Below are 288358 nucleotides of genomic sequence, written 5' to 3'. Positions count from 1 at the left end.
CTTTTATGTAGGGTGAAGGCTAGGCGGGAACCAATCAGCTTAAAGGTCAGTAAGGCAGGGGGGTTCACGCAGGTGAGAGTCCTATAGGACTATAAGGTAAGCACAAGTTGATCACGTTCACAGAACTGTTGTTAACCAATCCCTGACGGTGGTCTGATTTATCGTCATTAACTATTGAAACCACCTTTGAGGCTTTGATCTTGCTCACTCACCAGGGAGTAAGGAGTCAGCCTGAGTTAGTTAACATGTCATTAATCCCAACATATCCCCCTTTTTTGTTTTATATTAAGGGCATGTCTGTCTTAGGTTGCCCCTGGGAGGGTCTTACCCATCATGGTACATCACCCTAGCAGTTTGGGGATCCACCTTACTTGAAGGTGTGCCTGTCTTAGGTTGTTCTCCTCTGAGGATCTTACCCGTCATTGACTACCACCTTAGCACTTCAGATGGGCCCCTCAGGAGGAGCAGGGCTTAAGGGAGAGACACTTAGACCCCAGTGTCCTGATACAAGTGATCCATGATCCTATAGGGCTCCCAATCATCATTATGAAGGGTGGTAGAATGCTGTTGGACAACCATGAGCTGCATAGATTTAGCCTAGCTTTTCAGAAAATGGATAAGCTTATTGATTATGAAAGCCCAAAGGTGAACACAAGGATAATGGTGACTAGTGGTCCCCTAGGCAGGAGGAGGTAGGGGAGCCACCCATATAACCCAGTCCAGAGGAAATTAGAGTGGATCTCGCTCCTACAACATTCCAGATCTTCTTGTAGGTGTTTGATTTTATCTTGTACAATGCCAGAGAGGTTGGCGTAGAAACAGCACCAAGGAACAAGCAAAGCCCTCCTTCCTTTGCTGTTGCAGGACAATAGCGGCCAAGGAATCAAGTTGAACCTGTAGATCTAAGATGGTAGAGCTGCAAAGTGCAATGTTAGGAGCTCTGTGTAGCTCTCAAGGAAGTCCACTGTCCAGAGTCATGAGGTCAGAGACCCTAATCTTAATCACTGTTGTCCCATTTTAGCTACTGTGCATTACACTCTTTCTTAAATGTCATTTTAAGCAGTTTACATATCCTGAGTCTATATGAACATTAGTTAACACAATTTAACATTATATCTAAAACATGAATTAAAGAAAGGCTGAGAGAGCTTTTAAGTTTCCTTTTGTGTGGCAAAGTGGCAAAATGCTTTCATGCTTAACCTTTAAACAAATCAGGCTCTCAATAACTTCTAGAAATACATTTAACAAATTTTACATATACCCTATTAATGACAGGGCCTATATAGAATATTAAATGATAGGTGTACCACTACAGACAAGTTTAATTTGGAGACTAGCAGCTTGATAAATTTTCTGCTTTAAAGGCTTGTATACCTGGAAAATATGAACTCATTTAATATACAAAGAGTGACCATTTCACAATTACTTTGACACTTTTATATTACCAAATTTAGTTTTTTAAAGAAAAATTTAGACTCTAACATAGTACAACACTCTAACAGTTGTTTAACCATAATTGTATAAACCCCAATTTTTAAGACTAATTGTTCTAAAGAATAAAACTTAATAGACACAAAGTTAAGAGTGAATTAGTGTTTCTAAGAAATCCTTGTCATTTTACCATATAGATTAAACTTTGGTTTATATCAGAACATTAGTATTTCACCTTAGAAAAAAACCTTAAATAGCTTTAACTGTGTCCCATACTTACAACCAATTTAGTTACATGCAAACTTGTTGAAACTTGCCCTTTACAGACTTTCTTAGTACTTACTTAGACCCTCATGTATTTCATCACATAAATTCTTCTTACCCAGAAACATTTTGTTCTTCACTAAATATATTTCCATATCTAGTACCTTTTATTTTTTCTTTACTATGTGTTGATCTTTTTGTTCACATTCCAAAACAACTCTTAAGAAATTTATAAATTACTCCATTTTAATAAGATTAAATATTTTGTTATTTTTAGTACTCTAATTGAAACAGTTGAAACTTTTGCTACCTTTCATATATAGAATTGTACCTGTTAGGACATAACTCTTAGTAACCTTGTTTTTAGTGACACAAAGCAATATAAACCCTTTTGTTTACCAAACTATGAAAATACCAATAATGTTTAAGTATGTTACACCATGGAATTTAAGGAGTTAAGAGTACTCGATGTTATTTAACAATTAGCATTTTAACTTAGTAAATTAATCAGATGTCTCTACAAACACATTTGAGTAATCCCATACATGTCAACTCTAATTCACTTATTTTCTTAAAAAAAGACCAAGATATTAGACAAGAGTCCTGAACAGTATTTGCCATCTTTTTCTTGCTGAAGGCAAGTCCTAGAAAAATTGATGTTAGACATTTTATTAACATCAACATTTTATTAGTTTGACCACCCAGAGACTTGTGAGTTAATTTTAAAAACATTTTACTTCTATTAGTTTACCCAATTTAAATTGAACCTTTTTAGATCACGTGAATTAAAAATATTTGGATCCATTCTTAAATTTTAATTTTAGGAGCACTCAATATTGATACAGACAAAACATGACATCAGACAGCATGACATACAAATAACACAAAATCAAAGGCCTTGTAACTTTATAGGTGAATCTCCATTGCAATGTAACAGATGTTCAAAAACTCTAGTTGAATAAAAAAATAGAACTGATCAAAAAGTCATGAGCTCAAAAAAAATGTAGAATTCAAAAAAAACAAGAGTCCTGGAAAAATGATATGGCCATTAATTACTTTAGTAAAGCACCATAAAATTTGCTTTTGCTGGAGTTTAGGTAAGACTCTTTTTGCTCTCCCCCCCCCCCCCAGCCTTGTGTTTGAGATTCCTACTGAGTCTTCTGGCTTCCTCCATTTACATTTCAATGTAAACCTTGAATGAGATCTGGATCTGAAAGGGGCTAAAATGTTCTAGCAGAAACTTGATGCCTAGGGCATTTTAACCCTTTTTCCTGGTTCAATTCAGATTTGGACACAGAAAATTGTGAAACAATTATCTCCCACTACTTGTGGGGAATGGGGCTACTATATCATACTCCTGATTAGAACATGCCACTGATGGTTGGGCTGGTTACTCCTTCCACACCAGCATATGTGGGACCTCGTGGCAGGAGGACTAGGTGGGCTGGGCCAGGGAATGGAAGCAGAAACAGCTGAGTCATAGAAGTGCAAGAAAGAAGATACTTGAAGATAAGGAATCCCTTTCCATCTGCCCACTCGCTTGCAGAGGCTGTGTGCCAAAATCTTTGGTAGCCACAATCCACCTTCCCGTGGAGCGATCTTTCATCCCTGCACAGGTCAATTTGTGATCAGTAGTCATTCCTTCCCAAACTAACATTTTAACATTTACCGGGAAGGCCATACAGGGAGACGGGAGGTTAGAGTCAGTGAATTCTTGCCCAGTATCATAAAATGGCCACCGGGAAGATTTCCCGCCATCCAGAGGCAGCGGCTCTTTGGGGGGAAACTTGGAGCCCCCTTTGGGAGGTCCTGGAGAGAAGCAGGCCTTAAGGGCGGATAATGTAGGGCAGACTCCCAATGGGGGACCCTCCCCTAAACTGATTTCCCTCTTCCTAACAAGTTGTTCTACATGATCCCATGTGGACCTGTCAAACATGTTTGCTTTAGGCAGCCAAGGGGCTGCCTTAGTGAGGACCTTCCAGGTCTGAAATGCCTGGCTATCTGAGAGTTCCAATCCTCTACTTCTAAGGAGAATTCTAAGGGAGTCAAGGGAGGGGTCAGACTTGGAATTGGACTGTCCCATATTTTATAGGAGTACACTCACCCCAAGTCCGATTGGCCTGTAGGCAACTTCGTCTTCCTCACACCGGGCACCAGTTGTTGCTCCCTGTTGGGCAACAAGGTCCAATGTACCTCCTCAGGGCCTGCCTGAGGAGAATACGGGGCCAAGCAGGATGATGAGTGTCGGTGGCAAAGGAAACACACCAGAGCGAGGAAGTCTGTCAGTGCAGGAGGCACAGCAGGAATCTCGTTTATTGAGGAAGTCACACAGCTTTTACGTAGGGTGAAGGCTAGGCAGGAACCAATCAGCTTAAAGGTCAGCAAAGCATGCGGGTTCACACAGGTGAGAGTCCCATAGCACTGTATGGCAAGCACGAGCTGATCACCTTCATGGAACTGTTGTTAACCAATCCCTGACGGTGGTCCGATTTATCATCATTAACTATTGAAACCGCCTTTGAGGCCTTGATCTTGCTCACTCACCAGGGAGTAAGGAGTCAGCCTGAGTTAGTTAACGTGTCATTAGTCCCAACAACTATTATAGTGTAATTTTTTTTCTCCTTTTTGAAAATTTTTAAGTTTTTATTTATTTATTTTTCTTGCTCTCTATTTTCCTTTTGTTTACCTGTTTCCTCAGTCTCTTTCTCCTTTTTCTCATACTAACAGCCAACTTCTTTTCATTATATTTTCACTATTCCTATGATCTAGAACTTCTATTTACTGTTTTCTTATCCCATTAGCAGTTATATCCTACACCCCTTCCCGTTCTCTTTGACCTCCATTAGAAACTGCAGAACTCATTGCAAATCTATTTGTTATAATAATTGAACTTCTCCTGTTTATTTTGACAATATTGTTAATGTCTTCATAGGGGCTATTTCGTTTAGGGCTGCATATTGTCTGTCCTGGATGCTGCTAATATTGATCTCCCCCTAAAAGAAGAAGTTTTGGAAACCTGCAGGGTCACTATAAGCCCACAGGGGGGAAACTGCAATTCCCCAGATCTGCGCTGCTAGAGAGGAAGATACGTGAACATGAAAGGAAAGTGTTCCAAACAAACCAAGATTCTATGTTAATAGAATCCAGTGATAACATGGTAGAAGAAATGTCAGAAAAGGAGTTCAGAATGTACATAATTAAAATGATTTGTGAAACAAAAGATAAGAGAGCAAATGCAGGCAATGAATGTTCACTCCAATAAGCAGTTGAAAGAGCAACTGCAGGAAGCAAAAGATCATTTCAACAGAGATAGAGATTCTGAAAAAAAAAAATCCTTGGAATGAAGGAAACAATAAACTAAATAAAAAACCTTAATAGAAAACATCACCAACAGACTAGATCACTTGGAAGACAGAACCTCAGACAGTGAAGACAAAATATTTATTCTTAAAAATAAAGGTGACCAAACTGAGAAAATGTCAAGAAATTGTGAACAGAAACTCCAATAGCTACGGGATATCATGAAAAACCAAATTTAAGAATTATCGGGATTGAGGAAGGCACAGAGATACAAACCAAAGGAATGAACCAACTATTCAATGAAATAATATTGGAAAATTTCCCAATATTGAAGAATGAAATGGAAAATCAAATACAAGAGGCTTACAGAACATCAAATGCGCAAAATTACAACATATCCACACCAAGGCACATTATAATGAAAATGCCTAACATACAAAATAAACATAGGATTTTAAAGGCTGCAAGAGATAAGCATCAGATTACACATAGGGGGAAACAAATACAGATACCAGCAGATATCTTAGTCCAGGCCCTAAAAGTTGGAAGGGCCTAGAACAACATATTTCAAGCTCTGAAAGAACATGGTTGCCAACCAAGAATCCTATACCCAGTAAAACTTACCTTCAGATTTGAGGATGAAATGAAATCCTTCCATGATAAACAAAAGTTAAAAGAATTTTAAAATAGAAAGCCTGCGCTACAGAACTTTCTCAGCAAAATATTTCATGAAGAGGAAATGAAAACCAACAATGTAGGTCAGCAAAGGGAGAAACTACCTTAAAGGAAAAACCAATCAAAGGAGAAACCAAGTCAAGTTAAAAACCAAAAATAAGTCAAAATGGCTGGGAATACAAATCATATCTCAATAATAACTCTGAACATTAATGGCCTAAACTCATCGATCAAAAGACATAGACAGGCAGAATAGATTAAAAAGAAAGACCCAACAGTATGCTGCCTGCAAGAGACTCATCTCATAGAAAAAGACATCCACAGACTAAAGGTGAAAGGATGGGAAAAAACCTACCACGCACATGGACTCAGTAAAAGAGTGGGGGTTTCCATCCTTATATCAGATAAAGTGAATTTCAAGTCAAATTTATTGTGAAGGGATAAAGAAGGATATTTCATAGTGCGTAAGGGAACCATAAATCAGGAAGACATAACAATCATAAATATTTATGCCCCAAACAACCAAGCATCCATGTATGTCAAACAAATCCTTCTCAATTCCAGGAATCAAATAGACCACAAAACAATAATACTGGGTGACTTGAACACACTGCTGTCACCACTGGATAGATCTCCCAAACAAAAACTAAACAAAGAAAACATAGAACTCAATAACACAATCAATAACTTAGACTTAACAAACATATACAGAATATTCCATCCATCAATGAGCAAATACACTTTCTTCTTTGCAGCACATGAATCCTTCTCTAAAATAGACCATATGTTATGCCACAAAGTAGCAAGGTAAAAAACAGAAGTTACTTCTGGAGACTAAATAATAACTATTGAATAAAGCATGGATAACAGAAAATTTCAGGGAGGAGATAACAAATATTCTTAGAGGTAAATGAGAATGGCAATACAACATATTAAAATCTCTGGGACACTATGAAAGCAGTATTAAGAGGAAAAGTCATTGTATGGAGTTCATTCAAGAAAAGAATAAAAAGTCAACAACTAAATGACCTAACATTACATCTCAAAGCCCTAGAAAAAGAAGAACAGAACAACACCAAAAGTAGCAGAAGACAGAATATAATTAAAATCAGAGCTGAAATCAATGAAATTGAAACAAAAGAAACAATTCAAAAAATTAACAAAACAAAAAGTTGGTTCTCTGAAAAAATAAACAAAATAGATAAACCCTTAGCCACACTAACAAAGACAAGGAGAGAGAAAACTCAAATTACTAAAATTTGTGAGGGAAACAGAAATATCATTACAGACACTATTGAAATACATAACATAATTAGAAGCTACTTTGAAAACCTATATTCCAACAAAATAGACAATCTTGAAGACATCCACAAATTTCTAGGGACATGATCCTCCCAAATTGAACCAGGAGGACATACACAATTTAAACAAATCAATTTCAAGCACCAAAATAGAAGAAGCCATCAACCAAGAAAAGCCCAGGACCAAATGGATTCTCAATCAAATTCTATTAGGCCTTCAAAGAAGAACAAATATCAATATTCCTCAAAGTATTCCAGGAAATAGAAAAGGAGGGAACCCTTCCAAACTCATTGTATAAAACTATTATCACTCTGACACCCAAACCAGACAAAGACACATCAAGGAAAGAAAATTTTGAATCAATATCCCCGATGAGCATAGATGTAAAAATCCTTAACAAAATTCTGGCAAATCACATACAAAAACATATTAAAAAGATAGTGCACCATGATCAAGTGGGGTTTATCCCAAGGATGCAAGGTTGGTTCAACATCCAGAAATCAATAAATATAATGAATCACATCAATAGACTTAAAGTTAAGAATCATATGATAATTTCAATAGATGCTGAGAAAGCATTTGATAAAATATACTTCGCGTTCGTGCTTAAAACACTAGAAAAAATAGGGACAGTAGGAACATACCTCAACATTGTAAAGGCAATCTATGCTAAGCCCATGGTCAACATCATTCCAAATGGAGAAAAACTGAAAACATTCCTTCTAAAAAGTGGAACAAAACAGGGATGCCCTCTTTCACCACTTCTATTCAGTATCATCCTCAAAACACTAACCAGAGCAATTAGGCAGACCAAAGAAATTAAAGGGATATGAATAGGAAAAGAAGAACTCAAGCTGTCACTATTTGCCAATGACATAATACTATATTTTGAAGATACAAAAAACTCCACTAGAAAACTTCTAGAACTAATATATGAATTCAGAAAAGTAGCAAGATGTAAAATCAATATGCATAAATCTAATGCATTTCTATTCATAAGTGATGAATCCTCTGAAAGAGAAATTAGGAAAACTACCCCATTCACAATAACCTCAAAAATAAAAAAAAAAAATAAAATACTTGGGACTCGATCTAACAAAAGAAGTGAAAGACCTCTACAATGAAAACTACAGAACACTAAAGAAAGAAATTGAAGAAAATCTTAGAAGATGGAAAGAGCTCCCATCTTTCTTCTTGGATAGGCAGAATTAATATTGTTAAATGACCATACTACCAAAGATGCTATACAGATTCAATGCCATTCCAATTAAAATATCAATGACATTCCTCATAGAAATATATAAAGCAATCATGAACTTCATGTGGAAGAATAAGAGATCTTGAATAGCCAAAACAATCCTAAGCAGAAAAGGTGGAACAGGAGGTATCACAACACCAGACTTTATACTATACTACAGAGCAATAGTAACAAAAATGGCATAGTATTGGCACCAAAATAGGTAGACCAATGGTACAGAATAGAAGACGCAGAGACAAACCCAGTTATCTCATACTAGACAAAGCTATCAAAAATATACAATGGAGGAGAAATGGCCTCTTCAACAAATGCTGCTGGCAAAACTGGAAATCCATATGCAGTAAAATGAAATTAAACCCCTATCTCTTACCCTGTACAAAACTCAACTCAAAATGGATCAAGGATCTAGGAATTAGACGTGAGACCCTTCACCAAATAGAAGAAAAAGTAGGCCTGAATCTTCATCATGTTGGCTTAGGACAAGATTTCCTTAACAAGACCCCCAGAGTACAAAAAATAAAAGCAAGAATCAATAAATGGGATGGATTAAAACTAAAAAGCTTTTTCTCAGCAAAGGAAATAATAATGTGAAAAGAGAGCGTGCAGAGTGAGAGAAAATCTTTTCCACACATACCTCAGACAGAGCAATAATCTCCAAAAGTTATAAAGAACTTAAAAAACTTTACACCAAAAATACAAAGAACACAATCAAATTTGGGCTAAGAAGTGGGCAGACACTTCACAGAAGAAGATATACAGGTGATCAATAAATATATGAAAAAGGCCCGCAGGTTGCTTCAGGGACCAGGACAGGGCAGTCAAGGACTTCCCCAAGCAGCCCGCATCCCGGCCCCCTCCAGCAGGAAGCGCCTTTCCAGGCTAGTTTCTCAGAGCAGACCACCCAGTGAGAGCCTTTCCAACAGAGCCAGCCACAAGTCCTCAAGCCAGAGGTGACCTCCGGCCCGGCAACCAGCCTCTGGGACCAGGGCAAGGCAGCCAGAGACCTCTCTAGGCGGTCCTGCCTCCCAGGCCCCCGGTCACAGGCTTTTTCCATGGGGTGATCCAAGAAGGTGGACTGGAGGATAACTGCATCTCCAATCACTCCAGAACCCAGGATTCAAGAAGGGGAGGCATTGAGAGACTCGGACTAAAATAGAGCCTTGGGGTGAGTCTCCCCCACCCGGTGAAGTGCTGCCCGGGCGGCAGGCCCAGATTCGGGTGGCTTATTAGAATAGGGCAGAGGAGCTAGGGTCCTCCCCAGGCAGATCTGTGCACTCCAGTGGTGGGCTCCTCCCACAGGGCCATATTCTCCAGCATCTCGGAGCAGGCCCCCCAGTGAGAGCCTTTCTGCACACAATCAAGCATCAATTCCCTGAACCAGGGCGGCGAGTTCCTGCCTGCAGGTTGCTTCAGGGACCAGAACAGGGCAGCCAGGAACATCCCCAAGCAGCCCGCAGCCAGGCCCCCTCCAGCAGGAAGCGCCGTTCCAGGCTAGCTTCTCAGAGCAGACCGCCCAGTGAGAGCCTTTCCACACAGAGCCAGCTCCAAGTCCTGGAACAAGTAGAGGACTAGGGGCAGCTTTCCTTGGAAGCACTGCATTATCAAGTTACTCCAAGACATCAGGCTACTGAAGGCAGGAAGGGGAGACACTGGAAATCTACAGGGACAATATAAGCCAGGAGAAGAATTCTGAAATATCACAAAGTCCCACTGACATCTGACCAATATGAGAAAACAAGGGAAGAAAATGTCCCAAACAAACCTAGATACTATATCAATAAAACCCAATGACAGCACAGCAGAAGAAATGTCAGAAAGGGAGTTCAGAATGTACATAATTAAAACAATCAGGGAAGCAAATGAGGAGATGAAAGAGCAAATGCAGGCATTAAATGATTGCACCAATCAACAGTTAAAGAAGCAAATACGGGAAGCAAGAGATCATTTCAATAAAGAATTAGAAATATTGAAAAACAAACAAACAGAAATCCTTCAAATGAAGGAAACAATAAACCAAGTTAAAAACTCCATAGAAAGCATAACCGATAGGATAGAACACCTGGAAGACAGAACCTCAGGCATTGAAGACAAAATATTTAATCTTGAAAACAAAGTTGAACAGAAAAGATGGTAAGAAATCATGAACAGAATCTACAAGAATTATGGGATATCATGAAAAGGTCAATTTAAGAATTATTGGAATTGAAGAAGGCTTAGAGAAACAAACCAAAGGAATGAACAATCTATTCAATGAAATAATATCAGAAAATTTCCCAAATCTGAAGAATGAAATGGAAAACCAAGTACAAGAGGCTTATAGAATTCCAAATATACAAAATTACAACAGACCCACACCAAGGCACATTATTATGAAAAAACCTAACATACAAAATAAAGACAGAATTTTAAAGGCCGTGAGAGAAAAGAATCAAATTACATTCAAGGGGAAACCAGTAAGAATATCAGCAGATTTTTCAATCAGACCCTGAAAGCTAGAAGGGCCTGGAATAACATACACCAAGCCCTGAAAGAAAATGGGCGCCAACCAAGAATCTTATACCCAGCAAAACTTACTTTCAGATTTGACGATGAAATAAGATCCTTCCATGATAAACAAAAGCTAAAGGAATTTACAAAAAGAAAGCTGGCATTGCAGAACATTCTCAGCAAAATATTCCATGAGGAAGAGATGAAAAACAATGATGCAAATCAGCAATGGGAGGAACTAGCCTAAAGGAATAGCCAAATAAAGAGGAAACCAAATCATGTCAAAAACCAAAAATGAGTCAAATGACTGGGAATACAAATCATATCACAATAATAATCCTGAATGTTAACGGCCTGAATTCATCAATCAAAAGACATAGACTGGCAGATTGGATTAAAAAGAAAGATCCAACAATATTTTGCCTGAAAGAGACTCACCTCATAGAAAAAGATACCCATAGACTAAAGGTGAAAGGATGGGGAAAAACATACCGTGCACACGGACACAGCACAAAAGCTGGAGTATCCATCCTCACTTCACATAATGTGGACTTCAAGCCAAAATTAGTCAGAAGGGATAAAGAAGGACATTACATACTGCTTAAGGGAAGAATAAATCACCAAGACGTAACCACCATAAATATCTATACCCCAAACACTGGCTCATCCATGTACGTCAAACAAATCCTTCTCAATTCCAGAACTCAAATAGACCACAACACAATAATACTAGGCGATTTTATCACACCTCTCTCACCACTGGATAGATCGTCCAAACAAAAATTGAATAAAGAAACCGTAGATCTCAATAACACAATCAACAATTTAGACTTAACCGACTTATATAGAATATACCATCCAACAAAGAACGAATACACCTTCGTCTCAGCAGCACATGGATCCTTCTCTGAAATAGACCATGTTTTATGCCAAAAAGGTACTGTTAGCAAATACAAGAAGATAGAGATACTACCTTATACTCCATCAGATCATAATGGATTGAAATTAGAAATAAATGACAGAATAAAAAACAGAAACTTTTCCAATACCTGGAGATTAAATAATACACTTTTATATGATGAAAGGATAACAGAAGATATCAGGAGGGAAATAAAAAAATTTTTAGAAGTGAACGAGTACAAAGACACATCATATCAAAATCTCTGGGACACTATGAAAGCAGTACTTAGAGGAAGATTTATTTCATGGGGTGCATTCAACAAAAGAATTAGAAATCAACAAATAAACGACTTAACACTACAGCTCAAAGCCCTAGAAAAAGAAGAGCAGACCAACACCAAAGTAGTAGAAGACAGGAAATAGTTAAAATCAGAGTCGAAATCAACGAAATTGAAACAAAAGAAACAATCGGAAAAATTAACAAAATAAATAGTTGGTTCTTTGAAAAAATAAACAAAATTGATAGACCCTTAGCCACACTAACAAAGAGAAAGAGGGAGAAAACTCAAATTACTAAAATTCGGAATGAACAAGGAAATATCACAACAGACACGAGTGAAATACAAAACATAATTAGAAGCTATTTTGAAAATCTATACTCCAACAAAACAGAAAACCTCGAGGACATCAACAATTTTCTAGAGACATATGAATTACCTAAAAGGAACGAGGAGGACATACACAACTTAAATAAATCAATTTCAAGCAATGAAATAGAAGAGGTCATCAAAAGCCTACCAACAAAGAAAAGTCCAGGACCACATGGGTTCTCAGCCGAGTTCTACAAAACCTTTAAAGAAGAGCTCATTCCAATACTTCTCAAAGTAATCCATAAAATAGAAGAGGAGGGAACCCTCCCAAACTCATTCTATGAAGCCAATATCACCCTGATACCTAAACAAGACAGAGACACATCGAGGAAAGAAAATTTCAAACATATCCTTAATGAAAAATTCTCAACAAAATTTTAGCAAATCGCATACAAAAATATATTAAAAAGATAGTGCACCACGATCAAGTGGGTTTTATCCCAGGGATGCAAGGTTGGTTCAACATCCGGAAATCAATGAATGTCATTCACCATATCAACAGACTAAAAGTTAAGAATCACATGATTATTTCAATAGATGCAAAAAAAGCATTTGATAAAATACAGCACCCCTTCATGCTCAAAACACTAGAGAAAATTGGGGTAGTGGGAACATTCCTTAACATTGTAAAGGCCATTTACACTAAGCCCATGGCCAATATCATTCTAAATGGTGAAAAACTGAAAGCATTCCCCCTAAAAACTGGAACAAGACAGGGAAGCCCTCTTTCACCACTTCTACTCAATATCATTCTTGAGACTCTAGCCAGAGCAATTAGACAAACCAAAGAAATTAAAGGGATACAAATTGGAAAAGAGCAACTCAAACTATCCCTGTTCACTGATGACATGATTATATATTTAGAGGAACCTGGAAATTCCACCAGAAAACTCTTAGAACTCATAAGTGAATTCAGTAAAGTAGCAGGTTACAAGATCAATGCTCATTAATCCAACGCATTTTTATACATAAGTGATGAATCTTCAGAAAGAGAAATTAGGAAAACTACCCCATTCACAATAGCATCAAAAAAAAATAAAATACTTGGGAATCAATCTCACAAAAGAGGTGAAAGACCTCTACAATAGGAACTACAGAACACTAAAGAAAGAAATTAAAGAAAACCTTAGAAGATGGAAAGATCTCCCATGTTCTTGGATAGGCAGAATTAATATTGTCAAAATGACCATACTACCAAAAGTGCTATACAGATTCAATGCATTTCCAATTAAAATCGCAATGACATACCTTACAGAAATAGAGCAAGCAATTATGAAATTCATCTGGAAGAATAAGAAACCCAGAATAGCTAAAGCAATCCTCAGTTCGCTCATTCAGAGCGAAGCAGGGGGTATCACAATACCAGATCTTCAACTCTATTACAAAGCAATAGTAACAAAAACGGCATGGTATTGGTACCAAAATAGACAGATAAATCAATGGTACAGAATAGAGGACATGGACACAAACCCAAATAAATACAATTTTCTCATACTAGACAAAGGGGCCAAAAATATGCAATGGAGAAAAGATAGCCCCTTCAATAAATGGTGCTGGGAAAACTGGAAATCCATATGCAACAGAATGAAACTAAATCCCTATCTCTCACCCTGCACAAAACTCAACTCAAAATGGATCAAGGACCTCGGAATCAGACCAGAGACCCTGCATCTTATAGAAGAAAAAGTAGGTCCAAACCTTCAACTTGTTGGCTTAGGATCAGACTTCCTTAACAGGACTCCCATAGCACAAGAAATAAAAGCTAGAATCAACCACTGGGATAGATTCAAACTAAAAAGCTTTCTCTCAGCAAAGGAAACTATCAGCAATGTGAAGAGAGAGCCTGCAGAGTGGGAGAATGTCTTTGCCACTCATACTTCAGATAGAGCGCTAATTTCCAGAATCTATAAAGAACTCAAAAAACTCTACACCAAGAATACAAATAATCCAATCAACAAATGGGTTAAGGAAATGAACAGACACTTCACAGAAGAAGATGTACAAGCAATCAACAGATATATGAAAAAATGTTCAACATCTCTAGTAATAAGAGAAATGCAAATCAAAACTACCCTAAGATTCCATCTCACCCCAATTAGAATGGCGATTATCAAGAACACAGGCAACAATAGGTGTTGGCGAGGATGTGGGGAAAAAAGGTACACTCATACATTGCTGGTGGGGTTGCAAACTAGTGCAGCCACTCTGGAAAGCAGTATGGAGATTCCTCAGAAAGCTTGGAATGGAACCACCATTTGACCCAGCTATCCCACTCCTTGGCCTATACCCAAAGGACTTAAAATCAGCATACTACAGAGATACAGCCACATCAATGTTCATAGCTGCTCAATTCACTATAGCCAGATTGTGGAACCAACCTAGATGCCCTTCTATTGATGAATGGATAAAGAAACTGTGGCATATATATATACAATGGAATATTACTCCGCCATGAAGAATGATAAAATTATGGCATTTGCAGGCAAATGGATGAAATTGGAAGATATCATGCTAAGTGAGATAAGCCAATCTCAAAAAACTAAAGGACGAATGATCTCGCTGACAAGCGGATGAGGACATATAAGAGGGGGTAGAAGGGGTTAGCGTTAGGGTTAGGGTTAGGTTTAGGTTTAGGGATAAGGAGGGTGGTAAGAATGGAGGAAGGAAGGACTGTATAGAGGGAAAAGAGGGGTGGGAGAGGTGGGGTGGGGAATGGGAAAAAATAACAGAATGAATCAAACAACATTGCCCTATGTAAATTTATGATTTTTAATTTAAAAAATTTAAAAAATACAGCTATAAAAAAATTAAAAATAAAATAAATAAATAAAAAATAATAAATATATGAAAAAGTGCTCATCATCCCTAGTAATTAGAGAAATGCAAATTAAAACCATCCTACGATTTCATCTAACTCCAATTAGAATGACTATTATCAAGAACACAAGCAATAATTAGTGTTGGCGTGGATGTGGGGAAAGAGGCACACTCATACATTGCTGGTGGAATTGCAAATTGGTGCAGCCACCCTGGAAAGCAGCATGTAGATTCCTCAGAAAACTTGGAATGGAACCACCATTTGATCCGGCTATCCCACTCCTTGGTTGATACTCAAAGGACTTAAAATCAGCATACTATAGTGATGCAGCCACGTCAATGTTCATAGTAGCTCAATTCGCAATAGCTAGATTGTGGAACCAACTGAGATGCCCTTTAATTGATGAATGGATAAAGAAACTGTGGTATATATACACAATGGAATATTACTCAGACATAAAGAAGAATAAAATTATGGCATTTGCTGGTTGGAGAATATCATGTTAAGTGAAATAGGCCAAGCCCAAAAAACCAAAGATGGAATGTTTTCTCTGATAAGTGGATGATGATACATAATGGGGGCAGGGGAAAGAGATGAATGGAGGAACTTTGGATGGTGTAGAGGAACACGGTGTGGGAGGGGGTAGGGGAAGGAATGGTAGTAGACTGAGACAGTATTATGCTATGTAGATGTATGATTACATGAATGATGTGAATCTACATTTTGTACAACCATAGAAATGAAAAGTTGTACCCCATTTGTGTACAATGAATCAAAATGCAGTCTGTAAAAATAAAAATAAAATAATAATTTTTAAAAATAGATTAATTGGGTAAACAGGATAGAAAATGTTAGATTATAAATTTATGAGCTGGAATAATAAATTGAGAAACTCTCTAGAAGTCAGTGGAAAAAGACAAGGAGTTTATTTTTATAACTTAAAGATATGAGATATTGATGATAGAAGTAGAAATATCAATATGTAGCTAAAATAAGTTTGACAAAGATGGGGAGCAGGGAGACAGAGTGGAAGTTTAAGAAGTACTGAAGATAAATATCCCAGAATTTAAAACAAGATAAAAGGCCTAGATTAATAGTGTTCAGAGAATACCAGAAATGAAGAAAAAGATGTCTCTAGACACAGAACAGTAAAATATAAAGACAATAAAAGATTATCTAAATATTTGCAGAAAGATCAGTAACCAATCAAAAAAAAACAGGCTAAATCAGATCTTCAACAGTGAAATGACAAGAGTAATGTTTTTATTTTTTTCTTTTGCAGTAGTGGGGATTGAACCCAGGGCCTCATGCTTGAGAGGCAAACACTCTACCAACTGAGCCATGTCCCCAGCCCAAGAGTGATGTTTTTATTTTTTTTTTTTTTTTTTTTTTTTTTTATTGTAAACAAATGGGATACATGTTGTTTCTCTGTTTGTACATGGCGTAAAGGCATACCATTTGTGTAATCATAAATTTACATAGAGCAATGTTGTTTGATTCATTCTGTTATTTTTTTCCCTTCCCCCCACCCCTCCCACCCCTCTTTACCCTCTATACAGTAGTTCCTTCCTCTATACTTGCCCCCCTCCCTAACCCTAACTCTAACCCTTCCCTCCCCCCCATTATGTGTCAACCTCCACTTATTAGCGATATCATTCGTCCTTTGGCTTTTTGAGATTGGCTTATCTCACTTAGCATGATAATCTCCAATTTCATCCATTTGCCTGCAAATGTCATAATTTTATCATTCTTTATGGCTGAGTAATATTCCATAGTATATATATACCACAGTTTCTTTATCCACTCATCAATTGAAGGGCATCTAGGTTGGTTCCACAGTCTGGCTATTGTGAATTGAGCAGCTATGAACATTGATGTGGCTGTATCTCTGTAGTATGCCGATTTTAAGTCCTTTGGGTATAGGCCAAGGAGTGGGATAGCTGGGTCAAATGGTGGTTCCATTCCAAGTTTTCTAAGGAATCTCCACACTGCTTTCCAGAGTGGCTGCACTAATTTGCAGCCCCACCAGCAGTGTATGAGTGTACCTTTCTCCCCACATCCTCGCCAACACCTGTTGTTGCTCGTATTCTTGATAATCGCCATTCTAATTGGGGTGAGATGGAACCTTAGGGTGGTTTTGATTTGCATTTCTCTTATTACTAGAGATGTTGAACATTTTTCCATATGTTTGTTGATTGCTTGTAGATCTTCTTCTGTGAAGTGTCTATTCATTTCCTTAGCCCATTTGTTGACTGGACTGTTTGAATTCTTGGAGTAGAGTTTTTTGAGTTCTTTATAGATTCTGGAGATTAGTGCTCTATCTGAAGTATGATTGGCAAATATATTCTCCCACTCTGTAGGCTCTTTCTTCGCATTGCTGATAGTTTCCTTTGCTGAGAGAAAGCTTTTTAGTTTGAATCTATCCCAGTGGTTGATTCTAGCTTTTATTTCTTGTGCTATGGGAGTCCTGTTAAGGAAGTCTGGTCCTAGACCAACAAGATGAAGATTTGGACCTACTTTTTCTTCTATAATCTGCAGGGTCTCTGGTCTGATTCCGAGGTCCTTAATCCATTTTGAGTTTAGTTTCGTGCATGGTGAGAGATATGGGTTTAGTTTCATTCTGTTGCATATGGATTTCCAATTCTCCCAGCACCATTTGTTGAAGAGGCTATCTTTTCTCCATTGCATATTTTTGGCCCCTTTGTCTAGTATGAGAAAATTGTATTTATTTGGGTTTGTGTCCGTGTCCTCTATTCTGTACCATTGATCTACCTTTCTATTTTGGTACCAATACCATGCCGTTTTTGTTACTATTGCTTTGTAGTAGAGTTGAAGATCTGGTATTGCAATACCCCCTGTTTCACTCTTCCTGCTAAGGATTGCTTTAGCTATTCTGGGTTTCTTATTCTTCCAGATGAATTTCATAATTGCCTGCTCTATTTCTGTAAGGTACGTCATTGGGATTTTAATTGGAATTGCATTGAATTTGTATAGCACTTTAGGTAGTATGGCCATTTTGACAATATTAATTCTTCCTATCCAAGAACATGGAAGATCTTTCCATCTTCTAAGGTGTTCTTTAATTTCTTTCTTTAGTGTTGTATAGTTCTCATTGTAGAGGTCTTTCACCTCTTTTGTGAGATTGATTCCCAAGTATTTTATTTTTTTCGAGGCTATTGTGAATGGGGTAGTTTTCCTAATTTCTCTTTCTGAAGATTCATCACTTATGTATAAAAATGCGTTGGATTTATGGGCATTGATCTTGTAACCTGCTACTTTACTGAAATCACTTATGAGTTCTAAGAGTTTTCTGGTGGAATTTCCAGGTTCCTCTAAATATATAATCATGTCATCAGCGAACAGGGATAGTTTGAGTTCTTCTTTTCCAATTCGTATCCCTTTAATTTCTTTGGTTTGTCTAATTGCTCTGGCCAGAGTCTCAAGAACGATGTTGAATAGAAGTGGTGAAAGAGGGCATCCCTGCCTTGTTCCAGTTTTTAGGGGGAATGCTTTCAGCTTTTCACCATTTAGAATGATATTAGCCATGGGCTTAGCATAAATGGCCTTTACAATATTAAGGAATGTTCCCACTATCCCTATTTGTTCTAGTGTTTTGAGCATGAAGGGGTGCTGTATTTTATCAAATGCTTTTTCTGCGTCTATTGAAATAATCATGTGATTCTTGACTTTAAGTCTATTAATATGGTGAATTACGTTTATTGATTTCCTGATGTTGAACCAACCTTGCATCCCTGGGATGAAACCCACTTGATCATGGTGCACTATCTTTTTAATATGTTTTTGTATGCGATTTGCTAAAATTTTGTTGAGAATTTTTGCGTCGATGTTCATTAAGGATATTGGTCTGAAATTTTCTTTCCTTGATGAGTCTCTGTCTGGTTTAGGTATCAGTGTGATATTGGCTTCATAGAATGAGTTTGGGAGGGTTCCCTCCTCTTCTATTTTATGGAATACTTTGAGAAGTATTGGAATGAGCTCTTTCTTAAAGGTTTTGTAGAACTCGGCTGAGAACCCATCTGGTCCCGGACTTTTCTTTGTTGGTAGGCTTTTGATGACTTCTTCTATTTCAGTACTTGAAATTGGTCTATTTAAATTGTTTATGTCCTCCTCATTCAGTTTAGGCAATTCATATGTCTCTAGAAACCTGTTGATGTCTTCGAAATTTTCTATTTTGTTGGAGTATAGATTTTCAAAATAGCTTCTAATTATGTTTTGTATTTCCATCCTGTCTGTAGTGATATTTCCTTGTTCATTCCGAATTTTAGTGATTTGGGTTTTCTCTCGTCTTCTCTTTGTTAGTGTGGCTAAAGGTTTATCAATTTTGTTTATTTTTTCAAAGAACCAACTATTTATTTTGTCAATTTTTTGTATTGTTTCTTTTGTTTCAATTTCATTGATTTCAGCTCTGAGTTTAACAATTTCCTGTCTTCTACTACTTTTGGTGCTGTTCTGTTCTTCTTTTTCTAAGGCTTTGAGCTGTAGTGTTAGGTTGTTTATTTGTTGAGTTTTACTTCTTTTATTAAATGCGCTCCATGAAATAAATTTCCCTCTAAGTACTGCTTTCATAGTGTCCCAGAGGTTTTGATATGATGTTTCTTTGTTCTCATTTACCTCTAAGAATTTTTTAATTTCCTTCTTAATATCTTCTGTTATCCATTCATCATATAATAGCATATTGTTTAACCTCCAGATGTTGGAATAGTTTCTGTGTTTTACTCTTTCATTTATTTCTAACTTCAATCCATTATGATCTGATAGAATACATGCTAGTGTCTCTATCTTCTTGTATTTGCTAACATTAGCTTTGTGGCATAATATATGGTCTATTTTAGAGAAGGATCCATGTGCTGCTGAGAAGAAAGTGTATTCACTCTTGGTTGGATGGAATATTCTATAAATGTCCGTTAAGTCTAAATTATTGATTGTGTTGTTGAGATCTATGGTTTCTTTGCTCAATTTTTGTCTGGAAGATCTGTCCAGTGGTGAGAGCGTCGTGTTAAAATCACCTAGTATTATTGTGTTGTGGTCTATTTGGTTTCTGAAATTGAGAAGGATTTGTTTGACATACATAGATGAGCCACTGTTTGGGGCATAGATGTTTATGATTGTTATATCTTGCTGATTTATGCTTCCCTTAAGCAGTATGAAATAACCTTCTTTATCCCTTCTGACTAACTTTGGCTTGAAGTCCACATTATCGGAAATGAGGATGGATACTCCAGCTTTTTTGCTGAGTCCATGTGCATGGTATGTTTTTCCCCATCCTTTCACCTTTAATCTATGGGTATCTTTTTCTATGAGGTGAGTCTCTTGCAGGCAACATATTGTTGGATCTTTCTTTTTAATCCAGTCTGCCAGTCTATGTCTTTTGATTGATGAATTCAGGCCATTAACGTTCAGGGTTATTATAGAGAAATGATTTGGTTTCCCGGTCATTTGGTTCATTTTTAAAATTTTGTTTATTTATTTGTTTGACACAACTTGTTTCCTCCTTTATTTGACAATTCCTTTAGGATAATTCCTCCCTTTGCTGATTTGCTTCTTTGTTTTTCATCTCTTCCTCATGGAATATTTTGTTGAGAATGTTCTGTAATGCTGGCTTTCTTTTTGTAAATTCTTTTAGCTTTTGTTTATCATGGAAGGATTTTATTTCATCGTCAAATTTGAAGGTAAGTTTTGCTGGGTATAAGATTCTTGGTTGGCATCCATTTTCTTTCAGGGCTTGAAAAATGTTGTTCCAGGACCTTCTAGCTTTTAGGGTCTGGATTGAAAAATCTGCTGATATGCGTATTGGTTTCCCCCTGAATGTAATTTGGTTCTTTTCTCTCACAGCCTTTAAAATTCTGTCTTTATTTTGTATGTTAGGTATTTTCATTATAATGTGCCTTGGTGTGGGTCTGTTGTAATTTTGTGTATTTGGAGTCCTGTAAGCCTCTTGAACTTGATTTTCCATTTCATTCTTCAGATTTGGGAAGTTTTCTGATATTATTTCATTGAATAGGTTGTTCATTCCTTTGGCTTGTTTCTCTAGGCCTTCCTCAATCCCAATAATTCTTAAATTTGGCCTTTTCATGATATCCCATAGCTCTTGTAGATTCTGTTCATGATTTCTTACCATCTTCTCTGTTTGTTCAGCTTTGTTTTCAAGGTTAAATATTTTATCTTCAATGTCTGAGGTTCTGTCTTCCAGGTGTTCTATCCTATTGGATATGCTTTCTATGGAGTTCTTAATTTGGTTTATTGTTTCCTTCATGTCAAGGATTTCTGTTTGGTTTTTTTTCAATATCTCTAACTCTTTATTGAAATGATCTTTTGCTTCCTGTATTTGCTCTTTTAACTGTCGATTGGTGCGATCAATCAATGCTTGCATTTGCTCTTTCATCTCATCATTCAATGCTTGCATTTGCTCTTTCATCTCCTCGTTTGCTTCTCTGATCATTTTAATTATGTACATTCTGAACTCCTTTTCTGTCATTTCTTCTGCCATGCTGTCATTGGGTTTATTGATGTAACATCTAGATTTGTTTGCAGCATTTTCTTTCCTTGTTTTCTCATGTTGTTCAGATATCAGTGGACCGCTGAGATATTGCAGATTTCCTCTGTTGATTTACAATGACCCTGAAGATTTCTATATATATCCCCTCTTAGCCTTCAGTAGGCTGAAGTCTTGGAGGAGGTTGATAATGCGGTGCTCCACAAGGAAGCTGCCTCTCTAGGAGTGGTGGCCTTCAGGTGGGGTATATTCCCTGCTAGTGGGCAGAGGTGCCTCCACTTGTTGACCAATGGTCATCCAAAGGGGACCTAGGCTGTGGGCTGAGGCAAGGCCTGTTTGGGCCTGAGCCTCTGGTTTTACTGTCCTTGTGGGAAACCTCACCCAGCAGGGAAGACTCACCCGGTGGGGAGGTCTCGCTGGTCAGTTTCCTCCTAGAGGTTCCCCTCAATTTACATCTACTGCCTGGGCTGGGCTGCCTTCCTCTGCAAAGTTTCCAGGGGCCCGGCCCTACCTCCTGGGCCTGGGAGCCTCACCCTTCGCAGATGAATCTCCTTAGGCTGCCCCTCCTCAGAGAATTTGCCCATAGGCCTGGAACCTTCGCTCCGCCCTAAGCCTGTCTCTGTGCGGCTCTTCCACCCAGAAGCCTCCTAGATCCTGGGACCCTGTTCTGCACCTAATCGCCTGGCTGCGTGGCCCCTCCTCTGAGCAGCCACCTGTGGCCCCGAACAATCGCTCTGAGTCCCAGAGACCCGCCACAGGCCTCTTCCTCCAGACAGCTGCCCAGTATGCCGGTGCGGTCACTAGGAGTCCAAGAACCTCACTTCGTGCCTCCTCCTCCCACCAACCACCCGTAGCCCGGGGCAATCAATCACTCCGAGTCGAAGTGACCCTGCCCGTTCCTCCTCCTTCTCCAGATAACCCCCCGGGTGTTCAGGAGCAGTCCCTCTGAGTGGCTCTGAATCCACGTGACCCGCTGCACGGGTCCTCTGGGCCACCGCCCGGAGCTCTGGTGTGGTCCTTCAAGACCAAGCGTCCCACCACGCTTCTCCTCCAGGCAGCCCCCCTGTGTTCAGGAGCTGTCACTTTAAGACCAAATAACTCACCACTCGCCTTCTCCTCTGAGCAGCCGCCTGGAGCGCTAATGCAGTCACTGCGAGTCCAAAGGACCCGCCGCGCTCCTTCTCCTCCTTCTCCTACTCCTCCGGGCAGGCCCCGGGGTTCAGAAGTGGTCAGGGTCCAAACAGCTCGCCACGCAGCCCCTTCTCTGGCAACCGCCTGTAGTTCCCGTATAGTCGCCCGAATCCAAGCGGCTGCTCCTCTTCCTCCTTGTCCTCAGGGCAGGCCCCGGGGTTCAGAAGCGTCGTTCTGATTCCAAACAGCTCGCCGCGCGGCTTCTCCTCTGGCAACCGCCTGCAGCTCTGGCGCAGTCTCTCCGAATCCAAGTGGCCACGCTCCTCTCCTCCTCCTCAGGGCAGGCCCCGGTGTCCTGAGTCCACACAGTTCTCCCCGCCTCTCCTCCCCCGGGCAGCCGCCGGAGCCCCAGTGGCTGCTCCGAGTCCCAGCGCTGTGCCGACCGGCCTCCTCTATGGCGCTCCAGCGGGGGGAGGGGCGTCTCGCCGGCAGTTCTACTTCACAAAGTTTCCTGCGTTCCGGGACCCCCCGTCCCATCCGGGATGCCCCCCCAGGGGGTGAGAGTCACCCGGCTACTTTGAGTTGGTCCCAAGCGTCTCAATATCTCCTCTCTTGAATCCTGAGTTCTGGAGCAACACGTAATGCAGCCACCCTCTAGGCCGCCATCTTGAAAAACCCCCAAGAGTGATGTTTTTAAAACACACTTTATGAAGACCTTTGAACTTACCATATTACACCTAAATTTTTCATTCAACTAAGCCTAACAATATTCTTGGTCCCAAAGTCCATAGAAGTTTCCAATTCAAAGACCCACATTGAAATACTCTTGGAATAAAACACAAGCAGAAAAAAATATTCAAGAGATTCTTCAAAAGATAAGGGAAGAATGGGTAATCGAATACCTCGGTAATAAGACTTGTTACCTTTTCATTTTTAAAGGAGGTAGAGCTAACAAAAATAAAACTAGAATTCACATTAATAACAATCCAGAACTGAAATACTAGACAATATCAACCTTGGAGATATAGAGAATATATGAAACAAAAAAGGCATTAGAATATATAAAACTATGTTCTTTTCAAAGGAAAAATAAACTTTTTTATAAATTTTCAATAATCAATTGGGGTGACCAGGCACTGTGGCACACCCCTATAATCCCAACAGCTTAGGAGGCTGCGGCAGGAGGATTTCAGATTCAAAGTCAGCCTCAGCAATTTAGAGAGGCCCTAAACAACTTAGCAAGACCCTGTCTCTAAATTATATATATATATATATATATATATATATACATATATATATATTTTTTTTTTTTAATGGGTGGGGAGATACTGGTGATATGGCTCAGTGGTTAAGTTCCCTGATTCAATCCCCAGTGCTTAAAAAATCAATTGTGGTAAATAAATATGAGAATGAGTCTTAAGTCAGGGTAAATATCAAAATAACATTAAAATAAAATGTGAATCATTACAACCAGAAAAAGAACATCTGTCTTTCCAAAGAAAGCAAGGACAGAAAGGATAAAAGAAAAAGAATAAAAAGTGAGCAAATGGAAAATAAAAGACAATAACAGTAAATTCTTCAAAAATTAACATTTAAATTAATAAATCCCGGGGGTTGGGGTGCGACTCAGTGGTAGAGCGCTTACCTAGCACATGTGAGGCACTGGGTTCAATCCTCAGCACCACATAAAAATAAATAAATAAAATAAAGGTGCAGACACCGTTGCTGTAACCCAGAGATCTTCTTTTGGGACACAGCTGCCCCTCATGTGGCTGCCGTGGATGCTGTGGATCTTTTCTCCAGGCTCCACTGCTGCCTACACTGCTGCTGCTGCAGACTCTGCTGCTCAGAGGTCACCTGGAGGTCTTCCCACTGGGTACCATTGCTGCTGCTGCCACTGACCCTCCCCCACCACCTCCTGCCAATGCCACTGACCCACTGCAGCTGCCTCTGACCCACTGCCTGCTGCCATAGACCCCCACCACTACCTCTTCTACCACCGCCCAGAGGTTCACTAGCAGGGAGTCTCCAGGTTTGGTTGCACAAGGCCACATCCATCTTACTGGCCAGGGCCTGGGGGCTTGGGGTGCCAGCAGGTTTGCTGCCACTGCCATCTTGGGACACAGTCACCTCTGTCTGGGGACACTGGCCAGGACCTGGAGGTTCAGTGACAGGGTGCCTATGGGTTTGGTTGCGCCTGTGGTCTTCCTCCTCAGAGTGCTGAAAGCTGCCATCTAGTTGCTCAACCTTGATGGTCTCTTTCCAAATTCCAGTGGCATTGAAATCTTGGGACTGCAATCTGGCCAAAGCTGGGATATCTGAAGCCCAGATTGGTGGGATAGTGACTGGGTCCACTAGGGCCAGTCTGGGGCAGGCAATCTGTGAGAAGTCAGAGACAGGACTGAAAAACTTTCAAACACTGACAGAGACAGTTGTTCAATTTTCCATCGCGATTTATTTTATTTTTATTTTCTTATTCTCTAATATCTCTCTCCACCATATTTGGAGCAAGGTATTTTTCATGCATCAGTTTGGTGAGGACAGTGATATACGCTTGGTGTTTTGCTTTGCAGTTCTGTTATATATTCTTATACTCTTAATTTTTTTTTCTCTTTATATGTATTCTTCCTCTCACTTATCTGTTTTCCTGGATTCCCATTCTACCTATTCTCCACCTAACAGTCAATCTCCTTGTTTCCTCTTCTATTCTTCCTGTCAATTTTTACTTCTAGCTTCTCTCTTCCTCCCTCATGAACATCACATCCTGAACTATTTCTGGTCTCTCTTTGTCCACCATTTGAATTGTAAACCCCTCTTAGTAAATTTTCTGTTTATATTGTAGATAGTGACTAAGCTCATCACTTCTGTTTATAGCAAAAAAGCAGTGGACACTTTAGTGGGAGCTATCAGATTTAAGACTATATATTGTTTACACAAGGTGCTGTTGGTATTGGTCTCCCTCTTAAAGATGAAGTACTGGAAACCTTCAGGGACAATATAAGTCTACAGGGTAAAATCTGTACTGCCTCAGATCCATACAACTAGAGGAGAAATCCCAAAAGCAACATGAAAAATCAAGAGAACAAAGTGCTCCAAAATGAACAAAGATGCCCAATAAGAGAATCCACTGACAACACAGTAGAAGAAATGTTTCAGAAGGAGTTTAGAATGTACCTAGTTAAAATGATCTGTGAAGTAAAGGATGGTATAAAGAGTGAAATCAAAGAGAAAATACAGGAAGTGAAAGATCACTTCAATAACGAGAGATTCTGAAAAAAATCAACAAGCAGAAATCCTCAAAATGAAGAAATTAAGTCAAATTATAAATTCAATGGAAAACATCACCAAAAGAATAGACCATTTGGAAGACAGAACCTCGGGCAATGAAGACAAAATATATAATCTTGAAAATAAAGTAAACCATGCAGAGAAGATGATAAGAATCCATGAATAGAACTTCCAAGAATTATGGGCTAACATAAAAAGACAAAAATTTAAGAGTAATCAGGTAGATGAAGGAGCAGAGATACAAACCAAAGGAATGCACAATCTTTTCAATGACATAATATTAGAATATTTCCCAAACCTAAAGAATGAAATTGAATAAAATAAAATATAGGAGACTTACAGAACCCCAAATGTACAAAATTACAGCAGACCCACACCGAGATACATTATAATGAGAATGACTAGAATACAGAATAAGGATAAAAATCTTAAAGGCTGTGAGAGAAAAAAAATTACGTATAGAGGGAAACCAACGATCTCAACCCAGACCCTCAAAGCTAGAAGGTCCTGGAATAACATATTTCAAGATCTGAAGGAAAACGGATGCTAACCGAGAATTTTATATTCAGCAAAATTAAGTTTTAGATTTGAAGATGAAATAACAACCTTCCATGACAAACAAAAGTTAAAAGAATTCACAACTAAAAAAACCTGTACTATAGAACATTTTCAATGAACTATTCCTTGAGGATGAAGTGGAAAAAAAAAAAAGTGAAAACCAGCAAATGGAGGAACAATACTAAAGGAATAGTCAATCAAAGGAGAAACTAAGTCAAATTTAAAACCAGAAATAAACCTAAATGACCAGGAATACAAATCATATCTCAATAATAACCTTGAATGTTAACAGTGTAAACTCATCAATCATAAGACATAGACTGGCAGATTGGATTAAAAAATAAGACCCAACAATATGCTGTCTCCAAGAGACTCACCTCATAAGCAAAGACATTCACGGACTGAAGGTGAAAGGATGAGAAAAACCTATCATTCATATGGATTGTGGAAACAAGCAGGGTTTCTATCCTCATATCAGATAAAGTGGACTTCAAGCCAAGTTTAATTAAAAGGGACAAAGAAGGACATTTCATACTACTAAAGGGAATTATACATCAGTGAGACATAACGATTGTAAATATTTATGCACCCAAAATGGAGCATCTATGTACATCAAACAAACCCTTCTCAATTTCAGGAATCAAACAGACCACAACACAGTAATACTGGGTGACTTTAAAACACTTTTCTTACTACTGGACAGATCTTTCAGACAAAAACTAAATAAAGAAACTATAGAACTAAATAATATAAACAATAATTTAGACTTAACAGACATACATAGACTAGTTCATCCATCAATGAGTGAATACACTTTTTTCTGGGCAGCACATGGATCCTTCTCTAAAATAGACCATATCTTATGCCACAAAGCAACTCTTAGTAAATACAAAAAAAAAAAAAAAAAAAAAAAAAATGGAAACAATACTCTGCATTCTATCAGATTACAATGGACTGAAATTAGAAATCAATGAAAAAAAAAATAGAAGCTACTCTAACACATGGAGACTAAATAACACACTATTGAATGACAAATGAATAGTGGAAGAAATCAAGGGTGAAATAAAAAAAATTCTTAGTGGTAAATGAGAATACCAATACAACATACCAAAACCTCTGGGGCATTATGAAGGCAGTACTAAGAGGAAAATTTATGCATTGAATTCATTATGAAAAGAATAAAAAGTCAACAAATATATAACCTGACATTACATCTCAAATTCCTAGAGAAAGAAGAACAAATAAACACCAAAAACAATAGAAGATAGGAAATAATTAAAATCAGAACTGAAATCAATGAAATTGAAACAAAAGAAACAATTGAAAAAAATGAACGAAACAAAAAGTTAGTTCTTTGAAAAATAAATAAAATTAATAAATTCCTAGCCACAGTAAAGAAGAGAAAAAGAGAGAAAACCCAAATTACTAAAATCATGATGAAAAAGGAAATATCACAATGAACACAACTGATAAACAGAAGATAATTAGAAACTATTTTGAATTGTATATTGAATTATAAACTTATACTCCAATAAAATAGAAAATATTGAAGACATCAACAAATTTCTTGAAACATATGACCTACTTAAGCGGATCCAGGAGGTCATACACGATTTAAATAGAACAAATAAAGAAATAGAAAACACCATGAAAAGCCTACCAATTAAGAAAAGTCCAGGACCAGATGGATTCTCAGTCTAGTTCTACAAGATCTTCAAAGGATTAACAACAATACTCAAATTATTTCATGAAATAAAAATTGAGGAAACCCTTCCAAACTCATTCTATGAGACTAATATCACCCTGATTCTTAAACCAAAGCCATATCAAGGAAAGAAAACTTGAGACCAATATCCCTCATGAACATTCATGCAAAAATTCTCAATAAAATTCTGGCAAATCACACACAAAAACATATTAAAAAGATACTGCATCATGGGTCATCCCAGAAGTGCAGGGTTGGTTCAACATACAGAAATCAATAAATGTAATTCATCATATTAATAGACTTAAAAACAAGAATCATATGATCATCTCAATAGATGTGAAAAAAGCATTTGACAAAATATAGCACCCTTTCATTTCAAACACTAGAAAACTAGGGATAGTAGAAACATACCTCAATATCATAAAAGCCATATATGGTAAATCCAAGGCCAACATAATTCTAAATGGAGAAAAATTTAAAACATTCCCTCTAAAAACTGGAACAAGACAAGGATGCCCTCTTTTACCACTTTTATTCAACATTGTCCTTGAAATTCTTAGTGAGAGCTATTAGAAGAAAGAAATTAAAGGTATACAAATAGGTAAAGAAGAACTCATATTATCACTATTTCCCAATGACATGATTCTACATTTTGAAGATCCAAAAATTTCACCAAACTACTTCTAGAACTAACACATGAATTCAACAAAGTAGCAGGATATAAAATCAATGCCCCAAAATCAAACACGTTCCTACACATCAGTAATGAATCCACTGAAAAAGAAATTAAGAAAACTACCTCATTCACAATAGTCTCAAAAAAGAAAAAAAAAAAAAAAAATACTTGGGAATCAATCTAACAAAAGAGGTGAAAGACCTCTACAATGAAAACTACAGAACACTAAAGAAAGAAATTAAAGAAGAACTTAGAAGATGGAAATACCTCCCATGCTCCTGGATAGACAGAATTAATATTGTCAAAATGGTCATACTATTAATAACATTATACAAATTTAATGCAATTCTAGTAAGATTCCAATCACATTCTTCATAGAAGTAGAAAACACAATCATGAAATTCATTTGGAAATATAAGAGACCCAGAATAGCCAAAGCAATCCTTAGCAAGAAAAGTAAGGCAGGAGGCATCACAATACCAGACCTCAAACTATACTACAGAGCTATAGTAATAAAACCAGCATGGTATTGACACCAAAACAGACACTTAGACAGTGGTACAGAATAGAAGACACAGAGACAAACCCACTTAAATACAGTTATCTCATTCTAACAAAGTTGCCAAAAACATTCACTGGAGAAAAGATAGCCTATTCAACAAATGGTTCTGGGAAAAATGGAAAGCCATATGTAACAAAATAAAATTAAACCTTTATCTCTCATCTTGCACAAAACTCAACTCAAAATGGATCAAAGACTTAGGCACATAACAGAGACCCTGTGCCTATTAGAAGAAAAAGTAGGCCCAAATTTTCACCATATGGACCTAGGATCTGACTTCTTTAACAAGACACTTAAAGCACAAGAAGTAAAAGCAAGAATCACTAAATAGGATGGATTCAAACTAAAAATCTTCTCCTTGGCAAAAGAAACAATAATGTGAACAGAGAACCCACAGATTGGGAGAAAATCTTTACCACATGCACCTCAGAGAAAGCATCAATCTATAGGATATATAAAGAATCCAAAAACTTAACACCAAAGAAAGCAAATAACCCAAACAATAAATGGATTAAGGAACTGAACAGACATTTCACAGAAGAAGAAATACAATCAATTGACAAATATATGAAAAAATGTTCAACATCTCTAGCAATTAGAGAAATGCATTGTTACATGATCCAGTCTTTAATTTCTCTCCTTTTTGGTCTCTGGATTTGGGATATTACTTCAGAAAATCTTTTCTACCTCAATGTTATAAAATTATTTTACACTCTCTTCTAATATTTTATAGGTTTTTATTTTAATTCACAATCCCACAATCAGCAGGAGCTTATATTGGCTTATATTGGCATATGGAGTGAAGTAGGCATCTAATCTCTGCCTGGATAACTAAATAGATGCTCAATATACTTCCCTCACTCATTTGAAATGTTTCTCAAATTATAAATATACACTTGGCTTTGTTTCAGAAATCTCAATTCTGTTCCATTGCTACATTTGTAAATGCTTCTTTAAATTCTACCCAATTTAAACTTCTATAACTTTATGTAATTTTTTATATCATTTGGAGGGTGTTCCCTACTTGTTTTCAGTGTGTGGGTTTTGAAATTATTTTGTATAACAATTAAATCATACTTACTAATTTTGTTATTTAACCTTAATTATTTTTCATCTATTTGTCAACTATGTCTAAGAGGTGTAAGTTGACACCTTCCATTTAAATTGTGGTTCTGTTGGGGGGAAAAAACTAAAATTTTATCTCACTCTAGTCAGAATGGCAATTATTAAGAATACAAGCAACAATAGGTGTTGGTGAGGATGCGGGGGAAAAAGGTATACTCATACATTGCTGGTGGGGTTGCAAATTAGTGCAGCCACTCTGGAAAGCAGTGTGGAGACTCCTTAGAAAACTTGGAATGGAACCACCATTTGAACCAGCTATCCCACTCCTCAGTTTATACCCAAAGGACTTAAAATCTGCATACTACAGTGATGCAGCCACAACACTGTTTATAGCAACTCAACTCACAATAGCTAAACTATGGAGCCAACCTAGGTGTCCTTCAACAGATGAATGGATAAAGAAAATGTGTATATATACACGATGGAACATTACTCCACTTTAAAGAAGAATGAAATTATGGCATTTTCTGGTAAATGGATAGAGTTGGAGAATATCATGCTAAGCGAAATAAGTCAAATCCAAAAAACCAAAGGTCAAACATTTTCTCTGGTATGCGGATGCCAATTCACATTGGGGTGGGGGACGCTAGGGAAGAAAAGAGTGACTTTAGATTAGGTAGAGGGGAGTGAAGGGAGAAGAAGGGGTATGGGGGTAGGAAGGATATAGTAGAGTGAAATAGACATTATTACCTCATGTACATATATGACTGCATGACTGATGTGATCCTACAACATATACAATCAGGAAAATGAGAAATTATACTCCATTTATGTATGAGTTATCAAACACATAAATACATTCTACTGTCATGTATAACTAATTAGAACAAATAATAATTTTAAAATAAATAAGTAAATAAACAAATAAATAAAATAAAGGTATTGTGTCCATCAAAAATACACACACACACACACACACACACACACACACACACACACACACAAGCAGGATACATTTACCAACCAAAAGGCAGAACTCACATATGGAGTTGAAAAATAATCCAACTGTCTGCCATCCACAAGTCAGTCAACATAAAAATTGAAAAAGCATAAGGAAATATGAACCTAAAATAAAACTGGATTCACCATCCTAGTATCTTACAAAATGTTTACCTAATATTACAAAGAAAGTGTAACCCAAAACCAGGGCTCAGGTAGGATGTAATGGAGCACCAAGTCTATTTTCTGAATCTCTGTCAGTGCTACAGGCTCCTTTGCAAAATGACTTCCAAAAGTAGACAAAGGTGAGAGAAGAGTATAGCTCTCCCATGTGCTCTGCATTAATTCTCAACATTCTGGCAAAATCCCAAGGTACAGTCAGATGTTAGGACATTTCTGTAGAAGCAGGCTGTCAACATAAACTCCTAATCATTTTTAATTATGTTGCCAAAACATCCATTTTGACAATTTCTCAGAAACTGCCACGGAGCAATGGACTCTTAGCTGTCTGTCTGCTGAAATTAAGGTGAAAGGGGAAAAAGAGTTTTTCTTCCCTTTGTAGCTCAAGTACACACAGATATACCCTTCCATGGGGAATACTGTACACTACAATATGTGTGAAATTGGACGGTGAGCTTTCAAGGACAGGGACAATGACTGGCTCATAAAAAGTCGTCAGTACTGTGAGTTAAGTTCAACCATGGTACACACAGAGAGGGTTTTATGTCACAAAATACTGTTGGGTCTAAACTATACTTTTCAATAGAAAAAAAAAATGATCCTGCAATATGTGTAATCAGAAAAATGAGAGAGTACACTCTATGTTTAATCTATCAAAATGTATAAATGCATTATACTGTCATGTACAACTAACTAGAACAAATAAAATTTAAAAATTTGAAATTAAAAAATATTTAAAAAATCTTGGGCTACATTTCTTCGAATGTAAATTAACTCAAATACTAAAAAGAACTGTGTTGCAGTACTTTGAGAGAGATGTACATATACTATGAACACTAAGAACAGAGTATACAACTTGATGAAAGGTATAATTGTAAACTACTATACGATAGTTGTAATTCATCTGAAGCATTTTTTAAATTGAACTAAAATTCAAATTATGAAAGAAATTTTTTAAATTGTTGAAACTTCAACTTTTAAATATACTATCATTTTCATACCTCATAATCTTAAAAAAAAATTTTTGTTCATTTTTGGACATTGGTCAAATAGTAAGTAATGGAAAACCTACTTTAAAAAAAGAAAAAAATCAAAATATAATACAGGTACTCACAGAAATGCAATGAAAAAAACTATACTGAATATGCACGAAGATGTCAAATACAGTGTTATACTAGTGTAATGTAATAAACAATCTAAAAAAATTTTTAAACACTTAAAATTTCCAATATTCATACAGGCTTCAATGGCTAAATACCAATTTTCAGAAACATCAAAAGGTTGACTCAGTCCTTTCAAATATACCTGTGTTTTGGGTACGGTTGGTAGAGACGTTTGTATGACCAGTTGGGGGATATTTTTCCTGCATCAGCTGTAATGTTCTGTTCTTTCCTCTGCTTTCATCAAAGCTAATTATGTCTGGAAAAAGCTTCCGCATAGAACCCATTTGCCCTTCTGCTCCATCCTGCAGTGAAGTCGTCATAATCTTGTTTTTACGATACCACAGTCTGTTGCCATGAAAATGATTGCAATGTCATAAATTTGGAATTTCAACTTTACAGCAGGATCAAGAAGGAAAAGATGGCAAAGCCATTCACAGTAGTATAAGCGCTTCTGGTCAATAGCCAGAGGAACATGGAAACAGTAAAATGCACAAGGAGAAAGAAAATGGATCTATGGGGCCAAGTCCTTTCAGTGAAGCCGCAAAATTGCCTCCCACCCTGCTCATAAAGGTTTGAACACATGGGCCCTTTCACCATTAATGACTGTGTGTACATGGCATGGCCAGTGGACTTCCCGCCCTTCATCACCGAAGCATCTGTTATTTAAATTCAACACCAAGTCCTGACCAGAGACTGAACTTAAGAGCTACATATGCACTCCACTTTAAGAGAAGCACCTACCATGTTATAGAGATTTTTCTTACCTAATTCAAAGTATTCTAAACCTCACTTTTCAAGGATTGTACATCATTGAGGAGTTGAATGGAAGGGAGTTCATGATTCAGTTTAAAAGTTTTGAAGATCAGAGGGAAAGCATGACACCCAGATCCTTGAGTCCTCTAAAACAATCGCTCTGTGTTTGACTCTTTCTGGTGCATGGCACCAGGACCTCCTTATTTGATGTTATCACTGTGATTTTTTTTTTTTTTTTTTTTAGGTACTGGCAGCAATTACCCATGGAGCCACATCCCCAGCCCTTTTGATTTTTTTTATTTTGAGACAGGGTCTCACTCAGTTGCTTAGGGCCTAGCTAAGTTGCTGAGGCTGGCTTTGAACTCACGATCCCCTTGCCTCAGCCTCCGGAGCCACTGGGATTACCAGCATGCACCACCACACCCAGCTAGATCACTTTGATTCTTACCTCTTTGTGGTTGTAGATAGCCCTAGCATAAACCTGTCTTTGAACTCAAGACCCATCTACAGATACCTCATATGCTCTGCCCATTGAGTGATTGAAATGTACCTCATACTCGGCTTTTCAATACTGAACTTAACATCTTTCCAGACACTTGGGGTCCCTATGTCAGCAAATGGCACTGTTGTGCAAGTCAGAAACCCTGCCCCTCTTCGCACTGCATATATTTCCTTACCTTTGGCATATCCCATACCTGCCAATTTTATCTCCCAAACAGCTTTCAAATCCATATGTTTGGCCTCATTACCTTGCACACCACCTCAGACCATGCAGGCACCACTACCACAGCCTAACTATTGATCTTCCATATCCATCCTAGTGCCCCCACTCCCCTGACTCTGCTCTCAATGCTGCAGCCAGAGTCAACTGCAAAACCCGAATATGGTTATATGATCTCCCTGCTTAAACACCTAGGTTCCTTCTAGGTTCTCTTAAAGGCCTAATCATAAACAGAGCCTGCAGGATACACAACATCTGTTTGTTCTCCCTTCTCCTATTACAGCCACTGGGACTTTTTCAGTCCTCGAATGCACCTCAGGGCCTTAGCACAGGACATTCCCTCTTTCTTGAATGCTCTTTCCACCATGTTTTCCCAGCCAATCCTGCATTAGATTATCCCATTCATCCTCCATTACTACCTTGCCCAGGAAGCCTCCCTAATTCTGGGCTGGGGAGAAAAGTAACTATATTGCAGTCTTTCACAGAACCACATTCCTTTCTCACAGGGCAAATATGTCATTGGGCAATTATATGATCAATGGGATAGTTATTTAACTAATATCTGACTCCAATTCCACATTATCAGGTACATGAAAACAGGCAAGATACCTATTTTTGTTTCCAACATACCCCCTTCTTAACACACTACCTGCTACATTCGATAGGCTTAAGATGTGTTTGAACTTTTGACTGGTAATTTATTGAGATGTTATCACAAGAAACATTTCAAAAATTCAAAAAAAAAAAAATGTCTAGCATAATTACCCATTCATTCTACCTCCAAGTATTTTTCATGGCAGTTTTATTCACAATAGGAAAAGAAAAGAGAAAAACCTAAAAATAACCCATTATCCAGCAACAGATGATCAGGCAAAATGTGAAGCATCCATACAATAAATTAATGTACAGCAACAATATATGCTCAAAAATATCTTTTCAGCATAAAAGATATTTAAACTATTAGTCATGCAACAGCACAGCAAGCCTCAAAATGATGAGTGAAAGAAGCCAGACACAAAAAAGTATATGTTGCATGGTTTCATCACTTTGTATAAAGTTCTAGAAAATATGAACTAGATTGTAATGATGGCAAAATGGCAGTGATTGCCTGGGAGCAGGAGAGAAGAGGGGCATAAGGAAACCATTGGGAGCTGATGGAAATGTTGATCATCTTGAGTGTAGTGACCATTTCATGTGTGTACACAAATGTCAAAAACCTTCAACTATAACCTTGCAATGTATGCGATTTATTATTTGTCTATTAAATCTTTAAAAAGTTGTGAAAATCATATAAATTTAATAGAAATCATTAATATATGAAAGCAACTGATTTGGATTTAATGTAATTTGCACAAAAATTCCAAAGAAAAGTATGAAAAAGGGGATAAAAGTTTCAAACCTTACCGTTACTTCATTCAAAAAATGTCTTATTTGTAATAGAAACCAAAAAATACAATTAAGAAATCCTAGAGCCGGTCGCAGAGGCACACGCCTGTAATCCCAGCAGCTGGGGAGGCTGAGGCAGGAGGATCTCGAGTTCAAAACTAGCTTCAGCAAAAGCGAGGTGCTAAGCAACTCAGTGAGACCCTGACTTTAAATAAAATACAAAACAGGGCTGGGGATATGGCTCTGTGGTCAAGTGGCCCTGAGTGCGATCCCCAGTATTCCTCCCACTCAAAAAAAAAAAAAAAAAAGAAGAAGAAGAAGAAGAAGAAAGAAAGAAAACCTAGAACTTGGAACTAAAAAAAAAAAAAAAAAAAATTGTAAAAATGGCATTCCCTTTAAAAAAAATTGTAAGCAAATTAAAGATAACAAATAAAATTTTTATTCAGATATTTACTTGCTATGAACTATAGAAAACACCATCACTTTAGGATCAGAATCTTTGAGGATTGTTCTATACAATGGCCTTGGAAGACAGCATGGACAGAATTTAAAATAAATGAAAAGGAGCATGATATTTTTTAAAGTCAATATTTCTAACAATAATGAGAGCAAACAATTCTTCCACTCTTTGCCTTCCTGTTTATTTTTCACTTGAATCTGGCAATCTGTGTTTAAGTAAAAGCTCTGAGCATCTTTGCTACAGGCAAGTTTTTATATTCTCTTAGCTCTGTGATACGGAGAAGTCAGCTATTTCAAATTTTTGCAGACTAAATAGAATATTAATGGCCCTAATGATTTTTAAATACTATTTGCAAGGTTGTTTAAAACGTCTTAGCAACAATCAATAAGATAATGAATGTGAAAATACTTTGTACGTGGCAAAGGGCTGCCATAGCATAAGTGCAAAGATTAAAATATTTTTAAAATTATTTTTCAAATGAAAAGTCATTTGAAAGAATAGAATGGATGGCAAGCAATCATATTTATTTGAAGAGAGTAAGTATTAGAAACAAATTCCAGACTGGCAGAGATCACTTGAGAAAATGGAAGCCCACAGTCTACTATGGGTGATTTTCCAAATAAAAAATAATAATAATAAACCAAACGAAAGGTGTGCTACCTTTTTAAATATTAAGAGAGAAATGTACTTTCATTACCTTCAGTTCTGAGAATCTTAAAACCAGAACAGTGTTTGCCAAAATGTTTTCATAAAACTGTTCTACATGAACAAAGAATTTCAGAGTCCAATAAGTCTACGGCATACTAAGCTAAAAAGTGATTAGAGTGATCTTCATAAACTCAAATCTGATGATAATAGTAACATGAAAGATAATATGAAGAGAAAAAGATGTATTATGCAGTCTCTTATAACCTTCCTTAACTACAGAATTATTTTGACTCAGAGCCTCTCCTGAGTCTAACAGGGTCAATTCTCTTTTAGAAACACCATAAGTTAATGAGTTTTGGTGATTTAGGAATTCAAGAACCAAATGAAGACCAAAATAAATGAAGCTAACAGGAAAAAAAAGGCTTAATTTTAAATTTTAATACATTGTGATTTGAATCAATGAGAAGATCATTATCAAAGTTGCATAAAATCAGAAGAAATTTGGTTAGAGAGAAATCTGGGAAAAGTCTACATCTAAATGGGGGAGCAAATTGAGAGAATAAAAGGAGTTAATTACATTAGCCAAAAATAACTTATATTTCACGAAGTCTGACTTCGTGAAAAATCAGAGCTCCAATTAAAGCAAATTCCAAATCTCAGGAAATGATGAGAATTCAAGAACATGGGAATAGCTACAGGTAAATGTTTCTCAAACTGGAATGCATGGAGCTCTGGCCATCTGTGTGAGTTCTCCAAGAAATCTATACTGCCTGGTCCCTGGATGGCTTGTACAAGAGAGGCTGGTTCCACAGCCCATTCCCTAAGCATTCTTCATCCCCACTTGCTGGACAGGGAAACTCAACCACTTTCAAACAACACACTGGAAGATAGATGCTCTGGGAAATTGTTCTCAGGTTCAGGGCTCCTGTGTGTAGTTGAGCCACACGAGCATTGTACAAAGACCTCTGGCCAAGGGAGCAAATGGGGCCCAAAATCCAATCAGCATCACATTCATTAACCTGTAAGCCCTGGCATTGGGCTGCTTCAGTCTGAAGGAAGAGTCTGACTTTTGCAAACTGGAAATGGTCAGCTGCCCAAGCCTGCACCTGCTAGCCTCCCTTCATGCCTTTTTCCGATTTTTCCACCCAGAGACAATCTTTTCCTAATTGTCATGATGGCATCCTACTGGTTGATAGCACCCTGCTTGAGTCCATCTGCCTCCAACCCTTGCTAGGTTATTTCTACTTTGTAGTCTGAGAAGTGTCCACTGGCTCCTGTGATGTAAATTAAGGACTTCACAGACAGGCTAGAGAGGTACCTTTCCTGTTGTCCCTTTCCCCAGAGCAAAAACAGCGGGAGGACTTCAGAAAAATAAAGAGGACAGCTGGAGAGTGGAAATATGCCAGGGTATGTTCCAAAAGTAAAACCCTTGTTGCAGATTCTATTGGCCTAAACCAGCCTCTGGATGGAGCATGCCTGGGTCCAGCATCCATCTCCTTGCTCTGTTCCACGTACCCAGAGGAAGTGGAAGGACTGGCTGCTGGTAGTGAGGACAGTATATATCTTTGCAGAGAAAGAGAATAAGGCCTGGCCAGGGACACCCTAAGACACACACTACTGTTTTTCTCTAGTCTTGAGGATAATCATAATTTTTATATAAGTTAAAGAGCCCTGTTTCTTTACCATTCCACATTGTATTTTATATTTCAACTTCTTGAACTATAACTTTCATTTGCACTTTCTTCAGGTTTAAGGTCTCCTTTTAGGTGTTTTATAAGCACTTTGTTAAAGGTCTGTATCCTGAGATATACAAGGGAGAATGACTCCGTGATTCATCACAGGTCTGTGCCTGTTTTCAGTGCCTTATAGCAGGTACACCTTTTAGAACATTGTCACATTGATGTTCTCTTGGTCTTCCCAAGGAATTGAGGAAGGGGAAAATCAGACAGCCCTTCCACAGCAAGGAGGGCTTTGTAAAGCAATGATCCCATCTCCTCCCCAAATTCCTTCATCCATTCTGCTCCTCCCTAAACACAAAAATCATCTGGACACAATTGTGACCCTCAGAATAATATTTAGGAAGGGAAAAACAAACAAGCAAGCAAAAATCCAATTAGATACTGACAAAGTCATCAGCTTTACCCTTTCCCAGGAAAATTAAAGCACTGGGGTTCTAGAAGCCCCACTCTGACAGAGCACCAGACACTTGAATGAAGTGTATAGAGCTTTTACTCGAGGAAGGTAGGAGATATGCAAGGCTAGAAAGTAAAAAGAAAAAAAAAAAAAAAGAACCTCTGTTGTCCCCAAGATCCCCATGCACTAAAGCCAACACAGAATTCCCCTGGCCTAAAAATGTGGTTTGGTAACAGATACTGTAGTAAAGAGAGACATCAAAAGGAATGACCATGGGGTTTCTGACAACATCAGCAAAATCAGAAAGACAGCTCAGGCAGGCTCCTTTGGAATTCCAGTCCCCCACCTTCAGGGAGAATGAGCAATGCTTATTTCTTTCATGTTAGAATTAGTTTAACACTCATTTCTAATGCTCTCTTTCTCTCTCTCTGTGCCAGGACACTGCTAATTCATCTCCAGGACATTCTGCTACTGGGGGATCTATTCCTCTGTAGGAAAACAAAGCACATACCATGGCCCTCCTAGAAAAGCCAACTGCTTTCTCCTGGAATTCTCAGTAGATTTCTCCCCATCAGCGTGTGCAAACCATTTGCAGCTGGTTATTTTCCTGCTTGTGAAACAACACTGTCTTCCCAGCAGAGCGGGACCTATTTGATGAATGGTGGCAGAGGGCTAAGGTGGAAGCGGGTTTTGATTGCCTTGATTGCAAGAATCCAGGCTTTTAAAAATGACCTCGATAGCTTAACCCCTTCTTTTCTCATCTGTGCTACAGTAAAAGATAGAACCAAAAAATCTTTTATATGCTCAAGACACAGAGCAGAAGATGAAACTGGCGTATTTTTCCAACATGTTGGAAGCACAGTGATCAATTTATATTCTCTCTCTTCAAAAACTATCTCATTGCATAAATAATACAATATTTCAACAAAAAGATTCAAACGATAGAATTATAAGATGAAATGTGTTTTGCCCCACATACACTCCCATTTTTCTCCCCAGAGTAACCCCAAATCTACAGTTATGAGTTTCCATGAGTTCCTTCTGCCCATTGCTGTTTACACTTAGAACATCCCTGAGGTCCTCCCATGTCAGTACCTGTGGGGCTGCCTCACTTTTTAATGGTGGCAGAGCTGTTGTGGGTTAGTGCAGTAAAAATTGTAAGTATGCTTTCATGGCTAAAAAAGAACTTTGAAAAGAAAACATACAATGTGCCTGGTTTTGCAGTAACTTTCTGAAAATTTAAGTGGTAACCTGCAAATACGTACTTAAATTGTTAAGTCACTAAAAAGCTGCTTAGGGTTGGGGATGTCACTCGAGGTAGAGCACTTGCCTAGCATATGCAAGACCCTGGGTTCAAGCCCCTGCACTGCCAAAAGGAAAATTGCTTAGCAATTTGAAGCGCATTGCTCACTGCTCCCAGAAGCAGCCTGGCAAGGACTTTGCCTCATAATCTAGGAGGTGTTGGTTGAAGTTCTTCGGTTCTTTGCAATAACCCCTTGAAACTGGTCAAGTTCAAATAATTTCCAAACCTGACAGTGCTTTACATATAACCTGTATTACCCAGTGACCCTGAAAGTCTTTATTACAAGAGAAGGCCATTAGACGAAAAAAGGAGAGAAATAAAAGAACAGCGCTGAAGTGTTCGGTTGATTTTCTCATTCAATTAGGGGTTCTTGATTGGGTTCCTCAGCTAGTTATAACATGGTCTCTATTTTCCCCTGTAAATGATGACTGTCTTGCTCCTGGCAAGTTAAAGTTTCCTTAACCGAGTTTCAGTCACTACACACATAGGTATGTATCATGAGGAGGTTTCTAGAACCTCTTTTTTCTATTGAAAAAAAATAAGATGAGCCTGAAATTTGGGGGCCAAAAAAAATAATTTAATAGCATACTCTTATCCTCAGAAGGCTACACTTTTCAGTAAAAGTGTGTTTTAGCTTCTCCCCAGGAGCTAAGAACATAATCATTTCATGTCAGCTTGTAATGAATTACCACAACTCTTTGATCAATGGCATCAAAGGCTATTGATAGTACCAATAATATAGATGTTAGAAAATTATGCATTGATTTAATCCTGACATCAACCAACTTTTCACTATTCTCTTTCCCTTCCGTTGCTCCCACAGAGTCACGTATAACTTTCAGATCCTCAATCTCCAGAGCCTCCCAAGAAGCAGGGCGTGAGACCTACTGGAGAGTCTGTCCACCCATCAACAGCTACTGGATTTGAACCCATCAAAAGATGGGTCATTTCACCATCCAAAGCACGTTCCTCCCCCACAGAATGTCAAAACTCAAGTGGTCACTGCACTTTGAGACGGCCTTATTTATGGGACTCTCGGGTTTCACCTCTTAATAATTCACCGTGGTTACTCTGGATTCGTGATGGCAGCAGGGCCTCGCAGCCAAGACAAAGTCTGAATGCAGCTCAGGCTTTCCTCCACATTCCATTTGTTCAAGTAACTTTTCCAGGGCTATGCAGTCAGGCCAATTATCTTAGAAACAAGCAATTATAACCACATTCACAGCTCCCTAAAAGGGTGAGTGCATTCTAGTAACAATTTCTCATGAAAGAAAAACAGTAATTGAAGGATTGGCGAGGCTATTGCAACAGACCAAGACCTCTGGAAAGACATTTAATAGCATGCGCGTGCACACGTGCACACACACAGTCCTCTTGCTTTCCTGCCAGGGGAGTTTTTCCTTTCCATCCAAATCTACCCAATATTTCTAGAGGGGGAAAAAATATAAAGAGATGGTAGGAAGTGGAAATTATGAAGTTACAGCTGGAATCCTGAGCTCTAATGCAATATTCTTTAAAATATATATGATCATCTCTTGATCATATATATTTTGAGTGTAAGTCAGAATGTAAAATGTTTGCAAAGTACTGTCCCTGAGATAATACATGGGGGAAGTGGTTTAGAAAAGAGAAATTACTCTACGGATTTAAGACAAATCTACTCCTATTGAGAACTTAATTTACATCTTTAGCAATAAAGCACAGTATCAGCTCAAATCAAGGGGCAACCAAACCATTCTACATGTATTGCTAGATGTATTGCTCTGAAAGCTGGTAACAGCCCCTCAGATTTCAATCTTAAATGAATTGTACACACACGAAAGCACATCTGCAGCCTGCACCATATATGGAAATGCATCTACATATTGCTCTAGCACTTATTGTCCAAGGCTATTTTTCTGGAACTAGGTGGTAAATTCCTTAAAAGTAACAACTCATTTTTGTGTTCCCCACATTGCAGAGTATAAGGCTTCCCCCATCAACTCAGTAACCACTGTGTTGAATTAACTATCATTCCTGATATTTTTACAGACATTGGACCTCTGAAATAACAAGTAAACATATGACTCTACTAGACTGGTAAGAACCTTGTCAACACACGAGAAAGAAATACTTAATAATGATGTTGAGTTATATGTTCCTTTGGGCAAAAGTAAATGTGAAACATATATGCACATGTAGTATACATGTATACACAAACACACACCTATACATTTGGACCTTGAGACCACTCCTTCCACTTGGTTCTGGAAACAAAAAAGGCAAACCATTGAGGGAGGGAAAGCAGACGACTAACCTCACTGCTTTGTTTTTCATGCATCTTACCAGAGTATTAGGACAGAGGGAAGACAAAAGGTAATTGAGCTGGGATTCTGGGGAAGCATTTTGTAAGTGAATAAAAGGCCTTAGTGATGAGTTCAGTGGCGGAGGGAGTTCCCAAACACATCTCCTGAGACTCGAGAGTGAACCTAAATGGAAAGACTTTCTTTTCTCAAAAATGCATACAATACTAGGTTTAATATTTTGCCTCTTCCCGGCACGGGCGACACGGATTTTGTGTTTGGACCACAGAGTCCAGCCGTTGGTGTTGCGGTTGTCTAGATGGCTGAGCGGGGACGGAGCGCCACCTACTGGCTGCAGAAGCAAGGAGAGTCGGGTCCGTCTCCAGGAGCTGAGCGAGCCTCCAATCAAATCCTGCATCATTTAAGTCAAGAAGGCTTTTGGAGCTGCTCCACAGAGAAATGACAAAGTACATACGATTTTTAACCCTTCCCTAGATCTCGGTCCCCAATTACCCTTGGGAAGAAAATGCAGAGGAAAAGAAATGGAAACGCTCCCCTTAGAAACGCAGGGAGTGGCGGGGATTTTGTCTGGAGGAAAGGAGAGAATGGGGCTCCCTTCTGTCTCTAGGTTTTAGAAAAGGCTTGAACCCTTGCTGGGGCCGTCTTCTCCACACCCTCAGCTTAGCTAGCTAATGAGGTTGCTGGATAACCGGGACCTGCGGGAATGAACTGGATCAAAGGGGCAGTGGGACAAGGCTGCTGTCAGATCAGGCCTGGGCTGAACTGTGAGGTCCTGTCCAACCCTGACCTAAAGGAGATGCTTTGAACCCAAGAGGAACAAAGCCCCACCTTCCTCTCTGTGCTGGATGGAAGGATAGCCTCCTCTGGACCACCTGTATCTCCAGGACTAGAGGAGACCACCAGCCCCCATAAGAGTATCTCTTTATGGAGGAGCCTATTTTCTACCAGTGGTCCCCCAACCTCCTTCAGACCTCAGAGTAGTTGATCCTCCCCACCCTCATTGATTTCTACAAGAATGCAGGGTCCCACCACAGGCAGATGCCCCTTGGGGCCATAGACCACTGAATGGTCACTATGAAGTCTCCACTTCCAAGAAATTCAGAGAACCACAGGATTCTTTCTGAAAAGTTTGGCATAACAAAGCCAAATTCACTCCAAGACCCAAATTAGGAGCAGTTTCTCAGCTATCATGTTGGAAGAATAGAACAACACATCACTTACTTCTGTGTGGTTTCTGATATGCGACTCCCAAAACAAGAAGCACAATGACATCAAGCTAGTGGGGTGTGGTGAGCACAGTAGCTTATGAGGTGTCCTCAGTCTGCTCTTCCCTAAGGCTTCTCCCCTCAGGTCTGAAATCAGCCCCATCACCTGTCCTGCTTCTTAACAAAATCCCTACAAGTAAATCCCAGAAGCTGGCACTTCTTTTACTCCACATTTGGAAAGAATTGTTCTTAAGAGAAAAAAAAAAATACGTGTTTTCAAAGGATTTAATGACTATTTTCTGAAATTGAAGCAAAGGACATTGATTTGATTAATCCCAGGTTATCTCCATTTTGCCAAATAACCCTTAAAATCAAAATAATAAAGGGGAAAAAACCAGTACATCTTGAGTGTATTTTGCAAGCTTAAAAAATTCATCAGAAGGGACCATATGATCTAATTGCTTAGGTTTAGATTTTAAGTGACTAATATTCAAAGAACACTCTCTACATGACAGAATCAAGTAGGGATGTGTTATATTGTGTACTAGAATGGTGGTTACAACAGAAGATTCTAGTATCAGGAACCTGAAAAACTGTTATTCTTTATATGACATCATGTCCATTCTTTCTTCCAAAAGCTCTATTATATTTAAGACCCTCTTTTTTTAGGAAACTAAATCTCAACCTCTAGTAAATTTATTTAATGAAGCAACACCTGAATGGATGTGTGTGAAGCCATGCTGATAAAAATGTGAGGTGGGGTTCAGAGGGGAGCAGGGATATATGTTCCGATGACTAGGTCCCTGGGCATTCTTCCTGTGTTGACCACACCCCTATTGTTAAAGCATCAGCTCCTCCCGGAAAGACTGTTTTCCTTTCTACTCCCAAGTTTCAGGTTTCTAACACAGGGCTCTAGACAAAGCAAGAATTCAGCGGCTCCCGACAGCACAGCCTGCCTCAATATTGAAGCTAATCCATACTTAAGTGGCAGCATAAAAAGGACACAGCTGGCCCCACAAGTCAACTCAGATGCAGAATCCAGAACTGGGGAGCAAGTCCAGAACAACTGTATTGTCTTAGTTTCCACTTGGGACTTGCATCCTCAGGGAGAACAGGATCCTTTCCTGTGGCCACCACCATGGTGGTCTTGCATTAGATGGACTCCTGCTACAGATCTCGTCTAGAATCTGGCTGGTAGTGCCAGCCAATAGCCCCATTCCTTCTGAGCACAGAGATTCATCTTAAACTCCCTGTGTATCCCTGAACTCTGTTCTCAAATGATGACAAATACCTGCTTGCCTGGACTGTTAAACATTAAATACCCCTATCTCTGACTTGGACTCCTGGTTATTTTATCTCATCTTGAATTCTATTAGTATCAGCGATTGATTGTGACCAATATTGTTGATTTTTTTCTTTTTGCACACCTTTGTATGCCCAAGAGGTTCCCATATAGAAGAGTTAAGTCTACAACAAATGTTGAAAAACTAATGAACAAATTAACAAATTGAGATTACTAGTATCACCCAATCGACATCATTTCTTGAGCAAAGTCCATAGCTCTGAAGAACAAACTCGTCCCTAAAAGGTACACTGTGTGCCTGGACTCATTGTCTTCTGTCCACTGCTTTTCCTTTCACATATAAATCTAGAGATAAGTTAATGTCCCAGTCTTCCTCCCCAGAATCTGGCCATTCCAGCATGTAGATGTTTAGCCAAATCCAAGTCTTTCAGAAGTACCATTCAGTCGTGAGACTTCTGGTGAGTTTGCAACTTATGATATAATATAATACATATACAATACATAATACAATACATATACATATACAATACATATACAATACATAATACAATACATATATTAGGGACATATTCAGACCTACCACCTGCCAGGACCCCCATTTTACCATCCCTGACAAAAGGACTGACTTTGTTCAAGGCACTCATTTAATCCTTATAATACCTCATGGTATATCATCTTCTTTGACCCATGAGAAAATTGAGACCTAGCAATGTTTAGTTGCTTGTCCAAAATCACACAGTGGCAGGGCTAGGCATTGAACTCCAGCAGCCAGGCTCCAGAGCCTGTGTTCATATCCTCTGGACCACACTGACTCTCTGTGATATGACCACACTTGTGGTTAGTCTAGTCATTATGTCAAGAAAGAGGGCAAGTGGCTCAGTGATGGTGCTCTTGTGGCCTCTCCATAGCAGCCATGGTCCTCCTGGCCTTCATTGTCACTGCCTGTGTGCTTTGTTACCTGTTCATCAGCTCAAAACCCCACACAAAGCTGGACCCAGGTTTAAGCCTACAAACAACAGATGAGAAAATCAAGGCTGAGAAAGGTTTGGTGACTTACTTGAGGTGTCATAGTTGACAAATGGTATTCTGAACCCCAGCCCATGACTTTCCATCTCAAGTCTTCTGCCCACCACACAGGGTCCCAAGGAGGTACCTCCTGATGGCCAAAGTACTAACACAGGAATCAGAATGGAGGTGCCAGAAGGGAGTCTTCCTGGGCAGTGTTGCCCCTTCTTGAACCCACGATTGGAAAGCAAGGCGAGGCAGGCTTCAGACTCGAAACACCTCCTCCAGCACTGCTTCATGGCCACAGTGACTGCCAGTGACATTCCAGGCAGCCCTAAAGAGGCAACTGTCCCCAACCCACGTGGATCAGTCCCATAAATGCCCATAAAAAGAAAGAAAGGAAAGAAAGAAAGAAAGAAAGAAAGAAAGAAAGAAAGAAAGAAAGAAAGAAAGAAAGAAAGAAAGAAAGAAAGAGGGCAAGGACAATTTGGCAATGACTCAAACTTTTGCCAAGTATGAAACCAATGCACCTGGCGTGTTCATCTATTCTGTTCCCCAGCAAAATGGTAATTAATTTAGAGCTGGGATGAGGCCATGGCAACTCTTCAGTTGAGAGGGTAAGGTGATGACTTACTTCCCTATGTGCTAAAAAAATACACAGATGATCAAGATAGCTTTAAAAGGATATGTGGCACAAATGATAACACCTCTACAAAATTGTAAAACAATATGAAAATATTTTAGACCTACAGAAATTTCTACTTACCTAAAACTTGATTATATTCTTCTCACAGGAACACTCAACTCTATCATGGGATGCACAATATTATACACTTTGATGATTTCACATTTCCAGCTTACACATGGGCATGATTATCCGTCCAATGGCTGAGGCCATACTTCTGGCCAGGGGAGTCCAGGAGGCAGAGGCCCATCTGCACTCCAGATTCCTGTTCTTCTTCCCAGGAGGCTTCCAGGAGACCGGGCTGTGGTGAGGAATGCCTGCCAGACAGGCCCCAGGTGTGGAAAGCACACACAGACGTGGTCTATACCTCACCCCAGGAGAGGTAGGGCCAGCTGGGCCCTGCTCAGAGGAATTCAGAACTGAGACCAAAAATTTGACTTAAAGCAGAACGTTTCTGTGGTAAAGAAATCACAAGATATAATGTTAGAAATATGCATGGGATGCTTCCTGCAACCTCCATTGGCTATAGAAATACAGAAACATAAGACTGTGACTAGGGAGGGACGGTTCAGATAATCTCTTTCTAGAAGAGACATTTCAGCACAATAAATTTGGGACCAGCTTACCTAAATGGGAGCATATATTCACATGTAGCCAGTTTTGCAGTGGCTCACTCCGTTTCCTACCATCATCTTTCCTCTTACTTCCTTCATTCCAGTCTCACAGAAAACCTGTGTGAAATCCACATCTTTGCTTCCTGTTACGAGGTACCTCTGGCCATTGAATGTGTTGTCCCCAGGAACTTCTGTGGTGTTCAGTGTGATTTGAGTGCAGTCAATCAATAGTTCTCCCTAATGAGTAATTGCCAACAAAGCAAGAATACAGGACTCCAGTCTTTTAGCAAACTTTTTCACTGCTGCAACTGAAAGACCCAACCAGAACAATGGCTGAAGAAAAGTTTATCTGGGGCTCACAGTTTCAGAGGTCTCAATCTATAGACAGCCAGCTCCTTGGCCCTGAGGAGGGCTTGAGGTGAGGTTGAACATCATGGCAGAAGGGTGCTTTCCTCCAAAAGCAGCTCACATGATGGTCAGGAAGCAGAGAGAGAGAGAGAGACTCCACTTGTCAGATACAAATATATACTCCAAAACCATGCCCCAGTTCCCACCTCCTCCCACCACACCCCATCTGCCTTCAGTTACCACTCAATTAATCCCAGCAGATGATTAAATTGCAGATTGGGTTAAGGCTCGTACAACTCAATCATTTCTCCTCCAAACCTTCTTGTATCATCTCATACATGAGCTTGTGTAGGACACCTCACATGCAACCATAAAACTCCAGATAGATTTGGATTTTAGTGGATGAATGTTCCATGGAATATATGGACATTCATACACTACAACATTTTATTTTGTAAATCTAAAATTCAAATTTAACCAGGCATTCCTATGTGGGGCCCAAAAGTATTTGTGTTTCAATGGCTTTGGGGATTAAAAAAAAGTCTCCTACAAAAAAATGCAAGTTCCCATAGCAGAGGCAAAAAATAAGCTGCTGCTAAATACAAATTTATAAAGGACTCAGAATTCATCTTCGATTAAACCATGCCAGAATCTTCTTCTCTTCCTGTTTTCCTAATCATAGCAGTCAATTCACCCAACTTGCAATTCTGGGAACCATCCTAGAGTTCACACTTGCCTTCAATCCCTACAGTCACTGAGCCACAAATCTATCCCATAACTCTCTTAAAGACTGAATTCACAGGGTTGAAACCATAGTCATCAATGTGACTGGTACTTGGAGATTATGTCTTTAAAGAGATAATTAAGGAGGTAATCCAAGATGGCCGACTAGAGGGTGACTGCATCTCCAGTGGCTCCAGAACCCAGGATTCAAGAAGGGGCGGCATTGAGAGACTCGGACTAAAATAGAGCCTCAGGGTGGGTCTCCCCCACCCAGTGAAGCGGTGAAGCCCTGCCCAGGCGGCAGGCCCAGATTCGGGTGGTTTATTAGAGTAAGGCAAAGCAGCTAGAGTCCTCCCCAGGCAGCCCTGCGCACTCTGGCGGTGGGCTCCTCCCACAGGGCCAGATTTTCCAGCATCTTGGAGCAGGCCCCCCAGTGAGAGCCTTTCTGCACAGAACCAAGCATCAAGTCCCTGAACCAGGGCGGCGAGTACCTGCCCACGGGTTGCCTCAGGGACCAGGACAGGGCAGCCAGGGACTTCCCCAAGCAGCCCCCAGCCTGGCCCCCTCCAGCGGGAAGCGCCTTTCCAGGCTAGCTTCTCAGAGCAGACCGCCCAGTGAGAGCCTCTCTACATAGAGCCAGCCACAAGTCCCCAAGCCAGCGGTGACCTCTGGCCCGCAAGCAGCCTCTGGGACCACGGCAAGGAAGCCAGAGACCTCTCCAGGTGGACCTGACCCCCGACCCCCACCCCCCCACCCCCGCCGCAGGCTTTTTCCACGGGGCGATCCAAGATGGCGGACTAGAGGGTGACTGCATCTCCAGTCGCTCCAGAACCCAGGATTCAAGAAGGGGAGGCATTGAGAGACTCGGACTAAAATAGAGCCTCAGGGTGGGTCTCCCCCACCCAGTGAAGCGGTGAAGCCCTGCCCAGGCGGCAGGCCCAAATTCGGGTGGTTTATTAGAGTAAGGCAAAGCAGCTAGAGTCCTCCCCAGGCAGCCCTGTGCACTCCGGCGGTCGGCTCCTCCCACAGGGCCAGATTCTCCAGCATCTCGGAGCAGGCCCCCCAGTGAGAGCCTTTCTGCACAGAACCAAGCTTCATGTCCCTGAACCAGGGTGGTGAGTTCCTGCCCACAGGTTGCTTCAGGGACCAGGACAGGGCAGCCAGGGACTTCCCCAAGCAGCCCGCAGCCAGGCCCCCTCCGGCAGGAAGCTCCTTTCCAGGCTAGCTTCTTGGAGCAGGCCCCCCAGTGAGAGCCTTTCCACACAGAGCCAGCTCCAAGTCCTGGAACCAGTAGCAGGCTAGGGGCAGCTTTCCTTGGAAGCACTGCATTATCAAGTTACTCCAAGACATCAGGCTACTGAAGGCAGGAAGGGGAGACACTGGAAATCTACAGGGACAATATAAGCCAATAGAAGAATTCTGAAATATCACAAAGTCCCACTGACATCTGACCAATATGAGAAAACAAGGGAAGAAAATGTCCCAAACAAACCTAGATACTATATCAATAAAACCCAATGACAGCACAGCAGAAGATGTGTCAGAAAGGGAGTTCAGAATGTACATAATTAAAACAATCAGGGAAGCAAACGAGGAGATGAAAGAGCAAATGCAGGCATTAAATGATAGCACCAATCAACAGTAAAAAGAGCAAATATGGGAAGCAAATGATCATTTCAATATAGAGTTAGAGATACTGAAAAAAAAAAACAGAAATCCTTGAAATGAAAGAAACAATAAACCAAGTTAAAAACTCCATAGAAAGCATAACCAATAGGACAGAACCTCAGATATGAAGACAAAATATTTAATCTTGAAAACAAAGTTGACCAAACAGAAAAGATGGTAAGAAATCATGAACAGAATCTACAAGAATTATGGGATAACATGAAAAGGCCAAATATAAGAATTATTGGGATTGAGGAAGGCTTAGAGAAATAAACCAAAGGAATGAACAATCTATTCAATGAAATAATATCAGAAAATTTCCCAAATCTGAAGAATGAAATGGAAAACCAAGTACAAGAGGCTTATAGAATTCCAAATATACAAAATTACAACAGACCCACACCAACGCACATTATTATGAAAATACCTAACATACAAAATAAAGACAGAATTTTAAAGGCCGCGAGAGAAAAGAATCAAATTACATTCAAGGGGAAACCAGTAAGAATATCAGCAGATTTTTCAATCCAGACCCTAAAAGCTAGAAGGGCCTGGAACAACATTTACCAAGCCCTGAAAGAAAATGGATGCCAACCAAGAATCTTATGGCCAGCAAAACTTACTTTCAGATTTGATGATGAAATAAAATCCTTCCATGATAAACAAAAACTAAAGGAATTTACAAACAGAAAGCTGGCATTGCAGAACATTCTCAGCAAAATATTCCATGAGGAAGAGATGGAAAACAATGATGCAAATCAGCAACGGGAGGAACAAGCCTAAAGGAATAGCCAAATAAAGAGGAAAACAAATCATGTCAAAAACCAAAAATGAGTCAAATGACTGGGAATACAAATCATATCACAATAATAATCCTGAATGTTAATGGCCTGAACTCATCAATCAAAAGATATAGACTGGCAGATTGGATTAAAAAGAAAAATCCAACAATTTGCTGCCTGCAAGAGACTCATCTCATAGAAAGAGATACCCATAAACTAAAGGTGAAAGGATGGGAAAAAACATACCATGCACACGGACACAGCAAAAAAGCTGGAGTATCCATCCTCATTTCAGATAATGTGGACTTCAAGCCAAAACTAGTCAGAAGGGATAAAGAAGGACATTTCATACTGCTTAAGGGAAGCATAAATCAGCAAGACATAACAATCATAAACATCTATGCCCCGAACATTGGCTCATCCATGTACGTCAAACAAATCCTTCTCAATTCCAGAACTCAAATAGACCACAACACAATAATACTAGGCGATTTTAACACACCTCTCTCACCTCTGGATAGATCGTCCAAACAAAAATTGAATAAAGAAACCATAGATCTCAATAACACAATCAACAATTTAGACTTAACTGACATATAGAATATACCATCCAACAAAGAACGAATACACCTTCTTCTCCGCAGCACATGGATCCTTCTCTAAAATAGACCATGTCTTAATGCCACAAAGCTACTGTTAGCAAATACAAGAAGATAGAGATACTACCTTGTACTCTATCAGATCATAATGGATTGAAATTAGAAATAAATGACAGAAAAAAAAAAAACAGAAACTTCTCCAATACTTGGAGATTAAATAATACACTATTATATGATGAATGGATAACAAAAGACATCAGGAGGGAAATAAAAAAAATTCTTAGAAGTAAATGAGAAAAAAGACACATTATATCAAAATCTCTGGGACACTATGAAAGCAGTACTTAGAGGAAGATTTATTACATGGGGTGCATTCAACAAAAGAAGTAGAAATCAACAAATAAACGACTTAACACTACAGCTCAAAGCCCTAGAAAAAGAAGAGCAGATCAACACCAAAAGTAGTAGAAGACAGGAAATAGTTAAAATCAGAGCTGAAATCAACGAAATTGAAACAAGAGAAACAATTGGAAAAATTAACAAAATAAATAGTTGTTCTTTGAAAAAATAAACAAAATTGATAAACCCTTAGCCACACTAGCAAAGAGAAAGAGAGAGAAAACTCAAATTATTAAAATTCAGAATGAACAAGGAAATATCACAACAGACACGAGTGAAATACAAAACATAATTAGAAGCTATTTTGAAAATCTATACTCCAACAAAACAGAAAACCTCGAGGACATCAACAATTTTCTAGAGACATATGAATTACCTAAAAGGAACGAGGAGGACATACACAACTTAAATAAATCAATTTCAAGCAATGAAATAGAAGAGGTCATCAAAAGCCTACCAACAAAGAAAAGTCCGGGACCACATGGGTTCTCAGCCGAGTTCTACAAAACCTTTAAAGAAGAGCTCATTCCAATACTTCTCAAAGTATTCCATAAAATAGAAGAGGAGGGAACCCTCCCAAACTCATTCTGTGAAGCCAATATCACACTGATACCTAAACCAGACAGAGACACATCAAGAAAAGAAAATTTCAGACCAATATCCTTAATGAACATCAACACAAAAATTCTCAACAAAATTTTAGCAAACCGCATACAAAAATATATTAAAAAGATAGTGCACCACGATCAAGTGGGTTTTATCCCAGGGATGCAAGGTTGGTTCAACATCTGGAAATCAATAAATGTCATTCACCATATCAATAGACTTAAAGTCAAGAATCACATGATTATTTCAATAGATGCAGAAAAAGCATTTGATAAAATACAGCATCCCTTCATGCTCAAAACACTAGAGAAAATTGGGGTAGTGGGAACATTCCTTAACATTGTAAAGGCCATACGCTAAGCCCATGGCCAATATCATTCTAAATGGTGAAAAACTGAAAGCATTCCCCCTAAAAACTGGAACAAGACAGGGATGCCCTCTTTCACCACTTCTATTCAATATCGTTCTTGAGACTCTAGCCAGAGCAATTAGACAAACCAAAGAAATCAAAGGGATACGAATTGGAAAAAAGGAACTCAAACTATCCCTGTTTGCTGATGACATGATTATATATTTAGAGGAATCTGGAAATTCCACCAGAAAACTCTTAGAACTCATAAGTGAATTCAGTAAAGTAGCAGGTTACAAGATCAATGCTCATAAATCCAATGCATTTTTATACATAAGTGATGAATCTTCAGAAAGAGAAATTAGGAAAACTACCCCATTCACAATCGCCTGGAAAAGAATAAAATACTTGGGAATCAATATCACAAAGGAGGTGAAAGACCTCTACAATGAGAACTACAGAACACTAAAGAAAGAAATTAAAGAAAACCTTAGAAGATGGAAAGATCTCCCATGTTCTTGGATAGGAAGAATTAATATTGTCAAAATGGCCATACTACCAAAAGTGCTATACAGATTCAATGCAATTCCAATTAAAATCCCAATGGTGTACCTCACAGAAATAGAGCAAGCAATTATGAAATTCATCTGGAAGAATAAGAAACCCAGAATAGCTAAAGCAATTCTCAGTAGAAAGAGCAAAGCAGGGGGTATCACAATACCAGATCTTCAACTCTATTACAAAGCAATAGTAACAAAAACGGCATGGTATTGGTACCAAAATAGACAGGTAGATCAATGGTACAGAATAGAGGACATGGACACAAACCCAAATAAATACAATTTTCTCATACTAGACAAAGGGGCCAAAAATATGCAATGGAGAAAAGATAGCCTCTTCAACAAATGGTGCTGGGAAAACTGGAAATCCATATGCAACAGAATGAAACTACACCCCTATCTCTCACCCTGCACAAAACTCAACTCAAAATGGATCAAGGACCTCGGAATCAGACCAGAGACCCTGCATCTTATAGAAGAAAAAGTAGGTCCAAACCTTCAACTTGTTGGCTTAGGATCAGACTTCCTTAACAGGACTCCCATAGCACAAGAAATAAAAGCTAGAATCAACCACTGGGATAGATTCAAACTAAAAAGCTTTCTCTCAGCAAAGGAAACTATCAGCAATGTGAAGAGAGAGCCTACAGAGTGGGAGAATATCTTTGCCAATCATACTTCAGATAGAGCGCTAATTTCCAGAATCTATAAAGAACTCAAAAAACTCTACACCAAGAATATAAATAATCTAATCAACAAATGGGCTAAGGAAATGAAGACACTTCACAGAAGAAGATCTACAAGCAATCAACAGATATATGAAAAAATGTTCAACATCTCTAGTAATAAGAGAAATGCAAATCAAAACTACCCTAAGATTTCATCTCACCCCAATTAGAATGGCGATTATCAAGAACACAAGCAACAATAGGTGTTGGCAAGGATGTGGGGAAATAGGTACACTCATACTTTGCTGGTGGGGTTGCAAATTAGTGCAGCCACTCTGGAAAGCAGTATGGAGATTCCTCAGAAAGCTTGGAATGGAACCACCATTTGACCCAGCTATCCCACTCCTTGGCCTATACCCAAAGGACTTAAAATCAGCATACTACAGAGATACAGCCACATCAATGTTCATAGCTGCTCAATTCACTATAACCAGATTGTGGAACCAACCTAGATGCCCTTCTGTTGATGAATGGATAAAGAAACTGTGGCATATATATACAATGGAATATTACTCCGCCATGAAGAATGAGAAAATTATGGCATTTGCAGGCAAATGGATGAAATTGGAGGATATCATGCTATGTGAGATTAGCCAATCTCAAAAAACTAAAGGACGAATGATCTCGCTGACAAGCAGATGAGGACATATAAGGGGGTGTAGGAGGGGTTAGTGTTAGGGTTAGAGTTAGGTTTAGGTTTAGGGATAAGGAGGGTGGTAAGAATGGAGGAAGGAAGGACTGTATAGAGGGAAAAGAGGAGTGGGAGGGGTGGGGGGAGGGGAAAAAATAACAGAATGAATCAAACAACATTGCCCTATGTAAATTTATGATTTTTAATTAAAATAAATTTCAAAAAGAGATAATTAAGGTTAAACAACGTTATAAGAGTGGGACCCAATCCAACATGACAGCTGTACCTGTAAGAGGTGGAAGACACACGTTGAGCAGAAAAAATGCCACCCAAAAATACATCAAGAAGGTGACCATCTGCAAGCAAAGGAGACAGGCCTCAGAAGAAGTCAAACTTGCTGACACCTTGACCTTGGACTTCCAGGCTCCAGAACTGTGAGAAAATACACTTCTGTTGTTTAAGTCACCCAATTTGTGGTACTCTGTTATGGTAGCCCTAGCAAACAAATAGATTAATTTTCATATCTTTCCCTCTCCGGCCACACTGTTTAATCTCTTAGCCAAAATAATTGCCGTGGTCTTCTAAGGGGATCTCCAACTCCACTGGACTTTGTTAAAGTTGTCCCGTAGATATAAATCCATGTAAAATTCAAATTTAATGGAGTTTTTCTGCTTAAAGCCTTTTTAACAAATCCTTGTGGGGACTTCTAGGCTGCCGGTGCTATCCCGGAGCTAGCTCACACAGGCTCAGCAAAGTCTCTTGTGCAGACTCTCATCAGCACTGTGTTGAATGGCACCACTTTGGTAGCTTGGAACAAGCCAAGGTGGGAGTATTTACTCCATGAGAATCAGCAAACATGAAAAATTAATGAGCTTTTTTCCTTTTTAATTGGAGATCTGTTGATTCATATTACCAGCCCACAATTACCTCTTCAGATGGGATACATTAAGCTACAAGAAACAAAAAGTGCTACCAAATGATAAATAAAGACAGTGATTCTCAAAACGTAGTCCCAGACCAGCAGCAACAGCTTGGAACTTGTTAAAAATACAAATACTTAGGGTCTCCCTAGAAGTACTACGTCAGAGGTCGGCCCCACCAATCTGTGTTTAAGCAAGCAAAATAGCTGATTCTGTGCTCAGTAAAGTTTGAGAACTATTGACCTAATTTTGTGTTCTCAAACTTAGGTATTTTTTATGAACTGGGGACTCACTAAAATGCAGATTCTGATTCTTTAGATTTGGAGTGAGGCTTAAGATTCTGCATTTTTAACAAGCTCCCTGGTGATACCAACACTGCTGATTCAATAACCACATAATTGAGTAGCAAAGACTTAATCCTCAAAGACCTTGGTAATTCACTTAACCAAGAAGACTAGGAGGAGGCAAGACTCGTTCAATGGCTCAGTGATATCACTATGCACCCTGTCTTTGTGTACTGTCCAGTGGTTTGCTAGTAAATTTTAACAACGGGTATGAGAAAGGGGGACTGATGATCTGTAACATTTGCCAATTTCCATGGTATAAGTACTCCCCACCATAATTAATTTTAAGCTACCACTGTGAGGCCAACTGGCTTGCAAAAATCTGGAAATTTTCACAATCAAATCTTACAAGCCAATATGAGCTGGCTCCAGGACACCACTGAATATAAGGCTATGATCCCAGAGTAAAAGAACATTAATGTTGGAGGGATGACCATGCTCTGAGCAGGAGTCCTCAACTGTACAGATGCATCGCAAGTCAGCAAAATTCCATTCTAGGTCGATGGATGAGCTGTAAACCTATTCCTGGTTGTCATTAGCCTACACAGGTGAGGACTATCCTGTGTTTGGAAATTCCGTATTTCTATGTGAAGGAAGAGGAGTCAAAAAAAAAAATCCCTGTGGAAGGTGAACATGGTCCAGAAATCAATCCACTGAACAAATTCACACTGAGTACCTCCAGCGTTCCAGGCATGATGCTGTGGTGAACCTGATATACAGAACTTTCTTTAAAGTGCTTACTACCCAAAAGTAGAGCTGATGCCCCAGCTGAAAAAAATGAAGTATTCAATGTGAAAGTACAAATATAACATAGAGAAAGACAAAGCACAAGAATGCGCACTCCATAAGGGAAAGGATTTTGCCCATAGCTTTATCCCCAGCACCTCCCACTGCCTGGCATACAATGCTCAGTAGTTATCTGCTGAAATGAATACAGGGAAGCTGCTGTTCTGGGCAGCATGGCAGTTTGGCGTTCAGACCAGAAGAGGAACCAGGGACTCACGAAAATCACCCTGGAATGAACAGGTGAAGACTCATTAAAGTCATGTTCCTTTAGAAAGCCACAGTGTCAAGATGTGCTATCTGCTGCCCTCTGAGGTTCTTCACTTTTCAGATAGAAATCCCACCAAATTTATAGTAAGGCCAAAGAGGACAGATGTTAAGAGGTGAGAAATACCCAGAGCCTGGCAGAGGACTCTGAGTCCCATGTTTCTTGGCACTTACCTGAATTTGCAAGAAATTAGCCAGCAGCAAAGGAAAGCCATTTGCCCCGTGTGCAGTTCTCCTGGGTTTGTGACTCCTTCTCTGAGTGGATTCCTTTCCCTAGTACTCTCTGGAGCTGACCCCAAATTTATGTTTTAACACCCCCTTGTGCAATTCAAACTAAATACAAAGAGGGGGAAACATTTCTGTTTCAAATCCTGAGGATGAGTGCTGAGCTCTGCAAAAGCCAGGTAAGGTGAACTTAAATGTGACAAAGAGATGGTCCAGGAGGAAACTTATTTGCTAATAGGAATCTCTGTTGGCAAGAAATCTATTTCAGTTATGGAGAAAAGATTCCAGGGAAAAGAAGACCTTCTTTAAACTGATAGCACTTTAACGAGTCATATTTCTAGGACTTCCTTTTATGTTTAAGAAACTAATTAAAGCTAGGTTTCAAATTGCCACAGACTAAATCCAATTCATATGCTGAGGCCCCAGCCCAATGTGATAGTATTTAGACATGAGGCTTTAGGAGATAATTAGGATTAGAGGAGGTCATGACGGTGGGGTCCTTATGATAGGAGAAGTGACCTTATAAAGAGAGAGAGAGAGATCTCAAGATTCCCTCCCTCTGCCCCCAGGTACATGCTCCAAGGAGAGGTCAGGTGAGAACACAGAAAGACATAACTGTGTGCAATCTAGGAAGGGTGCCCTCACCAGAAGGTAAGGGCCTCTGAAATTCCCTTCCTGTCACAAACAATAATACTGACCATATGGGTCAAAATAACTTTTGAGAACTCTGAAAATGAACCAAAGGCCTACAACAACTCAAAGAGCATTTATTCCTTGGGGAGGGGGGCACTCCTAATTCTCATTAAGAACAGCAAGCTTGGTGGCATTTTAACCTACTCTGTTTCCATCACACTCTCCCACATCTGTAGCAGCACTGAAAACTAGCAACTTCCCAACTATGGTAGCCACAAAGCAGCAACCTAGCGCTACCAGAGGGAGCAAATGGGCTTAGAGCTCCCCAGAAGCCTCATTCCCAAAGAACTGTGAATATCTGATCTTTCTGGAAGGTTCTGCGAAAGTTGCTTTCATAGACCTTGTTTTTATTTGACCTGACTCTGAGCTTACTAAGCAAGAGATACCCTACCCGTGAGTGCTGTTTAAAATTAGAGCTTCATGGGGCATTAATACCAGTTGGTACAAATGAGAAACTGGCCAAACAATCTAAAAGAAAAACCTGTGGAGTGAAATGTCTACAATGGACTTTACAATATACTCCTGGACACACATCCATGGAATCTGTGCACACCCCACAAGGACCTGAAAAGGCCCTAAGCTGTCATTTCTGGCTGGCCTTGAGGCTCTGCACAGGAAGTGAAGGCTAAGGCAGAGTTGCAAACTGTGCATTCGAGTTGCCTGTGGTTAGATCCCACAGCTGCTACAACAAAGCACCATAAACTCAGTGTTTTAAAACAAGATGAATTTACAATCTTATATTTCTTGAGGTCAGAATCTGAAATGGGTGGGTTTCAATGGACTAAAAGAAAAGTAGTGACAGGGCCTTGTTCTTTCTGAAGGAACTGGGGAGAATTTGTTTCCTGTCTTTTTATTTTTTTATTTCCTTCTTTTTTTGTCTTTGAGAGTCTGCCCCTATCCCTTGACTTGTGACCCCACATAACTCCAACTTCTGTTCCTGTTGTCATATCTCTGGCTTCTACCTCTTACCTCCTTATTCTCCCTATAATGACTTAGAATCCTATCAAAAACTGAATGCAAACGAATTAGATAACCTAGATAAATGTATACATTTCTAGAAAAGCATAAACTACCAAAACTGACTGGAAAAGTAATTTAAAATATGAATAAAACTATGAAAAGTTCAAAGATTGAATTGGTAATTTAAAACTTCCCACAAAGAAAACCCAGGAGCAGCTGGCTTCACTGGTGAAGTCTACCAAATATTTAAAGAAGAATGCCAAAAACATAAAAAATAAAGAAAAAAGAAAGGAAGAAGAAGAGAAGGAGAAAGAGGAGGAGGAGGAAGAAACAGGTCAATCTTTCACAAACCCTTCCAAAAAAAAATAAGAAAAGATGTAAAATTTCCCTACTTTTTCTGTGAGTCCAGTGTTACACTAACAGCAAGACTCAAAAAAGATATAACAAAAAAAAGAAAATAACAAACCATTATCCAATATAGACACAAAAAGCTTCAATTAAATACTTGAAACATATGAGAAGTGTTAAACACCATGACCAGCACCTGATAGCTTCTCCAGGAATGCAAAGTTGGTTTGATATCTGATAGTCAATGAATGTACACCAAACAAATAGAATAAAAGGCAAAAGACAGAGGATCACTTTAATAGATGCAGAAAAAGCATTTCACAAAGTCCAACCATCCTCCTTTTTAACAACATTCAACAAACTAGAAATAGAATTTAGTTAACTGGATAAAGGATACTATGAAAATCCCACCCATGAGCCCATACTTCCTGGTGAAAGGCTAAATACATTTCCCCTAAGATCTGAAACAAGACAAACATGCCTACTCTCATACTTCTGTTTAGCATTGCCCTGATCAGCAAAATTAGGCAAGAGGGGCAGGGGCATGAAAATCATAAAAGAAGAAGGAAAATAAATTAACTATCGCAGTCAAGGCCTGTGTTCTAACTTCACGGCATCCCAGTGCCTCCCTCTGCTCACTCCCCCTTCATTTGATCCTCAAAACTCATTTCCTACCAAAACTGTCTGCCTATAAATCTCAGAGTCTACCTCCAGGAATTCTTCAAGAAAGGCAATTGTGTTGATAAATCTTACTTTGCAAACTGTAAATTGCTACTCACATGTTTTACATGGTCCTACCAGTTTATGGGTTCACTTAGAGGGTAAATCATCAGTAACAAAACAACTACCATATACTCCAAATAGCTCAGTGGACCAAACTCCCCCTCTCTTCGCCAGTCCTCACACCACCACTTCCTCTAACCACTAAACAGGGCGTACAGACTTCCCAGATGCATGCATCAGTTATGAACAGCAGCAGCCCTGGAGATTGTAGTAGAGGAAAGGGTGCCTGAAGCAGCACTGAGAGCTCAGGGAGCAGCCCTTCCCCCATTACAGCCTCCAGGGCTGCTGCTTTATGATCCCTGCTCGGCCTCTGCAGCATTATTGCACCATCTCTGCAGGCTCATGATACACCCTCTGTACAGGTAACCTACCCTCTTCCCATGGCCCACACAGTCCTTTGAATCTCCTTTTTCCTGGATCCTGGGGAAAGGATTCTTCCAAGATTGAAGCTGCCTGGATCTTGGAAATTAAAGGTCCTAATAGCCAGGGAACAAAAAGTGTTGGAGAATAGACTTATTCCCTCTTCAAACACTAAGTGAGTTTCATCTTAAAGAAGACAAATGAGAAAATAGGAAAATCAAAACAGATAAAAAATAGTAATCAGCAGGGCATGCAGTGGGATAGAAAAAGCCAAGATAGTGACTGAAATGATGTCAGTGGGGAAAAGAGGGGGAAGACTAATGCAAAGATTCTAAATGTAGATGGGAATTTTAAATATATTTTATGTGCTTATATTCTTAATACTTATTATTTTCTCATGTAAAAAATAATACCCTCTGCCTCAAGAAAGAGGAGGAGAAAAAGAGAGCTTTAAAAATTGCATGCTTCAGGCTTGTGAAAACCTATTGTCTGCCAGATTCAGACATGTGTTTACTTGAGGCCATATGCAGCCATGTAGAGTATTTCAGAACTGCCACCTAGTAATTTAAAATGACAAGAAAAATAATTTAATGGATGCATGCCTGATTTCTCCTTCTCCTATCCTCACAAAAAGGGTGAGGGTCTGAAGGCTTTTGATGATTCTCTTAACAGAGGTAGCAAAAGACTTTCAAAGGAGCAAATTCTGGTTTGATTTCTACTTGGATATTTTCCTCCTGAAACCCATGGATTCATTCCCCAGAAAGAGAAGGAGCACACTGAGGGCATTGCCTGGGCAAGAGGAAGGACTGGCAGTGCCTTGGTCTGAATGTTTGGGTGTTCCCAAAATTTACATGTTGGAACCAATGTGATGGTGTTAGGAAGTGGGGCCTCTGGAAGCTAATTGGGTCATGAGCACAGAATCCTCATGAAGGAGATCAGTGCCCTCGTGAAAGAGGCATAAAGGATCTTGTCTGTTCCTTCCACCTTGTTAGAACACAGAGAGAAGGTGCCATCTATGAACCAGGAAATGGGCCCTCACCAGGCACCAAATCTGCTGGCACCCTGATCTTGGACTTCGCAGCCTTCAGTACTGTGAAAAATCGTTTCTGTTGTTTATAAGCCACCCTGTCTGGTTTTTTTGTTATAACAGCTAGAGGAGACCAAGATAGGTGCTGCTTCTATTTTCCCCTATGTGGAGAACTTTCCCTGTCAGAAATGCATGCATAGGACCTTGCAGAGCCCGGGAATCAAATCTTACCTCGTCACTGACTTAAAACTTTTGGAAATTTCACATGACACGATCCTAAATTTACATTTTCCCTGAGCATATCTCCCATATGTTCTTCCCTGGACTCTACTCCCTTAAGCACACAGACGCCCTCACATCTTCCTTATAGGAAGAAATTGTGAGGCTCGTGCCCATTCTCGTCTCCCTACCAATATACCTTCTGATCTCCTACCCGGGATTCTCACTTCTGCCCAGTTCTGACTGTTCCTAAGAAGGCATTCACTTCCTGGGAAAAACCTTACCACTGCACCACAACCATGAAACATGTCCAGGGAGAGGGGAAGGATGATGAGAAAAATGAGGTTGATAATGTCTACTCAAATTCCAAGGTTCATTCCTAATTTTTAAGAATTTTATATATATACATAAATCTAGACAGTGATAATAGCTACTAACATCACAAAAACAGAGACAACCAGTCATTTGAGACTCAATTAATGGACGTAAAAAACACCACCTATGAAGTTTTTGTTGTTGTACCTGGAATTGAACCCAGGGACACTCAACCACTAAGATACCTGGCCTTTTTTTCTTTTTTCTTTTTTCTTTTTTTTTTTTTTGATAATTTTAAGGCAGGGTCTCACTGAGTTGCTTAGGGACTCTCTGAGTTGCTGAGGCTAGCCTCAAACTGGCAATCCTCCTGTCTCAGTCTCCCAAGTCGCTGGGATTACAGGTGTGTGCCACCATATTCAGTCCCACCTATGAAGTGTTCCTCCCCCCTCCCAAAATCAAACCTGAGTCCAATCAGGTCTCTCAATCTAAAGCCTGTTTATAGAGAACACAGAAGAGAATATCATGAAGGTGCTACAAATCCACATTACAGGAAACTATGAGATGAAGTAATCACATTTTGCCAACAATGTAATTACTAGAAAAATATAAAGAGGCATTGGGAACTTTAGAATTAAAAGAGACTTGACATCTCAGCCAATTGCAATGTACAGACCTTATTTGGATCCTACTTCAAAGGAACTATTTAAAAAATACAGGAAACGTTAGGAATCTTGCTTGCTAATATTAAGGAATCATTATTCACCTCCAGGTGTGGAAATTGATGTTATGGTCATGTTTGAAAAAAGAGTTTTGGGGGCCTCATTTGACTCCCCTACATTCACCCTAGCTCTAACAGTGAGACCCCCATAACAGCATACAACTCAAGAAGAAATTAATATATTCTTCACTTTCAAGATTAAAAGGCACTTTCCCAGTGAAAGACAGCAAATACTTGAAAAGAGACATGAACAGTTTGCTAAGGGATAGTTTTCAAAATATTAAAAATATGACTGTCAATCCAATATAAAATTATCACATCAGTTTTTTTCAACCCACCCATTAATGAGGAAAACATATATAAATGTATGTGCATGTGTATATATATCCTGATGTGTGTGTATATAAATAAAAACGAGAATGCTAAAATAAATTTTCTAATAGATGCAAAACTGCTTGTCATCTTATATGGCAATCGAATATAATATTAAGATCATGTTTTATTCAGGAAGAAGTCAAGACTATGGCCAGTAGTCAAAATTTATTTGCATTGTTATGGACCAGAGTCATTTGCATTACTACCAATTTTCAACAAGTTAGCTTCTTTTCCTACTGTGATACAGTCTAGCTGATAGAAAGGCAGTCAAAGGCAATCGCTCCCATGAAGTGGTAGACATTAGCAATAGCTAGTGGCTTATCTAGGTCCCGGAAAGTTGGAGACAGTCCCTGGAGTTTGATAATTCCTAGAAGTTCAAGAGACAAAGCCAGAGACGGAGATTGAAACAGAAACAATAGGAGACCTCCTCAGAAGAATTTTGTGTGGGCAGTCTTCTATGGAGACCAAATGGGACAAGTGGCATCTCAGAAGACTGCAGGCTCCAGGGAGCTGAGGGGAGTCCAGGCAGGCCTCTGGCATTGGAGGAAGTATCACACACTGCCCAGCTGGGGGCCAAGGGCACAGGTCCTTGGCTGGTACAGGAGTCACACAGGACAACTCTTATCCCTCCCCCACCACAAGTTCACAGGAAAGGTGAGCAAAAGCCCGGTGATGGAGCTAAGCCTGAAGTAGCTGAGGCATCCTCAAATGTGGCAGAAATTCCCAGGAAGTTGATGGACAGTTTTATGCCACACTCAAAATGGGAGTTCTGGACTTTGAAATAAAATTTTATAGACAATAAATTTATATTTTTGCATACTCAAATTTGTGACAAGAAAGCTAGGCTCTGCACTTACTAGAAACCTGAGCTCTTCCTACGGAGAGACATGGAGCTGGCTCTGAAGAACATAAGTCTGAACAAAGAGAAGGAACAATCACAGTGAAAACAGGGCCCCACTGTGCACTGTGCCACCCCTAACAAACCCCCAGGGCACTGGCTAATGCCCAGGGCATGGTTTCGAGCTGCCATCGAATACCTGCAGCATGAAATCTATACTAATAGCTGGTTGTTTTCAAAGCACCATTTCTTTTTTCATACATTTTAGCCACTACAGATGAGTTATAATCAGATGATACAGATATCCAGAAAACAGACACCTGATTTCAAAGTACTGTTTTAATTTCAAGATAAATGCCTTGCTCTGTTGATGCTCATGTTCTCAGGATGATAGAGATAACCCCCCCCCCAAAAAAAATTCAGTTAAATATATAATGTGATAAGTACTATAGGGAAAAACAGAGTTAGGTAAAGGGACATACAGAATAACATAGGTTAGGCTAGATGTTGAGGCAAGTCAAGGGAAGCTTCTCTGATAAAGTGACTTTTGAACAAAGTCATAAATAAAAAGAAGGAACAGGCTATTGGCTACCAGAGAAAGAGTATTCCAGACAGAAGGAAGAATAGTTCAAAACCCCAGTGCACGTGTTTGAAGAGCAGTAAAGAAGCCAGTGGGGAAGGAGCCAGTGAGCCAAGTAAAGGAGGTTCGGAGGCAAGGACATAAAAGGAACTGGAGCAATGTATGTAGGATTTGCAGGGTCAGGGAAAGGCCTCTGGGGCCCACTTCTGATGAGATAGGAACCCCCCCTCCCCCCCCCCCACAAGGAATGTTGAAGAGATGCATGGGTGATGTGACTTGCTGCAGTGTTTAAAATAGACTATCAAAGTTACAAATGGAAACAGAATATCTATTTAGAGGTTTTACAGGGGCCCACCCTAGAGGTCAAGTTGGACAGTGTAGAAACAATGGAGTTGCTGAAAAGTGGGCATATTTAGGATTCATGCAGAAGGTAGAGTCAGCAGGTTTTGCTGAAAGATTACATAGTAAAGTAAAGAGTCAAGTTATAGTGAAGTAAAGAGTCAAAAACAAGTCCCGAATTTTTGGCCTATAGTTTTCATTTATTGCAAACTTAAGTTAAAAAAAAAAAAAAAAGACTGCTTGGCAAGAGAATCAAGAATTTGGAAATGTTAAGTAGACATTGGATATTTGAGTTTAGAATCCAGAAAAAAAGTTAGGGCTGAGAAGTCATCAACATGTGGATAGTATTTACAGTCATGTCCTTCATGAGTTCCTCAAGAATAGTTTTGTCTTGAAGGAGTTCCAAATTTATGAAGAAATGTTGTCAATTTATAACCTGAAAAAAACTAGCTTGTAGAAGAGGTATTTTTTTAATCTTTTACATCTGTCAAAAATATTTCAACAAGATAAGACAGAAACTATTTCTATCATGACAGGTAGTGTTCCAGGGAGGTAAGGTCAAAAATCCAGATTTACTGAATTTCAAAACAAGAGACTGACATTTTACTTCTTATTGCTTTCTTCCATTGTATGATACATATTAAACATGTTTGTGCTCAGTTTTCTGAAGCAGACTCTATAACAAATGTCACAGATACATTGTTGAAATAATTCAGTAAATATGTGCAAATTATTAATCATTGCCAGTTAATAGAATTGTTAAAACAAATAGGCAACAGATTAAAAGATCTTGTGTTCTTTGCTTGTGGTGTCTGAGTCATGGAAGCATTTCATAAAACCTTATTTCTGCTATTAACTCCCATTAAAATAATTATTTGAGAGGCCATTAGACTGACAAACTCGTGTACCCTGGGTTCCAACATAACCAGACAGCTACCCAACTCAGCATAATCAGTCATAGCCTAAGAAAATGGAACTTCAGTTTAACCAATCAAAACCTGGAGACTTTGCCTGGGGATATAGCTCAATTGGTAGAGTGCTTGCCTAGCATGTGAAAGCCACTGGGTTCAATCCCTAGCACTACATAAACATAAATAAATAAAATAAAGGTATTGTGTCCATGTACAACTAAAAAAAAAAATTTTTTAAACCAACTGTCAATTATCCTCTAACTAGGAACCTTCCACTCCAACAATCCACACACAGGACTATGCTCTACTTTAACCCACTAGGTAATTTCACTGCTCTGCTTCTGCATTCACCCTGATAGTTCTTACTTAGCCAGCCACTGCCAAGCCCCTTAACCACTTCCTGTTTGGAGCTGCCCGATTCATGCATTGCTGTTGCTCAAGTAAACTCTTTAATGTTTAAATAGCAACACTTTTAAGCTGGGGTAAAAATAGCTGAACTTGGTTATTGTTTTGTTTTTATTCAGTAAGGCATTCATTTTCTATTGATACCTTTTTTTTTTTTTAACCTAAAAAGATTTAAATTCATCTGCTAGCATTAAACTTGGTCAATTTGACAAATGGTAAAGTACATCTCTCTAGACTCAGGTATCAGGTTAGAGACAGAAAGCATATTCTAGTATTTTATAGTGAGCCAGGCACTCAGCCTTTTATACAGCATTAATATTAAAACTCATGACAAACTATTCATAGTTGGTGCATATTTGTGTAGTTATTATTTATAAAGTAAAAGCAATAGAGAAATCATTCAATAATATAAGTTCATAGATTATGACTTAAATATTTAATGTTTTCAAGAAAATATAATTTAAACAGCTACCTAGGGGAATTTATGGAAAAATACAGGAACTGAATGGTCTCACCCTATTAAGAAGAGATACTGGTACAACAAATGACAAAAGAAAAAAAAAAAAAAGAACAGTCTCTCTTAATGCCTGTTCACTTGATGCCTGTTCCTGTCTAGATATGCCACGACTTGCCTTATACCTTCCCAAATTGGGAAAGAACCAAATGCAATTACATCACCATTTGGACTATATATGCCCATTCTGAAGAATAATGTTGGAGAGAGATCATTTGGATGATATATTGATATATTTAATACCCTAAAAGATTTCAAAGAGAAATGGCCAAAGAATTAGCTGGCCCTGAATCTATTCTTGCTGGGAATTACTTTATCTTTCTACAACTTCTTTTCTCCTTCTCTTTATATGCAAATATGAAATTTAGAGATCTCAGTCAGAGAATGCCATCAAAATTCCCTAAGAAGGTTCTGCAAATGTACATTCCCACCTCCGAGGGCTTCTTACCTGCCATGTCTGGGAGAGGAGTGGTCTGTTGTGTGGGTTTTGGAACAGCTTCCAAGCTGAGTTCCACACACTGTTCTCCTTGGCCACCCCATCCTCCACCTCCATTTCCAGCCAATTTGTAACCACTGAACTAGATAAATCACCACAGTCACTCCCAACTAAAACAATCCTGATTCTGTGACTCATTGAATCATGAAATAATCTAATGGATATGGCATAATACAAGGGATCTCTTGCCCACAGAATTTGGTGACGTTTGACAGCAGATAGCCTTTAGAAGATAACGAAGTTTCTGTGACTAAGCACCTCTATCTCCCCCACAAACCCCTTGACAACCTCCCTTTAGCTTATTCAAATCAGTTTCACGTACAAACCAGAACCAAATTAGAAAATTAAACCTAGCAGACAGAAATGCACTACACATTTGCAGAATAAGCACATGGAAAGTACAAAAATCAGTTTTTATTATGAAATTTGTAAAAGCAACTCGCTTCCAATTTGGAATCTTCTTCCTAATGAAATCATTTTTCTCATCCTCCCAGCTGTGCAGGAGGGTGAGTTATCACAGGCCTCGCTGTCATAGCTCCAGTTCCATGGAAATCAGAGGAGTAAATGAGCTGCTCTCTCACCATATTGAACTGATGTTAGGGATTTCAGATTTTAGTCAACCAAGAGCACATTCCACATATGTTGTCTTTCGCAAATGTTTGGACATCATTTAGCATGTAAAGCAGGGTAACTGAAGGGTAATTCAACCAATAAATGTCTTAAAGTGTTCTCTGTTCCACTTCGGACTGAAGTGTTTCTCTAGGAGTATTTTGTTTTAATGATATGTTTGGAGATTAAAGCAACACTTAAAATTGCACTTTTAAAATAATAATAATATAGATGAAAAAGATTGCATGAAATTTTTCACCAGACTTCCTGAAAACACACTATGATGTTTTATATATGATTTTTTTTTTTTTTTTTTTTTTTTTTTTTTTTGGTTTTTGTCCACAGTTGCAGAGGCTCATAATTCCCTCCACAAAGAAGGTCACAGAACCTAGAATTCTTTGCCCTAGTTCAGGTCACGGAAAATAATCTTTCTCTGCCATGGAGTTAACCAAACCAGAAATTCTCTAACCTAACTTGTCTGGTAGTGGATATTAAGACCCTCATTCCAGAGGGTATCCTGCCTCATGCCCAAGAGGAAGAAATGCTGTGCAGACAGGCCAAGAATCGGAACAGGCTTTGTTGGGTTTCCCCACACCATCTATTAGAATTAAATATGAAATAATATGTCCATAAAAATCCAGAAGAAAAGTGTTCTGAGAGCTTGGGGAGAGCTGACCACACATGCATTCCCAACAGGTGGTGCCCAAGGAGAGCATGGAAGTTCTGCATCCTTCCAACACACTGTGCCCCATCCACCGCCTCGTCTGCATCCTTCGGATTATCCCCTCCAATGAACCAGGCAACCGGTCTCCTGGAGACCTGTGAGCAGCTCAAGAAAATGAACTGAATCTAAAGAGGGGATGAGGGGACCCCAATGTATAGAGAAGCACAGGTGAGACAACCGGAAACTAGCAACAGGCATCTCCATGCGAGGCTGTGGGTCCAGGAAGTATCAGATTGGAATTGAAGGACACCTGGCTGATGCCTACAGCAGAATTGCTTGCTTACTGTGCCTTTGGGGATCACAAAAGTGATGTATTGTGAGTGTACAGTGGAAAGTTGAGTTAGAGTTTTGTTCTTCCACTATATGTGCAGAGATAGATGTCACCTTAGAAAATTTTAGATTGACAGTAAAAATGGTGTGTAAATACAAGTGGAAGCATTGCTTTTGTTCATTCTGCAGTAAAAGTTTTGAAATTACTTCTTTCTGTCTCTCTTTATGTATATATGTACTATATATTACAAAAATAATAGTGAATTCTGAAATATACCAGGAAATATAGTTTAAATTTATATGTATTCAAAGTATCATAACAAAAACAAAAAGCAGAGCAAATGTCTTTAGTTGTGTGCATGGGTTGTCACACTGACACCTGCAAATAGTGCAGAAATTTTTATAAATTCACCTATGATTGGGCTCGAAGTAACAAAAGATAAAACCTATAGGTAATGTTATGCTTTATTTTCAAAGAAAACTTCCAACTCTGTATTTATGGTTGGAATCTTTTACTCTACAGTTATTCGATTAATTTGCTTCTTATTTCTTTGTTTTACCAATATTTAATATTTTATTGTTCAAATAGCATGTATTTATTTAGAAAAATAAATATTTTGCAATCTTATTATCCAGATATGACTACTACTAACATTGTGGACTTAGAGAGAGAGAGAGTTGAGAAGAAATTTTTTTAAAAGTATTCCAATAACTCTTGAATCTATAAGTGCACATAATGATATATCTTGGAGCAGACTTTTTCAGGGAAGAGTCACTTGACCAACACATTTTGGTTACAAAAAAAATTAGCCTAGCAGCAGCCTGTTATTGTGGGGGAATACTATAACAGAATCTTTGGAAACTGACAGTCTCCTCTCCCTACATCCCTTTGCAGATGGAGCCAGCATTTATACAAGCTCACACCAAGGTCTCTAGGAAACTGTCAGCACGATAGGAAGATAAACCAGAGCTTTTCTCTTTTTGAAGTTCGACATTATTAGAATGCTTAGGACGTTCCTGTCAATGGCAGGACAATAAGGACAATAAGGGCCCCAAGGGAGTTCACCAGGAGGGTAGAAGTCTGGGGTGAGCCTTTCTTTCAAAGGAAGAACCTGAAATCTGGGGAAAGGGTTTGTCCCAGCCCAGCATGTGGCTGAGTCTAGAAGGTCCTCAAGACCTAACCTGTTATGTAAATCTAAGTAAACCAACATAAAAGAGGTAAGCTTGGCATTCTGAGCATGAAGCCCCTTGAGGCCTATGTGGAGATCCCAGGCAGCCACAGATCACTGCCTCATTGCAGGGGGGACAGAGAACACCAGGTAGTCCTCCTAGAACTGCATGTGGTCCACAGAAGGCATGCAATAAAGATTTGAGGGAAGAAAGAGGCAAGAAGAAAGCCTGGCCCAATTAATGAGAGCAGCAACTGCTGAAAACAGGACCCACCATTGAACTGATCAGATTGTGTTCTGGACCTTTTATACTGAACACACCCCTGACTGAGGAAAAATGTTGGCTTTGTCCTCCAGAAAGGTAAAAAAAACAAACAAACAACAACAACAAAAAAACTTTCTCCTAAAATACAACTCTGGAATTCCCAAGAGATTTGAGGAAAGTTATTTGTATTCCCATGCTGATAAAGTAACATGTATGATTATACATTATATATTTAAAAAAAGAACATTTATGAAATGGAAATTTTTTTAATTACTGATTTTCATTTGGGTATTTACACATTGATTCAAATATTTATTCACTTAGTAAACATTTTTCAAACCCCTACTATGTACCAGCATACCAGGCACTGATAAATAGAGTAATGTGCTGCCTACCTCAAGGGTTTTGGAGTGTAATAGAAGAAAACAATCAATTCCAACACAATTTGGTAAGTGTTATCATTGAGAATAAGCAAAGCATTATGGAAGCCCAGATCACTATTACAAAGAAAAGGGTTTACTTCCTATTTTTCTGACCACAGTTCACCCTCCATTTCCCCTTCTTTCTCATTGTCCACAGGCAAGGAAGCCACCAAAGGAGAGAAGGGCAAGTGGGACGTTCGCCAGCATCAAGTGACCAAGTCAGGGGAACACTAATGATGCCACTGGATTTAGTATGTAGCAGATGATTAGTGAATCTCTCAAAAGAAAAGATTTTTTAATTGCAGTCTTTGTACTTTGGCAATTTAGGACTTGACACAAAGGCTCTTTTTAGTAGAGTTTAGTAAAGAAAGTTTGCTAACTTTCTTTTAGAAAAGTTTGCTTTCTTTTAGAATATTCTACAAACAGTAGTTATTATTATTCCCACTCTGGGTCTCTGTCACCTTTACTCTAGATCCAGAGTGAATAACGTACCATTTACTTCCGGAAATTCCCTTTCTCCCCAGGACCAGCGGAGGGCAGGCCTTACTCCACAGGAAGCTCCAGCTCCCTGCCTTTGAGTAGACTGGACAAGGTATGCAGCATAGGCCTCTCCCCATATTTTGCATAGAGGGAAAAGTCTGTCTATGGAAGTGCGAGGAAAGATTTTATCTTTCCTTGAAAAAAGATAAAGGGAGGGCTGGGGCTGTATTTCAGTGGTAGAGCGCTTGCATAGCACGTATGAGGCACTGGGTTCGATCCTCAGCACCACATAAAAATAAATAAATTAATAAATAAAATAAAGGTATTGTGTCTATCTACAACTAAAAAAAAATTTTTTTTAAAAGATACAGGGGATTCTATGCACTCTTCTAGGTGTGAGGCAATCCCACTAAACTATGCCTCCCTGGCTTCCTGTAATCAACATGGTGCTTTACTACAGAGTGAGAAGATGATTTCCAATTTCCCAATTCCATCTTCACAAAGAGATGTTCCTTCAACTCCTCCCCATTATTTTCTACCCTTTCTCCAAGGAGGCATTATGGAAACTTAAAATAGGAAAGTGAGGCCTCAGGACTTGGAGTTTTATAAGCAGCTAGTACTATAAAAATAAAGTCACTTGATAGGATCCATTCAGTCATCCAACTTTACCTGGTTGTAATAGCAACTGCCCACACAATTTCCCTTTAAAAATCCACAAATGGGAATGGGGGCCGGGTGCGGGGGAATGACTGTAGGTCCACTGGCAGCTGATCTGTTTTTACAAAGTGCAGGAGTCACCATCTAAAACCTATAAACTGTCACAGTCTGTCATCATTGCAAAGATGTGGCCATTATTTAAATTAGACTGTGAATGACTTTTTTTCTTCTGTGATGGCTTTCAGATGACGATATGTCATACAAGCCACAATAAACTGGCACTAAGCATTCTCAATGCATTAGTCCTGCCTGCAATTTGGTGCTTTCAGGAAAGCAGACTGATGGTATGAAAAAGATTTTGTCTCTGTTTATGCCTGCCAAAAAAAAAAAAATCAAGAGAATATATTTGACATAATCACCTGAATATAAGCTGGGTATTGTGACTTCTGCATGTAGGGAAAAATAAACAGACCTCACTTATTGCCAGCTTGGACAGATCCTTAATGAGAAGTCTCTTTTGATTTATGTATCTATCTATCTATGTATCTGTGTATCTATGTATCTATCTTTTTCCCTGCAGTGCTAGGGATTGAACCCAGGGTCTTGCACATGCTAGGCAAGTAGTCTACCACTGGGCTACATCCCCAGCCCTCCCGTAGAATACATATTCGGATCACTTTTTGCATTTTATATATGAGGAAGTTGTCGCTCCAACATTTTTGGTGACTCACTTGAGGTTACAAATGAACAACCTAAACCCAATCTCCTCCCTTCAGGACTCCTTAGTAAAGCTTCATGTTGAGTCTCTTCTGGCTTTAACCTCTTTTGCAGACTGAATTCCTTTTCAAGTGTTTCAAAGAGATGAAAAGTCCGTTCAAGAGACAAAAATCTTAGTACAGTGGTTCTCACTCTTCTCAAGCTGCATATTAGAATCACACTGGAGAGAGTTTAAAAGTTTTCTAATTCCCAAGCCACCACGCAGCCCAAACAAATCAGATTATCTGGGGATGAGACCAGACTGCAGCAATTATTTTAACTTCCAATTACAAAATGCTCAACTGCAGCAATTATTTTAACTTCCATAAAACTACAAAATGCTCAACTCTCAAAATTGCTGTGTATTACCCTGAGGAGCCCGCCCTCCCCTATACAAGGTTTGATTTATAAGATACAGATAGAACTCAGGTGCCTGAATGTTTAGAAAATTCCCCCATTGGTTCTGATGCACAAGAAGTTTGAGCATCATTGCTTTGGGGATTCAGATCAACCTTTATGTTAGATGAGCTTGGATTTGGCAGTTCTGCCACTTACCAGCTGTGTGACTCTAAACAAGTTATTTAAACTCTCCAAGCTTCAGTTTCCTTATCTATAAAGAGGAGACGATTGTAGTACTTATCTTTTACAGTTGTCTTGACATTTAAATGACACAGTATGGAGTTCTCAAAGTGTAGTCCCTGGACCAACAGCATCAATATCCCTAGGATCTGGTCAGAAACACACAAATCATCAGGCCTATTGAATCAGAAACTCTGAGAGTGGAACCTAGCAGTATTTAAAGGAGCTCTTTAAGTTGGTCTTTATGCATACTAAAATTTTTATCAATGATATACTGATTAGTTCAGTGCCTGGTACATAGTACATATTCAACAAATGTTAGATATTACTTTGTGATAACATCATCATCATTGTCATCGTCCCCATTTTTGGCCAAGAATTCTAAAGCATGGTAAAAACAGCCTCAAAAAAATCTCAACTGGAGATGAAAATACAAGGAAGAGCAGGCATAATGTCAGGATTCCTACTACAGGGGCTACAGTTGTAGCTCAGTTGTAGAGCACCTACCTAGCATGTGTGAGGCACTGGTTCAATCCTGAGTACCACATAAAATAAATAAAATCAAGATACTGTGTCCATCTACAACTTAGAAAAAAAAAAATTTTTAAATAGATTACCACTGCAGTTGTCAATACAAATGGTTTTTGTCCTCAAGACCCATTCACCATTCCTAGTAGATTACAACCATCTGACTGCATCATTCCCCTCTTTAAGCTCTAGCAACAGTATTCACTGCCCATAGTACAAAGGCTGAAGTCTGGTCTTAATCTTCATCACCAGACAGGTGTGTACAGCTATCTGGACTCCCCAAATAGCTCCCGACACAGGTCTGTTTCATTTTTCAGACTTTCCAACGAGTCACATTCCTGTCTACCTCCTGATTCCTGACAGTTGCCCTAGTAAGAATCATTATCCTTCCAATAAAAAGTGCAAAAGATGTCAAATAGTTAGTTGAAATAGAATTGTTAAGTTCCTACTGTATGTGGGGGCTTTATAGATAAATAAAAGAGACCTTATTCCTAACTCAGTAGAGAGTAATGGAGGGAAAACAGACGTTAAACAAATGCTCACAAATAATTAAATCTCTACATGTGTGCAAAATTCTACAACAGACAAATACTAGGTACGAGGGAGACAGACCATCACAGGGTACATGACGATGTCCATGGCAGCAAAGTGGTGGCCTCAGGGGGTGACTCCTGAGAACATGATGTTTATTCTCAGACTGAACATGTGCCGAGACTAGACAAGAAGAATGAGCACAGGGTGAGAAGTTATGAGCTTCCGGTTAGCAGGCATAACAAGTATACCATCCCAGAGGTGAGAAAAAACATGATGGTTTGTCCCAGACAAGTAGAGCTGACATGCACATGGCCACTCAACCTCTTTATCAACATCAGAAGGAAATGTACAGATGAAGCCAATATTTGTTTCATTCTCTGTATTTGAGAACCAAAGAAAGTGTTAGTAGGTCACATGGCTGAAACTTTACAAAGCCAACAAACGAATTGGCCATGAGCAAAACCTAGATTATTGGAATATTTTGGAATCCATAATCCCAGATCTGATTTTAAAAATCATTAAAAGTTAGGTAGAGTGGTTGGTAAGAAATGTGCTAAGAGTTATAAGAAATTACATTGTTTTTGCCTTAAGAAAAGAAAGATGAAAATCAATTTTATGTTGACCTTCTGTTTTTGAAAGGTTGCTATATATAAGAAGATTATCTGTTTTTCTTCATCTCCACGGAGACAGGGGGAAAAGGAAAGTTTTTAAACAGCAGAACTGAAAATATAGATGTGATATGAAATAATTTCTTGACAATAAAGAATTAAGTTTTAGGTATGTTACAAAGATAGACTGAAGTAGTTCCCTGAAGGCATTCCTAAAACACCTAGATGTTCTTACCTTAGAGTTATTTTACCTGGAAGCAAAATGGTGAACTACATTTCTTCAAGTAGCTTGCCATCCTGTGAAGCCCATTCCAAGCCAAGATCAAGGAGAAAAAAATTGAAACAACATTGCCATCTAGTGGAAGTCTTAGGAATAACATCCAAAGTGCCAATTGATGAAAGACATCCTTATATACTTTAGATGCAAACCTGTTCCAAAATGTTTTCCCATTCACATTCCTACCATATCCATGGAAGGGAAAAACAAACTCCAAATCATCAGGATGATTGACAACCAAACCTTTAAGATGAGAGTGGCAGATTATAAGTATGTCAACAGTCACAGTTTAAAGGCTATACCCAACAGAATTGGGTTAAATCCTAACAGCTACACTTCTTCATGTTTTGGGTATTCCATATCTGAATTCAAGTATAAATCCTTGTTTCCATGATAAAGGGTGTTTATTGATATTTGTTCTCAGAAACCCAAAATGATCCACGAGCCCTTTGGCTGCTCTCCTTCTAGTCTCTTCTAGGTGACCCTCAGGAACAGTCTCATGAGAAGTACCTCATATGGTGGTATTCCTTACTGCAGATCCAAAACCCAGTGTTGTCTGAACATTCAGAAATGCTTAGATTTGAAGCAGTGTCTCATGCCAATAACACTTGGGATAGACGGGGTTCTTCTGAATGAGATAGCAAGCATGACTTACTTGTGGAAACCATATGCGCTGTTACCAACAGATTGCCTTTGAGATCCCCTCCCATCTATTACCCTTTGCTCTGCCATTGTGATCATTATCATTTGCTATGCCATTATCTGCAGATCCTGCAGTTATCACTTGCAGTTTGCATAATAATAAATTTGAACCTTGTCAGTAGACAATGCTGGAAGGACCCCACAGGAGGAAGGTACCCCTCTGGGAGGCTCATCCACCTGGTGCAGCTTCCTGCTGAACCTGGCTCCCATGGCACTAGATGGCTAGCAGAAATGGGGCCATCTCTGCCTGGCATTCCTCCCCATTCCCACTGACAGTTTCTCAGAGAAGTGCCCCTGTCCTGGCACCTGCCCATATGTGGTTTGCCTGGAACCCTTTTGGGGGACCTCATAGTCCCACTAATTTTCCCCACCACCCAGAGAGCCACAAACCCCCTCCCATAAAGTCTGGATCTCAGGCTTGGGGTGAGGGTTGGCAGAGGGGCAGGTCTGTTGCTTCTTTAGCTTCTCACAAGCCCGTAGGGGTTGCCTCCTGTATCTGCTATTCTGTATTCTTCAAAGTTTTTTTCACTCCTCTCCAGCAAATCCCCATTTTTCCTGTTCTTCATTACATTATGTTAAATACTCCCTGTTCAAATTACTCTGTGGTTTACATCTGCTGTTTAGACCAATGATACACCATAGAATAAATGGTGGCCAGGGACAGACCTGAATTTCATGGAATCTACATTTCTGTATAATTTGATGCCACCCCTTCTAAAGGAATGATATGAAATTACTAATGTGGAATTAGATATAAAATCTTGGAAAGACCCATGCAACTAAGGGACCTTGAAACACTGCCTTCACAATAATCCACCCCAATGGTAATTGTTTTTATTAGAAGAAGAGTATGTGGAATCAGTGGGTCTCATATCTGATTACCATCTTCCTCGGTATCATAGTATTTGGGAAGCAGAATTAGTCACCAGATGTAAAGTTTTGGGAAGGACTCCTCAAGGAATATCAAAGCCTGGCTGACTGTCTCTGTTCCTGCCCACCGCATCTCTCCCCCAACCTCCCCGCCACACACACACACACACACACACACACACACACACACACACACACACACACCTTGGATCTTCTTCCAACTCTTCAGGGCTCAGTTAAAAGGTATTTTTGCTTTCTCATCCCACTGCCTTCCTGCCTGCATCCTGGACACAATTAATCATTTTCTTACTTATGTACAAATAAACCTTCAAACATATCTTATTATGCGATTCACCAAACTGAAATGCAAATACGTATCTCTGTTTCTCTCACCCAGTACGGCACACACATCAGACATTCAGTAAATGCCATACAAAAAGAATTGAATAATGCAAATTTCAGGCATGCCTGAGATTAGCCAGTGCCCTTTAAATCACACTTCGTGATTGATTATTCCTCCTATTCAAAGCTCTGATGATGAAGTTATTAATACAAAATAAGGCACTATCTCTCAAGTTGAGTTCCATCAACGCTAGTCCTAGATTGCACAATGTAATCTAACAAAGTAAGCACCCCAAAATCAAAACAGGTGATGTAACTGCTGCACAGAAAGTAGGTATCAGAGAAGCAAACACAAACACATCTATAAAATGTTTTGAAATGGCTTTCATTTAAATTATATTAACAGAGAATTTATGTCCACAGTGAGTCATCTTCCATCTTTTGTTCTCCCAATAAAAAGGAAGCCTGTTTCCTAGATGGTCTAGATTATTCTGTCAGAGCAAAAGACCCAAATTTTTCTAATAATACTCCTTACTTACTGTTAAGGTTTAGATCTGAACTGTCCCCCAAATGCTAATGTGTTGAAGCCTTGGTCCCCAATTACAGCAGTGTTCAGAGGTGGGGTCTTTGGAAAGCAATTGGATTACAGGGCTCTGACCTCATCAGCAGGTTAATGGATTCATAGTGTAAGGGACTTTGGAGGATGGTGCAGACTACAAGGAGGAGCCAACCAGACTACAAGGAGGATCACTGGGCATGTGCTCTTCTCTCTCTCTCTCTCTCTCTCTCTCTCTTTCTCTCCCTCTCTCCCTCTCCCTCTCATCCCACCCTCTGGCTGCCATGTGGTGGTCAGCTTTCTTCATCCTGTCCTCCCTGTCATGATGCTCTGTCTTACCATAGGCCCTGAAACAAGGGAGTCAAGTGACCATGGATTGAAACCTGTGAAACTGTAAGACAAAATAAACCTTTTCACCTTTAAGTTGATTGCTTTCAGATATATTGTCACAGTGATAGAAAGCTAACACAGTTACTTTGTCAAATATTAGTGCTCCAAAATGTTAAGATTTCATCCTTCCATTCACCAAGTCATTCAGCCTACCAATCTATACAGAACAATACTAAGCATAGTTCTAACCTCAGCAATCCCTCATTCTAATCTGTTGGCTTCTTTTTTATTTCCCCCTTCACAATGCTCTTCAAAGAAAAGCAAAACTTATTTTCTATCATACATCTTGCATCTCCCTAGAATCTCCCCCCTAAACAGATTTAAATTCAGTGAAGTTACATGGACTTCTTTTAGTCGTACCCAAACATCTGAAATCATGATGAATAAACTTGACTTGTGGTCCATCTTGAATGGGTGTACTCAGAATGCTTTCATGATTCTATTTCTTCTCCATCAGCCTATACACCAAAGCATTGAAGCTCTGTTTCCTTTTCCACAATGACCATCTTGTCAGAGCCAGCGTGCAAGGTTGGGAAGAGATGAGGAGTCAGGCTGGAGAACACCAAGACATTTTCTCTCTTTTACTTCCCCCAATGCTCCCAAATTGGACCACTATGTGGAATTTGGGGTGAGGATGACTCTTGGGAGATTCAGATGGGAGATCCACCTAGGGCATCCTTACCCTTTAATAGACTTCCACTAGAAAAGGAATTGACATTTACCTGATTCATTGTGCCTAGATTCCAAGGAAAAAATTAATTGCTATCTGCTATACTTTCATTTAGATATGGAAATCCAGTAAGAAATCGATAAGGGTTTGCAGTCTCTCTGGTTTCATTTAAGCTCTGTTCATCACAACTTTTGGACAGTGCAGGTTGTCAGAGATGAGAAGAACTCTTGCTAGTGTTTTCTTCTCTTCTCATTCATCCTCCAAACTTCCCTCCTATCTTTATGCATTCTTCCCTTCCTGAATCTTCCTTAAATCGTTTATCCCTGTAGAACCCAGATGAAAAGCACCCTTAACTTGAACAAATGCAAAAGAAACAACACAAGACTTTCTGAGACTTGGAGATGATGTAACGCAGATAAACCTCACGACCCCAAGCTCAGCCCAGTCATTGAAAGAGCCAATCCTGCCAGCAGATCACACAGAAATTGGGTCCCACCTTCCCTACTTTACTAGCAGTGTCATTTTGCTTTTCTCATTTGTAGAATAAGGATAGAAATTGTGCTTTATTCTATAAAATTATTGCAAAAAAAAGAGACAATGCACATACAATGCATTAACCTAGTAAGCAATTGTTACTATTGTTGGTCAATGTTTTTATTAATATGACTTTGGAAGACTTTCCTGCACTCTCTCAACTTTCAAATCAATTAGAACTGATGCATTTATAACATTTTCAGGAAGCCAGATTAGCAAAACTAAAAGCTCTGTAAGGAGATGTTCGTGGTTCATCTCATCTATGGTCACTTTATTTTCATATCTTACTTCTTCAATTATGGTGTAATTGTTCATTGATCAGATCATCTCTCTGTGTCTTTTCATAGTTGCACAGTGACCTACTGCTACAAGTAGTCACAATAGTAGTAGAGACAGCTCTAGAGATAAGACAAACTGGAAACATCATATATTTTAAAACTGCAATTAATAAAGCTGCATTTATGACTCATGGAGCTCTTTGCTGTGTTTGTAGATTAGGAAAAGAGTACATTTTTCAGATTGTGTGTGTATGTGTGATGGTTGATGTTGTTTGAGACAGAACAGTGTATGATGAGTGGTTGGGGGGGTGGGATAAAAAGGGGTCAAGAATGGAAAACACAGCTTCAAAATTTGTCTTGATGTGACCACTCAGGCACAAACAATAAGCACCTTCACTGTCTCACTTGCATTATCACTTACTTTTATGTCCTCTTAACTGTGCCTCTTAAACTTACAGACTTGGTTCTGACCTAAAACTACAAAACTTTTAAAAATAATTTTTCTTCCTATGTCATGAACAACTTAACCAGGTACTGTCAAGTATTCTAATAAATGTCCCAACTGAATCCTCATTCAGTTAAGAGCCATATCAGATCTCTCCCTGAGAATGTCCATCATACTGGCTTGGTCCTTCGAATTATGTTTTGTTATTCTTTAATTCTGAATGAAGCAAACTCTCTCCAATTTTCTATATTTATATAACATGCACAACCAAAAGTTAATACTAGGTAACAGAATGAATCAAACAGAATCAATTGATCTGAGATAATCTTGGTTTTCCCTCCCCTGAGACTTCTGGAGGCAAAGAGTCTTGTTTACTGGATGTCTTCATCCATTGGGGCTGCTAACAAAATACCTTCAATTGGGTAATTGATAAACAACTGAAATTTGCTGCTCACAGCTCTCAAGGCAAGAAGTCCACAGGAGGGCACTAGGAGAACCAGGGTCTAGTGAAGGCCCATTCCACATAGAAGACATCTTCTGCAAAAATGGGGCAGAAGCCTTTTATAAAAGGGACTTATAAAAGGCACTAATCCCATTCACCAGAGCTATGTACCTTCATGACCTAATAAACTCCCAAATATGGGGTACCTTTTAGTACCTGAGGCTTCGTACCTTGAGGCTTAGTCAACGTATGGATCGAAAGGACACAAATATTCAGACCATGGATGATCATGGACAAAAATAAAAGAGAGGCCAAGGTGATGTGTAAGGTAGAGAATTGGTTGCCTCCTGAGAATGAGTGCTGGGGAATGGTCTAGTAGGTGGTTGAGAATGAAAGCCTCGATGATGGCAGAATTAATAAGACTTGAGGAGATTTAAGAAGAGGAATTGCTTTTTATAAACTGGATCTTCTTTTTTCTTGAAATTTATTATAATTCATGAAAATGATAACAAAGGAAATACATCAACATATTAAAGATTATTTGTAGGTAGTCAGAATGATATAAATTTTCTGTAGATTTTCAGGACTTTGTAAGTAATTCCCTATACTGAGTTTTAGTTTGAGAAAAACATATTAATATTAGTTTTTTGAAATAAGAAACATTGGCATGAAGTGCTATAGACTAGAACATATCCATCAGTTTAAGCTAAAATCCTTTCAAGGTCACATAGATGAGATAAATGTCTACTTAAATTTCATTGATTGAATAGTCTTTCTAATCTCACGAGGTTGGCTGAGGTGGCCCTCCAATTCACTTTTACTAATACTGCCTAGCTGATCTAACATGATCCATATCCCATGACCTGTATTGCCTCTTCTTATCTACCTGACTTTATCTGGACTGTATTCTGAGCATTTAGCACACAAGCTGGCACACAGTGAGTGTTCACATAATGTTTGTTGAATGAACAAAAAATGTAGCCTGCAATTTTCTTCACTATTGGCTGTGTTTTCTATTTATATTTTCTATATAAATGAAAATACACATGGCCCACTGACGTGGGAAGACAGCTGCAGTCAGCACAATGGCAACAGAAGAATTTCATTAGACAAGGCCTTTCTCTATTTGCCAGCTGGAATTCATTCATGGAATGGCAATCTGTATTACCTATAGGACAGAAATTGTGTACAGATTTATGAAGGAAACATTTGAAAGAGAAGCATTTATAGAAATGTATTTGGTGATACAAAGCCTTTCTTAATCTTTCAAGTTGTAGGATTTTTTTTAAACAATCAAAAAAAAAGAATTTTAAAATAAAAATTTTTTGTACTTAAATTAGAAGAAAGAATGTGTCACTTTTCTACCCTCTCTACTCCAATGAAGAAAGCAAGACTATGTGTTTTTAATGTAGTTATTAGGTGCCAACACCAGGAATGAAGGGAGAAATGATTTACACATTTATTAAAAACAAAAACCAAAGAATAAGGCTAACTATATACTTAGAGAAAAAAATGGCTGGCATAAAATATTTACTTGGATCATTAGTCATATGGTATTTTGTAAAAAAACAAACAAACAAAAAAAAAGGAATACTATAAGGTGAAGAGGTGAAGACAGATTAGCATAGACTGAAAGCAAAACCAGAATTCTCTTACCATGTGCCTGTGTGATTTATCTGGAGTTTTGGAAAAATCAGTTTCCACAGAAATTGTAGCTGAAGGATCTTAGTGACTTAAGTCTGTCGGGTCACAGGTAAGAATACTCAGCTTCTAAAAAGTTCAAGGACTTGCTCAGGTCAACAGGGAGTAAGTGGAGGATCCAGAGCTCACCTGGATATACATGTTGACAAGCCTTCTACCCAGCCTCCCTACCCATCCCATGTTCTTCCCGAGAATTGCAGTGGTTAAAGGGTCTGGGAAGCCCAGAAGTGAAGAGTTTTGCTTAATGTCTTTTAAGCCATTCTGTGTCCCAAATGTATTTGACCATAGAACTTGAGCACCCACAAGCATTGTCCAGGAATAAATCTGGGGGGAAGTCTGAGGTAATACAAGTATCCCTTTTCGAGAGCCATGGGAACTAGATCTCATGCTACCAATAAAGTGTACAATTACCAATGCAAAACAACGCAGTGAGTGAAACCAGTTCTTCCATGTAACCGGCCATGCACGCCAATAAGCCTCGCTGCAGACAGGGCCTGCAGAAGCTGGAGGGCTCGCTCAACTGACCACTGTTATGACAAAAGAGACCCTGCACGGTAGCCATCATCCTCCATGGTGCTTCAGAGGATGAGCCCCGCCTCACCGGAAGTGGGGTTTCCATTGTGACAGTGCCTTCAAGGCAGAGGACTCTGCTCTTAATAACTCTTTCAACCACTTCCTCAAGCTTGCGAAGAGCAGAGGAACAGAAAATATAATTGCAAGCAAGTATATTTTTCTACTTTGCCTTCGTATTATGTCTTGTAATCTTTCCACAGAAACAGCATGTGAACTGTATTCTTTTGATTCTTTTGATATATGGGACAGTTGGGCATACCTAGCTGATCATAAGTTTAACTCTGGGAGGAATGGGAAGAAAATCAAGTACATTAACTCACTTGGTATCTCCCTGCCTGCCTTGCCTTGTGATTTTAAATATAAGTACTATTAAATTACTAGTGACTGCTCTAATTACATAAGTTTTAATAGACTTATACAGTGAAGGTCGATTTCTTCCTCTAAGTACCCTAATTTGCTAAATTAAGGAGCAAAGGATGTCTGAAACAAAGAAATTATTTGCTAGACAAAGTAGAACATAGATGTATAAAGGAAATTGAATATGCACAAGTTGGTGAAAGGCCACATAGGAAATTCTCTTGTTTCATTTTGAAACGTCTTATTTCTGAGACATTCCCAGAGTGTAATATTTTAACTGCAATGATTATTTATGAAGAATATCATGTTCTACTGAGACTGACCACTGTGAATTTGCAAATTAACTTAATTTGAAAAGGCAAACATGAGACCATTTAAGAATTTTACTTTGCAGGAGAAAACTTGAACATTAGCAACATTTAAATAGCTCTTAGAAAAAATACTGTTGTCCAGTATTTTCGAAGCACCATTACTACTGAGAAAACCAATTTGCCCACCATCAGACTAGAGTTCTTTTCATGTAATAGTAATAACAACGACTCACCCAAACTGTCATTTACCTTGCTGCAACTGTTCCTGAAGGCTGAGCAATTTGATTTCACTGGGACACAAATCACAGATTCATTCCTCATGGCTAGACTCACAACATTTCAGCTCCTACAACTGACATATTGATATACCCATGTGCATAGCAGCATTATCCACAACAGTCAAAGATGGAAGAAATGTAGGTGTCCATCTACAGAGGAACAAAAACACCAAAATGTGGTATATAGTCATACAATGGAATATTATTCAGATTTTTAAAAAGGAAGGAAATTCTGACATATGCTACAACATGGATGAACCTTGAAAACATCATACTAGGTAAAAGTAACCAGTGACAAAAGGACAAATACTGCATGATTCCACTTATGTGAGGTGGCCAGTCATCAGATTCAGAAACAGAAAATAGAATGGTAGTTACAAGGAGCTGGGGTCACACAGGGTCACACAACAAAATGAATGTAATTAATGCCATTGAACTATATGTGAAAAAAAAAAAGGTCTAAGATGCTATATTTTATGTTGTATACATTTTGTCACAATTTACAATTCTGGAATCTAATTTATTTAGAAAAATAGAACTGTTGCAGGGACTTGAATATTTGTAGTTGTGTAACTAATGTAATATTTCTCTGTGACAGACGAAGCTAAATTATAAATAGAAGGATGCCTTGAGGCCATAGACTTTAAACAAGGGGAGCAAATGAGTTGGATGCTTAGGGAACCAGCTAAAAAACAAGGCACCAATCTCACAATGGAGACAGGCTTGTCTGAAAAGCCAGCCCAGCATTCTGAGCCCAGGCCTCCCTGTACTAACTTTAACAATAAGAACAGACTTGCCCAGGGGCTTGGCAAAGATTCCTTCCAGCTGGATCTGCCAAAACCTGCCTGGTTTTCTTCTTGTATCTAAGACTAACATATCTCTTTTGGATTAACCTCACCTAATCTTTATTTAGTTATACAAATATATCTAATTGGATCACAGTCAGTCTTTCATATCCAGAAGGTATTCTGCTTAAAGTGACCTTCCAGATAAGAACAAAGATTATTGATTTCACTTCAAACAATCTCATTTTTTTTCTTATTTAAGAGGTTTCTTCTGTGAAGAAGATGTACAAGCAATCAACAAACATATGAAAAAATGTTCAACATCTCTAGTAATAAGAGAAATGCAAATCAAAACCACCCTAAGATTCCATCTCACCCCAATTAGAATGGCGATTATCAAAAATATAAGTAACAGGTGTTGGCGAGGATGTGGGGAGAAAGGTACACTCATACATTGCTGGTGGGGCTGCAAATTAGTGCAGCCACTCTGGAAAGCAGTGTGGAGATTCCTTAGAAAACTTGGAATGGAACCACCATTTGACCCACCTATCCCACTCCTTGGTCTATACCCAAAGGACTTAAAATCAGCATGCTACAGAGATACAGCCACATCAATGTTCATAGCTGCTCAATTCACAATAGCCAGATTGTGGAACCAACCTAGATGTCCTTCAATTGATGAGTGGATAAAGAAACTGTGGTATATATATATACAATGGAATATTACTCTGCCATAAAGAACGATAAAATTATGGTATTTGCAGGCAAATGGATGAAATTGGAGACCATCATGCTAAGTGAGATAAGCCAATCTCAAAAAACTAAAGGACGAATGATCTTGCTGATAAGTGGATGATGACACATAAGGGGGAGGGTGGGGGGAGTTAGTGTTAGGGTTAGGGTTAGGGTTAGGGTTAGGGTTAGAGTTAGGGAGGGGGACAAGAATGGAGGAAGAAAGGACTGTTTAGAGGGAAAAGAAGGGTGGGAGGGGTGGGGGGGAAGGGAAAAAATAATAGAATGAATCAAACAACATTACCATATGTAAATTTATGATTATACAAATGGTATGTCTTTAACCCATGTACAGACAAACAACATGTATCCCATTTGTTTATAATAAAAATAAATAAAATAAAATAAAATAGAAGATTAACAGCAAAATAAATAAATAAATAAGTTGTTATGACCACTAAAAAAAAAAAAGCGGTTTCAGGGATATTTCATTGTAGTGCCCCAGTATTAACATCTATAGTCCTTACTTACATGACAGTAAATAAAATATTTAGTTCAAATCAGAATTTTTTTTTTCTGTATTCTATGGTTGGTATATAGGAAGGTCAACACTGACTCTATACTTAGGAACCACCAATTATAATATAAATATAAAATCATAAGAATCACTGGGAGATCTGACTCTTTTTTTTTTTTTTTTTTTTTTTTGGTGGTGGTGCTGGGGATTGAACCCAAAGCCTTGTACATACAAGGCAAGCACTTTATCAACTGAGCTACATCCCCAGCCCTGGGAGATCTGAAACAGACAGCATACAGAAAAAGGGACCAGAGAACGAAAACAGGAATTAAGTATAAGATAAACAAAGGAAAATTGAAAAAGACAAAATAAGAGCATGTATGCTCAAAAAAACAAAGTAAGCATTTCTAAGGGAGAAGTTCAAAGAGTCTTGGGATATAAATTGTCTACTGAAAAGTTCCTGGGTCTTTTGAGAAGCTCCTGTAAAGAACAATAACGTCATATTCCTGGAAAAGAGTCTCTTGGATACAAAACTATTCCAAAGAATACTGCTATTCCAGTGGAACAGTAAAATCATGTAAATATGGGACAGTATGGGACAAGTGGGTCTCTATTCTTAGTACAGTCTGTACACTATATAAAATGTTAAACATCTTATCAACTGCTTTATTAAATAGTTCCAGGGAGTACCATCCACATTCTAGTCTAAGTAAATAATGCTCCTGGATTATTCAGTGTGAGAGACCTATTATAGTTCCATTACCTACTGTAATATATTTGGTCTGGGGTGTAAGAAACAGTACAATATGCCATATACGATATAAATTGTACCGTATACACAGCATATAGCATTTATGATAAAGGACGAAGCAGTAGAATGCTTTCACAATTTACAAAATGTTACTCCACACATTCTGGTTGGGTTTTTTTTGTTTTGTTTTGTTTTTTTATAAAAACGTGAATTTGTCAGATAAGAACTGACTCAATCAAGAATGAGATCTTTTTGTGGTCCCAACCTCTAACAAAGTGCTTGACCCACTAGGCCATCAAGAAACATAAGATGCTAAATATAATTACACCTACCTCTCAATTTATCCGATATTCATTAACATGTTTTTGTAGCAGGGTAACTATGAAGTTGGCTTTTAGTTTTTTAGTATGCTTACCCGCTCCTGGGGGTGTTGAGATGTCTTTGAAGTCCAGCAATCCTGCTCCCCTTGCTAATGCTATGACACCCCTCCCTGGGGTTCAACCTGCCACAGAGGCCCAAGGGCATCCCGAAGGAGGGAGCCCAGCAAGATGCAAGAAGAAGGGCGCACTCCAGCCCCTCTGCAGAGGTACAGCAAGCCAGACAGCTGGCTCACAGAACAGAGGATAAGACCCAGCCAGAAGCAGGAGACCAGACTGACAGATTATTGGGAAGACCCTCCTGTCAAAGGTTGAACTTGATTCTGGGAGTAAGGGTAAGTCTTTGAAGTTTTAGGCTACGGATAAACTTGATGAGATGAACGTTTTGAGAAAGTCCCTTTTCTTGAGGTGAAGGACTCTAATGACAAGGAACGATCCGGGTAAGAGACACTAACCCATATTTGGCAGGTTTCCCTCAGATGTCCTCTGGTGCTATACATACCTTGGTAGAGAACTAGCATCAAAGGAATTCTGGCTCCACAATGTGGAGCACCAATTATTGACATTGTACTGAACATTCAGGGAGAAGAGGTTACTGAAGCAAATAGTATTCTGCTCCAAAATTCCCACTGGGGCACAGTTCTATTGCTTTTTTCCTATGCTTCCAGCTAATTCCATCGCAATCCTAGGTCCTTCCCCCATCTCTTCTGAACCGTCCAGCCCCACCCTCTACTTGCATTTGTTACTATGCAAAACAAGAGGCAAGTACCTCCACATCTGTGGCTTATGAGCTTGTTCCCAGAAGTCAAGAATGGTGTTTAACCCACTACAACAAGGGCGTGCACTAAGGTAGCTGCTGTGTGGACAGGGAAAATGGGTAGGTAAATACTGTGCAGAAAAAAACAGCAGGGTTCAGTTACTGACTGACTACTATTGGAAAGGAAGAAGTCAAGTTTGACTCTCCAAGTTCAGTGCCCTTAATCAGGTTCTTACTAATTTTCTGATTTGGATTTTTATTACATTCGCCTAATTGCAATTCTTCTCCCTAGTTTCTGCCCAAATGTATCAAATGGATCGCAGCAAACCTGTCTCTCCACTTTACTGGCTATTTGAGAGCTCAGCCTCCTTCACATGCTCCACGAGGACCTTTTTGTGAGAGTCCTTGTCTGTCAGAAGACTCCTCTCTCACTATACCCCCATGGGACTACACTCACTAGAGTAAGTATGATTTAGGCTTAAGGAATGAGTTCTGATTTAAGTATCATCTTCTTTCCTTCGTATACTGCTTTACACAACCTACACAACTTCTGCTTTCAAATTCTGATCACACCACCCTGTCTCGGAACGATTTTCATACCCACTTCAGGTGTTATCCAGCCCCTGCCCTTTGTCAAGTGCTATGATTCCTGTCTGGATTACTTTGCACACCCCAAACTCTCTTGTTTTCTAATTAGTCCCTTCTTCATACCTAGACCACAAGCTCTTTGAGGACAAGGACTGTAATTGCTCCACCTCTGGATACTTGACATGCAGCTTGGAACCTGGTCACAAAATCCGATTGTTGAATGAGTAAACACCAGTAGTGAAACCAAGATTGAGATCTAATACTTCCCACCCTGAATCCAGTGCTTTTTCTCATTATGTCAGAGTTAATGAGAGTCTCACATCATGGTAGAGGACAAAATACTTCATGCTATCAGATGATAGATTTCTTATTCCTCATCAGCACTGTGAGAAACAAATTGGTAATTAAATGGGTAAGTCAACATGGTTATTAAGAGACTATACTATTAAGCCTATACTGCTTCCTTTTCAAATGTTAAATTCCTACCTACATTGCAAGATGAAAAGTTTTAGTCCTAAAGTTAGCAACATGACATCGTATCCTTGAATCTGATTGCAAACTTACTTGAGAATATTCTAGTAAGATTGATTTTTAAGAAAATATATTCATATTATATCCATTGGTAAATGCCCTTAAGTATACAGAAGCAATTATGCAATTAAAAATATGTATTTTTTCCTACACTTTCTTGCTCTGAGAAGACCTAGAACATAAAAGGAGTAGAACGAAAACCTGTCAGTGTGGTTGCCTTTTGCTTTCCATAATCATCAGCAAAAGGCTTCATTGAGAAAAAGTGAAAACCGGTAGTAATATACTCTCATGAATATTTATGACATTATCTTTGTTGTCTGGGATTCTGTAAGGAAGACTATCAGTATACCAATTTTAAGTAGTAACAATCCAAGCAGCCCATGCAGGTTTTATTTAAAGGTCTCTCTCCAAGGGCAGCTTCTCTCCCCAAAGAGTAACAAATGTAGAATCAACAGGTCAAGGAAACTTAAATGTATTTATTGGAAATGAACCAGACATTACATTAACCTGATGAAGATGTAAAATGTACGGAGCATAACTGGTGCAACATTTTTAAAAATCACAAATGAGAAAGAAAATTCATTTTCAAAAGAAAACATTGTATCCAAGTCACCTTAATCTCTGAACACCATAATACAACTCATAATGCTGGCATTAAACATCCAGAATAAAGTCTACTTTACACTGAATAACAGAAAGAAAAGGTTTCCTCCCCCCACTTGAAGACTTCTTGGCTATCACTTGTATATCACACCCATAAGTCAATTTGTCTCACCATATAGTGTGATAATATTTGACATATTATTCCTGATAGGGAAAATTATCCTTTCCTATAAACGGAGAAATTTTCAGGAAATCTAATAACAAAACAATTGACAGTCCCCAAGTGAATCGGGTACCTAGAATCAGCAATTTCTAGAACCCAGAAGTGATATGAACTTGCTTTACTTAAAAAAAAAAAAAAAAAGTTATTGTCTTTCTAAGAAACCATGGAGATTAAAGGGCATGCTGATCTGCAACAAGAATATGTACTTTCACTGTTACCCAGTCATAATGGGGGTTTCAGATGTTTGTCATCTGTTCATGGAGATTTTCTGAACCCTTTAGAGCTTTACTCTTGCACTCTATAATACATTTCAGCTTGTGTATAACAAACTCTCTTTGAAGAAAATTACCCCAAATAATCCATCTGTGAAAATAAAAGTGCTGCAAAAAGCAGTGCCGATAAATAGTTTAGAAAGGCAAAAAAGCTGCACTGATTTTCAGAGGCACTATCGTAAAATCATCGCTGAAAGGGAGAATTGCACGTGTAGTTTGAAAAATGACTTCCCTTCCGTAGACCCAGCATGCATGAATATCTTCTAACGAGCTATTTGCAGGCAGCGGAAGCTGGGAGTCCAAATCAGAATTGTAGGTTTGGGTTGGGCTTGGTGCCACTTTCCCCTTCCCTTCCAGTAGATTTCAACAGTTTTTCCCAAACATTTCACAGTTCTCCTAATTTTCACATGAAAGGGGAAGATGATTAATAGCTTATTAGATTCTGTCAATTGGAAAAAAATAAAAAATAAAAGTATCTGAACACAGTATGTCCTCTTTAGAAAAATTAATCATAATTGCATTTCCTTATCCTAAATTGAAAGTCAAAAGAACTAAATTGTGGGCTTTTACAAATTTGGTGGGGAAATGGAAAATCTGTGTCACTTAGTTACTGTGGCACCAAGGAACTGTTCACAACTGCAGAAGTCATTTAAATAAAAAGGTAGGAAGCTAACCGAGACAATTTAGGTCCTTAAATTATATTTTCAAGGCCTGATATTTTCAGTTTGAGTAATAATGCTGGTCTAGTTTGCTAAAAAATTAGCAACATTCTTTTTACCTTGAGCTGGGCAGACTCAGCCACAATGTCCTGCTTTCTCCTTATTTGTGTCTAAAGAGAAGCCTCACCAGACTCAAAATACGTGAAGATGTAACATGCTCATTGGCACAAAGCAGGCAGAGCAAAAAGACCCCACCTTCCCAAAAAACTTACTAGAGTATGACTAGCTTTCCTCATTCAGACAGTGTCAGTAGAATTTAGGACAGGTACACATAAAGGTACATAAATGTTTCCACCTTTCCACCATCGTGTGAAACATGCTGTTCTTTGGAGAAAAAAATACATTCATTTTTTTCAAGTATATTTCAATATACAAAGATGCTCTAGCTTTGTTTTGCTAAAAAGACAAAAAGATTTCACATGTACCCAAGGGAAATTTCACTTGAACTTCCCTTTGGTATGGATTTCATGAAGTTCTGCCTAAAAAATGCTCTAAATATATGTCTACTCACTTTATTTGAAAGTATGAACTCTTTATGTCCATTTCATATGTATGTACAGAGTTAGCAACAAGAGCGTCTGTGTACATATACAACGGCTTGGGATTGGCGAGCTCTGATGAGAGCGAGGTCCACTTGCTGGCGGGCTCAGCACCAGCACCGGTGGCTCGCCCAGCTTCAATGTCCAGCTTGGGCCAGCAGCACTCGGGCTCTTCCTCTCCAATATTCTAAAGGAGCGCTTTCCGCTGAGACAGTACATCTTGAACTATGGCTTATTTCCTGCCTTGGCTTTGTTGTTAGGGTTGCAGTTTAGGTCTTTCAGCAGCGTTTCGCAGTTGGCTAGTGCATCTGCCGGCAGCAGCTTCCGGATTTGCTCCACTGTCTTTTGATAAGCCGTTTTTTCTTGTTCCAGGGTCCGGATTAAAGTCTTCATTTTGGTCTCTCTGGTTAAAAGATTTTCCAGGTTCGATTCCAAGGCCTGAATTTTAGCATGAGCCACCTGTTAGGAAAAAAATAAAATAAAATCATCCCAGAGAAAAATGTAAAGTCTAGTTCTTAATTACAGCAGCAGACAGGCTGCTATATTAACCAATGATAAAAAAATGTCTATATTAGCCAATGGTAAAAAAAAATCACTTTGTAAAATATTATATGAAGTATGTAAAAAGGCTATTTTTAGGTTGCTATTATACTAAGAAGATTAATCTCTTCTGACTATATGAATAATGCAATACTAAATCATCACCCCACAATGCTGGAGTCCTCACTCCATGCCCACCATCATTCCCTAGGGTCAGGCCTGGCTAAAGGCAAAAGAGGGGATTCCTGACACCACCCTGTGCAGCTCAAAGCTACTTTCTGCCCTCTGACTGGACATGCAGGGTGGGTTCTGGAAAAACATACTTGGGATTCCAGCAGTTTTTATGGGTATGAGAGCGCTCAAGAAAACTTAAAGATGACTACACGGAAGTGTCATGAACAAGTCTATAACAATTAAGAGCAAGCTTTAACATAAAACAGGTGCCAACTAGCCTTCCCCAGTTAGAAAATGCTCAATTTGTCATGGTTGAAATATCTGAATAATAAGGGTCAATACCCCAGTTGTTGGTTTGTTTTAAAATAAGCCATGTTGGCTCATTTTTGAATAGGAAAAATGATCAAAGTTTCTGTGAGCCAGAGCTGATGTGAGATACAGTGAGGGAAATTAAGTGCTCCTATTCTTGGGGAGAAACTACTGTAGAAATCCCTCATTTCTAACCTATTTCTCTCCCAACTGATTTGGACAGAGGACTCACCAAATGGAAGCAGTTTGAGTGTCTTCTAGTTTAGAGGCAGGGGAATGGCAGGGCAGAAAAGGGGTGTGGGTGAATAGAAGTCAAGGGGCCATTAGGAAATAAAGCCCTAACTTAGCGCTCATCTCCTTGAAGAAGTGTCACCTGCTGCTATGGTTTAGATATGGAGTGTGTCCCCCAAGAACTCCTTTGTTGGAAGGCTGGTCCTCAGTGTGGCAATATTATGAGGTGAGGTGGTGGGGCCTTTAAGAGGTGGGACTAAGAGGAAGGTCCTTAGGTCATGGGGGTGGGGACTTCCCTAGAGGGATTAAGGTAGATTTCATAGGACCCTGGTTAGTTTTTGAGTTCTGTAATCAAAGAGCAAGACTGGACCTCCCCAGTCCCTCTGGATTCCTTTCTCACCACTTGAGCACTCCCCCTCCCACAAGTTCCCACCAAGAGGACCTCTGACATGTGATGCGGCAGGGGGTCACAGGGCATGGCTTGCAAGGGCCAGCACCACATAGTTTAGACTGCGTTTAAACTTTGAGTTTGAAAATCTTCTCTTCATAAGTTACTCAGTCTCAGGTATTTCATTACAGATAGAAAACAGACTAACATACCTGCTAACCTCCACCCCCGAAGCATGTTTAAGGCCCTTCCACCTCCAGTCATGAACACAAAGCACACATCAGACTAAGTGCAGATGCAGAATACTACTTTATCATCAATCATTGCATTTTTAAAATATATTTATAAATAAATATTTCATATTTTATATTCTCAATTGTAAACTCCTAGATGGCAGGAACTATGTTACATGTTTTTATTCAATTCACCCAGAGTCTCCTCCTCCCCTTTCTGTTTTACTCTAGATAATTCTTATCTTCCTCAATCAGATTTTTGCAAATGTCTTCTAGTTGGCCTCTCTACCTTCTCTCCCCATCCTAATTGTCCCCATCAAGATTTTCAGATTCTTAGGGAAAAAAAAAAAAAAAATTCAGATTCTTTTTCCTAATGCATGACTCAAAAACAATGAAAAATTTCCCTCTTAACAGGATTTAAAGTCATGTTCTTAGGTTTAACACTGAAAGTCACCTACCCCTCAGTCTCTGTCATATTTGCCTCACCTCTCCCAACGCAACTCATAAACTAATACCAGGCTAACTCTGGTGCTCTGCCACATCCTCCCTATTGGTGCTACCCCTCTGGTGACCAATGTGAATGCCCTCTTCACTTCCTGCTTCTACCAACCTTTCAGAGTCCAGCTCAAACTTTCCTAATTTCTCATATTCAATTGTTTCTCCCTTGAACTTAGCCAAATATGTCTAATATGCAGTAAGAATTTAACCATATTCTGTTCCACCATTTGGGAGTGTGCATTTTTCTCTCCCAAGTGATATTTAAATCCATAAGTACATTCATAGCCCCCAGGGTACTTGAACGCAATCTGACACTACTGCCCTTAGCAGTAGTTCCATCCACATATTACAACCCTGTCATTCCCAGTACAGTTTCTGTGCCTGTAGGAACGTTCATGTACTTCTTTGGTCAAATCTTTCTTTACCTGCAATTTTTCTAGTAGGTCCATGTTCTGTCTTTTCAGTTGGCTATTGGCCCTTTCCAGCTTCTCCATAGGTTCGTTATCTTCATAGGCATATGAGGATTCCTGAAGCTCATCCTGCAGCACATGATATTCCACCTCATAGGCATGTAACTGTTTAGAAATATCCATCTCAAACACCTGCCATAGAAACACCAGAGGTTAGCGTGGCCTTCAGTACATACACCAAGATAGAATTTCTGTGTATTGGCATACTTCATGTTATTTCTGAATACTTATTAACGAAGAACATTAAAACATACAGAAAGGGAAAAAATAGGTATGACTATCAATACAGGAATAAATCAGATAGAGATTAGACAATTAATATAAGAACAGAATATTTTTACGCAATGGAAACATTCTTATGAGATCAAGTCATGAGAATAAATTAATGTCCAAGGGTATTTTGCAACTAAGATATTCATAATCTAGAAACTGTCTTCTGAAATGTAGTATATCAGATAAACAAGATCAGTTATTGAGTAATTATGCTAGAGCTAACTGCTGCTAATTAGTAAGCAAAATTGAATAGTATATTTTGATACTACAGAGAACAAAAGCATTTCTAATGTATTTGTCAATGGGGCAGAAAGGTCTTTAATAAATGGTTTCATCCATTTGCTATTCCATGTGAGCCTCTGGGAAATCATTTATATATTCTACCACAAAGAGAATCTTCAAAAATATACAGCTCCAGAGCTGCTGATACGCTCCCAGATTATCACCATACAGGAAGATCACCTGCTTTAGAAGTTAGAGGACAGGTAACCCTTGTTGATGTAGACTAGCTGGGGGTAGCTGGGGTGAGTAAGGCAACAACTGCCATTCAGGCAAATATGACTTATCCTACTACTTACTACTAATGATACTTCAATATTACAATTTTAATAAGGGGTTTCTAGACTAACTGATCTTCCTCACACACATGCACCCTCTTCCTTGCCCAGCAGATGATGATATAATGGACTATTACATGATCACTAAAAGTGATCATGTGGATATGTATTGATTGACGTGGAAAAACATCTAATACTTTTTTTCATAAATAAAGCTCATCAAAGTCTCCTCCAATACCAACAGTTCATTCTACTTATCGATTCTAATTATTAGGAAGTTTTCTTTAACATCAAATCCAAAATCAATTGCCTATAAATTCTACCCATTAATCTCGGTAGTAATATATAAAACCAAGCAATTTCCCCTTTGGCTTATTTTTTTGTTTTGTTTTAATTGGTGGTCTTGGGGATGAACCCAGAGTCTTGCACATGCTAGGCAAGTACTCTACCACTGAGCTACATCCCTATACCTCCTTGTTAACTGAGGTAATACCTGTTTTCAAATCCCCAAAAGCACAATCTCTGACTATTTTCCAGTCAAAAGATATTTTCAAAGAATAAGCAAATATGTAAATAAAAGCTACCCTTCTTCACTTAGAATATTTTAACAAATAAAAACTATTATTACATATTTACAGAATGTTCTGCTTGTGGTTTATGTTCCATGCAATAGAAAGACAATCTTACATGTGATAATGAGTTCCCATTATAGTATATAAAATACTTTAACTTACAATATGAAAACACAATAGGATCAATTATTGTTATTTCCTTTTCTTATGGAAGTTGAGACTTGGAGAGGCTATCATTCCTCAAAGTGGCTATTAGGCAGCAAGTCACCAGAACAAATTTCAAACTCACTTTCTCTTCTCTAAACTCTTGTCTTCTTTTGGCTCTCCCAAGCACCTCCAGAAAAGTAATGGACTTTATCAATGCTCACAAAGCATTGTGGTATGTTCTACAAATCTGCTCTTCAGTTAGTTCATTCACCTGAACAGCATTACTATAGAACTACCACTCACCAGGGTCCCTGTGAAGAGCCAGGGACTAGATACATGATGTGCAGATTACTTTCCATATGCTTCCCAGATCCCTTCTCTGTTCTCATCCCCTCTGCTGTGCACAAGGAGGCAGACCCCTGTGAACTACATGCCTCACAATTCCTTTCTGGCTGGCTTCTGGTTGGGTTTGGACAATGGGAGGTGCTAACAGATTAGAAGGATCTAAGAGAAAGAGGTGGAGGTCCTTCTTTTCTAATCCTGTCCTCCTTAGTTTACTAAGAGCACAGTAACTATCAGGGACCCCCTCCATTTCTGGCTCCCACTGATCCAGGTAGCATCTTCTATCCTTCACATGCCCCCTCAGCATCAGGGAGGAACAGCTTCCCTCTGCTTGTAGTTCCTGGGCACCTGGACATGGATGCTGGATTCTCTTAAGCCACTCACACCTTCCTTCATCTGAATCATCAGAGGAAGATCCTTATTAAGTTTCCCAAAACTTCTTAGGTTAGCACTGCTTCATTTGGAAGCTGAGAAAACTAGGGTTTAGAAGATTAGGGTGATGTGTGCAAGCCACACAACTAATAGAAGATCTACTAACAGATAATGTCAACAAAAAATATTTCTTGGAGAAAAAAAAAAGCAGCTAGAAGATGGTGCAAACCCAATACTTTCTAATTTCAAAGTCTGTACTCTCACATTATGACCTCCCTCTATAAATTTACAACAAAATTAAAAATGCAAAAGGGGATCTCATTTTATTTCAGATCTTCCTGTGAGTTCTATCTTTGGTTTCAATGAGAAGGATTCCTGAAAAACTCATTATGTAACGCTAAACCACATTTCCCGTGCACAGCCAGATAAACAATGTCACAATGTAAAACTTTCACAATAGCCTCATTTCTAAATAAAATATATCTGATTAAAGTTTAAAAACATACCTGTCAAGCAAAACTATATTTGTATGCTAAAGCATTTATTTTACAAACAGCAGAGAAACTGCTATATAATCTTATTATTATCATTCAAATCATACCTGGGTAATAATTTTTTCCATCTCAGAGGTGTTCATATCAGGTAGCGTGCTCTTGAGGAATTCAACAATACTTTCAAAGTTTTCACACTCCATTATAAGAGTCTCTTGGCTACTCAGAAGGCTGAGTGCAACCTTGAATATCACTTCAGTTCCCTGAAGAAAAATAATATCTAAAAGAAGAGATAATTTTCATATCAAAATTATTCATTCACTATTGTCAAAAGCATACTCTTTGTGTTAAAGGTGTTTGTTTTATTTTTGCAGCAGAACCAGAGAATATTTTGCAAAAGAAAACTGGTCAAAATCACCTAGCTTTGAAATACGATGGGGACAAATAGGTGTGTGACTATTACCCTAATTTATAAGGAATCTCAGATAAAGGTGGAGGAACAGAGGATAAATTATATATCTGTCTGTGTTTCTTATAATTTTTAACAGCAAGTTAATGGAGACTAGACACTTTCAACTGATATTTAGATTTTTCTTCGCAACAGAACATTAAAAACAAATCAACATAGCCAATTACTAGTATTCAAAATCTCATAATAAAAAAAGTAAATGGGCCTGTTAATATGAAATTAAGTCTATATAAGATCAGAAAATTAAAGAAAAAACCCTAAAAGAAAAATCAAAACTAATAACAAAAATATAATCTAAATCAGAAAAGTTATCCTTACTCTAAATTCTGCTTCCTTGCAAATACAACTATGCAATAGTTTTGAAAAGCAGCAAATGTATTTGGATGAATATATTTCTCAATATATGCCATTATTATATCAATCATATACAACAGAAAGTCTTTTTAAAAAGAAGAAACTGTGAGAGAAACAAAAGTAGCCACTCTTCTTGCTCATATATCTTGCCATTTCCTGACAGTCTCTATTTTCTACTAAATTCAAAGAAAAGAATTGAGCAATAATTGTGCAGCTGACAACTCCAGTCAGGATCTCATAACAAGAAACAAGCCTACTGGGGACATTTGCTACTTGAACACTAAAGACAAGCTTCCAAGGGCAAAGCTAAGAGATGCCCTGAAATACTATTTTGACTTGATATAGAAATACATATATAAAAGGATTTTTAAAGATTCATTAATAGGAACCAAGCTGCAGAGTAAACTTCAATAGACAAGAGCAATCATGTATATTCAATAAACAGGAGAAATCTGGTGACCATCTGACTTGATAAATTTGATTTTACCCTCTCACTGAACTCTGCCTATAGGTTGCATTTCCACTAACACAGTGCTTAACTTTTAAAACCATAGCCCCCCAAAACAAAGACACAAGGAATTATAATCTGGTATATGTATACACATTACACGTATGTCCTCAAAACCAGTTTCTCCAAATAGCATTTTCCCATGTTATTTGTAATATCCTCTGATATTTTCAATGAGTTCTATTCTTCTCTTTCTTTAAATGCTGGTAATGACCTACAATTATATCAATACTAACAATTTGACAAAAAGCTCCAATCTAGCAAGCACAGCTGTGACGGAGCACTGACTACTTGATCATGGCTTATAGACAGATGAGCAGAACATAAAAATTGTGTGAGCCTTTTCTGAGGCTACTGAGATCCTAAACACCATCATCAGAATTAACCTCTAGTGAACAGTAGTTGTTTTTATTTTTTGGGTTTTAAAATGGTAGATAAACCTAACTGAAGACTTGTGACTGGATTTAAGGGCCCCCAAAAGGAACATAAATCGTGTTACTCTGTCTCCCTCCCCTGCCTAGTGCTGAACTCCATGACTAGAGCAAGACAAAGTTTCTTCAAACAACAGTGTAGCAATTTGCTATTCTGTGTAACACATGATAAAACATTTAGGGCACCATATGGCTAGAAGGATTTTCCCTAGAATAAATAACACTGTCCCCTTAGGTTGCATGTATCTCTTACCAAAAACTCTGGCTACAAATCCTAATGGAAATTGAGAGGCAAAGAGTGTGAGGAACCAGGGAGCAGCATAAAGACTGGGGCTGATTTCATTTTCTTCGAGATGATTGTAGAGATCTCTGTGATAGTCGTGAAGGAGCCTGGACAGCTGGTACATCTGAATCTAAAGTTAATTTGGAGAAGAAAAATAAAATATTATGCACTTCTCTGTGCACTGGAATTTTATTACTTTAATATTTAATAACAGTTCGTATATATTCAATAAATAATAAAAATGAGTATGACTTTATTTTTCTCATTTTATAGTTGATATTCAAGTCCAAGTTCACACTACTGAGGTTCATAAAACAAGTCACTCAAGTCCACATAAATGTCTTCAGCAAGGTCTTCTATCCTGTGTGTTTGGGGATCATTTATATACATGAAATTACTTATGGAATTTAATCAGAACTGTCCTGGCTTTGAATTTCCATAGAAAGTAACTTCTAATTTCAGACTAATTCCAAAAAAGCCCCATTCTAAGGCACCTACGATGTTCAGTGCAGAAGCAAAGCTTGCCTCTATTTGCTGGGCCCAGCATCTAACTTACTACAAGTCTGACTGAGGCCCACCAGACAACCTGTGCTGCTGTGATAGAGTAAAATCTTAAAATGTCCTTGGGCCAGAAACTTTAGGTGTTTCTTCTAATACCCAAACTATTTAAGCAACATATTTGAGCAACATATTTTTCATGACAAAAGAGATTAAAATAGTGCATGTGCATCTAAATGCTTCCAGAATTAAATTATTTCATTTGGCCACCAAGTTGATTACTGGCATTTCAAGAAACATTATGAAGACATCATATAAGAACTTAAAAAAAAACCAAAAAACAAAAAACTCTTATGTCTGTATTACCAAAGTTAGAGCAAAAACAAAGTTTGTACTTTAATTTAAATTTTGATCCACAGTTAACAAATGATGAGGTTCTTTTGTGAAATGTATCAAATATTTCATTAAATCTAGTAGAGTTTCTTTGACTAGAAGAAATTCTTCAAACATCACCCTTACACAGGTAGCTCTATGAAAATACAAATGACCAATTACATCATGAATTCAACAATAGTTTCCTGAGTACAAAACTAAAAATAAGGAGACTTATTTCGAGGAAAAAAAAGTCATAAAATACTACAGCCAGTTATGGTTGATCCTTATCTTTTCCCTGGTGCATACCTATGTCACATGAACAATATAATTAATAAGAATTTAGCTATTTAAGTTACATAATTAGTATGTTAACCATCTATGAATTACCCAGTCTGATATAAGATTATAAAGGGAGAAAGTATTTGTTGTTACTTATATTAACATTATTGCTTCTATAAACATGTAGATTGTCCAGTGAGGAAATAGGAAGTTTTAATCAGGTGATTGACATTAACATGGATATCTTTGGAAACTAAGTTTCCACACAAGCTGTGAAGGAAGGGATCAAAGAGCCACAGGAAGTCATAACTATAAAATAAGCAGCTTAGCTGGAGTCAACCATAAAAGATTTTTAAAAATAAGATTATTATAAATAAATAAATCCAAGTCACTGTGAGACATAAAAAAAATGAGATTTTTTTCTCTCAACAAGTCATGTTCAAGCATCTACATTTGTCCTTCTACTTTCTAAACTTGGGGTTGAGGACATTTCTTCCATCAAGGTATATCTGGGCAGATAAGATGAAAATTCAAGCTTCCTTCAAAGGAAGGCTTGATAATAAAACGCTATTTGCTAAAAACAAATAACTGCAACTCTACTTTATTGATAGCATGGCAAATCTTCAGTTGAAAGAGTTAGAACTGGAAGAAGAAAGGCAGAGAGAGACGGACAGAGGAGAGAAGATGGAAAAAGAGATCCCAGACTTCAGAGAAAAAATATAATGCTTTATATTTAACACAAAAATAAGTAGAAACACAATGTGATAAAATGTAGATATTTAAAGTTGAAAGAGACCTCAACCCCCTCATTTTACAGATAACTGAAACAGAAAGCTAGGCGTGTCCAAGCTCACCAACAGTGAAGCAAGAAACCAGAAATCCTGTCAAGGGAGTATAGCCCACTGCAGCAGGCATTTACTTGTAGAAGTCTTGATTGGATCGGAACCACCCACTTCCTGCCTAGAAAGTGAAAACTAAGTGCTCTATCCCACTTTATAAAGCAAAAAGATCTACTCTTCTAAGGTCTCTGATATTGTAGTTTAGGATGCTGCCCTCAAACATATTTTTTTTGAGGGGGGAGACAAGGGGAGATACCAGGAATTGAACCCAGGGGCACTTAACCACCGAGCCATATCCCCAGCCTTTTTGAAAGTTTTTATTTTGAGACGGGGTCTCACTAAGTTGCTGAGGGCCTCACTAAGTTGCTAAAGCTGGCTTTGAACTTGGGATCCTTCTGCCTCATTAAGTTAATGCATAAATCCTATGTATATGAATGTTTGTCATGCCAAAATGATGAGCAATTGGGTGTGTGTGTGTGTGTGTGTGTGTGTGTGTGTGTGTGTGTGTGTATGTGTTTTCTGGGAAGTGAACCCAGGGTTCTGTGCATGGTAGGCAAGCACTCTACCACTGAAATACATCTCCAACTCAATGAGGAATTTTTAAATGGATAAATCATTATATTTTAAAACCATATGTTTCTATCTCTGGACCAAAATTAAGCACCACTCACAGGTACCTTCCATTCTTTGGAATTCTAACGACAGCTACCAAACTGCTGTTTCTGAAAATCAGAGCTACTTAATTCCTCACAATGATGCCAATGTATTGTTTCCAATATGACATATTTATTTTCAAAATAAAGTAAAAAATAAAATATTCCATTGTCATTATTAAACAGACCTATGAATCAACCAGGAATCAAATCACTGTAATTATATATCCTGGTGAACACTCCCCATAGGCATTGCTAACTGAATGGGTACGCAGCAAGATCCCAAATCCCACACTCAACAGTTAACTAAAACACACCCATACATTTACCACGTGCTAAGACAATGGGACCAAACTTCTTTAAATCTGAACTATAATTTAGAAGACAGCTGGTGCCAAGATTTCTGGCGATAGCCTCTTACATTCCTCGTGAAGAACTACAGCCTCACCTGCAGCGACATCATGTCAGGTCTGTACTGCTTGCGAAAGCCTAGGTCATACATGAGGAACTTCAGCATCTCAAAGGCTTGTTCTTCGCTCATATGCAGAAGCAGCACGCCAGCCACAAAGCTAATCCCCTGACAGTAGCCCACTTCACTGTCCAGCAAAGAGTAGGCCTTCAGGAGGTTAAAGAGTGACAGCTGCCCTGCCCCAAGCTGTACTGAAAAGTAGGGATGAGTAGGAAATGTCCTTCCTGCAGAGAAAAAGAAGACAATACCTCTTAGATGTTCTGATGCTTTGGAGACCAGAATGAAAATGCAAATTGGTGAACTTCAGGAATAAATGAGCACCCTCCCAAACTGGTGAGAGCTGCTTGGAGTTTTCATCTCAGAATTTCTCTCTCTCTCAAGTCCCAGGTTGCACCTGCCTGGTTCCCATCCTATCACATGTATAACGTACAGGGACAAACATTGTATATTAACCAGTACTTCCTTCCAGCCAAACAATAAAATACAGTGAAAATCCCCAAACAAACAACATACCCAGGAGAGATTCCAGAAGAATAAGACCTAAAACTTATTCTGACTATAAGTCAGGACAAATTCTAAATTCATATAAAAACCACCCTCTAACTGAAATCAGAACTTATGTAAGAAGGATCATATTACTTAAAAGGAAATTTTACAACTGGGAGGAAAGCCCAGTGACAGAGTACTTGCTCAGCGTGTGCAAGAGGACTTGGGTTCAATCCCCAGCGCCAGGGCAGAAAAAAAGAAATTTTAAAATTTTAGTAGTCACAAAGATTCATTCCTGTTTTTCTTAGAATACTGGAGGTACTTTGTGGTTTTGTTTTACTTTATATTCAGTTTATCATTTGGGAAATATTTCTTTTTAAAATATACTTTGTTCTGTTTCGTAAAGTGCTTCCATGAATCATGTAGATCTCTTTTCTTTTTTCAATATCTTCAAAAAGGAGATACATATATGAGTGTGTGTTTGTGCGTGCGTGTGTGTGTACACACATATACGGCTATATCCATATCTACAGCTATATCTATATATATCCAAGGAGGACAAGGGGAGTAAAGGATTGAGTTGATTTCTAATAAATTCCCTCTATATTTACTTCTGGTTAAAAATGAGCACAGAGACACCAGTTAGCAAACAAACAAAGTACTGCATCACTAAAGAGCGGGTACCAGGTACTAAATCAGACACGTCTTCTCTACCAAAACTATATACACTGCTTTGGGACTTGTCTTGTACCACAAAAACAAAGAGGATATTACTAGCTTCCTTGTGAAATGATTACTCCGGTCAGTTAGAATTTGCAAGAATGTCAGATTTTTTACATGTTTTCTACTACATAGGCTTAAAAGTGATTTTTTTTTTCCAGGAACTGATAAGATTAATTCTGCAGAGTAAGGGGAAGAAAGGAGAAAATAACAAAAATGTGCTGTAGAAACAGATGGCCACAAGTAGAGTGAAATAAGCAATTTTTCAAATTATCATTTTACTTTCCCACTTTAACATTTTCGCTAATGAAAACTAAAAATACACTATCCCAAGAAGTTGAGTCCAGCTCCATGTTTGTCTGACCAACCTTTCCCTGTCACCTGATCTCATCATTTCCCTCTTTTTTAGCATACCTTGACTAACCCTGATTACAACACCTCAATCTTCATTCTCACCACCAACCTGCAGTCCTGGAATCACAGTTCTGCAAGGGACCACAGGGACCACCTATTCATGCCCCCATTTAACAGAGTGAATTGCAACTCAGAAGCAAAGCAATGCAAGACCACAGTAAGTGGTAGAATCAGAACAAGAACTGAAGTTTTTAGTCTCTCTATAAAATTCCATTTTAATTCTACTGGCTCAAAATGTATTTAATTGAGCTGGGCCCTTTCCCAAGAAAAGCTGTTTATTATCCAAAAGGAACAGAAGTAAAAACTAGGAATTAGCCAGTGATTTTTTTTTATATGCCCTAATATAAAATGACCCCAAATATAAGGTAATCCCCTTTTTACCTCATAGACTTAAATAACATTTCTGGTCAATAGCAATAATCACATTTTAGGAGTATAGATGAAATAGTCAAACATTGATAGATATAGGGATTTCAGGCCAGTCAATGTACAGGGGAGTGAAAGTCCTTCAAGTTGAGCAAACTCCTCAGGACAATAACAGGTCCCCTGTTTGGATGACTTAGAGATGCCCTGCAGCTCCTCTGTCCTTGAGGTCTGGAGACATTATCCTATTATAATAACATTTGGTACTAGTGGACTCTGAGAAGCAAGCAAGTTATATGATCTGTACATGCACAAAGCTAACTGCACTATGTAAGCTAGGTAACTTGATATGATCCTGGAATAGATAATTAACTGGATTGGCTTTCCCACAGAAGCCACTTCTTGCTCTTCACCATCCTCTGTGCTTCCCTCTTTATTAGCTCTCCCCTTAATCATTATAGCTGGACCCCAATTAAACTTTACAGATGGACAATATTTTGATATTTTAAAATAATAAAATATATAACAATATGGTAATTTAGGGCAAAGAGAGACAATATGATACTTTTAATCATTGGATTTTATTTTCCATAAATTATATGAAATTCAGCTTAAAAAGATTGCTTTATGATGCTGTCATTGGACATCCTCCCCCAGGTCATAAGTACTCATTCTTTCATTAGTAACTTTATTTTTCATCCATCTGACAGGTAGGTATTCATGATGCGTACAGCATAACCATTTATTGTATTGATCTTTTGTCCCTGGGACCTGGAACATGGCCCCTCCATCCTCCTTATAAAGAACAGGCTAGGCCTACTTGTCTATGCTCTGAGCTATCCACTTGCAGTCTTACCAAATGCCATCCAATCACTCCTGAGGTTATAGACAGGCAACCATTGTATTGGCTTTTTGTTTTTGGAGGTGCTGGGCTTGAATCCAGAGCCTCACGAGAGCATACTAGGCAAGTGCTATACCCTAAGCCACATGCTCAGTCTTCTATATTACTTTTTTAAAGTGATATAGACAGGCTTGCTTTCAGTCATAGGTCTAGGGATATGGAGTACACCTTTGTTAATTTTTTTGGTCCTCTTTTAACCTATTTTAAAACCAGCAATGATTAAGATATACTTGCCCTCAACAAAAGTTGGTTATTCAATCCACAGAGAGTACCCCATAATATGATCTTTATAATGATTCAGTTATAACATAATACCATTTTCAGAAGGCACGTTTGGGGGCGAAAATTTCATTTCACACTCAGGCATTTATGGTATATTTGATCAGATTTAAGGCTAACTTACCCCCCAAAAGAAGATCTGTAATTCTGCTGATTATCAACAGATCTTCTTTATTGACACCAACAAACAAACAAAGCCAAAAACCTGCTCTCTTTTGTTAATTACAATCAACATGATCACATACCCAAATCCACAAGGATAGCATGCTGCTGGGCGGTGAGCCGCTTCAGAAGTTCTTTATAGGATGTGTCTGGGGGTTGGTGCTTGTTAGGCAATCTGTGTCTTAGGCGATACTGTAAAGCCAGGAACTGCCAAATTTCTCCTCGTCGGCTTTTGGGAACTCCTGCAATCAAAGAGATTAAAAATAATAAGGCAAGGCCTTCAACTCTGAAATGAAGTTCCTAACTCACAGTCGATGAACTGTGTGATTCTTGAAAACAGGCAGCTGTATGGACCACGTGCCAACCTCAGGTCACGTGGTATAATGCACTGTGTGAACCACTGTTTGACAAGTGTTGTCTGATAGCTCCTGATGTCTCATGAACGAAAGTCTTCAAAATAACAACTGTGGCCACACTGACAATAACACTGAGCAACACTGACTAAGCACCTCATAAAAGATTTATTAAGGGTGCGAGCCAACAAGCCTCGTACTTGCACTCAGAGAACAACCCTAACAGGTAAATTATTCCCACTTTTCACCTGGAAGAGATGAGGCAAGAGATTATGTAATTTGCCTGAGTTCCCACAGTTAATACGTGGCAGTACAGAATTAGCACTCTGAAAGTCTGGTCAAATTCTGAAATCCAAAAGTGTATTATTGCCTATTTCTACTTTTTATGTGGTTCAAAGACAGCCACAGATGCTAATCCTTATATTACAATTTCTCTAAATATTTTTCATCCACAAGTAACTTTGCAAAAGAGAATCAAATAACATTTTTATGTGATCATAAAATAATAAAAGCAGTAATCACAAGACAAAGGGCATCACCAAAGCACCCTAGAATGTCACCCAACCTTCAGTAAGAAAATACTTAGTATATGTAATAAAACATTCATTTAATCCTGCCTGAAAACCAAAGAGTATCACAAGCAGTTCAAAGTATGCCACAACCATGCTTTTATGTCTGACATTAAGTAAACACAGGAAGGACAGGATTCAGGTCTGTACAGGGAAGCCGACTTTATTTCATTCGTGGAGAGTTTTCCTTTCAGACAGACTGCTTCTAAATGGGCTCCTTAGCTCCAGCTGGTTAAGGGAAGGTCTGGTGACAGCCACCTCCTCTGACTGTAATGCCAGTGTTTGCAAAAGTTGAAAGCGTTGTTGGCAGCCCAGAGGGTGCTGCCGACCTGCTTTATGAGGCCCTCCAAGGGCTCCAAGCTCTCCTTTTTAGCCCCATTCCCTGACATACGCTAGAAGTTTGTGGTTATTTTCACTTTCCCAATTTCCAGTTACAGCTGTTGCCTTTATAGAATTCCAAGCTTTCTCTCAATGGCCTCAAGTATTTCTGTTCATCTTTACAGATGATCCTGAATGTCACCTTTTCCATTGACGCTCTCCCTCAGATCTCTCAGCTCAGTCGCTTCCTTTTCACATACCATTCATACTGCAACATGACCATACTGAATTACAGCTAGCTCTATGCTATACGTTTGCATACTTTCTCAACATCAATGGTGAACTCCTTGGGAATGGAAGTATATTTCCATCTTATAGTTCTGAACCTTGTTACTTAAATATTTGTGGAATGAAGGACAGCATATAACATGTCATCTGTAGGGGTGACTTTCATTAGCCCACGAAACAAATCACTGATGGTGAACAGGCTGTTTTAACTACTCATTCAACCACAAGTTTACAAAAAAACTGACACTTTGGTTAAACATTTATTGGGCATCCAGTATGCAGTGGAGTATAGAGAATGGCCCTGAGGATATCTTATCACTGAGAGATGTATAAATCCATTCTCAGGAAAATTAGTCTCATTCACCCATCTACCCATTCGTTCAGTAAATAACTTGTGGAAAATACTGCCCTGGTGTGCAGTGATGGGGCAAGAAACACACACACACACACACACACACACACACACACACAAATATAACACATTACAAATTATGGTATATACACTGATCATGAGAAAGAATAATAAAGCAAAACTAATTTATTTTGGATGTAAGACAGGGATGGTGCTCTAAGGAAATGATACTTGAGGCCCGAGGGAGACAGGATACTGCAGACTAGGAGTGTGGGCAGCAATCACTTCAGGAAGAAGTGTAAAGGCCCTGAGAGGGGCAGAGGAAAGGAGAGAGAGGGAGAGGGATGGAAAACACGGAGATGGGAAAAGGGAAGAAGGAAGAGAGGTAAGGAACATCAAGTCCACGGTGGACTGGAACATTCCACCAGGACTAGCTTGGGACACACTGTCACCCAAAGTAGTTCCACCTCTCTGAAGGATTTAGGTATACAAGGGAGAGGTAGAGAATTGGAGAAATGGAGGCAAGAGTTTACGATGGCTTTGGGTACAGTGCTAAGAAGTTCCAACTACATCTGTAAGGAACTGAAAGATGAGGACTCCTAAACATGCTTATTTTATTTATTTTTGCCGTACTGGGGATCGAACCCAGTGTCTTATATAAACTAGGAAAATGCTTTACTTACACCCAGCCCATTCTAAAGCACCTTTAAAAGTCATACAAAGAATGGTGAGATCTATTGCTCACACACATTCATTAATCACTATTTTTGTCTCCCAAATAATGCATTCAATGAAAAATTTTGGACTCTACAGATCTTTAAGGAAAAAGAAGAACATATTAGGTTTGTAAATATGGCATCTTACAAAGTAAATATTAACTTAATCTAAGCTATGTTTTACACATTATAATAGGCTTTTAAAACAAGGGACTAGAGAGGTAGCTCAGTGGTACAGTGCACAGGGTCCTGGGTTCAATTCCCAATACTAAACAAAATTTTAAAAGAAAAAAGAAAACAAGAGTGATTTGTCAGAGTCTTATTTTATACTTAAATTGTGTGGGTCATAGAAATTCTCATTTTATTATATTTAATCTGAATCATAGAATTTATATATAAAACATTCATATATTAGTTTTCATTTTAAGTTTAAAATGTTTTCTTTAATCCCAGCAATGCAGGAGGCTAAGACAAGAGGATCACAAATTTGAGGCCAGCCTCAGCAACTTGATAAGGCCCTCAGCAACTAAGCAAGACCAGGTCTCAAAATTAAAAAAAATAAATTAAAAAAATAAAGGAATGAAATGTGGTTCAGTGATAAAGCACCCCTGGGTTTAATCCCCAGAAATTAATTAATTTAAAATGCTTATCAGGCAACAATAAATACAATGGTTTTAAAAAAGTGATTTCTCTAAAATAAATGAAGGAATGAATGGAGAGAGGGAAACTTGTTAATTCATCAGAATTTAAATCTTAAATATGAATTCATATATTGTGGGTGTAATCTACACCTTCATATAAATATACACATATATGTAAATAAATACTTCTAACTAAATGGTGTAAATGAGTCCACTTTGTAAGTGTGAACTATTTTTATGGCAGTAATTGAAGATTTGTTATCAAGTCATATACTTCTTCTTTGGCAAACAATAAAGCTACAAATAACTAGTTGGCACAGGAGAGCCAGCAAAAGAGAATCCTGTTGCCTACTTGGGACAGGACTTCCATTAGCACCATTTTCTTGACAATCATGTCAACAGCTATAGGCAGAAACACATTACTTTCCTTTTTATTTTGTTTAATTAATTTATTTATTTATTTATTTTATGGGGGGGGGTACCAGGGATTGAACTCAGGGGCACTTGACCACTGAGCCACATCTCCAACCCTATTTTGTATTTTATGTAGAGATAGGGTCTCCCTGAGTTGCTTAGCGCCTTGCTTTTGCTGAGGCTGGCTTTGAACTTGGGATCCTCCTGCTTCAGTCTCCCAAGCTGCTGGGATTATGGGTGTGTACCACTGCTATTTCCCTTTTCTATAAGCTAAACACAAAGATGAAATTATTACTGAGCTGCACAAAATAAAAAAAAAAAATCTGAGGTCTTCCTTAAGAAGGAAAGGATTCCTGAGATTATCCAGAGTACCTTCTCTTAGAGAAATATGAATATCTTCCATGTCACATCTGATCTTAGCTCTGCAGTTTAACAGCTTCTTATCCCAGGTTATTAAGACCTCCTTCTGACATGTGCCAACTTCTTCATAGTCTAACTTGACTTTTCTGGACTGGAGTTCATCTCTTCTTGCTAAAAAGAAAAAGGATTTATTAAGACCAGTGTGTGTAAGAATAACCATTTTTAAACACTGTATTAGTAAAACCCTATCAGTGACTTTTACGAATCAGTGACCAATATTTACTCAAAGAAAAAAAACAAGGATAATATTGAAAATTCTCCAACTTTCAGTTATTTCACATGAAAAAATACAAGTAAAAACTTTTTAAGATGTTACTCTGTGTCTTACTCATCCTTAGTAACCCCACTAAGCACAAAAAATCAAGCATTAAGCACAAAAATCAAGCATATTGGCTCTCCTCTAAATTTCAGCTTCTTGACAAATGGAGTCACTTCATCAGTGACAGCTCACACTGTCTTAAACACCATTAGAGTGTTAAGACTTCATATGACTTATGAGAAGACAAGGCCTCATGCTAAATTGGAAAATATTTGACCATCCTAACCTCATACATTTCTATAACTATTTCCAGACTTATTCACACAACCTTTAAAATAGTAGGATCCTGTGTTCATTTTCAATAATCTTTTTCTGGTTTTGGTGCTAGGGATTAAACTCAGGGCCTTGTGCATGCTAAGCACACACTGTACCCATGAGCTACATTCCCTAGCCTCCATTTTTAATTATCTTAAAAAGGAAAATTCACTTCACAGAAGTTAACACTAATTCCACTTTTTAGCTAATACAGAATTCTCTCTCATTTGATGGTGTAAAAGATAGGCTCAGAGCTCATTAAAAAAAAAATGTCCACAAAATCGATCACTATCTTGACTCATCTGGATCTTGAATAATTGACTGCAAAGGAGAGAAGGAAGCAGACACAGGTGAGGGTCTTTCCCCTTTCATTAGGTCCCCTGACTTTGTCTATCAGAGTGCTCCCCCACCACCTTACCTTCTGCAACACAAATCTTTGTCATGCATACAAAGTCCTCGACAGCACAAAAACAACAGAACGAATGTTACTCTTTACTTAGTGTGTTTGAACCATTTTCAAAGAATCAAAATGTCTTAAAACAGAGTGTTCTTCAAGCAGGGCAAAAAATCCCTGATTAAAAGTATAGACGGTAAAAAAGACAAAAAGAAAAAAAAAGTCCCCCTGGCTACCACTAGATGGCGGTCTAACACAGTTTAGTTTTGCTTCTCACTGTTTCCCATTTCCCTAGATAACCAAATTATATTTTAAAAGGACCAAGCTTATTAAAGCTAATACCATCATACATACGGTTTCTCTAATGATTTGCTTCACAGTGAACAAAGCATAACATTCCCTCAGATTTTTTTCTCCAACCCTTTCTAGTGTGTTTAAAATAATCACCTATTTTACACTTGAGGCTAAAAAGGCAAGACCAGTTAACATCTGTCTCCCCATAACTGGTTCACTAGGCAGGAATAAAGAACCACTAAGAAATGATTATCAACTGGTTATAATTTTAATAAACTATATTTCTGCCCTTGTTACTTAAATACAGAAGTATACTCAGAACTGATAAATGTTTCTGATAAGATATTCTAAAATCTCCTTTCTTACCCTAAAAATTATGTAGCGTAACTGACCTCAAAATAGACTTGTGGTCATTTATATTAAAACATTTCATTTCTTTATATGAGCACACATAGCAGAGAAATACTGTAGGATATTCAAAAAAGCTCAGGAGCCATGATGAAACAACATGAGTTCCAGAACTTGCTCTACTGGTTTATGTGATTATGAGACTTTGGGTTAATTTTTTAGCCTCCCCAAGCTTGTCACTAACTCAACTACAGAAGGAAGAAGTTAGCAAAACAATCCCTAAGGCCAAACTCCCTCAAATAGTTTGATTCTAAAATCATCCTTTGACATTTATTGTACAATTTTATTTGTACACAACTCCCCACTGAAGTATAATTTCATGTTTTAAATTTTTTAAGGGAATGATAACACTCTTTTTGTCAACATCTTTTTCTGTTTATGATTTAGTTTAAGATGTAACCAACTGCTTAAAAATGTGAATTCAATTCCTGCAGAAAGCTTTGAAAGGTACCATCTATCAAACAGAACTTTTAAAATCATGTCAATAACAATTAATTGAATTATTAATTTAAAAAGAAAATTTATTTCCTAAGGATATTTAATATTTATGTACTTTTCAATTGGCTAAGAAAATAGCAATGAAAAGGAAACTATGCCTCTGTAAACAAAATATTGTTAAAATAAAAAACTGAACAACAGGTGTGCTAATAAAAATCTTAACACAAATAATGAATTCACAAATGTGAAAATCTTAAAAAAAAAATCTTTTTGGAAGACAACACAATAAAAGCAAGTGAGAGAAAATCTGGATTGTATATTTGACAATAATCTTAAAAGTCAAAGTGTCCCTTTAGCCTAAAATGTTCATCATACAGATATAAAAAACAAGGGCCTTCTTGGAAGCAATTGCCCAAGAAAATGGCATTTATACACTTTTTGCATTTTCGTACTGTCTGGGCATCTTTTGTGTGCAGTTATATCAGAGGCAAACTGAATCAGTTTTGAAAGAAGCTGAAAAACACATTACAAACATTTAGTGTTCAAAAACCCAGCAACCAAGTACCACAAATAGCATGAAAGTTATAAATTATTTGGTTGTAAATTTTTATAATTTCTTTAAAAAAATTGATAAAGCATTAACAAAAAACAGGAACTCTGATTTGATAAGAGATAATTATAATAGTTGAAATAGATATAACAAAAAGAAATTATTTGAAATAAGAATATTTAGCTCATTATATCATTTAGCCTACAAGTTGAAAATTACATTCAAAAAAGAAAGTATACTTTTTCATATTTAAAGGTTTTTTGAGTAATGCACAATGATATTAAGTTTTCAGTCACATAAAAGACATTGAATCCATGTTACCTACAATTTTTATTAGTCAAATATTCCCACAGACTTCTGATATTTCAACTCTATCAAACAAAAATGCAAATATCTTTAACTGATCTTTTCTAGGCCATAATCATCTCACGAAACACAAATAAATAATTATGATCAAAAGATATTTAAAGTTCAAGAAAGAATGTGAATATGTGTGTAACATTTCACCCTGTTTGAATAGCTAACCTTCAAGTTTCTGGTTTTCTTTTTCCATTCGAAGCAACAAGATCTGTTGATGTATAGCTTTTTTCCATAAACTCTTTAGTTCTTTTGATTTCTTTTTTTCTTCAACCTTCTCTGGGTCATCATCACCAGACAAGAATATAACCAGCGGTTCCTCTTCCATGGTGGGAGTGAGAGGTGACAGTGGCAGCAGCTCATTCCTATCCTGTCCATCTGCAGAGAAGAAAAGAGTGAGCGGCATTCCTTAGTAGTAGCTCAGACTACAGAAGTTTCCTTAGAGTAACACTCCCTCATCTTAATGTTCCACATTTCAAGGTGTTCACAGAGCCACTTTCCCAGGAACTACTGTTTAAGTAAATTTACCAGAACTAGCAATTTAAGTAAATTTACCAGACTGAATTCCCCTTCCAGATTTCCCTCTCCCAGTGAAACAAAAGCATATGTCATTTCACCACTTCTTCTTTTTACACAAATAAGACTTATAAGGGAGTCACTCCAAAATGAACTGGCCTTTCCCCAAAGTCCAACACTTCTGCAATTTACCTAAGCATACTCTCTGGTGCAAAACGGGACTAAGTGGGTAAGTACTGGAGATCTCCTAAGGTCCATGCCTACTGTCAAGAGTACTCCAGGAGAGCAGCAGCTGAGCAATGCTCAGGCCTTCTTGGCTGAGCTTCTCATAGGGCCGCTGCTCCCTCCTGCGGCAAAGTCTCCTTAACTGATCCCTGCAGCTCATTCTCTCCTTCCATTTTGGCCCGTTCCCCACATACTGCCAATTATTTTCCTATTAACAAACACAATCATATCTCTTAAAACATCTCAATGACTGCATCAGGGAGAACCAAGGCAGACTACTGGGAATAATATAAATCCCTTCAGACTCTGGCCTCAAGTCACCTTTCCAGGCTCATGTCTCAAGCTCCCATCCTCTGCCCGATCATGCTAGGTTTCTCCCAATTCTCTAACCTGCAAAGTTCTCTCATACAATTCTGGAACTTTGTTAAGACAAATTTCTCCCAGTGATGAGTTTAAATATTCAGTTTTTCTGTGGAGCTGTCTCTGACCATCGTAGGCAGAATTAGTTTTATCTTTAGCAATGCCAGCTGCTTTCTTGTTTTTCTCTTTGAGATTCACTGATCTCTGCCCCTACCCTTATTACGTCCTTCCTCATGTTTTTGTTGTTTGTAGATTCTAACTCCTTTTTCTAGTTTCTTGAGTTAAATACTCAGTACCTGTGACTTCTGGCTTTCTTGATTTTAGATGAACACATTCATGGTGGGTTGTCCTTTTTTTCCCTGCAGTCCTGGGTATTGAACCCAGGACCTCGTACATGGGAGGCAGTGCTTTACCACTGAGCTACATCCATAGCCCTAGCTGTCTTTCTTTCATTCATTCATTCATGTTGGTTTTCTTCCTTCTTTTCTTTTTTATTTCAGCACTATGGTCAGAGAATATAATATACATAATCATGATTGCCTGGAATTTATTAAAATATCTTTTGGCCAAGTGCATAATTAATTTTTATGAATGTGTTATGTGTAATAAAAACCAATGGATTTTCTCTATGGCGGTAAAGTTCTATACAAATATTAGATCAAGCTTGTTCAATTATACCACTCCAATACGATCCATATTTAATTTTCCAAAGAGAAATACATTAAAATCTCCCATAAGAGCTGTTGATTATTTTATTCTCAAAATTCTTTTAAGTATTACTTTCTAGCTCCCAAGGCTATATAATAATTCATGTTCTCAGTATTGTTTCCTTTTTCATTTACTGCTACATTTACTTTGCCCCTCTGAATGTTTTTGCTTTAATTTCTAATGGGTCTAATATTGGAAGAAAGCTGCTACACTCTCTTGATTGATTCTTGCCTAGTGCAATATTTCCAATCTTTTATTGTTCGACATTTCTCTGTCATTCTCTTTTATGCATGACTCTTATAAAAGACTGTATTCTGTATTGCCATTCTAATTATTTAAAAAATAAATAAAAATCTACGACTTCTTCTGCAGCACTATCTTAGTTCCCTGCGCATTGTGGAGTAAGTTCCAAAGCAGGTTTTGCCAACCAACTCACCCACTCAATCATTCAAAAAACTAGTGCCGAAAGTCTAATGGGTTGTGATGATCCCTGTCTATCAGATACAGAAATTATGTCTCCACTTGAAACTTAAATCTCTTTATACACAAAGTACTTCCACTGTCTTCCGGAATTCACAGCACTCACAAGGAGAAACTCCTCAGCAATTACACACAGACCTTGTTGCTGCATTGCAGAGGGAGATTTGTTCATGGGCGATGCAACGCGAAGGAAAATGCGCTGACGCCAGGAGATCCTGCGAGGTGTGACCGGGGTTCCTCCGGCGTTTAGGGACTCATTGCTGCAGGTGGATGAGGTCCTTTTCCTCCCTTCTCCATCACTGTGTAAAGTCAGTAAATATCAAATTTGTAAGGAAAGCTGCATAACTCGGTACTTCGCAATGAAATGGCAGGTAGCACAAGCCATTCATGATTTCTGCCGCGTGCAAGCAGGAGCGCAGGCACCATGGAGCAACGTCACATGAGCACACTGGTCACCCAGGCCAGCGCGTCCTGGGAAAACTGCAATCCAGGCACAGCCGGGTCATGAGAAGCTCACCTGTTTCTACTCATTCCTTACTAGCCAACCAGTCCTGCCTGTCATTTGAGGAACAGAAGTACTTATACAGAGCCGTAAAGGATGCTTAAGTAATGAACTCATGTTTTGCCAAAGAAATTAAATCAATAGTTTATTCTAAACAATCTAGATATTTCATAAGATGCTCTGAAAAAGGTTTTGCTATAGCTCATACAGAATTAAGATCTACCTACGAATTGTTAGCTACTAATGGCTGGATCGTGGCAGAAAATAACCTGAATACAGGCAGAATGGGAAACCTTGGGATCACTGTTAGGTGGTAGAGTTTAAAAAAAAAAAAAAAAAAATTAGAGTCAAATAATATGAAATAGGCTACAATTTTTAAAATATTAACCAGATTTCTTTACAGCAGGACTCCTGTAAGACTGGCATACATTTTGACTGTCCATCAGGAAAACAGTATAGAGAAATTCTACTGTCAGAGTCCTCCAGGAGGACTGGAGTTCAAGTAATTGACTCCTGATTTCCAACTTCTTCTTCTGGATGTGGGGGTCTCACATTGATCTATTTCAGTGCTTTGTGAAACTCCCATGAGAAAATACTAGGCTGCTTTAAGTCTTTCATTTCCTAAGAAAGTCCACTTTGGGTTACATGAGGTCTATCTGCAATAAAAGGACAAAATGACTCAAAGTTACTTTTGAGACCAATTCTGTAACTAGAAGACCACACAATCATTGGAGCTGTTTATGGTAGGAACATATTACTTTTCTATAATTTCATAGTCTTTAAGTTCTCCTAAGAGAATGATGAAGATAACAACATTTTTAAATGGTGATACCCACAAATGAAAGGTATGGAACTTTGGGTGGAATCAAGAAGTTCAGAACTTAGGACAGAAATGAAACCCAGCTAGAAAAGCCACAAGTCTCTCAGACACTGAGAGGAACTCAACAGTGCTGAGGCAATTAATAAAAGAGAACAATTCTGTACCTGCCTGTTACATTTTTATTCACTCTGTGTATTCATACTTACAGTTATCAGGCAGTTCAGTTATTTCCAATCTGGGATCTATCTTCCTAGAAATATTACTTTAGCTAAACTAAGGGTAAGAAAAGGACATACCTATGAGCTGATATGCGGATAGAAAGTGCCATGTTGTATTATGCTATTTTAGGAAGTAGCTGAGGCATACATTTCAATATAGTCAGATTATGTATCCTACATAAAATTATAACCTTATTAGGTGTCCAAGGTTCAAAACTCCCTACTATGCTAAATAAATAGATTTACCTTTACTTCTCCTTTGGAAAGCTGTAATTCAAATATTTCTTATTCTGGATTCAAATGTTCTCTATATAATGGGTACATCTTGATAAATCTCTTAGAGTACTCTATATCTTAACATTTGTACCAGTATCAGACCTGAGTTATTTGCTAAATACCCAGTTCAGGGGTAAATTGCTAGCTCCTACTGTAATAAACAGTAAGCACTCAAGAAATGACCCTTGAATAAATTAATGTTTTATACAATCATATGAAATATTAACTCAGAAGCTTAAGTAAAATGGAGGAAAAAATACTGGCAGAGATTTACCTTCTTAATTTATTAGCAGTCATGACTTTAAATCTTTATGGCAGAAAGTTCTAGTAACTGTTTCCCAAAAGTACAGACTGAGCTGTTGATGGCATTGTTAGGATAGAAAATGACAAGACTGTTAATCAACAACAAAAAGTACCTTTTTTTCCTAGCAAGTATAGTTCCTTCCCTATAGGAGGGCTTCAAATTTATAATTTATGCTTTGCAATATAAATGAAATACTTTTGTTAAAGTACCTATTTCAATGCCTCACAGGGTAAATGTTCTACAAGTATTCATTTCTCCTGATTTTCTAGTAGCTCTAATAAACAAAACCAGAGTAAATCAAATGAAAGGATTCTGAAATGTTCATATTTTTATGCTGAAATGAAAACATCCTTTTTTTAAAAAAATTCACTGTTATGATACATTAAGTGTCTAGAAAGTACTCAAAAGTGAGCAGTACCCATCTCAGTTTCATTACTGCCTGCAAAATTCAAGCTTTGGGAGGAATATGTTATAAACTAGTTGCAAAAATTACCCTGACATTAGCCCACTCCTATATATTTAAAAATTGCATGACTTCTAAATTTTTAAACCTGTAATCTGAATAAACTACTAAATGAAAAACTTTCTACCCATGTCTGGAACTTAATAACCAGTAATAGCCAAAAATTAGTAGTCAAAATAAAAGACAATAATACACCAAGAAGGGGAACTTACATAACATATCATTGATCCTATCCTGTACTAAAAAACTACATCCTCAAAAAGTAGTTTGGTTGCACAAATCGGTAAAAGCTAATCCGCTCCATTTCATAAGAGGAGACATGTATTAGAAATTCAGGTTCCAGATAAGGTTTCAGTTAGTCATGCTCATGTGCAACTGACAGCTGCTCATGGATGTAGCTGACAATATGCACTCTTAAGGTGGCAATTTCAAGAATCAAAACCATATGAAACACTGTACGTTGAAATTCCTGAGTCTCAACTTGGAAACTACACTGGGAGGTGATATTTCTTTTGTTTTCATTTCTCTATTTTGCTACAACATTCATTTTCACTTTAACTTCTTTAATTAAACTTAGCATGGAGGTCAAGTATAATGTCTACTTTCTGAGCGAACATATGAAGACAACAACATGGTGTCTACTGTAATAGTAATAATGGCAGGCTTGTAATCATCTTACAAGTATGAATTAATTTCGTCCTCACAGCAACCATCCAGGGTAGGTGTTATTACTCTTCCCATTTTTGGTAAGAAACCTGAGGTAGAAAGAATCTAGGTAACTTGCCCACAGTCACACAAATGATAAGCAATGGAGCCAGGACTCAAAACCAGGCAATCCAGAATCCAAAATTGAGGCACTGTGCTTTATAACACCAGTGTAAATACTCTGCATTAGTTCCTGCAAAACTCTACAGAACATAAAAATAAAACTGCCAGGACCCCCAGGTTTCTGTGTATTTGGGGTGGAAAAAAAATTAGTCTCAATCAACAATAAGTCTCTTGGTTGGATAAATTTTTTCACTTTTTAATGGAATGATCTATTTCAGCAGAGAACTAAATTCAAAGCACTATTAGGTGCTTTATTTGTATAAACATCTCACTTCTGTTTCTTTGCTTTGAAATAAATGCAATTCATAAGGTATATTCTTGATTTTAAGCAAAACAGCTTAATATAAAATATACATATATTGCTTTTTTAATCATCTTCACATTTTTGAATAATGAAACAAATCATAGACATTCCCTTATTTTTCCATATAATCTTTTGCCTCCTTCATCTGTGCTTTAAAGTATAAACATGTATATTATTAAATTGCTTCCCCCCAAAAAAAGCATATTCAGGAAAAGTCTTCTGTGCCAATATTTCCTCTAGCAGAAATTAATGATATAAAAAATGAATAACTAGGAAGAAAGTACAACTTGGAGAATTCTCACCCAGTTCTGTGTTGGTGTATTCTATATGTACTTCCTACTACTGTTTGTCAATTAACTGAGAACCACAATCCATGAACACAAATATGGGCTTTACAAAGGGAGAAAATAACCCACGTTATACATTATCATCGTGTAGGCTGAGAGGGACATTTTGCATCTATTGAAAGTTATGGATAAAATAAGAATTCCCTAAAGTTACAAGATGACTTCTGAATATGTCCTTGAACAGTTGTAATTTTCATTGCATCAACTGTTAACATACTTCTTAAGTTAACAGAACTTTTAATGCACATGTGCCTGCTTTGATAGGAATCAACTCACTGAACATCGTACCTGATGAAGGTATTTTAAGTCACTTTCCTACTAGGCCAACACAGATACATTCTGTGTAAAGATCAATTCTTCTACCAGTTTTACAGATGTATTCTGCTGCGCAGCAGACAGCCTCCTACCCCACTACCCAACTCCCTAGCACCAAACTTAAACTACCAGCATCACAAAGCCCAAATAAATGACTACACACTAGCTAAATCTACCTGGATTACAGCCCATTACAACTCAAGACAGAACAAAATGTGATTAATCTGATAGCAACTATTTAATAGAAAGCTGAAGAAGCTTTCTTTGTCCATGCCTTCAAGCCTGCATAGAATAACATACTGGTAAAAAATTTTTTTAGTTTTATTCCACAGGATCACAGTACAATTTAACTCATAATTGCCTCAGGTGCAGTTAAGAGTTTATATATAAGTTCTGCTTTTCTACTAGGTACACATCTGTCAGCCTATGGAAAATCTTTACTAATTAAGTAACACTGAGATTGAACCAGTCTAGTGGAAATCAATAAGTGGTACCTGAGCTGTGAGTCGAAAGAGATAGATTAGTCAGTGGAACAATGTGTAGGAAAAAAGAGGGAGGAGAACAAAGAGTTTTATTTCCTGAACTCTACACACTGAATGCAGATACTTAAAAAATGTTTTGTACATCGGAATTTAAAACATCTCTGTGTGGTACATATGTTTATTTACATCCTCATAACTTAAGATAAAGAAAATGATACCCACCAAATAGGAAACCTCTGTGGGGCTCAATCTAACCATGTGTAAAATAAGGAAACTATAGGCCACACAATCTCTAAAAGTAGTAAACGAATCTAGTGTTATGCCCATGGTAAAACCTAAAAGGGTACAAAACAAAACAAACATCTGTACTAGACTTTTGAAAACAGATAAAAAGTACTTTAAATGGTCACATATCCAATCACCAAAAAAGCAAAAGGGGAAAAAATGTGTAGGTCAATTACAAGTCTCAAAAAAAAAAAAAAAAAATCAATTTTTGTCTTAGCAAGATGACCAAAATAGTTCTCTGAGGATTTTTCTCTCCTTGATGGCTTTCCAGAACAATCTATAATACTGTTTTTACTGCAGCTACCAAGAAATCTAAATGTTAGTGGCCCCAAATAATAAGATGGACACATGTTTCTCATGAGGCTTGTGATATAGGCAAAGTGTAGAAACAGGAACAAAGCACATAAATGTTTGCAGCTAAGTTGTTGAACAGTGATTCTGGACATTTTGCACAGAGTGCAGGGGAAACCAAGGAAAAGCTGTCACTAAGGTATGGTGAGGTATTCATAATAAGGAATGAGAAGTTTTCCTGTGTCTGGATCAATGGGACATCCACAAGGCTTTAGCAGTGTCTCACAGTGACAGAAATTAAAAGGAATACAAAAAATTAATACTCCTCTTCACATGAAAACCAGATTCTTTAGGATGCTCATTTCTGCATCTTCTTGGGACTTGAAAGAAACTCCTTATATAAACAATATGTGTCTCCCAACTAAACTTTTATTACTTTAAAATTAAGATTAGGCTTTGATTGAAGGCCACAGTCCAGTTCTAAGGAAATTTCAACATGGAATAAAGTAGAAACAGGATTTCTGCTTGCAAACCACACTTTATATAGTGATTTGTGACCTTTAATTATACCAAGATCACACGTTCCCTTCTATGTAGACTTAGCACCCAGGATGACAGCATGCATTCAGGAGAAAACCAACACTGCTCCTTGGACTAATTATGACATTCAGTAGGAGAATCTGTGAATTTTATAAATGAAAATATGTAATCTCTAATCACCTTGATTCTGAAGCAGTGTCCTGTCTAGTACAACAGGAAAACAAGGAAAGTATTAGCAGAGAGATATATGCCCAAGATCAGGACTTAGAATAAAAATGCATTTCCTTAAGTCATCAACAAGATTACTTCAACAATGAACCATAACAGACAGTTGGACTACTTTTATCAATGAATACAAGAAAACTATAAAACCAAAGCCATACCACAAGTACTTCATCAGCAAAAAATCTTATTTTCTCATGAAAGTTTTATAAGTAAATAAAAGTAATTACTGTAGCTTTTTTAAAAACTATCATTTACTTTTGACCAATGAACTTCAATACAAATGATTTTTTAAATATCAGTTTAAAACCTCAGAAGCAGTTATAAGGAGTAATAAAAATGCGTGTTGACAGAAAGGATATACGTATCACAAAAATATACCATCATACACAATTATAATTTAACCACTGAATGGTGAAGTGTTAAATTTTCAAAAATGAATTCAAAGTCTGATAAAACAAAAAATGTACTTATTCCCTTTCATCATTTTAATTTTGTGCAAATTAATCTACTAGCCAACAAAACCATGATATTAAAAAGATCTTTGTTCCTTTTTCTCAGCAGTAATTCAGGACAGTGGTCCTGAAGAAGTATGCCTAACCTGAAGTTAAATTTACAAATAAATATTCTTTTTAAAAAGTAATAGTATTGTTAGCCCACATCCCATCCTATACTATTCCTTTCTTGGTTATGCATATTTGAGATCCATTTTATGCAACCAAAAAGATATTAGGTACCAAGTGACAAGAAAATTACAATTGGTAATTACAAGTATGAACCTCCTTCCCTCATTCTGAATAGTTCCAGAAATCATGGTAATCTGTATACATGATGGTCTCTCTGAAACAAGTGGCAATGTGAGATGCACAGTTCAGAAACCACTGGATTAAACCAAGCTCTTGAATATCTTTGTTCTTGGGAAATACACTCTCAAGTATTAAGAGTAAAGGACATGATACATGCAACCTATTCACAAATAGTGCAGAATGAAGAAATATGTATATGCACATAATACAGAAATAGATATGTACATAGACAAAGAGAATGATACACAAATGTAGCAAAATATCAAAACAGATTAATCTAGATAAAGGATTAAAAGGAGTCCTCTATTTTTGCAACTTCTCTATAAATTTGAAATTATTTCAAAGTACAAACACAAAACAACTCTCTCCAAGATTGCAACTAGTGAATTTATGTCTACGTCACTTACTAGTTAAAATAATGTGCATTTTGTCCAATAACTTTACTACTGGGTAGGTACTCACCAATAATGCATATATACAACTAATTATATGTAGATAATAGTCAAGGCAGAACTCTTTTCCAGAGCAAAAGCCTAGAAACAACCAAATGTCCATTCAAAAGAGCATAAATAAATTGTGATCTAGTAAATGAAATACTCTATAGTATTAAAAATGAATAAAGTACACATAAAAACAGGAATGAATCTCACAACCTAAAGTCAGTGAAAGAAGCCAAATATAAAAGGAGCAGATGCTGTATCATCCCACTTATATAACACTCAAAATCAGTCAAAACTAACCTATGATATGAGGCCAGCATGGGGGTGATAGGATGGGAAGAAGAGAGTAGCACGGGGCACTGGCAACTTTCCACTTATTGCCCAGGCAGAGGTGATACAGTGCTGTGTACTCTGTGATGATCCACTGAGCTGTATACTTACAATCAGTGCACTTTTCAAGGAAAAGTTTTTATTTTTTAAGTATACTTTTGGCCTATTGATCCTATTCTGTCAAACTAAAAGAATATAGAAAAGCGTTAAAAAGAAAAAACAAAACTACTCTCTGGTTTTTAGAATTTCTCATAACCAAGAAAAACATTTAATAGTGCCGAAAACAGTGATTTTTAGATCCCGCAAATTGAGAAGTTCTCTGTATTTTAAATACAACCCTTCAAACAATGTAGCTACCAAAAGGTGAACCTAAAACTAAATCCTTCGGTTTGGAGGAGGTATCAAGGACTCTGACACTAGTAGTTATAATACTACACAGACCTAAGCAGAAATTCCTGAAAACAAACACATAACCTTATTAAACAATATATGCAATCTTTTTTAAAAATAAGCCACTTCTTTTGACTCCACATCCTATTTATAGTCAACCTTTGACCTTTTCAATGGCTATCTCTAATTGTTTAGGAAAGAAACTGGGATTCTTCCTATGCTCACTCTAACTAGTATAACAATAAAAAACTGAAACAAGCTTTGATTCAAAGTGCTGCATTCTTATTAGAAGGCAGTATTATAGAGATAAGATAAACTGATACTTTTATGCATGTACAGTCTTGGTTCTCTAAGTCCACTGTATATTCCATATATATTAGGGCTACTTTTTGTGACTACCTTCCTTTGCAACTTCTCCCACAAGGCTGTCCCTGAAAACTTTTTAAAATAAAATAAACTATTTCATCTACTTTCTTCACTGAAAATCAGATTCAGCATTTGAATATCTCTCTGTATTAATTCAGAGCAAAATTCAGAATCATAATTATATAATCCAATATTAATTATATTTCTTAGAGTGAAAAAATTGGCACTTATGTTAAAAGATACTTGGAAATAACTCAAGTGTTAGCCTAACTTAACTAGCTAATGAGGGTTACCTAGTTACAGTGCTAATTTTTAGAATATCCTAAATCTAAAATAAAATAGGCCAAAAGAATATTCAAGAAGATTTTAGTGGCACAAAGTCTGCCTGAAACATGCATTCCTCTCCTTGACCACAAAAATTGTCAATTATCAAACAACTAGAAGCAAACCCAAATGTCATCATCAAGAGGATAGATAACTGTAGTGCATCAAATAGAATACTATACATCAATAAAAATATGGGAGTCAAACTAGATCAAAAAGGAATGCATGTCACAGACTTCTTAGGCCAACAATAACTTCTTTAAAGGGTACCTGCTTAGCCCATCACATTCCAGAGCTATGCAACACTTCACTAAGAATTCGAATGACTGGTATAATTTCATGTATAATTTCCATTTTAAAAAGAGGCATTTCTCCAAGAATAACCACATCTAATTTTGCATAGCTAAAAAGGCAAGCAAAACTTTTCACAGGCTACACGTTTTCCCTACTGGGGACAAAAATGAAACAAAATAGAATAGCCACAAGATTCAAGAGATCCTTTATGCTAACTCATTAGAGTTGATATCAATATGATCCTGTACCCATTTATTTGATGTACATTAAGACTCAGAAAATTAAGTTTGTCATTGAAAAATCAAAAAAGTACCTTGGAAATATTTTTACATACTTAAGAAATTAAGACATACTTTATTTAAACTGTTAGTACAGTTGTTGTAATCAGTGGTTTTGGGGTTCCATAAAACATCCAGAGAAGCTTAAAAAAAAAAAAAAAGGCATGATTGGGCAGGTTTACTTAGTATGTGTTAGTGCCAGGTCTTACTCCAAACGATACTAAGTTTAGACTCTGGGCTCCATGGCAAAGAAATAAATAATACAAAAAAAATTAATTCAAAAAGACAATCACGTCATAAAAAGATTTGAAACAATTCATTTTAAAAGCTTTCTTAATAAAATTAACTGGAATTAAAGTTGACAATATTAGAAACAGATTAGAACAAGCACACAGAAGGATGCATAAATGTCACTCCAAAATTAATCAGCCACTTTTTAGTAACTTATCAGTATATCACTGCAGAAAATTTTGCTTTGCAAACAGAGGACACTGATCTCACCTGATTTCATTTTCATATTGTGGGGACAGTCTACCTGAATTCTGGTAAAAGTTTTTCAGGAAAGAGGGGGCAGTGAAGGAAGGGGCAGAGAAGGAAGTGTGAAGACTTGGAAGACTGGAGGAAGAATTATTCTCCTTGTGCATGCGTCGAACTGGTGGAAGAATGCTGAGTACAGAAAATACAGCAAATTTGTCTTAATTTATATTTTAGCAAAATCTTCATTCACTATGAAAAAGCATATAAACAGGTTCTTGCTAGTAATTTAACCTTTCCTTTAAAGGCTCAGGGCTGAATCTTATACTCAAAAAAAAAAAAAAAAAAGAAAGAAAGAAAGAAAGAAAAAAGAAAAAGCATGCAGTTCTCTGTTGAGGTGACCAAGTCTGAACTGTCATTCTTTCACAAGTAGAATTCCTCGTCTATGCAGTATCGTTATCCATCTGTGTTTATCTCTTTAAAAATTCTTAACAATTTTAGGATAAAAAGTGCTTGTGTTTACATGCAAAAGATACTTCAAAGGGAAAAACTAAGAAAGCACAAATAATTACAGGAAAACAAGGTCCAGAAGGAAAAACTGACTATGAGCAGTTCAAGACTATTTTAAAGAACATAAACCCTTCTAACTAACTTTGACAGCAACATGTTTGCTTGTTGGAAGTCACCATAATACCTCTGGCTTAACAAACATTATCGGCGGCGTGAAGCCTGTGAATTGGTGCCACCATGGTTTAATCCAGAGCCTTAAGTCTCCCACGCAGCTCTTTTTCCTTTTACAGATGATAATTTGTGTGGCAAGTTTTTATAAGGACATAAATGACATTTTATATTGATAGAAATTATTTGAACTTATACATTACAAAATGTACAAAAACATGGGGGAAGAACCGAAATACCATTTACAGTCTAAAATAACTGATGGTTTTAATTCTTAAAAGTGATTGTTCCTGGGACTGGGGTGGTGGCTCAGTGGTAGAGCACTTGCCTAGCATGTGTGAGGCACTGGGTTTGATCCTCAGCACCACATAAAAATAAATAAATAAAGGTATAAAAAAATACAATAACATTTTTAAAAGTAATTATTCCTGGGAAAAAGAGAGATTTATCATGTTGGGTAAATATAAAATCATAAATAATCCTTTTTTTATAATCATGGTTACCAACAAATACTTAATCTCCTTCACACACAAAACAATTTGAAGAAAAATGTTTTTTCATACCATAAATACCTAATTGTAGATTTTAAAATCATTCAGAAAATGGGAGTAAAACTGTAATCTTAAAAGACTGTTAGTAAATTTGATAACATTTGATATCAAGTATTAGCCTTTTACTGGAACTTTTACTTCAAGTTTTGTTTTTATTTTTTCTCCAACTGATAACCAACCTTATTTTCTGTGTCACACTCACAGGTGAAGAAGAGAAACTAAATTATTTCTAAGGTATAATTTAGATCTAGGCCCTACAAGAAACAGAATCATTTCTAGGTTTATTCCTTTTACTGTATCTTACCAAACAACAAATAATTTTATTAAATTATTTTTTAAATACCACATAAGATAATTTCTAATGGACACCAACTATAATCAGGGTATATTTAGTCCTCTTTATAGATAAAATTTCTAGTAATTTTTATATTTAGCATTATCACATAGTAAAATACAGCCAAATATCATCTCACATATGAAGGTAACTTAGGTAACTTTTTTTAAAACCTGGAATTTTACTGTAGGCCAACAGGAAATTCTACTGCTTTGTTATTTTCAAATTTGCTGATTTTGCTTCTTTACAGCCATCATTAAGAAGACATTGAGTAGTAAGTGTTGCCAGTAAGTTTTCAGACAAAACAACTGCGTGATATCTTGTTTTCTCTACTTGTGTGGGGAAAAAAAGTTTTCATCCAAAATGCATTAACTCTTCTCTATGGATGCACTTTGACCTTGACCCACTTCCCTTAATCACTGAGTTTATTTTTATGTTCTTCCTAAAAACTAAAATGTTGGCTACAGCATGGAGTCACAGTCCACCCTGACTCCACAGTGACCAATACAGGGTGACGTGGGAATTTGATTTCGCACTGGAGGGAGAGGCCTGGCTTACCTGCACTGCTCGCTGGAGCTCTGCCTCAGCAGAGGGGAGCGCATCCCATGAGCCCTTCCATTCTGCAAATTCAGCTTTCTCTTTGTGCTTGAAGGAGGGTGGCTGAACGTGTGTGCCCGTCTTCGGAACTGTGGGGAGTCAGAATCCTCCTCGGGGAACGCTTGCCAAGCAGAGGACAGAGGGGAGGCTGGTGGTGTCCCTGGAGGAGAGTCGCCTGGCGAGTAGTCCTGAAACACAAGCACAAGAGGGTCTCTCTTTCCTACAAGGTTCGAAGTGGACCTGCCGAAGCCCAGGGCTCAATGGTGACAGGGTGCCTCTTCTTCCTCCTGAGTCATGACAAAACTATTTTTTTTTTCCTTTTACTCAATCCCTGGTGAAGGCTAATCAGTCTCGCCACAGCACAGCCCACTTCTGATAAGCAGCTGTAAGACAGCATCCGTAAGATAGGCCAGAAAGTGAAAGAGATAAGAAAAGGTATTCTTTCCCCTGACACTGTGGTAAAATGCTATAGCTACTGTGCTTTTTTTTTTTTTTTCTCACTGCTGTTGGGGAGATGGAAAGAGACCATGACCAAATGAGGGTGGAGTCTGTGTTAACCCATCTCCAAATTTCCGTGGCATATCACTGCATGCTTCCTGGACTGTCAAAATGATTTCACAATGCCTTAGTGTCCAAGTCTCATGGCAAAGCCTCCGGGAAAATAAAATAAAGCCTGGTATCTTCCTTCACTCTAGATGTTTCTATCCCACTACATGTTCCCTGAGGTAAATTTCTTTTAAAAGACATGAAAAACAGGAAATGAAAGAAAAGTGAGCTATGTTGGAATGCATCTCCTATTGCATGAATAGATACCATAAATCTTTCAATTCAGTCAGGTATGCAGACTTCCCAGAACAGCCACCACTGTAAAAAGGTTTCACTTGAGAAACACGGGTTAAGGATAATAGAGTCACATGTAGTCAGACTAAGTCCCTAACTCCATCAACAAAAAGTTTAATAAAAATATTTAAACATTTCTCCATTAAAGAAAGGTTGCCTATGCCTCAGGTTACGTGTTACACAATACAGGAAACAGGAAACCAAACCTGCTGGGAGTTATCTATGAGGTAGAGCAGAGGCTAAATTTGCAGCTAAAATGATAAAATATGAGGAAAAAGGTAATATGGGAAGAGAACAACATAACCAAAAAAAATCACTAGAGAAGTATAGCAATTAAATGGCTGGTTTTCTATGGCTCTGACCAATAGTTGCTCGAACACTGTCCTCCAAAGCATACTACCTACAGACAGCGACAAGCCTGTGAGGACATAACCTGCAAGAGATGCATGTGTCCCTTCACTGAATGAAGACCAGCATGTTAACAGCAAGGACCTACTTATTTAAAACAACAAAACCTCATATTCATTTTTCAAAGCCATAAAGAACTCATAATAAAATAATTAGGCATGCATATTGTGATATCCGTGTTGGTTTTTGCTAAAATGCAATTTGTAGTGAACAAAGGAGATCAGATTAGATACCTTCTCCGAAGCAAGACTGTTAGACCGCTCAAAGCTGTCCATACTTCCAAGCCGACCTCTCATCCTGTTAGCTCCCTGAGTGAAGAGAATAAAAGTAACTCCTTATACAGTTTATATTTTTATTTCAAAACTACAGAAGGCAATTTGAGGTTGCCTCTCCATGTGAGCATTAAGTTGATCCATCTGTGGTTGTCTCAAACTTTTCAGCTGTTTTAACATCCATGATGGCAGAATAAACAGAAACAGTCCCCATTTCCATTATTTCTGAATCAACTGTTAGATAACAGGATACTCAGATCAAGCTGTTTGAAGTTTTTGGGTTATAAGGTTAAACATCATTCATCGATGTGACAAGTGAGAACTCCTGTAATTCTGCTTCTCATACAGATAAACACATATGTAGAGGATACAGCACATCAAACTAGAAAAGTTACAAAGATCAAGTTCAATACATACAATGTCCACACCACGTGTTACAGACATCAAACACCACATTATAGGATTATAACAGGTTTAAAAAAATAAAAACAGAAAAAGTGTCTTCTAAAATTTATTAATTTTGCTTTACTCATTTTCCCATAATGCAAAACTACTTTGATAAGTCATTTTATTCCAGAAGGTTAGATATCAGTCAGCTTCAATACTGGCGAACTGATTCTTGATCTTTCTGTATGGTCCTTTGGTGTGGATTTCAAAGATGATCTAAAATGAGACCTAACAGATCATTTTGTCTCATCCCCTCACTTTGCATAGGAAGAAACTGCAGCCAACTAATGAAGGAAAGAGAATACAAAGGCAAGGTTAAGAGCCTCATCATTCAGGAGGTCTTAAAAGACACAGCACAAACTGAGGAGTTCTACAAAATCCTAGGACACGTGGAAAAGTTCTTACAGGAATGACTGGGAAGTACAAGCCAGATTGATGTGACAGCGACTACAAAATAAAAGCATGCACAACATCTGCATGGTGCTTCACAATTTTAAAGGGTCTCCACACATCAGTTTAATTTGGGGGATGGAGAAGACTAAATTTTGTTTTAATTTTTAATCAAAGTAATATCTGCCCAAAGTTTCAAAAGTCAAATTGTATAGCTTGTATTAAAAAATGGAGGTCACCTACCACTTCTCCAGACTTTGAATCCTACTCCCCAAAGCTTCCTATGGATGCTTCTGACATTCAGTTCATAATACTATTCCTGAGTCTTCACACTTGATGAGACTTGATGAGTCTCTCCACTGACACTCACACACACACACACAAATTTTTTCTTTCTTGCCCTATTCCCTTAATAGAGTTACAACACAAATATCAGTTAAATCCGTAATTTGTGCTCATTATGACTTTTTAAATACTGTTTGCAGCTAAGCTACATATTTATACACTTTCTTTCTCATGGAGCTAATGACTGCTCAGAAATCATGAATTTATTGTAAAACTCTCCAACAGATCAGGATATGATCAACCACCACACAATTCATTAATTATACGATCTTTTTTCTTTATCTTTGAGCTAGTTATTAAAGAGATCCATCTTCTTGCCACAATTTGGCCCTGCGGTACAGATCTTCTGAGCATTTTCTTCACTATCAATGTAGAAATCTACTCTTACCCTCGATGTTGGAATTTCTGTCTCCTTGAGCTCATATCTTTCTCTTTTTCAGTTTACTTCCTCATTTAGGTGAAGGACATTCTCCAGGTGTTTCATGAGAAAAGGAAAACTGGGAGATAATTTTAATTTACATGTCTGTGAATGTCATTATTCTATGCTTATATTTCATTACCCATTTGGTTGAATACATAATTCTGGTTGGAAACTTTCCTTTATAACATGTTAGTATTGCTCAAGTGTCCTTCAGTTCAGAGATCTAATAGCTTTGTCAATCTAGAGCCTGTGTGTATGCCCTGCTATTTCTTTTTGGAACAGAATCTAAGTTTACCCTTGAGTATTCTAAATTTCACAATGATGTGCCTTGGCATGACTTTTGTTCAGCTGTTCTAATGTGCACTCTCTGAGCCTATTAAATCTGGAAACTCATGTTCATTAGCTCTAAAAATTTTTAAATTCTATCTTTGAAAATTTCCCGTAGGCATGTCCTCTTTCTAGAGTGCCGACCTTCCAGTTTTTGGGTTTCCAGACTGATTCATTAACTATTTAACCTTGTTCCATTTTTCACTATTTTGTCATTTCTTTCTATTTTCTAAAAGATAATTTTCAACTCTAGTTTCCCAGACTTGTATTGAATTTTGCTTTTTATGTCTCCTACCAGAAAAAAATTTAAGTGTTCTTTCTTGTTTTCAAGTGACAGCTTTATATGGATAGTATCCTGTTTTCACAGAAGCAATATTTATTCATCTATACTATGCTAATTATAGTGTCTTTTTTTTTCTTTTTTTTGATACTGAGGATTGAATTGAGGAGAACTTTACCACTGAGTCACATCTGTACCCCTTTTTAAATTTTGAGACCAGGTCTTGCCTAAGGTGCTGAGGCTGGCCTTGAACTTAGGATCCTCCTGCCTCAGCCACTCAAGTTGCTGGGATTACAGGCATGAGCCAAGGCATCTGGCCTAATTATAGTTTTCTATTTCCATAGGTCCTCTGTGTAACAACCATAGCAATAATAAAATTCATAGCTTCATCGACTATTACTGAATGCTTATCATGGGCCATAGACTATGTAAACATTTCACACTGTATTATCTTACTTAATCTTCACAAGTCTGTGAGGTAGGTACAGTTATTAGTTCAACTTCACAGCCAAGGAGACTGAAGTTCTAATAGATTCTACAGTCCAAGTTTACACAGTCAGTTAAGAAAAGAGCAGTGATATGAACAGAGGAAGCACAATTAATAAGTGAAGCTCTTAAACTTCTTCTCAGTACTGCGTCCCTAAGATAAAGCTTTATGAATGTAGAATCACAAATAAAACTAACTTGCCTAATTGGTTAAGTGGAATTTTGCAAATATCCAGGAACCTTATCAAGTTTTCGCTAACTGTAACTAACATTCTTAATAATGAATTGCATTTGTGGCTAATAAATTATTGGGTTAGTTGTGTAACCAAGAGGAAAGTATAGTAAACATCAAGTTGCTTTCTGCTATTTTTAGTGGCTACTTATATGCCAACGTGTCTGATATCTCAAACATGTTATTTGGTCACAATAGAGAAAGTAGTCATGGGTACCAAGTCATTTCCATTACTAAAAGAGCAATTTAAATGACATATTTTACTCATTAAGGTATTTTATCCATGTATGTATGTGTTGTTTTTGCACAAAAAGAAACAGCATATTTAAGATTATTCTGTAAGAGTGTTATTAATTCACTCATTTCCACAAGTTGGCCATGGATACTACTCTGAAGAAAGCATGAAATGAGGATGATTTTCAAAATGACTCACACAATATATTAAGTATTTCCATTCTGGAAAATTTCCACTTATGAAACAGCAACAAACAACCATAACCCAAAACTCTATCTCTTACCTTTGAACAGACAGGACTTGCATTTTACTCTATTATGATTTGGTAATTCATTTGTTGCGCCCTTTCCCTCAGACCCACTTTTTAGTACTAATGAACTAAGCTTCTAAGCATTTTTAAAAATGGATCCTATTGCATAAACACCTATAGTTAGCTAAGTAAAATATTTTGCCATATAAAATGGCAGGACATGAGGAGCTAAACTCTATGACTGTAGTGTGACTCTTCTGCTATAAAACTCAGGGTGGGGGAAATGACAAGTTATAGGACACAAAACCCCTTTTGCTACATGCCCTTTAATACAACAAGGGAAGCTGCCAGCCTTCCAAACAAGTCCTTTCTGCTGCATATGGTGCAAGCAAGACCTTGTTAGGTCACAAAATTTATGGCATTTGGCATCACTTTGGGACACAAAAGCTACAGTATCCACCTTGACCAAAATAGAATGGCTGTGCCCTTGCTAAGAGAGTCATCGCAGCAATTCAAGGCATGCGGAAGAGACACTTCAAAGGCGGCGCTGCAAGTACTGTGCAGGATGCCAAGGTACTAAATGGAGATAAAGAGAACAATGCTCTGAATACCCTTTTGCTATTTTGTAAATGACAGAGGTTTGGGGCTCACCGCTGAATATACCCCATCAGATGAACAGTGTCATTTTTTCCCAACATACTAACATTTAATTCTCACAATAAGATAAAGTATTAGTATGTACATTTTACAAAGGGTGAAACCATGGCTTAGAAAAGAGAAATAAGGAGCCCAAATTCATAAATATAAACTTGCCAGGGCCAGGTCATGCCTTCAGGTTCCCTGATCACCTACTTAAATTATCTTTCCAATAAAATTCTTACTAAATACTGGGTTAAATTCTGATAGGTGATGCTAATGGATGCTGGTTCCCTAGTTAGGATGTTAATACCTTAAGAATTAGACTTGTCTAGAGTAGCGGCTTTCAAACTTTGCCAGGCATCAGGATCACTTGAAGGGCCAAACCCACATGACTGTACCCAACTCTAGAATTTCTGATTAAGGAAGCCAGGACTTTGGATGCCTAAGAAGTTCCCAGATAATACTAACGCTGCTTATGTGTGAGAATACTTAAAATCTAATGGCAAAAAAATTAAAAATTAAAATCAAGTCAAGGTATCCTCTAAAAAAAAAAAATAATAAACTCCAAAGTCTAACTCTTAGATCCTCCAGGCCTGTCCTCCGAATCTTCTTTAAGGATTGAGGTGCTTCAAATGTGGCCAGGGTTTCACAAAGGGCATATGCAGAAGAATTATTAACCCGCTAATGTGGATTCCAGTCAAACTCTATGTTGCCATCTACTCTTTTCTCAGCCCTATATTGTTAGCAATTTTTCCCAGCAGCATAACTCAATAAAACTGAATTACAATGGAAAGCTTATAATGGTATAACCTATATGTTGGCGAATTCCAACTAATGCTACTTAGTATATCATAGAATCAACATAACGTAAGAATTCAAAGAGTCACTTCTCCAACATAGTCACATAGCAGCTTAGAGTTAACTGCTCATATGTACACAAAATTGTCTTAATAACCATAGCTACCATTTTGGTGAATTCTCTGCCAGGCAGTAGACAGTATTCCAAGCACTTTCTGTAAATCTCCTCATTGCTTCCTCACCATGTCCTTATGCAAAATAAGTACATCCTTGCCTTCATCTCACAGGTGAGGAAACTGAAGTACACAGGGGAAGGAACTTCGGTTATCCTGTGTCTTAGTCCAAAACAATGCCACAATACAATAAAACAATTGGATAAGTTATAAAGTTATACAGTTACAAAGTTAATTTAATGCAATACCACAACTGGGTAAATTATAAAGAAAAGAGGCTTATTTTGGGTTCGCAGTTCTGGTTCAAGGTCAAGAGGTCACATCTAGGTATGACCTCCTTGCTATCAGAGTCATAAGGTGGTGTGAGGCAAGAGATAGGAAATCATGGCAAGAGACAGGAAACTGTAAGAGACCTGACCAAACTGACTTTTATAGCAGACCCTCTCTAGAAATAACTCATTAATAGCATGAATGGATTAATTTATTCATGAGAGCACCTCTTAAGGGTCCTACCTAGTTCTACCTCTTAATCTCTCACATGAGGATTAAATTTCAACATCAGTTTTGGAGAGAACAAACCACATAACCCTGTAATAAGAGATAAAGCTGGATTCCAACCAGGCATTCTGGCTGCAGAACCACTTCACTACGTTGCCTTTAAATGAAGTCTTACTCCTGACCTGAAGCCTCTTTAACTCAGTGACAGCATTTGCTGACTCTATCTTAAAACCCTAAACATCTCCTTTTCACCTCTTCTATGGGGATAGAAGATAAATTTTAAAATTTGGTTCCAATCACACAAATACAGCAGAGTTCCTAGATGACTAAGAATGGATATTGTTTAATTTCTGTGTTTTAGAAAGAAAATAAATAATAAATGGGGGTAAAAAGGAAAAAAAGAGAAAGACAGAAGGAGGAATACTAATTTATAAATGTTGAAGGAAAATGGCATGAAAAATTTAGGGACAGGTGCATTAACATATTTCTGACAAATCTCCTAGAGGTTCTTTCCTAAGAGTCTGTTTTCCACTGATAAGGTAATGACATTCACAGCTGACCATACTTGCTGCAGGGCTTTTGTTAAAATAAGAAGACTCTCAATCATTAAGAGAAATACCTGTAAAAGTGTTTTGAGCTCCAGCAAAGAAAGAAAACTAGGAATACCAAGTCTTTCATGCTGTATTGAATAAATAAGGAATAATTCAAAATGTATCCAGCTATTTAAGTATGGACTCATAATGTTATTAATGTTAAACAGTTATTAGAAGCAACATGGCCTAGTGTGGCAAGTCCCTGGGTTCATCCCCAACATCCCAAAACAAACAAAAAGAACACACAGAGTTAAATGACTCCTTCAGAACCCTTCTCAATGTCTAAGAATTTATAACCCCATCTGCCTCTTCAAAGGCACGTAGAGGTTACTGAAGAACATAATTATAGACTACAGGTGAAATTTTCTTCCTGTATTAGCAGAAAAGTCAAGAAACTTAAAAGCAAGTCATCAATAATACTTAGTGAAACTGTTCAAAGGAATTAAAATACCTACCACCCCATCCAATATTTCATGAAACATACAGTATACAGACATGGGTACTATTGATAGTACACAGTAGTATTTATGACCCATTAATTGTCTGAGATATTTATTCATATGAACAACAACCAAAACAAACAAACAAACAAACAAAAATCCTGAGTGGGCTTTGTAAAGTATGTGACAAACAAGTTTACTATAATTATTCTTCCATTTTCATTTTGAAACAATCTCTAATGTAAAGTTAATAGCTCAGTACAAAACATTTTTTCCCAAAACTATTAAGTGAATAATTTGGATGAGGGATATAAGTTTCCTTCATCCTGCAATATTTCAGTGTACATTTCCTATGAACAAGGAATTCAAGAATTCTACACAATTAAAATGCAACTTTCAAGACCAAGAAACTAACATTGATACGTTAATACCATTTTGTCCTTAGACTTCATTCCAACTCCATTGGTCCCAGCAACAGCCTTCACAGCCAAAGAGTCAGATTCAGAATCTCCTGTTCCACAAGTTTTCACATTTCTTTAGGCTCCTTCAGTCTAAACAATTCCTCAGTCTTTTCCTGACTTTCAGGATCTTGACACTTTCAATGATAACAGGCTTGTTATTTTGTAGACTGTCCCTCAGTCTGGGTTTGCTGGTGTTTTCTCTTGATTAGATTCAAGAGCTGCCTCTGTGGCCATCAGACCACTGAAGCTGTGCTCTGTCCATTCCGTCAGGTGGCACAGGATTTCAGTGTGTTGCTTTGTAGATGAGATTCAAGTCATCACTTGATCAAGGTGGTGTCTGGCAGCCCTCTCTGCTCTGAAGTCACTCATTTCCCTATTGTATTCTACTCTTGCTCAGACGTTCAGTGTGCTGAAGTTCATCTCAGAATAGATTTATGATTCCCACTTTATGCAACAGGTCATATAATCATTACATTGCTATCATTTATTATGATAGCCATACCGTTGTCAGATGTCACCAGTTACAGCCTTTCAAGGTTTTGTTTATGACCATCACCATAGCTCTTTGGTGCTCCTTTACTATCTAGAAGGCCAAAATGTTGTATTTTCCCTGAAGCTCTGGAACTACCTGTTTCTCCTAGGATCCTAGTTCCTTCTAGTGCAAAAGGACAGATACAAAATACAGATGCCAGATTCCACCAAACTAGGCTTATTATCTGATGTGTTCAGAAGAGTGACTGCTAAGATCTCTCAGTGGATAGAGCCAGGGGCTACAGGTACATGCTCACACTCACATACACACACACACACACTATACACACACAAATACACACAAGCATCTCTGTGTGCATACTGAATCTGATAACACAGGATTCATTCAGATTTCCCTTCTTTTCATACATGTAGTTCTCTTTTCCCTGCAATCCATATCCTAAACATATTTACCTATTTGATCCATCCCCTATGTGTGACTGTGATCCACAACTGCCACCACATGAATACTCTCCTCGCCCTCCCTCAGGCTACGACACCCCAAGGGCTACGACACCCCATATCGGGGCTGCCACCCCGACAGGTGCATTTCCTCACGCTGCTTGGACTCTGCCTCCCAGTATGGGCACCCTTCTCCCTTTCACTCTGCTCTGCTGCCTGTGCTGGGCCTTTCTCTCTGCAGCCATGACCTCCTTGGCCACTTAGGCTCCCATGCCCCAAAACAGGCTGCCCTCCTCTGCCAATAGCCTCTTCACCACTCTGGCTCCCAAGCTCCAAACTCCTCCATGGGGTTCTGTCTCCCTGCTCTGAGCCACCCCTACTCTCTGCCCCAAGATGCTGACTTACAGCTTTAGGACAGAATTGTTCAGGAAGAGGAAAATGAAGTAGAAAAGATTTTCCCCCATATTTAAATGAACCATGTAAATTTTACTAAATGAGAAACAAAAATTTCTATTAATTTATGCTATTTTCAGCATTTTATATCAGCCCCTAAGCATGGGCAAATGAAGGGCAGGTTTCTTTTTAAGTTTCTGATAAATGATAAAAAGTTCTTATAGTTTTGGGCATCAATATTCTATGACCCCTTTCTATACATGTCTCTACTAGTAAATCTCTATGGCTCAATTTCAGATTTGAGAGGCCCCAGAAAAAAATCTAGATCTGAAAAGAAAATTTATTTTAATAGATGATCTTAAGTGTTAACTAAATTAAAGTTAACCTAATAGGTTTTTTGTTTTTTTTTTTTTTTTTTTTACTTTTTTAAGTAAATCTTGAGGGAGCTAGCTAAGAATAAAGCAAAACAGAAAACAGAGACAAGTTTAACTAACAGATCCTCAGTTTACTCTTACCCTTGAGAAGATATTTTCCAGGGAGCTAGTCAAGGATCTCTTTGCTTTATTTTTCAGAATGTCAAGTTTGAACCTTCCACCACTTGCTGCGTTTTCTGGGATTGTACTATTTGAAATAGTCTATAGAGAAAGAAAAACATAGAAATTTTAGTTTGGACATACTTGAGGTTAAATGAGGCTTTAAATATAGACTTAAAACTAAGTCATTAAAAAACACAAAAATTCTACAGTAGCTCCATTAAGAAGTAATAATTTAGGTTCCACAGTGTGAACACAAAGATTATGTTTAATGCTTAATATTATAAGTAATAAAAAAGACAGAAATAAGATCTTTCCTTCATGACTTTCCTTTTCACTAACATATTTCTGCTTCGTTTAATGGAAATTAAACTTGAAATGTCAATTTTTCTGCTGTTATTTGAGTTAAAGTACCGCCATCTCTTTCAAAGGTGCATGTTTTACATCCAAATTAGCAAGCAAAACAGAGAAAATAAGTTCCAAAGAACAAAGCAGCATGCAAGCAAAACTTGGTTCTAGTAATGCCTCTATTATATCATTCCATTTTCATTTGTGAGCAGGTTATTTATCTTTTATATCTGTAAGTATTCATTGAGAGTACCAAACCATATGAGAGTATATAATGTGTTCAGCATATTAGAGTCTCCATATATTTCATCCTACTGAAGTAAGTGGCTACGGTACATACTATATGGTCGTTAGGTACGCAAAATTTTCAAGAAAGCTTATCATTCTCTGAGGCAAGAAATAACAACACAAAACACATGTAAGTATCAAGGAAGAAAGCATGAAGATTGGTGTTATGTCCCAGCAGTCAGAGAGAAAGGGATACACAGGATTCAGACAGGCTTGAGAACAGGGGAAATGACTTCCCCAGAGCTATAGGTGGTTGTTGGCAAAAGTATAACAGCTAAATTGCTGAAGGGACAGAGTCAGTAGCTAAAATAGAAGGGAACAATAGAAGGTAAAATGAGAAAGCGAGGCTGGAGGAAAAAAATGTGAATAGTCTTAAGTGCCAGGCAAATAGGAAGAGCACTGATCCAAATTTAAAAGAAGAGAAGCATCCCTGTGAAGGTCATGTTTTAGGGAAATTTACCTCCAAAACACCTAAGGTCATGGAAATCAGACTGAAAGGCTCCCACCTAGTCTACACAGGAGGGAATAAAGGCCCACATCAGCACCAGCTCCACCAGATCATTCCAGAAGTAACAGATGCAAGAAAGGTGGTGAACTAACGACAGTGGGAATTCATTCTGTAAGAGGTAAACACGTGATGATCCCCTCTGATGCTGCTGTGTGGTCTTACTTTATCTCTGTGCAGCTGGGAATAAATTCTAAACCATAAGCACACAAAAGCCATCCTTCCATCTGCAGCTATGGTGGCCACTCATGAGGGACAAGTTCAGTTTTCATCCTTGTTTTTACCACCTGGGCTATCCAAGCTTTTAAGAAAATACAATGTGCCTATGAATTTTTAAAAACTAATAGATTTTCACACAACTAAAAAATGTATGCTTACTCTACACCATGAAATACATGGTGTTTCTTTTTAAACCAAAAATCATAAGTTCTTTTCTGTTTTAAAACTATCATTATTTTATCTCAATCTGCCAGTACTTGCCAAAATTTCCTATTAAACTCCTAAAAGGCTGGTGGCAGTCGGGGGTGGGGGTGAGAGAGGGGAATCTGATAGAACTTTAGCCGTACAGAAGATTGAGAGCACAAAGGAAAGAGTCTTCTTTCATTTTTTTTTTTTTTTTTTTCTGTTATTTTAACTAAATACACAAATAAACAAAAATAGGTCAAGGAAAAAAATATCCCCTCACCGCCGGGCCTTCCCCAATGTGCCCATGTGTCTTCTGCTTGGCTTCACACAGCTGCCTGAGGTGTAAAATCACAAGCTCATTCTCTTCCTGGTCACTGATTGGCTTCATTTTCTGTTGAACAGACAAACCAAGAACACACTAGCAACACAGCTTCTCTCCTTTTTCTTCTCACTCAATTCTGAGTCTAGCAGATAAACGGAAATGTAACAGTGGCTTTCCGGGTCTACCAAGTAGTCCAATAGGACATGTACTTTAACTTCAGATACAGGGAGGAAAACAACAGGATCCACCTCTTTTTCCTTGTATTTTATTTGTAAGAACTACATATAATGTTACCTGAACACGTTCAAAGATGTCGGCTTGCTCATTATCTGTCAGTGATGAGAGATGCCTCTGTATCACCAGCTTGGCTCTTGGCGGGTAGAGGCCTGAGGGAAAGAAGGAGGGAAAGCATGAACCCAGGCAGCCCTGGGGATGGCAGTCTGTCAGGCTGCACTTCACCCTTCCCCAGCAGGCTCTCCACTTCAGTCTCCTGCAGGAGAAGCCTTCCAGCCTCCAGCAAACCCTGGAGCAGGACGTCAATCTGATCACAAACCTCTCTGCCAAAATCAACAGTCCCCCACAATGAACCTGGAGTTGGAATGACTAACAAAGAACTTCTAAGTGAGGCCAAGCACAAGGAGATACCACTTAACATACTAACAGAAAGGCACTTCACAGGCAAACTAACATTATCCCAGGACATGACACAGGATTAGAAGCTAAACGCTAATCATAGCCCAAATATCTAAACTTACAACTTGACATTTGAAAAAAAAAAAAATTATAATATTAAAAGGCCATACTACAGCTGAGACAAACTCTCTCACCATCATGGGGGGCTCCATCTGAAGGAATAAGGCTTCAAGGACAGCTGTAGTATTTAGTGCATTTTTAGTGCTATTATTTTACTAAGAAGGTTATTTACCTCCTTACAGTGTGATATTAACAATATCTTTGCCATTCCCATATATAATTTATATCAAGTTCTTGGGGGGAAATTTTCTCTGGAAATATTTCTGCAATTTTTTCCTTAAAGGGAAATTTAATTCACATCTACAATGATTCTAATGTCCATCCCCCCTTTTTTTTTTTTTTTTGCGGTACTGGGGATCGAACTCAGGGCCATGTGCTTGCAAGGCAAGCACTCTACCAGCTGAGCTATCTCCCCAGCCCCTGTCCATCCACTTTTAAGGGAGAGTTCTATTGCATAGTTAGGTATCACTCATAGAACTGCCACTATTTTACTATAAACAGAATATGTAGCTATATGTAATATTAAATAAACCTTATGCATGGACAGGCTTTTAAAAAATATTTGTGATCATAAGGCTATCTTGCTCAGGTTTCAGTGAAATACATTATTATATGATATTAAAGCATAATTTGAATATTTTTCATGTATTCATTATTTTTACTTACAAAGAGTTAAGACAAAGTAATTGAAAACAGTTTACTTTGCTGAGTTGAATCATAGAGTTTAGAAATAAATATCATAATCTACGAGTATATGTGCAATTTTCTAATTGTAATTATTTCTAAGAAAATATGAGGTGGCAGCTTAACAAAATTTGTTCACATTTCGCCAGTTTTTTGAAGTAAAGAACTATCTAGATCTCTACAGATAGGATACATGGAGTACATGGGAGAGAATCATTTTTAAATTGTTTTTAAAACAACTGATTAAACATTTAAATATTAAAATATTGTTATTAAAAAAAGGTAAAATTCTCTTCATGACTGTCAGAATGTGTACAGAGCTGATCCACTGTCGATTTGCTACAAGTACACTTGTTTTAAGCCACTGTGTGGCTGAAATGGGAAGAATAGTATCTACAAACTGCTCAGCTCCATCTCTCTCTATTACACAACAAAATTCTGTGCAAGTCCTCATGATCACAATATAAAAAAGTAAAATCTATTAAGATGGAAGGAATGACTCATGACCTTAGCTTATTAATTGCTGGAAAGTCTCAAGAGGCTCTCAGACAACGTATTATGGCATATATAGTAAGGAAGACTGATGAAAAGTACATGCAGGCAATGGGAGACCAGGGCAAAGTAACAACCCACACAATGTGGGACCCTGCCTAGATCCCAAAGCCAAAAAAGAATGAATAAGTCAGAAAACTGGTAAAGGTCAAATGAAGCATTCCATTTGGGTAACAGCATCGTGCCAATGTTAATTTCCTGTTCGGATCATTGTGCTGGACTATGTAATAAGATGTTTACAATGGGGGAGGAATATTTGGAAACTCTTCGCAGCTCTTCCATAAATCTAAAAAAAAAAATCCAAGTTTTTTTAAAAGTAGTATATTATTCATATATGTATTTTTTCCAAATATAACATATATATGCTATATATATTATTCTTTGACAAGTTATTTTTTATTCAACAATATAATTTCAGGATATATCCATGTTGATATTCAGTTCAAATTCATTCTCATTAATTGCTTCATTATATAAACATGCTTCAATGAAGATATTGATAAACTTAAAGGTTTTTTCCAATTTTCCAGTGTTTACAACCATGAAAGTGTTACTTTTTGCACCCTTACAAGTTTCTCTTATCAAAACATGGAAATTCTGATTGACAGGGTATGTACAATTCCAGGTTAATGAGTTATCCCCCCATATGGCTATACTGTAGTTATCCCCCTATATGGCTATACCAATTTATACTCCATCAATATTATGTAAATATACCAATATCCATAACATTTTTCTTAACAGTTACTCTGATGAGTATCTTATTGTTGTTTTTATTTTCATTTCTCTGACATCCAGTGAAGTTCAGCAACTTGTCACTTTCATTATTCAACCTTTTAATTCCCTTTTATGACAAGTGTTTTCTAAGGTGACTTGCACAATTTCCTACTGAGTAGTTTTATCATTTTCTTATAAGGTTTTTACAAATTCTGGATGCCACTCCACTACTGCCTTGTTTGTTTTTTATCATTCTACTTCCAAATAAGCATTTGTAAGGAAACACTTCAATTTTTCAAGTCAAATCTGTGAGTGTCCTCTTTTGATAATTTCTGCATTTGTGCCTGAATAAAGTCCTCCCTCCTTTTTTAAGTAATAAGAACATTCTTCTTTTGTTAATGATTTTAATATTTGGATTGCTTACACTGAGGACTTGGATGTCTTATAATTGAATAAGTGATAGCTAATTGATCTAACACCATCTCCTTGGTAATCAGCCCCTGACCCCTGCCACAGATTAATAACACTCCCTCAACCATTCAAAACAGAATGTTCCATTTTCATAAATATAAGTTTGAAAACAATGTGCATTTTAGAATTATAAATTTTAAAATCTGAATTGAAATAGTTTTGGATCACACCATTGTCTGGATATTCAATAAATAACTGCTGTTGATCACTGTTGCTGCCAATTGCCTCAGATTCTGTTTCCTACAGAATAGAAATCACAACTTGCATTTGCAATGACGATAGCCAATTCCTTGCTGTTCTGGAGTTTGCACTCTTTCCATTTATTGTAACACTATCATACTGAATTGTGCTTCTTTGCTCACGTGACTTTTGCTCACTCTGGACCAAAAGCTTTCTGGAGGCACAGTCCAGGTCTCAAACATGTCTGCATCCCCAGTACCCAGCACATTGCCTGGCCAACAGTGGACACTTAACAAGTGTTTATTAAATTGTTTCCTCTCTTGTGCAGTAATTTTCAACCTTTTTTGTTAGGAAAAGATAATGAGAAGAAAGATAAGTTGAGTCAGGGGCCACCTCTCTCTCAGGCCCTCCCTCCTCCTCGGAACACATTTTTTTTTAACCTGCTGCATGAGATCACCTCCACTATCTCTGCCATTCCCAAATACCTCTTGAAAGTCAAGCAAGTTTTACCGTAGTTCTAAAACTTTTAGAGAAAAGAGACATATTACTAAGTGAGAGGGAGCAAAAGTAAGAATTAAACAGCTGTGATGGTTTTGCCCTCTTCATGTAGTCAACAAATATTTGGTCAGTTCCAACTGTGTACATACCAGAGTCTTAAGAACTGTGGGAAATACAAGTCCCTTCCTTGAGTATGCCTTCAGAAGGAAAAAGAAAGTCAAGCATCTAAGAGACTGACAGCACATTTGGAACTGACTGGACATGAGAAGTGATTCTTTGAGTTCTTGTTTCATATAGAAACAAAGAACTATTCAATGACAGTAGGGACTTTCTCATTTCTCAAATGCCAAAGCAAACTCCTCTTTTGCCAAGGCCAAGTTATACTGTACCTTCAATCCTCTCACAGAGCTTATGCAAAGAGTGCATGGGGCAGGTCTCGCACAGCTTGATCTGAGTTTTGGCACTCTGCAGCGCAGCAGCCGTACTGAAAGCCTGCTTCAGAGTCAGCATTACCTCATCCACCTACGAGAAGGAACAAAGCTCAGGTCAATAAAAGTTGGCTTGCTTGGAAACACTAAAAACCCAATGGCAATGTGAGCCTTTACTGATGCTGACTAAATAATAAGTAATAGAATTTTGATGACTACAGAGCTGGCAGAAGTAAAATATTAAACTTGAAAAGTAGGACCTTTCATCCATATAATTGAAAGGTGGATGAAATAAGATCATTTCAGAATGTGTAATATAATACTGTAATGTAATGCTTCTTTTTTGAATGTTACTTTCAAAACCCATGGAGGGTTACACTATCACAGAGTAATTAGTAGATCAGGACTTGGATCAGTTAAGTGATATAGCAGATAAAGACTTCTTTGGAAGTTTCACCTGCCATACATAAGGAGCAACAAGAGTTTCAACATTCACTTGCATTGTTTACTTTATTCTTCTGGATCACTTTTAATGTAAAAATAAATGAAGCATGTGTTTAAATGAAGTTCTGGGGGAAAATATCAATGTGAATAATAGTGGGAAATGTCTATGATCATTGCTGGTCTTATCTCCATGGCTTCCCATGTATTACCACTGCACTTCTGAATTACAACAGTTCTGACATCTGGGTATCCAGTAGCTGGGTCTCAATGCTAAGCCAGCAGCTTGCAAACATCCAACTAGTTTCTTTCTTGCTCTTCCACTGATCCAGTTCAGAAGATTGAATCTAGCCTTTTAGTTTCCTGGTTGCTTCTTTTAAACCAACTAACAGCTCATCCATAGCCACTGTTAAACCCCTCAGGCTGCATCTCCTTTTCTGTGACATAATCACCAATATGAGATGTGATTTCCCCACACAATCTAGAACTTAGATCAAATTCTAAAATGTCCATGGCAAAGCTAATAAATTCTAAGTATCTCATCCCAACTAACTTTGATATTCAAAACCATGGTCAGGCTTGGCAATCCATTTTTTCTTTTTTAACTTCATTCTTCCCCTTCCCCTTTGGCCTGGTTTAAGTACAAGTCATTATCTAAAGGATTTAATCTACTTCTGCATTTCAGTATATGAGGAACGTGGAATATAAAGTAACTTTACTCTCCGAATATTACTGAAATAAAAGATCAAACACTAAGCAATCAGCCATTACTGCTATGTTTTATTATATTACCAGTCTTAAAAAGTTTCCTGAATAAGTTCACATTCCATCAATAAAAATGAATTGTTCGTGTTATAATTAAGCATAAATATTTCTAATCTTGGAACTAAACATGTGATTCATGTCTAATGTTCTCGCATTCTAATTTCATTTGCTTTGTTTTGTATTCAAAAGTAATTTAATTATTCATGCAGATATCCATTTATTTCTATCTTCTTGTTTCTCACTTATTTGAGACACTGAAGGGGTTGGAAATTGGCTTAAAAATATAAATAGCTTTCATTTTGGTAATCTATTATTTAATTACACTGCCTTGTAAAGCCTCCTATGGGAATACTGAATGTCTGTATTCTCTTCTCTATTTTGAGATGAAACAAGAGGCCATTTCAAGTGTCTGAAATGGGTCCACCAACTTCTAAACACCTTGACTAATAAAACATTAAATGTTTTGTTTGCTGAAGTCCACAATTTTTTCCAGATGGCCTATAAATTCTACCACGAGGTCAGAGCAACAAAAGGTTCTAAGAATAGAAAAAAAAAAAAAAAGTCATGTATAAAGGTTAAAAGCTAAGGAATGAGCAAAGACAAATCAATCATATGCAATCCAAAGGGAAGTATTCTTAGCATTACCATCTGAAAAAATCACATTCCCAGTGAAAAGCATGAGATTGGACAAACAAAGCTAATTTATGATATTAAGGGGAAAATGTATAATAAATACTCATAAACATTATAACCAAACTTAGGTATTACATAGCATTTTAGAGTAAGTCTCTAAGAAAAATAGAAGTGTGTTAACACTTCAAATGATCATCTAGTCTAATTCTCTGGAAAAATTTAAATTTTCAAGGTATTCGATAAAGAATGGCACTGATCCAATTTTAACAACTGTTAACAAGGTAATGTTCTACTTCAGTGCTAACTAGTCACTCACATACTGAAGTGCTCTCTACGTCTGTTAGATTTTAAGCTCTTCCGTCACATTCTGTATTGTGTGTTATACCTCACATCACAGCTCCTATGCCTAAAGTTTCCTCTCATGTTCTTGTTGCTAGGCAAAACAATGCCAGTTAGTTGCATTTTTACTCAAATGAAAAACTTTCCATAGAGAATTGCTCATTCCTGAAACATCAACAACTTTCATTACCATTTAAAACACAGATCCCAAACTTAAACCTGTCTTTTACCAGCTATCTTCTCAACTTTGTTCCTTAATTGTTAGAGATTTATTTTTTAGTATAATCAACACCAGATATAAGAGAAGATAACTTCCTAGACTATATACCTCACTGTCCTATTGATATGCTAATATTTCCTTCATAATGAAGTTCTTAGTTCATTAATTATTAACCTCATATAAATTCTGGGTCTTGGGTAACATGGACTTTTTCTCCTCTTTCATCTTCCTTTTAGCTATACTTTCCTTAAATAGTTTTCTCTGCATCTATGGAATTTAGATTTGTCTACAAGTAGCAATAACTTGTACTCTTTTCACACTCTTTAAATAAATTTTGGAGAAAGCACTTTTAATGAATTGATTATTTTATATAAATTTGAAGAGTTGGTTACACAAGAGAAGCTCACAGTGTTCTCTCAAAGGAAGAAAGGAGAGAGAAATAGGGGAGAAAAGATGGGAGCACAACGCATCTTGAACCTCACTATAACCCTCTGGAGCCATTCAGAACACTATACTGTTTACAAATTCATAACAACTGTTACAAAGAAGCAAAAGAAAATGCTAATTGTGTGCTCCTGCTACTTAGAAAAGATGTCAGCATGCACCATTTTGCAATCTTTTTGTCTTCTTCAACTGCCAAGCCACATCAATCAATCTAACACTGCTTAGACTGACATTATTTGGCTATTTTGTTTTGCTCTATTTGTTGGCTGCTTGAGCCATCCTCTATTATGCAGGAAATGTACATTTAATGTTTCTTTTGGCTTGCAGCTCTGATGTCTCACTATTCAGTTAAGAGGCTTAGTGATAAAATTAAACAGGGTCTGAAAGATCCTAGCAGGAGCTGTTCTTAAGAATAATGAGGCTAAAACTTGGACTCTGAGTGTGGTTTAAGTAACAGAAGGGCATTTGCAGCCAGTGCAGTCTGTTGCCTTAGTCACAGAGCATGGTAGGTGGAAAGACAGCAGCATGTCCAAGACCTTCTGCATTTCCCTGTTTCTAAACCCATTCTACAAGCATGATGGCAAAACAACGACAACAAAAAAACCAACCACTAAAAATAAAAGCTGTGAAAGAAAATGGAAATGAAAGCGCGTTGGGTTTACATAGCTTTGCTTTTCGTGCAAAGGATGCAGTGAGCAGAAATTGGTCGGCACCTGGAAAAAGCCCGAAGTTAAGAGCAATGCACTCATTCATCATTCCGACTATGAAAATATAGGCTGGGAACAAAGCTCAGTGGTATAGCACTTGCCCAGCACACATGTGACCCTGAGTTTGATTCCCAGAAAAAAAGAAACAAACAAACTATCAAGAACAGTACAAAGATACAACTTGAATGAGAACCAGGCCAAATTGTGAACTTCACAGTCAGGGAGTGGTGCTTGGCAGGAACTATAAGACTTTTTCAGAGTGTAGTCAAAGTCCTAATGACAGAGTAGTGAAAGGACTTAATTCCTCAGAAAAGGGACACAAGTTTTCAGGAGGGTGTGCTATTTTGGCTGGTTCCTGAGAGACAAGAAGAAGAGAAGAGAACGGGCATTCAGGTTATGGTAGGACAAGGCCACACCTGCTTGACTGTGAAGAGGCAACTCCAGTCCTGCACGGTCTCCTTGTGGAGCAGAAGGTGGCCCCTTGAGACCCACATGCCCCCCTTGCCCAGCCTGACAGAATGGCAAGCAGTAAACCCTGGCTGTGGCCTCTTTGGTCACAGTTGACTCCTCACTCTACAGAATGGACCGTGACCTCTGAACCATAGCTGCACTCCGGCAAGTCTCCAGGGGACTTCGGTCACTAAATGAAATCCTAGATCTCAGGCTGGGGCTGGGAGTGTAGCTCAGTAGTAGAGTTCTGGACTAGCATGTGCAAGGCCCTGGATTTAGTCCCACAGTACTGGGGGGAAATCCTGACTGTCATGTATGCCTCATGCACTGCATCACCTGCTGGTTTCTATAAGCACAATCACATCAATCATCAAACCAGTCTCTGTGGTTTGGCTCAGAAAACAGCTGGTGATGGAACAACTTGTGTGAAGGAACAGTCATGAAGGGCACAGCACTGCAGCGTGCATGGGGAACCACAGCACAAGAGGCTGGGGAAGAAGGAAGCTGGGCCCACCACATGCTGTACCATCTAAATGTCATCTCTTAATAAGAAAGCGTATCCTAGGTTCCTATGGGATTTGGTGAGAGATAAAACCCTAGCCAAATGTGGAAAATGTATAGTGACAGATTAATCCAGTGGCAGTAGGGACAAGTAGGTCACTAATAGAGGAGTCTATATGAAGAAGATGAATGCCCAGAAAGAGCACAGGAGGAAAAGGAGGATGGAAGAAAGAGACATGTCTCTCTCCAAGTCAATAGGCATTGGCAAACTACGGGATACAGAAGGTGACAGAATGCATAAAGGTTCTTAAAATTGCAGAGTTGGGTAAATGGTGCTGCCTAAATAAAAACTATGGGATCCATAACAGGTTTTGGAAGGCAGGGATGGGATCCAGAACATGGTAGAAGGATCAGCCCTAGACAGGAGGTGGGACAAAGTGGGAAGGAGGGAGGTATGATGGTAAGGATGAGTAAGGAGTGAGGCACAGGTGGCAGGGTACCCTATGTTATCCTTTGCTACCAAACCTACATGGCTATATTTTTCTAGTGTTGTATCATTGATTCTCTTTGGCTTTCTCTTTCCTTCTACCACTGGGTGTTCACCCACCCCCATGCCTTCCACTATCATTATCTACTGACCACACTTAAATTTCTATCTCCCATCCTAAAGTGAACCTAGTTACATGAGTTACTGGTATAAATGTGGATTATTTTCTAGGTATGGTTAATTAATTTGAGGGAAAGTGAAAATCAAATGGAACTTTCTAGAAAAAAAAATATTAGCGAAAGAAATTTTATATTTCCCTGGAAAAAAAAATGTGAAGACCCAGAAGCACTACTCAAAAAGTTTCTTCATACCAATCCACTCTTACTTCTTCATTACTCCTAACTTAAGTATTTTCACTGGGAACATAAAGGCAGGGGGACTATAAGATGCACCAAGGAAAAGAGGACAATACTGCCTTGATTATTTACTTACTGTTTAGTGGTATTTGTTTCCCTGGGATACTGGGCTGGATTATATGTTGTTATGGTTTAGATAGAGGTGTCCCCCAAAAGCTCGTTGTGAGACAATGCAAGAGCATTTAGAAGTGAAACAATTCCTTTTTTCATCTTGTTATTTGAGCAATGGGAAAAGTAACAGCTTTTCCTATTACCAGTCTTTTCTAATCTTTTAAAAATACTGATGGTACCATGAATGGGTTTGTTAAATCCAAGAAAGTATCCAGAATTAGAAACTGCCATGACAATGAGTTTTTGTTTCTCTAGTCCTGTGCTGCCTTGAAGGGTAAAAATATATTCCTAGATGCCCTCTTTTTTTCCCTCTGAGGCTTGGGTTCATGAGACAACCTTCTGTAAGAGAAGATGTGTTGGCAGAAGCACATGGACAGCATTAACACCACTTACCAGAGATTCATTGGCACACTGGAATACATAACAAATGTATTGGCTCAGCCCAGGCTCTGGAGACTCCCGACAGATAAAGCCAAAGTGATCGACGTGCTTTATACCCTAGATGAGGAAAAAGAAGTGCAATATATGGGAATGTGTCCTTTTAACAACATGGAAATTAACATTGTACTTCCCCAGTTTCAGGAATTTCTTCTTCACAGCAAAGTGATGAGGACATAATGTCATAGCAAACGTACACAAGGCCTGTTGATTCATATGATAAAGGGTAAGACCAGCTCAGATTGTTTTGTTTCTGATAAACACTCTGATTCAGGGCCTAAGGAGGAAAAATAATGATGGCATGATCCACTGTACCTTGTGACAAAACCACTACTCCAATGTTTCCAAGTAATATTTTTCAATTTATTGTCTTCTTAGATCAGCAGTCAGATGATTCATCATAAACCCAGTTCTTACCTATATGTAGCTAAGAATGTGAAGAAAACTACAACTGACAATACTCAAATGCCATGCAATTCCCTGAAGTATGAATGAATACTAGAATATCTATTTATAGATACTCAAAGAGCCACACTGGTAAAAGACTAATGTGTTTTTTAAAAATTATTACAGGTGCCAATTATTCACATTCATAAATCACTGTACTTCCTGGATCCAGAATATATAGCCTCAGCTATATTTAATAAAAAATTCAGAATATTTGTCATTTTCATTCAATATAGGCATACCAGTAAGTAGATGACTCCTTATTTTAATAGCAAGTACAATACTTTAAAAAGCCAGGTAGGCAAAAAATTTAAAGTCATCCTAAAATCACCTAAATATAAGTGAAAATAAAGACTCTGGAGTCAGAATTGTGCTCAATTCTTGGCTCAGCTAATCTGCTAGATGTAAGACTATGCTGGGTTGCTAATGATTATCTCTGAGATTCCATTTTTCATTACAAAATAGCAGTAACAGCACCTATTGTCAGAAATGTTCGACATTTAGAGATTTAGTTCTTGGGAACACAGAAATATAAAATGTGGAATTTCTGATGAATGGTAAACCCCTATTCTTGTCATAATAAGTGAATCTATCTAATGGACACACACAAAAAACAAAAACTCTGGTAAAGAGAAGTTTATAAGGAAGAATAAGGCTGTAATGTGGTACAACTCATTAGTAATTTAGGACTAACTTTGGGGCTGCGGTATAACTCAGTAGTAGAGAACTTGCCTAGCATGTGTGAGGCCCTGGGTTCCATCCCTGGCATTAGGGGAGTGTGGTGGGGGTAGTCTTTTACTAGCTTAGTACTAAATAGGAAAAATTCACAGAACCTCATTAGCTCAGCAGGTCTTCAGGCACTGGCAATATTCCCAGCAAAGAAAGTCACTCCCTTACCTCCATGCTTGCCAGAAAAACAGTCATACAGATTTTGAAGAAAGAAACATTTGTAGGTGTGCAATACTCAAAAGCAGGTCTGTTCCTGAATACAGTGGCTTTGTGTCAGTTGGATTCAATGGAAGGAGGTATTGTAATGAGAGAGCTTTCTACCAATTTCCCTCATGCTTTTGTTTAATTCTTCTCCTAAACCACAATATCAGAGCTTGCTTTTAATAAAAAAAAAAAAAAGCAAAATCCTATTTGAACTTCCAGTTTTATATATTTAGTTTGGCTGGATCTTCTTTTTCTTCCTTTTTTTAAAAATTGGTTTCTTTTGGATATTCCATGAGCATTAGTTCTCTTAGTGGGTGACTTGGAGAATGTGGGAGCAAAGAACTGTGTGTGCTTTTAAGGATGCCTTTTGGTAATGTGGTAGCAGGAACTACATTTGGCTTATGTATTGCTTTCTCTCCAGAACTTGGCACAAGGCCCAAAATGTAGAAAGGACCATTCACTCAACATTTATCCAACACCCAAAGATGTTCAGTAAGGATAGACCATCACAGTTCATCCTATTTCAACATCCCACAGAATATGACATCAAAGCATAAGATACCTGCCCTCATGGAGCTTTTTGATCTTAAAAGAATTCCCAGTAAATAGATCATTATAAGAATACTTAAAAAGTTCTTTCTCAGGTAAAATAAGAATTTTACCAAAATTCTTTGGTACCAAGAAGAATTTGTACCAAATTTCTTTGTCCTTTAAATAGGAATTTAGAAATGTGCACTATATTCCTCCTCAGACAGCTACTTGATCACAGGCTGAGGTAACTTCTCAGCTTAATCTGATGACTCAGAGACAAAGCCCTACCCATCAATCTACCAGTACGTGAATGAGTTGCTCCATTTTTTCTCTTTCTCTTTCCCTGCCCTGCAGCAACCTCCCCCAGAAACAATCTCACTGACCCTCAGTTTTGCCAGTTTATACTTTATCAGACTATAGGAAAAGACGATCTTATTCTCCTGGGAAGAATAATGGGTCCTTAGGTTTCTAACTCTGCCAGTTTCCCTAGGAAAAACCCCTGTGGTTTTCATTTTAATTATACAGAATGTTTATATATACAACGTAATTTTGTATGTCCATATCATAGGAAAAAAAACTATCAACATGATCCTTAGTATGCTAGGTTATGCTTAACATTATAATCTTGTACACACTTGGCTTTATCACTTCTTTTAACAACATTTAAGTACCTAGTTTGTGAATTAAAAATAAAAGAACAAAAATACCAAAACATTGTTTTCAAAATTTAAGATTTACATGAATAGAAGCAAAAAACACCAGTTCTCCTTTTACTACCTGCTATGTTACAAAGAGCAAACATGACTCAGTTACACCCACAAGTCCCACTGCCCAAGGTTAAGAAACACTAACTGTGAAGTACTTTGAAAAGAACTCACCACCAAAAAATTCCATCAGTGGAAAGTATTCAATGAAGTGTCATAACAAAGAGAAAGGGTTGATTAGTATGAAGACAGTTGTTAGGACAGATGCTAAGGAACTTAGGATTTGTTACTTCATAGATACAAAGAATGAACAAATTTTAATTTTTAAAAACAAATTTCCTTTTTAAAAAATTTAAAATTTAAAGAACATTCAAATATGAGGTAGTTTATGCCCAGTTATTTTGTGGATAGTTGTGAAAAAAGACTTAATGAGTTTCTTCAAAAACTATGATATCACTCAATACATACCTGAGAACAAGAGGAAATATCTTTGAAATTCTTTTCCAGCACAACTGATTTAGTGTCTGGACTGATAAGGTTAATCTCAAATCGCCCAACCTTGAAAATAAAAACACCCCAGTTTATTTCACCTCACAAGGAGCTAACATCTTACTTTACCTTTAAATATTCAACTAGTAATATAGACTCAAATGCTATATTCCAGATATATCTACTTCACATTTGCTCCAACATCCAATCCAACCAGGATTTGGACTGCAAATATCAGTTGTCTCAAAATATTTCTTTACTTTGTCAAAAAATAATGAAATTAAAAAAAAATAATGAAATTAAATTGTTCTTAAATTACAAGATGACAAAATATACACTTTTCAGAAATTATTGTCTTTCAAAAAGTAAGCAATCCTTCCTCATTTCATGATTTCTCAAAGTATCAATTATTTATTTATACAATAATCCTTCTTTCTCCCAAATGGTCAATGAAATGATATAAACATAACTGAACCAAGTTAAAAATTTTTTAAATAAAGTCATTCAGAAAAATGAACAGTAAGGACTATGACTAAAGAAAAAGAACAAATCTGATAGCCCGAAGAAGAGGGAAAACTTATTTAAACATATCACCAAAGAAAAGGCCAGAGGTGCATTAATCATCATTCACAAACCTAGAGTTAACACCCCACCAAATGAACTTTTTTTTGGGGGGAGGAGGCAGGATGTACTTTTTTTTTTTTTTTTTTAATGAACTTCTTATGAAGAAAATATTATGCACTGGAACCCTTTACTGAAGTTTACTGTGGAATTTCGGGGTTGGGGTTCTTTAAACCAGAATAAAAAGGGAAGTCATTCTGTTTTTTCAAGAAAACTCAAATGTTAACAAGTTGAAGATGAAAGACCATCTACAGTATTGTAAATTACGTTCTTTAAGTAGAATTTGACATTTTCTGTACCCTGCAAGACATTCAAAAACATTTTTAGAATTAAGAAATTTTTTTTTTACACCCATAATATGGCAGGCATCAAACCATTTAATAACCAATTCAGTGGTTTATCAGGCCTATGGTGTTTCTTTATCCTTCCCTTTTGCATACACAGTTAAGTTGGTGTGTTCTTATCTGAAATACACTTAGGAGTCTCTGGAGTTTTTTTCTTTCTCTGTAGAAAAATTATCTTTTCTCTCCGTGCCAAAAAATACTCCTAGATTCACCTCTTCGAATCCTGAAAAGATTGTCTCTCTGCAATTATTTTTAAAAGAAAAGAAAAAAAATGTTAAGAATCAACTCAAGACAATGGTGATAGACAGGAAGAGCATCCATCACATGCCACAGATATTGAGTGATCTATCACTGCTTCCACCAGATCACCATGATGCTACTCTAATTACCCCTTTCTTCTCTTCCTTTCCTGGCTACAGTCCATATCCCATGTCTGCCTCTTGCCTTCTCGGTTTTCCTATATGCTCTTTCTCTACCTGTATTAACCACCTTTGAGGGGGGAAACACATGAAAATTGGATTCTTTCTCAAGACTATTGCAGGAGGACCTGGGAGGAAACCACCTGTCCAGCCACGCGTGCTGGAGCGGGCAGACAGCACCTGGCGCTGGTACCTGAAACAGCATCGTTCTATTCTTCTCCGAATCCGATGGCTGCACGTGACTGGGCGCACTCGCATGTCTCCTTCGAGGCTGTGATTTCTGGTTATTCTCGTGAACTTTCCTTTGCAGGGCTCCGGTGACACTACTGCACCGAGACCGAAACTCCTGCTGTTCATCAAAGCCACAATCTTCCAAAATCCGCTCAGGGAAGCAAACTCGGGAACTGGACAGGACAGGCTGGCTGGTCACTGCGGGCAGGGCAGGGCAGCTGTTGGCGATGTCCTCAGTTTCCTCAGGCACGCTATCTCCTGGGGACCCAGGCGACTCATCCTCGAAGACCATCAGCTCTTCGCCAGGATCTGCACGCTGCTCGCCCTGCAGCCGCAGGCGCTGCTGTTCATGCAGGCTGAACTTCTCAATGCAGTCATCAATGAGGCTGGATGGGGCCTTCTTGTGAGTCACTATCACCTTTCCACAGTACAGGACTTCGAACTTCTGAGAGTTGTAAAAGGCATCCTCGTTGTCTTTGCTGGGTTTGGCATCCTCTTTCATGGCTGCTTTAGATAACTGCCTTATGCTGCTGATTACATCAGGAACCTGGGGGAAAATTTAAACATTAGTTCAGTGGAATATTCTCAGATGATTTATGTTAACCTAGACCTGTTATTAGTGCATGAAATGGATTTTCATCCTCAATGGCAGAATATAGGAAGCAACCTATATTAAACCCTACAAAAGATAAAGCAGAAACTTAAATTATACTATATGACATAAATGACTTCAAGGTAAAGTTGAAATTTAATATAAGTTCATTAAAATTGAAACTTGGTAGGCTGAGAGAGGAGGATTCCAAGTTCAAAGTCAGCCTCAGCAATTTAGTGAGGCCCTAACCAATTTATAGAGACTCTAACTCAAAATAAAATATATAAAGGGCTGTGGATGTGGCTCACTGGTTAGGTGCCCCTATTTCAATCCCTGGTACCAAAATAAATAAATAAATAATAAAATAAATTTGAAACAATACCAATATTATACTCTCTCACTTTAAATGAATTTCCAAAAACAAAACCATGAGACTATATAGGCTACTGCAAACTTAATAAATCATACTGTATCTTTTGATAACTTCTAAAAGTTTTAATGAGTTTTAGTGGTAAGAAACCAAAGTTCCAACAATGAGGATAAAATAAACTTTCTGGATAAAGAGATTAAATTCAACATACTCATCAGTGTTAACCATCAGGGAGGACGCAAACTAAAACCACAACCAGATACCACTACAGTTATTAGAAAGCTTAACATCAAGAGAATAAGTGCCAGCAAAGATGTGAAGCAAGTGAACCTCTCAGATATTGTACACAGAATGTATCTAAAATGACACACCTCTTTAAAATGCTGTTTGACAGTTTCTTTGGTATTAAGCATAGCCCTACATCACAACCAGCCATTCCACCCCTAGAGACTTTTCTAAGACTAGAGGATATGCCCACACAAGAGCTTGCATGCAAAAATTCATACCAATTTTCATCACAATACCAAAACAATGAAAACCATCCAAATATCCATCAACAAATGAACAAAGAGAGCAAATGTGATACATGCATATAGGGTAATACCACTCCTCACCTCTCGCCTGGTCTACTGCAATACACTTTAACTAGACTTCCGTGCCCTCCTACAACTTACTCTCAAAAGTCAAAATGATCCTTCTTAAACTTCTTGTATGTTTCTTTAGAAAACCAAAACATGCCACCCCAAAATATGTCATGTTGGCATGTTTTTTTGGTTTTTTGGGGTTTTTTTATTGTAAACAAATGGGATACATGTTGTTTCTCTGTTTGTACATGGAGTAAAGGCATACCATTTGTGTAATCATAAATGTACATAGGGTAATGTTGTTTGATTCATTCTGTTATTTTTTTCCCTTCCCCCACCCCTCTTTTCCCTCTATACAGTCCTTACACACACACACACACACACACACACACACACACACACACACACAAAGCACCTCTGGATTTTCTCCTGCTCTATTGCTCCCCACGGTGCATAACATCTTTAACATTCTATATGACTTCTAAAATGGTGATGATTTTTCTTCCTTTCTTCTTCCATTTTCTCCCCCTATTGTTTCTCCAAAGCCAAGAATAATTCCTGGTACGAAGTAGGTTCTCAGTATGTAATTGGCACTCAAAAAAAAAATCTTTTATAGTAATTGTTACCTTTGGAAAAAGGTGAAGATCATCTTATATTCAGGGTTGTTTTATATTTGGACATCTACAGGATGTCTTTAAATCTTCTAGTACTAATTTTAAAACTAGAAATTTCTTTTCTTTCACATAATAACTTGAGATACAATGCTAGAGCATTCAGAGTTGAAAAATTGTAAGAATTTCAGCTGGTCAGTCTATTTCCTATGAAGGGTTAAAGTCCTCAGACAGCAGTTTTGATGACTCACCCTGAACAATTCGACATGCCAAGGTGTCTGGGCTAATGTGTGCCTAGCAATCTTAGCCCTGAGCCATTTTCTTCTTATGACATACTGTAACTACCTGATGGAAACTAAAGAGAGGGAGAGTAATTGAGGAGACATTCAACCCTGCAAAAAGACAAATGATTCCAGGGGACTGAGTAAAGCCCTAGAGAATGATGTACTCTCCTTCATCATTTAGCTTCATTAACACTGTTCATCTGACTATTAATGCATGTGCTCCTAGACCTCCTAAACAATCAGAATTATTATCTGTAGGTCTTTTTTTATAACCTATAGATTTTTTTTTTATCTTGTTACAACTATCTGTATTATTTTGGTGCAGCCTGAAGGGTTACAGTCTACAAGTGAAAATGCACACAAGGGTCAGTTAGTCCTTAGTTGTGTCAAATCCTCTGAATTATTTGTGCTTTTTTCTCTACTGTTACATTGATATCTCTCAAGTGAAATCCTCATTAGTGATGGAAGTTCTATAGTCACTCAGGACGCCTCCCTGTGGCCACAAGTGAAAATTCAACACCTAAATGTAATTCAGAAAATGACCCAATTTATATAAGAAAAACTTATCATCTTGAATTCTGAATTAAGCAGGTAATTTAATCTTCCAATAATTTGAGAAGTTTATGCCATAAAACAGATTCCAGTTATCTTTAATTCCTTCTCCCAGGTTTTGACTAAGTTCAACTTTCAATGACTGGCTGTGCAGACTCTAACTGGGAAAACAATCTAACAACATTCAGCTCTGTTCCCGCTGATATTTATGTGAAAGATACAGTATAAAATTTAGCATTCTACAGCCCCTGTTTACACACTCATTCCACACCATAGGGAAAACACTGACAATGTAAGGACAGTAAAATTTCCATATTAGGGGGAAAATTATCAGAGAACAAAAAAAAAAAAAATTGAGGCATTTGTTTAAGGAATCCATCAGAAATAATGCAAGAGAAATAAAATCTCTATCAATACCTGCATATACATAGTGTTTTGAAATAATAGAACTCTCTTCTAGCACAGTGTTTACCACCATATTTATCTGTACAATTATAAATATTATTAAATGAACTTGATTCCTCTGTATCTTTCTAGCACCTCTTTTTCCTGTATCATTACACTGTAAGTTTTTAAGTGAGAAAGACTGAGCCAAGAGTATTTTGATTCTTCCTAAAGCTCTTCCATGCAACCACTAGAAAATCAGTCTGTGCTCAGAAGAACTTGAATAAACGTGATCAGCAAACAGAGGCATATGCATAGTAGTAGACAATTACCCAGAATGCTGACAGAAAGCTCTCCAGGATTGAAACTGGACTCATAAATTGTCTTGAATCATCTGTTGATGAATCGAATATTGATGATTCAAGAGATCTGGCACCCTCAAAAATGGAAAGCCATGTCTCCTCACTCTGCTCATTGTTCACCCAAAGTAGGAAGTGATTGTGTTTCCAGAATGTCTCCAAATGCTACAGAGCCCCTCACCTACTTACTCCAGCTATGTGTTCTAGTTATTCATATTCTAATTACAAAGATCTCCATTGCTCAGACTCTGCCTACATCCCAAGAGCTGGATGGAGATGTGCAGCCAATTCAAGCAAGGTTTTCACTCTGTGGCACCACTTAAACAACAAAAAAGACCCCACAAAATTGGCACTAAGAGGTTTATATTCCATCCCCAGCTGTGCCAATCCTTTGCTCAGTATTTTTGGGAAGAGGTATTTTACCTCGGCAGACCAGAGTTTATTTTCAAGAGCAACATGAAGGGGAAATCATATAGATAGTCAAAATGATTTCATCTAGATTCAAATTCTGTATTTACTTTTGGAGTAAGATAACATACATTCAAGAGAAGGAAAATCAATGTAATTATTAAATCAGAAATGCTGTTATTGTTAGATTTACTCATTTTCATTAACATACACTAACTAATTAAGAAACAATAAAATGAGCCAAGTTTTTTTGCCAGCATCTCATGGCATTTAGAAAAAACCACAGTGCCACCTTCAGCAAGTATTTTGTCCTTATACCTTCAGTGACTTCAAATAAAACAACTGAGATTTAAGTACCAAGACTCAGACACCAAAGCAATTCCTCAGCCTAGACCAAGAATTTGCTGCCAGGTTCCCTGATGCCAGGCTTAGTTATCATAATTACTTACCACACTCCGAGACATCCACTGGTATTTTTAAAACTACATTTCATCCAACTTCAAAAGAAAACAAATTCTACAACTGCCACACATGGATGCTTTAAAGGCTTATGGAAACATGGGAGAAAAATCTGGATAGTAAAAAGCACTTTAAAAATATATTTATATATATACCTCTGATCAGGAAACCAGTTGAACATTGGCGTCTTTCATAAACACGCTGCATAAGTCAAACTGATGTTGTCCTCATTTTTAGCCTTTTGACACATTTAAGAAATTCTCTTTTTAAATAAGCCAGCAGTAGTTTCATTGTATTAAAGTCCACATTATCACTACCCAGCCCAGAGAGAAACCGTTATTGCTTCAAAAGTTAAGTATTTCCTGAGTCTACAATCAGGAAATACACAGATTGTTCAGTACCAAAGAGCAAAAGTTTTAGCTTTCTTTAACAAGAAACACTGTAATTTTGATGACCACTGCCTTTCTGGTACTGTTTACATAATCACAACTGTCCAATACTTACTAACGGTGGAGATATGAGATTAATCTATGGTATAACGTTCTGGGTTTTTTTTTTTCCTCCCCACAGAGTTCAAATTAACTTTAAGATTTTTAAATGAATACTAATATGAAAGTGAGAACACACTTCCTAAAAAATATTTAAACAAGAAATAGCAATTGGTCCATCATCTACAATTGATATGAGCTTCTTAACTGCTTGGTTCATTATTAATCTTTTTATAATAATTTTAAGAATTAGTTAAGGGGGAAAAATAAGAGGACATAAACAAATTGGAATAAATTCCTACTAGGGATACCAATTTAAATTATTCTTACTCAGAGTTAGTATGAAAAAGAAGTATTTTTGTTTTGGAAGTAAGTCATGTCTTTAGGGGAAACATAGACCTCCTTTATGATTCTACTTTGCTTAAGAAATGATTAAGATTAGTTTGTAGAGTCTCCAGGGAACAAAGGAAGAAACCAAAAGCACAAAGACATGAAGTAAAATTTAGTATTTTAAGAAATGACTAATTTGGTCATTTGATGTTATCATGTCTATTAGGCTTTTCAAAATCTCATGTTCCTATAATGGAGAATGATGGGAGGCTTACCCATGCCATGAAACAGTTCATTTGTATTAAGGAAACACTAATCATCCTTAAGCATTTTTCCAGCTTCAGGTGCCTCGGAAGCATATTTCATGCCATCATTTTTCAAGTGAGGCTGTCTGACCATCTCGTTTTAGCTTTCATCCTAAAGTACTTCAGAGATCCTTTGTATTTAGCTAAAAATCTAAATTATCATTTTAAAGTTTCCACAGTAAAATGACATTTCATTTTGACTGAGTCGAATCAAAACAGATTAGCATGACCAGTGACTTTAAAATCTCAGAATTATACAACCAAAGGTGCCCTTAAAAAAAAAAATCACTGGTCCCCTCCTATCTTGTTTTACAGATGTGGAAACAAACTGTACAAAACAAAATGACATCAAAAGCTAAACCAATAAAGAGGAAAATAATGAGATTAGAAAAGACTAAGCAATTGGGGGCCAAAGAAAGCAGAGTACAGTATCTCTGTGATTTAAACCAGAGTCCTACAAGTAGCTTTGTCTTTGATCCCTGGGCTAGGAGCCAAGACAGTTTCCTTGCAGTCCAGGCTTTAGTTCTGAGATATCCTCAGCCACTTTTGCTCCCAACATACTTATAGTTCAGCTCTTCTCTAACTGCTGCTGCCGTGATGCCCCTCAGCAAAAACAGAGGCCAACATAACGTGGAGCTGCAGGTCTCTGTTTAAGGCCTCACTCCAACACCTATTATTGTCTCTAGAAAAGACACCACTCCCCTCTCAGTCTCAGGTTTATCGTTTGCAACATGGAAATCACAATGTTTATCTCAGAGGTAAGCTGGGAAAATAGAACTAAGTGTACAAATATGCCTGAAAACACTGGAACAACGAAAGCATTCGATAATATTTAATTAAGTCTAAAACATAATTCTGATTTTTGTTGTGAAAGGGCGTGAAGGAAATAAGCTATTGCTAAGTAAACATCTCTGCCTCATGAAGTCTAAATGGGGGGAAGGGAGAAAAAACAATAAATGATAAGTAAAATATCAAATATTTTAGATAGTGAAAATTTCCAAGGAGGAAAAAAATAACATACGGAAGGGAAAAATTGGGAAGGACAGAATATTGGCAGGGAAATCACTGCAATTTTAGAGAAAGGATTCTCTATAAACCTATACCTGAGAGAAAAAAAATGTAGGATAGGAGCCCTACAAATATCTGGGGGAGGAACACTCCAGGCAGGCAGAACAGCAAGGCCAAAGGACCCGAAACATGTTCAGGAAACTGCACAAAGCAGTGGGTCTGGGTGGGAGGGGTGAGCAGACCATGAATGAGGCAATTGCAGGGGACATGAGAGATGGAAATCACAAAGTGTCTTGAAAAGACTTTGGCTTTTACTCTGAGTGAGACAGAAAGCCACTGGGAGGGTGATGAGTGGAGAAATGACATGATTTAAGCTGTTTTCAAAGGATCCCTGTGAGGAAAATGGACAAGTTCCCTGGATGAGGGTGACCCATTGGTGGCTCACACAGGAGCGACTGCCAGGAAGCTGACAAGCACAGGCAGCTTCTGGATAATTTTAAAGGTACAGACAACATGATTTATTGGTGGATCTGATGTGGGGTGTAGGAAAGGAGAGGAGGCCAGGATGACTTCACTGTTTTTGGCCAGGGGCATTAGAAAAATGGAACTTCAGTGAAACAGGTCCGGGGAGAGGTGTGGCATAAGCACCCAGGAGCTGAGTTTTTGACACATTAATTTTAAAAAGCTTAAAGATGTCCAAAGAGAGATGTCAGGAGGCGGTTGAATATGTGTCTGGAGCTCAGGGGAGAGATCCAGGCTGAGATAGAAAACTCTGAAGTTATTAGTATAGAGGGGGCATTTTAGGCTCTGAGATTAGAGAATTTTATCAAGATTAAGTATAGATGTATAGATGACAAAGAAGGGATAGGGACAGAGATAAGAGAGGGCTGGGCAGAGAGAAAAGGTTCTCCAGAGACCAAGCCCTGAGGCATACGATGCTTTATAGTTTAGAAGATGAAGTGATGTGAACAAAGGCAAAAAAAAAAAAAAAAAAAAAAAAGCAAAGCCAGGGATAAAACCAGCTGAGTATGGTATCCTGAAGTCAGGTGAGAAAGGTATCCAAGAGGAAAGGAGTCACCAATGTGAGAAAACAGGTGACTTTGCAAGAAAAAGTCCTGGGGGGAGGCTGCTGAGGGCGAAAGCCTTATTGGAAGTCGATCCAAAAGATGATTTCAAGAATGAAATCCAAAACAATAAGAACAGAGGAGTCATTATGGAAGGAGCTGGAGGAGGAATATGTGAGTCAAGAAGGGTTCTCTCAGAGATGGAAGAAATGACAGTTTCCAATAAAGAATGCCCCATACTGAAAGTGATGATCTAGAGAAAGAGGGTAGGATGGCCGGTGCAATGTCCTTCAGTGGGCAAGGGAAGAGGCTGAACTGAGTGAAGGGTGGGGACAATTTATCAGAAAGTAAAAAGGCAGAAGATCAAGAGACAGACATGGACCAATATCAGACTTTCTCCTCCAACTTCTAATTTTCTCTGTAAAACAGAAAGCATGCTCATGAGCTGAAATGAAGATGGGGAGAAAGATCTGACAGAATATTGGACATGGGACATTAAATTTAATTCAAGGCTGACTGTAGGCTAAATTGTGAGGTGAAGCTGTCTTTAGAACCCACAAACTACCCCTTCTGAGTGGACATGGGGCCATTTGCATTTTAACCTAAGGTTTATCTACAGATCTCAAGCATCTTTGATAAGCTCAGGAATCAGGCAGTAGGAAGAGATAATCTATACCATGAAATGAAAGCATGCAGATAAACTGCTTTCCCTACCCAGGAAGAGACTGGGAGCTATGCTATATAAATTGTATTTTTATAAGGAATACATTTTGGAAAAAGTATGCCTGTAATTAGGCAACAAACACTATTCTGTGCCTGACCAATACAAACACCACAGTTAATTGTGAAGCTATTTTATTACTTATGAAATATAATTCTGTATTTCTTTTCCTGGATATGGATGTGCTTTTTAAAGGTGAAATGAGAAGCAAAGTCATCAAAGCAAAAAGATAAAACTGCTTATAAACATGTGATCAAGGAAGTTAACCTTTCAATTTCCAATTGTAATAACACACAATAGGAGCATCTAAGGAAACAGCCCTGAAATGCTATTTACTTATTAGTACTGGAACTATGAGATCCATGTTTTTGAAAAGTAGCATATTCCTCTACACAACCACAAAGCATTTGCATTGTGAGATCAACCTACTACCTATTTATTTAACAGGATGCTTCTTAATCATCAAATCAGTCCTATTATGTGCTTTGTTTTATTTTGTGTGTGATGCTAGGAATCAAACCCAGGCAAAAACATAGGCAAGCACTCTACCACTGAGTTACATCCCAGCCCATCTCTCTTTCTTTTTTCTTAAATATTTTTAGCTGTAGATGAACACAATACCTTTATTTTGTTTATTTAGTTTTTGTATGTGGTGCTGGGAATCAAACCCAGTGCCTCATACGTGCTAGGCAAGCGCTCTACCACTGAGTCACAACCCCAGTCCCCATTGCACTTTTTTGAAAGTATACAGTTCAATTCTTAAGATACTAATAACAGCCATACAGTTTTACTTTGGGACTATGCGGTGGGCTAAATATCTGTGCTAAAATGATAACTATCTTCAGACTGCCAGTCCTCTGCCAGGATCTGCCTGTCTTAAGAAATGAGTAGCAAAGAGTGGGTATAGTAACTGTACAAGTTTCTAGGGCTACCATAGCAGAGTACCACAGACTGGGTGGTTTAAGCAACAGAAATTTACCCTCTGATGTTTGGAGGCTGAACGTCTGAGATCAAGGTGTCAGCAGGTTTGGTTTCTTCTAACACCTCTCTCCTGGTCTTGAAGATAGTTGTTTACTCCTGTGCCCTAATCTCCTCTTCTTATAAGGACACCAGTCATACTGCACTAGGGACCACCCCAATGACTTCACTGAACCTTGATTATCTGTCTAAAGATAGTATCTCTAAATACAATCACATTCTGAGGTACTGGGGATGAGGACTTCAACATCTGAATTTTGAAGACAGACACAATTCTACCCCTAACAACAGTGACTGATTAACTTGAGAAGATTCAATGTGCCACCACTTGAAACAGTGAGCCCCACTGTCACCTCTGTGTGTGTGTGGGGGGGGGGGGGGGATAGTTCAATACCATTGTATTTACTCCAATGAACACTAGAGGGCACTTTCCCACATGGACTAGTACAAGGGAAAACAAAATTCTTAAGAGTATCTTATAATACCGAAAAAAATGACACTTTATAAAATATTGTTATCATTGTTCCCATTTGGGGTTCATAAAATTAGCCACTGGGAATTAAATTAAGTGAAATTTTAGCTAATTAAATAAGTTTGGAGATAAAATTAATAAGTTAATAAAGTTAGGCTGAAAAAATTATAACAAAATCAGGATTTGACATTTGATCTGTTAAGTGTTTTCAAATAGGACATAATAAATAAAAGAAAACTATGTCTTGGTCCTTTATCAGGGTATATGAGAATATAAAGTCATCTAAACAAAATGCGAAACTGGACAGTTAGTAAGTAGTTTCAACTCATGAAATGTCTGAACTCACAAGGAAAGAAGCCTTTGAGTGAGGTTTGGTTGTGCAATGGAATGAGCCTTGGGAAAGAGGCAAGGGAGTGAAGGCTAAGCCCTGAGGGATCTGAACACCACAAGCTTTCGCTGAGATCAGTAGATAAACTTGTAATATTATCAGGAAACACAAATGCCACACATTTCTCAGAAACCTATTTTTGTCCTGGCCTTCCATATTACTTCAGATATTTATACCACCACAACAGATTTTTCACGTTGCAAATGAAAAGTAATACGACATTTCTTGACCATGTACTCTGAGACTTCAGTTACTTGTAAACATTACCCTGATTCGCGGAAGGTACGAATGTGACCCTTATTCAAAGAAGAAAAATTCTAATGCCTCTAATGGCATCCTACCCAAGAATAAAAAAGAAAACACCATTTATTGCCTCTCTACACAAATATGCTATAAGGAAAAACAACAGAAACAACCAGACAATCTCTGACCAGGACTGGCACTTTTCATGGGTGCAGGAAGAGTACTGTGCTCCACTCTTCAGATTGGAGCTCTATAATGCACTGTCACCAACCCTCACAGTAGAATTAAACTCCTGGAAACAAGAGCCAGAACAGAGTACCCTGATACAGCCACTCCAGGCAATGAAAAATTAATACTATGATATCTTGCAGCAAGATTGTCTTTTTGGCCCTCATTTCTCCCGCCTGTTTAGGGATATAGTGAACATCACCAAGGAAAGTGTCTGACCAGAAAAGACATCTTGGAGCTGATATAGGATATTAAAAAGTATCAAAGCCCCCCTCCTAACTCCCCTTCTCTTGTGAGATCTGGCAAAATGACACCAAGGCAAAGTTTATTCCAATTTACCCTAAACAACATAATTTTCCTGTTATCTTTAACTGTAGAAAATAAAAAACTTGGATTTTTCAGGGTCTTGGAAAAAGCACATACTCCAAAGGACCGCATGAACATCTGACTTAAAACCAGATTAATAAATATAATATGCACTGACACAAGCAATAAAGCTGGCTTTGAGGTCTCTGAAATGTCTCCCCATTACTTGAAAGCCACCTGAAAGAGCGCACTGTATCAAATCTATCTCCCCTCAGCAGAGCTCAACTCCATGACACCATTACCTTTCAAATAATTGCTCACCATGATTTGTTAAGATTTTAAGTAAACCTTGGTAACTCGGTATGTCAAAAGACATTTTTTACTTTTCAAATTTCATATGTGTCAAGCATGTATGTCAATTTTTAATTCCTTAAATCAGCTCTTTCTTTGGAGTTTTAGGTTGAATTTGTGACATTAAAATATTTTTCCAGAATATAATAGCCTAATCCTCTAATATCCCAAATACTACTATAATAACATCTATATTAAAAGGATTCATGATTATAGCAATTCTTCAATATTACCATTATAATCAACAGGATCAAAAATAAAAGACATTATGGGCACTCTTCAGGGGTTACTAATGTTAACCGGTATGGTATGATAAAATGGCCAGAATTCATTTTTAACTTTCCCAAACAAGAGATCTATCTATCTTAGCTTCAATTTTTCCAAGTGTCACAACTTCAAGTCAGAAGCCAAATTCAAAGAAAACTAATAGCCCTAACTTTTAATACATGAACTTCTTCCAAGAAAGAACAAGATGATTCTAACTGAAAATCATTTATGAATGATTCAGCTGTAATAGACACTGATTTATCTAAACAGTGTCTACCATAACTTGGAACAAACAGTTTCAGTGAACCCTGCCAATTCATGTACCTCCGCCACACAGTCCAACCTTTCCAACCCTCACAAAGAGGCCACAATAAAGGGCACGACATACAAGCTGCTCCTGTGACAGGTACAGGGATGGGAGTGTGACCCAAGCCAGGTCAGTCTGAGTTTTCCCTAATATCTTTCCAACAGAAGCTGGGGGGCAGCTGTTTTCCATCTGAGTTAGTCTAGTACCACAGATGACCACATACTTTCACCAGAGAAAGCCAGTCTGCAGTAAGTGAAACCAAGAGGCAAAGAGAATTAAAACCGACACAGGGAAAGCAGTCCTGGTGGGGTCAAGTCCCAGGCTGCAGGCTGACAGATGAACTTTTAACCTCCTACAATTCTAGACACTGCTCCAGGATCTTTTCATAGAGTGGTGAATTTCACCCTTGCATCTAAAAGTTCTAACAAGTATACAAGTCTATGAGAATATATGCTAACATAGTAGTAGTTAAAACTACCATCTTCATAAACAGTAGTTAAGGAATCGGTCAATATTACATATAATGTATGGATCGCAATCATTGGGAATGGGTTCATCTACCATGACTGAAATCCAGAACAGCAACTGATTCCACAAAACAAGTTATTTCACTCCAATTTAAAAGTACAGTTAGGGCTGAGGAGCTGTTTGGGCACTCCATCATATCCTTGGGTATCAAAGACTCAGGTTCCTTCTATCTTGTTTTTCTACCTTAAAGGTCTAGACCCCATGGTACAAAATAGCAGCATCTGTATTCTAAGCATGGGAATATGATTAAGGAATGAATAAAGAGAAAAAGGGGTATCCCTTGTCCCCCACAGACACACACAATGGACAATCTCTTCAGAAAGGTTTCTTAAGAAAGTTGTCATAAAATTAATCCACTTACATTCCGCTGACCATTAATAGAGAAACCTTTAGCAAATAAGAGTAGCTTAAAAATGTAGTCTTGGCTCTAGATGGCCATGTGCCTAGTTTAAAATTCTATGTCTAAAGAAGGGACATCAAGAACAATTTGTATTCTTGTTATAATTATCAGAGATGCATTAGAGATAAGGTATCAGTCAGAGCTTTTCAACAAAGGAAAGGTGGTTTGAAAAAGTTGTTTAATGGTGACTAATAATCAGCCTGTAAAAAGTGATAATGTAGCTTACATCTGAAAGTCAAGTATTTAAATCATGTCATGATTCTAAAGAAAGGACTCAAGTCCAAGGTGCAAAAACATGCATTAGTAAAGAGAAGATTAGACTGGGTGTTTCAAAACTATCCCAAATTGAAGAAAGAGAAACTCTATGACCAACACCCAGTGACAGTCATGGGATTTTTCCTTGTCATCCAAAATAGCAAAGCACTTCTGGTAGTAATATCAGTAAGCTACATCTACAGTCATCACGGAAATTTATAAACATTTTTTTCCAAATTAAACCATGTTAGTCTGGTGGTGATTAACTTTTACATTTCTACAGCAACAGCAACACAGCAAAGACCCACATGAGAAAAGGCTGAGAACTTGTTCAGGGACATGGCCCTCAGAAATACGTCGCGCTCCCTTCTACAACAGCTGAGAAAGCTACTGGCCTGTCTGCTCTGGATTGCTCAATCTCATCTACAGTGCCTCCTTAATTTTGGGCAGACACAGTACAGAAAAACCAGGGTTTCTCCTTTTAAAGAGGGAAAAGACACAAAAGAAAAAAATTATTTCAGGTGAAGTGTCGGTACAAGTGACTAATCTGACTAGCCCAAAGCCTAGCCAGTCCTCAGTACATGGTCTCTCACCTTTTGAGGATCACAAGACAAAGAGGAGACTTTGAGTGACACATGGGTGAGGGTGACTAATTCAACTGGCTCAAGAGTCTAAGGGTGGTTGCCAATGATCCACAGGGGATTAAGGGATGCCTTGATCTGATTCAGACAACTGAGGGACACCATCTTCCTCCTTCTCTTTCAAATGGGTAACACTACATTTGGCACAGGAACTCCTATACTGGGAATTCTTTGACCCTCAGATCCTGAGAAAGAAATGTACTCAAGTCTGGCCCAAATACAGGTTGGAAGGTAGGGAGAGACGCCCCCTGAGAGAAGCACAAACTATAACTGATCTTGTTTCAATCTCTCTCAGAAGCACCCTAAGTCTCTGGCCGCTCCCCAGTGTGAACTCAGGTCTCTAGAGATGGCCAAAACCAATTGATCACACATGGAAGCTCCTTCTTGGCTTTAATCTTTTCATAGCCTTTCACCTGGTGGTAGAGGGAGGGCCTCACTCAGACAGCTACTTGATCACAGGCTGAGGTAACTTCTCAGCTTAATCTGATGACTCAGAGACAAAGCCCTACCCATCAATCTACCAGTACGTGAATGAGTTGCTCCATTTTTTCTCTTTCTCTTTCCCTGCCCTGCAGCAACCTCCCCCAGAAACAATCTCACTGACCCTCAGTTTTGCCAGTTTATACTTTATCAGACTATAGGAAAAGACGATCTTATTCTCCTGGGAAGAATAATGGGTCCTTAGGTTTCTAACTCTGCCAGTTTCCCTAGGAAAAACCCCTGTGGTTTTCATTTTAATTGCTCTGACATTTTGTCCACTGTCCCCCTATGAGGTTAAATAAGGATAGCAGAGTCAATTATCTGTTCCTTCACTCCTCCAGGTCTCAAATTTTGGGTCTGTTACAATGGCGACATCATCCCTGGCTCTATAAATTAGATTCCTTTTTACAACAACTAGGACAGAACTTTAATGGCCCTAATTATGAATAAGAGGGCAAATTCAGACATAAGGAAAGGCTTAAAACCTGTCCAGGGTACATGGCTCTCTCCCTTAGCAAAAGAGCCAGAAAAGCTCTTGGTCTGTCTCCTCGGGGATACTCAACCCCATCTACATTGCTTCCATAGTTGGGGGTAAACACAGTACAAAAATAAGGATTTCCTCATTTTAAGAGAGAAAGGACACACACACACACACACACACACACACACACATACACGCACACAAGGATTTTCGGTCTTAGGCCAGTAAGAGGCAACTGATCAAGCCAACCCAAGAGTCCCAGTCAGGCCTCAAGGGATGATCAACACTGGCTTTGAGGTCCACAGAAAATCAAGAGCGCCCTGATCTGGTTCAGACAATGGAGGGATGCCAAGAGACGCCTTCTTCCCCCTTGTCTTTTGGATGGGTAACACTCCACCTGGCACAAGCACTCATATACCCTGGAATTCCTTTGACGCTCAAACCCTGGAGGAAAATGCCTAGTATTTTCTGTACTGAAGTTTGACCCAAATACTAGTTGGAGGACAGAGAGAGATAAGTCTTCAGGGAGGCATCAACTATAACTCCATCTTACAGTCAGACTTACATGAGCAATTATCCAAACCGGCTGAAGACCAAAGGGAGAAAAAATTGTCAGTTTTAAATCCAAGCTGCTATGACCCTTGGGTTCTACCCTCTCAGTAAGTGTCAGAAAGGGAGACAAAAGGAAAAAGAGGATGGACAGGACCTCCTCCATTGAATATCAGTGTGCCCAGCATAAGACAAAGGCCCAAAAGGAGTCCTTGGGTACAAAGTTTTTGTATACGCCAGATTGTCCATTCCCTCTTCTCGGATGAAATTTATTATGTAAATACACAGATAACATTCCTAAGGATTGTTTCAAAATATAAACTTAAGAAATTGACTATAACCACCATCAGTTAAAAGTTATTCAAATTTTAATGTACTAACAGGAAGCAAAGTCTGAGCTTTGATCTGCTCTTATCTATCACGATAATTTCTTATGTCTGTTAGGTTTTATTACCAGGGAACTAATCTTAAAGAAATTAGGGTTTATATAACTCTGCTTAAACAAACAACTTCTATTTTAGGTTATTACCCTATACTATGGATTCTAAATTTTGGTTAATAAAGGACATCAGTGTAATTGTGATGTTGTTACTGAAAGCTTACATAGGTCTAATACAGGCAAAGTAACCAACAAGTACTGTCTTTTATCCATTATATCTGGCATAAAAGGGCCACACTGTCATTTTAAAACCTGGCATACATCTGCTTGCTTTGAGTATACATAAAGGCTTTATTAGCATATAAATGAGATGCAAAAAAGTCTTACTGATATTCTATCAATTTGTGTGTGTGTGTGTGTGTGTGTGTGTATATGTGTGTGTACGCGCGCACTCGCATAGGTCAAGCATAATAGAGTTCACTGCAGAACAAATTTTCCAGTATGGCAGTTTTATAGTTATTAACACCAATTGAGTAAATTTATTATTTAACAAATCTTAGCTTCTACTTTCAGAGACAAAGTGAATTAATTTAGGTTTTGAGAACACCCACAAAAGAAAAACAGTATGTAAGCATTTCAGTTATGTAACATCATGAGACTAAATTTATCACAAATATCCTCTATAAATTACTCTGTAATAAAGAAAATACAGGCTCACAGAAGCCAAATTACTAATTCAAAGTCACATACCTAAATTATTACTTGACTTACACAAATGTGAATTTTCGTATATACATGGCTTTTTAAATATACCTATATAACGAGGCAAATCTCCAATATTCAATGAAATCAACATCTTCAATGCCAAGTACTGCCACAATATATCATAGTATATTCATTTTTGCAACTGTTTAAAGTCTGCCAACTTAACTAAATCTTATGGAATATGACAGCAGGAAGATGTTTGGGTTTTTTCACCATTTATACTCCATGTCTGCCACAATGCTTAACATGAGCTGAGTACTCAATGAATATTTGATGATTGAATTAAATGCTTTAGGCTATAATTCAGCAACCTCTTATGCAATATGAATCTCATGTGCCACAATGTCTATTTGACTTACATCTATTACAAACATACAACCACCAACGTGTTGAGCCAAGAGTAAACACTGCTAAAGATATTTGATGGTTAATTGATGCAGAATTCCTTATACCCTTATAGACTCTTGTTCAGAAAATAATTCATCAGTTTCAAAGAGTGCGCTTTCACTCTCCTGGGTCAACCAAAACTCCTACTTTCAACTGATCTAATCAACCAAATAATATATCATCATTACTGGTAAAATTAAGATATGCAAATGAAAGCTAATGTTTAGGTATATCACTTTTGTTCATCTCACGCTTCTAATAAAAGGCAGATACTTTTTATTTTGAGATGTCTGTCTCTAAAATGGTAATGAGCTAGATAAAAAAAAAAAAACTTAATCCTTAAGGAATATAACACTGAATTTATCAACAATCAACTCCTTATTTCCTCCCTCCATCTCCTCAGCATTTTATATTCCCACACTTTATCTATTATTTATGAAGAAGGAAAATAGCAATTAAACTCATGTCTCATTATTCTATACCTAGGTTTCTACAAGTCATGTCCTATAGGAGTCCTATCAAAATAAACCTGAAGTAGGCTTCAAAATTCTCAGCATTTTGCCACTGGGAGAGTTTTCATCATCCAAATGAGTAGAAGAGAACATCTATTCTAGAAAGAGGTCCTTCCCTGCCCTTTTCTTTTACTGCCAAATGCCCTCTCTGTAACATCTACTCCGCCCAATTGTGACTGGATCACAAACTTTATAGTAACACAGATCCATGTTCCACTCCCAGCTTGATCACAATCTAACTATATAATTTTAGGCACACTTTATGACCTCTCTTAGCTACAGGATCACCATCTATAGAGATAAATTTTTAAGTAGGGATCTCTTGAGCATTTTGTAGTTGGAATTAGGTCTTTGTTGGCATTCGTGCCTCCAGACTCTCTCCCTCCCCTTGTTTCTTGATTCTACTCTGAATGATTCAGTCAGATGAATCAGCCTAAATCAAAATATGTACACTCTCATTCTCCTTGTAAATTTTTTCACAATAAATTTATTCAATGATAACACAGTGTCTACTAAATTGGGATATTTACACTTGTCTGCTTGCTGCTTCATGTACACAGCCCATACATTACTCTTTACACCTTTGCATATTGTAAGTTTTTCTGCCTATGAAAGTTTTCTTCCCTTTTCTTCCCCAGTGCTGGAGACTGGACTCAGGACCTTGCACAGGCTAGAAAAGCATTCTACCAATGCACAATTCCCCTGGCCCCAAAGGTTTCTTTTCAATTTCTTTAAAACTATGTAATCTGATATGATGCCTTCTAGAGACTGGTAGAGATGAGCTCAGTTTGTCTATAGTGAGAATTTTAAAATTTTAATTGACTTTAGTTAATTTGTATTTGAATTTTAAAACATGTCTTATTCAGTTATCATAAAACTAAACTATGATTCGAAGAAACAGTGCATATGTATATTCTCTTTCAACTGTTGAGCTTTATGAACTCTACATATAGATCGAGTATTTCCAATGAAAATTTAGCTTCTGAATTGAGATGTACCAAATACACATAAAATACATATTTCAAAGTTAATACAAAGAATATTAAATATTTCAGTGATTTTATACTGATTATATGCTGAAATTACAACATTCTAGACAAGCTGTGTTCAAAAAATATTATTAAAATTAATTTTGCCTGCTTTTTTTTTTTTTTTTTGGTACCAGGGATTGAACTCAGGGGCCCTCAACCACTGAGCCACATTCCCAGCCCTATTTTTGTATTTTATTTAGAAACAGAGTTTGAGTTGTTTAGCACCCTGCTATTGCTGAGGTTGGCTTTGAACTTGCAATCCTCTTGACTCAACCTCCTGAGCCACTAGGATTACAGGCGTATGCCACTGCACCCAGCCTGCCTGCTTCTGTTTGTTTAGTTTAATGTAATTACACATGTGCCTCACATTATATTCAGTTGGACAGCACTACATTAGAATTCTATTTCTAGAAATCCTTCAGTGTCAAGTTAGATGTCATGAACTCTATTGAAACCCTACCCTGAATTCATTAAGCAGAAGTGATACCACCCTTCACCTCATCCACAGCCTTCAGTAAGCCCTCAGTAAGCATTTACTGAATAAACAGCTAAAACATTTTATTTTATCCTCATGGGACTTCATACATTTGGACGTGCATATAGTTTGTCTTCTTCCTTTGTGCCTGCTACAAGACGCTAGATTCCTTGCTTAGTATCCTTTCACTTTGTTTACCTAAAACACCTGGAACCAGAGGTGTTTTAGATTTTAGACTTTTTTTCAGATTAGGGAATAGTTGCATATTCCTAATGAGATACTTCGGAATGGAATCAAAGTCTAAACATGAAATCCATTTATTTCATACACACAGGGCCTGATGACTTAGACAATATATTTAGGGCATTTATGTTTGATCATGACCAGTCACTGAGGTCAGGTGTAGAATTTTCCACTTGCGGTGTCATGTTGCACTCAGTAAGTTTTGGATTTGGGAGCATTTCGAATTTCAGATTTTCAGATTAGGGACGTTCAGAATGTATTTCCTGGGCACATAGACTGTCAGCTTCCTGAGCGATTCTTTCTCTCCAGCTTTCAACCCATTTCTAAACTTACCTCTAGTGAGCTACACACACACACCTTTCTGGACACCCTTGCAGGAATGCATCAAATCATGCTAACAGTAACACACCAATTTCTCAAAACTTCTACTTCAATTTGGGAACATGAAAAGATATGGAAAATAACAGTTTGAGAAAATGCCACTGCAAAAAATAATAACATGAACCCAGAGATTTGAAAATTCAATGTCGATTAGAAATGTATTAATACGGATGCCAGTTAAACAGTCTGTATATGATTAACCTACAAGTTTAGGAGATGACTCAGTTAAAAAAAAATTGGTAAAGATATATGTTTTCAACATCTCTGAAATAAACAAAAATTATCCTTACACTTTAAAAGACTTCAATTATGGTTTAAAAAAAATCCTGAGGAAAAAATTTCCAGAAACCTCCTTGCCTTCATTAAATATTCCTACAATTTTCAGTGATATATAAATATTTGATAAATGACATTTCAACAATAGATATATATTGGATAAACACATAGGCTCCCTTTTAGACTAGTGAATAGAATGTGAAGAACATAAAATGCCACCAACAAATCTTCAGTGCACACAGTCTCTAAGGCATATCAGCAGGTGATAAGATGTCCTCAGAGAACAGGAACAGCTGAGAAGAACAAAGCGTTCCCTGCTCTTCAGCCTGGGAGGCCCTTCTGCCCACAAGCCCTTCAAGAAAACCTCCCTCCCTGGTCCTTTCCAACTGGTGCCCGACCATGTCACAGCAACATGATTCCCCCCAGATCGCCCACCTCGCCCAGTGCGTCCCCCTCAGAGCACTTATCTAGCTATATTTAGTCACCAATGGCAGCTGTCTCTCCCACAGATGTGTCTCTTGCCTCTTTATCTAGTGCATGGCTCACACTCAAAAAATGTTTGCGAAATGAATGAACAAATGAACGGACAGAGAATCAAGGAGAAAATAGTGATTCTGCTCACACTCTTGTCTGAACTCAGTGTTTTTACATGAGAAAATGGGATTCATCAAATGAAGAGCCTCAGCTCAGAAGCAGGTGCCCGCCCTAAAAATGGAGCTGGTGACAGACTTTGGAGACTGCTGCTATCATAAACACATCAACAATTTGTGAGTGAATACCTGGAAAAATTAGCCTCTGTAAATAATATTTTGTTGTGGACTGACTATGTGCTCTTTCTAGATAAGAAACTATCATTTATCAAATACTTGTTATGAGCGAGGCCCTATTTCAAAGGCTTTATAGACTTTATCTCCTGTAATCTTCACAAACCTTTGAGGTAGTTCTATTATTATCCTCATTTTACAGATAAGAAACTGTCCTAGATTTTGCATTTACTTAAGTCGCAAAATCACATTAACTGAAAAGAAAGTGAATATGACATTTTCCAATCTTAAAAGAAGGATGTAATCAAAGGCTGCGATTATGGGGGCTGGAGTTGTGGCTCCGTGGTGGAGTGCTTACGTGGCATGTGTGAGGCCCTGGGTTTGATACTCAGCACTGCATATAAATAAATAAAATAAAAGATCCATTGACAACTAAAAAGATATTTTAAAAAGAGTGGATTATAACAGAAAACAGACCTAAGACACTGGGTTTGTGATTAACTGTGTGTGCCATAAAGTCCCCAAATTCTGATTTTGAATGATTTATGGTATTTTCATTAATATCATTAGTTTAATTCTACCCTAAAAGGCTTATTCATAAATATTAAATGTAAATCAAAAGGATAAAGTTGTTAACACACTGCTACATTATCAAATATCTAGATCAATATCTACTGCGTCAAGCCATCAATGGCATCATCCTAAACACATCAATTCAAACGACCACATTAAAGTGTTGGGCAACACATTTGGATCAAAACGCACAACAATTATTTCACACCTCAGAAGAATGCACTATGGGAACAATTTTTATGGACAACATGATACACTTTTTATACAGCTTCACAGTTTTTATTAAAATGATAAATGTTATAAGATGATAAGATGTGGTTTTTAACATAGTTTTGTTTAGTGAAACATGCTTATTTTAAAATAATAAAACCATAATAACAACTACAAATAAAATATACAGAGAAAACCGCTATTGAAATTTTAGTGAAGTCCCTCCACATATCTCTCAATAGTAAAATAACATAAAAATCTGAATAAATAGAGTCGTTCTAAACACATAGTTGTGTAGCTTCCTTTGTATTTGAAAACGTGGCTTTGGTATTTTTTCCACATCAATAATTTAAATCTTCATCATTTTTAAAGTGCTTTCTACAATGGCTATTTTCTCTCATTAAAGATTGCCTCAGCAACTTACCAAGGCCCTAATGAACTCAACAAGACCCTGTCTCTAAAAAAAAAAAAAAAAAAATTAAAAAGGGCTGGGGATATGACTCAGTGGTAAAGCACCCCTGGGTTCAATCCCTGGTACTAAAAAATAAATAAAATAAAACTGTTGAAGGATACTTAAGAGTTTTTGGATGTATGGTTTTATGTATCAACATTAACCATTTTAAACTTTTCAACTGAGAAATTTTCAAATATTAAAATAGTAAGTCATTACATATTAACCTACAGAATACATTTTTTACAAAAATAATTTCATTTTTCAAAACAATTTAGTGAGAATATTGGTATTGCTTTACATTTTTGTAAATCTCTTTAATGTCTGACTTAATAATATGCAGTTGTATTCTCTTATCTGTTTCTGCATTCAATATAAACATATATAAATGGAAACAAAAGGTTTTTTCCCATATTTGTAATTTGTGCATTAAAATGTTGGGAACTATTATATAATCATGCATGCACACAATATAATAATATTTGGCCAATATCATTCCCCAGTATTTCCCCTTTCTCTCCTCCTAGTCCCTTTCCTCTACTCTATTGATCTCCCTTCAATTTTCATGAGATACCCCACACATACACCTTTCTATTCCTTCTTTCCCTCCATCTAGCTTCCACATATGACAGAAAACATACCATCTTTAACTTTGAGTTTGACTTATTTCACTTTACATAATGTTCTCAAATTCTATCCATTTTCCTGCCAAGACATAATTTCATTATTTCTTGTGGCTGAAAAAACTCCATTGTGTATATATACCACATTTTCTTTATTAATTCATCTACTGATGAACACCTAGGCTGGTCCCACAGATTGGAAAAGGGAGGATCTTAAGGGCCTTTTCAGATAATGGGGTGTATTCTCTTTTGATACTGTCCCCTGACCCCAGTGTTCTCCTAAACATGTATCGCCACGAATACTATATATTTCACCTCCTTACTTCTTAGTATCGGTCTTCCCACACTAAAATATAAGCCCTGTAAAACCAAACCATTTCAACAGTTATTTGCAATAGTTAATAAGCAAAAAGTCATATTTAAAAATGCATACAAATGACCACAAAAAGTCATATTAAAAATTCAAACAATATGATCCAAAAATATTTACATCCTGCTTTACACTTTATTTCTACTCCATTACCAATGCTAGTCCTCCCTCCCCTCCCTCAGATGATCACCTCCTACTACTCATTCATTTTCTAGTCACCTTGTCCAAAAATAGCAGAGGAGGTCCTCACCACAGACAATCCACTTTCTGCTCACTGGCTCTTGTGAGAGCACTTGAATAAGCTCTCTCCTGAGCTCTCCTTCCACTTCAGGATCTCACTGCCTCACAGCTATTTTCTCTTGCTCTCCTCTAACCCCTGAAGATACCTTCCTTCCCTTCTCTACAGTGATCATTCATCTCTCCTAAGCCCCTAATCCACCTTCCCTGCACTGGGACTCTACATCCTACCATATGCTTCTTTAAGATCTCTAATCTTTTCTCCACTGGGATTTCTATTCTTTCTGAAATCTTAAAAAAAAAATATTAAATTTTAAGTAAACACAGTCTTTGATTGATCTTACTACGCCCCTCATTTCCTTTTTTCTTCCCTTTGCTGCCAAGCTCCCTAAACAGGAAGTAGATGGGCATTTCTTCTTTGCAGTGTCTAAGAAATGGCCACCTACTTCCTGTTGTACCCCTATTCTACCAAGCAGGTCCTTGGTTTATTACACTTGACCCCCTTTTTAGGAGAACAATTCATATTGTCTTAGTTCCTAATGTTTATATAATAAAAGTTATACAGGGAAGACTGTCTGCCAGATCCACCTATAAACATTTTACAAGTATGAATGGACGGATCTCTTTCACTGCACAGCACCCAATAGATAATACACTAACCACTCACAGCCACTTGGCTTGCTATGCACAGGCCAGCTCTGCAAAGAGCAGGTTTTCCAACGCAACAACAGCAGTTTGAGGTTACCCACACCTGGGAAATTTATAGGCTCCACATTCTTCAGTAAAATCTTTTAAATAGCATAAATAAAAGTCTTTTTAGAATAACACTGATGTTTACTTTCTTACAGGAAGAATATGGGTCAGTTTATCACAATGATTTGGTTTCTGAAAATGTCTACAAGAGGTACTTTGAAACAAGGTTATATAATATGATTTGGTAATGATAATTCTACATATACAGTTTAATAGCTTAAAAGGTGCTTTTCAACTAATTTGAAGTTGAGTCTTACAATTATCTTAGTAGGGAGGCAGGACAAGCATAATTAACCTGGAAAAGTAAATGTCACACAACCAGTAAACACAGATTCGAAGCTCAAACTCTGATTTAACTACAAGTTTATACTGTTGTCTCAGACTCACTTATTTTGAGCTCAAATTCATATTACCATTTTACTTCCTTATTTATTTACATAGGTTTAGCAGAACCACAGTTTAGATTCCTCAAGTTTTAGACCTTGCCATTAACCCCTGTGAATTTGAAAAAAATAAATACCATTATCAAACACAAGAGGTCATCAAAAGAATTGACAGTCATGAAAAGAACCATGGTATTTTGGGAGTACGTATTAAATCAGCATGCCAGATATTTCAGTTGGATAATTTTAAAATTTCTAAGGAAAATACAGAAAAGAAAAAGGGAATACTCAGCAAGAACTACCTACATGTCAAATACTGGCCAGGATATTCACCATATTATTCAATAGCACAAGTAATTATATTTCAAATAAAACAGAAGACAGACTTGTCAGTCTTTCTTTGAAATTATTACAAAGTACATAGCTGGCTGTTTTGCTCACCCATTTGTTCACTGTCATAAACCGCAATGCAAGTGTGTTCTTGGCAATGATTCTGAGCTCTAGGGGCAACAGTACTATGCTTTCAATACAGCAGACCAAGTTACAGGGAATAACAACAGTCATAGGACTGTAGCTAATTAATTTCATTCAACAAACATTTATTGAGTAACTACAATGTGTAAAAGCCTTGTTAGAATTTGGCAGAGTATACTGCCGGGAAGAAACCAACTACACTTTGTTGAAAAGAATACGTCAGTATAGAAGGTACCAACCAAGTATAGAAACTATGACTGACAATCAGAGTGAAGGCACTAAACACAGTGTGCTTGCATGAAGAAGTGTCTGAAGAAGTGTGTTTTTTACATTTAAATTTATTTTCTTAAAAATAATTCTCAGTTCTTTAACGTAAAGGTAGTCCTGTAATAAACGTTTTAAGACAAAGGTAGAAATTTCTTGAAATGTACTGGTTGGTATCCACCCAGCAGTGGATAAAGCAGATCTGAAAAGCACACACCACCACTGCTTCCTCTTTACTCATTCCTCCTAGCGGCCATTGCTCTTCACCAGGCATTATCTACATAGAAATGAACACGTGAAAAAAAGGTTGAGTTCAAACTCGAAGAATCCTTTCACAAACTCTTTTTTTTTTTTTTTTTCCAATTGAGTGGTGAAATGCAAGGGCCATAATATGAAATCTATTCCTCCAAGATTATAATAAATTCCCTATATACTATCAAGTGCTATTTATAAAGATTCTTTGTATTACTCAGTGAGTTTCTAGAAATAGCAAACTCACAAATAGTTTATGGAGTTCATCACCCACGAGTGGAAATAAGTGATACCCTCGTATGTATCTCGGCTCCAGATCAGTTAATATTTGTGTTCCTTCCATTTTCATTGGTTGGCTGACCTGAGCTTCCCTATTTATACACAGGACCGTGTTGTTTTTGCAACCCAATAGCTCTAGACTTCCCTGCAGAGTCCTCCTCCTGTCTCATGACCTGCTATTAACTCAGTGGCTGCTTTCAAGCAATTTGTGCCACAGGTTTATTTCACCTGCTTATAATTTATGTAAAGGGTGAATATTTAACCGTTTCTTTTGTTAAAAATCACAAGTTTCAAATCTCATGCCTTCCCAGAGGCAGAATAAACTCAGTATGACCTCCTGGACGGTTCCATTATACTAAAACAATAAAGCATATTTTTCTTCCAGCCATAAATGCTGTTAATGGAGTTTATAGCTCAACCTTTATATCTCAGCAGCTGTTCCAAAGAAGGGCCAACAGAACTGACCTGAAGAGCAGCGCTGTCCCAAGCCTTCAACCTGCCAGGCCTTGTGAATAGTTTTAAAAAGATGAAGCCCAATTTCACCTACAGAGACCATCCTTCCTAAAGCAAAAGCCTGAACTCCTACCCCACCAGGGGAAAGACAAAGAGATTCTCAAATAAGGATGAGAAAGGGATATCCATCCATTATTTTGTGGTTTCCTCTAAAAGAGGCCTATGCTGTACAATAATGATTTTCCAGCGAAGCCATCTGGAGAGGATTCCACACATTTGTCACCTAGAATAATTAATTATCAATTTTTAAAAACCCCACAAGTAATACTGGTTGTAATTTCTAAAATTCAAAAAATATGAACACCAAAAAATAAATAAAAAGACAAATATAAGTTCATAAAATAGATTTGCAGAAAACAAGGAATCATATCCCCTTACATCTATATATAGCATCTTTAATAGACAATGGTCTGAGCACTTAGGTATTTCTTTTTCTATAATGTTGAAAACAAATCTGATCACAGAATAGACACTTTCAAGACAAGGAAAGATCTGGAAAGTTTACCCATCAAAGCACCTTGGATAACCTATCTCAAGGTAAGCTGGAGCAAAACAGAAGAGCAAAATAAGAAACAGGAAACCATGGGATGTAGGAAATACTGAACCAGCCCTGAGGACTGTGTCACAGCCCCAGCCATGGGTCCCCACTGACACAAGGGGGAAAAACTAACCCAGAAGTATCTAGGAAATGAATGGATGTTTCATTGATTAGTTGGTATGCTTGAGATGTGCGGGAAAATTAAGGGTCTGATTAAAGCAGAAAACACAAGAAAAAAATTGGTAAACAGAGACTCCAGAAAAAAACAAAAGTTGCACAACAAAAGAAGTATAATCATGGCACACTGACTCTTCAGTAAATATTTACACAGTCACAATAGCATAAAATCTGTTACTAAATGATCAACCCACAAAGCATGGTTGATTACAGACACTTCGCAATACAAATGACATCAATTTTAACAGCACAAAAAAATAAAGAGCACATATGAGGAACTAGAAAGTGGAAGGGAGAAAAAGAGAGACAAGGAAAGGTGGTCAATTGACACAGAGCTATTAAGAGATACTGTCCATGACTATTAGACTAAGAAGCAGAGAAAAAGGACGGAAGATTGGAAAATAGTAAAAAGGCGAATAGGCAAGTAAGCAAGAGGGAGGGTCATCAGGCCACAACTCTACGAGGATTTCTTGGTTTCTTTTCCTTTCTGGTTTTTTGTTTTGTTTTGTTTTGTTTTGTTTTGTTTTGTTTTGTTTTGTTTTGTTTTTGGTTTGTTTTGCTTTGCTTTTTGTTTTGGAGTTGGCTTCTTTGAAATATACCTATAAATGAACCATGACCTTCCTCAGGAAACCTAGTTCAAAACCTGCCAAAGTTACCTAAACCAGAAGAACTTGGGACTTGTCCTAGTACCGTGGATTAGAGGTGGCCACAAATTCCTTATAGTTCTCCCATTGTCAAGTAAGGCTGTATATCTTCCCTTCAATCAGGGCTGGTCTTGTGACCACTGTGACCAACAGATACAGTTAAACATTCTGAGGCTTCCAAGCCCAGGCACTGAGAAGGCCTGGCTGCTTCCTTTTGAAGAAAAGAAAGGAAAGAAAGGAAAGAAAGAAAGAAAGGAAAGAAAGGAAAGAAAGGAAGAAAGAAAGGAAGAAAGAAAGAAAGAAAGAAAGAAAGAAAGAAAGAAAGAAAGAAAGAAAGAAAGAAAGAAAGAAAGAAAGAAAGAAAGAAAAAGAAAAGCCAGTAGCTACAACAGAAGTCAGATTGCCACAAGGCCACCATGCTGTGAGGGAGGCCAAGCTAGCCCATATAAAAAAATAAAAGTAAAAAATAAACACGCACACACACACACTCACAGACACACAGACACACACACACACATGAGAAAGAGATACACAGCAGCCTCCAGATATTTCAGGCATTCAGCTAAGACTCTGGCCCTAAGAGTGACAATGCCACTTTGGACCTTCCAGTTGCAGTGGATGCCACGTGTAGGTATGTGCTATTCTCACCAAGAAGGACTCAGAACACAGAGTAGGGAGTAAACAGATGTGGCTGTCACGGTAGGCCACTATATTTGGTTTGTCATGCAATAAACAAATTGAAAATCAGAATCTAAAGGCAGGGTCTGCCATAACAGATGCCACTGGTTTGGGGAGGGGGCATTTTGTGGAGGCTGGAAGGCCTCGAGGAGACTGCCGGGGGAGTTGGAAGGGCAGGGTGGGAACTGTTATGAAAGCTGTGAAAAGGGGACACAAGCTGCGAACTGTAAAATGAGTAAAGCTGTCGTCTGCAGTCATATCACTGCGGAAGACAGCTAATGAGCCCGGGGATTGAGTTAAGGAGATTCCCTGGCAGAAAGTTGAACGATTAAGTCTTCTTTTAGCTGCCAACGATAAAGTAGGAAAAAAGCAAGATAGGCTGAGAAGGAACTATTGCGTTTTCAAGCCAAAATTAGAGATAATCATAAAGGAGCCAAAACTTCAAGGGTCCAAAAGTAAAACTGCTTCTCATCTGCATTTTCTTTCAGCAAATTACTCTCAAAATGAAAAAGAGTCTGAGGCTAAGACCAAAAATAGGGCTCTGCCAGTAAAATTTAAAAAAAAAAAAGCCTCAGGACAAATATCAAAAAAACTACAACTTAGAAAACCCAAAGATCTGAGGACCTAACTCCTGGACCCACTCGCCTAGTCACAGGAGCTTCTAAAATTCTTAAGGCATTGCAACACAAAACCACAGCAACCCACCACTCAGTTCAAAGAGACAATGTATCTCAAAGATATTTCTGATGTGGATTTGTCAGAGTACATTTTAATTCAATGTACTGAAAGTCCTTAAAATTTTCAGGAGCTATCCTAGCTTGAACTAAAATGAAATGAGACCTTGCAAAATAAAAAGAGGGTCCTGGACTCCCAAAATTCTATGGGCAGGGGCAGACTGAAAAGGCTCCAGCTGCAAACATCAGCTGTTTTTTATTGGAAAGGAAGGATGCCACAGAGGATGGTGCCAAGAACCACAGAAAACCATTCCCAGTGAGAAGTGCACTCCAGTGAGGCTCATTCCCTGTCCCCAGAACAGGAGGAAATGACTTTCAAACTTGCTGTGGACTAGTACCTGGCGTATGGCTCCAACCCACCATTGTAAATCACTTTGAACAGGAGTGTCTACTCTGCTTACCTGTCCTTATACTGCCAATTTATATTCAAGAAGTGGAAAAAGATGGCAGATAACTTGTCCTTTTAATTCATTAGTACCTGCACCTGAAAAATCATTCCCAACCCCCTCCTCTGTACATAGATATGATTTAACAAATGAAATTCTGAGCCTGATGTAACAGGTGAGACTGCTGGGCATCTTTGGAGTGGGTGGGTACATTTTGCCTGTGAAGGAATGTGAATAATTTCTGATAGACTATGGAGGATTAAATGTATCCACAAATTCTTGGATGGGAGCTGTTTTCTCCCATCTTGAATCTGGTCTGGTCCTGCAGACTACCCTGACCACAGAATGCAATTAACCTAATGTTCTGAGATTTCTGAACCCTGGTATTAAGAAGGCCTCCAGCTTGGTCTTTTGACCTTTGAGAAAAGGCCAGCCACTGTGTAAGAAGTCAGACTACCATGAGACTGACAAGCTGGGAAAAAGCTAAAGTCAGTCCTGCAACATAAGGACAGGGATTCCTGGCCAGCCCCTCAATGGCAGAGTCATCTCAGCTGAGTCACCAAATGGTGAAGAAGCCATCCTGAAAATCCCAGCTCTGGTAGAAGCCACATGGAGCAAAGGGAGCCACCCTTAAAAACTCTTGCCCAAATGGCACAATAGCAAGCAAATAAACAGCTGCTGTTGGTTTAGCCATTAGGTGGTTTAGAAACCATTGAGGTGGTTTAGGAACCCTTAACAACCAAAACACTTAAGAATTCTCTCTACTTTCACCCCCTTCTAATGATTACAAATAATTATTACTAAAAAATATTAAGTCCTATCTGTCTAACACTGCTCTACCATTCCCTCCTTTTCACTCCCAGTCTGTATACTATCTTTTTTTAAATTTATTACCCTCAATAGCTGCCTAATATGTCCTTTCATTCATTCACCCCTGCCACCAACCCCAACATAACCCACCCTCCAAATCAAAGTCCAATATTCTTCCTAAATGCAAATCTAATGCCCTGTCCGTGCTTAAAATCTTCACTAGTTCTCCATCACACATGGGATGAGTCAAAATTCCTCAGTATGACCCACAAAGTTTTCCACAACTTGGTGACAGGCCACTTCTCCACTGCATGATCCGCCATGTCCCATGAGCAATGAGCACTATAAAAAAAAAAAGGTTAAGTCTAATAGGAAAATCCAGAATAAGTTTACAGAATTAAAATGTGTACATGGTACCACTAATTAACCCTGTGAACTTACCCAAGTCACTAAATAAGCTTCAGTTCCCCTTACTTCATATCATGTTAGACAAAAACAAGATGTTCTCCTCATCTTTCACCCATCTTTAATTCTCAAAATACTTTTGTTAAGAAATGAGTCAGAAAGGAAACAAAATATGTTTCAAAGGGGAAGAAACACACAACAGTTCTCCCTGGCCCAGCTCTCCTCTCAGGCCTGCCTGCCTGCCTGTCTCCAGAATCAGCTCCCTTACCTGTTCTGAAATCCCCCTTTCATCCTCAGTCTCAGTATTTTCACAAACACCCAGCTTCCCACCATGGTGGCTCCCATAGTAGTGGAAGCACAGAATGGCAAGAACATCTGCTGCTATGCAGCGGCATAGACTCTTTTGGAGTCAGCCTACTTTCAGTCAGTCCCTAGCACCAAGTGACCTTGACATTATAATGGCAGCAAAGTTAAATCAGAAAGAACACAGCATTTTACCTTCACACAAGAAATGCAAAATCTACTTTCTTATCAAGACTTAAGTATAAAATAAAAAATAACATTCTGGCAATAAGAAAGCCTCTTTTCAGTAATAATTAACTGAAAATACAGATTAATATGTATTCTCACACTTGCAGAATGTAGTATGCTTATTTTCCAGATAATGAAGATGCTTTCAGATTGGATTTTTTACTATTTTTTTAAGCTACTAAACAATATAGGCAAGAAACAAGTTCAACTAGTTTTTAACCTAGCTATCGAACTAGAAATCACCGGGAAGACTTTACTGTGAACTCCATGAAGAGAGACACTTTCACAGTCCTGGAGGTTGGAACATTTGTTAAACAAATGAAAGGATGTTGTAATTAATTACTCTAAGCACGAACACCTGTAGACTTTTGTTTAAACACTTCAAATAAAAATTCTGCTTGGAATTTCCTAAAAAATGTAGATCTTGAGCTGTTCTTTCTCCAACCACTACAAAGCTATCTATCTGAGCTGCTGAATGGTGCAGGATGCCTAACAGTCAGCCACGGCTGCCCCCAAGTCAAGGATAAACACAGCTCGAATTCTAGTGGAATCATTCTAATTCTAATACATAAACTGGAGGGAAGGGGGTTAAAATATTTTTATTGGTAAGCAATTTAAAACATTTTATGTCAAAATATAATGTATTACAGAATAAACTGCAATCTACATTAACAAACAACCCTCCTTGTTTGTCAAAGCAATTTAGAGTTTATGGCAGACTGCAACAAAAGTCCCCACCCCCTTCCCAGGTACACACCCTCATTCTCCCTTGCCCCTAAGCTTTAGTGGAAAAATCCCAAAGAACTGAACAGAATATTTCACAGAACACTTTGCAACTCTTGTAATACAAAAACTAACCATTTCTACAATAATAACCCTAGTATAATAAATACTTCCATTTTCAGGTAATAAGTTTAGAGAAAAGGATAAAACATTTAAAGTTGAATAGTCTAATCACATTCCCATTTGAAAGGTTATTTGCCTGCCTCACTTCATGTACTTTATTTAGTACATACACTTTTACTTTAAAAACCATTTCACTTTCCACATTTTCTTCTACCCTTAGTAATCAAACACATATGTACGCATGCACACACAGACACCCATGCACTCTCGTGATCTTTTAAGAAAAGACTTTGAATAAAAAAAAAAAAATTCAAACATATTATTCTGTGTGTTTTAATTCAGATTAACATAGAATAAAGGATTAAATTTATAAAGATGGCATAAGTAAGATAGATATAGGAGACTCATTCCTAAAACTATGTGCTACCTAAGCACAAAAGGGGAAAGGGAACTCACAGAGCAGTAAACTTGCACACATACAGGCATCTAAACGCCCTCCATCCCCTGTCCAATAGGAGGAAACTGAAGCCTGCCAGTCATCAGGCTCTGGGTTAATGAGCTCCATAGTCCAAGATCACAGTATGTCTGGCATCTGCAGTCATGGGGAAAGAACACCACAGCCCTTTCGGCTCCAGGGCCCCTCTCTCAGGGACTGTTCCAAAACAAACCAGAACAGGAGACTGAACTGCCTCTCACCCATGGAAGACCACAGATTCCCGTACATGGCAGGGTACTAGAGGATTCACGGTCAAGGCACTTAAAATTCCTCATCTTCTACCAGATCCCCAACAATATAACACTATTCATGTTAATTTTTATTAAATCTCCTTTTTTTTTTAAACTGGTACATAAAAACATTAAAGTTGTACATACTAATGGCATCCCACATGGTATTTCAATACATGTATACATTGCATAGTGTTCAAATCAGGGTAAACATATCTGCTCATTCATCATTTCTTTACAAAAGTATTCCAAATCCTTTCTTAAGAGTGCTGTGAAATATATAGCACATTGTTTTCTACTGTTGCCCTACTATGCAATAGTAGCCACCAGAGCTTCTCATGCCTATCTACTCATTTTAATCTTAACCCATTAAGTCCCAAGTTTTCAATTCTGTGAATATTTTATGGAAATTGACACAGGTGCACTAAAATAGGTTACAAACCATAATCTAGAGCTTATAAATCCTTTATGTATTTTTCATATTTTTTTTTTCAAATGCTATATTCTCTTCTCAAAAGAACAGACCTTGGGTTAGAGTTGTGGCACAGTGGTAGAGCACTTGCCTGGCATGTGTGAGGCCCTGGGTTTGATCCTCAGCACCTCATATAAATAAATTAATAAATAAATAAAGGTCCATTGACAACTTTAAAAATTTTAAAAAGAATAGACCTCTGAAAACATTGATTTTTGCAGAGTCATGACAAGTGGTATATTGCTCAGTTTAAGTTTTCATAAGTGTTCCACATCTGGAGACAAAGGAAAATGGGCTAAGAGAAATGTGTGCCCTTTGGGTACAGGAGGAAGAACTAAGACATTTACTGGCTAGTAATAAAATTATTTTGCTAAAGCTTGCTTTTAATTATTACTAAACAAATGTTTTTATTATAGAACCTAACTACAAAATTGCTTAAATAAGCTACATTCTAAATGTTTCAGGAGTATTTTGTGTATAAGGAATTATTTTCCATCTAGAAAATACCTTAAAGAATAAAGACAGGAAGTGTAAGTAATTTTGTTTGCCAACTCCAATGTTTCCAAAATTCACATGCTGTTGCAAAACAATCAATGCATATATAAAAAAACCAATTTCCTATTTACTATTAATTACTTCTATATTTTCTTAGGATACAAATTTCAATTAGATTAGCTTTTATCATAATTATGCTTTTCTATTCCTGGTTTTGTTCACTAGATCGTTATAAAAGAGCACTTATTTAGCCCCATCTCCCATCTTTTTTTGTGCTTACTATTGAAGGTTTTATGTTTACTAATTAAAGAGCTCAAGCAAACTGACAAGAGAAACACACACTCAAGTAAGTCAGATAATTCTAAAGAGAAGCAATAAAAGAAATAAGGCATAGGTGTTTAAATTCAAAATTCACTTAAGATTAAATGTAGAAGATACTAGTTTTGGGGAAAGATTATAAACAACAGATTATACGCTATCCTGGAGAAGGACAATCAGGCACTCTATCAATGGTATGACTCTGAACTACAATAGGCCTTTGGTTAAAAAAAAAAAAACTGCTCAAAACACTTAATATTCTCATACAACTTGACCCAGAAGTTCCACTTTCAGGAATCTATTCTTCCTTAAGCAAAAAAAAGTCACAAATTTAAAAATGCATCTCTGTAGAACCTATAGAATGAGAAAAAAGTCTTTACCAACCACTCCTCTGACAGGGGATTAATATCCAGGATATATAAAGAACTCAAAAGCTCAATGCCCAAAAAAACAAATAACCCAGTCAATAAAGGGCCAACATACGAAACAAATTTTTCTCAAAAAAATACAAATTATGAAAAAAATATTCAGTATCTCTATTAATCAAGAAATGCAAATCACAGCTACACTAAGATTTCATCTTATCAAGAACATGAACAATAATAAATGCTGGTAAGGATGTGGGGGGAAAGGTACACTCATACCATGCTGGTGGGACTTCAGATTAGCAAAACCACTAAGGAAAGCAGTATGGAGATTCCTCAAAAAACCAGGACTGGAACCACCATATGATCCAACTATTCCACTACTACATGTTTATCCAAAAGAACTACAATCAGCACACTATAGCCATAAAGCCCTTCAATGTTTATAGCAGCATAACACACAATAGCCAAATTGTGGAATTAACCCAGATGCCCACCAACACATGAGCAAATCAAGAAAATGTGGTCTATATACACAATGGAGTTTTACTCAGCCATAAAGAAGAACAAAATAATAAAGGATGGAAATGCAGAAAATCACACTAAATGATATAAACCAGACTCAAAATCAAGAGATGAAGGTTTTTTCTCATATGCGGAAGATAGAAGGTGGAAGCGGAGGACATAGGATATCATAAAGATATAGGGAAGCTCAGTGGAGCAGAAGGAGGAGAATGGGAAGGAGGGAAGAAAGAAGGGAAAGAGGAAGAAATATGGAATGAATTTAACAATATTATGTTATAAACACATAAAAATGCACCAAAAAGTAAGTATATGTAGAAAATACCAAACAAAAATAAATTTTAAAAGAAGTGAAATAGATATATTTTGTAGATAATTAAATTCTTCTTAAAAATAAGTACTTTTGAGCTGGGGTTGTGGCTCAGTGGCAGAGCGCCTGCCTAGCATGTGTGAGGCACTGGGTTCCATTCTCAGCACCACATATAAATAAATGAATAAACATAAAGGTTCATCAACAACTAAAAATGTATATAAAAATAATTTTTTTAAATAAGTACCTTTAAAAATTTTTTTTAAATCCTTTTTTAAAGGGAACACAAATGACACAGCTGTTTCAGTACAGCCTTACTTATTACTGGAAACAACTTATATGACATACATATATTTTACATACAAAATACATATACATCTAGGTATATAAAGATACATATAAAATCTCTCCTGCCTGGAAAAAATAATAGTTACATGAATTACAGCACAGTCATTCTGAGGAACAGCAATCACTAATTTTTTTTTTTTTTAAATGACACAATAAGGAAAAGCATGTTGGGCACAGTGGCACACACCTAAAATCCCAAGAACTCAGGAGGCTGAGGCAGGAGGATCATATGCTTATGGCCGGCATCAACAACTTAGTGAGATCCTGTCTCAAAATAAAAAGAGTCGGGGATGTAGCTCAGTGGCTCAGCATCCTGGGTTCAATCCCCAGTACAAAAAAGAAAACAAGCAGAATGCAAAAATGTATGTAGGGTACATTTAAAATGATTTACTTTTGATTTTTAAATAATTTCAATTTTACAGAAAAGTTATGAAGAGAATACAAAAAGTTTCCTTGACGTCCATCCTCCTTCTCCTTGGTAACACCCTCCTTGAACATGTGATGTTTGCCATAATTACCCCATTCTGATAAGTTATTATTAACTAAAGTCCAGACTTTAAGCAGTTGGCTTTTACTTTTCTCCCCATAGGTTCTTTTTCTGCTGCATTTAGTCATCCTGTCTCTTTGAGTTTCTCTTAGCTGGGGCAGTTTCTCATACTTTCCTTGTCTTGATGACCCTGACAGTTTTAAGGGGTACTCTTCAGGCATTCTGAAAATGTTCCTTATTTGGAATTTCTCTGATATTTTTCTCAGGATTAGACGGGGGTGCTGAGTTTTAGGGAGGAAGATCCCAGAGGTAAAGTGCTATTTCTAACAACACATTTTATAGAAGGCATTTAAAAAAAAAGAAAAAGAAATAGAATAAAATGTTAACTGTAATCATGTTTGGATAATGAGGGATGATAGATAAGTCTTTTTCTTCTTTATATTTATATAAATCACTTTTCAAAACATTTCACTAAAATCATTTGTTGTGACTTTAAAAGGAAACACCTAAAGGTAAATCCACAGTTAGCAACAAGTTGCAGAAATAAACCATCTGCTGTCCTCCACCCACACAGGAATGAGGATGGTCACACTTGTCCATCAGCTGCTGCTGCTTCTCCATGTCACCAGCAGCTGTGCAACTGATTTGACAGCTACTGAATGACTTCTAGGTACTGGCACATCGTTTAGGCAAGGGACTGACAAGAGCAAACTGTCTGCGTAAGGCTGCAGCATCCCTGACATCTTCCCTACATACGGGCCAACATGTAAAGGCCAATATCCTTATTGATCCAAAAAAGGGATAATTCAGCCTATCAGATCTCACCAATCTGGAAAGACCATGAACCACTGGGTTAAAAAGAAAAAGTGCAAAATGATGTGGTGTTTCTTTTCATACTTGCATATTGTATAAATGTTATTTGTATGAACTTTTTATACTGAATAATCATATTTTATTATCCAGGAAAGACTGCAAATGATAATACAGAAAAGATTTAAGGCAAAATGTCATTTAAAGAGTTAAATTAACAAATTAAAATGAGTATGGACTACTAAGATTATAATTCTTCATTTAAGTTAAGAATATCGATGTCATTTTTTGTGTCTTTTGATCTTTTTTTTTTTTTAAGGGCAGCTGTCTGTATTCCTTGTACATCTCTCTTCCCACCATTATTTTAAGAGGGATGTTCATGACAAGCATGATCACGGGAGGGATTCTTAGTCATAATTGAATTAGTTCACCCAGGCCTTTCAAAGAGCTTCAGTTCTAAAAGTATCCACCTGTGTGAGCTCCATGCCTTCATGTCTCTTCCTTTTAATATATGTCAAGCGAATGTTAAAAAACCCATTCAGCAGTTCAAGCTAGAAAAATAACATTAAAGCCACAAAAAACACTATATTCCTTGTAATTTCATGATTTCCATAAATTACTTGTGACCAAGACCACTGTGAATCACCTCGCTTGAAAAATGGTGAAGGTATTTAAGTTTCCCACCAGATTCTACTTCTTTGAATTAAAGCTCTACAGGCCTTTGTTAAAATACCAATAATTATCCTGTCCTAAGCAAAGGGTACACTTTTTGCCTTTGTCCTTCATTTTTACTTCAGCACAATTTTCTCAAAGAAAATGTAGCAAAACCGAGAGCATCAAGGAAATGAAACCTTGGAAGGTAAGTGTTGAGGATAAAAGGATCAGGATGCATTTAGCACATCTCAATAGCTGGCCCAAGGCAATCAATTCCGAAGTTATTTCAGAACATAGGGCCTTTGGGCACTTCATCTCTGTAAAATATATGGTTCTGTTTACTGACATTTTTACCTTTAATAGAAGAGTAGAATAAATGAAAGTAATTTACTAGGGACAGAAAACTCAGGAAAACTCAGGCAGGTTTCTCCCACATCAGATTGGAAATGTCCTGCACGACTAGACTCTATATGTATGTGATCAGTTTACCCACAAGCAAGGTTTAGGGAAATTCAGGGAAGGAAAAAAGGGAATTTGGAAACCAGGCTCAGGACCCAAGGATCAATTACTCACTCAAGTGCAAGTAGAATGTGAGCAACTTAGATCATTAACAACCAAAAGCTACTAGAAACCTAACATGGTACTTATGTGTCATTTCCAGAAGTTCTTGATAAACTGAGGCATGTAAAGTTGAATGTGGAGGAGCTGACCAAAGCTTCAAGAGTGTTTCTAATCTGCATGTGGAAGGAGGGGAAACTAGGCATTCAGACCCCATGTTGTCAACACTGCAGGTGGTACCAGTTACAAATTCTAGCCCACATCATTCAAGCAGTCATTCATCTCTGCACATCTATTTATTCAGCAAGTGTTTATCTGGGTATTTACTGATTCCAGAGCCTATGCTAGGTGCTGGGTTTAAAAAGATTAATAAACCATGATGAGCTCTTTCCTCAAAGACATTAAAATGTCCTAAGTGGATATTCTTTGTTTTCGCCAGGCCAATTCCTTCCAAATCTGAAATTGAGAGGAAAGACCAAAAGGAAAGCAACAGTGTCTCGTGGACCTGGAAACAGGAGAGCCCACGGCAGCCAGCAGATACCAGCTGAAAATCATGGCCTGCCAATCTGAGTAGAGCAGGAAGGGTCTCTCCTCTCCAATCAATACATAAATGCAAAGGGCCCACAGCAAGTGCTAACGGCCCAACTCTGGAAAGTGACACTCCAAAACTCCATCTAAGATAGGAACCCATACTGACAAGAAACTGTTGGGCATTGTTATGCTTTAGATGTGAGGATCCTCAGAGATCTCATGTGTGAGACAATGCAAGAAAGTTTAGAAGTGAAATGACTGAGTTATGAGAACCTTAACTCAATCAGTGAATTAATCCCCTGATAGGGATTAACTGGGTGGTAACTATAGTTAGGTAGGGTGCGGCTGGAAGTAGATCTCTGGGGAGTACAGAGAGAAAGAGAGAGAGAGAGAGAGAGAGAGAGAGAGAGACAGAGGAGAGAGACAGAGAGAGAGAGAGAGAGAGAGCACTGAAGAGTGGAGTTCTCTCTCTCTCTCTGCTGTCTGATCATCATGTTCTGACTTGCTTTCTTCCACCACACTCTTTGGCCATGATGTTCTGCCTTACCTTGAGCCCAGAGGAATGGAGCTAGATATCTATAGACTAAGACCTCTGAAACGGTGAGCCCCAAAATAAACTTTTCCTCCTCTAAAATTGTTCTTGTTCGGTCATTTGGCTGCAGTGGCAAAAAAAAAAAAAAAAAGCTGACTAAAGCAGGCATGGAATCAAACTTTAGCAAGACAGGGCAAAGAGAGAAAAAGGAAATAGATCCAGATAAAAAGAGAAGAACAAACCAGAAAAATATCAGAAAATTAGCTAACACATTTTTAACAGCTTTATGAACATAAACTTATGTAGCATAAATTCATCTTCTTGAAGCATACAATTCACTGGTTTTTAGTATATCTTCAAGGTTGCAAAACCATCACCATCATCTAAGTTTAAAATGTTTTCATTGTTCCATAAAGAAACTTTGTTGAGGGTTGTGGAGGGTGCCGGGTTGTGGCTCAGTGGTAGACCACTTGTCTAGCACGTGTGCGTTCCTGGTTTTGATCCTCAGAGCCACATAAAAAAATAAATAAAATAAAGGTATTGTGTCCACCTACAACTAAAAAAAAAAAAAAAGAAAAGAAACCTTATACCCCTTACCAGTTCTTCCTCCATAACTGACCAGTCCTGGCAACCACCAATGTAATTTCTACATGTATAGATTTGACTATTCTAAACATCTTATATAAATAGTGTCATACAGTATGTGTCTTTTGTGATTGGCTCCCTTCACCTAAACACTTTTTGAGATTCAACCATGCTGTAGCATATATTAGTACTTATATTTCTTTTCATTGACAAACTATATTCCATCGTATGAATATGTCACAATTTGTTTATTCATTAATCACTTGATGGATATTTGAGTTTTTTCTACTTTTTGACGATTATAAGTAATGCTGTAATGAACACTTATGCACAAGTTTTTATATGGAGTTGTATTTTCATTGTTCTTGAACACATGGGAGTGGTATTGCTAAGTTCTATGGTAAAACTCCATGTTTAACCTTTTGAGGAACTGCCAGACTGCTTTCCAAAGTGACTGCATCACCAGTGTATGACAGTTCCAATTTCTCCACTTTCTCACCCATACTTATTATTGTTACTCCTTGTGATTACAGTTCTGAAGTAGGGTCTCATTGTGGCTTGGGTTGCATTCTCTAATGGCAAATGATATTGAGCATCTTTTTATGTGCTTATTGTCACTTGCCTATCTTCTGTGGGGAAAATGTCCATTCAAATACTCTGTCCATTCTACAACTGGATCTTTATTAAATTGTAAGACTTCTTTATGTATTTTATTTACAAGTCCTTTCAGATACATGATATGCAAATATTTCCCCCCACAATCTGTGGGTTGTCTCTTCACTTTCTTGATGGTGAAAACTAAAAACTTAAGTTCCTTATCCAAAAAACATCAATCAAAAACAAATAAATGGGGCTGGGGAGATAGCTCAGTCGGTAGTGCTTGCCTTGCAAGCTCAAGGCCCTGGGTTCAATCCCCAGAACCGCAAAAAAATAAAATAAAATAAAATAAATAAATGAGTTTGAAAGGAAGATCAGTAGAATAGAGGAAGAACAGAAGGAGCAAGGAGAGGAGGGAAAGTTGGAGAACAGGGATAGACATGGAGTAAATCAAATTCCATAATGTATGATTTTGTCAAAATGAACCCAACTACTGTGTATAACCATCGTGCTCTAATTAAAAAAAAAAACATAAGTTCTTATTTTTGATGAAGTCCAACTTATGAAGATTTATTTCTATATTTCTTCTAAGAGTTTTATACCTTTAAGTGTGAGCCCTCTAAATTTTTCAAGTTATTTTAATATTGTTTTGGGTACTCCAGATTCCTTGCTTTCCATGTTAATTTTAGGATCTTATAATGTGCAAATTTGCTAAACTGATGTATTAGCTTTAGTATTTTTTAGTTGATTCCTTTGGATTTATAAAGCATACAAGATAACATCTTCTGTAAAGAGTTTTATTTCTTCCTGTGCAACCTAGATGTATGATAAACTATGTATAAGGAGACAGTCGTTAAGATAACTACAAAGTGACAAGTGCCAAATGGAAATTTTAGGTCTCAATCATTTCACCTACAGTCACTCTACAAATATGTGTTGCATATATACATATGTATGCATATAATATAAATACATGTGCATGCATATAATATAAATGCAGTTTTTCAGAGTTATTGGTCAGTTACCAGTTTTGTCTTCTATTGAAACTTATACTTTGAATACTTAAATTTGACCTCACATAATGATACACATCTATGTTTTTAAGGCTAGAGATGTATACATCAGAATTCCAACAATGTTCACATTCCAGTGATGAGTGATTATATGCAAATTTTCCATCTGCTCAATTTGGCTTTAAATTTTTCTACTATAAATTTTGTCCTAGTTTTACATTTTTATTCATTTTAAACAGTGTTTTCTCATTAAAAATAGGGAAATGATGTCTGGATTCACAGTTACTTTGGTGTTCATTTCAGTAGTCCATTTTGAATCAAACACTGTATTATTTCCCGTGTGAATCATTAGTGGTTTTCACCCCTCAAAATAATGTAGTCAATAACGTAACGTACTGGCTCCTTCTTAAAGTTTTAAAGATTAGTTTAGCAAGTTCCACAACTTGATTCAGACTGTCCTTTGGTGAAGCTTCACAATAAAACAAATAAGATCCTAAATACAATTTTAAGAAACAAAAATACAAATCTCCTTGAGTCAAAATTTTCCTGTGGGGACTGAGGTTGTGGTTCAGTGGTCGAGCACTTGCCTAGCACGTGTGAGGCACTGGGTATGATTCTCAGCACCACATAAAAATAAATAAATAAAGATATCGTGTCCATCTACAACTAAAAATATTTTTTAAAAAATTCTGCTGTGAACAAAGACTTTCAAAAGGAACATGCATGTTCTCACAACCCAAGATTCTCTTTAAACATTTATATCATTGCAATTAATAAATTTAGCAAACTTTTATCTAAAAAGTTATAAAAGTTCCCACAAAACTTCTTTCACATGTTCTGACCCATTTGATAAAAATTTTAACAGATTTTCTCAGAATCAAGATTTTAAAACTTGTCCACCAAATTTGTTTATCTATCCTGATTTGCCACTAACCTTAAAATTCAGTTGCCTGCTTTGTACAAAGGAAACAGCAGCACTCCCAAAGCAGTCATAAGGTCTAAATAAGCTAGCATATAAAAAGCAAAGTGCATGCTCATGATAATCACTCAATTAACTGTAGTTTAAGCAGGTAATATTTAATAAATACCATGGTATTCTGCCCTTGCCATACTAAAAGTTCCTAAGCTTTTGGTCTGCCCTTGACTTAGATCTGCCTAAACCACCGTCACCATAATGCACACAGTAACCCAGGTGTGGACACATCCAGTAGCATGCAATTGTTAGGTCAATGTTTCTTCTGTCTCCTTTTCCTCAGCTGACCCTTAACTATCACAACCCATCACCCTAATGAATCATGCCCCAAATAAACCAGAAGCCAATGAAGACTGGAGGTCAAAACTATAAATAAACTCCACACATGCTATATTTGCTTAAGAAGATGGGTCATGGCATGCTGAACAAAATTAGTGCCACTACCTGATGAGCAGATTGCCTTGATTAACAAAAAATTAAACATGCTTTTTTTTTTCTTTTCAGGGATACCACATGGAAATTAAAAGTTAAAAATAAATAAATCAATAAAAACTGTTAGAAATACTAAGGAGAAAATTCATAATCTATCTTTAAGCATAGATATAAAATATTTCAACCAACTTCAAATGCAAGATGCTTCACATACACCATGAATCCATGTGACAAAAACTGTATCAGGCTCAGAGTTAAAAAAGTTAAAAGTAGATAAACATTGTGTCACATGTTTAACAACAAATGGTTTAAAAACTATTCTCCACTAATGCTCCTTTGCTTTACTGGGTCTAAAAGGCCAGCATATGGGGAATGTGACATTCATTTAAATTCTGATGCTCATAAGATAGAGTAAAATGAAAAACATAGTACTATTCTTTCTACCTTTACAATGTAATGTAATGAAATGGAACTGTAACCACGGATAAAGAAGAGGTCTTCCATAAAACCCAACTAAAATTTTCAGTGTGTCTGCCTCATGGGTCTTCAGGATCATTCTCAAACCCACATACATTTGAGGAAAAGGACTATTCCTAAAATGTATCAATGGCAGGGACCATTTGACACCGGTGTTTCAAAGAACAACACTGAAATTGTCATACGAAGCTGTGGTGATAGCCCCTACCTATTGGATCAAGCAACTACACAATGTTTACAAAGACTCTTAGGGGCTCAAAAAGCACTGCCTCTGTTTGTAATATTAACTTTAGTTAATCCCATAAATTTTCAAAAACCTAGAGATCAATCAATCAACTAAGATTCACTTAGGGAAATGACTCCTCCAACTACTCCAAACACTGAGCAGGTAGGTAATCCAAACAGGTTGGGGCAGCATGAGGAAGGGAGAGACCTCACAGCAAGTCTGGGAAAGGAGAAGACTGCCCACCATAACAAGTAAGAGAGCCTGAAATTTTGTAAGAGCTGTAGGAGTTTGGGCTCCATCCTCCCAATCCACCGATTTTGCTTCCTCTCACACAAAACTCAAATCTGAATGATAATACAAGTTTCCTACCTCATACCACAGTTTGTTTTTAAAATAAAGTATATCATAGGTAAGTAACCCTCATATAGCTTCTACTGTATTACTGCCCTTAAATAAGGCCCTCTGGGAGAATAAACTATATCCAAGGATTTAGTGAAGCTTAGACAAACAAAAAGAAGGAATAAGTCATCAGATATTTCTAGGTCATCCTCAAAAAAAGATATTATTGGGAAAGTTTATTTTAGAATGTACTAGAAGACTTGTAGGATCAATTCCCAACCTATTAACATCCAATTTCCAACATGTTGCTGCAGGGAAGCTAGTTATCACAATCCACATTGAAGCAACATCCCAATTCTTGAGTAACAGTCATATCTACAAAGTTCATTCCCTCGACGAGTATTTATTCTGTGACCTACAACCTGTGAGGCACTGTGCTAGATGGTGGAAGGATAAACAAGACAGGAATGGTCCTCTGCCATCACAGAGCTCCAAGTCCAGTAGGGAATACAGAAAGAAAGAAGGTGGGTACAGTACAGTGTGGTAAATGCCTTAATAAGAGAAGTGCAAGGTGCCCTTGGAGCACACAGGAGGGAGAAGAGCCAGAGAAGGCCACAGTAGTGGTTACCCAGAAACACCAAACAACCAAAACCTGCAGTATTCTTAGTGGTGGGTAAAAGTAATTGCCTCCAGAGTGGTTTGTATTTTAAGTGTAAATCGAAAACTAAGTACTCTAGGTTTCATAGGTATGATGTCAAGAATGCTAATGTAGGGTTCGGGTTGGGGCTCAGTGGTAGAGCACTCACCTAGCATGTGTGAGGCACTAGGTTCGATTCTCAGCACCACATATAAATAAATAAAAATAAAGGTTCATCAACGACTAAAAAATATTTTTAAAAAAGAATGCTAATGTAGACTATTGGATGTAGGGAAGGTAAATAACATCTATACGTATGACCTAATATGTAGGTCTGAACTTAAACAACCAAAGGAAATCAAAGGTGAACTGCCTATAGACAGACCGAAATTCCTCCTGCTTATCCTCCTAAACAAGAGGAACCATCCACTGAGAAATTTTCAGCATGCTGAAATGATGGAAGTAGATTAGAACAGTTAATCTGACCATGAGCAAGGTGAACTGAAGAAGAAAGCCAAAAGGACAGGTGGAGATGCAGGTCGTGGGTATTTATGTGCATGTATATGTTATGGGAAGAGAAGACTGAGGAAGCAGACCAGTTAGGATACTATACCAGTAATTCAGGTCTGAGATGCCCTAAACTAGGGATTTGGGAAGGAAAAAGGAAAACAAAAATACATACAAAGGCCATTCAAACTCAACAAGCCCCATCTCAGGATCAACTGATGTCAACTTCAAAAGGATTGGGATCACTAAGCCATAAATTTGTTTCATATTCATTTTCTCCCTTTCCCCATATACACACACACACACACACACAAATGGAGATTATATAATTCAAGGAGTTTTTGCAGTACAGTATTCAAATTTAAACAAGAGTTTGTTTAGCCCCTGTACTATTTCCAAATCATTTTCGTAATTTCATCAGATAACTCCTTAAGTTTTATTGGCTATAAACAACGGCACACGCTTTAATCCCAGCAGTTTAGGAGCCTGAGGCAGGAGGATTGCAAGTTCAAGGCCTGCTTAAGCAACTTAGCAAGGCCCTAAGGAACTTTGCAAGATCATCTCAAAATAAAAAATAAAAAGGGCTGGAGAGGTAGCTCTGTGGTCCAGCACCCCTAGATTCAATTCCCAGTACCACAAAAAAAAGAGCAGAAGTTTTGCTGGAGTTTATTTTGCTGGTCAAATTATGTTGCAATATAAAAGATGTTTTTAAGCAATCATTTGGCCTCTTTCTAGTTCTTCCTTCTTCCCATTCCAGTGCTGGAGGAGAGAAAAGTAAAAATCTGTTGAAATGTTTCCTGACATTCTCACCTTGGATTTCCCTAAATGCGGGAAAATATTCTTCCAACTAGGTATCTTTCTTAAATTACATGAGAAAATGAATAAGAACCACCTGGAAGTATAAGGAGGTATAATACAGAGAGCCAAAGGGTGAGGCGGAAGTAGAGAGCACACACCAACTGCACTCTCCCAATGACCACCACTCCGCACACAAATTTCATTAAATTCGAAAATCTTTACTGAGTACATATTGTACGCATATTATCAGGCCACATGCTATGGACATATAAAAATAAATTGCATAATGTCTTTTCTCAGGGAGGTGGTAAGACAAATAATCAAATATGATAAGCACTAAAAGAATACTATGTCCCTAGCAGGGTTTAGTTTCTGGAAGAATAGGAAGGTCTTGTGCAGGAAGTAGCAGGGAGCCAGCTTTTGAAGGGTAGGATTTTACTCTGCACAAATGGGAACACTGTACAAACACAGACAAAGAAAGAGGAAAGGAAAGAAGATATTTGAAGAGTAGCAAGTAACACATTTTGGCAGAAAGAGAACAGGCCTGGCAAAGATGGAGAACCTGGATCTGAAAAATTCCTCAGTAGCAAACTAAGAAATTAGATGTTGCAAGCTTCCAGAAGAGAAGAATTAGCACTGTGCAAACAGTGGAAATGAGAATGAAAAAGAAAGGTCTCCTCTGTAAGAGAAATTTGGCCCCAGAGAAGTTCCAACGAATGAGGACTACCACTTCCCATCAGCTATCATCAGTCTTCTAACTCCACAGCATCCACAATTCACAATTCAGAGCAGAAGGTATAGTCAAAAACATGTGTCAGTGTGGGATGAGGTGGCATATGCCTGCAATCTCAGTGACTTGGGAGGCGAAGGCAGGCGGATCACAAGTTCAAGACCAGCCTCAGCAACTTAGCAAGGCCCTAAACAACTTATCGAGAGCCTGTCTCAAGATTTAAAAAATTAAAAAGGGTGGGGATGTAGCTCAGTGGTAAAGTACCCGTGTTCAATCCCCAGTACTAAAATATTTTTAAATACACACACACACACACACACACACACACACACATCAGTTTATGGCATGTAAATCTTAAGTATGGAGTCAGCATAATTGTTACATTTTAAAAGGCTCAAATTTATTTTTAGCATGCTACATCAGTGAGTAATTTTAAAAATCTACAATATGTATCCTTCCTTCTATAGTTTAAAACTACATGGTCCTCTGGAGAAAAAGGGGAAATACTGGGTAATGATATCAGCCAATTACATTGTTACATTGTGTGCCTGTACAAATACATAACAACAAATCCCACCATTATGTACAACTATAAAGAACTGATAAAAATACAGAAAAAAAAAAAAAGAAAACTGCACAAAAACAAAACTACATGGTCCTCAAGTGGGGATTTATTCAAGCAAATAAGGAATTGAGAAGTACTTAACATGAAATGCAGCTGCTTCTGTTTTCAAGAAGATATGCAGGAGTCACCATCAGATCTCTACTAAAGCTTCCTTGAACCTAATCCAAAATAAAATAGATTTTTCAAATAACACCACGCAATTATATTTCCTGAGATCCTGTGAATTCTTTCTACCCAACAAAAACTGTTACACCAAAATATAGCAGTGGTATGGTTTGGATGTGTGGTGTACCCAAAGGCTCAAATGTGAGAGAATGCAAGAAAGTTCTGAGGTGAAATGATTAGATTATGAGAGGTGTAACCTAATCAGTGTATTAACCCACCTATATGGATTGACTGGGCAGTAACTGGGGGCAGGTAATGTAAAGCTGGAGAAGTATAACCCTGGGGCATGCCTTTGGAGTTTACATTTTGTCTTGGTGAGCAGAGTTCCCTCTGCTTCCTGGCCATCGTGAACTGAGCAGCACTCCTCAACCATGTCCTTCCACCATGATGTTCTGCCTCACCTTGGGCCCAGAGCTATGGAGTCAGCCAACCATGTACTGTACCTCTGAAAATGTGAGCCAAAATAAACTTTTCCTTCTCTGTGCTATTCTTGTCAGGTCTTTTGGTCTCAGTAATGAAAAAGCTAAGTAAAACAACTGGGGTATACAGATGACATGGGAACTGGAAGAGAACAAACAGCCCAAGAAAATATCAAAGGAGGAAATTATTCAAGGTAAGTGTGAACAAATTCTAGAGGAAAAACACAGCATATATTAAGATATGAGTGACCCTTAGAAAACAGATCTTGTCAGGTATGGTGACCTGTGCCTATAGTCCCAGATACTCAGGAGACTGAGGCAGGAAAATCACTTGAAGCTAGGAGTTTAATACCACCCTGGTCAATGGAGGAAGGAGTGGGGGTCAGAGAGGGAGAAAGAAAGAAAGAAAGAAAGCAGATCTTCAGTAAAAACAAAATGCAAAACAGATATTCATAGTGGGAATGATTGGAGCATATTTAATTCTGGTTATCAAGAACCCAACCTTGAATAGTCAACAAATAAAAACATCTTCATTTAAAATATAAAGGATTATGATCAAGAATACTGGTGAGGATGTTTGGGGGAAAAGTACAGTTATACATTGTTGATGGGACTGCAAATTAGTACAACCATTTTGGAAAGCAGTATGGAGATTCCTCAAAAGACTAGTCATAAAACTACCATATGACTCAGCTATCCCATTCCTTGGTTTTTATCCAAAAAAATTAAAATCAGCATAATACACTGATAACATGCATACCAAATTATATAGCAGCACACTCCACAATAGCCAAGTTATGGACCCAGCCTAGGTGCCCATCAATAGATGAATGAATAAAGAAAAGGTGTTATATATACATACTAGAGCTCTACTCAGCCATGAAGAATAAAATGATGGCATTTGTTGGTAAATGGATGGAGAACATCATACTAAGCAAAACAAGCCAGAGGCAGAAAGGCAAGGGTCGAATGTTTTCTCTCATATATGGAAGCTAAAGAGAAAAAAAATAAAAAGCGGAGGCTTGGGGGAGAATCTCAGGAAAACAGAATAGGGAACAGTGGTGTAAACGCAGGGGACCAAGGGAGATAGAGGAGGGGAGGCAACAGGGAAGAACTAGGCAATAAAGTTAACCAAATGATGCTGTGTACATGTATGAAGAATGTATTACAATACATTCTAATTTTACATATAATGCACCAATCAAAAATAAATAGAAAGATCAATAGAGTAGAAGAAGCAGATCAGGGGAGGGAGAAAAAAGGAAGGGGTAGTACTAAGGACTGAAATGGAGAAAACTGTTATATGCATTTAAGAATATGTCAAAATAAATACCACTATTATGCATAACTACAGTGTACTAAAATTTTTTTAAATATTTCACATCTATGTAAAAAAAAAAAAAGTAGAGGATTATAGATCAGAAGAAACTCCTATCTATGTCCTCAAGGAAGTACTACAAAACCTCTGCAGCCCTGACCACATTTGTGTCCATGTGTCTTCTTCTTTGAGAGAAGAAAGACACGGGGGTGGGCAACACAGGCATTATGGCGGTACAAGTAGTTGAGGTGCTTCTGCATGACTCACTCTGGTGCACAGGACTTTGCGGGACGTCATGAAGTCTTTTCTGACCCTTTTGGCCACTTGAGATCAAGGAGGTGTTGCTGGTTGGGGTTTATTGGCCAACTGAGTTCCCAGCAATCCTTGAGTCTCAAGAGGTGGGCTGCACTCATCTTCACAACCCCTGGAGGCCTGGTAGGGCGAGTCCTCCTAAGAAATTACTGGGTTGGCAACTTTGTTACTAAGTTTTTTCTAGGGAGGATATTTATACATGTTTTCCTGTTACAAAGTGTTCTGAAACAAGAACTCCAAAATAATTCTTTTTGCTAAGAACAATTAGACTTCAAAGGAGCAGTGAGGTACTTCATCATTTGTGTATAGAGTCTTGGAAGAAAACATGGTATGAATCAGCATCTTATAGATGCTGGTCAAAGACAAAAACACTTTTAACTAAATTTTAGGGTTAAATATATACCTCATTTCCTTTAATATTAAAAACAAGGAAGTACTTTACTAGTGACACTTTGTTAACAAAGGACCACTACGTTCTTAATCTATACAACATATTCGTTTTCAAGTTAATTATTGTGACTTTACTGAAAATGGAATGAATTTGTTGTTCCATTTCACCTAATGTTCTACAAAGACACTTTTTACCCCTTATATAATAAATAATGGGAATGTACTCATTTCACGTGAAAATACTGTTTTAAATGTCACTATTTTGATATACACATATCTTGGTCCAAGAAGCTAACCTGGTGGCCCACATTGTAAAAACTGAGCAAAGATAAGTCCTTCGGTCCTCACATCTCATGTTTCAAGAGATATGTGTTGACCAAATTATACAGTGTTGAGAAAATGTCTGTGAAAAAAAAAACAAAAAACAAAAAACAAAAACAAAATAATTCAGGCCTGAATTCAGAAAGTCACAGCCCTGTGACAGGTGTGAAATAATACGCATTCCTCTCTGGTAACTAAGATGAAAAACTTGAACACACGCCAGACAGCAGTTAATTTACTTCCATCACATAATTCCTTGATAAGTACATTGTCTCTATGTCAGGCCAAAATTCATTCACTAGTCAAATGTAAAAATTAATTAAATTGTGATTCAATGAAAAAAAAAGGGAAATCCATTGTAAACGATTGAGAATGTTTTTATTATCAAAAAAAATCTTTCCAAACGAGAACGAAGACACATCATATCAAAATCTCTGGGACACTATGAAAGCAGTACTTAGAGGAAGATTTATTTCGTGGAGCGCATTCAACAAAAGAAGAAAAAATCAACAAATAAACGACTAAACACTACAGCTCAAAGCCCTAGAAAAAGAAGAGCAGACCAACACCAAATGTAGTAGAAGACAGGAAATAGTTAAAATCAGAGCTGAAATCAACGAAACTGAAACAAAAGAAACAATCAAAAAAATTAACAAAATAAATAGTTGGTTCTTTGAAAAAATAAATAAAATTGATAAACCCTTAGCCATACTAACAAAGAGAGAGAGAAAACTCAAATTACTAAAATTTGGAATGAACAAGGAAATATCACTACAGACACAAGTGAAATACAAAACATAATTAGAAGCTATTTTGAAAATCTATACTCCAACAAAACAGAAAACCTTGAAGACATCAACAAGTTTCTACAGACATATGAATTACCTAAACTGAACCAGGAGGACATACACAACTTAAATAAATCAATCTCAAGCAATGAAATAGAAGAGGTCATCAAAAGCCTACCAACAAACAAAAGTCCAGGACCAGATGGGTTCTCAGCCGAGTTCTACAAAACCTTCAAAGAAGAGCTCATTTCAATACTCCTCAAAGTATTCCATGAAGTAGAAGAGGAGGAACCTTTCCTCCTCTGTCCTTAATGAACATCGACGCAAAAATTCTCAACAAAATTTTAGCAAATTGCATACAAAAATATATTAAAAAGATAGTGCACCACAATCAAGTGGGTTTTATCCCAGAGATGCAAGGTTGGTTCAACATCTGGAAATCAATAAATGTCATTCACCATATCAACAGACTTAAAGTTAAGAATCACATGATTATTTCGATAGATGCAGAAAAAGCATTTGATAAAATACAGCACCCCTTCATGCTCAAAACACTAGAAAAAATAGGGATAGTGGGAACATTCCTTAACATTGTAAAGGCCATCTACGCTAAGCCCATGACCAATATCATTCTAAATGGTGAAAAACTGAAAGCATTCCCCCTAAAAACTGGAACAAGGCAGGGATGCCGTCTTTCACCACTTCTATTCAACATGGTCCTTGAAACTAGCCAGAGCAATTAGACACACCAAAGAAATTAAAGGGATACAAATAGGAAAAGAAGAACTCAAACTATCCCTGTTCGCTGATAACATGATTATATATTTAGAGGAACCAGAAAATTCGACCAGAAAACTCTTAGAACTCATAAGTGAATTCAGTAAAGTAGCAGGTTACAAGATCAATGCTCATAAATCCAATGCATTTTTATACATAAGTGATGAATCTTCAGAAAGAGAGGTTAGGAAAACTACCCCATTCACAACAGCCTCAAAAAAAATAAAATACTTGGGAATCAATCTGACGAAAGAGGTGAAAGACCTCTACAATGAGAACTAAAGAACACTAAAGAACGAAATTAAAGAAAACCTTAGGAGATGGAAAGATCTTCCATGTTCTTGGATAGGCAGAATTAATATTGTCAAAATGGCCATACTACCAAAAGTGCTATACAGATTCAATGCAATTTCAATTAAAATCCCAATGACATACCTTACAGAAATAGAGCAAGTAATCACGAAATTCATCTGGAAGAATAAGAAACCCAGAATAGCTAAAGCAATCCTTAGCAGGAAGAGCGAAGCAGGGGGTATCGCAATACCAGATCTTCAACTCTACTACAAAGCAATAGTAACAAAAACAGCATGGTATTGGTACCAAAATAGACAGGTAGATCAATGGTACAGAATAGAGGACACGGACACAAACCCAAATAAATACAATTTTCTCATACTAGACAAAGGGGCCAAAAATATGCAATGGAGAAAAGATAGCCTCTTCAACAAATGGTGCTGGGAAAATTGGAAATCCATATGCAACAGAATGAAATTAAACCCCTATCTCTCACCCTGCACAAAACTCAACTCAAAATGGATCAAGGACCTCGGAATCAAACCAGAGACGCTTCATCTTATAGAAAAAAAAGTAGGCCCAAATCTTCAACATGTCAGCTTAGGATCAGACTTCTTTTACAGGACTCCCATAGCACAAGAAATAAAACCAAGAATCAACAACTGGGATAGATTCAAACTAAAAAGCTTTCTCTCAGCAAAGGAAACTATCAGAAATGTGAAGAGAGCCTACAGAGTGGGAGAAAATCTTTGCCATTCACACTTCAGATAGAGCGCTAATTTCCAGAATATATAAAGAACTCAAAAAACTCTACACCAAGAATACAAATAATCCAATCGACAAATGGGCTAAGGAAATGAACAGACACTTCACAGAAGATCTACAAGGAATCAACAGATATATGAAAAAATGTTCAACATCTCTAGTAATAAGAGAAATGCAAATCAAAACTACACTAAGATTTCATCTCACCCCAATTAGAATGGTGATTTTCAAGAACACAAGCAACAATAGGTGTTGGTGAGAATGTGGGGGAAAAGGTACACTCATACATTGCTGGTGGGGTTGCAAATTAGTGCAGCCACTCTGGAAAGCAGTATGGAGATTCCTCAGAAAGCTTGGAATGGAACCACCACTTGACCCAGCTATCCCACTCCTTGGCCTATACCCAAAGGACTTAAAATCAGCATACTACAGAGATATAGCCACATCAATGTTCATAGTTGCTCAATTCACAATAGCCAGATTGTGGAACCAACCTAGATGCCCTTCAATGGATGAATGGATAAAGAAACTGTGGTATATATATATACAATGGAATATTACTCAGCCATAAAGAATGATAAAATTATGGCATTTGCAGGCAAATGGATGAAACTGGAGAATATCATGCTAAGTGAGATAAGCCAATCTCAAAAAACCAAAGGATGAATGATCTTGCTGAAATGAATGATGACACATAATGGGGGATGGGAGGGGTTAGGGTTGGGGTTAGGGTTAGGGTTAGGGAGAGGGGCAAGAATGGAGGAAGGAAAGACTGTATAGAGGGAAAAGAGGGGTGGGAGGGGTGGGGGAAGGCAAAAATAACAGAATAAATCAAACAAATTACCCTATGTAAATTTATGATTACACAAATGGTATGCCTTTACTCCGTGTACAAACAGAGAAACAACATGTATCCCATTTGTTTACAATAAAAAAAAACTTTCAAAAATTTAATTCTTCACAAATTTAGATTCACCTTTTACAAAACCATTGTACTCGTATTACATTTTTATGGAATTATCTTTCATCATTGTGCCCGGAAGACTCGAGAAAGGATCTTCTCTGGGCATTTATGTTAAAAGTAACATCAGGTAACATTTTTCCTAGTGAAAACATGAACTTATGAGGTAAAAAAACATTTTCCCTTCTGAATGTCATAGACAACTTAGGGATTTTGATTTTGGTGGTGCTGGGGATAGAACCCAGGACCTTGTATATGCTAAGAGGATTATCTTTAATTTGATAATTTGTCAATGCAAACAAAAATTGACAATCCAATCAAGTATTTAGTTCCTTTTAGAAAGAGAAAGAGAGGTATTATGGATTAAATTCAGGACCCCAGGCATGCTAGACAAGTGATCTACAGCTAAGCTGTAACCCTTGGATTAGTCTTGGATTTTTTAGAAATACATTTTTGCCTTAGTTTTCCATTAGTCTGTGTGTCTAGCCAACATCAGTTTACCAAGAATTCTTTCGTTTGCTGTAGTTTTTATTCAAATTTAACTTCAAAAATATCAGTCCAATTTCAGCCCTTCACTTTCTGAGTGATCCAGTGGACAGAGGACACACACTGTAGAGACTGGATAGCACAGTTCATCTTAGGAAGAGGGGAGTTTCAAAACACGATAATATTCTAAATTGAAAACTATAAATAGAAACCCAAAGTTATCCTAAACAAGGTCTAAATAGAGAGCTGGTATTTACCATCCAAGAACAAAATGTTGCTACATTTGGGGGGACTTTGGTAATATATTTCTATTAATTTCTATATTTACAGATATCTAAATATTTTAGTGTTTCTTGTTTTTTAAAAACCACTTGGTAAGTTTTCCAAAAATATCTCAGTAAACTGCTATATAGTTTATTTCCAAACAAAGCTGCAGAAGAACATTTATTTTTTGCCCAGTTATTCCAGCAGTAAAGGGAAGCACTGTTTGAAACAACAGAATGTTTTCTAAGGTGAATTTCTTTCTACAGAAGTTAAGAAAAAAAATCATTTTAAGGAAGAGAGTATTTTCTTTTAAAACTGGGGATAAAATAGACATGCACTGTAAAAGGAAAGAAGGAGATTAAATAACAAAGTTAAGTTGAAGGAGATTAACTAACAAATCAAAGCAGGTGAGACAATCCATTCAGGACATCTGAATTTCTGCATGCTCCTAGGTGTTGAAGGCACAGGAAGTCTCTCTCCAAGTCCATCAACAAACACTTCCACTACAGGACAACTCCACAGCTACTCTTCCAGTTAGTCTACATTTTAAGGTATTCTTAGTATAGTGACTTTTGGGGTCTCAGTTCTACTTTATATGATAAGTTTTTATTCTCTCTCAATAAAGGGTAATTTTTAAAAATTATGGATGAATGAGGAAGAATGGTGAGTTGTTATTCAATGGGTACAGTTTTAATTTTGCAAGATGAAAAGCCTTGAGATTGCACAACAATAGAAACATACTTGACACTACTAAATTGTATAGTTAACAATTACAATGGCAAATTTAATATTATGTGATTTTACCATAATTTGGGGGAAAAAAAGAATAGAGAACTGTTCTAAGAAAATAATCTCTTGATAAATTTAAAACCTTTTAATAATATTGGATTCTTTGTGATTGCTTTTTCAAATAATTTTTATGATTAACATTCTTAAAATACCCATTTTACCCGAAGTCAATGCAATCCCTATCAAAATTCCAATGACATTTTCAGAGAAATAGAAAAGGCATATTAAAGTTCATATGAACCCTATAAGAATCTAAATAGCAAAAACAGTTGGTTTTTTTGTTGGTTTGTTGTACCCAGATTGAACTCAGAGACCTAGAGAATGTTACACAAACACTATACCAGCAAGCTGCACCCCCCCCCCCCAGCCCTTTTTATATTGAGACAGGGTATTGCTAAATTGTGAGGCTAGCCTCTAACTTGGCAATCCTTCTGCCTCAGCTTGCCTGAGTCACTGGGATTACAGGCATGCATAACTGGACCCAGCTATGTGTCTGCTTTTAAACAAGTCCTATTCTGTTTTGATAACAATAATTTTGTAGATTTTGAAATGAGATACTGTGATGCCTTTGGCTTTGTTCTTTTAGCTCAAAACTACTTTGGCTGGCTGGGTGTGGTGGCACATCCATGTAATCCCAGTTACTTGGGAACTGAAGCAGGAGGATCACAAATGAGACCCTATCTCAAAATAAAAAAATTACAAACAGCTGGGGATGTAGCTCAGTGGTAAAGTTCACCTCAGTATAACACACATACCCCTATAGTACAGAAAAGAAAGCCCAGAAATAAATCCACAAATTCACGGTCAGTTAATCTTCAACCATGGTACCAAACACACAGTGAGGCAAGAATAGCCTCTTCAATAGATGGTGCTGTGACAACTGGATATGCACATGGAGAAGAATGAAATTGGACCCTCATCTCATTCCATATACAAAAATAAATTCAACATGGATCAAAGGCTTAAATATAAGACCTGAAATGATAGGACTACTAAATGACACAATGGAAAAGCATAGGGGGAAAGCTCTGAAACTTTGACCTATACAGTGATATTTTTTAATATGAACCCCAAAGCAAAAGTAGACAAATGGGATTATTCAAAACTAAAAAGCTTCCACACAACAAAGGAAACAAACAACAGAGTAGAGAGACAACCTATGCAGCTAGAGAATTATTTGTAAACCACACATCTGATAAGGGGTTAATCCAAAATGTGTAGGAAATTAATAAATAGTAGAAATTAAATAACCCCATTAAAAAATGGAGAAAGGACTTGAATAAACATTTCTTAAAGGAAGACATACAAATGGTGAACAGACATGAAAACAATATCGAACATCACTAATCATCAGAGAAAGGAACACTAAAATCACAACAAGATTTATAAGTAGTCTCATAACTTCTAGGATGTCTATTATCAAAAGGACAATGAGGGCTGGGGCTATAGATCAATAGTAGAGTGATTAGCATTCACCAGGTCCTTGGTTTGAGCCCCAGAATCATAAGTGGGGGAAAAAGAAAAAAACAAGCAATAACAAGAACTGGCATGGATGTGGAAAAAGAGGGATAAAGTAATTTTTAATAAGGCTTAAGCACAAATCAAATTCTTTCATTTAAAAAATAGTGAAATTAGTGATTTCACAAAAAATGTGTGTTCAACTAATAAGTGGAAGGAGGTTAGCCCTTTCTGTTAAGTCAGTAATTCCAGACATATTATAATAAATGCAGCTAAGTCAAATAATGCTTATTCTTATTCATCTCACATTTGAACTGATTTCTTGGTAACATTAGTATGAGACCCTAGGAATTATCGCCTCTAGCATCTTACAGGAGGAAGCAAACACCTACAAGATTTTGGTAGCAGTGTTATACAATCCAGTATCTGTTAATAATCACCAAAGTCTCTTGATCATCAAAACTAATGAAAGGGGAAATATTCCAAAGACTCTTTAAACAAAAGTAGAAAGTGCAAAACACTTTAAGTACCTGTGCATATCAACAATATTATTCAGACAAAACTTGCAGAGCAGCTAGTCAATCTCACACCACCATGGCCCTAACATGAAGTTTGAGACCTGATTGGCACTTCCCCTTTATCTTATATTCACCCTCAAATGAATCACCTACGTCATGTTCCCTCCATAGCCGTAGAACATCTTAGAAGAGCAGGATCATGTGTCTCACTCATCCTTGCGTCCCCCTCAGCATTCACTGTTCCAAGTGAAAGGTCTTTAAGGACTACATTTCTGTCCCCCTTTGTTCTGTGTGGCTTAGAAGAGCAAAAGGAAAATGCGAAATTTTTTCATTAATTTATTTTGTGAAGCATTCACTGATTTCCAGTATAGTTGGGAAACACTCCTCTCACTTATTTATTAACAAGAGTTAGGCCTGAAATAAGGAATAAACTGTAAGAGTAAGAACATAAAAATAAAGCCAGGAAGTAAGCACTTAATATGCTTATATATAGAACTTAAAGGAGATACAAAATGCACCCTTCAATAATGGCACTCTTCAGTACTTTTTTGGGGTTTGTTCATTATGGTTTGGGAGGATTTGGGGTGGGATAAAGGGATAAAGCAAGCAAAGCTCAAATACTGTATAAACATTTCAATTCATGAGATAGACCTTAAAAAAACACTCTAGGCTTAAGTCTGCCAAATAAAACATTTAAAGAGCCAGGTGCAGTGACACATGCCAGTGATCCCAGCTACTTGGGAGGCTGAGGCAGGAAGTTCAAGCTTGAGACCAATCTAGGCAACTTAGCCAGACTCTATCTCAAAAAAAAAAAAAAAAAAAACAAACCCAGAAGACTGGGATGTAACTTAGTGGTACTGTACTTGCCTCACATATGTTAGGGCTTAGATTCAATCCCCAATAGGGGGAGGGGCCACTAAGGAAAGAAAATTTAAAGTTTTTCTGGATAATTTTCATATTTTAAAAATTTTTTTAAGATATTGATAGACCTTTAGTTCACTCATTTATTTATACATGGTGCTGAGACTCAAACCCAGTGTGCTTCATACATGCTAGGCAAATGCTCTACCACTGAGCCACAACCTCAGACCCTCATATTTTTTATATACCTGTTTTAGTCAGCTTTTTTGCTACTGTGACTAAAAGACCAGAACAATTGTAGAAGAGGAAAAGCTTATTTGAGTTCTCACGGTTTCAGAGGTATCAGTCCACTGACAGCAAGCTCCATTCCTCCGGTCTCCAAATGAGGCTGAACATCATGGCACAAGAGTGTGTAGAGGGAAACAGCTCACATGATGGTCAGAAAGCAGAGAGAGAGACTCTACTTGTCAGATACAAATATATACCCCAAAGGCACACCCCCAATGACCAACCTTTTCTAGCCACATCCTACCCACCCTCAGTGTCCACTCAATCCCATCAGGTGATTAATTTACTGATTGGGTTAAGACTCTCATTACCCAATCATTTCTTCTTTGAGCCTTCTTGCATTGTCTCACCTGTAAGCTCTAGGGGGACACCTCACATTCAAACCATAACAATACCCTTCCAGCATCTTTCTTTCTCTACCTACTTTTTTAAATCACGTATACAGTAAGTATTGGAAAACCAGCATGATATTAGATGACATGAATCTTAACTAGATTTTTCTAGGAAAGAAAAGTAGGAATTAATACAGTTTCCTTTAACTCTTATGAATAAAATCAATACTTAAGCTAAATCACTCTATGTATAGAGTCAAAGGAACAAACACAACAGAAATGAAAATAGACAAACAAGGAACGGTTTTCTTCCAAAATGGACTTTGTTGGCACAGTTCCCAGGATTTGCTCATCTTGTTCATTTTGTAATGAAATCACTCACATTTGAGGCAATTACAAAAGCCTTTAGCTTTTTGGTCAGTGGCTCACCATAAACACACACAGGGCAGATTGAGGGAGAGGTGAACAGAAGAATGAACTCCTTGTTCTGAGCCTGCATCACACACCTCCTGTGCTCCCACATCCCCAACCACCACAGTTTTGGTCTTCGGTACAATAGGGCCAACTTTCAGAGCAGCAATGACGATAGTAGCCCACTACCTAAACTCAAGCATCCTATAGAGATAAGAAGAACTACCTCTGGAATCGGCCATTGCTGAACCTCCCAACTACTACAAATTGCTCAGACCACATGCCCAGATTACCTTTATAGTCATATTCAGTGGCAGTCCTAGCTCTATATGAGCATATATTTTTCTTTTTCTTTTTTAGTATCAATGAAAAATTAAAATTAACAAATTGTTTTATGTCATAAAATCACACAAGAGAAAAGAATGAAACCTACAACAGACATCAGACATAGTTTAAGAGTATGAAGAACTATCAGAATCAGAATAGCAATTAACTCAAATTTAGCACTTTATGCCTCTGTATTTGCAGACATACGTAGTCTCTGCATGAATATGTACATGTGTGGATAAACACGGAGGTTAACAATGTAGGCATGAACAGGACATTCACTCATATTGGAAATTATGTCCACGAGCATGGCCTGGGGTAGTGTAATTTGTGTATGTTTGCATCCTTTCATAGGTCTATCACTCACCAATATCATTACACCGATTGAAATGTGAGTCCACTTGTCTGTGCAAATCTATTCAATTTCTGCATCTGGATAAAATATATTTTGATAACTAGGGATACCTATATTCCAGATTACTAAAAAAGAAAACAAAAACATGTCCTCTCCCAAGGCCAGGTTCTTCACAGGTGGCCACCCCATGATAATGGTTGTCTATCAGTTTCCTATCTTGGTTTTTTTCACATTAGGATCCATGAACAGTCAGTGCCATTGACCTGCAATTCAGGGCAGTTTCTACAATAGTGCACACAAAACCTAACACCTAGTATTCCTTGGTTTGTTAAGTAGCCGGTGCTGAATTGCCAATTCCATTTTTCATTTTAATACAAAATACATCATACAAAATATATCAGAAGCTGTAATAACACAAAATAAAGCAAACTGAAAAATTTGGAGACAAATTTTGATACATTTTTTTAAGCAGTATTTTTGTTTAAATTATCTGGTGATTTTTACAAAAAGGTTCAACTCTCAAAACTGAGGTATTAAGTAGCTTTCCTAGGAGGGCCCATTAACCCAAAAGAAAATATTTAATAGATTGGGGGAATTATCTGATAAAAATATTAAGTGCTTTTTAAAGGAATTAAGAAACAAGTGGACCAAGTAGCCAAGAGAGGGATTTCCGGGACAGCTCTTTTAACAAGGAGCAATGCAGTCATAAAGTTGCAGGACAGTTTCTGATGCCTGACTGAAACTCTGCCATCTGCATCACCAGCTTTGAACTCCTGCCTGGTCTCCACTTTCATTAGGTCGTTGATGACCTAATGACTCATGGAGACATGCTTCCTAGGAAAGGGAACCTTTTCACTACAAACCTACGGCTATGGTAGAAGACTGGGGATGTTTTAGACAAAATAAAAATGGGTTCCCCACACATTTAATCAAGCGTTATCGATAAATCAAGTTACCCAAGTTTATGAATGCTGGTTATTTTTTAAAATCCTCTTACAATTTATTGTGACATTTAATATCCTTTTTGAAATTAAGTGACTCAATAGTAGAGGAAACGTTTATGGGAAACGATAATCAAAGTACACATCCTGTGCTCTGGCCCCAATCCTTGCACTTAAAGCTGCAGTACAATCTTCAGTATGATACCTGTCATCCACAAGCTTATTTTCACATTGATAAAAGTGAGATCAGGAAAGCTGCCCTAGCTGGGTGTGGTGTCAATACCTATAATTCCAGCAACTCAGGAGGCTGAGGCAGGAAAATCACAAGTCTCAACAAGTTAGCAATGCCCTGTCTCAAAATAAAAAATATACAGGGCTGAGGATGTAGCTCAGTGATAGAGAACTCCTGGGTTCAGTTGCCAGGACTACAAGAAAAAAAATAATAATATATACACTTGTCCTATCTACTTACCAGGCTCTCAAGAGTTTCAAATGACATGACTTAGATGAAAGTGCTTTCAAAAGTGTGTCCAAAAATACTAACTACTAAAAAAACAATAATAATAATACAAATAACAATAAATGCTAGTAAGGATGTTGTGGGGAAAGACCTAATTACTTCCCAATCCTTTCACATTTCTTTTGGTTTGGGAGTCACTGAAAAAGTTAATGGAACTCTAAAGATGCTGGGAATCTCTGACCCCCACATTAGATCTGTAGCATTGACCCCAAGGAGGCTTTCTCTGCCCTGTTTTCCAGTACCTTTCATCTTCCTTTCCCCTCACAGGCAATCATTAGCATGAATTTGGTGTATATCCTCCCATTTAAATTTTTACATTTATACTGATACTAGATACATAAGTATAAATCTTTTTTCTGGGTGTGCTTTCAAATTTACATAAAATTATCATTTTAGGAAAAAAAAATACTTGCTACTATTTTGATCTTCTTCCAGTGTTGAAGTAGGATTGAGACAGATTGTCAAACAGAAATACTCCAATTTTAATGAAGACTTTGTCAGCACTAAGTTCTTATCCCAAATCTATCCACAAAGAAAATCATACAAAAATAGTATCAGAAGATTCAGGAATATTGCACAGAACAGTAAGAAGTACTGTGATTCCACAAAATCAGAAGTACCATGATCAAAAACAATATTAACATTTTTACATTGTTAGTCATTCATATCCATGGAATCCTCAAGCTTGATGGCTTTTGAGTGTTGATAAATGTCTTGCCCTACTCTGTAAAGTTAAGTAAGTCAATATGGAAATCAACAGCCTACCATAGGTAAAGCAAATTTCCCCCTCTTCATAATCTCCATCACTGAACATATTATTTTCATCTAATCACAAAGAAGAGTTAAGTTCCATAGTTCAATTAATAAACTTGAAGTTCGAATATGGAATGGAGCTTCTGGGGTAGGTTTGCAAAACAGTGATCCCAGTTGATCCAAAGATTTCTGGATCTTCCGTCTGACTTTGCAAAATCTAAGGCATCAGGGTTGACAAATGTGGTACTATCTGCCTGAACATTCATGACTGGGCATTTATATTTCTGTTGATTAGAATCTCTATATAGTTTTTCTTCCCCCCAAAATTTTTTTTATTAATTTAAATGATCCTAAAATGCTTTTAAAATTTATGTAGAACTGCTTTTCAAAAAAAGGTTAAAGTAGGTAAGAAAGAAGAAAGAAAACACCGAGGGGAAAATTTTTGAGAAGGGAAAATTGGAAAAAAGTCATAGAACCCACCCTCCAAAAGACACCGACTGAAACACAAAGAGAAGTTTCAGTATACTTTGGTCTAAGAACCATAAAACTTTCACAGAGCATAGATTAGCCCTGCAGAACATGAATAGAATAAACAGATGTTCAGATGAATTTTGTAATCTTACATAATAATGTATTCCAAAAAATACCCAACTGGAAAAGAAGGAAAACTGGATATAGTCCACATAGAGTGAGCAGGGTTAGAAAAAGGCATTTTACTCTAAATCTCCAGAGAAAGACTAAGCAGGGCAATTTACTCATTTACTAATAGCAAGCAGCCCAATAAACATGAATAAAAAAGAGAAAATTCTGACAAATATATATCAATTGGGAACCCATGTTTACATTAAATATTTTCACAGTATCTATAGCTATATCTCATTGTAGATTTACTCTGTAATTGGAAATGACAAACTTACTCTGTAATCTTAATGGAAACAACAAAAATTACAGACTTCTGTTGGAAGTCCCTTTGCACTGTGAAATATTCATGGCTTTAAAAGTTAACAAATTTCTACTCTAAAAAAATGGAGGTGAACATTGTTTCATTCCTTCCAAAAAATTAAACAAGTGGCATTTTCTGGACTCTAAATTAAATAGGCCATTTTCAAGACAGTTCACACTGTCCCCTCACCCCACCCCAAGCATATACTCCCAAATCTCTTTTTTTTTTCCTTTAATTTCCCTTGCTTCCAAACATGACCAGAGGATCACTACTTGAATTTATAGAGCAGAATGAGGAACTGGCATCCACAGCAGAGGATACATCTCCTACTCAGTGTCACAGATTCACACCAGCCCAGTACTCCGTGCTCATCAGGGACAGATGGAGAAATCACAACTTACCAAATGTTTATTATACATGCAGATGGCTGTTTCTGTTTTGAATCTTCCATTCTTTTGTTTCCCAGTTAATCTGTGCAGATATGAACAGTTGCTCCCTTAAGGGGTTTTCTTGTGTAATTAGGGTTCTTCTGGCATAGCACCTCACTTTCTCTCCACGATGCTCCTGCTTCCTTTTAACATGGTCAATAAAGACAGTTCCATCCCTAGGTGCTTGCTCACACTTTGCCTTCCCCCAATGCTCCACCCATTATATGGTCCTTGTAACTGAGAACAACCTTGCTGATTCTCCTCCAAAGACAAGGTGAACCAAAGCTTTGGGGCTTACAATGAACTGGATTCAAACCCAACTCCTAGGGGTGCCCAGCAAACAGACATCCATAGCAAGCTTATGCTAAGCTATTCTTGGAGGTGTCCCAGAAAGAGTAAGGAAAATCAGGCTGTCAATCAGCTTTATTAAATTCCTTCAAACAATCAATTATAAAAGATTATCTAGAAATTATAACTGGTATAATTTAGTAGTTGATATGGTAGTGATATGACATACAAATCAATACTATGAACAATCTGAGTTTTGGATTTTTCCATCCAATTTTCATTCTTGAGAACTTCAAGGAAACAGGTATCATAAATTTATCAAGCATATGAGTAAGAGGATCATAGGAAACTTCTTTGTACATTTTCTTTGGCCTTCTACATTTTCTTAATAATCAGTTTAGGCAAGAACTGTAATGATAAAAGCAAGTAAAAAGGAATTGTTAGTGCAGTCTGGTTGCTCAAGATCTTTACTAAGGAATATTCGCATATTGTTCAGAAGAAGGCAAATAATTCATTACCTTGTCATTCAGTGAATTAAACAAATATCTATTGAGTACGGTATGCCTGAATCTGTATCAGTATTAAGGATTTGGGCAATTCATATTCTAGTAATAGAATATAGTAGGAGACACAGACTTGTGCACAAATAATTTTTTTTTATTTTTTATTGTTTTTATATATTTTTTGCACATGAATAAATTTTAAAATGTGTTACATATTAAAAAAAGAAACACTGAAAACTATGAAAAAAGAAGCTTCAGTTCAGTCTAAGGGTTAAAAGTGAACTTTTTAGAAGGATTGAATTTGCTTGAACTGAGCCTACAGCGGGGTGAATAAAACTTAGGTAACTAAAATAGAATTGAGGAAGAAGATTCTAGGCAAAGTTTATACTCTTTGGTGAAAAGTAACAATTACCCAACTCAAACTAGTTTAAGCAAAGAAAAGAGCATTCATTTTTCTTGTGGAGCTGGCTTTATAGACAGGAGGAAACATCACCCTTTCAGTTCTGTGACCAGAAAATGGGCTAACAGGTGAAGTATCCAGGGAAGAGTACTACTTGGTCTGGCCCATCCCTAGAGTAAGCTAAGACCCAGGGGTAAAGGACTAACTGCCAGATGAAGTTCTATGGCCCCAGAGACCTGGTAGGACTATGACTGAAAACTTTACAGAAAACTCCATGTTCTGAGGCAGTGGTTTCCTGTAGCAGACTTTGGTTCTGAGCAGACAAAACAATAATATCCACACACAACAGGAATGTCAACAACCATGCAAAGAATGAAATGTCCTGGGTGAGGCACATTAAGGATTACAAAGAGGACAGAGTAACCAGCAACCTGCTGGCACTGATGGGAAGGTGAGGTTTGGGAAGTGTGGCAACTGGTAATAGCACTGAGAAAATCATTCTGATGTATAGTCAATACTTAAACAGAGTAACTACTCACAGGTAATGAAGCAGAAAAGGGCCTGTCATGACAGTGCATACCTGTAATCCCAGCAATTTGAGAAGCTGAAGCAGGAGGATCTCAAGTTCAAGGCCAGCCTCAGCAACTCAGCGAGGCCCTAAGCAACTTGTTGAGACCCTGACTCAAAATTTAAAAATTAAGGGGATGGGGTTGTAGCTCAGTGGTAGAGTGCTTGCCTAGCATGTGGGAGGCGCTGGGTTCGATTCTCAGCACCACACAAAAATAAATAAATAAAATAAAGGTCCATCAACAACTAAAATAAATTTTAAAAAATTAAAAAGGCTGGTAGTATTTCTCAGCAGTTCAACCCCCTGGATTCAGTCCCTGATTCAAAATAAATAAATAAATAAGCAGAAAAGGGGGACTAATATTTTTAAATACCTGATACACTTTATCCTAACAAGCATACCATAAGGTAAGTATCATTTTCTTCATATTATAGATGAGTAGACTGCAGATTTGAACAGTGTAAAAAGGGCACTGTCCCCATTTTATGGTGCCCGTGTGTTTTACTTGCTGCCTCTCACAGGAGCAGAAGAAAGAAGGGGAGGGTGGGGGTAGAATACCATGCAGAAAAGTCTCCTTCACTGAGGCTCACTGTCTCCATCCTCACCCATCCTTCCATGCTGTTCAATAAGTACTGAGTACTTGCTGTGCATGAGCCTTTTTCCCTCTCATGCCATGATACCCACAACTGCCACTCATTCATGAGACCCAACTCTGGCTACAGAGGCAAGCCTGAGTCTTTTTCTCTCACACACTCCTGTCCATTTTTCCAAAAAGTTCCCTGCACCCTGCTGCCCTGCCATGGAATGCTCTCTCAGGAGGTGTGCAAGCGGGATCTTTTAAAGGGACTTGTAGATTCTTTGTACAATCCATTCCACACACTGCCCTTCAGTGTGAAGCATCAACAAGCATTAGGTTTGTAGAATACAAACCATCTTACTTTCCCTTGTCAAGGAATGGCAATACAAGCTACTTTTCCTCATTACAAGTGATGAAGCATGTGTTTGTAAGAAAAAAGCAATGAATACTACTGCTGAACTCATTAAATAAATCACCTATAGAACAGACAGATCTTTCCTAACATACTTGATTCATCTATTAGACCATCTATAAGACTTACATGACACTCAATTACATTGATTCATACAAAAAAATAAAAAGAGACACATAATAAATTGAAATGTTTCAAGCAGATAACTAAACATATTTCATACACTGGATTTTTAAATGTTTTAATAATGCAGACTTAGCCTAACAGGAAATATAATTTGCATATTTTAATATTTGTAGAACAAGAGTTTTGAGAATTTCACAGATCTAAAAATGGTTATTTGCATTGCTTCTAATTATATTTACTATAGAAAGAGAAGGGAATAAAAATTCAACTAAAACACATAATTACAACTAAAAAAAATCTGATATCAGTGATATAATTAAATCTTCTTGAATAGAGATAATGATTCATTCAGGAAAACTTCAAGACAAGACTTCATCAATAATAACTCTGTAACAGGGCTTACTAATTTAATCTTTACAATTTTTAAATAGTAGACATTTAAGACAAGCAATAATCTTTATCATAGGACATCATGTTGTTTCTATTGCTTCCTTTAAAAAAGGTAAGATTAAGGTCAGAGGTGTATGTAGTTCAGTAGTAGAGCATACGTTTAGCAAGCACAAGGTCCTGAGTTTAATCCCTACCACCACCAAAAACTAAATTTAAAATATGAGATTAAATAAAGCAACCCAATGCAACCAGTTTGAACATACCATGGGAAGACAGCTCTACTCTCTTACTCCTTGTGCATCTGCACATCTATCTGTGTGAAGCAGCCAGCACTGAGGCTGACACTCTGGAGGCCTCAATGTGTGACCAGGACACTACACTGGTTGAAAGCAACCAGTTTGATCAGACAGTTTGTTACCTCCAGGGAGATGGAGCAAATAAGTAAATATGTCAAGGATAATGAGAGACAGGTTTCTCACTGATAAAACAGGTAGTAACTAATTAAAACAGGAGTCTAGGGACAACCTAAAAATGCCCGTTCAAAAATAACCAGTACTCCGCAAAAATTAAAGAGAAGACTAAGAAATTCCAGACTAAAAGAGACTCAGAGAGATAAAATAAATAAATGGAGTGGATGCAAATACTGAAATGAAAAAAGATACTAGAGAGATCACTGGTGAAATGTGAATGGGGCCAGTGATTAAACGGTAATAATAAATTGATACATATTACCTGATTGTGATGTAGCACTATGGTTATCTAACAATGTCTTTGTTTTAAGGAAAAGCCTAATTAAATATTAAAGGGGTAGCGGACATCATGTCTGCAACATATTTTCAAAGAGTTCAAAAATTTATAGTAACAGAAATATAAGAGAATTATAAAGCAAATTTGGCAACAGTGTTAACAAATGTGAAATTAGAGGCAAGGGAGTAAAAATGTTCTTCACACTATTCTTTCAGTGTTTCTCAAATCTGAACTTGTTTTAAAACAAAAAGTTTTTTAAAAGCTACTTAGTTATGCACGGTACATAGCTTACCCAAGTTCAGTAGAATTATTCCCATAGACTTAAACTCCTTGAAGTGATATTCTCTTTATACATAATTTTTTAAATGTCAGGTTATTTCTAGTTTCTCCAGAAAACACTAATATATAACTTTGTTAATTTGATACACTGAGAAGTAGCTGATGTCCTGCAAAGTTTGGCAGTCCTCCAGAGGCTGACTGTTAACTCACCAGTAGCAGCTAATTCCTCTATAAAACTGAGCAGGCTGTTAAGTGGCCTACCTCCCCCAGTGAGAAGGTGCTGATATTCATTGTGAACTATTTGAACATGCACTACTTATTTTTGATTGCTGTTAGAGGGTTGCCTAAGCAATAGAGCTGTGCTTGCTATTATTACTAAACCTATTTTTTAAATCCTTTCTAAAAACTTGAAGGGAAAAGATATCTGCAATTATTACAATCAAGGAAATCGTTCTTAACCTAGAAAGAGAGTCAAAAAGCTAAACAAACATGGCAAAAAGAAAACGTAGATTCTTCTATCACACTCCAATCTTCCAAAGTCATAAACTCCTTTTTCCCATTGCTAGACTTGATAGTTAAAATGATGGTGAAATGCCCTTTCCAAAGACAATTTCCACCTTTTTAACTCTCACAGTCAAGCATTCCTCTTAAAGCACAGCACCTTCTGCGTATTGCACTAGATTTTACTTGTAATTCCTAGAAAGTTTCTGATAAAGAACAAAGGAAGCATCTCTATTAACCTAACCATATTATAAAAAAAAACACACATAAACACATTCTAAATGATTCATCTGAGCAATATTTAGTTTCAATTTTCTACAGAAAGATCTCATTACTATGCCTTTGAACATTAGCTGTTCCTAAGATAACCATCTTAATAAAAGCCTAAAAGTCACTTGCAAATGCCTAAGGAAAGACAAAAGAAAAATGAGCTGTATCAGAGATGTACAAAAAGGGGGAAATCCAGTCGAAGTCCTCCAAGGCACTTGTCCTTTCAGGAAGCAGAGCCAGCAATTTGCAGCCGAATTCTGTAACCACGGTAGATTCAAGAGGAGAGAACACGCAAGGCCATAGCATTTGAAAATCTAAATCACACATAGTACAATGTCACCACCAAAAAAAAAAAACTATTATATTAAGACTTTTCATCCTGAAAAGCAGTGTGTCCCTTTACTTAGCCTTTGTAGCAGTTTATGTCACCCTCACCCATTACAGATAAAACATGACTAATCTACCCCTATGACTCACATTTTCACATTTTAGAAAATCTAAACAGTTTCCTACAGTTATGTGTGTGTGTAATAAAAAAGAGCATACAATATGAGATAAAAGTATTTATAGGACTAGGAATATAACTCAGGGTAGAGAGCTTGCCTAGTATGCACAAGGCCCTGGGTTTGATCCCCAGTACCAAAAAATAGAATTTGCAGTTTAAGGTAAGTGGAAAGGTATTTTTTTAGAACCAAATATTTTGCACAATAAGTAGATTATATATTTTGATAGAAAAGAGCTTAGCTGCCACAGGTCAAGATGAGCTCAAGCAATAGAACTAGCAAAGCTGCCGTTTGAAACTGTACAAATGTCTGCCATTGAGATATTCTCCAGAAAAGTACCTTGCTTCTCATCCAAGAGGTAATTACATTTTCTTGATGGAGACCTTAAGCAACATTTACCACATCTTAAACTTCATTATATAAACTGCTATGTATATTATACACAGATTTTTCTTTCTTATGATATTTATGCTGACTCCGATTCATTTGAAATCAAGAATTTTAACAAAATTCATAACCTTTACTTTTTCAAACTTAGTACTTTGTCATATGCCTGAATATGGTACTTAAAAGTCAAAAAAACTACAATACGGGATCCTTTCAGCTTGTGTTCTTTCTCCAATGCAAATCACACTGCTCACTCAAAAAAAAATTTTAATTATACAAAATAACAAGGTTGTGTGAAATGGAGAGTAATTTTACAGAAATTTTAAACCATTGACTATGTTCAAATCTTTGTACAAATACATAAAGTCCTCAATCTCTTTTTTTTTTTTTTTTTTTCCTTCTTTCAATTACTATTTCTGCTTTACCCTTTAGGAAAACAAGTAGGTTTTCAATTAAGCTAAAATCTTTGTGATAGGCAGAATGTCGACCATCGTCCTAAAATGTCCATGTCCTATCCTCAACATATTTCATAGCAAAAGGGTCTTTGCAGATGTAGACATCAAATCTTGAGGTGGGAATATGATGCTAGATTTTCTCAGTGGACTTAATGTAATCACAAAGGGTCTTTATAAGGGAAAGATGGGGGCAAGAGGGTCAGAGGAGGAGATAATGACCATGACCACAGAAACAGATGTCAGAGTGAGGCAATTACTGGAAGGTGGCCACAAGCCAAGGAATGCATGCAGCCTACAGAAGCTAGAAAAAGCAAGAACAGATTCTCCCCTGGAGCAGCCAGAAGGAAAGCAGTCTTGCCAACACCTTGCCTTTAGCGCTATAAGACCTATTTCACATAATTGACCTCCATAACTCTAAGGTAATAAATAAATTTGTGTATTTTTAGATTTGTAGTTATTTGTTACAGTAGTAATAGTCAATTTTACTAGTTACAAGCATTTCAAGTGGTGTGGGGAGCCATTCTTACGTAGCAGAATCAGACTTGCTTGAGCCATGGGACACTGAGGCCTGACTCCCAGGAACGGGCAGCCATGGAGGACTGTCCCAATCATTGGGGGGGTGGGGGCGGTGAGGGTGTATGTAGCCCTGTGTGGGGGTTATAAGATAGTTTCCCAGAGCAAACTGGCTCCCCTAACTCCACCCCATCCTGTTCATCACAGAAGAAGCTCCTCCTAGTCCCGGCCTCTTTACCTGCGTGACTATAAAGGAGAATCGGGCTACTCCATGTTGTTAGAGGACAAATCTGGTGTGGCCCCATCTTTCACGCCCCCTCTCATTTGAAAAGAGTACTGGCTTTTGTGTGCTTATGGATTAGGTAATTTTATGGGTAACTGATTGATTTCCAGTCAATATCATCCTCCAGTAATCAAACCTTCTCTCATCCACGCAGGATGGGACAGAAACCCCAAAAAAGTGGGTCAGTATAAAAATTAACTGGTATATATAAAATACCCAAAACTACTTAGAAAACAATACACTAAACATTGAAATTTACATCTAACTTTCAATAGTACCTTTTATTATATACTTAACAAGCATAAAATTAATACACGACTCCAAGGAAAGCATACAATCATTAGACAAGTGTTTTTTAATTCTACTTTGTGTCAGATACTGGCAATTAAAAGATGAATAATATAAACATATCAAGGTAGAAATCACCTGCAAGTAGTTCCAAAGAGACACACAAGTGATTTAACAATTACAGTAGTGTGATACATGCTATAATTGGAGAACAAAATTGAAAGACATTTCAACTGGGGGTGGAAAGCACACAAGTGATATGGCTCACTCTTCAAATGGGGATAGGTACCTGGAGAAGTAGGAGGCTAAACTGAACCAGGTACTATCATGAAGCAAGCAATAAGCTATGCACAAAACTAAACGTCATCCTTCAAGTAATGGAAACTAAGGGGCAGGGGGCATTAAGCAATGGAGTAGTTGACACACATTCTAGAAGGAGAAACACTTGCAGTGATATGAAGACTAGAATGAAAGTGAAAGAATACGTATTTGAGAATGTGGCCTAAATATTTTATCAATTGTTGGGATTCAGTCTGACCTGAATGCAGCCATCTTGAGTCACAACCATGACTGCCTTGAGTAACCTTGGTGGGTTTTCTGTTGGAGTTTGCCTGTACACTATAAATAAATGAAACCATTAAAGTGGTATATGGAACTTGACCATCAGACCCAGGAATGTGTTTTGACATCTTTGATATTAGCTTGAGATAAACCAGGTACATTCCAGTTCAGATGAAGTCACTTTTGTCCTGACCACTTTTATAAGCCCTCTCCCTTCTGACTCAAACTCAGGGATCCATTGGACTTGCTACCACCTAAGACATGCTTTGGACTTAGGTTCCCCAATAAACTGCACTTTGTGCAATCCTAGATCTGCCTGCCTCTTTCTTCAGTCTCAAAGCACCTTGTACTCAGTTCTCAAACACTGGGCCTGGGTTTTCTAGAACACCACCATATCTTAATATTTATTCACATTCAGTGATTATTTTTTTATCAGGCAGGTGCTATGCAAAATCCTAAGTGATAAAAAAAAAGAACAATACATGATTCATACCTTTGAAATATATAAAACAATAGAATTGTATATATAATGGACAAAATGAAAACTATGAAAGCAACTCTACTTTAGGAGACTCATCTAGAAATCATATTTTTAAGAGTAGGTACCACATTCATACCATAATAAAACAAAAAATACAAAAAAAAACTTTATACACTTTTCAAAAATGAAATCTAAAAAACTTCAAAATAATAAAAGTAGAAGAAATTATGTTCTTCAGAAAAGATTCAAAATGCTTTTCCCCATAGGTACTCTAAAAGCATTATATCTTTTGTATCTATAAAAAGATTAAAAATATTTTCCACAGCTCATGAACTATATACAGACTATATATAGCAGTTAATTTGTTGGGAAACAAAGTAATAATAACACTGAACCAATTTAAAACTGCAAAACCTTAACAGGATCAGTTAAACCCAGAAACAGAATGGTATCTCTATAGCCTTCCCCAATCCTGCCAGAAAAATCAATCATCTCATTCTTCTTGCTCCTACTGTGGTCTCTCTACTGAATTACAGCAGCCAAAACAAACTGATCTGTATTACAGCTTAACCATGCATGTGTCTGTTTCATCTATAAGTACACAAAGAAGATCATCACCCCTCTTTGTATCTAATGGTATGGTTTAGCTATCCCCAAATATTATGCTCAATGTATTAAAGGGAACTGAGGTAAATGAACTTAATTAACAATGGCAAGTTACAATTCCCATTTCAGAGCTACTCAGATATTAGTTTCTGAAAATATCTGAACAATTTATAAACATAATATATACTATGCACGTACATTCTTTTTTTATTTCCTCAATTATATAGGAGAAGTTCAAAACAAAAATGTTAGGTTTCAGAAAAGAGGAAGTGGCCTTTAGTTCTTATTCTTAGCACAGGCCTTCAGACTGAACCTCTCAAAACCTGCTTCGGTATTTATGAAATAGCACTAAAAACAAAAGTGACCCACAGAATCATTTTAGAACTTTTTAAAATGTTCAGTAGAGAATCTAATCAAAGAATCTAACAAAGAACTCATAGTTCTTATGCTTATTAAGGTAATTATTAAGATCCTAATGACCTTGATCACTACATTATATACATGTACTGAAATATACCATACTCCATAAATATGATTGCTGTATAAATTTAAAAATTTAAATTTTAAAAATCTCCTAATTAACAACAGTAAACAGAGCAATGCTATGCTGTGGCTATTCCAAAATAGAAAATAAGTCTAAAATCACTTCAATTTCATTCCAGAATAATATAATCTAAAAACTAACATTTGATGAATGACTTTAAAATGAAGAAAAACCTGAACAGTGATGGAAATGGGGGACAGAAAACAGATCAGGTTCCCCCAATGCCTGGGCTGGGAACTCTTCTCTAGGCCTAGTCTATTCTAAAGATAGTTTCACCACTTTGCCTGATGAAAGTCTCTGATAGCCTGCTACATGTATCATTGCTCTGTTTACTTTGTAAAGTTTATCATAGCTCTTCAGGGCTTAGGTAAGTAATTAGTTAGTTCAGTTCAAAGGCCCCTACTTGGATGCAGGCAGATTGAAATGTGAATGCAAACAGTGGGTAGGGTATGTCACTGACAAATAACTATGTAGACCTTTTTCCCTGTTGAAGTTAGCCAACAAGAACAAAAGGCAAGGCCAGTGTAATCCCAGTGACTCCAGAGGCTGAGACAGGGGGATCACAAGTTTGAGGCCAGTCTTAGCAACTTAGCGAGCCTCTGAGCAACCTAGCAAGACCCTGTGTCAAAATAAAAAATAAAAGAGGCTGGGAATGTAGCTCAGTGGTTAAGTGTTCCTTGGTTAAATCACAGTAGAAAGGAAAGAAGGAAAGAGAGACAGAGGAAGAGGAAGAAAGCGGAAGGAAGGAAGGAAGGAAGGAAGGAAGGAAGGAAGGAAGGAAAGAAGGAAGGAAGGAAGGAAAGGAGGGAGGGAGGGAGGGAGGGAGGGAGGGAGAGAGGAAAAGGGATATACTGGGGAATGACACTGGCCAAATCATATTATTATATTGTGTGCATGTAGGAACATGTAACAACAAATCCCATAGTCATGTACAACTATAGTACACCAATAAAAAATTTAAGGGAAAAAAGAACAAAAGGCAGGATTTGTCACAGAGTTTCTAAAGTTACTGTAGTTAAATAAAAATAAAAACCAGAAACACAAATGTGGCTAGACATGCCAGATACCTGGTTTCTAAACAGATAACGTTTGTGTTTTTCACAAGAACTTGACAGAGTTCAGTATTTTGACTATACGGTAATCATCCGCAAAAACTCAACAGACCATTAAATACTATAAAAACATAATTACATATAAATTAAAACACACTTCCAGGTGTGAACAAATCAGGCAAATTGCTGGACTGGTTCTCATCTGAATTCGTCCAGAATACAGGGGAGCTGGGTTTCCCTATCAGAACAGAGCACCTATCAAATACCATCTCCCAGACCCTTCCAGAGCTAAAGGCACCTCTGAGACAGCAGCCTGGGATTCATCCACCTTCTTTTCTTCCACATCAGTGATTCTCAATGAGGGAAAAGGAAGAATGTCAATCCAAATTAGTTTTTTCCACCTAAATTTGCTTTCCTTCACCCTAAAACTGAACTCTTTTCATAATATCATGCACGTATCAGAGAACAGAATCACAAAGACAAACATCATTTCTCAGTTTTACATCTTTTTTGTAGAATTTGAAATAATATATATTACTATATATTGTATATCACTGTATCTCATATTGCAAATAGAATAATGCTTGGAACTATTCTCAAAAAACTTGTTACTGAAAAACCAATATCTTAAAATATGTAGAACAGTACATCTCCCTGTCTGTGAGGCATACTAGATAATACAAAGTATTGTCCCCAGTATGAATTAGCTATTGACCTTGAATGTTATTTTCTCATTTGAACCAAAAGGATAAAATCTGGTTTGCTTTTTTTTTTTTTTTCCTCAGAAACCACTGCAAAGATCCAATGAGATAATATATGTAAAATGCCTTTTAAACTGAAATTTTCCACAAATGTAAGGTCCTAGAGCACTAAAATCAGCACTCACCCAGAGTAACATTTGGCAATGGCAATACTCATTTCATCTACTTTACTATCTGTTACTGATATTAAAAAATGAAAAAATTTGGATTGGTAAACTTACAATTTACACAACATACATTGACTAATAATAGAAAATGTCTCGAGTAGAAATGGAATTTACCAGTTACTACTACTCCCTTAAAAAAATGTAAACAGATAAAAAGTTGTGAAATATGACTGCATAACACTTCACAATCTAGTTAGATGATAATTGTTGATTCAATGGGCCTGAGTCAGAGCCTAGATATCTTTAAAGTTTTTCCAGTAATTCTAAGTTACAGTTGCTTTGGAAACAACTTCAGCAGACTCTCCTGCATATAATAACTTTCCTTAACCAAAACCAGGAAGTCATACATTATAAGACACATTCAGAATATAGAGAGACAATAGATAAGAAGAACATGTGCATTTTGGACATAATGAAATATAGGTAAATTGTAGATGTACACTTTTAATTTAGGATAACCTACACCACTAGGGGGCACCCAATTTAGTAGTGCAGTAGCTGTACCTGGACAGTTCACACACCTCTGAACATTTCTAATTTTTAAAATAAATCAGAAAAAAACCTTGTCATTTTCATGTTTATAACCAGATCAGAATACTGTAAGTTTTTATTCAGAACTCACTCCAGTACATTGATCTTAATCATCAACATAAATGATCCCTCAAAATATCAGGACTAGCTGATAAGTTTTCAAAGGTTTTCTAAACTCAAATTGTTCTCAACCCAGGTATCTATAATGGGACAAAAACATCACACTCCTGAGACTGTTATTTCATCTGTGAAGAGAGGAAATGGGAGTAAGCTATTCCTAACGTTCCTTCTGGATTTAAAATTCTACTTCTACTGTCAATGTTCTGAAATGGCTTCCTACATGCACACTTTATATCTGTATTCTTTCTACCTCCAAAAAAAACATGTAAGACAAGGATCTTCAGTAACTTCCCTAGGATGCCCATGTACATGGCCCAGTGCAATTGTAGGCTGGACCTCTGCCCAGCTAGCAATGGCCTTCTCTTCTACCACTTGTGCTACCACTTGGGATGCTCTCCTCTTGGGACATGGAAGTGCATATCCGTTCCCTTCTCAGGCAGAATTTTCCAGAACCCTTGATTACAATCTTAGTGGTGAAACAACAAATGTAAATATCTAATCCAGACCCATGACCTTACTACTCTTCCAGCTCTTTCAACAATTTTGTAATTTCCTATAGTTAATCTCTTCTGCTTGAAAAAAAATCAAACTCGTATCTGTTCCCCGCAATAACTTCTAAGTAACATTCAATTTATGTTATTTGTGTATTCAAATAAAACAATATGAAACAAATTACTTTGTTTATTTGGAATCATCAAAATGCCAGGGTACTATTGTACCACTGATCATCCACTCTTAAACAACTGCACTAAAACTATTTATGATATTAAAATTATTGATGATATATATTCACACACAAGTTGATATCATGTATATTAATACCAGGTAAGACTAATATAATATTCATTTAATTATAATCATATAATATGTGTACACATATAAAACACAGTTCAAATGTGTGAATGCATATACACTAACACTAACTCTTCCCATTGTGTGTGTGCACTGCACAACCTATATTATGATTTTCACATTTTAGGAGTCAATAAACTAGAGCAACTTGTACAGAATTTCACATGACCTGCTATAGTTTCAAAGACTGACTTCATTTTTTTAAAGGGGAGAGGAGATTGATAAAGATTACTTCCTAAAATATGACCTGGGGAAGTGTTTCAGATCTATTGAGGAAAATTGTTAATATGCTTTCTCAAAATAGTGTGTTTCTTGCAAAAAGCCCACTCATTTCACATGCCTTATAGCTTAGATTTTTAGCAGATCTATTCAGGCCCATACCATAAAAAAATACTTATTTTAATTAATAGTTTAATTATAAAGAAAAATACTGTCTGAAACATACAAATTTTGACATAAATACAATCTAATATTGCATTCAACTTGAAAGAAAGAGACCAATGTCCCAGCTGATTCATTCATTCCTTCAATAAACTTTTATTTCATATTTACTTCATGACATGCCCTGTAGGAGGCAGTGAGGCAGCAAGAACATAGAGGATATTTTCACAACCTCAAACTATCATCCCACAATTTATTAATTACAAAGGAGAAAAGTTATTTTTAGATGGAATGATCTGGAAAATACCACCTTAATCTGGTTATCAAAGATATAATGAAATGGAAAGAACATAACCTTATCCATGTAACATTCTTGCCATTATGTTAACCTGAAGTTAACAGGAAATACAACCAGACAAAACCAGACTACCCAGCACTCTAAGAAAACAGGCCTTTATGCTTCAAACGTATCAGTGTTATGGAAGATAAAAACAAACAGCCAGGGGCTGAGGGCATAGCTCAATGGTAGAGTACTTGCCCAGCATGCAAGAGGGCCTCAGTTCAATTCTCAGCACTCCAAAGAATAAAAATAAAAAAGCAGCAGGGACTTGTGTAGATTAAAGAAGACCAAAAGACATCATGACACTCAAATATAAGGTAAGCTTCTCATTAGCATCCTGGGTTAAGGAAAGGAAAGAAAAACAGCAATAAAGAACATGTCTGAAATAACTGGGAAAATCTGAATATGGACTACATATCAGAGAATTTCATTTTATAAACATTGAATTTCCTAACTATAAAATTGTTTCAACAATTATGGAATAAATGAAAATGTCCTCATTTTAGAAAAATGCATGCTTAATATCATGTCTGTAACTTTCAAGTGGTTCAGCATTTAATCAAGTGGATAATACAGATGTCTCAAAATGTTAACAACTGGTAAATCTACATAAAGGAAATATTGTCTCCATTTTTCCATCTTTCAAAGGCTTGGAATTTTTTGAAATAAAAAGTTTGGGGGTAAAACATATAGAGATCTTGCCCATCAGTTTATATAATCTGATGTCACTAAATATAAACCATGGCTTTCAGCAACCAAATCTGGAAAATTAAAGTAACAATAAGAATTCTTGCAGAGCATGGTGGCACAAACCAGTGATCCCAGCAGCTCAGAAGGTTTAGGCAGGAAGATCAGGATTTCAAAGCTATCCTCAACAATTTAGTGAGGTCCTTAAGTAACTTCGAGAGACACTGTCTCAAAATAAAATATAAAAAGAGCTGGGATGTGACTCAGTGGTTAAATGTCCCACTGGTTCAATCTCCAGTACCAGAAAACAAGAATTCTTTCTTTTCTTTTTTTTTTGCATTATATTAGAAGGAAGTGTAAAATGATTATATGCAGTGCTTCCAAGGATGCAGTGAAACTGGAACTGTCATAAAACACTGGTTGTACTATAAATTAGGAAAAACCATTAAGAAAGTCACCTTGATAAAGGAAAGGGGTGGGGGAGGGAGGAAGGAAAGGGGAAATAATAGCAAATGATATTGGACAAATTATACTGTTACATTGTTTGCATGTACAATATGTAACAATATATCCAAACATTATGTGCGACTATAATGCACCAGTAAAATTATGCGGTGGGGGAAGCAAAACTTAAAAAAAAAAGGCAACTTGAAAGCAAATGTATAAATTGACTAAAACTACCTTAATCCTACTGTTGACAATGAATATACCAAACCTAATAAGTAATTTCTACCTATAAACATCCTCCAATTATTTCTACATTTGCCACCCACCATGTCCACTGACTAGAGGCAAATCCTTTAACTACAAGCGAGAGTTGTGAATCTTTGTATACAATGAGGCTTATACTTCATAATTTCTGTGCTTCATTGTATAAACATGTAGAAAAGATTTCAGCCATCAAGCTGTGACATTGTACTATTAAACACAAAACATTGGGCTGGGGTTGTGGCTCTGGGAGAGCACTCACCTAGCATGCGTGAGGCCCTGGATTTAATCATCAGCATCACACAGAAATAAAATAAAGGTACTGGGTCCACCTACAACTAAAGCAAAATATTTTAAATAAATAAATAACTACAAAACATCCCCCTTGACTCAGCCTGGCTCCCACCCCTTAGCAGAGGTTTCTGCCTTAGCCACCAGGGCTCCTGCTGAAGGAAGCCTTCAGTGCCTTCTTGCAACCTTACCTGTGTGCAGTTTAAAAAAAAAAAAAAAAAGACCTGACCCCCACTATTATGTATAACTACAATGCACTAAGAAAAACATTTAAAAAGATCTGGACTAATTTGGGACCAAGCAAGGAAAGGTCAAATATTTATGGTTCTGCTATCTTTAAAATTCCTATCATTGCCTCACAGAATAATACTATGCCCTTTGCTTTTACTGAAGGTTATTACAGCAAAAACCATACTAAAAATGCTTTAGTATATTCTGTGAAACTATAATTGCTCAATGTCACAAGTCCCAATTGAGAAATTTCATTTAGAACTGAGGGTCAAGGAAAACTGTTTCCTCTGAGGAGCTAGTATTCTCTTCTTTCAGATAACATCAGATAGTTTTATGTTCCGTTACTGAAAGGCTTAAGAGTCAAACCTGATGTTGAATAAAAACTACATGAACACAGATTGTATAGTAGCTTCCTTTGTCTTTCTCTGGTTCTGATCATCCATCTATTTTATTAATAGCTTTTAATAGAAGCCACGCCTGAGCACTTTTTAGAAAGAAGTGCAGTATAAATAAATTCTGTAAATAAATTTAAAACTTCAGCATAGTGATAAAAATGTTTTGAAACTAGATAGACATGGCACTTACACAACATTATGAATGTACCAAATGCTACAGAATAGTAGACTTTACTGAAGATAATTAATTCTATTGTAGATGAATTTTACCTCAATTTTTTAAAAACAGCACAACGTAACTGCAGCAAACAGCATATGGCTAGCAGTCACACAATCATTCAGTTCCTCTCATTTTCACTGTGGTGTGTGGAAAGAAAACAAATCTCTCCTCTGCCATCTGCACTGCCTCTCCCTTGCAATTACTTCTCTATATTCTAGCATAATTTTCTATTGCTCAACTTATGTTAAAAATTCTTAAATGTTCTGTGAAGTCAGTGGTTTCTATGTCAGCCTGGTTTGGGGACTTACAGAATTAATGTTTTCAATGACATCCTTCCTAGAAACTCAGTATATAAATAAAGCTAGTTGCTTTGGTTAAAGAAGTTGAGCAAGAGGCTTCAGACCTCAAGACACTTCCAGTGGACTCCACCTCAGCTTTCCCCATCACACCAGCAGGCCGCACAGAAAACTGGAAACAGATACTCTACCAAAAGAAAAAAGACTTCCATGTGACATATCTAGATAACCACAACTAACTGTTCTCTTATCTACTGTGATTCCAATAATTATCTCACTCCTCCACTTCACTCATATATAAGAGATTGAAGTCTTTAAAGATAGAGCTCAACCTCCTCCAGTTTCTTTGGAGAAAACTGCTTGTGGTAATTTGTAACAACTTGCATGAAATGGTTATGCAATGGAATGTGGGTTAATATTTAATCATAAAAATTAACTGGCAGGTTCTTAGAAAACTATGAAATAAAATGATTTTTCCATAAACCACTAACTTGTTTTTATTGCTTTTACTGCCACAGTTAATAAAGGTTTCAAGTTACATTTCTTCATTTTTAACTGGTGTTTTAATTCAGCTTTGTCAACCAACGTGACAGGTTTAGAAAGAAATGCTTGTAGTTTGAGAAAGATACGTTCCTATCATATGTTCATAGTTTCTGAACACATGGAGCTTTCATCAGTTAGGGTATTTTTAATCATAAACCCTAGTATTATGGAGGGGGTATAAAAAAGTGAATCTAAATTCCAATTTCTGGGCAGACAACAGAAATTAATTGAGTTATCTCAGGTGTCATAAACTGATTATAAAACATTGGAATAGTGAGTTTACCTAGGAGGAAGGGTAAACACAAATATGTATATAATAAATATAAGCAACTAACAAAAATACAGTCAAACCTCAAGTAATTGGCATAATGAAAGCAGGCAAGAGAAAGAGGACATAAAACTAGTTAAAGTATGGTCCAAAAGAGATTTAGTTATTTGAAATTATATCCTGCATTTAGGAATTAATTTACATATATAATCCAAAAAATAGAACTAATTCAAGAACAACAGTTTAAAATTCCAGACATTATTTGGCTTAACAACAACAACAAAAAAAAGTCAAATGCCAAAGCAATCATATTATCAGTGTTCTGACTAAATTTTCCTCTCTATATATATAACTTTAAATATATTTTTTAAAACTTAAATATTATACATTTAAAATACTTAATATATAACTAATATATATAAAGTACATTTTATTTAGCTTAAAATATATTTAATATTTATGTTTAATACAAATGTTTAATATATGCTATAAATGTGCAAATTATAAGCTGCATGTAAAACATACATAAATAGTATATATGGGATATATTTAATATAATATGTAATATTTTAAGAATACAAGTAAATATATTCCAAATAAGACTTTAAATATATATGTACACATATAAATGTGTGTGTGCACATGTATGTTCTTATTTGGATGCAGACAGTTCTAATTGTATGCTTCTAAGTAGCAGGGAAAAAATTATCAATTTTTTTTTTTTTTTTTGTACCAGGGATTGAACTCATGGGTATTCAACCACAGAGCCAAATTCCAGCCCTATTTTGTATTTTATTTAGAGACAGGGTCTCACTGAGTTGCTTAGTACCTCACTTTTGCTGAGGCTGGCTTTGAACTCGAAATCCTCCTATCTCAGCCTCCTGAGTCGCTGAGATTACAGGCATGCACAACCATGCCCAGCTACCAATTCTTAAATACAGCATTTGATTACGTACAAATATGCACAACATAATAGTATCATTTTACAAAACACTTTTTAAGTACAGACACTCAGTAAAACAACTTTATTTTTTCTCTAATAAGTAGATGCTATTAGGCTCCATTAATAGAGACAAGACTACTGAGGCTCCAACAGGGAATTTACCCAAGCCACATAACTAGTGGCACAGGAAAGTTCTGAATCAAAAGCTCAATGTCCACAGTATTCAAGTGTGGCTTAAATATATATTTTTTATATATTTATATATGTAAATTTATATTTATATATTTGTAAATATAAAAAATTGCAAGCCCCTAATAAGACATACACTGTTCAGGGGAACAGAACATGTGAGATAAGGATTTGCCCCAGTTCCTGAGAGGTAACTGCTAAATCCCTATTTAGCAGTCAGGTAAGTGCTGATTTCCCTATCGATAGGTATTTTTGTTATTCACAGGGCCCCCTGGAACCACACTTCATATTTTATGCTAATGAGGTGGCTCATAATGAGTCCTAGACAATTTATGGACCAGCCATGCCAGAAAGACCAATCGTGGAATTAGAGTGGGATTATTAGTTACAGATCAGCCCTACTTATAAAAAAAGGGAAAGGAGCTGGAGACCAAATTGGACTATGCACCCAATAACTCAATCCATCTTGCCAGTGTAATGAAAGTCAATAAAAACGCTAGACACTTAGGAACAAGTGAGCTTATCTTGTTGGTAATACTCTGCATATTGTCAAAAATTGATGTTCCAGAAGGTAAATTAGAGTATTGAACACAATGTTATATACTTGTAGGAGAGGTCATAGTTACCAATTTCATCTTTTCCATTTGTAATTTCCTGGGGAAAAAAAAGTCGGATAACAAATCTGTGTGTATTTGTGTGCATGTATAAAACTTAGGTAAATGTCAAATATTCTATCAAAAGGCTTACACTAAAGGGCTTGACACCTCTTTTTGAAATTATTAAGTAAATGAATAGGCCATAGTAAACGTTGAGACATACATCTTTTTAGTAATGTTGCTACTTCCTACATGAAATACACCTCTAGAGGAAAATGAAATTCTGGGACACTGCACAATAATGAACAGAAACAATGGAAACAATGCAAAAGAAATTAATAAAACTATAGCCACTGTGATGTAAGATAGGGGCTCAATAAATTCACATTTAATAAACCCACAAGTTGACATTTATGAAAATAATGGAATTAGTAGATTGTCTTTTCAAACAAAAGAAAAATAAAGGAACAAAATTTTAGGAAAATTATCTTCAAATGCATTAAAACTCTAATTGACTTGTGTGAATTTTATGCTTTGTTTCTCCAATATATCTAGAACAAATTAGTCATAAGTGACTCCTGAATTAATGAAATTTGCTATTATATTTCTTTATGAACAGTACAAATAACATTTTTCAGTAAAATTTTGTTTGTTTCCAAGTGTCTTCAAGCATTGAGCAGCACATCAGAATCAAGCAGGGTACAAGATATTTCTAACTATTCTAAATCAGATCCCCTAAGAATTTCTAACCAGTAGTACATTTCATGTCATAGCCTCTATTATTGATACAATAAATTTTAATTTTATAATCAAAACTTAAATTTAGATTTTTCACTAATTCATAGTTTCCTCCTCCTGAACACTGTCAAACACTTGAGTTCCACTCAGACATATTTAATACTTCCTACTTTAAAAGATTTTTGTTTAATAATATTGAACAAAAAATGTGTGGAATTTGCTACCTGGCAATGAAAACAAAATAAATAATCTATGAAACAATCATTTCTAACCAATCAGTCTATAATCAATCTCCATTGTGATTTTAAAAAATAGTCAACCATTCTGCACTGTCGCTACTTATATTACTTAATAGGCTTTAATAAAAAGATTGATACAAATGTCAACCGTGATATTCCATTTTGAATTCCATTTTAAATTCTTACAAATCTCCTACACTATATGTGAAAACACTGTTCACACAGCATTAAAGCTGCATACAAAAATTGCTTCCAACTTTTAAGTAAAAACATTTTAAGCAAAAAATGCATTTGTATCCAACTCTAAACACAGATTCCATCGTGCTAGATTTATTCAGTTTGCACAGAAAACATATAGGAGCTGCTAGACTTCATGAAGCAATAAGTAGCTTCAAATTGCAGACTGCTTTCCAACAGAATTTATGGGGTGGATTTTGGCATGTTAGTGCAAGGATGACTGTTTAGCTACAAACAAGCAAGACCTAACAAGAACCTGCAGGTCCCAGTCCTTTTTCCCAGGGTTTATAATGATTTGATCTAAAGGTATATATTTTTCTCCTTTAGAAAAATGATCTTTAAAATACTTCACATAACTACATTGGAAACGTACTCAAATAGGTTGATAGGTGTCAGATTCCTCTATCTAAGTCAAGCTATTATAACAAATGTGAGTATTAAGTATTCTCTAGGAAAAATGCAAACATGAATATATAAACGCTCCCCTAATTAAACATAAAACTACTCCTTCATCTCATTCTTCAATTAAAAGAATATAGAAATTGTTTCTATGTGACTGGTCAAAATATCTGATTTTCCTCCCTTCCTATCATATCTTTCCAACCACATGGCTCACTGGAAATGGAGAAGCTTTCTTAATGAGTCTTCCTGTAAAGAAGCTGAATTAACTTTGCTTTCTACTACCTCTGTAAAACACACATGCTCCATGTGCCCCCAGCCCACTGGCCACTGGTAACTGGAAACACTCCATACTCCAAAGCATCTCTGTCCCAGAATTGAATCCTATGTTTTAAAGTCTATTATATTTATCCCCAGTCCTCCTTGTACTCACTACCCAGCTTATTATTTATTATTAGGTACAATATGAACTAATTAAGTATGAGTTCAAAATGCAGGAAAAATGTGCCTTACAGGACTAACGCAAGTCACTAGAACAAAATCTTGTCAATCAAGTGTAAGCAAAATAGCCATAAAACAAAATAAGAAAATTTATAAAACAGGATGATTTTATACCCAGAACAAATCAAAGTGTCTTTCCATTCTGCCTCCACTCTAAAGATACCTTCAAGGTGTGATACAGTCACACCTTGCAGACTCCACTTTCTCTAATGTACCCATGTGCAAAGAAAGGACTTTGACCTGGGCCTACCTAAAAACACTAGCAAATGACTGCCTTTAAATATTTAATAAATGTATCCTTTCTGGCACCCTGCTTCAACCAAAGCAAAACCAACCATCTGCCTATCTCAACTTGTCAACTAAAAGGATTCCTCTTCTCATACATGTGTACATACACACATGTATATTATTAGGCTTTTTATAGAGTATCTAATTTAAACCATCTGTATTATTTAAAAAAATTAAGTCTTTAAATCTGGTTCACTACAAAGGGTCAAGCTAACATAGAGGCCTGAACATCAAAAGACCTCAGATTTCCTAAAGATACAAAAGCACTAACCATAACGGAAGACTGATAAATTGGATTGCATTAAAATTAAGAACTTCTGTTTCTCAAAAGAAAAAAAGAATGAAAAGGCAAGCAACGAACTAGATGAATACATTCACAATACACACATTTTAAAAAGGACTCATGCATAAAATATAAAGAACATATCAATAAGAAAAAGACAACCAATTTTGTTAAAGGGCAAAACACTGGAACAGGCACATTGCAAGAGAGAATATTCAAATGACCAATACATTATATGAAAAGGTGCTTTGCACATCATTAGTTTTCTGGAAAATACAAAGTCAAATCCCCATGAGTTACAACTACACTTCCTACAAGAATGGCTTAAATGTAAAAATTGACATATTACATACAAGAGAGAGAGCTACTAGAATTGTCAAGAGTTGAAACTTTCAAATACTCAGAAAATTGTTTTGGCAGTATATACTAAGGCCAAGCAAACACTGTTCTAAAAACCAAATTTACTCCATGGATGATCATACAATCCCCCTCCTAGGAATATATGCAAGAGAAATGATTATCTATGTCCACCAAAAGATATGTACAAAAATGTCCAAAATAGCTTTATTAATGACAGCTAAAATCTTGAAATAACATAAAGCCCGTCTACAGAAAGTGAATAACTTCATTGTAATATACATATCACAAGGATTTTTTTTAAAAAAAGCACAAAATTCTGCTACATGCAACAATAAAACTCTATTTCCCAGGAAAAAAAATGTTGAGGAAAAGAAGTCAGACACAAGAAGGCACATTGTATGATTCCATTATAGAAAGGCCAGGCACAGGCAAAACTTAGCTATGGTCACAGAAACCAGGATTATGATTTCTAAGGGAGGAGTGGGTACACACTGGGAGGGTACAGAAAGCAATCTGGAGTGTTGACAATGTTCTACATGTTAATAGGGATGAGATCATTATCTCAATTTACACCTTCACTAATTAACAACTAATTTATGTTACTTAAGATAGCCAGATCTTAACCTCTGTCCCATCCTATTTGGGGCCAGGGAACTCTTGGTGGGAGGCTGTCCTGTGCACTGTGCGACAGTCCTCATTGCCCCTGGCCTCTCTACTTATTAGATTCCTATGGCACTCACAGCCCCAGTATGACAACTGAAAGTGTCTTCAGATACTGCCAAATGTCCCTTAGGAAATAAAAGCACTCACTTGAAAACACCTGTGTTAAATACACTACAGATCTATAAAGGAGGATATGGTAAACATTCTTTATGGCCTCTCAAAGTAGGAACCAGAGTACAATCAGGCCACAACTTAGAAATTAAATACAACAATCCTTGACCTACAGGAAGGACTTAAAAGTCTTTCATTTGCCATGGGCAATATTTAGCCCAAGTTGCCTAATCAGAAGTACCTGGGATGCTTATAAACATGAATTCCTGGTACTTACCCTTGAGAGTCAATTTCAGTAGGTCTGAGGCAGGGCCTAGAAATCTCAATTGTCCAACAAACACTTCAGGTTCTTTGCATAAACAAGCAAGTCTGAGAACAGTACTGTAAGACTGTTTAATGTGTACACCTTAAGTAGAAAACTTTTGTACATTGCATGACAAAAATCTTGAACAATTCCACAAGTGTAACAAAAAAACTCTCTAGTATCTATTAAAGCTGGAATAATGAACATAAGAGTTGCCTGGTTCTGAAGGACAAGTCACAGGAGTGGCTGTGTGTTCTCCTAGGGACCTGGGAAATGATGGAGTCACTGGATCCCACAACCTTCCCTTCCACACCAAGGACCTTCAAAAGAGAGAGTACCTCGTAAATTTATACTAGGATCTTGTTTCCAGTGTCCTTTCAGCCTTTTTTTTTCCCCCTCAACAAACTACTGACCTCTACCACTGCTCTCTTGTCACTGCCCCTGCTGTAATTCCCCATTTTCCACAAGTTAACCTAATTACCAGCTCACTCATTTGGCACACCTGCTTCCACCAGCAGGCCCTGGGCTGGTCATGCTCTGTGATGGCTCCAGTCCCAGCAGGAAGCTGATCATTTTTTCAGCAGCCTAAGGCAGGCAATGCCTTAGCTTCAAGGTCGTGTTCTTTTCACTAGTTCTTTGTATTTTATTCTCAACTGCTCTTCAAATTCCTCAGCCTTTCCCTTCCCCCAACATTGACCTGATAGCAGTACATTCCCAATTTCCTGTTAGCTAATTTGATTCCTCATCTATTGCCTAAACTTTATCTTCTCTCTGCTTCTGATTGCCTGTCTGGCTTTGCTTTCTGGAGTTCCCTTATAATGGCGCACCTTTAACACCTAGCCCTACAATCTAATAACAACCCTAATAACAATAAATTGCTATTGTGAGTACTTCCTTCCGGTATTGTGCTAAATGCTTTGCATGAGTTATCTCATTTCTTTTTCATAATTCTGTAAGATAGGTACTCACATCTTTACAGATGAGGGAAAGAGACTTAAGATTAAGTAACTAGTTACTTCTTCCAGTTCTGACTAGTCTGTTCTCTAGCACCACTATGGTCTTGCTTTTGCTCCTCAAAGGACAGGCTACTCTCTATTCCACTTCTTATATCTTTCCTCTTCTGTATAACATAACATCTTCCACCCACTTCTCTGTTGAGGGCCTGTTTTCTCCATGCTTTTTCTTATAGTTGGAGGTAGCATTCACTGTCTTTGATTATCTCACATTTTCCCTGTGTATCTCTTCCAACACAACAAAAACCTCTTAAGGCCCACTCAAACATTATGCTTCTTGTACCAATAGACACAGCACAGTTCTACCAAAAAGGAAGCACTGAAAAACAAGAATAAAAAAAAAAAACCTTGTTAAAATTACCTCAGCAAAGCATACAATGGATACATATCAGTCATTTGCTACATGCTAAAGACACATCAAAAAATATGCTGTCTCTACTTTCAGTGAGTTTACTATTCACTAGTGAAGTAGGGCTTGAAAAGTAACAAGATTAGATAGCTGCTGTTATAAATTAAAAATCAGGGCACACAATGGAAAAAGCACCTTTCAACAGGATAGAGTGGTCCTATTTCATGCTGCTATAGCACATACTAGGTAATTTATAATGAACAGAAATGTATTTGGTTCTCAGTTCCAAAGACTGGGAAGTCCAAGACTGAGGGGCCAGCATCTGGTGAGGGCCTTCTTTCTACATTGTAACATAGCAGACTGCACCATGGAGAGAACAAGAGGAGGTTAAAGTGGTTCTTTTATTAAGGAGCCCAATCCTGAGAAAACAGCATTAATCCACTAAATAAAGTGGCGCCCTCAAGACTTAAATAGCTCAAAGGCCTACCTCCAAACACCTCCACTTTGGGGATCAAGGTTCCAACATATAAATTTTGGGGAATACATTAAACCACAGCAGGAACTGATATCAAAGAAGACTTTACAGGGGAGAAAAACTGACTTTTGACTGAGATTTGTAAAGATCAGGAGACCAGGATGGTGGATAAGAGGGCATTCCCAATAAAAAGATGTAATGGCTTAACGAAAAAAAGATTTAAAGACTGTGTTTATTGTTCCTCACCTCATTCTAGAAAGGACTGCAAGTGAAGGACTATCTGTACAGATGGAGATACAAGAGGCCAGGTGGGCCTGCAGGACAGTGAGAAGTTCAGAGAGGCTGGGAAGAGGAGCTGGAGTTCAAAGTGGGGGAGAGAGAAGTAGAAAAACTCTTAAATCATGGTAAAGAGCTCAGGCATTTCCTGAATAACTGCACTGGCCATAAGAAAGGAGAAGGATCCGGGCTGAAGTACATGGTTAAGCCAAATTCAGTCCATGGATGACCTCAGAGTCTTCAAACTGCACACTAGCATTATACACTATTAATGTGTACCCATTCATACTGTGTTCTCATGAATAGCCACCATGATTTTCATCATCTTCAATACCATGATGATCACTGAAGCCACTAGCTCACAAAAGAGTGAATCTAATTATTCTACTGTATATTAGGGGGCCAGTGAGTATCTGTCAGCAAAGCAATCAGAAGCTCAAAATCGGTTTAGCCAATTATTTAACTATTTTTTTCTTTAAAGCTCTTAGAATCCAGAATCCACAATGACATGAAAGAAATACAAGTTACAGTTAAAAGACACTTTAAAAACCATGTGTGTTTATTTGTTCCTCACCTCAATCTAAAAAGGACTGCAGAGGAAGGACATCTGCGGATTTCAATTTCACATGCTCTGCAGCTCCCATTTCCATATAAAATGGAGCTATAAATTTCTTTAATACCACAGCTTCAAAAAATTACTAGGAGCTATAAACTTTTCTGCTTCACCAAAAAGTTCTTTCTAAGTGGCATGGTTATATTTCTAAGCAACCTGGAAAACACCATGAAGCCATTTAAATAAATTTTTGGCTTGATTAAACCCATAAAGGCTATATTCTTTATAGAAATTAAAGAATGACAGAAAAAGCACTGCCATCAAAAGGTCCTAATTGAGTTTTTCATTTCTTACATAGAGGTTGCTAGACTAACTTTAAAGTTTCAGATTAAGAAAGATATTTCATTAAAGAATGAAAACCTTAAAATAAAAAAAAAAAGTGAAAAGTTTAAATGTTATTTATCACTTGTATCTAAACTCTTAAAACACGCCCTGAAGCTTCCATATTCCTTGAGACCAGCAGCAGATCTCCCACCAGGGAATATGGAGCACCCCGACTAATGCATATTTTCTCCAGCATCCCCTCATAACAACATGAACTTTTGCCATTACCAGTGTTTAGCTGTCCCTACAGAAATCACTTAAACTTATTTCCTAACCTGCTAACCTGCTACTCTTACACCTGATTAGCTTCAATCAATATTTGCTAATGGCCATGGTAGAGCTGATGACAATGGTGATGATAAGGATAATTAAAGCACTGTGAAGCTACAAGATTCTCACTGCTCTCACTGTCTAATACGTACACAGAAATCACCCTCTAAAAACCCTAGGCAGGGAGCTGAAGAAATAGCTCCTTTTGGAGAGCGCTTGCCTAGCACTCGCAAGGACCGTGGTTCGAATCCCCTGCCGCTCAAATGAGAAGAAAAAAAAAAAAAAAAAACCCACAAAAACCCTAGGCTGATGCCATATTTTGGTTATTCTCAAATCAATTAATTTTCCTTTGCTTTGTCTTTTTCTTTTTTTTTTTTATGTGTGGTACTAGGGATAGCACCCAGGGGTGCTCTACCATTGAGCCATACCCCCAGTCCTCTTTTTCTTTTTTGGTCCCGACAAGGGTCTCACTAAGTTGCCAAGGCTGACCTTGAACTAGCAATCCCCCTACCTCACCCTCCCAAGTAGCTGAGGTGGGGTTACAGACATACACCAGGGAGCCTGGCTGAGATCAAATGATTTTTAAATACATAGATCAGTTTGATTTCGGATTTTTGTTTGTTGGGGGCGGGTCCAACTCAGGGCCTTGCCCATGCTAGGCAAGCCCACTACCACTGAGCCAAATCCCCCAGCCTCCAGTTTGATTTGGTATCACAAACCAAAGGAAAAAAATGTAAATATATTCAACATTCTAAAGCTTAATACGATACCTAAGATAACTACCAAAAGGCATATTACTTCAAAAAAATAGGTAAGCAATAAGAATGTTATGTTTACATCTTGCTTCTTTCCAGGGAAGTCAAATCATAAACCTGTTGCTTACTAGATAGAAGAGTTAACACATCGTCTGCTTCCACAATTCATAAATCTTCTCCTTCCATTACTCACCATATCCAACCTAGGAGAGTGGAGGGGCTATTAAGAAACAAAATGTGGCAAAGCAGAGCTGAGTCCTAACATTCATATTCATTCTCTCTCTCTCTCTCTCTCTCTCTCTCTCTCTCTCTCTCTCACACACACACACACACACACACACACACACACACACACACAAAATGCCTAGAGCATCATTTTCCAAAGCTAAGACAGTCATTTACCACCTTGGGCAAACTGGCTGACTGCCAATGCATCCCCAAATGACCATGAATAAAGTCTTAATTACATTAATTAGAGTAATTTCTTCCTGCATATCATCTCATTATTTGGGGCCCTGTCTCAGCCTTGGAGCCAGCACCCTCTTTGGCTCCTCCACAGCACTGATCATCTCAGCTCCAGAACACTACTCCTACTGCTCAGGATATGGCTCCTAGAGATGCTTCATAGTGTCCTGGACTCATTTTTTCCTCCCAGACCCCTTCTCACCATCTGACGACCAGTCATTTATTGATATTTCTAGATCCAGTGAGCATGGGTAGTAAAATCCATTTAACCAACAACCACAGAAGATAACTAACCTTATGTAGAAGCTATCACCTATCACCTGACTTCTCATGAAATTATCCAGCTATTGATATGTAATGTGACATCTTAACTGCTGATTAAGCGCCAACCACCAAATACCTGAGCATTCAGTAACTGTTTTTTTTTTTTTTATTGTAAACAAATGGGATACATGTTGTTTCTCTGTTTGTACATGGCGTAAAGGCATACCATTTGTGTAATCATAAATTTACATAGAGCAATGTTGTTTGATTCATTCTGTTATTTTTTCCCTTCCCCCCACCCCTCCCACCCCTCTTTACCCTCTATACAGTAGTTCCTTCCTCCATACTTGCCCCCCTCCCTAACCCTAACTCTAACCCTTCCCTCCCCCCCATTATGTGTCATCCTCCACTTATCAGCGATATCATTCGTCCTTTGGCTTTTTGAGATCGGCCTATCTCACTTAGCATGATATTCTCCAATTTCATCCATTTGCCTGCAAATGTCATAATTTTATCATTCTTTATGGCTGAGTAATATTCCATTGTATATATATACCACAGTTTCTTTATCCACTCATCAATTGAAGGGCATCTAGGTTGGTTCCACAGTCTGGCTATTGTGAATTGAGCAGCTATGAACATTGATGTGGCTGTATTTCTGTAGTATGCAGATTTTAAGTCCTTTGGGTATAGGCCAAGGAGTGGGATAGCTGGGTCAAATGGTGGTTCCATTCCAAGTTTTCTAAGGAATCTCCACACTGCTTTCCATAGCGGCTGCACTAATTTGCAGCCCCACCAGCAGTGTATGAGTGTACCTTTCTCCCCACATCCTCGCCAACACCTGTTGTTGCTCGTATTCTTGATAATCGCCATTCTAATTGGGGTGAGATGGAATCTTAGGGTGGTTTTGATTTGCATTTCTCTTATTACTAGAGATGTTGAACATTTTTCCATATGTTTGTTGATTGCTTGTAGATCTTCTTCTGTGAAGTGTCTATTCATTTCCTTAGCCCATTTGTTGACTGGACTATTTGAATTCTTGGAGTAGAGTTTTTTGAGTTCTTTATAGATTCTGGAGATTAGTGCTCTATCTGAAGTATGATTGGCAAAGATATTCTCCCACTCTGTAGGCTCTTTCTTCGCATTGCTGATAGTTTCCTTTGCTGAGAGAAAGCTTTTTAGTTTGAATCTATCCCAGTGGTTGATTCTAGCTTTTATTTCTTGTGCTATGGGAGTCCTGTTAAGGAAGTCTCAACAAATAAACAACCTAACACTACAGCTCAAAGCCTTAGAAAAAGAAGAACAGAACAGCACCAAAAGTAGTAGAAGACAGGAAATAGTTAAACTCAGAGCTGAAATCAATGAAATTGAAACAAAAGAAACAATACAAAAAATTGACAAAATAAATAGTTGGTTCTTCGAAAAAATAAACAAAATTGATAAACCTTTAGCCACACTAACAAAGACGAGAGAAAACTCAAATCACTAAAATTCGGAATGAACAAGGAAATATCACAACAGACAGGATGGAAATACAAAACATAATTAGAAGCTATTTTGAAAATCTATACTCCAACAAAATAGAAAATTTCGAAGACATCAACAGGTTTCTAGAGTAACTGTTAATATACTCATAGTATTGCCTATATGCCTACAGTCAGAGATGATGTTTTGACTATCACTGCAGAAAAAATACAGAACAGTTTGACCAGAGGTGGTGTTAAGCACTAGTGTAATGATGTCATTCATAGCATTTTAACAAGATTATAGTATGGCAAATCCTATGGCTCTTGCTATTTCCTAAGCTTAGGTTAACTAGAATTGTTTTCTAGATTGTTATCAAATACTTTGTACAGGAAAGGACATTGGATCTCCTAATATTAATGATTCCCCAGACCTAGAATACATATGAGTACTAAGTTGAATCCATTCCAATTACCTATTTATTTTAGAGCTTCCCAGAGCCTATCCTGGAGATTCTGATTGTGCATATCTGCAGAGGGGTCCAAGATTAGATTAGACAGATAAACTGATTTATTTTTCTTTTAATCTCCATGAGATGCTTAAATGCAATCCAGCTGAAAAACACCAGAATATTATCATTCACAACCCCTACCAAGATTCTGGTATCATCAGCCCCAGTGCTGGTATAAAGGTTGTCAGTTATCTGAAACTCACAATTACTAATGAAAGATGGCATATCTTTTGGTTATCAAAGGTCAATGTGTTTGTCAGCTTTTCATTGCTGTGACCAAAAGACCTGACAAAAACAACTTAGATGGTAAAAAGTGTATTTTGGCTCAGGGTTTCATAGGTTCAGCTCATGGTCACCCTGCTCTACTGCTATGGGCAAAAAGGTGAGGCAGAACATCATGGAGGAAGGACATGGCAGAGGGAATATGTTCAACTCTTTTTTTTTTGTTTTTTTTTTTTTTACATAAAGTAATGATGTTTGATTCATTCTGTTATTTTTTTCCTTCCCCCCACCCCTCCCACCTCTCTTTTCGCTCTATACAGTCCCTCCTTCCTCCATTCTTGCCCCTCTCCAACCCCCCGTTATGTGTCATCATCCACTTATCAGTGAGATCATTCATCTTGGATTTTTGAGATTGGCTTATCTCACTTAACGTGATATTCTCCAATTTCATCCATTTGCCTGCAAATGCCATAATTTTATTATTCTTTATGGCTGAATAATATTCCATTGTATATATATACATACCACAGTTTCTTTATCCATTCATCAACTGAAGGGCATCTAGGTTGGTTCCACAATCTGCCTATGGTGAATTGAGCAGCTATGAACATTGATATGGCTGTATCTCTGTAGTATGCTGATTTTAAGTCCTTTGGGTATAGGCCAAGGAGTGGGATAGCTGGGTCAAATGGTAGGACTATTCCAAGTTTTCTGAGGAATCTCCACACTGCTTTCCAGAGTGGCTGCACTAATTTGTAGCCCCACCAGCAATGTATAAATGTACCTTTTTCCCCACATCCTCTCCAACACCTACTGTTGCTTGTATTCTTGATAATCGCCATTCTAATTGGGGTGAGATGGAATCTTAGGGTAGTTTTGATTTGCATTTCTCTTATTACTAAAGATGGTAAACATTTTTTTCATATATCTGTTGATTGCTTGTAGATCTTCTTCTGTGAAGCATCTGCTCATATCCTTAGCCCATTTGTTGATTGGATTATTTGTATTCTTGGTGTAGAGTTTTTTGAGTTCTTTATAGATTCTGGAAATTGTGCTCTATCTGAAGTATGAGTGGCAAAGATATTCTCCCACTCTGTAGGCTCTCTCTTCACATTGCTGATAGTTTCCTTTGCTGAGAGAAAGCTTTTTAGTTTGAATCTATCCCAGTTGTTGATTCTTGCTTTTATTTCTTGTGCTATGGGAGTCCTGTTAAGGAAGTCTGATCCTAAGCCAACAAGGTAAAGATTTGGACCTACTTTTTCTTCTATAAGATGCCGGGTCTCTGGTCTGACTTCAAGATCCTTGATCCATTGTGAGTTGATTTTTGTGCAGGGTGAGAGATAGGGGTTTTGTTTCATTCTGCTGCATATGGATTTCCAGTTTTCCCGGCACCATTTGTTGAAGAGGCTATCTTTTCTCCATTGCATATTTTTGGCACTTTTGTCTAGTATGAGAAAATTGTATTTATTTGGGTTTGTGTCCATGTCCTCTATTCTGTACCATTGATCTACCTGTCTATTTTGGTGTCAATACCATGCTGTTTTTGTTACTATTGCTTTGTAGTATAGTTGAAGTTCTGGTATTGTGATACCCCCTGTTTCATTCTTCCTGTTCAACTCTTGACAGCCAGGAAGCAGAGAAAGCTTGAGAACAAGGAGCCAGGGATAATAAAATACCCAAGGGCACACCCCAAGTGACCTTTTTCCTGCAGCTACATTCTTTCTGCCTGTAGTTACCACCCATTAATTAATTCAAATTACTCCATTGTTCACAAATGAGCTTTTGGGGGAAACCTCAGATCTGAACCACAACTGTCAGAAAAAGAAAAATTTTGCAAATTTCTGGTCTTCTCATTTTAGAAATGAGAACCCTTGATTTTACCCCTAAATCCCAATTTTCCCCCATTTCTCCAACCAGCCTTTTCATACCTATAAATACTACCCAATCCACCCAAATAGTATCAGCAAATCTGGGAGTCATTCTTTATTGTCATCTCTCCAAGAAGCTCCCTACAAACCTTCTTTTGTTTTTGGCTATAAATACAGAAAAGTAACTCAGCTCATATGAACTGAAAAAGTACAAAAGTAATCAGGTTTGTTTTATTAGAATTCAGGTAAGTTTTTTTCCAGTTCTAGTCATCCCCCCAGTGTGGCAACTTTATCATTACTCTACTAATGAGATAACTCTAACAGTTTCAGTTTTTAAATCCACATACAACAGTCAAGAAGGAAACTTTCTTAGAAGCTCTAGGGAAATTTCCCTCATCTCCACTGGCACAAAGTGAGATGCATTTCCTGGAACCATTGGCTCTCTGGTACATAACTTACCAACTGGAGTAAGCCTGGGTTCCTGGATAAACCAATAATACAGCAATCTCCCCTTACCCAGTTTTTCTTTCCATGGTTTCAATTGCCTACAGTCAACTGTGGTCCAAAATATAAGGAAAAGTCCAGAAATAAACAGTTCATAAATTGTACACTATTTTAAGTAGTGCGATGCAATCTCCAATCTTCTCAATCTACCTACCTGAATTATCCCTTTATCCAGTGTATCCACACTATATATGCTGTTTGCACATTCGTTCTTTAGTAGCAGTCTTGGTTACCAGATCAACTGTGGCAGTATTGTAGTGTTTATGCTCAAGCAAATCTTATTTTACTTAATAATGGTCCCACAGAACAAGAGGACTAATGCTAGTAATTGGGTTATGTGAAAAAGAAAAAAACATATATGAAGAATTTCCTTTAAGTGAAAAGGTGAACATTCTTGACTTAATAAGGGAAAAAAAAATCATACATTGAAGTGAATAAGATCTATGGTAAAAATGAATCTTCATAGAATTGTCAAGGAGAAAAAAGAAATTTGTGCTAGCTTTCCTGTCACATATCAAACTATAAAAGTTATGGCCACAGTACATAAGAACTTAGTTAAAATGGAAAAGGCATTAAATTTTTCATGTATGCATAGGAAAAACCTTAGCATATGTAGGGTTCAGGATATCTTCAGTTTCAGGCATTCACTAGGGGTCTTGGAACTGGGAATAAGACTGTCTCTCCTGTAGCATAAGGGATAAGTGACAGGGGTAGGTAACTGAATAAAAATGTAAGATTTTATTAGGACAAGAGAAGTAAAGAATCTACCCACTAAACAACCTCAACTAAATTTCCTTTATTTATTGTCTCATACCACAACATTCTTTTCGTTCATAGCCCTTATCACAAGTGGAAACTGCATATTTCTGGATATGCAGCTAACATTCACAGAACACTTACAATATGGCACTGTTTATATGAATGAATTCCCTTCATCCTCACCACAACCTCCTGAGGTTGGCACATTTCCCCATCCCCATATCACAGATGAGGATAATTAAGGCTACAGAGAGGTACAAAGATTTGCCCAGGGCCACAAGTGGTAGGGCTTAGAGTCAGATTTCAAGTAGGTCAAGCACTCAGCTACTGACACCACTCAGCTACTTACTTAGTTCTGTCTCACTCATTCACAAAAATGTAAGATCCACAAAGCAGGAAACACACTTGTTTTACTTCCATTTCAGTATTCAAGACAGACCAGGCACATAGGAATTACTCTGAAAAGAATGGAGAGGCTATTGAGGGAATGAGGTCATGAATAAAGGAAAAACTAGAAAAATCACAACATAGATCAACTGATTGTTCATGTTACATACTGACTATGGGAGAGAGGAGTGCAGAGCTTCCACATCCTGGGTCCAGTCTGATTTCTATGGTTGGAGATCTGTTATTTCTGTTCCACATACTCACACCTGTGTAGTCAATAACAGTGATCTTTTCTCCTTTGCAACACCTCCAAGCAGCAAATGAAAACCCAAGCTAGAGTTAATTCTTTCTCTTTGAGACAGATCACAGTGAATATGATCAAAACAGAGAATGATGTGAGCTAAGGATGGCAATTTCCGGTATTTTACCCAATCTGCATGAGACAAGTGAATGTTTTGCTCATTGAGGATAAGAACAACAACAACAAAACACACACATACACACACACATGTACACACGTATGCAGGACAAAACTTTGAACAATATCAGGTACAAGCATTTTTTTAAATGATTTTTTAAAATAAACTAATCAGTTCCAAATCTCCACTTGAATTATACAGCTCTCAGTATCTGAAAAGCATTTATTGTAACTTTCTTTCATGGTAGCAGCATGGCTTTTAAAAACTGATTTCTGAAAAATGTAGGCAGCTTAAAAACAATACAGGGCACATATATATCAATTCTCATCAACATCCAGAATCAATTAATTCTGCTTTCAGAAGAAAACTCAGAGCAAACAAGATTTCCAAATAAGTTATTAATCAGTACAATCACATGCACAAAAACTGGTTCCTAAATAAACAAGGTAATGTTTTTATGACTCAAATCCAATATCAACAAATATCAACTCTCATTTTCAAGATGTACATTGCAGTTTGTCCCTCTACAGAAATGACTTGTGAGTTTAACCTCCACTCCAGGAGCAAAAGAAAGCAACCTTAGTGAATAAGCAAATGTTATGAAACTGTCCATTTACATATTTGCCTTCTACTTTAATAAGCAGCTAAATTTATTGTTTTAAACAAAGCACCATCAGCAACACCTATGTCTTCAGGCCAAGGTTACTTAAGGGAAGCAGGTTTTTAAAGATCATTTCAATCATTATAAAGGACAATGACAAAACAGAGATGCACATTTATGAGTCATATGCTGCTTCATCAATGGAGTAAAAGGCAGAACTGTATAGAACCCATTACCATAAGAGTCCCCTGGTCCATGCAAGGACCCAGTGTTGAGGAAATGTGGAGGTGGGTATTGTTCAGAAATAAACAGACTACCAAGGAAGAAAATATGCCCTTCCAAAAGGGGGTGGAATTGTATTTATACAAAGGAGGCCTGTATTTATAAAGGCATGTGACTATGGCAATTTTTCGCTTTCCCTAGAAAAATAAAATCATCCTTCTTAGTGTGTTTTTATTCTTTATAGTTGAAGCCCAACCTAAGGCAACAGCACACAGAATAACACCACCTTACTTATAGCTTGGTTCATGGCCCAGAGGCCACTGAAAAGTATAACTAAAATCAAATGCTCTTGTTACAAGAGTTAGATAAAACAAACGCAAGGGCAGAAATAATTCTGCCACAAGGGCATCCTGGTTTAGCAAATAAAGATATCCCAAATACAAATTGTACCTCTTATTATTGGTCAACAGTTCACTGTGGACATGGACCGTAGTTTTTCCTTTCCCATACCTGTCCTCATCCAGATACATCTCTTCCCCTACTTCACCTTCCTTTACAATTAAAAAGGCCTGTCCTGTCTACTTGTTAGGATAGGACTTAAAAATGAGGGCCAAAGAAAATGGTCAATTGTAGATTTGGCAATAAAATTTACAGTAGTCACTCTCAAGAACTATGTAACTATTGCCTTCCAAATGAGATCGTGTTTCCACTGAGAAGCCTAAACTGAAGTAAAATGAAAATGGAAAATAATCCAATTATTTTAAAAATATATTTGCAAAGCCACACTGGCTGAGCATCTTCCAATCTCCAAATGCTCAATTCACATAGGCCACGGAGACACCCATACTCAGCTGACAACATTAGTAAACTTCCTGTGTTTTGATTAGGTACGAGGGAGGAAAAAAAGCCCTTTTCATAGTGGTCTACAAAATATTTTCAGAAATTATACAAATTACTTATTAAAAATGTCTGCTTTTTAAAAGTCTGCTTTATATCCCATTTAACATTATAAATAGTATTTCTCTAAAATCAAAAGCATCCCTTAGAAAAAAATAATATTGAACAAACAATACAATCAACACTTTTTAAAGATAATGATAACTAAAGGCAACAAATACGGGAACATGTATGTACTGCTTGCCAGTAGACTTTAACTTCTGCCTTAAATTCCCTGAGGGCTTAAATTCCCTGAGGGCAAGGTCCAATTCCTACTCACCTTAATGTCGACAGGTTAGAATAAAGCCCTACCTTAGAACTAGGTCCTGGGAGTACAACCAGGAACAGACAAGAGCCCTCCCAGTACGGAGCTTACGTTTCAGAGGTGGTAACGGCACTCCGAAAAATTAGTTAAGAAAATTTTTAGGGACACAATGGGATACCTACTTCAGATGGGCAGTTACTAGAGGCCACTCTTGAGGAAGTGACAAATGGAAATTTAAACTGAAAGCCAAAAGGGGGAAGCAAACAAAAAATAGGAAATATGCATGCAAAGGCTTTGAAGTGATCTAAGAGTAGAGTTTGTTTAGGACAGAAGAGAAGTCTTGTCCTAAACAACACCCAGCATGCAGAAGAGTGTTCGTCAATGATGAGACTGGGGAGGAAAATAGGGGCTCCGTCACCCAGGATCACACAATGAATAATTTGCATATTATTCTAAGTGCAAAAAGAGCCTGATTTGATCTGTGCTTTATAAGGATCACTCCTGCTGCTCCGTGGAAGAAGGGATTGATGGGAAGGCAGGAATACAGCAGGGAGAATAGTTAAAAGGCAGTGTAACAGTGCCAGCAAGAGATAACAGTGTTTAGATCCAGGGGTGACAGCAGCAATGGCCACGTGCGCATATTGAAAATAAATGTTTGAGGCAGAATCAATCTGACTTTCCTCAGGGACTGAAATTAAAAAGTGAAAAGTGGGACTCAAATATAATTCCTAGGTGACTAGCAGCTACAGATTCAAGAGAACTTTTAGAAAAAAGGTAGAGCTCAGAGGAGAGGGCTAAACTATAGCAATAAATCTAGGAGTCATAAACAAAAATTTATAAAGTGGGTTTTAGAACATACATGGAGTTTGGAATATCACATCTGTTATGGTATGGATGTGAGAGGTCCCCCAAAAGCTCACGAGTGAGACAACATAAGAAGGTTCAGAGGTGAAATGATTAGATTATAGTCTTAGTCCAATCGGTGGATTAATCCCTGATGGGATTAACTGAGTGGTAAGCAGAGGCAAGTGAGGTGTGGCTGCAGGAGGTAGGGCATTGGGAGCATGGCTATGGGCTATACATTTTGTATCTGGAGAGTAGAGTCTTTCTGCTTCCTGATCACCATGTGAGCTACTTCCCTCTGCCACGCTCTCCCCACCATGATGTTCTGCCTCAACCAAGGAATGGAGCTGGCCTTCTATGGACTAAATCTCGGAAACTATGAGCCCTCAAATAAACTTTAGCTCCTCTACAATTGTTCTGGTCAGGTCCTTTGGTCACAGCAGCGAAAAAGCTGACTAAAACAACATTTGTCACTTACTGGCTCAGGTCCTTAGAAAGGTTATTTGAGCCTTATTATTCTCATCTATAAGATGGGAATAAAATGCCTATTTTTTTTCACAAGACTAAAAGCAGGGTCTAGTAAACTATTTCCGTAAAGGGCCAGATAAAGATTTTAGACTTAGGGAGTTTTTGTACAAATTGCTCAACACTGCCATTATAGTTTGAAAGCATAGACAGTATGCAAACAGATGAGCTGGGCAGTGCTCAGACAAACCATACTTAGAAAAATAAAGGCCACAGTTTGCCAACCTGTGGTCTAGAGCTATGCTTGTCAAAGGGATCCCCAGACAAGCAGCATCAACATCACCAGGGAACTTGTTAGACACACACATCCCGAACCCACGGAATCAGACTATGCACCCAGCAATCAGTACTGTAACGAATCCTTCCAAGCTAAGGTTATTCATTTCCAATCCAGAAAATAAATAAACGTAAAGCAATTGGTTATTATTATTATGCATCTATGACTTATAATTCACCTGGCTTCTAGAAGTTTAGGGTACTAAAGATAAAATCAAATGCTGAGTAATTGTGGTATATCAAGTAAAATAAAACAATTTTTGCTAAACTGTAAGTTGAACTTAGGTGAGAATACTTAAGAAATCAAAGATCGTTTTTACATATTCTTATTCCAAAGAAATACTGCACTTACTCATATATTAAGATACATTTGATTTTGTCATGTTCAGACTCTACTTATTAAAGTGGACAATACAATCTTAAATATATTTCTCCAATCTAACTTCCAATAGGAAGAAAGGTTAAATGCCAATTAACTTTCAGACCCCCTAATGACATAATAAGCTATTTGCTGAAAATTTATTGCTATAACTAATAATACACTTTATTACCTGAATAGAGAACAAACGAATTTTTATAATTATTTTAACAGAATAATTTGCCGATTAGAAAGGTTAGGATCTATGCTTATGTTAAAAAATAAAAGGCAGACTACAAATATAACATACCATCACCTTTTCATAATATTTTAATACCGCAGTTAGAAACTAGATAGAGATCTGCCTATTGGACTCACTTCAAATTAGGAAAAAGAATTATTGATGTATACAGAGGAGTTGTACCCACCACCACTAATCTGTTCATGTCAGCAGGACTCTGCAAAATTCCATGTGAAAACCAAAATAAAATATGTACACAAATGGAACAGTCTTGGAAGAAGACAACAGGAACTGGTAAGAACCAGACACCAGATATTGCATGACTAGAACAAAATCCAATCAGGCAGGCAGTAGACAATATTTAAAGAGTTAAGCTGAAAGCACTGGGTCATCTTCAAATGGACTTGCAGCAGCAGGAATGTTGAACACAGGGTAATGAGGTACCCCAACTGGTATCCTAAAGAACAAACTACTGATAATCTAGGAAAAAGAACTATCTGGAAAACCAAGCAGGAAGTCTATCAGTTTAATTTAGGTAAACTCAGAAAAATTCTCAGGCTGCCCAGCCAATGGGAATTAAATGAGTGAAACCAAGGCAAGAAGTGAATTGAAGAAGGTAGGAGCCATCTAGGCCTGGAAACAATTCAATTATGGATTTGAAAAAGGTCTAAACCATAATGCATTTGTCCAGATTAGACACTCCATTGCTGAAATGCATATGAAGATCCAATTTGAGATACAAAAGATACAAATATGAGATATAAAAGATTACTAGATGCTGGGTGCAGTGGTGAACACCTATAATCCCAGAGACTCAGGAGGCTGAGGCAGGAGGATAGCAAGTTCAAATTCAACCTCAGCAACTTATCGAGGCCCTAAGCAACTTAGCAAGACCCTGTCTCTAAATTAAGAAAAAAAAAAAAAATTACTAGATGTGCTCAAATAGAAAGTGTACCTAGAAGCTGACATTGATAATGAGTTTATTACTACTTGCAAGTCATATAAGATGAAGAGCAACAGGTTTCATGGTTCTAACATTAAGAATTTTAGAAATTCATGTGATAATTCATGAAAGTGCAAAGCAACACTATTCAACTGGTTAAAATAAAAGAACCAGACCAGCAAATTTAGGTTTCTATTTTTAGCCAGGAAGATTCCATTACTTAGAGATCCTCTTTCCAACCCCAACATCGTGCAAGAAATGAAACTTGGAAGAGATCAGTAACTTCAAAAACAATAACTCCCATATCCTTTTACTGGGGCTACACAAACATATGTCAAGATTTACTGAAATTAAATGAAAAAACAGTTTTTAACTCATATTTTGTCCCTCTGTCACACAATCAATAGATTTCAAAAACATATTAAATAACATCTGAGAGTTTAAAACCAGAGTTTGTGTATTGTTTAGAACACTTTTAAGGGTAAATTAAAATGTTAACAATTATACTGTTATTTAAGTATTTTGCAAAAATATAAACTCTTCATGCTTATAGCTCTAGGTTTTAAACAACTCTTAACATCAAAACCAATATACAAAATAATAACAAACACAAGTGTAAAACCAGTACATTTATACAAACTACCTAAATTCAGTGTGATAAAAGATGTTACTTTTCAAAACAAGGAAATTACAGCATAGGATGAAATCTGTGGTTTGGTTTTTTTTTATATATTTGTGTATTTATTTAATCATTTTGCTCTACTTGAACTCACAAAAACTCACCAGGTCATAGGGCTTAATCTAACTTTAACATTTACATTTTACAGTTTCATTATTCTTTTTCTCTTTAACCCCAGATAACTAAGATAGCAGACTCAGTGCCAATGTTTCTTGCTTTATTATGTGTTTTATAATCAGGGTAGGATGAATATTTTTGAACTTTATAACTTTATATTTTATACTATGTATATTCTGCATAATATAGTGTGATAATTTATCATTTGCAATTTGTAAATAATTTATATTTATATACTCTTCTTTATAAAACAATCAACATATTCAAATGCTGGGTTATCTGTTCTTAAATACATATCATAATGATTTTCTATTCTAAAGTTTATAAAGGTTACATATAGACTCATGGTTTATTTTCCTGTAATTCCTAAAGATACTAAATAAAAGCACACCAGAATTTCACTTTACTCATCTAACAAATAACAGACTCTTCACTTCAGGTTAGAACAAAAGTACAGCAGGGCTTGGTGGGGAACACCTGTAGTCACAGGTACTTGAGAGGTTGACATGGGAGGTTTGCTTGAGCCCAAGAGCTCGAGACAGTCTGGGCAACACAACAAAATCTCATTTCTTAAAATTTTTTAATTTTCTTTCTTAGAAACAGTATATACTGGCTGGCTTAACTGAGCACTAATTGAGCACTATTTTACAAATTTAATGAGCTATATGTACAGATTACACATTTTTACAGTTCATTATAGTTGTACTTAATGATGAGAATTGTTACAAACTGCAGATTTTTAATGAGTACAAAAAAGTGATAGAGGGCTGGTGATATAGCTCAGTTGATAGAGTGCTTGCCTTGCAAGCATAAGGCCCTGGGTTCAATCCCCAGCACTGCAAAAAAAAAAAAAATGATAGAAGTTTCTAACAGTGTCAACTAAAAACTAATTTTCAACAACTGCATTCTAGCATTGTTGAATGGAAAAGCAGCGAGAGTAGTACTGTCACCCTGCAAGAGCTCACAAAAAGTTCACTTTTAAGTAAATGGATTCAAGAGTTATCCAGATAAACAACAGTGCAATGTAAACTTAAAGTAACATCCTTAGTTGACACATCTGGAACACAATAAGGAGGCTCTGATTTCCCAGACCCTTGTTCCACCAAGACGCTCATCCATGATGTAAGCTGGTTTCAAAAGACATTTCTAGGTTCAAAAGATGTCCAGGTTCAGGAGTTTCCTCCAAAGCTTAGGACAGGCTTTCCCATCACCCTACCCCCACATCCGCATGCCCAGCCCCGACCATTATACTACCTTCCCAGGGTGGTGGTAGTGAGTACCTCCACCGTCTTTTTGTGAGATAAGGCAGATGGAACCCATGCAAGTTGATCATCGTGTCGAGTATAAAACTTGGTGCTGGGAACAAAAGATGGATAGAACGTGTGCAAGAACCCTGAGTCTAGTGCACGAACCAAGTGTGCCTGCCCAAGGCAGTGACAGGGCTATAAGAGATTCCCCCAAGGCCCTTCAGTAAGCCAGCTCAGGAATCCTGTCCCGGGTGCTTTCCCCCTTGTGCTCAAGCCAAGCCCCAATAAAACCTCCTTGGGTCGGTACTGCCAATTTCTATTCTGTCCATTTCTATCTGGAATTGAGCAAGAGAACCCTGGGTTGATTGGTAACACATCCAGGGAATTGCTAAGCTTGCATTAATATTTTATGCAAACTACATTTCAAGTAAAATCTTCCAGTCAAATAATTCTGAATATACCATTAAATGAAATCGTAATTAATCTGTCCCTAATTTTACAATGGAGTACATGCAAGTAACTGCACATTGGCTTGGTTCAGATACACCAATGTGACCCAAATCACATGGAACTCTAAAACAACCATCCAGATATTTTTAACAAAACAAAGACTTTGAAACTGTTTTTAAAAGGAGTAAATAGAATTGTTTGCAATAATTATTCAGGCTGATCATCAACTCTACTTTTTTTTTGCCCAATTTTCTCATTGATCATCAAGCATACTGATATTTTTCTGACTTTTATCTTTTGTCTGACACAAATAACATACCAGATAATCTAGAAAATTCATCAAAATCATTAGTTTCCTCACCAAGCAATTAATTCACTCATTCCACACTGAGAAAAAGGCATTTGAATAGAATGTCTTAATACTGTTTATCAGGGTGCAAATAAAGCTTTCATTTTTATGAAAACTATCATTATTTGACACTAGGCTATAATACACCCAAAAAGAATTAATGATTTAGTCCATCTACAGAACTTAAAATATTTGGATGGAAAACAACTTTTCCATTCAACACATGCATTGTCTGATGACAAATAATGTCTGTCTAGGGAAGATGCCACTAAACCAAAAATTCAACATTTCTTTCAAATCTTCTGTAGTCAGATACTATTCCTCTTTACACTTACTTTCAAGTCTGAGAATGACTGTAAATACTGCCAAGAGAACAGAAATGGTCATAAGACCAACCAAAGGAACACAATAATTAAGGGTAATAGTTCTAGCCTGGTCCCCAGGCCAGTAATCTGAGCATCACCAAAAACATTCAGAAATTAAAAGAAGGGTTCGACAGTCTATTTTAACAGTCCCCTCCAGGTGATCCACACACCCATTCAAGACTGAAAACTTGTGGTTTATGGTGATGAAACTGATACTGAACAACCTTGCTCTTCAGCAAGCAACTCCCATTATAAGGTACCTGCTCCCCTGCAGCTGGGAGGGCCTCTGCACAAGAGTTTACCCCTGCCCCACCCCAGACTGCAGTCAAAATTCTCCCATGGAGTCAATACAGATTGACCTCCACCTCAGACTGGGGACAGGACAGAACAAAAAATGATAACAGCAAACAAGAAAAGAAATAGAGCTACCAGTCAGAAAGTAGAGAAGGAAAGAGGTTAAAAACTTCGTGATTTCTATTTCTCCGGTTTTCTGACTAGTATATTACCAAATCCACTGAAACCACCAACTATAAAGAATTGAGAATTGGCCTCTTTGAAATATATTGACAAAACGATGTTGAAATCTGGTTACACAAATGAAGACTAGATAATAAATATTTTAAGAGGAACAATAAAACTGCAGATTCAGAGAACTAAGAGCTGGAGGGAACTGGAATTAAATTCATTTAATTTTAGGCACACAATTTGTAAAATCTCTTTAAAGTTATCCTTGCAAGTTTCAAAAACTATATGCAGACTGGGGATATAGCTCAGTTGGTAGAGTGCTTGCCTCACAAGCACAAAGCCCTGGGTTCAATCCACAGCACCGCAAAAGAAAAGAAAGAAAAAATACATGATAAACACAACCAATGAAAACTACAACTTTTTGTTTTTCGTTTTTGTCTTTTAAATGTCCATTCATTCTATAATTATGAAATATAACCACTGTTAAAGTCTCACACAAATGTTAATACCTTTAATCTCTAATCCTCACAAACAATAATTCCTTTATTTTTATTGTAAAATATACATAACATAAAAAACTTTTTTAATAGAGAATTTGAGGTTATGTTATATAATCTCTATCTGAAAGCGGATAAGTATTTGCAGAAATCAGTGACCTGCAGTAGATCTTAAGGAAAGAATCAGGTATTCTTGGTTCCCCAATTTGTTACGACACAAATCATGCCAGTAGGATTTTAAAGAATATACATATTTAGGTCCTTTCCTAGTTCAAATATCCACATTAGGCTGAAATGTGCTAAGCCTGACATTTCTCCTCTATAAGACTTACACAGGCTTAAGTAAGTGGGACCCACTCCTGTTGGCAAGTACTTGACCCCCACCTCCACCTCTCTTGCACCTGAAAGAAGAGGCTATGCATTAAGCCTTTCTGGTTAAGTGCATCTCTGGGCCTCTAAGCTGATTCTGCCCACCAGAGAGGTATGGAGCCAGAGGGCACATCACCATGGCAACTCCCCACAACAGAAACAAGCTACAAGTACAGCACTCCCAGCCCTGAGGTCACATGGTGATCCACTCTCAAAAAAGAGATTTGAGTAGGTATTCTGCAAAACATTTATCATTTTCTATTAGAAACCACAATCCTCCCACTCAGTGGCTCAGCATGAACGCAAACTTTGCAATTTTCCTATGGTGAATATAGGTCCCGGTTTGCCCTGAACAGTTCAGATTTATAATTTTGTTATGCTTGTGCAATTATTAGTAGTGCTCCCTTTCACAATAAAAACTGCCCCAAATCAATAAATTTTATGGTCATCCTACATATGGGTCCACTGCAGAAAAGAGACAGGCACAGGAGACAGAGACAAGCTCTCTGGGAGATGTTTGCAGGCTCACTGCTCCAGGCTACTTTCCATACTTTGTTCAGTGAATGCAGAAAACAGCAGACTCTCTTAACAATGATCTCAAGTCCAATAAATAATTCTGCACTTTAAATGTGTAACTCAGGACAAAACAAACAGCAGGTTTCATTCCTTCTGATTGCAAGGGTACCCAGAACCATCCAGAAACGATTCTGTATGAAGCACACTCCTGGATGATAAAAATGTGAATTCATCCCTTTAAAACACCTATCTGCAGAACCAGATACTCTCAGAACTTCTGAGAGTATTACTACAAATTCTTGAAAAACAATGATTCCAACTCTCCCTCCTCTGAGAACCATATGGAGTGAACTCAAATGCCCAAAAGGAAATGTGGCAAACAACACAGGGTGTTGATGACTGCACTTGTCCACTCAACAAATACACCAGAGGTCCAAGGTGGCAGCCCACAGATCTCTGAGGCCAATCCTCAAATGTATATTGTTTGGCCCAAAGAGGATTCTTAAATGTTTTAAAACATTTGCCATACTTTAAAATGTGAAGTCCAACATGGAATTTCAGATTTCCACTTTCTCTTGGGAAATTGGAAGTCCAGGCAACACTGAGGTTTGCATTCATGCCTGTAATGTCCAGTTGGAGCTGAGTAGAACTTTGAGAAATGATACCCGCTACCCAGTCCTCCACAGTCCACCTCAGCCCTCTTCCCTGGCATTTGAGTTTGTAACATTGATTAATGGCTGGAGATAATCCCTAAGGAGAAGACATCTGATCCTTCAAATTAATGATCCCCTGCCAGGGATTCTCTCATTGCAGAGAAAATAAGAGCCCATATCTTTAGATCAAGGACTCATCTGGGAAATGACAATAAACAGGGAGTTGGGGCATTTTTTTTTTTTTTCCTTTATCAGAAAGTCGTATGGCTTCCAACTGCTGCCACTGGACTAAAAGGAGATGTAGGTCTAAGCATGGTATTTATAAAATAATAGTACATTCTTCTTCTAACACTTAAATATATAATGGAGGAGAATGAAAGGATGTTTTTAATTGCCAAACACTGAGTCCAGGAGGGGTTCAACAGTCACTACTGAGAATCCAAGTGCCATGACGGCAATGAAATTAGCAATAATGTGTCATGAATCAGAATTGGGGGGGGGAAAAAGGAAAAAAAAAAAAGTCTTAACACAAACTGCCAAGAAACATTTTTTAAAGTCCTGGAAAAATGCAATTTATTCCTCCTTACTGCTGTAATCAAACATGTTAAATAAATAAAGATAGTGATAACTCTCAGAAACTTTCTAATTTCATCATACATGAGAGCTAAAAATAAGTTTTGAACAAATGAGCATAAATCGTAATTCACTAATCATGGTTAGGATTTTTGAGAGAATCTATACTAAGGCAATCCGCCATATATGTAACAGTAATCACAAATTAAAATTGCTCTCTTCACACTATGAGCTCTGATTAAGATACTTAAGTATTTTGCAAAGTGATGAAAACAAATATAATAAACTTTTATTTTCTTTAATTCAGCTATCAGTCTTTTGTAAAAGACTTGGTCAAACAAAATATCTTTCAGTTACAGATCCTAGAATTATGATATAAGAAAAAAAGTAAAACCTTATAGGATGTTTTTCTCATCTTTCTATTATTAATTTCCCAGCTAGCAAAAGAACACCACATGGGCCAACCTGACACTTTATTTATTTATATTTAGACATCTCTATTTTTCCAAAGAACCTAAAGTACTTTACAAACATTAAATAATCATTTTTAAAACAGCATTTTGGGGGCTTTTGATATTGTTTTAAAAAAATAAACTCTTTACACGTTTTTTTAAAGCCTACTTTCAAAGGCACAATCACTGTGGTAAAGTTTTCCTGTCGCTGTTAGATAAGGATTGTACCTGTTTTTAAGGAAGTCAAAGTTCAGTTCAGTAATAGATTTTGTAAAGTGTTGGGTGAAAATGGAAATGAAAAACATTTTTGTAAATGGCATTTGATACCTCTTCTATCACACTGGTTTTGAAATCACCCAAGTATGTAATTGACTTTGTGTCCAATGAGTGTGTAAACAAGCAAATAAGGTCTTCTTTCCACTCGACATCCAAATGCAGACTCGTACTTTGCTGCCAATCTGGCAATGTCTAGTAACTTTTCCCTAAGCATGGCAGGGAAATCGCCTCCCCGACCGAGTACCTGCAGGTGTTACTGTGATCATGATTCGACCGGTCAAACGGGTTAAGGTGCAGGACTCCACAGAGACTGAGAACCAGGGCCTCTAGAAACCCAACCCTCTCCTCCGTGCCCAATAACACTCACACGTGCACACACGAAAACACCAGCTAAAGACAGACATGCCGTTTCCAATCACACCCCAGACACCGCGGTCCTCCCAGGCGCGCTTCTCCCCGCGTCCTCCCCTAAAGCCCCAGCTCCTCCTCAGTCCCAGGACTGCTCTCCGCCTCCTCTCTCTCCCCTGCTCTGTGCGCTGTCTGCTCCAGCCGCAAGCCCATGCAACCGAATGCCTTCTCGCCCACTCCCAGGTCCCAAGAGAGGGGCAAGCCGAGCACTCGAGCGCGCCACGTGGAGCGCGCGCGCCAGCAGCACAACAACTGTAGGTCCTTAATGTGGGGTCCCGGCCCTTGGATTCTGCTCTCTCACCCTCAACAGCCGGGCCCACCCCCGCGCCTGGGACTTGCCTGGTTGGGGTCTGTGGCGCGGAAAACGTGACAGGCCATCTGTGACTCAGGGTCATCGGGTTGCGCCTTGATCAGGTAGGCAAAGTAGGTGAGGTCGTGGCTGTTGTGGATGAAGCGCGAGATATGCTGCGCCTTGTGCTCGAAGATGAACACAGCGGGGCTGGGCTGCGTGGCCGCGGGGCCAGCGCTCCCCGCGGCCCCGGCGCCCGGCGCCGGGATGCAACGCAGGAAGGGCGCGCTGAGCACTAGGACTACCTCGCGGGCTGCCGGCGCCCCGCAGCCGCCAGCTTCAGGCTTCTGGCTGCGCCGGCGGATCTCGGCCATGAGCCAGGGCAGCATGGGCAGCGTGGTCCTGCGGTCCAGGCACGACCCTCCCACGTACCACAGCCGGAACCGCTTGTCGCCCGGCTTCCCAGAGCCGGGCTGCGTTGGTGCGCCCGGCTCCGGCTCCAAGGGGTGGGGGAACGGCTCATCCTGAATGCAGCTGGGCGGCTCCATAACTCGCGCCTCACGAGGGCACCGGGGTGGCAGACCTGGCGCACCGCGCTCCCAGCTCTTGCTCAGAAGGCGGGACCGAAACTGTGCCAACTACCACAACGGGCCCCCGCGCCCGCCTCGGCGTGACGAGACCCCGAACTCGGTGCTTCAGCGGCCCTGCCCCATGCGACACTTCTCCGGGAACGGCTTGGAGGCACCCAGACGAGCGCCCAGCAATGGACAGGCAGGAGGGGGCAGATTAAATGGACATCCTTCTTTCTCCGGCTCGCGCCTCCAGGCCGACTTCCCCCCTTCCTCTGCCGCGGGTCTGCAGGGTCACAGCACCTCGCCGAGGGCCCCTACCGCCGCCCGCTCCAGCGCTGCAGCCCGCTGCGGCCGCCGCGCTGGCCTCGGGCAGGCACTGGGAGGCTGGGCGGGGAATGGGACTGTGGGCGGGAGGCAGTTGACTTGGGGCGGAGCTGACTCCTACCAGGGTGACCGGCTGTCACCTGGAAGGTCGGGGCCGCCGGCTGCGGCGCGCTCTGTGCTGGGGAAGAGCCTGCGAGAACTATTGGGATGGAAAATAACAAAAACAAAACGTGGCCTCGCGGGGGCCGCTCCTCCTCCCGCGCCGCTGCAGCCCGGCTCGCTGCTCCTCCTCCTCCTCCTGCTGTTCCCGTCCCTCCCTCGCTCCTTCCTTCCTTCCTTCCAGGCAGCTTCTTTAATCGGGCTGCTACCCCGCCTCCCGTCCGGCGGGCGGAGAGCTTCGCCTGCAAAGGCTTATCTGTGAAGCCGCCTCTCCGCCTCTTCCTCCTTCTCCCGCCCCGCCAACTCGCCCCAGGGAGCAGCAGCCCCGAGTCTGGCGCGGGCACTGCCCGAACCAGTCAGCTTCTCTCGGTCCTCTTCTGGGTATCTCTGCTGCCCCCTGGAGAGGGGACCACTCGCAATGGGGCACTGGAAATTTTTTTACCAGTATTTGCTTGGTTTCAATTCCTTCTCAAGCCTGCACGTTATTTTCTGCATCCTCTTTCCTAATAATCTCAAGAACTCGTGTTTTGATTCATAATATTATAAAATCTTTAATTCCAATTTTTACTTTAAAATTTAAAATAGTTTAACAACCTGCTCTTTCTAGGGCGGGGGGTATTGTTTGTTTTTTGGTGCAGGGAATCCAACTCTGTTCCCTTCATGCTAGGCAAGTGCTATACCACTGAGCTACATTAGAAGCACCCTTCCTAATTCTTAATGCAGCTAACTTCTTAAAATATGGAGAAATTACACTTTGTTATATATACTGCCAGTTATAAGCTACTGTGAATTTTTCAAAATGTGTGTTTCCAAAAATCTCAGACATTATTTCAGGGATAGTTTGATCATTCTAATTTTAAAACAGAGTAGAAAGGTAGAGAAGTATTCCTTTTCCCATTTTAACAAATTATACTCATTCTGTTTACTCTTGCTGAGAGGTAAGAATTGCATGAGAGATAAACACAAAATAATTAGGAAAGACACTGAACTTCTTGACTTTCTCCCAAATGCTTACAGAAAAAAATGAAAACCTTGGTTTCTTATTACTTTTTGTATGGTGCTCTTATTCTCCCTATTACTGTGGAGTCATTTTTTTCTCCTATTTAGCAATAAGATCATCTGCCATTTTTCATGTGCTGAATTTCTGGGGGCACCCTGCTGGCCTCTTATTAATAAGCACCTTATCTCCAAGATGGAGATATTATTGATCGATTGGGTCAAAGTCATTTGATTTAACCACTCCAAAAACCTTTGTATAAAAGAGACGCATTTCTTTTTAACAAAATATATGGAAAAAGCACAGAAGTCTAATAGGTTCCACTAAATCAACCAGCTTGGGAGCTAGGATTGATTGGTAGCCTGAGCAGGACGATCCTATGGGCATAATAAAGTGAAATAACACCAAACAAACTTTCAATTATTGATGGAGAAATGATGGAGAGAATGGTCTTCTATTTTATGACATGCGTAAGTAGAATTTCTTTTTGCTCTGGAATGCCCATCACCCTTTCTTTGTAACATTTCTGTAATATTTATTTTACTATGTGTTTCTGAGCATTATTACTGTTTTCCACTATCAGATCCTGGCTGCATCCTGACACATAGGAAGATAGTTCTTTCTGCCCCCTTGAAGAAAGCCATGGTTATATGACTTGTTTGTACAGTGAAATGTGAACAGAAGTGATTTGGGTCACATCTGAATAGAAGCATTTAATTGCCTGTCCAGTAGTCCACCTTCAGCCCGCTCTTGCTCTCCAGTGGTCATGGAAAAAAAAAAAACACCTCCGTAAGGAAGTGCCTCCTGATCAGAGCAGCCCAGAATGCTGAGCCACCACACATTGGGAAGCTCTTCTGGAGAATCTGCCAGGGGCACAGCAGACTCCTCATGTATAAGGAATAAACTTTTGTTGGGTTTAGCCACTGAAATTGTTGACTTGTTTGCTACCTTGTTATTAATCTGTGCTAGACTATTAAATAAAATTGCAATACTCTAGTACATTTTGTTTTGTTTTTGCCATACTGGGGATTGAACCTAGGGGTGCTTTATCACTGAACTACATCCCTGAACCTTTCTTTTTTTTTTTTTTTTTTTTTGAGGCAGTGTCTAACCAAGTTGCTGAGGCTGGCCTCAAACTTGCAATCCTCTTGCGTCAGCCTCCCGAGTCACTGAGATTACAGACCTAAGCTCCCATGCCCAGCCAAATACATGTTTAATCTAAGTTATTTTCTAGTCATTCATACATTTGACTTAGTACATACATAATTGAACTAGATGGTAAGCTATTATTTTCCTACCATCATTATTTCATCATCAGAACTTACAGAATTGTACACACACAAAAAGCATTCAACTGCATGTTCATCACTTGAATTTAAAGAAAGATAAGAAGTCAAAATACAACTAAAACGTCTGCATAGGTATTACACCCAATATGATATTTACTAAATGGTGAGGCAGTAACTCTGCCTTAAGACCCCAACCCTTTCACTCTCAACTTCCCCTACTCCAGCCCCCAAAAGTCCCAAAGAAAGTGCTCATAAAAAGAACCTTCAATAACCTGATGAAAACTCTTTCCTGAGTTGTCTTAGGGAACTCTCCACCCGTGGTATCCACACGTGAACTTCAAATATTTACTTTTAAAGTTCTCTAACATTCCAACAGAAATTAATGAATTCTAATTAAAAGTTATAAGATGCAGCGGACTCAGTTAAAAAAAAAAGTTTATACTATATGAGAAATACAAGGGCCTGAGCTAATATGATGGTAGAAGTTTGCAAAGTTGCATTGCAATCTCTTAGCTTGTTTCTGTGTTCCTAAGCACAGGGTGCTCTCCTGTTCTTCTCTTCTCCCAACTCTTGTGTGCATGCGTGCTCTCTCTGCCTGGCCTTCTCTCTCCCTCTTCCTCCCTTTCTTCCCCCCACCCCCCATTCTGTGACACATACATACATTTTTATTCCCTGCTTAAAAATGTCTAAACATCTGAGCAACTTAATGAAACCCTGTCTCAAAATAAAAAATAAAATGGGCTGGGGATGTGGCTCAGTGGTTAAGTGCCCCTTGGTTCAATCTCCAGTACTCCCCTCCCAGAAAAAAAAATCTCTGGGCAAAGATACATTCCGTAAAGCACAAAGATCAAATCTTCATTAGATTTGCCTCTTCCCCTCCCCTAGTCTCATATCCAGACAACTTCTTAGTTTCCAAATATATGACATGCTCATCATACCTTATGGGACTTCACTGGCTTCTCCAGGTTGCCTTCTACCACCACACAATGTGAACTCCTCCCTCCTTCACTACTTGAACACCTATTCTTTCTGCAAGACCCAACTCAAGGATCTTCTCTTTTGTGAAGCTATTTCTTCTCTCCCCAACCAGAATTAGTGGCTTTCTCTTCTTTGCTCTCTTTTCTATACATTCTGCTATTATAGCACTTTATAATGATGGGGCAATTGGTTTCCACCACAAAGACAGCCTCTTAAGAGAATGGATTGTTTGATTTGTCTTGGAGTTTCCTCACAGAAAGCACCATAGTTGATAATTACTAGGTACTTGGTGACTATGGAATGAATGAACAAATGAGTTGAAGTAAGTAGTTAATTCAAATTTAAGGAACTAAAGAGTGAGAGTTTTACTATCACAGAGGTGAGATGCCAAATTATTTAATTAGCTAATTTCTGGTTAACATACTATATACACCCACCCACCAGCTAATTATAAAACTAGAAAATAATAGAATGATGCCTATAGATAGATAGATAGATAGATAGATAGATAGATAGATAGATAGATAGATAGATAGATAGATAGATGGGATTCTAGCTGGGGATTATAAATAACACAAGCTTTTTTTTTTTTTTTTTTTTTTTTTTTTGATGCTGGGGATCAAACCCAGGGCCTTCTGCATGCTAGGCAAGTTCTCTATTACTGTGCTACACCTCCCCAGCCACAGGAATAGGGTTTTCAGATGTTGTCAGGGTTCCCATTGTTCCCTATTCCCTGCGACCTTGTCCCAGCCCAGGCAGCTGTGGCATTCCATCTTCCTGCTTCAGGGAAAGGATGACACAGCAGAACACAGAGAACAAAAGAGTTCATTCTTAGCTTTCAGGCTTCTAAATCTAAGGACCTGGCAAAGGCAAAGGATTTAGAATATATGTTCTAAGTGTTTATTTATCTTGCTGTAGATTATAAAGTTTTCGCAAACTTGAAAGATGAGAAGAAGAAAGGAGTAAGAGGGTTAAGGTACTGTGGATGTCCAGAGAGGGAATCTTGGCTGTGTCTCCCTTGACTGAGCCAGCGAAGCGGGCCATGGAACCCCAACCAGAGGCTTGAGTGCCTTTTCCTGGGGGGAGCTCAGAAACCTGCAAGACCTGAGTATTTTTTTTCTCATGCCCATCATGGGGAGTGAGCTTCAGAAGGAGGGAGGATAGATAGACAGAAGACTAGAAAGGGCCTCAGAAACAACCTACATGCCCTGTATGGTACAGGGAGCAACAGCCCATTTTCTCATGCAGCCACGGAAAGAAGAGCATACAGACAAACAGGACAGGATAACAAGGCAGTGACTACATTACACGTACAGTGAAGGCCTAAGACCATAGCTCTAGAGGTCTAGAAATTATCCAGTCCAGTCTGAAGCTGAAAGCAGAAGACTCCAAAAAGAAATTCTTAAAAAAAAAAAAAAAAATGTGTTTGTTCTTGGGCAGGGGAGAAGGAAGATGACACAGAATACAAAGTATGATTGAATCCCTGCCTAATACAACAGGTTGGTTGCATGGCATAAAGGGATTCTCACTCACCCATGCTCCACATATATAAAAATGCTAGATGTGATAGAAAAAAAAAAATCTTAGATAACTATGAAAACAAGAAAGAGAAATTTTCATTTCCAGATGCCAGCAACGAAGGGTTAAAGCAAAACCAAGTAACAAGTGGCAGTTAAAACCAATGACATGAGGCTGTGAGATCTAGAAAGAGGCCTCATTCCTAAGGGACCATGTTTTAATGCCCATGTGGGATTAGAGATGAAGCTAATAAATGTTGGAAGCTGAAACTGAGCTCCCTGATCAGAGACAGAAGTCCCTGACTGACAAGCTGTCTCATCTACAAAACAGAGTAGAAAACTGTCATCAGCCATCCCGGGGAAGCAGTGAGGAGTCTGGTGTGGTCCAAATTAGTATTATGTGCATTGTGGGAAAAATGGAAGCTAAGGAAATAACAAAAACAGCCTTTACAAATGAAAATGGAAGATCTTTGGGGGCATCTCCACAACCTACCCTCCAGAGGATCCAGGTTTTCTTCATATCTCAACTCTGTTCTCTGTGTTGGTTCCATTTTCAGCTAATAACTTTGTTATGGTTTGGATATGAGATGTCGCCCAAAAGTTCCTGTGTTGATGTAGGAATGAATATTCAGAGATGAAATAATTGGATTGGGAGAACTGTAACCTAATCAGTCCATCCTACTTTGATTGGACCTACTGGGTGGTAACTCTAGGCAGGTGGGACTTAGCTGGAGGAGGTGGGTCACTAGGATGTGCCAGGGAAGGATTCTTCTCTGCAGTCCCTCCACCTCCTTCCTGAACTGCTATGAGCAGCTTTCCTCCACTGGGCCCTTCCCTCAAGATGTTCTGTCTCACGTTGGTTCCAAAGCAATGGAGTCTACCATCTATGGAATGAGACTCTGAAACCATGAGCCCCCAAAAAAACTTTTCGTCCTCTACATTATTCTTATCAGGTATTTTGATCACAGCAATGAAAAGTTGACTGAAACAGTTGGCTAGACCACAAAAGATCTGGGCTCAAATATTGACAGGGATGTTATGGCAATTGCTTCACATTATTTTTCCTTTGACCACTGAAGCAGCAAAGAAATCTTGTAAAGTCAAGGTTACAGACCCCCAGAGGTAGGTCATAAATTGAATGCTTTTAGTAACCTATTTGTAGAGAGGAATCAGGTAGGTCAGAGATTCCCAGAATCTCAAGGGACTACCCTATTACCCTAGAAGAAATCCTTTCTTCTCTGCAATTAGGAACAAGCACATATTCATATTTTCCTTCTTTTTTTTTTCACACCTGTATGGATATAAGGAGACAGTAGTCCCTAAGTGAAGGTTATAAGATGAAATACATCACTTTGGGTTTTTTTTTTGTTTTGTTTTGTTTTGTTTTTCAGCAATGGGGATTGAATCCACAGCCTCACACAATTGGTAGACAATTCTTCTACCACTGAGCTACACCCACAGCCTAATAAAGTACACTTCTTAAATGTGTTTATATTATTCAATTCATCTATGTAGTCTTATTTCAGTCTGCTACCTCTACTTGAGTTTTAAAGAATTTTATTAAAATCTCTTGATGTAACTTTGTGTACTTCTACTCACTTTTTTTTTTTCTTCCAGTACTAGGGATTGAACTCAGGACCTTGCACAAGTATTCTACCACTGAGCTATATTCCCAGCCCTTTTTATTTCTATTTTAAGACAGGGTCTCCCTAAATCACGAAAGCTGACGTCAAACTTGCAATTCTCCTGCTTCAGCAGGAGAAAAGTTGACTAAAAGCTCCTGAGTAGTTGGGATTACAGGTGTGCAACACTGCACAGCACTCCTCTTACATTTTTGGTAGTTCTTTTCCTTATTAGAGTGCTTCCTCCCGGAGTATTTTCAAGGACGGTTTTTGTTTGATGAAGATTATAGAGACCTTATATGCCTAAGCATATCCTCATTTCCATTTAACACTTAAATTCGATTTAGGTGAGTATAAAAATTTATTTTTGAAGTTACAGGAAATAAGGACATTTAATAAGAGTATAGTTTACTACTACCAAACTAATAAAATCTGTGACTCCCTCCTCTCACCAAAAAAATAAATAAGAGCTGGAGGTGGGGATGTAGCTCAGTGGTAGAGCACCCCTGGGTTCATCCCAAGTATTGAGATGGGAAGAGGATGATTTAAAAAAGAAAAATGCTGAGAGTGGATTTTAAGTATTCTTACCACAGAAATGATAACCATGTGGTGTGATGCACATATTAATTAACTTCATGTAACCGTTGCATGATGTGTATGTTTTTCCAAACATGCCATACATGATAAATACATATAATTTTAGCTGTCAGGTTTTTTTAAAAAAAGAATAAAGACTATGCTTGCTACATAAGCAAGAAAAAAAGGAAGGAGGGAGGGTGGGAGGGAAGGAGAGAAAACAAAATAATGCAAATAAAGTATAGACATTAGAAAAATAAAGAACAGAGAATGGGAAAATAGCAAAAATAGTCTTTTTATATCTGCTGATCATACAAATTTCCTCTTGAAGGATTTCATGCTTCTATCTTTTGCCTCTTTGGTACTGGGGATTGAACCCAGGTGTTCTACCACTGAGCTACATCCCTGGTCCTCTTTTTTTTAAATTTTTATTTTTAGACAGTGTCTTGCTAAGTTGTTGAGGGTCTCACTAAGTTGTTGACGCTGGCCTTGAACTTGTGATCTTCCTGCCTCCTCAGTAGCTGGGAGTATAGGCAGGCATGCACCCCCATACATGCCTACTTTTTAAACTGGGGTCAAATTATAGATCCTCCCTATAATAGGTAGAATAGCACTTTGTCCAACATGTTTCATATTCTTTTCCTGGTTCATCGCTATTGTTTTTGGACAGAATAAACAGAACACAGATTTTTTTTTTTAACACACATGAAATATACAAAGAAATTACACCTTTTCTTTTGACATTGTTTTGACAAAAATTTAGGTAATTAATCTTTTTTTTTTTTTCTGCCTATACTCAAATGTAGACACTACTTCTTAATATTCCTGACAGGTAACTGAATAAAATTATAAAAGTGCCATTATTTAAAATTCAAAATAAGTGGGTAAAGAGAGTAATACTTGGGTTGGGGTTGTGGCTCAGTGGTGGAGTGCTTGCCTAGCGTGTGTGAGGCACTGCGTTCAATTCTCAGCACCACATATAAATAAATGAAGGAAATAAAGATCAATCAACAACTAAAAACATTAAAAGAGAGAGAGAGAGTAATACTTCAGAGTATGAATGTTATATGTATCAACTGATTGCCAATCAAATATACAGGACCTGGCATCCAGAGGGTAATTAATAAATGTCTGGTCATTAAGTTAGCGTTCTCTTGAATTCCAAAGAACAGAGAGAAAAGTGACCAGGGTCCCACAATCCCCGTTGTTTCAGAAGTTAAAAATTTCTATAAAGGGAACAGATTTTTCTCCCACCATAAGGCTGGGATAATTTTACCAATCCCCATTTTTGTTCTTCTGCATAATTCAGAAGTATGTGTGGTTGAAGTGTAAGTTCCTCCAGTGGTCTGAAAACTCTGTCGTCATAAAACCTACTTGAAAAATGAAAGCAAATATAAAGTTAAAATGAGTTTTTAACACATGTTTTTAGAATGAACAGCTCCACATCAGCCAATCATGTGAGACAAATCATTATACGAATCATGGATAATACTGGGTATCTGAACGAGAGTATTAACGTGGAGAGATTAAACCCTTCCCACACCCTACACACTCCTTTATCCTTGAGTGAAACTTCTTATTTATGCTATTTTAAATTATGTGATGTTGTTGACTATTTTTTCCTTAGGCTAATGAAAACCTTTACAGCTAAAAGCAATATTAATAACAATAAAATTTTCTTCCTGTGAAAATGCTTCTTGTTTAATTGCTACTTCTACTTGGCTCTAACGTGTTTAAGAATGAATCTATTTTAAGTTTGTAATGGATGAATTGTTCCAAGTTTTTATTGCTGTTTTTAAAATACATTATTCAGACTATTCATAATTGGAGATTAAAACAAGCAAATGTACACGAAGTATTTCTTAATTCATTGTTTTCGTCAGGTAATGCTAAGGTTTGGATGTTGGGTGTATTCCAAAGGTCCATATATTAAAGCTTGGTCCACCGGGTGGCGCTGTTGGAAGATGGTGGAACCTTTGGGAGGTAGAGTCTGGTGGGAGGCCCTTAAGCTGCTGGGGGCAGGCCCTCAGTGAGAATTGTGGGCCCCTGTCATTTTCTTCTCTTTGTTCATGTTTGAAATGGGGCTGTCTGCTGCAAGATGCACTCCAACCACAATATGCCACCATCCACAAACCTCACCAGGAACCTAACAAATGGGGCCTGCCTGATCTTGGACTTTGACCCTCCAAAGCTGAGCTAAATGAAACTCTCCTCTTCATAAGTGAGCTGCCTCAGGTATTTCATTATAAAAACATAAAGCTAATATAAATAATATATGCAGATGGTACAATATTCAAAAATCACCAAAAATATGTATAGCAAGATGTAAACTTCCTTTCCATTTTCCCCACAGATACTCATTTCTTTCTGGAAGCAGCCAGTATGATGAGTTTATTATACAGGGATCTAAAAACGAAATAATACTAGCCATCATTTGTTGGGTTTTTACTCTGCTCCAAGCATTCTCACCTTAGTCATATAAATATTTCTATTATTTTTGTTTAACATATTAGAAAACTGGGTCATACAGACACTAAAAAAATTATTTTAAGGATTACATTTTATAGGTAGAAAAATTTGGGTTCAAATAAGGGCGACCGCTCATGCCCATACAGTTTGTAGTATAGCAGGTACAATGTTATATTTAGAGTTAAGAAGAGACTAAATGAATTGCAGTAAGTTACTAGGGAAATAAGTACCAGATAAAATGTAGCAATTATATCTTTAAAAGGTTTTTCACAATTAAGAATCACTTTATTAAGTAATATTTATTGAATACCTACTATGGTCCATACACTAGACATATTCTTGCCACCCTCATGGAGCTTGTCCATGAAGGGATGTAGATGAGGATACAGCAACAGCAGTACTACATGGTATATAGAATTGGGATGATGACATAACAAAACTCTAAAATATCACTGATTTCAGGACCACATGACAGATGGAAAGGAAACTGGTAGGGGAGGCTGAAAACTTTTGCAGAAACCTTGGAAAATGGCAAGGCACTACTAAAAAAGCTGAAAAAGAAAAGTCGTGGCTCATGTTATGGAGTGGAAAAGAATCACCTGATGAACTTTCTGACTTGAGCGAAGAGATTTCAAGCAAAAAATGGAGAGTGTCAGATGGTTTATACTAGGTGCATATAATAAAGTACTTCATGAAAGATGAATTCAGAAAACAACTGCCAATTTGTAAACAGATCTTAGAGAATTGTAGAAGGACTAGAATTTGCCTGTCTGGAAAATAAACGACTACTTATTTCCAGGTTCTTATGTGAATCAAAGATTCTAGAATTAAGAAATGGTCTTAGGATAAAGATCAGATCAAAGATGTGACTGTAAGACACTTTTTAAAGGCTTCCAGAGAATCAAATCGGTGCTTCCTCTACCAAACAAAACAACTTTTTAAAAACTTAAAGACATGGTAGGTCACATGGAAGCCTGACCCAAGGTAACAGTGAGTCAAAAAATAAAAGCCCATCTTGAAACTAGTTGTGAATTTGACTTCTGAAATATATAGTGAATGTAATCTGATATACAGAAAATCCGCAAAGTTCTTAAGGGAACTGTGTCAGCAAAGGTACCACCAACCTGGACTAACAGGAACCACAATTATCCATTTAAAAAGGTTTCTGGGCCCCAACTTTGCACAGAAGACTAAAAACGTTGTTTAAAAAGCATACAGGATAATACATTTAAATTGGGCATTTGAAATTTTTAGTATCTATGGGATACCAGAGCAGAAAAATCACTGGAGTTGAACTTATAATTCTGAAATGTAAGAGATAGATCAGAGGTAGAAATAGAAATTGTACACCCACTTACCCATAATGAAAATACAAACAAACAAACATAAACTTTCAGCCTTGTTTGAAATAAGGCTGAAATCTTAGAATCCCCATATCACAGTGTTACTTAATGGAAACCTGAAATGGAAGCCGAAAGTTATTGACACAGGTGCTTTTGAGAAGGCAAAGTAGTGGACTAGTTTTATAAAATTGTCAATATCAGTCAGATTCCTAGAAAGAAAAAGTTCCATTCTAAGAGGGTTCAAATGAAGACTTCAGTAAAAGAACTATTAACAACAGTGTGGACAGAACTGATGAGACAAATGGAATATGGAGGCATGAGAGAACTGTAAGAGTGGGAAGCCAGTACTGCTCTTCAGACTAAAAAGTCTTGAGGACACAGTGCAGCTGGAATGCAGGGGTAGGCACTACCTAACAGAACCTGTAGCTGGGGAAGGACAGAGCTAGTGCCAGAGACAGTGCATTGAGTAGGAAAGGGGCAGACAAGTGATCGCCTGACCTTCTGCTCCTGTTTTCCATCTCCTGCTAGTACACCTTCCATTGGCGGAGCTGGGGAGTCTGGAGAGATAGAATCTTCAGAAGGCAATATCCCAAAGCATAAATAAAAGGGGAGAAGGAGAGAGGGTGTATCTGTAAGCAAATGGAGAATAGCTTGCACAGGTATAAGATAAGGGAAAGATTTAGTATTTGTAAATCTGCAGCTGGAGTTGTAGTTCAGTGGTAGAATGCTTGTCTACCATGTGTGAGGCACTGCATATAAATAAATAAAATAAAGGCCTAACAACAACTAAAAAAAAATAAAGAGTAAGGTTTGACCTCCTTTCTCTTTGAAAAAAAAAAATACTAGTATTTTAAAATAAAATACTGTAAATGAACAAAGAATATTCAACAAAAGTTAGGAGAAAAGAAAGTTATGCTTAATTTACATATACAATTTTGTATCTTATTAATTTACTTATGAAATAATGGAACATATGAGTCCACTGAGGGAATTCTTTGTAGTTTGTTAATTAAATGCAAACAAACAGAATACCCTGTCTTGTAATATTCTACTTTTTTTTATTCAAAGGAGATAGTTTTTAATTATTGAAAAATAATTATATTAGCATTACTGTAGCATTGAAAAAATATAGGCAATTCACATCTCCAAAATATTATGCACTATGACATATTGATTTCATAGATTATTATGATACAAATAATGAGTTAAATATAAAATATGGGCAAATAAATACTTAGGTAAAATAATGCTAAGTGAAAAAAAATGGAAGAAAATTTTATACACCCCATTGATTATAACCATATAAAGATATATGAGCTTACATTAAAAATCAGATGGAATAAGCATAGTTACTATATTTAAACAAAGAAACTAAATAGATCTTCTGAAATATTTATGTTTCATTTAAATGCTTCATTTTTTTAAACTTTTTTATTTGTCTTAATGGAGAATATCATGCTAAGAGAAATAAGCCAATTCCAAAAGCTGAATGTTTTCTCTGATACACAGATGCTAATTCACACTGGCAGGGGGAGAGGTTAGGGAAGAATAGAGTTTCTTAAGATTAGGTAGAGGGAATTGAAGGGGGGGGGGTGCGGGAATAGGAAGGATACTAGAATGGATCAGATGTTATTTACCGTACATGTATAACAATAAGACCCGTGGGATTCTACCAGAAGAAAAGAAATCAAACTCCATTATATATGATGTATCAAAGTGCATTCTACTGTCATGCATACCTAATTAAACAAATATTCTACTTTTAACTACAAGAGGATCATCATCATCTCCTTTGCAACCTTAACTCAAGACAATAAATACCTTAAAGTTTATTCCTTCTGTTTTTATATTTATGCACTTCATCAGGTTGTGTAACATTGTATCTGTTAGAATCTTTCTGGTGTTGTCAGAATCAGCTCTATACAATTTATAATACATAGCCAGCATAGTGATGATTTAGACATCACCTATAAGCATAATAACTTTGTTCTGTCAATCCACCATTTAAGGGGCATGAAATCCACTGCTAATTAGAACTTACCAATATATTTTGTTTTGACTTTCTTCCTGTAGATCTATTTAAACAAGACAATCTTTGTGGTGCCAACAATTTCATTTCTGAACACAATACCAACCAAGCATGTTTCTTACATGATATGAATGAAAGTTACATTCTTGGGAGCTGATGACATAATGCTAATGATGAGAAAGATTCCCTAGGATCCTGTGAGGACATCAACATTTATGAGAAAGACAACAGTGTAGCTTGCAAAACAACAAACTGAAAAGAATGAACCAGAGACATTGGATTAATGTGGTATCGTGAAGACCAAGTGGGAAATGAGAAGTGGTCCACATTTTTTTTCCTTAATGTGGATGTTTTATTTATTTTTTTAAATTATTTTTTATTTTTTACAGACTGCATTTTGATTCATTGTACACAAATGGGGTACATCATTTCTTTTTTTTTTTTTTTTTTTTTTTTTTTTTGTGGTGCTGGGGATTTGAACCCAGGGCCTTGTGCTTATAAGGCAAGCACTCTACCAACTGAGCTATATCTCCAGCCCTAAGGGTACATCATTTCGTTTCTATGGTTGTACACAATGTAGATTCATACCATTCGTGTAATCATACATGTACATAGGGTAATGATGTCTGTCTCATTCCACCATTTTTCATACCCTCCTTCCCTCTCATTTCCTTCTACATGATCTAAAGTTCCTCTAAAGTTCTTTTCTCACTCCCCACCCCTCCACCCCCATTATATGTCATCATCCACTTATCAGGGAAAACATTCAGCCTTTGGATTTTTGGGATTGGCTTATTTCACTTAGCATGATATTTTCCAATTTGCTGTATTCAAATAAAATAAGGCGAGGGCTGAAATGATTCCATTCAATTTAGTCACAGGCAGGTTGTATTAGTCAGCTTTTTGTTACTATAATGAAATACCTGACACAAACACTTATGAAGAAGAGATTGATTTAGATCAGTTCTGGAGGATGAAAGTCAACAAAGCCTAGCACAGGCTCTGGTCCCACAGAGGATGGCAGATAGTGGAGCATGGGGGTGGAAGGATCACATCTCAAGCCAGGAATACAGAACTGGATGCAGCCAGGCTTGCTACTTTCATAAAGTCCCTCCTAAAGATCAGTAGAATAGAGGGAAGGGAACAGGGAGAGAAAAAGGTGAAGGAAAGGGGAAGTACTAGGGACTGAATTAGAGCAAATATATAAATTATACTCTTTTATAATTATGTCTAAATGAATCCTAATGTTATATAGAATTAAAAAATAAAAAACCCTCCTAATAGAACTGAAGGGGTGACAAAAATACCTCATGCCCTAACCCCCCAAACCCATGATCTATGACCAAAAGACCATGCCCCCCCCCCCTTTTTTTTTTGGTACTGGGGATTTAACCTAGAGGGCACTCTACCACTGAGCTACATCCCCCGACCTTTTTATTTTTTATACTGAGGCAGGATCTCACTAAGTTACAAAGGCTAGCTTCAAATTTGCAATCTTCCTGCCTCATCCCTCCTTGTAGCTGGGGTTACAGGAGCACACTACTGCACCTGGTTAGGACCCACAGCACCTGCCAATCTAATCACAAACACTTTTTGGAGAACACAACTAAACCGCATTCAAAGGATATTGCAGGTTCTTGGTACCACCGTGAAAGCACTTTTCAGTGGAACCACAGAAACAAAAGCTAGAATGCTGTGGGTTATAAAATAAATGAACAATGAAGACATAAAAATACTAAGTATACACAAGGGTTCAGAGATGCTTGACCTTGAACAGAAGATAGGCTGGTAACTAGAGAAGGGATAGAGTAGGGAGATTTTTTTCTTCAGTTTGGTTTTGTTTAGTTGGATTTTGATTTAATCATTAAACAAGGTTAAATGTTAATAAAAAGAAACCTGTGGAGGAAGAAAAACAAAGGAGTGAGTCACTGTGGAGCACTGTGCCTGTTACAAAGTAGGTGCTCAGTAAGTAGTATTAAACAAATTAATATATCCCTTGAGAAGATAATAAGGTGTCTAATCCAGTACTGCGTAAAGGATGTATCTGAGGACAAGAAGCAGGATATCTCCTTGATTAAAAAAGCAAAATGAGGGAATTAGTGTGGATACAATTAGGCAAAGTCAGCGTCAAGAATTTGAGAAAGTTCCATATGATGTCTTCAGTTTCTCTGTGAAATGAAAGATGAAGTTGTCTGAGGGAAATAAAGGAGGGGGGTACATGGGAAGCATTGAGAAGATTGAAAAGTTTATGAAGAAGGTATGTGTAGCGTCACGTAAAGAGTCTGCCCCAGGATGCTCCCTATACTGAGTGCCGGAGCAGATCAGCTCATCCCCACCTGGCACCTTCTCCTGGTCCTCTAGCCACAAACTTCAGTACTTGTCTTCTGCTTTGTTTTCTTTGCATCGCTGCAGCAGATTGGATACATACTGATAACTCTCTGGCAGTTCACAAGCTTGGGCGATTTTGCCCCCTACTTGGACTGGGTTTCATCATTCCACCCTGAAGACATTTCTTATAGCTCATTACTGTTCTGAGACTGTACTACCCCGTTGACCCTACCATTAAGTCACTTGCCAGTCTGTAAGGAACAAATTGGAAATGAAGTGTAAGAAGTGGGGTGCTGTGAACTGAATGTGTGTCTCCCTAAAATTCATATGTCTAAGCCTGATTCCCAATGTAATAGTATTTGGAGGTGGGGTTTTTGAGAGTTAATTAAATCTCGAGTGTGGGGTGGGGCATGATCTCATGATGGGATTAGTACCCTTATAAGAACAAGCAAAAGAGATCTTGCTTCCCTTTCTCTTTCTCTATTAGTTGGTTATGTGAGGATCCAGGGAGAACACTGGAGTCTCCATGCCCAGGAAGTTGACCCTCACTGAACATAGAAAAAAACTCCTGGTGATTTGACCTTGAACTTCCTAGAGTCCAGAACAGTGAGAATTAATGTTGATTAAGCAACCCAATCTATGGTATTTTCATTCTAGCAGCCTGAGTTAAGACAGTGGGTAGCCCTACTTCATTGTCTACTCAGTTCTTTCCTGCCTAGTCTCATTTATCTTTAAGGAGAAAAGCAATGGGCAATGGAAATATGCTCTTAGTTCCTGCTGGAGCCTGTTCTGGGCTTAAGTCCTTATACTTTCCAAGTGGCTAACCGTGGAAAGGATTTATCCTTTAGAGAAGAGATCCTGCTTTGAATCTAGAGGTATTTAACCTTGGCCAATGACCCCAACAAGAAATCCCTCTCAGGATATAATACAGAGAGCCTAATTTCTCTCTGAAAAAGTCACAAGACAGTTTTGTTACAACAATTAGAGAAACTCTTGAATCTGTATAAGGATAAATATTATAACCCAACACAAATATCAAAGAGAAGAACGAATAAACTGTAGGTTGATTTTAGTCTTTACCCGCCAATAAACAGTGCACATATGCAGTATTTTAGGCAAACTCTAGGATTTTTTTTTTTTTTTTTTTTTTTTTTTTTTTGTGGTGCTGGGGATTGAACGCAGGGCCTTGTGCTTGTGAGACAAGTACTCTAACAACTGAGCTATATCCCCAGCCCTCTAGGAAATTTTAAATCAGTTTTTTATCAAAATTTCAGGAGATGCTACACAAAGTCTTGAAAAACATATGTATTTTCGTAGGGAACTTTGCCAGAATAATTGATTATCTAATAATGAGATGACTTTAAGAGAAATCACTGAAAAAGTGGCCTAGAAAACACATTTTTTTTTTTTAAAGCAAGTGGACAGAATGGTAGGGAAGAAGAAACAAAGAAATGACACTTGTAAGAAGCAGCAGGACAGCCTCTAGATTGCATAATCACTAAATTTTCTCTTTACTGCTACATATGTATAGAAAAAGTTATTTAGAGTCAGGTGCGGTGGTGCACACCTGTAATCCCAGTGACTCAGGAGGCTGAGGCAGAAGGATCACAAGTTTGAGGCCAGTCTTGGCAACTTAGCAAGACCATATCTCAAAATAAAATTTAAAAGGCTGGGAATGTACTCAGAGGTAAAGCACCCCTGGATTCAATCCCCAGGATACTGAAAAAAGAAAAAGTTATTTAGATGACACGATACTTTTTTGTGTTATGGCTTACAACTCTAAAGAATAATCACTAATATTTCTTTTATATTATTAAATTCAAAATATATACTAGATTAAAATTCCACTCCTCTCCCAGCTACCCTTTATGACATGTCTTGCTTTAAATTAATACTCCCTTGCTAAGTGATCTACTACTTTCTTTAAATTAAAAAATAAATAAAAAGGCAAAGAGAGGCAGATCTCTGAAAGAAACCGTGTGTGTGTGTGTGTGTGTATGAATTGCGTACATATATTAACATGTATAATCTACATTGATATAATTACATGTACAATGTAAACAAATAAACAAACAGGAATAGTCCTGGAGCAAAGAATTATAAAAATCTATCTTGTTGGACCCTCCTCCCCTTATGAAAGTATAGGAAAACTCAATTTGTTTCCAAAATAGACAATAGAAAAAAATTGTGGGCAAATCTCATGTAAAAATCTTATTGGAAACAAAAAGAGCAGAATAAAATCCTCATAGACCAGAAAGGAAAAGTTTCAAAAAGTTTTGCATGCCAACAAAATGTGAAACTATAAAATACAATATTTCAAAATAAGCAAAGAAAAAGTTTAAAATATAGTATTCAAAGAAATTAAGAAATATTTAGAAGCCATGAAAGAATAATAAGTAAGCATTAGAGAAATTAAAAAATGAATGATAGTAGAACCAAAATCTAGGGTTATAAAGCAAGGAACTTGAAACTTTGGCTGAATTTCTCTGTACTATTCCTTTCATTAATCCCTTCAAACTTTAGCTTGAGCCAACCCTTATTCTGTGGGTAACTTCACTTTTGCCATGATAGTTTTCATTGAGCAAGAAGCCATTGAGAAAACGCAAGAAATAAGGGCAAAGGGAAGGGGAAATGTTGAGAACAGTTGAATCATGTGAACAAAAGGATCAAGGATTGCAGAATATATAGGAAGAAAGAAATGGAGACTGTAGCAGAAGGAAAGTCAGGTGCCCAACTTTATGAATCAAGGAATTTTGAAAGCCCTCTGAGCCAGAAATGATTTTATCACAGACCTCAGCGATGCAAAACAGAATCAGCAAGAAGCAAAAGACAGAATCAGGTACTGAACATTGGTGGAAGCACTTGTTCTCCAGGATTTGTATTAGCCCTAGTGATTGTTTATTACAGAAATAAGGACCTCTTTCTGGCAAAAGTTCAAGTGTAAAAAATGATACCAAATTCAGAATTACCAAAAAAAAAAAAAAAAAAAAAAAAAATGTTGATGTCTAAATTGAGCAGGACATCTACCTGAGAAAATAGTTGACAGTGTTGAAATTCATGATGGAGCAATGGAGATCACAAAATAAGTTCCCAAAAGTGTAAACAAGCCAGTTGGATTTCATAGCTCAGGAATAATGCCAGCAGTATGGGAGCCTTGTTTGGCATCAATGCCAAAAGCAAATTTTTGGATTAAGCCTTTGGGAGGTGAGTTTATTCTGTTGCTATACTACTATAATATGAAAGCATGGAATATTTGAAAAAAGTAAGATTTTCTATGTCACTTCCTCTTTGATGTTTTGATATTTTTTCATATTTATCAATGGAATAATTCTTCTAGAAAGGCTATTGTCTTTGTTCTAAACATTAACCTTGGGAAAAAAGATTGACTTAAAAACTGGCAACATCTCTCTAATTCTAGAAGAAAACACAACTTTCAGTGGTCTGACAGCATGTAGTAGAAGGGATCCGAAAATGATTGTATGAATTTAATCCAGTCTTCTGCTTTCTCTACCTCCAGATCTTTAGTTTAATTTACATAGTTGTAAGTGCCTTTCAGCTCTTGATTTGTATGCATTTGGTAAGCGTTCATTGTAGCAGTAGTAGCTTCACTGTTATCCATTTGTTCCTAGAACTGTTTTCATATATGAATGTGCTTTATTAAAATGAAACATTTGGGGCTGGGGACATAGCTTAGTTGGTATAGTGCTTACCTTGCATGCACAAGGCACTAAGTTCAGTCCCTAGCAGTTGTGTGGGGAATAACTGAGAGAAGTCAGGACAAAACTTATAATTATAAAAATGTTTAAGAAAGCATAAACAAGAAGCAGCACAAAAAAATGCCTTTACAGAGAAAGAAGTTTAAAGGGAGAAAATTGTTAACAAAATGAAGAAAGAGATGGAAAGGATTTGAGAGAAAGTAACAGATACAGAAAAAAAGAGTTAAAAATTCCACATAGGTACACTAGAAACATCTAAGGTAAAAAAATCAGAGCAATGGAACAGAACAAATAATAATAATAAAAATAAAAAACCTGATTCAAGAAATTTTTCCTGGGGCTGGAGTTGTAGCTCAGTGGTAGATCACTGTCTACCATGTGTGAGGCACTGGGTTCGATTCTCAACACCACATATAAATAAATAAATTAAGGTCCATTAACAACTTAAAATAATATTTTAGAAAAAGAAAATTTTCCTGAAAATAAAAAACTCAAAAATAAATATTTAAAGAAATATTTAAAACTTCTTACATGTAGACAAAAATTCAATTGCTTATAAGAGAAATTTGTTAGCAAATTATCAACAGATCTTTTTATAACGATCTTTTTTGCTTGAAGATAATGGTGATATATTTAACACACCTGAGATAAGAAAATGTGACCTGTTTTATACTCATGCAAATTTATAATACAAGTATAAAGACCATAGACACTTAAGAAATTAGTAAGTAGTGTGTCTATGGCCCTTTCCTGGAGATGAAGCTTCTAACGGAAATGACTGGAGAGACATCAATATAAGGACTGGTAGTGACCAATAAACACATATCAACCTGTGGAACTAAGAATCAACAATTGGGAAGGATAGTTAAGATATGTAATTGGCCATATGTTCCAATAACAGAGAGAGTACAACTATCAAAATTGGAAATGGTAGTGGGGCTGGAATTGTGGCTCAGTGGTAGAGCACTTGCCTAGCACACGGGAGGCGCTGGGTTCGATCCTTAGCACCACGTAAAATAAATAAATAAAGTTAAAAAAATTGGGAGTGCTAGGAAATGAAGAAGATATGAAACATAGATCAAGTCAGATGATTGCCTTAGAGTTATTACCCGGAAATTAAAAGAAGACTTCAAATCAGATGCTAGGGAATGAAAGAAGAAGAAAGAAGTTATTATCAAAATTCAATATTTCTCATCATCAGGAACAAATAGAAGAATCACTTAGACATAGAGTTCAGTACATAAGCAACCATACTAACAAAATAACTGAGAGAAAACATGCAAATAAAATGGAGAAAGATTATGTCTATAAAACACGTGCATATTAACATAACATAAAATGATATGGTAGAACTGAGGGGAAGTATACCGAACATGTTCATGATTTTATTTTCTATTATTGAAGCATACTTAACACTAATCAAGCTTGAAATAATCGAAATTTGTAAAGGTAGGACTTAAAAAGATGTGAATAAAGTATAGTACCTTATTACATTGATTAGAAGAGGGTTCCCAAACCAAATGCCTTCAGAGACTAGGCACTATAAAAAGCTAGCTGCCACAGGTGTGAAGGCATTTAGTGTATGTGTATGTACATTTATATTTGTACATGTAGCTAAAACTCAAAATCCATCTTAAAGGGGGGCAATTATAACTCAATTCTTGTCTGTTGTTGGCTTTGAAGAACGTAGGTCCAGTGTTTCTAAGAATCTTATATTGAGCGAGTCTTTAATTATTAAAATACTGTAGAGACCTAATAAATACTTCTGCTGAACCACTAGATATGTAAACTCTTTTTTTTTTTTTTTAGATATGTAAACTCTTAAGTTAAGGTTAAAGAAAAGTACTTTATCTATCCATGACAGTGTTTGAAGTTTTAACAATGAGCACAATTTAAAATAGAGCATTTCCCAAAGATAACCTCTTGGTTGCATTGTTTTGTAGCTTTCTCCATGTTTCACATATAGTCAAACCATAATTCCTGTCCTCAAGTATACACAAAATCTTGTGAAAATTTTTTCATATCTAAATTATTATTATGTTCATCTTAACTCATTCCTCTGTCCTTTTTCTCAATTAAAAAATGTTTTAAAGATTTTAGTCAAATTAGTATTTCCAAATGATTTGAGTATAAAACTACTTTTGGAAATTTGTTAGAGTCAAACAAGCATCTTTTACTGCCAGTATAATTATGCAGCAAGCTGTTTACCAATTCATGTATCACCAAAGTATAAAAAGCACATCATCTGGCTCAAAGTTTACTTCAATTATGGCACTGTGTATGCTTTAGCCCAGCTGCATGATAAAAATTGCTCTATTATGTATCTTTGTCTCCCATCTTTGAATATGAACAAATTATTTGCAAACTAAAATACGAATGTCTGATTTTTCATAAGATTACATAAATTCCCAAAATTAAAAAAAATTATTATGGAAATTATCACACAAATAAAAGACAGTACTATAATGAACCCAATGTACCCATTACCCAACTCTAACAATTATTAATAAATGGCTCATCTTTGAACACCTACCACTTTTACCTCACCCCAATTACATATAAGCAAATTCCATATAATTTCAGCTGAAACTATTCTAGTATTTCTTAAAATCTCATAATACAACTCTCACACCCCAAATTAACAATTGAATACCAGAACTATTCAGCTACTGTTCACATTTTTCTTCCTGCCACATAATTTAACAATATGCTTGAATCAGAATTTAAATAAGGTATTTAAATGTGTACCTTAAAATGTATTTAAATGTATGTATTGCAATAGGTGGATATGACTTTTAATCTATTGATTTCCCCTTCACTCAATTTTTTCCTGGCATTTTCTTTTTAATTTTAGAAACTTGATTGTTTATCATATTATGTTTATCACATTCTGGATTTGGTAATTGCTTCCCTGTAGTCTCATTTGTACAGTTACTCTATACTTATAATTCCTGGAAATTGGTACAATGAGGATCAATACAACTTTCTGCTGTGATGGAAACATTTTATACACCATCCAATACTTTATCCACTACCTATCTACATATGGTCATTGGACAGTGGAACTGTTGCTCGTACAGCCAAGGTAAAAAATTTTTTACTTTATTTCATTGTAATTCATTTATTTACATTTAAATAGCCATAGATGGTAACAAGATTGGGTTAACAATATTGGAAATCATAGTTCTAGAATCTTGATCAGATTCTGGGCAGTTTTTGGTTTTCATTTTGTTTTTGGTTTTCTAACATGATCACTTAATACACAATGTTGTATACTTTTCAAGAAGGATGTACTGTCTCTGTGTCTCAACATTGATTTGATGATCACTTCTTAATCCATTAACTCATTAGCACTTCCAAAAGTTTTATCAGTTTGGAAAATGTGAACATACATAAAAATAGATGGAATCATATAATGAACTCCATGAATCCATTAATACTCTCCTACCTGTTGCTTCAGTATATCCCTGCCCACTTTCCTCCCTTCCTGTTTCATTAAGCCAAATTCCAATACATAATTTTATCCATAAATATTTCAGGATCTCTAAAGCTAAGGTGTTTTAAAATGAGCATAATTTTCACTATCACACCTAAAAAAAAAAAAGTTGAATTTAATTTAGTGGTTCTCAAATTGTCCCCTCCTTAAGCAGTTGGATTTCTTTTCCAGTAGCTGGTTTGACAATATGTTCATCTTTACATTTCCCACCCTAGACTCTGTGCCCATCATTTCTTCACAGTTCTGGTTTCTTTTCTTTACATCACCTTAGAGGACACATAAGATCAACCTGACTTCTCACTGGTGATATTAACCTTCATTTGGTTCAAGTAGAGTTTGCCAGGTGTTGCCACTCTAAATTTACGTGGTTTCCCTTTTCATAATTTATTCTGCAATGGAGTCCCTGAGGCAAGTTCACTCTCAGAAGTGGGGTATGGGGTTGAGTTCCATCCCCAGAAGGGAAAAGGTAGCTACATACATTATCTGGAAATCTGCAAGGGAGATTTGTCCCTTCTCTGCAAATGATTTATTTGTTCACTTATTTATATCACCATGGGTTCATGAATATTTATTTTATGCTTTGGATTGCAAACCAATACCATGTTATTTATTTTGTTGCTCAAATTGTTCCAGCTTTGGCCTTTAGAAACTCTTTCCAGTTAACACCAATGTCCTTTCATGTATCCCACTCTTTTCTTCCTTCTTTTTAGCACTTTTTTGCTTTCTAGCTTTATAAGATGTTCTAGGATCATCTTGTACTTTGCCTGTCTGATACCCAGAATCAGTCATTCCTCCAAAGAACTTATAATAGGATTTTAGCATATAAAGTTATGTGAGAGTGGATATTATTATGACATTTTCAAACCCATGTGATAAATCCTGATAGCATGTGTGTATATAATATCCAAAAAATCCTGTAGAGACTTGAGTTTTGATATATCTGAAATAAAGAAATTAATAGGTGTTCTACTTCCATTTCAAGATATATCATGCCATCTCTCATCCACAGTATAAAAA

The 288358-nt window shown here is 37.5% G+C and overlaps 1 protein-coding gene, 1 long non-coding RNA gene and 1 pseudogene across 5 annotated transcripts; 1 reads left to right on the top strand and 2 right to left on the bottom strand.

The window, feature by feature from the left end:
• Positions 1 to 45548: 45548 nt before the first annotated feature.
• LOC306658971 (protein shisa-like-2A) lies at positions 45549 to 46527 on the top strand (annotated as a pseudogene). The gene is made up of 3 exons: positions 45549 to 45602; positions 45987 to 46192; positions 46282 to 46527. The product of its transcript is annotated as a protein shisa-like-2A (transcript).
• A 44245-nt stretch (positions 46528 to 90772) lies between these two features.
• TBC1D4 (TBC1 domain family member 4) lies at positions 90773 to 264842 on the bottom strand. Of its 3 annotated transcripts, none has more exons than XM_079138917.1 (20): positions 263977 to 264842; positions 153672 to 154256; positions 152074 to 152163; positions 148946 to 149050; positions 143000 to 143132; positions 139050 to 139141; positions 138714 to 138824; positions 136870 to 136989; positions 127975 to 128049; positions 126455 to 126681; positions 124361 to 124525; positions 114573 to 114733; positions 112314 to 112523; positions 109083 to 109241; positions 105143 to 105301; positions 101714 to 101958; positions 98592 to 98751; positions 96687 to 96856; positions 93778 to 93954; positions 90773 to 91438 (listed from the first exon to the last, which is right to left on the bottom strand). In XM_079138917.1, exons 1-20 carry the CDS (start codon positions 264472 to 264474, stop codon positions 91205 to 91207), a joined length of 3876 nt encoding a protein of 1291 aa, XP_078995043.1. In that variant the 5' UTR covers positions 264475 to 264842; the 3' UTR covers positions 90773 to 91204. The 3 variants fall into 3 exon arrangements, with proteins under 3 accessions (XP_078995043.1, XP_078995045.1, XP_078995044.1); XM_079138919.1 differs by lacking the exon at positions 263977 to 264842 and adding an exon at positions 158468 to 158823; XM_079138918.1 differs by lacking the exon at positions 124361 to 124525.
• On the bottom strand, positions 234886 to 245027 carry LOC306660579. Its single transcript, XR_013763676.1, has 2 exons — positions 243684 to 245027; positions 234886 to 243557 (listed from the first exon to the last, which is right to left on the bottom strand). It is a non-coding gene; the product is annotated as an uncharacterized lncRNA (long non-coding RNA).
• Positions 264843 to 288358: the final 23516 nt, after the last annotated feature.

The sequence above is a fragment of the Sciurus vulgaris genome (genome assembly GCF_902686455.1).
Source record: "Sciurus vulgaris genome assembly, chromosome: 4".
Classification (NCBI taxonomy): domain Eukaryota; kingdom Metazoa; phylum Chordata; class Mammalia; order Rodentia; family Sciuridae; genus Sciurus; species Sciurus vulgaris.
Note: the sequence above shows the minus strand (reverse complement) of the source record. Positions and strands in the feature narration are given on the sequence as shown.

Coding starts and splice junctions, on each gene's coding strand:
- TBC1D4 (XM_079138917.1), bottom strand. CDS start 264,474: ATGGAGCCGCCCAGCTGCATTCAGGATGAGCCGTTCCCCCACCCCTTG. Junction 128,050..136,869: donor TGGAAAATATCTTCTCAAGG/GTAAGAGTAAAC, acceptor CTCTTCACTCAG/GGAGCTAACAGGATGAGAGG. Junction 114,734..124,360: donor CAATATGAAAATGAAATCAG/GTGAGATCAGTG, acceptor GACTTTACACAG/TGATGGAGAAGGGAGGAAAA.